At 40.9% G+C, this 288,358-nt stretch overlaps 4 protein-coding genes across 5 annotated transcripts; 3 read left to right on the plus strand and 1 right to left on the minus strand.

Moving 5' to 3' along the window:
* Positions 1 to 12,487: 12,487 nt before the first annotated feature.
* On the plus strand, positions 12,488 to 29,588 carry SQLE (squalene epoxidase). The gene is made up of 12 exons (XM_030943314.1): positions 12,488 to 12,709; positions 13,138 to 13,481; positions 15,654 to 15,906; positions 16,199 to 16,379; positions 19,001 to 19,097; positions 22,150 to 22,263; positions 23,075 to 23,246; positions 24,096 to 24,191; positions 24,750 to 24,892; positions 25,992 to 26,088; positions 26,502 to 26,589; positions 27,376 to 29,588. Exons 2-12 carry the CDS (start codon positions 13,188 to 13,190, stop codon positions 27,566 to 27,568), a joined length of 1,728 nt encoding a protein of 575 aa, XP_030799174.1. The 5' UTR covers positions 12,488 to 12,709; positions 13,138 to 13,187; the 3' UTR covers positions 27,569 to 29,588.
* A 14,788-nt stretch (positions 29,589 to 44,376) lies between these two features.
* Positions 44,377 to 68,930, minus strand: WASHC5 (WASH complex subunit 5). Of its 2 annotated transcripts, none has more exons than XM_030965807.1 (29): positions 68,812 to 68,930; positions 67,639 to 67,939; positions 64,998 to 65,143; positions 63,867 to 63,951; positions 63,495 to 63,595; positions 62,377 to 62,569; positions 61,675 to 61,827; positions 60,755 to 60,868; positions 59,486 to 59,657; positions 58,581 to 58,708; positions 58,139 to 58,268; positions 57,204 to 57,316; positions 56,406 to 56,572; positions 55,700 to 55,775; positions 54,921 to 55,031; positions 54,666 to 54,806; positions 53,171 to 53,251; positions 52,311 to 52,412; positions 51,538 to 51,717; positions 51,008 to 51,132; positions 50,468 to 50,630; positions 49,653 to 49,755; positions 49,466 to 49,545; positions 48,056 to 48,159; positions 47,471 to 47,600; positions 47,251 to 47,347; positions 46,702 to 46,855; positions 45,987 to 46,074; positions 44,377 to 44,921 (listed from the first exon to the last, which is right to left on the minus strand). In XM_030965807.1, the coding sequence occupies exons 2-29, from the start codon at positions 67,822 to 67,824 to the stop codon at positions 44,865 to 44,867; spliced, it is 3,480 nt and encodes a 1,159-aa protein (XP_030821667.1). In that variant the 5' UTR covers positions 67,825 to 67,939; positions 68,812 to 68,930; the 3' UTR covers positions 44,377 to 44,864. The 2 variants fall into 2 exon arrangements, with proteins under 2 accessions (XP_030821667.1, XP_030821675.1); XM_030965815.1 differs by having other exon boundaries at positions 68,743 to 68,875.
* A 21-nt stretch (positions 68,931 to 68,951) lies between these two features.
* Positions 68,952 to 195,722, plus strand: NSMCE2 (NSE2 (MMS21) homolog, SMC5-SMC6 complex SUMO ligase). The gene is made up of 7 exons (XM_030965829.1): positions 68,952 to 69,069; positions 72,599 to 72,746; positions 95,988 to 96,094; positions 129,359 to 129,512; positions 191,670 to 191,755; positions 192,069 to 192,175; positions 195,323 to 195,722. The coding sequence occupies exons 2-7, from the start codon at positions 72,614 to 72,616 to the stop codon at positions 195,441 to 195,443; spliced, it is 708 nt and encodes a 235-aa protein (XP_030821689.1). The 5' UTR covers positions 68,952 to 69,069; positions 72,599 to 72,613; the 3' UTR covers positions 195,444 to 195,722.
* Positions 195,723 to 204,946: 9,224 nt separating this feature from the next.
* Positions 204,947 to 210,315, plus strand: TRIB1 (tribbles pseudokinase 1). Its single transcript, XM_030971626.1, has 3 exons — positions 204,947 to 205,384; positions 205,767 to 206,059; positions 208,064 to 210,315. The coding sequence occupies exons 1-3, from the start codon at positions 205,070 to 205,072 to the stop codon at positions 208,530 to 208,532; spliced, it is 1,077 nt and encodes a 358-aa protein (XP_030827486.1). The 5' UTR covers positions 204,947 to 205,069; the 3' UTR covers positions 208,533 to 210,315.
* The last annotated feature ends 78,043 nt before the right edge of the window (positions 210,316 to 288,358 follow it).

Consider the following 288,358-nt stretch of genomic DNA (forward strand, 5'->3'; position numbering starts at 1 on the left):
TTTTCTCAGACCAGATCTCCCAGGAATATTTGAATTGCTACAGCCCATTAGGTAATTACAGACCAGGATTCCTGAAATGCCAGAACATGGTCTGTGTTCAGGCTTATCTAGGTCTGGCAAGACCAAGGAACAGCCAAGACTATAGGGAAAGCTCAGTCACCTGAAAAGGGAAAGTCAGTAGGCTGAAAAGGGAGGGCTTCTTGGGCAGCAGGGAGCATTCTGTGTCCAGTTCCCTGAGAAGCAGGGTATTTGTCCAGTCCTGCTACCACTGGTTCTTATATCAGAGCACCCTGAGCTCATCTCTCAGTCCCTCCTGATGCCTGTGTCTGGCTGACTGGTAAATACTGAAGAATGTGGCTCATGTCACTGATAATCACTGAAGAAACTGTTATCCAACAACACATTGCTTGCTTTCACTCTTGAACCATCACACCCACCAGCCAATAGGAATAGAGGTGGCATGCATAACAAAACATTAAAAACAAAAAATAGAATATATCATCTGGTCCAACTGAGTCTGAAGATCTTCTTGACTTTGGCTCCTTGAGAAGTAGGCCCATGAAGTTCAACAAGGCCAAGAGAAAGTTCCTTCACCTGGGTTGGGGCAATCCCCAGCATCAACATAGGCTGGCAGTGAAGGGGTTGAGAGCAGCCCCATGGAGAAGCACTTGGAGACACTGGTAGACAAAAAATTCTGAATGAATCAGCACCATGCACTTGCAGCCCAGAAAGCCAACCATATCCTGGTCTATATCAAAGGAAGTGTGTCCTGCAGGTTGTGATAGAGGAGGGTTTTTTCTACCTCCACTCTAGTGAGGTCCCACCTTCAGCTGCATCCAGCTCTGGATGTACAAGAAAGAACAAGAAAGACATGAAACTGTTGGAACAGGTCAGAAAGAGGGCAGCAAGGGTGGTCAGGGGGCTGGAGCACCTCTGCTGTAAAGAAAGGCTGAGAAAATTGACTCTGAGGAGATCTCATTACAGCATTTCCATAATTAAAGGGCACTCATATGAAAGAGGGAGATTGGCTCTTTACTAGGAGTGTAGTGACAGGACAAAAAGCAAGGGTTTTAAACTAAAAAAGGGTAAATTTAGATTAGACATAAGGAAGAAGTTATTTTACAGTGATGGTGAGATGCTTATCCTGAGAAGCTGTGGATGCTCCATCACTGGAAGTCTTTAAAGTCAGGTTGGATGGGGCTTTGATCAACCTGACCCAGGGCAAGATGAGATGATCTTTCAAAGTCCCTTACAACCCAAACCATTTTATGATTTTATGATTCTTCACACCTGTCAGACTGTCAAAATGGAGAACAGATGAAAAGGTTGCTGTAGATAATAAAACAGAAGACGCCTCCTTTTCTAGGTTCCTCTTTGTCCCTCTGTGTTTTAAGGTCACTGAAAGAATCAGCTTCAAAGGAGTATTATTGGCAAAATCAGATTTAATATAAAAGCAAAAGCATGACAAAGTTTGTTGGCAAGTTTTCACTCTATTACCTACCGGTGGTTAAAGCACACAGAGAAACAGCAACCAAAAATCCAAAATAAATCAATCAATCCAAACCGAAATAAACCCAAAACTAACTATGTACAGGCTGAGGGAGGGGTGGTGAGAAAAGGATAGGGAAGGATAAGGATGAAAAGGAATATGGAACCTTCCTGTCTCCTCACTAAACAGAGCCTGGACTTGACCAACAGGTAATGCCTAAGGGCCCAACAGCACTTAATCTTATGAGCACTTAACCTTAACAGCACTTAGCACTTAACCTTAACAGCACTTAACAGCACTTAATCAATTACTTAAGTTAAATCCTTTGTCAAGGATTAATATAAGATTTATAAAAAATTTGTTATAAAATTTACAATACCACAACAGTGACTTACTTACAGGCCTTGCTTGCTTACAAATCTGAAGTACTTAAGAATCTAGGAGAGCAATATTCATAGTACATTTGCTATAGCATATTCACACTTGCATGTGCACAGACATAAAGGAGTCTGTACAATGTATATCCGTGAAAAAATTCCCCTTGAATTCAGTGAATTACTCATGTCTGCCTTTGCATCACCTAAACAGGTGAAGGATTGAGCCTTAAGGTGTGGGGGTATCAGCCACATCATTCAGCTGTCCTCTGAGTTTAGCAAATTTCAGAGTTTGCTGGCTCTGAGCAGCCCCACTGAGAGGGATTTGGCTGTTTGCAGCTGCTGCAGTCCAGGAGAGTTCCAAGGGTCTCACTTTAGACTGCTCTATGTAGGGTTGTAAGAGAGTTGGCTTTAGTCAGAGTAATTTTCCATCCTGGCTGCAATTCACATCAGTAACTTTATTTGAAAATTTGATAATGAAAATATTATTTCCTTTGTGTTGTTATTCAGACAAGAAAAATAAATTTCCAGTGCTGTTTGTTAAAAAAGCAGGAGCTTATTAGACAGCACTAGTTCCTGGGAACCCTCAGTGTTTCTGACAAACTCAAGAGGACCTGAGTTCAGGTGCTGCTCCTCAAGGTCAAGGCCTAAGGAACATTTCCCAGACCACAGTGAGACTTTGGGTGAAAGTGGGATGCACCACCACACTGATGCATTTGTTTCAGACACTTCAGACTTGCCTTTTTTTTTTCATCTTCTTGCTGTCACTGTAATTTTGGGAATTCTCTTCACAAGCTCAGCTCAGATATATGCTCATGGAGGAAAGAGTCCCTCCTCTCTCCTAATCATTACACTAGTAGAGTCATCTTCATTTCATTATGTCAGCTATCAAGAAGTAACAAACTAATTTTTCCCTCTGCAAGGCAAAGCTGCATACTGCTTTAAGGTTTTCAGCTAGCATTTTCAAATAGGTTGTTGTAACACTCACTGCTTTTACCATCAAATCTGACATCTACAGTTGACTCCACTACTGCCAAGTACTTTGGTTTTGTATTTGGGATTTTTCCTGATACTTCATTTAATTAGCTTCCCTCGGCATTTTATACATGCTCACATGGTATCTGAGGAGTGCAAGGGTGACTACTTCATTCATTAGCTCTACTTTCCTAGCACAATTTTCCAGCTGATAAACAGATGGTTTTGAAACCACGAGAGAATACAAATTCATAGAACTGAGTTCCAGGAGGGGACACAGTAATTTAAACTGTCACATGTAACACAAATCATCTTATGTCAACCAGTTACCTCTGTATTTAACCCAATTACTTGTGTTGAACAAAAGCATTGCTTGTGGTTGACTAAAATATGTACGTAACACCTGATTTACAGACAAAAAAACCAACGTCTCTATCATCTCACCAGAGATCGGTTCTGGGCATCAATCACACTCAGCACTAAATATTTGGGCCTTATTCTTCATTTGAATGACTCTGGATCTGTTGGCAGCCACTGCTGTTTGAGTAAGAAACCTATTGGCACACAGAACTTTTTTTCCAGAGGTGTTTCTTTGCTACATCCAGTCACTTCTCAGTCATTTATTTGACAAATTCAACACAATCAATATTATAAATATTGTAGTGAAATGCATTTTCTCAAGTCTAAGAAATCAGGTATAGACCTCTTTTTTTTTTTTTTTTTTTTCAGTTATTAAGGTTGATTTTTGTCCTTGAGAACACCAATTTCCACAGGCCATTCTGGCATCATCAGCACCAATACCATATACCACAGTGAAATAATTTTACTCTTCCTACTTGCTGTGCTCACATATATATCCAAAAATTACTGCTTTAATATCTCTTGCTACAGCACTTTCATGGATATGCACGTTTAGTGAATTTCACAGGTACCAGTCCCTCATTTTGTATTGATTAAAGTTCCAAGAGAACTTTGAAGATCTGTGATGCTAAAAATATGTAAAGCGTGAGTTGAGCCTCAAGTATCTGTAAGTTTTTTTTTAAAATGCTGCATCAACCAATTACAATAAGACTGAAAAAGCAGAAAAAGCTGAAGGCATGGATTGAGAAGTCCAAATAAGCCGAAATTAGTGATTAAGTTTAAAATAAATTAAATTTCTCTACCGAAATCCTCCCATCTAGCTTTGGTCCATTTCTATTGCAAACTAGCAGGCAGGGCAGAAGCACGGCTGAGAGACTGATTCAGAGACAAAATACAGGAGTTCTGGTGTGTAATTTAGCAAAAGTCCACAAGAGGGGGGTACCAGCCACAAGCAAAGCCTGCTCAGAAAATAGGATCTGCCTGGGTAGGCCTGCAGAGGGCTTTGCAGTAACGTTTCACTTACATGGCAGCACCTCTGGGGACCCTCTGGAGATGGGCACCCAGCTCCAGTGTGTTTTTTACTTAGACAGCCCGACCCCCGTTGTTTTAGGATTCCAAAATAACTGAAATAGTTTCCATACAAAATAGTTGATAATAACATGTATTGAAGTAAACAGCTGAAAATATTCTATCAGTTACTTCAACTTTTGAGATAATAGGAAACAAAGTCTGGTTCTAGAAAGAAATACAGCAGCATCTAACAATAGAATTTGTTTCCATGCCTTTATAGGAAAGGTAAAAACCTGAGATCCCTTTTTTACAGGGGAGGTTACTGAGTCAAAACTGCAGAGCTCACTTAGGCCAGCACGGCTCATGTTTGACTGCACCATAAAGAGCAGTACTTAAATCCCCATTTAACCTTTTTTCTTACATTTTGGCCCTAGATATTTTCTGTGGATTTTTTCCCAATCTTGAGAGGTTGGAACACAAAAGTCTAAAGCGCAAGTCTTGAAAAATTTTAGATGTTTTAGATGTTGATTTTCAATGCAGCTCCATTCTCTTTTTTTCAATGCTGAATGCTATGTAGAGAAATACTCCTGTAATCAGGACACTGTGATAGGTGTTTGCCTGAAGAATCAAAAGCTCAGCCTGAGGATCCTGACATTTCTGAGCAATACAGCCTGAACTTCTCCAGCCTTGAGGAAAGCTGAAGGCAACAAGCATTCTTGAAAATCAGTTTTAGCTAAGAAAACTTAGGCAACTTTAGGTAAATGTGTGTAATTTCAAGTAAATCCAGTGTATATGTTATGTTTCTTGATGTTTACATTTCCCCTGAAATGCATTTGTACTCATTATGCACTCCTTTCTCCTTTTGAAAGGTAGATGATTGCTGGTTACTTCTGCTGTCATCCTGGAGATTTGAGCACCTGGCAGCTATTGTAACTTAGCTCTATTACAAGAGGGTGCAATGGAAATGCAGTAGTTGTAGCTGAAATTCCAGGTCTGGAGGAAAGGGACATGGGCTCTTTTCCCACTAGAGGTGGCTATTAGCTCATTGCACACAAGTACAGAGTCCGGTGGGAGGCTGTAAATACTGTTAAAGCAATTCCTACAAGGGTTTAATGTAGGAATATTCATCTGCATTTTTACAGAGGGCTTTGAAGCATCTAAAGAGTGACCACACTCTACCATGGGTAGAGCTCTCTTGGAGACTACGCTTATCTCACCAGTCCTTGCTGTGTACCTGCCAATCTCCATGTTTTTCCCTCACTCTTAGTGACTAAGTCAGGGAAGGGAGATTACCCAACCTAAGTGTGAGTCCTCTTGGCCTTCCACCAGGATGGGTGCTTGTGGCTGGCTGTAGTAGGCAGCAGCTCTACAAAGCCTGACTTCTTCAGTGGCTGTATGGGAGATGTCCATTCCCTGTCCTGGACATCACTTGTGAGGGATCCAGCTGCTCCCCAGAGGAAGAAAGGAAGCCAGGAATGACCATCAGTAAGCCTCATTCTGCACATCAGCATTCTTGAAAACCACCCCAATCTTATACACAAAAGAACAAAATTGGGAGCCAGGGACCTGCCCTAAGCTAGGGAAAGCAGAAGCCATGGGACATGGACTTGGCACTGACAAAAACACACAGAAGATGCTTGAGCTGGGGCAGGACTAGAGAGATATTCAGCAGTCACCATCTAGAGAGGAAGGGTGGAGACAGGCAGCTGACTGTAATTGCAGGAGTGAAGTGGGCTTGAGCCATGGTTCTGAGTAAAGAGACTGAGCTTCATCTGAGGTACAGGTTACATTCCTCTGGTGGAGGAACAGCATGTAAAAAGGCAGAGCAGCTTTTCATCCAGGGGTTCCACTGCCTCTCATTCAAAGCCAAGTTTGATACAGGTGAGTGAATTTCACTCACATTTATTGAGAAAACTATTTATGTGGGAAGAAGTACATGAAAGCCTCACCAGATATCTAACACTTAGGAGCATAAAGGTTAGAGGAGAATTCTGATATGAAAGACAAAACAATCAGGAGATCAGAAGAGAGCAGCTCAGCAGTACTGAGGGCATCCCTGCTCCACAGAGCAATGGAAGTCAGCCTCTTCCCATCTCCCTCATGTTCTCTTCTGACAAGCAAAGAGCCTTAGGACATCTTACCATGGCCAGTGAGCCCAGTAGATTATTAGCTCTAGCTCTGTATTTGTTATGTATTTTCATAAAAAAATCTTTGGGTTTGGCAGTTGGCTCTTCGATAGTGTTTATCCTGCCTTAAGAGTTCTTGCATAGAAAATAAAAGTTACCTGAACAAAGTGGCTTCTTTGTTTTACCACCTCATCTGGGCAGGGTGAATCACTGTAGAGATCAGTATCTTCAAGGAGATGAAAGAAAGGATGTTAAATTCCACTAAATTAGGCTTGGAGTTTAGAGGTCAATCCAAAAGTGCATTTTGTTTAGGAGTACTTTTTCCGGTGTTTGAAGATTAAGAAGCAATTGCACCACCTAATGAGAAATTAGAGTAGATGCAGAAGAGACTGAAGAGAAACAGAGAACATGGATGACAGAGAAAATATACAGAACTGAGTGGAAGAACTTATCTGCATCTTGAAGAAAATATACAGAACTGAGTGGAAGAACTTATCTGTGTCTCTGATGCATTTTCACAAGGCTTTATCACATGTTCCTACAGTCTAAAGAGACAATCTTTCGTTTACAAAGCAAGCAAGCAACCAACCAAAAACCCTGCTAAATGGAATTTGCTAGCTATGTGGATCCTCTCCTTCTTTTGTAGATCAGACATCTTGCTGTACTGTGCTTCTCTACAGTCTATAATTACAGGCTGTCCTCATTCTTACTGACATTTCCAACCTATAATATTCAGTCATAAATTCCACCTATCTTAGATGCCAAATTATTTGGGCTTTTATTAGCAAGCAGTACTTTTTGTTATGAAGTCATGTGGAATTTAGTATGTGGCAATTAATCTTGAGATTCATAGAATAGAATCATTGATATTGGAAAGTACCTATAAGTTCATCAAATCCAACCATTAACACAGCACTGCCAAGTCCACCACTAAGCCACGTCTCTAAGCACCACATCTACTCTTTTACATACTTCCACATTTGGTAACTCCACCACTTTTCTGGGCAGCCTGTTCCAGCCTGACAACCCCTTCCATGAAAAAAACATTTCCTAGTAATCAATCCAAACCTCTCCTAGTACAACCTATCATCACCATCTTCTCATGATAAGCCTGAAGATTGCAGTGCCTTGTGAAAACATTTTGCTGTCTTCAGCAAGGAACAACTAGGAAATGTCTGTGAAACATATAATCAAAATCAGAGAAAAACACAAAACACTGTCACAAACTGGTGTGAGGATTGTAATTTTTAAAATAATGAGTTAGCCTCACCTTTCCATCCTTCCATCCTAGTTATCTGACTTGCAATTATGGATATCATTGGCTGAACACCACTGACTCTATAGAGTAAGAAAAAGAGGTAAACATATTGATAGTATATTTAAAAATCACCATGTGAAATCCGAGATAAAATTATACAAAAATGGACAGCATAATCCCAGCCTTACACAGAAAGCAGAACAAAGAAGGGGACTTGTCGGAACCCAGGACATTCCTCTGACTGCCCTGGATGACTCGAGACCCTGGCAGAGGGCTCAGAGACCTTGTCACGGAGTCAAAGACACCTGTGCCTTCGATTTTAACCCATGGAAACAATTACCAACTTTGTGTGAACATTTACAAGCCACAAGGGTTTGAGTAGAATGACAGTTAATTTGTCACAGGGTGAAAAAGTAGAATTTTGGGGATTTAGAATGGGGGTTCAAGAGGCAAGATGGAAGAATCTGGGCGTGTCCTGTCCTCCTTCTTCTTCTTCTTGTCCTCCATCTTCTGCTGTGATGGTGACACTTTTGGATTGGTTTAGAGTAGAAACAGACTGTCTAACATAGGTGATAGGTATGGGAAAATTATTGTAAATAAAGTACATGTAGTTCTTAGTATTAAAAGTTAACACAACTGACTGACCCAAGGGCAGTCAGTGTGCCACAAATCGACCTGCCAGATAGATCTCAGCAGAGATCTGTCAGAGATCTCTGGTCAGAGAATGTTATAGATAAGAAAATAAACAACCTTGAAAATCAGAACCAATGAATCTTGACTTTTTCTTCAGTCATGGGGCTGGGAAAAAGAGACTTTCTAATACCTCGGGGATCATTTCAAGCACAGAAAACCCGAGAGGGAGAAATGCCTACAGGTGTAGCTGTTGGGGCTGCCACAGGATATGTAGCCACTGGCTACACCACAGCCTGTGTGTTGCCTGTGTCCCTCAAACCCAAACAACTTTAAATTACTGCCTGGATTCACCAGGAATTACAACTTTGCCCCAAGATAGGTACCTTTTTAAATATGCTGTACTATCTAACTGCAAAGAACATAATAGCTAGTGGCTTTAAGTCCCTAATTATGCATTAATAAGAGACAAATTATTTCACAATGTTCCTGCTGGAATAGAGACAAAAATATTGCTAAACATCCCTTGGTACACTTTAAAAATACAATATATCATCAGGATGAACTTTCATGATGTGTTACATAATATTTTTAACTCCTTAATATAATTCCAGTTCATGCTTTACATATATATATGATAATGTTTTTGCTGTTGTTCAGACATTAGGCTGTTTTTTTGACATTCATTAAAATAATTCTGAAAACATTTGCAGAGTTCATTGTGATCAGTATTGAAAATATCCAGCTGCACTGCCCTACTTCTTTTAAAAATTAATTTAACCACCCAGCTTCTCAATAAAATGCCCACATAAAGGACAGTGGGTTTTTTATTCCTTCACACACCCAGTGATATAAACACAACGATTATGGCTTTTTATGTAAGTGGCCTCTTGCTTCAGAGCTTGAAGCATCTCTGATTCTGAGTAACTGCAGTTTTATATAATTATTCTTCTAGTTCTTCAGGCTCCCTACCACGCCTTGTCCAAACATTTACCAGGCTCTGCTGCTTCTCATGATGATGAGTGAAACACAAGAATAGATCATCTTTTGAATTTCAGTTTATACACCAGACTTGCTCCATCTATCTACCTGTGTAGGTAGAAGACTATTACTAATTAATGACAAATAGTCATTTGAGAGACCAGGCTCTTTGTCACCTGTAGCATATCCATGGACAGCAAGGGTCAGTCTTACACTGCACACACTGTCACTGACATTGCTCCTGAGGCAGCTGTGACCAGGAACCAGGGACATGTTTTATAGCTCTGCAGCTTAAGATGGCTCAGAATGATGCCTGCTTCTGCACAAGAGGCAGGCTTCATCAAGTGATTTATTTTTTATACCCTGGAGTTCAGCCAACCATTTCAGGTTATTCCAACATCACACCACTGCCCTGCCAATTGCTGATTGTCCAAGTCTGAAAACAGCATTTTGCTGAGGGAAGGTGCATTTTGAGAAGGGTTAAAAGAAAAGACTGCTCAATTCCAACCTCTTCTTGGGTGCCTTTATTTCCTGGTTTAAAGCTGTCAAAATTTTAGAAATTCCTGCTTCATCCTTTTCATATTCGCCACTATGAGATTTAAATCATTAAAAGATGTTTCACAGTAGTCATCTTAATAGGGCAATGCAAATGAAACAAGAAGTTCCTCATTCTAGAAAAAAAAAAGTTCAGGAATGCACAGAAATTGTAAAGTTGGAAAATAAGGTCATGGCATTTAACAACAATAAAATCAGTAGCTCTGTCTAGGTATCCACCTTAGTTACAACAACATAAGCAAAAAAAGGTAGCTCTTACAGTGAACTTGCATTCCAAGAAATGCAAATATGCCAAGCTCTTCACCACAGCAAGGAGATTGAGTAAATGAAGAAGGAGAAAGAAGCCACCCATTTTCAAAGTCCTGTCTGGAAATACAGAAATGTTCTGATAGCATCTGAGCCTTGAACAGATGCATCTGTCAGAATTCCGTAATTGCTTCAATTCCCAGCACTAACCAGCTCCAAACAGAAGTACCAAGAAAAATTACTCACAAATTACATAATCTTGAAAGAAATTTTGCATGAGTATTTCATACAGAGAAGGCAATTTCTTGGGGTGGAGGGAGAATAAGCATGAAGTCTTATTGGTCACCCAATAAGATTTAATTATAGCCTGCAGCCAGAGAAACACCCACACTTACTCATTCTCATACCTTCCATGGACTGCTGCCCTCTGCTCGGGCTCAGGCACAGTGGCTACAGGGTGACTTGGACAAGACAAAAAGTTCATGTTCTGCAGTGGGTTACACATACCTGTTGTGACCAAAATAACTTTACAGCTGCATCAAGCAGGATCCTCATGAAGTGAAGGGTTTCATGTAGTTTGCACTAAAGGGAATGAAGAAATTCTACTCTAGTCTTAAAATCATCATTCCAGTATCTTCATTCACAGAATTCTGCTTCCATCTGTCTCCTTGTCTACCATCCTTCTTTCTATTAGCCACTTCAGCTTGTTCTGCTCCTACAGTTCTGACTATGCACTTGCATTAGTCTGGAATTAATTTTCAGCAATTGTTGGTTCATGTATATTAATTTACATTTCTTAGTCTTCAGAAGGTTTTGTGTTGGTTCCAGTAACTTGAACGCTATGGCTCTTCTTGTGTTTGGTCTCTAGCATGAAATACCCAGAAGGGTCAAACACAGTTTAACTCGATCTGTGGAGATTGGACAATAAAAAAAAGGCATTTTTAGCAAGCACAAGGAATATTTATAAACTGAACATAGAAAATCGACTGCAGATGTATTTAAGTTAAGTCTCCAGTGGTTTAGAACTTGTTGACAGCTGTAATAACCCCTATTCAAACTGGGGAAAAGCAGCCATGCTGTGAACATGTTTTTACAGACAGATCTGTATGATTTTGGATGCTACTGCTGCACCAGAATTCATTTCATTATTGAGGGAATAACCATCATTGTTGGATGAGACCCAGGTTATTACCAAGTAAAAAAATCTGAGTTTGATCTCTTTAGCTCACAGGATCTTTACTTTTAGCCTGAACTAACAGATCAGATGAATGAACCAAAGCCCCATCTCTTAACAGCTTCCAATTTCACCTGGATTTATTCAAAAGTGTCAAACTGGTTTAATCTCATTTTACTGAGAAGCTACCAGATGTTTCTCCCCTCTTCAAAATCTACTCCATTTTACCACTGGAAAGATCTCATCTCCTTTAGCTCCATATGAGTGTGATTGGTTTTGATTATTATTTCACCAGTTCCTGAAGTCCTATCGTGTTTCACAGATTCCTCACTTAAATATTGTTATGCTGTGATAGACAGACATGTTTGATATTGTTGTATGGCAACAAGTACACAGCCCAAGAAAAGTCACTCTTGCAGAAATGGGAGGACCACAGGTTAGTGCCCTTGAGGAGTTCAAGGCTAAAAGAGGAAGCTCAGGTTAATCCTGGGCTGCATCAAAAGCAGAGTGGCCAGCAGGATGAGGGAAGGGTTTCTGCTCCTTGGCTCTGCTCTGCTCTGGTGAGACCTCACCTGAGTGCTGGGGGGAGCCCAACACAGCACACACACGGATCCATTCGAATGAGGCCAGATGAGGGTCACAAAGCTGATCAGAGGAGATGCAGCACCTCTCTTGTGAACAAGGCCAGGAGTGATGGGGCTGTTCAGCTTGGAGGAAACTCTGTGGAGACCTGACAGCACATCCCAGTGTAAAGGGGCTACAACAGAGCCAGAGAGGGACCTTTCACAAGGGCATGGAGTGACACGACAAGGAGGAATGGCTTCAAACTGAAGAGAGGTAGATTTAGATCAGATATTAGCAAGAAATTCTTTACTGTGAGAGTGGTGAGGCACCAGAACAGGCTGCTCAGGGAAGCTCTGGATGCCTAATTCCCGAAAGTGTTCAAGGCTGGGCTGGATGGGGCTTTGAGCAACCTGGTCTAGTGGAAGGTGTCGCTATCCAACCTTCCAATTTCACCTCCAACTCAAACCGTTCCACGATTCTCGGATTTCTCCGACGGGTGTTGCTGTCTTTCGCGTTCCCCGAGCAGGGGACACGGCCCTGCTGCCGCCCGCTGCCCGCGGCCTACCGGCGCCCCTCAGCGGCCCCGCCCCTCACCGTCACCACGGCAACTCCGCCCCGCCCTTCGCGTCACATCGCCCGGCGGGCGCAAGCCCCGCCCTACCGGCGCTCCGATTGGTCGCTTGCCATAGCGCCATCTCGGCATAGCGCCGCCGATTGGCCGGCGCCGCTGAGGCACGGGCGCGCGGTGCCCGCGGGGCGGCGGCGGCCGTTACTCATTAGCATGGCCGCGGGGCCGCCCCTCCCACGGGCCGCCCTCGCCATTCGCGCCTATTGCCCCTGGTTCCCTCCCACAGCCCCATTCCTGCCGCGAGGTGCCGCCGGCCGCCGCGACCGGGTCAAGGAGGGAGGCAGCGGCACCGCATCTTCTTTCCGTGAGGCGGCTGCGGGGTGCCCTGGTGCGGGCAGGTAGAGCAGAGCATCAGCCGCGCCCCCCTGGGCGTGCACCGTCCTCCCCCTGCCCCGCGCGGCGCCGCTGCCTCATCCCCGGGAGTGAGGGCTCGGCGGCATCGCCGCTGCCGGCCGAGGAGAGTCCCGGCATCGGGCGGGACTGGGCACCGCCGAGGGGTGACCGGGGGCGGTGAGACGAGCTCCAGCTCCTCCGGTGTCGCGTGTCCGGGAGGGGATTCTTGAGAAGACGTTTTATATATTGGGTTTTTTCGGTTTCGGAACCTCTGTCCAGGCTCCTGTGGCAGCCTGGCGAGGTGGGGCTTGTTCCTCTTCTGGGGCTCCGTGTTTTTCCATTGAAATCTCCCCACCTTCCAGTGAAAAGGAAATCGTCTGTTTTCTATAGATACATTTTTTCCATCCCTTCCACGAAACCCTATTTTCGGCAGCATCCATCTGCGGTGAAGCTTTGGAGCAACAACCGAGATCAGTGACCCTCATGATGTGGACCTTTCTGGGTATCGCCTCCTTCATTTACGTGTATAAAAAGTGTGGAGACCTCATGACTTACGCTAATAAGGAGGTGCTGCTCTCCGTGCTGGTGTTTTTCTCGCTCGGCTTGGTGCTGTCCTACAGGTACCACTTCAGGGGGCCCCGGCAGCGGCAGCAGCAGAAGCAGAAGTCGCACCTGGGGGTTCTCTCTGATGTGCTTTCAGCATTGCCGCTGGTTGGCTTCTTCTGGGCCAAACCCACCCCGGCGTCTCAGCAAGTTGAGCAGCCCAAATCCAGAAAGGTAAGTTGGATTCAGACGCAGCACGTGAGGTGAAAGGTCCTGCTGCTCTTCCCTCTGGCCACTGCCCCTCTGCTCTGGTGAGGGAAAAGAGCTAAGAAAGGGGTGGACAGGGTTTGTCTTTAGGTGCTGGATGTTTGATTTGTCATATTTTGTGTCAGTTTTGGATGGCAAAAGAAAGTGTCAAACTTACTTAAGCGGTAGACCAGGGGTTTTCTAGCATCAAAACAAATATGTTTTAAAAAAGATTAGGAGTAAAAGATTGTCGTAGCAGCAGAAAAATATCTTCGGTTGCCAGTCTGTTGTAGAGCTGAAGGACTGGAGAATCTCTCCTATGAGGAGAGGCTGAGTGGCTGTCCAGAACGGAAGTCTGTGTGTTAATACCTGCAGGGAGGGTGCAAGGAAGGCTGTGCCAAGGCTTTTTCCATCAGTGCCCAGTGACAGCAAGAGAGGTGCTGAGCACAGACTGAAACAGATGTTTGCTCTGAGCATTAGGAGGCACTATTTACTGTCAGGGTGACTAAGCACTGCAACGTTCCCAGAGAGGTGGAAGAGTCTCCATCCTTGGAGGTATAGGAAACAGGGCCCAGGCCAGTCTGCTCTGATCCTGCTTGAATGGGGGCTTTGGACCCCATGATGTCCAGAAACCCTTTCCAACCTCTGCCATTCTGTAACTCTCTGATGAGCTTCATAATATTTATGGATAAACACATTTGTTTATGCAACTGCAGATAGAGTTACTGGGAAATGATTGCTGACCTATTGCTTGTACAGTAGGCACAGGACTTGCTCAGATAGTCAGTCTGTTCCCTTGAGCCTTGCATGAGCCTTGCTGTGGAACAAGTGGAGAGCTGTAGGTGGTGCCTGGAGCTTAGCTGGAGTCCTGCCATCCAAGACCATGAACTGGACAGAGATATCAAGTACATCTGTGGTCAGCACTATTTGGCTCCTTTCCTATGTACTTCTGGGCAATTTCACATGAGCACTGACCACTCACACAGAAGTACATGAAACTGGTTGTGGCTGCAAGTCAAAGGTTTTTGATTTTTATTTAATTTTTCTGTTCAAGCCTGCCTTTACCAATTTCTTGTGTTACCTGAATTCAGAGTTTTGCACTCTCTTGCTGTATTGTAGATATAAACATGACACTAGGCCACTAAAAATTCTGGTGTCAGTGTGTTTCACTGATGCAATCATATTTTTACCAATGTCAGCGCTGCAGTGCTGAGGCATTTGTGAAAGACTGAATTGAACTCTCATCTACCAGCTGGAGAAATGATTTGCAGCTTTGCAATGGAGTTGCCCTTAAAATTATTTTTCACTTTGAAGTGTACGTGATTAGGTGCTGTTGGGGAGGTTCTATAACAGAGCTGATTTAAGATACCAGTTTCTGTATTAACTGATGTCCAGTGCAATATATGTCACTTCTTAACAGCTTTAAATGTAGACGAATGGTGATATTGATTATACTTTTAGATGTTACGTGACTCTTCATTTCAGGACTACTTCTTAAAAGCATTTCCCAGGCAGCTATGTAGACGAATGGTGATATTGATTATACTTTTAGATGTTACGTGACTCTTCATTTCAGGACTACTACTTAAAAGCATTTCCCAGGCAGCTGCTTCTGCTGACACTTTTTCATTCTGAATATTACCATAAGTTGCTGTTTAGTTAGTTAAGTAGGTTCACTTAGAGTATAATTTAAAAGGAGTATGTTTTCCAGAGAAATAAATTTTCCAGTAAATCTAATACCTTTTTTATTAAAAAGTGCTAAGGCCGCTGTGCTAGAGTGGTTCACTGGCATGAAGGTATCAGTCTTACTTTATAGGACAAGAATATGGGACAGCCTTTTCTTACTGCTTTTTATAGCAGCTTTCAATCTCTGACAGTTTTGTTTGTGCTTTGTCTTGGATCAGCAGGGCAGGTTTTAGCCAGGGTCTTGATTTGCAGCAGTGTTGGTTTTTTCTTTTCTCTGCTTGTTGTGCTTTTGTTGCCTTGTAGAGTATGACAGACTCAATTTTGGACAAAACTAAACTGCAAGGTGCCTTCCAACTACCAATGCACCCTCATTACCCTGGCTCAGAGTAGAGCTGCTCCAAAGTCAGCCCACTTGACAAGATTATGGTACATATCCATTGGCATGTGTAACTTTGTTGGCTTTGTTTTCTAAAGGGTAAAAGAGAAGTGAACTTCTCAGATGTACATCTGACAGAGACCGCTCCAAACACAACACTGTCACCCCAATATGATCCAGAAATTATCATTGTGGGATCAGGTGTCCTTGGTTCTTCCTTGGCCACGGTGCTTTCAAGAGATGGAAGGAAGGTGACTGTCATAGAGAGGGATCTGAAAGAACCTGACAGGATAGTTGGAGAATTGTTGCAGCCTGGAGGATTCAATGCTCTTCGGGACTTGGGTCTTGAAGGTGGGTACATTTCAAAGTGTAAATAGATGTGTAACACAAGAGTTACTATGCTCAACAATGTATTTAGTAAAAGTATGCCTACAGGAAAAATTAAGAAAAACATTATCTGCACTTAACATTTGAATTAAAATCACTTGTGTATTTCCAGTTTGCTATTTTGAAAACTCTTCTTTCAACATGTGTATTTTATTTAAGAAAATTGGACCCTGTGTAAAGAAATGCCTTTAATAAATAATTAATTAGGCTTGCTTTAAAACTTGTTTTAACCCATCTGTTGGCTTTTATCTTGCAGATACAGTAGAAGGTATTGATTCACAAATAGTAAATGGTTACATAATTCATGATCTAGAGAGCAAATTGGAGGTTGAGATTCCTTATCCAACATCTGAAGATGGACGTGTGGCCAGTGGAAGATCTTTTCATCATGGCCAGTTTATCATGGGCCTTCGAAGGGCAGCTATGGCAGAGCCCAAGTGAGTCATTGTGAAAGCACAGCTGGGATCCGGAGATTCAGAAGCATTGTTCCCATCATTTCCATGAGATTCCTTAACCATTCCCCAACCCAGAGGGCTGTGATGAGCAAGAGTGAGAGAACATAGCAGCTAGAGTTACTTATTCTGCTCTCTGTAGACAAGTTCATAAGTTATATACACATCATATATGTATATATCACTTTGGGACAACTTAATCTTTAAGGGAGTATGGGCTTTAAATATTAGGCAAGATATTTCCCCATCTGTGAGAGAGAACAGTTCACAGGTGCAGGGTTGATTCTCTTCTGCTGATTCTTAGGTTTGGCATTTTACCAGAAGTAGTGACCTCTTCTTGGTGAGCAGTGCACAGAACTTCTTCAGGCAAGGCATGAATGGCAAATCTGGCACTATTTGTTAGAGCACAGAGTGCTTTGGGTTAAAGGGATGACCTTTAAAGGTCAGGTAGTCCAACCCTCTACACTGGGCAGAAGCATGTAGCTTTGAGACTGATGTTATCAATGATGATAGAAATCAAGCGTTTACATTTGTATGTTGTTTTGCTTTCTTTTTTGACAACAAGAAATGAACCAAAGTAACTAAAAAGGAGCATTAAATGGAAGTAACTCTTTCCAGTTAATAATTTGTATGTTTCAGAATACCGAAGACAATTTCTTTTCATAATTAAAAGAAAAAAAGGTGCTTTCTCTTAACTGTTTTCTTTCTTCTATAAAAGAGATAAGAAGTAACCTTTTATTGAAAAAGAATAGATTCTATGTGCTGCTTTCTGTGTGGTATTTTTTTTGTATTGTCTTTTTTCCCCCCTAAATGATTTTTTTCCCCTAAGAATATCATAATGCCATATGTCCTTTTACAAGGGACATATGGCATTATCATATCTTTACCTAACATCTTTATTCTGAGCTGGAAAATTGCTTTCTCCTTTCATATTTGTTATATCATATGAATTACTAAAAGCGGCACTAAAGATAGCAGCTCTGTAGTACAGTTGCAATTAATGGTGTCTGTGTTCACTAGCTCTGAAAGCTAAAACCTTCTTGAGGCTCTAAGTTCAATGACATTTGGGCATCTGAGTGCTCACTCAACTTGTGGGAAAAACTCCAGTAGCTGTACACAGTCTCTGAAACAAAAACTTGCAAAAATCATATTTGTGACTTGAATGAAATTCTTTCCCATTTTCCACACACTCCTAAATGCTTGTTTTGTGTATACTTGCTTGCTATTTAATTTGTGGCATAGAAAACTGCAAGTTTATGTGCAGTGAAAGATCAAGAACTCTTAATAGTGCTAGGAGATTTTGGGTTTTATTACAAAGCTTTTGAGGATATAGGGGATAATTATTAGTGATTAGTATATCCTCTTTATAAGCACTAGGCAATATGAATGTGTTTTAGATAAGTAAAGTCATTTTTGCTGCAGAAGGAGGTAAGGCATCATTTGTTCATAATAATAAAATAATTATATATAATTATAATAAACTCACTTATAGTGGATGAGAACAAGATGAAAAAGTGAGCACTTAGGTAACTGAAATGACAGCTGTAAAAGAAACGTAGAGCTGATAGAATCTGCAGGATGCTGATTCCTGCTGAGGTTTCTGTTGAGTGCTCACTCATAACCATTCATATATGATACAGCCAACGTGCCTGTTTATTGTCAAATTAAGCCAGTCATGAGCTGCTCTGAAATGTCTGTGCTGGATGCCAGGGGAAAAAAACATTACTTGAGATGCTTGTATTCCTTTTAAGAGCCTAAAATAGCAAGCTGTTGTATTCTTACATGCACCTTTAGCTCAGTTCTTAAAGCTGTGGAATTCCATCTGGATATGGAATATTTGCAGGAGATTGAGTGTCCCATTTCAAGCTGCTAAGTCTGAAGCGCTGTGAGCAGGTCTAAGAGCTTGGACCCAACAAAGAATATAAGTTTAGAGAGATTTAATTTCTGAACTGAAAATAGCTCTGGTTGGGAGATAGAAGCAGGGGATGCTCCACTCGAACATGTTAGCAGAACTTTAAAAGCATAAATAGAAAAAAACCAGAACTCTCTCCCAAATTCCTGAGGTGACAAGCTAGATATGTGTCCTAGGCAGGTTAGGTTAGTTTGGACTGCTCTGAGAATTATGTGCCTGACTTTTATCTAGCGTTCATGTTAAGGGTTTAAGTGCTGCTGATCCTGCTCTTAAATTCTCCTCAGAGCTAGTTCTCACCTGCACTGTCAGCGATTCCTAGCTTTTAGTAGGGATGACTCAGGCAGCTCCCTGATTTCTGACCATTATTAGGTGTGAACTCCTCTCAGCATCTCTCACAGGGACATGGGGCACAGTTGGGGAATCCACTAAGTGACAGGATGTTTATGATAAACAGTACAGTCTTTAGAATATTCAGGTATCAAACCAAAGGTAGTGTCAAAGTGAAATTTATGACCAACACTTTTTGACATTTAATGTGGTTTCAGAAAGTGTTCAAGAACCCTTTTTTTGCAAAATTTTAATCATGTTGGCAGAGACAACATTGTTGAAAATTTGGTTTTCTATCTATGTCTAGTGCCTTGGAATGCTGGCATCATTAATCCTCTTCTGTTTTAACCCCTCTGTTTCACTTCAGTGCAAAATTCATTGAAGGGACTGTGTTACAGTTACTTGAGGAAGATGACTGTGTTGTGGGTGTTCAGTACAAGGACAAAGAAACTGGTGACACTAAGGTAAGAGCTTTCTGTTATAATCTTTGTTAAACTGTTGAGAAAATTGAGGGTTGCTTTATACATATAATTTTTTAGAAGCTTGTATTTCAGACCACTGGTACAGAAATAATGTAGTTATCAAGAAAGCCGAAAGATTCAATAAAGGGAGATTATTTTCTAGTGCATACAGTCTGGGAATATGGGAATTCTTGTTTTAACTTCTTAGGAAGCTTCTGCTTTCAGTTTCTCTGGAGAATTCAGTTCCTTATTTGTTTCATTATGTATATGTCTGGAGTTTAAAATCTTTCAAGAGTTCCTGGTGAAAAGAACAATATATTAAGATTTTTACTTCAGCTGTGTGTAGTGGTCTGCATTTCCACATATACTGCCACCATCTAGTGAGGGACTGAAAATGAAAAAGTTACTTTTTGATAGTGAAAGCTCTGTCTTGTCATTTCTTGGATGACAGAAAAAGAATTTTGGCATATTCTAATGCTAAACTGCTGGTTAAATGCTGTGAAACTGTGTGAGCTTAGGAGAGACCAGTTTGGGTAGAACTCCTGTACTGAAGTTCTGGATATGCTGCCTATTCTCCAGGAAAACCAAACTTGTGATCTTCTTTGTGTACTTTGATGTTCCTTTGATGCCTAAAGTTATGTAGATGCACTCTGATGGGAAAGATGGGAATCTGCCTATGCTGTGCTCCCCTCCATAGTAGATGGAGAAAGTTCCTGAGTAGCTGGAGGATCTTGCTCTGCTCTCTAAGATCAAAGATCTCTGACATCTGTCCATCCCTAAGTCATTTAGAGATGGGACTGGTGGCATAGAACCAAATAGAAGAGAGCCTTTTAAAAGTACTTGCCAAAGCTGTAGGGGAGCAAGCTGGTGGTTTTAGATTGTCTTCAGGCAAGTGCCATTTCAGCCCACTCAACAGCTAAGTGCTGCAACAGAGCAGAGAAGTAACAACACCCTTGACCCCTCTTGAGGTAGCTGGAGGAGGAGTGAGTTCCAGGTCGTGTTCCTTGGTCTGTCTTAGCTGCCATGTAAAATAAATGAAACTGTATTAGCAAATCCACTCTAAGAGAATAAGCCACTGAATCACGGGTATGGGAAAGACAGGGATATTGGAGAGGAGGAGGATTTTTTGCATTGAGAAGGGTGTTTGTTGGGATTTATTTCCCAAATTCAATTGGCTTTATCATTCAGGAATGTAGAAGGGTGTTTTTGTTTTATTTTGTTTGAGGGGTAGAAGGGGAACATGTGTATTTTGTTTTGAGTTCTGTTTTTAAGCTTTACACACTTATGGATGTTATTGTTGTAATTTTCAGTGTGACTTATTTGAACACTGGGTGACCAGTGTTCTAGCCTGCATCTTTCCTGAAAGTCTGGGTGTTGTTCTAAAGCCCTTAAGTTTCCTGTCTGTATACTAGGGATAAACAAATTCATGTTTTGTTCTGAATGCTGAAGTTCTGTGGCTGGAAAGAGCTGTTTCATTTGCTGTCTTAGATCTCCTTCGATTTTAGAAATCTAGTATATAAGAAATTTCTATTAAACATTTCTATTTACTTTGTTTCCCTCCCTGTGAGTTTTTACAGCTAGGAAATTCTTAGCTGAATAAAAAACCCAAACTCAAGCCTGTTTACATTCCTTAGCCTGCTTTTATAAAGAAAAGATGCTGTGTTTTGTATGTGTTTTTCTGTTCTTTCCATCCTACACTCTCCACCACATTACCTCTGAGATTTTTATTCTCTTAAATGACGTTCAAACTAGCCAATATGCTAAAACTTATACACTTTTTCAAAACTAGGCAACTCCAGTAGACTCAAGGTTAGTTGTTTTGACTGTGGAAGAATTGTAGCATGAGTGTTGTACTCATTAGACAGCAGAAAACTGATATGGACAGGTGACTTTGGTCTAATTGCAGGAAGAATCAGAGTTTGCAGTCATCCAGGCTAGGAATCCATAGGAAAGAGGTGAATCTGTAGTAGAGGTAACTCTACTCAGGAGCTCACTTCTATAAGCAGAGACACATAAAACATGTTTTACCTTACTCACATCTCCTGTCATCTGATTTTGTCCAACTTCCCTTCACACAGCAAAAGATGTTAAGGTTTGTGTGACCAAGTGGAGTCAGACTTGAAGATCCTTGTGAGTCCCCCCCACCTCAGAATATTCTATGATTTTATGAATTCACTCCAATACTGGTGGCAACTGCTCATACAGGAACTCAGAGTGATTCACCCATACAATAGTAAAAGATTTCCTAGGAGTACTAATGAAACACAGTGTGCTTTTTTTGCCTTACTTACAAACTGAAAGCTTAAAAGGAGAACTACTTCTTACTGCTTATGCCAAGCAGATGAAATCACTGAAAGATGAGTACTCATACTTGTTGTAAATCTGTTGTCATTTGAAGTTCAGTCACGGAACATGCTGACACTGAGAAAGCTATAGATGGAAGGAAGCACCTACCTTTAAATGCTTCCTAGTATAATAATGTGGTTATATGACTGTAAAAGTACATTTTAGTAACTGGAATTATTTGCTTATGTTCGAGAGGAATGTATGTGTTAAACATTAGAATTTGCACAGACCTTCAGGCTGAGCCTGATGAGTTTGCTCAGATTTGTATTTTGTCTATATATATACTATTTGTCTAGTTCCTAAGTAAATTTGGAACTGCTCAGAGCTCCCTGTGTGTTTTTTTAAAGAAGAGCCTAAGTGCTTATAGCTTGTCAGTTTGTTATAATTTGGTTTGGTTTTCTATAGCTGCTTATACATAGTTCTTTAATTTGAAATTCTTTTTTGTTTCCTTTTTTCTTCTGTGAGCATTACAGAGCAAATACTTCTCTTTGTTGTATTTTTTAATCCAAGTTTCTACACAGTTCCCATAGCTGTGTTTTCTAAAAAAGCTGGAGTATATTGTTAGATCAGCTTGTGTAGCAAATAGATAAATAGGAATACAAGGAAGGCAAACCCCACAGTATTTCGAATACCTATGTTGGGAATTGCTGCTCATTGTTCTGTAGCAAAATTGATGGTGTCTTATCTTTATTTTTAATTTATGCTGCAGGAACTTCATGCTCCGCTTACAGTTGTAGCTGATGGACTTTTCTCCAAATTCAGGAAAAACTTGATATCCAGCAAAGTTACTGTTTCATCTCATTTTGTTGGTTGCATTTTGAAGGTAACTTTTAAGTTACAATACTATATAAACCACTATGCTGTTGCCGAAGGTGGGGTACCTTGTAACCCATATGAACATATTTGCCTTCAGGACCTACAAACTTCAAGAGAGAAAGTGGTGTCCTGATTTTGGACTGGGAATCTGGGTTGGTAGCTGGGTGGTTGGAGAATCCAGGTAGAAATCCTGTCTGGTTCTTTCATTCTATGTCTGCTGCATTAACTGATGCATTAACAGCAAAAATAATTAAGCATGAGCTGAAGCTAACAGAATTTTCACACTACCTGGGAACACTGACTGGTAGGAACTCCAGTACTTTTTGGGTCTCTAATCCAGTTAGCACTGCCCAAGTTTGTCTACTTTTGGAATCTCCTTTAAGATCTCATTAGATAGGGCCCTGTGATTCTTCTTCAGTTGTGTCTCCAAGTAGTTATATTTAGACTAGTGGATTTCTTTCCCTCCCACCACTTTCTTTATGAAAGGAAAACAAAATTATCTTACTGAAAACTCCTACATTGATTATGTTACAGGTTTTTAATGGCATATATTAAATCTTGGTGAGGCATTCAAATGAAATGGATAAGTTAGTGATTCTAGTAAATATTAAAATGTATTGGCAAAAGAATTGTTGCTACACTGGAATTCAGAACTTTCTTTTTGTAAACATTTCTTCATTCAAGAGAATAATAACACAAGCTTAATATGATGGAGGATTTTATTTAAAAGTGTTTTAGAAAATTATTTTGTTTGTCTGATGTTTAATAGCCTTTCATTAATCAGTCTCAATCTTTCTTCCCCTTCTTTCCTTTTTAAGGATGCATCACAGTTTAAAGCTAATTATGCTGAACTTGTTTTAGCTAAAACAAGTCCAGTACTAATCTATAAGATTTCTTCCACTGAAACTCGGGTCCTTGTTGATATTCGAGGGGAAATGCCAAAAAATTTAAAAGAGTACATGATTGAGACCATTCATCCACAACTACCTGGTAAGTCTGGAAAGACTTCTAGAGAATTGTCACATTTATTTATGTCAAAAAAAAGGGGACACATTTCATTGAATTGATAGAACTGTGTGGCTTTTTCCATGTACACAGTCACAGTTTCAGGAGCCATTTACCCTTCTTTGGTTGCACACCACACAAGACACAGAAGTTTGTTCAGCTCACATCTATGAGGTCAGCAATTCAGGATTATATAAAGCAATTCAGGATTATGTAAAGGTGAGGTCAGCAATTCAGGATTATATAAAGCTCTGGGGTCCCCAGCACAGGAAGGACATTGACTTATTGGAATGAGTCCAGAGGAGGCCACCAAGTTGACCAGAGGGATGGAGGGCTCCTCCCATGAGTAGAGGTTGAGAGAGTTGGATTTGTTCAGTCTGGAAAAGAGAAGGCTTTGGGGGGACCTAACTGTGGCCTTCCAGTACCTGAAGGGGCTCTACAAGAAAGATGGGGCAGAACTATTGACAAGGGCATCAGTGACAGGACAAGGGGGAAGGAGTTCAATTAGAGAGTGGGTTTAGATTAGATATTAGGAGCAAATTATTTACTGTGAGGGTGGTGAGGAACTAAACCAGATTGCTCAGGGATTTTGTGGTTGCCACATCCTTGGAGATATTCAAGGACAGGTTGGATGGGACTCTGAGCAGTCTGGTCTAGGGAAAGTCTCTCCCCCCATGGCAGGGGAGTTGGTACTACATCATCTTCAAGGTCCCAGTCCAACCCATACCATTCATTCTATGACTCTGTGATATCTCAAAGATATTAAAAAGGATCATGTACAAATTATTTGTGTCTTTGTCTAACTACTATAGCTAAAATATTTGGTTGTTGCAGATCATTTAAAGGAACCATTCTTAATAGCAGTTCAGAACGATCGTTTAAGGACTATGCCAGCCAGCTTCTTGCCTCCCTCAGCTGTAAACAAGAAAGGTGGGTATTATGAAATAAAAAGGAAGAAAAAAGGCATTATCAGCATCCTCTGGGGCATAGAACTTTGTTGTCTTGGATGTATATTTGTTGTTCAATATAGCTGTCTCATGGATCTTCTATAAAAAATAAAGTTTTGAAAATGTGTACCTTGGGCAAAATTTAACTGGAATGTTTACATTGACACCAGATGTTAAGTCAACGCCTGCTTTATCTGTAAATTTAATTTACTCAGTTGCTCAAGCTTATACAATGTGGCCTTTCTAAGAAAAAGATAAAAAATTAAAGAAATTAACTTTAAAAGTGTGTTCTTTGACACATGAACATGCATACCTATAGGGAAAAAATAGTTTGACCTTGTTTATCTTAAAGCTGTTTTAAGCCTTTTAATTAAAAGACATACTTTGTGGTTTTTGCTTTTTATTTTCTAGTTGCTATGCATCTTATTTTCTGGTGGGAATGAAATCTTAGTAAGTTTGATGTTCTTTATAGAATATTTCAATTTTAAGATTCCATAAGAGAATCTTATGCAGTATCCTATTGTTTTTCTCTTCTACCTAGGTGTTCTTCTTTTAGGAGATGCATATAATATAAGACACCCTCTAACTGGTGGAGGAATGAGTGTTATTTTAAATGATGTTAAAATATGGAGAACTTTGCTCCAGGATATCCCAGACCTTTATGAAGATTCTGATGTTCTTAAGGTGATTCTTTATTTTGGACTTATTTTAGACAGTTTCTGCTGAAATTCAGTGACATACTTTTAAGTTTTATGCAACCCAGGGACAAGTAAGTTGTTGGTGAGGCATAGCAGTTTTCAAAGCTTTGGCTAGAATAATCAGATATCAGGCATTCACCAGTGGATGTGAATTAACTGCTGTTCTGTGTGCCAAGAGGCAGTTTCAAGACTTTGCACACTGACCTGCTGTGTTTTCTTAAGGAGACTTGTGTGCTGTGTCTAGTCAGGATGCTTTGCTGGGATAACCTGATATTCCCATTTTCATAGGACATTTTCAACCAGATTGATCCTAAATGTGGTGGGTTTGAACCATTGCACTTGTGTGAGTGGAACTTGGACAATAATGAGCTTGTGTACCCACTCTTTCAAGAGACATCTCAGCCTGGCCTCTTGCCTGCTGCATTAATCTGAGTAGTAAATTAGAAGGGATTCTTCTTACCCAGGATCTGCTCCATCAGTGTTCATGCAAGGTTTATTTTTTCTGTGATACTTAGTCCCAAAATTCTGATGAGTAGATAGTAAGATTTATTTATTTGATTCCTGTTTTTAACAGGGCTAGGTGTATTGTCTTGGCTAAATTACAGGTAGTATAATTGTAGACTACAAGTAGATGATTCCAAAAGTGTATTTGAAAATTGAGAAGCACTTAGAGGAACCCTGTATGCCAGGACACTTCAGGACTTCCCTGACCATATGCAGACACTTTTATGGCAGCTAGTTACCTCAGACTTGGTCATTTCCTATTTATTACCAGTAAATTGAGGGAACTAGCTGAGCATTATCCTTCAAGTTGCAGCTGTATCCCAGACACCCCCTGTAGGATGAGAAACATGCTCTGGAACAACCTTTTCCCTCCTACATTTAAGGTGAGGGGAGCCTGGATAACTGGTTTGACAAGTTTATGAGATTCCTTAATGACCTAGCTTGGAATCAATCTAGCATATCACTAAATCCCTTCTACATATTCCTGAGCATGACTCTTGCCACCTCACCTCTTTGGGAATCTTTTGAATGTTCCTTTGTATTTACTGACAGAAATATTTCTTTTTCTTATGTTTTTTCAGGCAAAAAGAACATTTTACTGGTCAAGAAGAAAATCTCATTCTTTTGTAGTGAATGTTCTTGCCCAGGCACTTTATGAGCTCTTTGCTGCCACAGATGGTAAGTATATCTTGAAGTTAACCTCTGATTAATTACAACTTGGTAAATAAATATGACTGGGAAGGGGATGTCCATGTCTGTGTGTGTGTATATTGTTATATATTGAAAATATATCAATCAAAGAATTTTAAGTTTTCTTGTGTTCTCTGCATAGATTTCTAGATAGAGTTTTAGCAATGTGAAGGCAAGTCTGGAGTTAGGACTAAATAACAAACCAAAGAAAACAATAGTCAGTTAATACAAAAATACATAGATATTCTGTAAGACTACAGTTTGTATAAATAAAAGCAGCTTGAAGTCCAGCTGAACTGAACAGAAAAACAGCTACCAAAGTCCTGTATTTAATATCAGTATTGTGCATGCAGGAAAATGTTTCAGTATGTGTTGATTATATCTGTTTTATAATTTTATAGATTCCTTGCATCAGCTAAAGAAAGCCTGTTTCCATTACTTCAGACTTGGAGGAGAATGTGTCGCAGGTCCCGTTGGATTGCTCTCAGTGTAAGTTTCACTGTGCTGGCAGTGGTTATTGTGAGCCCCTGAGAGATCTGCTTTGCTCCCATCAGGCTGCTCAATACAGGGAGCATGGCCCACATGAGCATAGGTTTTAAGATTATACTGAAGGTTGGAACTTTATTGGAAATTGTGTCTTTAAGTGCTAGTTCTTTTTTTTTTTTCTTTTTTTTTTTTAGAGGCATAAAAAAGACCACTAAAAAGCTGGTGGCCCCTACTGTAGGTGGCACAGGAATTTGAATAAGGTAGAGGGGTCCAGAGGAGCTGGTGGAGATGTTTCCTACTTGACAAGCTGAGAGTAGTGTTGGGTGAGGCCTCCCATAAAAAGCTGTAAGGAACAGGGAAATCTCTAGCTACGAAGGTGTTTGAATGACTCCTCAGAAACTTGTGAATGCACAGTAAACCCTACTACTCTGAACATAAGAGAACATGTGCTTTTATATTTCTCTCCTTTTGGACTGAGAGCTAAAACTGAAAAGCCTGTTTAAAATATTCTTCTGGCAGAAGACAAAGAGTAAGAGGTAGACAAAGAGAACTAGAAATGAAGAGAAAGCAGCAGTGTATGTTGGCCTTGCCATAGAAGGGAATGCAGAGTGTGGAGCAGCCCAAGAAAACCAAGTTTGTATTTTTCAGTTCGGTTGGCAGGACCACATCTGCCTGTATCAGAAAGGGGTGTGTGATCTTGAGTGGAGGTCTGTATTTGTAAAATGGAAGTTTTTCAGTTCTTTCTGATGTTGTTTATTTACTAGTTTTATCTGTTTATTTTTAATGCAGGTTATCTCCCAAACCAATGGTACTGATTGGCCACTTCTTTGCTGTGGCCTTGTATGCAGTTTATTTTTGCTTTAAGTCAGAGTCCTGGATCACCATGCCTCGAGCAATTTTCAGTAGTGGAGCTATTCTTTACCGGAGCTGCTCTATAATATTTCCACTTATTTACTCTGAAATGAAGTATTTAATCTATTAAAATCCAGGGTAAAGTGACTGGAGGAAGAAAGCATGAAAATCACAATGCCTTCAAAATCTTTGGACATGTATTATTTAATATTGTATCATGTTCTTCTCAAAATGCAATTTCCTTGATAAGGTTTTAACTTAATTTTGGTTTTGTGGTTCTATACATATATATTATATGTAAATATTTTTTCTTTGCAATTTAAGTTCAAAAAGGAGTTAGCTGTTTACAAAGACCATAATTAAGTGTTGATGTGGTAGATAATTGCCAGTTTTGACAGAATTTCTTTCCTTGCTTTATGCATTGCTGAGTGCACCACTAATATTAATAAACAGAGAAGTGAAAATTGTAAACCATATGCTGCTATTATCCTTCATGCTTTTTTCTGTTCAGTAGTTCCACAGACTTTATTACTGTGAAATAGTGTAACATTCTTGATTTGGTTATTTCATTAGGATTTGCATCTGTTCTGTTTCAGTTGCAGCTAAGATACTGGTCTGTTGATACTTAAAAGGACACTGTAAAGGATGTCAGATCTTGATGTGTCACTATATCTTTAATTTCAATTACTGTTGCAAGTGCCATGTTGCTCTTCTGAATTCCTTCTTTACACCAGAATTCATTTTAACAAGTAATAACCAAATCTTTGCTTTGTTGGCTACTGCAATGCACTCAGGTAGTGAAAGCACATGTTTTTGAAAATTTCTTCTTATCTCATTTCCTTTCAAAACCTTGAAAGTTTGGGGTTGTTCTGCTTGGTCTGTGTGCAACTGAAGTTTAACACTGCCATGAACTGAAGCACAGCAACAAACTGTATCCAGTGAAACAAATTAAGTCCAGGCTATTTCCAGTAGACAGTAATCTTTAATATTACTTCTGAAAATTAATGAAAAGCACCATGAAAGTGTCCTTTTAATACTTGGAGTGTGGTGGGATTATTTTTCCTGTAGGAATTACTGCATGCTACTAAAGAGTTCATGTCTATTCCTATTGGTCACTATTCCTCTCGATGTTACCAGTGTGATTTCCTTTGCTCTTGTGCATCTGCATTTTCTCTACCTTTCTTATGATTTGTTTGGATATCACTGTATGGCTCTGCTCTTTTGGCATGCCTAAACAATCACACATGGGTGCAGCCAGCACTCTGGAGAGTAGTAACAGGTTTTTATTCTTCTGTACTGGTGAAACTGTGACTCTACCTTGAAAATGACAGATTGCATAAGCTGTGTATAAACATCCATTTTATCTTGGACTGTGAAAAAGATCTGTGGAGAGACTTTATTTAGTATTTTATTTGATGGATATTTCAAATGACTTTTTCTTTTCCAGAAGCAAAAGTATGTATATTTTTCTAACCATGATGACTTTTGATACCCTCTTGAAATTACATTCATCATGAATATGTCTATGTTGAAACTTTAGGGTAAAGTACTAATATTTTCAAATATCATTATATGTGGTAACTAAATTATGCCCCTTTAAGGGTACACAAAGTTTGCAGGATTTATACAAGTGTTTTCAAAATTTGTGACAATTTTGAAAATAATTGATTAATTTTACATTTTTTATTTTTTTATATTATTTGCAGTCAGTCTCTTTAAAATCATGGATAAAAAGTCCTGAGCCAAATACACATCCTCAGCTTACGTAAATAAAAAGTTATTATATCTGTAGATTATTTTTGTTGTGTATCTCTCCTTAAAGAGTTTTGTTAAATTCTAATTTATCTGCTTAAATGTACATATATATGTAAGGACTTTTTCCTTCTTGTCCTGAATTCAGTGCCTGGTTAAGTGTCTTGATCAGGGTAGCAATCACTTCTTGGAAATTGCTGGGGAAGAGATAAATGTGGGTTGTGTGTGCGTGTGTGTGCATGTGTAAGAAGGATCAACCTGAAAATACAACCTTGAAATGGCTGCATACCTTGTCCTCGGGGCAAGAGGAAATGCTTACTTTGAATTATCAGACAGAGTGGGATTGTTGGGACATGGAGCAACACAGGATGGGGCTTCTGGCTGAGATTGCTGATGAGCTGGTCTTTAGTTCATTGGCTGGGTGCCTACTCCAGCTGGTGGTGGCCCACGGGCTCTGCCCCAAGGAAGAGCTGCAGGGCAGAATTTCAAGCTGTGTTCTATGGTCCCTGACTGCAGTTATTTTCTCATGGATGCAGAGGGATGTTGGGTGGTGGAGGAGAAGTCATGAGAAAAGCAGTTCTTGAGTCAGCTGAGACTAAGAAGAGCAAAGCTGGCAGTGAGTGAGTCATGTCCATAGGTAAAACAGCCAAAAATGGAATCCAACAGCACCTAGTGCTAAGCCACAGCATGCAGCAAATGATCTGCAAGAATCCTTATTTTCATTCTCTACATCTATATGCCACAAATAAAGCAGCATGTGAGGAAGGTTTTTCACAGGCATGATTCAGAATCTGAGAGGAGCAGAATGCAGGTGTATTTGGTGCAACTTGTGAGTTGTTTATCTATTTTCTAACTCTGAAGAGGTTAATTCAAAGGATTTCTACACTGCAACATTTAATGGCAATGATGTGCTGTTAGGTAAGTGGGGTGGGCACAAGGAGATAGGAGTTGTGGGATGTGGTTATCCCTCTCTTCCAGGACTGGTGCAGCTGCAGGTGCTGGAGAGTGTAGAGGAAGAAGAGAAGTAGCTACGTAGTGGTGAGTTTGTAGATGTTCACCTGGTGCAGGAGTATGAAAACTTGCTTGTAGTGGAAAGAGGAATCTGACAGTATCATGGAATCATAGAATCATAAACTTTGGAATAGACTGCCAAGATCAAGTCCAAGCTTTGACAACACCACCATGTCAACTAAACCACAGCACTAAATGCCATATCCGGTTGCTTCTTGAACATGGGTGGTGAGTCCACACTTGCCTGAGCAGCCCACTCCAATGCATAACCACCCTTCCAGTGAAGAAACTCTTCCTGATGTACAACATGGACTGCACCTGGCAGAGCCTGAAGCCATTTCCTCTTGTCCTGTCACTGATTGCTTGGGAGAGGAGACAGACCCTGACCTGGCTACAGCCTCCTTTCAGGCAGTTGTAGAGAGGGATAAGGTCTCTCTTGAGCCTCCTTTTCTCCAGGCTAAGCACCCCCTGCTCCCTCAGCACCTCCTCAAAATATTTGTGCTCCAGACCTTTCCCAGCTCCATTGCCTTCTCTGGGCCCACTCCAGCCCCTCAGTGTCCTTCTTGTAGCGAGGGGCCCGAGACTGGACACAGGATTCAGCTGCTGCACTGCAGAAGGGGTATGTCACCAGGATATTTACTGAAAAATCCCTTTGCCAGGATTTCTTCTCCTGGGAAGCTGGGAAGCTTCAGCTTCTCCCTGTTTTGCTGCTTTGCAGTGTGATTTGGAGATTGAAACAATTCACATGCTGGGTAAACAATTTAATGACCAGTCATGGTCCAGCTGTGTCAAGGCTTTGAGGAGTCATGGGTTTTTATTATTCACTCTTTTCTAGCCTTCTGGTGTATCCTTTCTCTATAGTTTAGTATAGTTTTTAGTATATAATTTCTTTTAATATAATATCATAAAATAATAAATCAGCCTTCTGAGAGCATGGAGTCAAATTCTTATCTCTCACCTCATCCTGGGGCCCTCACAAACACCACAGAGGTAGGTGGGAAAGGTGTGGAACATGCTGCCTGTGCTGGCTTTCCACGTGTAATCTGTGACCTTTGCGACTTCAGAGGCTGCTCACATCCCCACCAACCTGTGTTGGTCTTTGCTGCAATACTGTTGGTGCTCATGGGTTGTTTTGTGTCAGTAGGGCATTAATTTACTGTTGGGTCACAGTCCTTGTACATATTGCTCTCTGAAACCAGCTTGTGTATTCTGGAGAAAAGTGAAATCCGTTCAATCCAGAATAAATATGGGCAGTTGATAAATTATTCATCCTGAAATTCTGGCTTGTTCAGCATGACACAGTACTACAATGGAAAATAGTGTCAGCAGTTCCTAAACTGTTCCCTGCGAAGCTCCAAAGAGCTGCACCAGCTCCTGTGCTGTGCAGAGTGAACAGAGGCATGACTAAGCTTGCTGAGATGAAATTACTCAAGGTACTGACAATAAAAGCTGGCAGGGTGTTTTAAATGGTAACTGAAATCCACTGTTAATATAAGCAAAGTAATGTAAATAGGAAGAATAATCCTGATCATAGAATAATTTGTTTTGGAAGGGATGTTTAAATCTCATCTACTCCAATGCTGCTGCAATGAGCAAGGACAGTTTCAGCTAGATGAGGTTGCCCAGAGCCCTGTCAAGCCAGATCCTGAAAGTTTGCAGGATTGGGTATCTACCCTCTATCTCTGTGGGCAACCTGTTCCAGTGTCTCAACATCCTCATTGTAAAAACTTCTTCCTATTGCTAGTATAAATCAGCCCCTTTTCAGTTTAAAACCATTGTCCCTTGTCCTATTGCAACAGGTCCTGCTGCAAAGTTTGTCCCCATCCTTCTTATAAAACACTGTCAAGTACTGGAAGGCCTCAATAAGGTCTCCCAGGAGCCTTATTTCCAGGCTGAACAACTTAGCCTGTTTTCATTGGAGACTGACCTTATCCTCTAATCTTCCAGGCCCTCCTCTGGCCCTGTTTTGACAGGTCTGTGTTCTTCCTGTGCTGGGCACCCCAGAGCTGGATGCAGTTCTCCAGGGATGGTCTGACAAGAGCAGAGCAAAGGGGGACAATCACCTCCTTTGCCCTGCTGGCCCTGCTGCTTTTGATGCAATCCAGAATACAATTGGCTTTCTGGCTGTGGGTGCACACTGCTGGGTCATAGCCAGACCCATCTACCAGCACCCGCAAGTCCTTTTTGGCAGGGCTGGTTTCAGGCCATTTGTTCCCAGCCTCTATAAATACTGGGAGTTTCCTCAATACATATGTAGGACCTTGCATTTGGCCTTGTTGAACCTCATGAGGTTTCCATGGGCCCAGTCCTCAAGTCTGTCAGGGGCCCTCTGGATGGGATCCTGTCCCTCCGGTGTGTCAACTGCACCACTCAGCTTGGTTTCATCTGCAAACTCGTTGAGGGTGCACTCAATTCCAGTGTCTGTGTCATTGGTAAAGATATTGAATAGTATTGGTGCCAATACAGAGCCCTGAAAGACACCACTCATCACTGTCTCTGTCTGAACATTGAGCCATTGACCACTTCCCTCTGGATGTGACCATTGAACTAATTCCTTATTCACAGAACTGTCCACCCACCAAATCCATATCTCTCCAATTTTAAAAGGAGGTAGTGGGTGACCTTGTCAAAGGCCTTACAGAAGTCCAGAGAGCTGACATCTGTAGTCCTTCTCTTGTCCACAGATGAACATACCCCACCACAGAAAGCCACTGGGTTGGTCAGTCAGGACTTGTCCTTGGTGAAGCTGTTCTGACTGTCCTGAATCACCTCCCTGTTCTCCATGTGCTCTAGCACAGCTTCTAGGAGGATCTGCTCCATGGTGTTCCCAGGCTGACAGGTCAGTAGTTCCCAGATTCCTCCTTTTTACTTTTTACCCTTTCTAAAGATGGGTACATTTCCCCTTTTCCAGTTGTATGGACCTGACTGCCATGACTTTTTGGATATCATGGAGAGTGACTTCGCAACTATATCAGCTAATTCCCTCAGGACAGCTGGGTTAATTATTAAAGATTAGGAGCAGGCTGACTTAACAGGCAACAGCTGTAGCCAATAAGAAGAGTGCTATAAAAGAGTGGATTGGTTGGTTGAGGGGAACTGGAGTCAGTTGGCTACTGTGAGAAGAAGGAAGAGTCAGTGCTTAGAGGAGCTGCCTACCAGAAACATCAAGGAGGTATGAAATTCTAGCAATATAGAGCCTTTGCAATATAATGACGATAAAACTCTGGCTCTGTTCTGCTGTCTTGTTCCAGAGGGTAGTTTCTGGGGGGTCCTATTGTCCTAAAATTCAGAGTCCAGATTTTACTCTTTGCCTCACCCACATTCCTCAGGAGTGTGAACTCCACCACTGCACGATCACTGTGGCCCATGCTGCCTCCAATCTTGGTGTCCCAGATGAGCTCACTGCATTCATGGCCATCAGGTCCAGCATTGTGTCCCCTCTGGCAGGGCTGGCTATTACCTGGGTGAAGAAGTTGCCCTCCAGGCATTCCAGGATTCTCCTGCACTGCTTACAGCTTGCTGTGCTACTTCCTCAGTAGATCTCAGGGTGGTTGAAATACCCCAACAGGACAAGAGTCTGTGAGTGCTATTGTAAATGCAGGTTCACCAATGAGGGGAAGAGAATGATGCATCTGACTCCATCTTATCAGAAGATATCTATTATACTAAATTATATTAAAGAATACTATACTAAACCGTACCAAAGAATACACAAAAGATACTTATTGAATGCTGAAAAGATAATAATGAAAACTTGTGACTCTTTCCAGAGTCCCAACACAGCTTGGCCCTAATTGGCCAATGAGTCAAAACTCACACCAGAGTCCAATGAAACAATCACCTGTGGGTAAACAATCTCCAAACGCATTCCACACCAGCACAACACAGGAGAAGCAAATGAGATAAGAATTGTTTTCCTTTTCTCTGAGGCCTCTGTCACTGCCTTTCAGCTTCTCAGGAGAAAAACCCTGGATGAAGGAATTTTTCAGAGAATGTGAATGCCACAGAGTGCGATGCCTCCTGCAGCTGGAGCAGGAATGCTTCAACAGCTGGTTCCCCTTCTGCAGTGGCCTGTAGTGACACCAACCACAAGGGTCCCATCTCAATAGCCACACTCCAGTCATAGGATCTGTCCTACCAAGTTTCAGAAATGGCAAAAAGTCACAGCTTTCTAGCAGCACGGTGGCTTCCAGCTCATGTCTGTTGGGTTCATTGGTGTACGGGCACTTCAGCTGGGCAGTCAGCTGTGTCACCTTCTTAGAGGAGCACCCCTTAATTCCTTTAAGGTATTTCACTGGTGTTACCCTGATTGCTTCTATTACCCCAGGTGTCCCTGGCTCATCTCTGTAAGATTTACGAAGTTCTCCAATGTGGACAACACCTCTAGAGCCACTTGTCTGAGAGCCCTCACTAGCACTCTGTCCCTTTAACCTTGGTGCATCCTCCCACAGCTTGTCATGGGCAAGCCTGAAATCCCTCTCCCCTGGCATGTCTAGTTTAAAGCTCTGTCTATGAGCCCTGCTGGCTCCTGAGCAAAGAGCCCCTTCTCCTTCTGAGAAAGATGAATCTCACCTGATGGCAGCAAGCATGGTGCTGTGTAGCCCATCCCATTGTCAAAGGAACCAAAATTCTGGCAGTGACACCAGCCACAGAGCCATGAATTAGACTGGGTCCATCTGTTTCTTACTTCTTGTTTTTGCCAGCAACTGGAAGGATAGGGGGGAAAATTATGTGTTCCACATTCCCTCACCAACCAAGCCAAGGTGCTGAAGTCTCTTTGGATGACCCTTGGATTGGGATATTGTGGCTCCGCTGCCACCCACATGGAAGACCAGTAATAGATAATAGAGCTGTGTCAGGCTGGAGTTTCCTGGAGTTGTCCTGAACCTGGACCCCAGGGTGGCATCAGACTTTGCTAAGAGGAGGAGCATTTATCCAACATATTAGACCCTCTGTTCCCCTTAGAAAGGAATCACCTACAACTACAACCCAACTTTTCTTCCTCACAGAGCTGGTTGTGATGTCTTGTTTAGGCCTTTCTGACTCTGTCAACACCTCTGGTATAGCTGGACCTTCATCCTCATCACATGCTGACCGGCATTCCACTTCCAGAGCCTCAAACATACTGTACAGAGGCACCTGGGAGAGGTGGACAGGGAGGGATTTAATCTGCTGCCCAAGTAAGGACTTTTTATCCATTTACTCCTTTCTTTGGAGCTACTGTTTTCTGCCTGATGGGGGGAAGATACAGGAGACCCTTGATCATTTTTTTTTCTGGCAGTTGTTCCTGTCTCAGGGAGGCAGGTTCTACCAGTCTGTCTCCTTCTCAGACTCCCTGATGCTCCTGCACCATCCTGCTTCCTCTCTTTAGCTGTGCCACCAGGCTGAGTAAATCATCCACCTGGTCACACACGTGTTCCTTGTGCTGCTATCCAATATCAGTGATGATGGTGGAACCCAACTGAGAGTGTCCTGGAGTCACCATGACTGGTCCTCTCCATGCTTCCACCCAGTTGGCAGCACCAGATAAAAAGGTAAGCAGGATGTTGGAAATTGTTAGGGAAGGGCTAAAGCAAGCACATGACAATTTTGCTTGAAATAGGCCTTTGCACTGACTGGTGTATGGCAGAACAGGAGCTTCAGGCAGAGTCAAGAGAATCTGCAGAGTGAAGTGTTTGGCCTTTGCTGGTATCATTTTCAGAAGGTAGAGATAGTGAAGGGCCATTGAAGAAGTGATTTCTAGTATTGCATCCAGGTTTTAGAGCTTAAAACCCTCTTCAAGCACAGGTTACCAATCCAGCAATGACAAATGGCAGAACCATGGGTCAAATGCTGAAATACTCATTAACGTTAAGGCAGTAGGAACACGAGTAGTCAGCAGCTCTTGGGAAGCACCCAGTGGGGTGTGTTGAATACTCATCCAATTTTAGATGGTTCCACCTATGCTATTAGAGTAGCTAATTTGTTTTTTCATGGGAACATGCAAGTTTTCTTTGGCTCAACCCATTGTTTACCTGTGAGCCATTCTTATGCAACTACAGCTTTTTCAGGTTTCTGTGATGCAGCTGGTTTCCTTCAGGTGCAGATTCACATCCTTCATTCAGGCAAGGGCATCTTAACCCTGGTGTGGTTTCTGATAGCCCTGATGCAGGGGCTGATACTTATATGGTCCTGAAAATTTGTCTTGCCTAGTAAAAGTATATAGTATACAGTATATATATACATATACAGTATAAAAGTGTACAGAATTGTATGTATAAGCATTGACTTCTAACTGTGAGTGTTGGTACACTCATGGCAGTACTGGTGGTGTGAGTTTGAGTTCATGGGTTCTTCTCGGCTATGAGGCTGGATTCTTTAAGGGCAGGACAGGCAGGGGAAGCCTGCAGAGGGATAAGGGTCCATGGTCCCTGCTGTGGCTTGTTAGCCTGAAGGCTTCACCTACACTGGGAGACACCCAAGGACAATGGTTGCCCCTGCTCTTCACTGGTGATGCTCTGCCTATGAGGGCCTTGGCACAGGCTCCTCCTGGGAATGACTTCAGGAAAAGGGGAATAGCCTGGAGAAGGGATCATTGCCAACACTGGGTGAACCAGACTGCTGTATTTTGGGTGTGGGCCATGCTGCACCACAGGATGGGTCCTGACATGTTTCATGCAGTTGTGAATCAAGATCCTGGACCCAAAGGTTGATATGGGGCTGCTGGGCACAGTGCTGAGCACTGGTTCATAAACTGTTTATGTATGGCATAAATGTACCCCTCACCTATATTTCAACATAAATAAAACCCTGCTATTAAGGTTTTAAGTTACAAAGCTTTACCACCTTGCTTGTGACTGGATCTATTTGCTGCCTCTGCATTTCCTATGCCAGAACAGTGCTTTGCTCATGTCTGCTGGAGGAAACCCTTGCAGAGGAGGTCATTGGTAACAAGAAATTTGTCACTATTTTGGGAATATGGTGGATGTGCATGGATTTTGGCTAATTCTGGTTTTGCTTTTTAGAATGTGGATTGAATTGTATTTTCTTGATAAGAATCCTATCTTGATGCACAACCTGTTGCAGACTTATAAATCCATCAAGATTTGAGATGACATAGGGTCACCTACAGGAAACATTCTGTAGGTGAGAGCCCCTGCCTCCATCTGATCTTGAGCCCTTAATAAGTGGTTCTGTTAACCTTGAGCCTTACACTGCTTTTTCTAGGCAAGTTTTCTTTTTCAACTTGGAATCAACAGGAAGCAAGAGAAATTCTTACAACAGGCTCTCTTGGGATGCTGGCAGTCACTTGTGCTCCCTGGTGTCTTTTCTGATGCTAGAAAACTTTCCTGACTAATGCTGCCTATACCTATATAGCTTTCTGCTCCAAGGTCTCCATTTCTACTGACATCACCAGACAGGAATCAGATCCAGCACTTGAGTTTTTCTGTGCCAAAAGTGAGCTCTGAAGTGACACCACTGTGGCTCAGGTTTGGTCATACAGTAACTGGGCAACCACAGGTATTTACAGTGGGTGGAAACTGGGTGTTCACTTACTACAGTTTCCTATTGTTGTGGTTTAACCCCAGCCAAGCCCCAGGCAGCTGCTCATTCACTCCCCCACCAGTGAGATCAGGGAGAGGATTGGAAAGGTGAAAGCCAGAAAACTCACGGGTTGAGATAGAGACAGCTGAACAGGGAAAGCAAAAGCCACGCACACAAACAAAGCAAAACAAAGAATTAAATTCACTGTTTACCATGGGCAGGCAGGTGTTCAGCCATCTCTGTTACATGTGCCTCATCACATGTAACAGTGACTTGGGAAGACAAACACCATCAGTCCAAACATCCCCTCCTTCCTCTTTCTTTCCCCCACTTTATATCCTGGGCATGATGTCAATTGCTCTGGAATATCCCTTTGGTCAGTTTGGGTCACCTGTCCTGGCTGTGTTTCCCCCCAGCCTCCCCTCTACACCCAGCTTCCTCACCAGCCTGGCTGTAGGAAAAGCAGAAAAGGCCTTGGCTCTGTGCAAACCGTGCTCAGCTATAACAAAAACATCTCTATATTACCAACCTTGTGTTCAGCACAAATCCAAAACACTGGGAAAAAAGTTACCTCTACTGCAGCCAAAACCAGCACACTTTTGTACACAAAGGGCACTTGCTGGTTGCTGCAGGGCATACATGGAGCTGCTCTGTCTCTCTATAATGCGTTTGGTGATTACATTTTCTATGCCATACAGGCTAGTTTCTGCTGCAAATGACATCTGCAAACAGACAGTGCATATAGATGTTATGTGCAAGCCCAGCTTGGGATAATGAAATCGGAGCTCTCTTGTTTTCGTGTGTCAGATCCCATCAGCATCACCCAGCATCACTCTACCCCACACAGTGCCTACACACAGCACCTGCCTGTAGTGTGTGAAAATGAGACTCACCAGCTGAGAGCAAAATGAATTTGGTTATTGCAGAGTTAAGACAGTACTTGTGCACTTTGTGTGGGAATCTTTGTTCAGTCCTGTGACAGTGTTCACAGGGGTTCTTGGATGAGGGAAGAGACAAGGATCTGACTCCATGTTTCAGAAGGCTTGACTTATTATTTTATGATATATATTACATTAAAACTATACTAAAAGAATAGAAGAAAAGGTTTCATCAGAAGGCTAGCTAAGAATAGAATAGCAAAGAATGATAACAAAGGCTTCTGCCTCGGACAGAGAGCCCAAGCCAGCTGACTGTCTTTGGCCATTAACTAGAAACAACTCTGAGACCAATCACAGATCCACCTGTTGCATTCCACAGCAGCAGATAACCATGGTTTACATTTTGTTCCTGAGGCCTCTCAGCTTCTCAGGAGGAAAAATCCTGAGGAAAGGATTTTTCATAAAAGATGTCTGCGACACAGTCCTTCGGACACAACCTGGCTGCAGGCCTGCAATGAATCCATCAGCCTGACAGCTGGTTAGTTTCCTCAGGCTTTGCAGGCTTTCAAAGAAACAGGATGCTTCTTCTGTTCTCACATAGTGGGTAATCCAAGTTCTTCTGTGCTTCCCAAGAATTTTCTGCAGGGTCAGACTTTACTGTTTCCTTTCACCTGTCAGTTACTGTATTTGTCACATACCATCTTTATAGCCAGATAAATTAAAGCCTGGAACAGGGAGGTATTTCTCCTCAAGTTTCTGCATTTACCAGTAATCACTGCTCAATGCTGCTGAGAAGACTCTTTTGATTCCAATACTGTGGGGAGCTGCGCAGCTTCAAAATATTCCTATAATCTGCTTTTAAGAAATAGCATACTTCTAGAAGGAAATAATCTTGATTATTTATTACCTCAGTATTTGGTGAAGGTGCTTATTTTCTAAATGCAAAATGGAGATGGACATGGCATTCAAAGAAGTACAATGTTTGAAAGACACAAGCATGCAGAAATTATCTGTTTTCATGGATTTCTACTTATTTTAATTATGGACAGATGGGACATCAATCATGAGTATAATTAATTGATGTCTGCTATACCTATATAATTATTCTAAATATTAATTTTTCTAGTTTCATCTGAAGAGCCACAGGAATTAAAACTAAGCACCATAATTAAAATTGGCATGAATTGCATTTTAACATCTGTGGCACACTATTCATTGGTCTGTTTGTACCTGCTTGGAGTGAAAGGGATTCCTTGCACTGGTAGTTTTTACCCAGATGAGGCAGGAGATCTGGTCATTTCTGGGATGGAAAGCCAGTTAACCCAGGCATTGTGGATACACCTCAAAGCAGATTAGTTCAGTCAGGGCTTCATAAATCATTACTAAGACTGTGGGTGTAATACAGAATAAGAAATGCAGGGATATAATCCCTGCTGAAGAATATTGTGATGATCTGGAGCACAGGAAAGATTCCTGCTGATGTTTATGGGCTACTGCAGATGCAAAAAACAATTACAATTATTTTTCCAGTTTTTTTTTTCTGGTCTGTCTGTGAACCTTAGTTTTCCTTAATAATATCATTATTGATTTTTCTGCTTGCTGAGTGCCAGCAATGTAATGTACACTGCCAGTGAATGTGCACTGTCAGTGAATGCCCCTTGTAGCTGTTCTTGCCTAAAATTTGAAGCTTCATCATAAATAATTGCATTAGTAAGGTAAGTCTTAATGCTTTAAGAGTTTTCTGTGTGTTTTAATTTAGCCATCTTTAGGAAACTGTACTACTGTGAGGACAGGATATTTGCAGTCATTTGGGGAAAGTTTAGAGCTTTCTAAAGGAAAAGCTTAAAAATGAATTGAAATAGAGAAAAAAGAGTGTGACACCAATTCATATTTTCCCACTGTTACTCTTTGCTTTCCTACCTGTTAAAGTAGAAATACATAGTTCTTGTGTGGTTAAACGTTTAAGACTTTGGGTTGTTAATGCTGGGTGACACCCGACTTCCCACCTCACCCATTTCACCTTCTCCTTTCTCTTTTTTTTTTGCTGTCTCACCATGGTGCTCCCTTTCTTCTGCTCTACAGCTTCATTTGCTTATCTGGCTTCAAAGTTGAGTCGTGAAGAGCAATCAGCATGGAATTAACTAAAAGGCTTTTATTAGTGATCAAACTATGAACAAATGGTGATTAATTGATATCTGAATGAAAATCAAATGGTAATCAAAGGCTGATTTGGTATATATTGGGTCTGGCTGAGAGGGAGTTCATTTTGCCACAGCCACAGCCCCTCACAGGGCTGTGCTTGGATTGGGAGCTGAAAGATGCTGGTAACACCCCAGAGTTTTGGCTGCTGCTGAGCAGGGCTGGCACAGCACCAGCCCTGCCTCTCCAACATTCCCTGCCCACCTAGGGGCTGCAGGTGGGCCAGATCCTGGGAGGGACAAAGCTAGGACAGCTGACTCAGACTGTCCATACTGCATGACATCAGCATCAGAACAGCTACAAAAATGAGAAGGAAGAGGGTGCATTTGTTTTTTACAATGTTTGCCTTCTGTAGCAACTGCTCTGTTGCTGAGGCCCTGCTTCCTGGGGAGCAGCTGATGGGAAGTAGAGAATAATTGTATTTTTTATTTTCTTTGCTTGTGCATGTGCAAACTTCTGCTTTTGCTTTGGTAAACTGACTTATCTCAAGCTAGAAGTAATTTTCCATCTTATTTTTTCTCCCTTTCCAGCTGAAGAAGGAAGTGATAGAGAAGCTGGATGGGCACCTGATCTCCAGCCAAAGTCAACTCCACCATAGGGCAATAGCTGAATTTGTGACTTGAGGATGACTTAAATGATGATTCACACAGTGATACACTGCTACTTGTTACCCTTGTAACAACAGCTGGATAATGTCACTAGAATATGGTAAAACTCTGGGCCTAAGGAAAGCTGTCACTTCCTGCAGCTGTTTAAGAAAAGGCTGTGGATGTGGAACTCAGGCACATGGTCTATTTGACATGGTTGTGTTCAGTCAAAGGTTGGACTCTGTAATCTTGGAGATCTTCTCCCACCCAACTGATCCTGTGATTCTGTGCTTCAGGGGGAGATCACTGCTGTGCTGGCCCCTCAGGGGAGTGCAATGTGCTGTACAGATTTTTATGAAGTGATTGACTCACAGCCTGCCCCACCTCTGGTGTACGTGCAGGAGCGCAGCCATTGCTGTGTTAATCAAGTCCACCCTCAGCTCAGCCAATACTCCTCACTCCAGGTAAGATGGAGCCCAGGCTCCTCCACTCCTGGAAATGTGTGACCCAGCACAACTCTCCAGATCTGTACAGCAGGGCTGACCTCAGGGCTCTTGTCAGAGTTGCCTGAACCACTGTGCTGTCCATCCACCTAGAGCACACCTGGAGGGAGATGTGGAGGCCAGGAGGGCACTGGCTGCCAGGGGAGGCTGCAGTGTCTCAGACAGCATCAAAACTCTTGTGTGGATGGGCAGGGAGCTGGAGCTGGACAAGCCCCTGCCTGCTGGAGACGGTAGGGCTGTGCTCCCAAAACAGGTGCTGACACAGAATGCAGGAGTTAAAATCCTTCCCCAACCTGAAAACCAGGTTACTGTGGCATGGGTTCAGCTTTTGCAAAGGCTGATTTGGTAACAGATGAAACAACACTCAGTGGCACTGAACCCCACAGATCAGAACTCAGTCCTTCAGCAGAGGAGGACCAGGTTGGGGAACACATTTAAACAATGTGGGCATTCAGGACTCCATGGGAGCTGCTGGGATGCATTCCTGGATGTGAGGAGAGCAGGCAGGTGTCAGAGAGAGGCAACTCTCACTGTCCTGTGAATGGTGGTGGTGATCCTGAGGCCTGAACATCACTCTTGTCTTCAGGGACAGCAAGGAGGAGGATGAGGAAAGCTGTAGGACAGCCATCCTCACCACAAGCCTCAGGAAGGCGATGAGACAAAGAGACCTGGAAACCATTCCCAAACATACAAAGATCAAGAAGGTACTTGGGAGTACTCAGCATGGATTTATTAAGGGAAACCCAAACTTAATGCACTGGCTCCAGTGGGGCCCAGGGGACTGTGATGTGCACCATGATGTCCAGCTAGAGGCCAGTTCCTAGAGGAGCACCCAGGGGTTGATACTGGGGCCAGTGCTGTTCAATGTCTTTGCTATGACCAATGGATGCCCAGCAGTCTGCAGGTGATACAAACCCAGGAGGAGCAGCTACAGAGCAGAGGGGTGTGCTGCCATTCAGGGGGACCTGGACAGGCTGGTGAAGTGGTCCAACACAAAGTTCATGAAGTCCAGAAACTGCTGGAAAACAACTTGGCAGACAAGTTGTTCCTGGGGAAAATTTGCTTCTGCCTGGATTTCCCTGGAATCCTGGGAAAAATCAGTTCACTCCTGCAGCAGTGACCACCAGCCTCCTGGGCTGCATTGGGTAGAGCTGCTGGCACATCTGCTAGCAGGTGGGGGAGATGAGAATTCTGTTGGCTCAGCCCTGGCAAGAGACATCTGGGTGCTGAGTTCAGTGATGGACTCCTCACGATGACAGACAGGGACAGACTGAAGGGCCATGGAGACAATTAACAGCCTGGAGCCCTTGTCACATGAGGAGAGGCTGAGAGAGCTGGGGGTGCTCAGCCTGGAGAAGAGGAGGCTAAAAGGGATCTTATTCATGTGGACAAATATTCAGTGGGTGGAGAGAGAAAAGAACAACAACAGTCAGTTACAGTCAGTGCACAGTGACCAATGGGGAAGAACTGAGACACGTGAAATTCCATTTGAACATAAGAAAAAACTTCTTTCTCTGTTTAGGTGGTGAAACACCTGGGCAGATCACCCAGAGAGACTGCGGAGCCTCCATCCCAGGAATACTCAAAACTCAACTGTGGCCCTGAGCACCCTGTGCCAGCTGCCCTGCTCTAAGCAGGAGTGTGGGCTGGACAGATCCCCAGCATGGGACTTTCCCTTTAGCTGTGGCCTCTGCCTCCTCTTTTTCAGTCTGATAATCACCAAGCTGTCCCTCTGATAGGGTAACATCCCCTGCTGCCAATCCCACAGCAGCCCCATGCAAGATAATTCAGCCAGGTGTAAAATGCTCCATACTGCGGAATCTTGGAAGATAAGGGGGTTTGTGTATGTAGCAAACTCCAAAAGCTAAGCCAATCAAGGATTATTGTAATAACAGCCAAGGATTGTTGTGGCTGAAAAAGGGGCTGTAGGAGGAAGGGAAGCGATGTCTGAGACAAATGTCCTCATTCTGGCTCATGGAGATAAGCACAAGACAGTCAAGAAAGTTATCTCTAGGGTGGGAAACACTTATCTATAAAAAAGTACCCCCACAAAGCCTGGGTGTGCACCCCAGGACACCCCATCAGCTGGATTGGTGCTGGAGCCAGGACTGGTGATCTCTTTTTCTCTCTTTCTTCCTTTCTCTCTCTCCCTCTTTAATCCATCTCTTTATCCCTTTCATCCCACTCCTTTTTCAAGCCCCACTGCTTAGGCAGGTGGTCAGGGACTAACATATAAATTTCCATGCCAAATGTGTAATTTACTAATAAAACTTTGAGAGTTTTTGTGGACCCTCTTACTTCTGTCATTCCTTTTGACCATGAGCATCTGTGAATCTTGGGTGCTCCTTTCCCCTTAAGGCTGGGACATTGAGTGAAAATTATGTGACTAAGCATCTTGCTCGCAACATTAGAAATGTTACAGTTACATTAATATTTGTGCCTTTAATTAGCCTAACAGGACTTTTCAGCTGTAAATATTTAATTATTTTATGTCCTCTATAGAATTACACTGTAGCACACAGGCAGACATCAAACCTCTTTACACTGTCTATGCATTCTCACTCCTGGTTCTTTTAAAAAGAAAATTATATTTGAAATCATCAGTCTTGGCAAACTATCCAACACCTTTATTTCCAATTTCATTGTTCATTTCTGGTACAAAAGTCAAACTTCCACAGATAGTTCTTCAGAACAAAAACCCTAAATGATTTATACATAAACTATTACATGCAGTATTTATAATGTGCAGTACAAAATGTACACTGTTTAGAGGCGATACACACTGTGTATCATGCCAAGATTTAAACAAGGGTTATATAGACGAGTGCTGATGGCTACATTTCACAGAGACAGCTGTAGGCACTGCCTTGAAGCAAAGAGAAGATACAGTTCTGAACAGCTGTACTTGCCTCATCCTCAGGCCCCAGCTCCTCATTTCAGGTTTGGAGAAAAGCCTTGGTCCCTCTCCACATTCATAGAACAGTTCTGAATTCATCAAAAATGAAGCTTGGCACATGTGCTTCAACAACCTGAGGACACAGGAAGGCACAGTGGGGTATTTGCATTATCCATCTGTTGTCCATTCATCCATTAACAAGCATATCTGACCCATGACTGGAGCACACACACTACTGACCTAAGCCACCCTGGCATCAGGATGTGCTCCTGGATGTGCTCAAAGCAAGGGAGGAACAGCCCAGCCAGGGCTGGGAGGAGCTGCCAGGAGCACAGGAACAGAGTAGGACTGGAGGAATGCTGCTGTCCTCTCTCCTAGGCTCCACAGCATCACCTACAGCTGCAGGACTGACACAGGGACCTTCCACCACACAGAACTGTGGGCTGGGAAGAGGAGACTGGAAGAATCTCACTCTCTTCATGGTGAGTATTAGCTGGGAAATGGCTATTGAATGTTTATTCAAGAACCACGGAGGTAAAGCCTATTTAGAGCAATCAAGATTATGACTTATTTTGAATACTATATATAAATAATATATCATCTTCAAATGTAGTTAAGTTGCATTTAAACATGAAACAAAGTCTCTCTACAAGTAGATTTTTAGCATTTCCCTTGCACGTGAGACAAGGAAGCTGCCTGGGAAATCAGCCTTTGGCAGGAAGTGAAGGAAAGACTGGATACAGTGTTTCACCAAAATTTGGACTTTCTAATTAGCTTTTTGCCCTGGGTTTAGAATACAGCTAATTTTAGAATTACTTGGAAATATCTTGGAATGTCTGTTTTATTTCTTTCCTTCCCAACAGCCCCCAGCATTATACATTGAAGATTAAATTTAACAGACTTGTTTGAAATTAGCACAAAGGTGAAATCCTTTATTTATTAATATTCACCTATTTATTCCTGTAGTAATGGGACTGAACTCCACAAACCAGGGCTGCTTCTGCATCAGCAGGACCCTGAGCTGTTATTTGTTATGTTGGTTCATTTGTAGTACAAATGGAAGCTGTGGGCACTGTCTCCCTGGCCAGGTCCCCTCATTGGCTAAAATGGAGTGGGAGCACACATTCCTTGCTCCTTTTTCCAAGGAAAATGGTTGGGGTGTTTAGGGCATATTTAGAGACATGGAATTCTTTCTTACCTTTCTTGGTAACTTGGTGTATCGAATGTAATCTTCCAGGAACATGAGGGCGCCCACTACATCAGCGGGCATTTCTGGAATCTTCTGGCTAAAATTAAACCACCATGGAGATCATACTCCTACTAATCAATCAGTTACTTGGATTAAATTACCTGAAAATGCCAGCCTTCAAGTAACACCATTACCACTAGGTGTCATGTAATTCCATTACAAATAGAAATAGTATGTTAATCTTCTATTTAGTAAAATATTGTTGTTATTGTCTAACACAATCATGGAATGGTTTGGGCTGGAAGGAACCTTAAAGATCATGGAGTTACAACAGCCCTGCCACAGGCAGGGACAATTTTCACCAGACCAGTTTTCTCAGGGCCCCATCCAACCTGGCCTTGAACAGCTCCAGGCATGGAGCAGCCACCATTTCTCTGTGAAATCCATTCCAGTGCCTCACTACCCTCATGGGAAAGAATTTCCTCCTAACATTAATCTCTATGTCCCCCCTCTTTTAGTTTAAAACATTCTCCCTTTTCCTGTCCCTGTCTGACCATGTAAAAAGACCCTCTCCACCTTTTTTATAAGATCCCTTCAAGTACTAAAAGGCTAAAAATACCAACTATACTCTGCTAGAACAAAAATACTGAAAAAGCAGTGCTTTTTCACTGCTAAAGTCCTCTTCACAGAGGTGATACTTGGGTAAAAAGTAAAACATGGATACCTTGTGCACTGCTCCATCGTTGAACGAATAAACTGACCAATCAGAGCCAAAAATTGCTCTGTGTATCTTGAGTGAAACTGTTTCAACAGGGTAAGGAGCCCCAGAACCAAAGGAAGCCAGTCAATTTGATCAGCTGGCCGCTTGCACACCACTCCTGCACAGAAAAAAACCAAAACAATGTATATATGCTTATCTTTATAAACCAGAACATATTCTTATAGCACAGGCTAACTTATCTAATGTACTCTTCATGGCTTTTTTTCCTGTCTCCCCTTCTGCTTGCCCACACAAGAAAGTCCAAAACTAATGTAACAACTGCATGTCTTCCATGGTGAATGGCAACAGAGGCATAGGATAGAATGAGAAACCCAGGAGTCTGGATTCTCTTTCCTACCCTATTGTATTTGGCTTAAACAGTATAACAAAACTCTCTGAACTGATAAAGTTGGGAACTATGTCTTTTCTATGCAGGTAATTTTACTATCTTCTCTACAGATAATTTCACATAGGTTTTAATTAGATTTAGACATATAGCAACTTACACATTACCTAAATTTCTGTTGTACTGAAGTTTGGGAAACTGGGAAATGAGGAATAGGAAGTTGACGGTGGGAAAATATGGCAGACGTTTTGTTGTTATGTAGATCTGAGGGGAAAAAAAGAGTAGTATAGGTCTTCTATATATTATTTTTTTTTCTCAGTTAAAAAAAAATAGAAAGAAAAAATAGAAAAAAACAAACTGCATCAAGCACCAGAATGTACGCCTGACCTTATTTAATGGATTGTGAATGCCAGCAGCTTCCAGATAAGCTGTGATTTCATATAAAAGAGTGTTGTCTTCTTTAGGATAAGGTAGTAATGGGTTCTGATAATGTGCTTCAATGTCAGCCAGTATTGCTCTAAAAGGAAAATAGATTATATTAAATAATTTTAAAAATTATCCTTGAATAAACCTTACATGATGGCATACGTCATACTAATATAAAAATTTTGAAGATACCAGAGCCTCTACATGGCCACAATCAAGAGTAAAACATCTTTTCTGGAGTGTCTTTTTACAAACATCATATTTGACTCAAAGTCAGTACCACACGTTTTCTGTTCCTTTTTCTCATCTAAATATGAGTTCAGAACCAGGTATAGCCAAATGCCAATAGAAACTGTATGTTCAAAATAGTTACTTGCCAAGTATTTATTTTTAATGTTTTTGCTGGGTTAAAATTCAAATCCTGATCAAAACCTTCCACAAATCAGATGCCACATTTTACTGTAATTTAGATTTTAAGGATTGCTGAGCTGATAACAATTACATCACAGTGATACAAGCAGCTCTTCAGCACATTTTGCTTCTTACTTATTGAGATTTTCCAAAGCAGCAGCCAAATGCTTGGAGTCAAACCTGCAGGAATAATTTAATTGATTGGTAATCTGTCGTCTTAAAATCTGCATCTGACCAACCTGTTGACACAAACACAAAAAGGGTGGTGTGTTATACTGAATGCAATGAAGGAAGAATGGAGCCAAAGACTGACTGTGCACTGCACAGTGCACTCAGAGCAGAGATGCAGTCATAGTGCTTGAAGTTTACATACAGTTCCTGGTCACAGGTACAGGCAAGGGAAAAAGGCACAAAAAAGGTACCAGGTATAAAACCCCAGTTACTTGCTTTTCATTGGTCAGTGAAAATGTCTGTACTCTGCTTCCCACCTCTCTGTACATCTTAGGGTCAGCACAGCGGGGTAAGAAAGCATCAGAGAGGCTCATTGCAGTCAACCTTCTCCTTCCCTGGCCTTTCCTTGTCACTCCAGTAACATAAACATCCACTCTGAGAAACGCTGCTCCCCATATATCATTACAGAGACAAGATAAAGAGCCAAGATAATAGGACAGCTTGTTTAAATCCTCAGCACAGTACAATGCCTTCTGTGGCAAGGCAAGTCTGGGAAATGCTACTGCTCCAAATTTTATCCTTGGGCATACCATGGTCACAAGGCACTGTGAGGAGGCTCAGGAGTTCCTGACACTGAATACTAACTTAGTCTGCCCAGATCAGATCTCTAGTGCCAGACTCTGCTTTTGGTGAATGTTTCTTATGAATCTCATGCTCAGCGCTTTGTGGAGTATGAGGCGCCCACACAAATGAAGCTCAGGAGCTCTCGCAAACCCAGGCCTGCATCACTTGTGATGCTACATAATTCCAAGTCAATATAATACAACATAGTAAAATAAGCAGATTAAAATACCACAGAACCTTTAAGATTGGAAAAGACTCCCGAAATCACTGATTCCAACCTACGATCAAACACCACCTTGTGAACTAAACCCTGTCACTGAGTGCCACATCCAGTCTGTCCTTAAACACCTGACAGTGACTCCACACTTCCCTGGGCAGCCTGTTTCAATGTTTAACAACCTTTTCTATGAAGAAATTCCTCCTGATGTCCAACCTCAACGTCTCCTGGTGCAGTTTGAGGCCATGTCCTCTTGTTCTGTCACTGTTACCTGGGAGAAGAGGCCAACCCTGACCTGGCTAGAGCCTCCTTTCAGAGAGCTGTAGAGAGTGGTAAGGTCCCCACTGAGCCTCCTTTTCTCCAGGTTAAACACCTCCTGCTCCTCACAGGACTTACCCTCTAGAGCCTTCACCAGCTCTGCTGCCCTTTTCTGGACACGCTCCAGCACCTCCATGTCCCTCCTGAATGGAGGGGCCAATATAACCAAAGAGGGTCAAGTGAATTCTGACTAACAGCAAGCCACATGAACCTACCTTCATTATGGAGTCTAAATAAGCTGTCCAGATCTTCTGTGTTTTTGCAATTGCTGCAGAATAAACCTTGTTTGAATTTGCTGAGAAAAGAAGGGTGAGGCATTAAAAAAAGAACAAGTAAGAAGAGAAATAAATGCAAGTGTATAAAGACAATTGCTTTCTTCCATGTTAACCAGAAAGCACTCACCTATGATTCCTTTGAGGGGACTGACAGCACTCATGAGTGCTTTTAAGGTATCTTGTACTGACCTGTCACGCAATATATTTTTCTGAAACATGCTGAGGAAATTCTAAATAAAAGAAAGAAATAAGTAAGTAAAATTATCACACATGCACTCTATGATTAATCTTGATGGCACTGGAGACACATTTTTTAACAGCAGGGGAAGACTATTTCCTTAGATGAAGAGTTGAGGAATTGTGTAGTCACAATTTTAGCTTTTTGGAGTTATGTTAATCAATGTTAGGACATTAAGAAGATCCCCCTTGTCAGTATCTAATATCCACTATGGACAAGTCATAATTCAATTTTCAGGAAGAACTGTGTTTGTTGATACTTATTTCCCCTAAAATCTCTAACCAGGCTAGAACTAGATTCTTCTCAGGAAACAAATATCTTGGTTTCACATAACAGGTACTAAGGAAACAGTAATTTCATAGAATTGACACCTTATGTATCATGGTAGACCCAAACAATCTTTGTTGATATTCTAGACAGAAAAATTGAAGATGACCTGAAATCAACTTCTAAGTACACACACAGTGTACACCTTCAGAAAGCATCCCCACACAATCTGGAATTACACAGTATCATTTACTTAAGAGCACCAACTTCCATAATTTTATCTGTAACTGAAATTCTAACTTTTGCAGTTGAACAAGCATATTTCAAATGCCTTTTGATTTAATTTTGCCATTTCAGTAATGAACAGTTTTTTTTAAAAATTTCATTATTAAACAATAAAGCATTATGGCCTTGAGAAAGTGAAGTTCAGAAATTACCTGCAGCTCCTTTACAATCATGAAACACAGCAGCCTGTCTAAGCCATTGAGACCAAAGGTACCCAAAGTATCTTGGATCTCTGAGAAGAGACGACTATTGGTTACTTCCTGATGAGTTTTGATATCATACCAGGTATTCATCTGGTCAATGTAACACGTGATTCTGAGGGAAAAAAAATCAGCAAACAACTTCAGAAAAAGCTGCAGACAGTTCCTGTGATATTCTCAGTAATGTTACCCTTCTTAGACAGATGAGAAAGACTCTCCAAGTATCTCCAGTGATGTTTAGCTACTCCTCTCTCCACCAGGGCTCTGTCACTCATTCCTGATTTCTCTCTCCTCCATTTGTTTAACACATTGTTTTCCTTCTTAGACTAAAATCACCACTTTTCTAGACTAATATTTAAAATGTACAGGATGAACTGGGTAAATCTGGTTTTAGATAAAGATATGACAGCTAAGGAAAAACTATCTCTTGTATTTTGGTTTGTGTATGGTGGAATTGGAGCTATCCAATGCATGGTGACACAAAGTACTTACTTTGGGTCTGTGATCCTCAGGATTTCTCTGCAAAGACGACCAATAAATGTTACGGATTCATCCACAGGTGTGAATTTTGGTATAGGAATATGAGTAGACTGGTATATACTTTGCCAATCTTGAATCTGAAAAATGAGTTTTACAGTAATTTGCAGTGTTCCCATTGCACCTTTTTAATTTAGAAATTTTCCTTTTGTTTGATTTAAAAGGAGCACACTGTAACACAATATTGTAAATTACACATAGCAGAACACTATAAAAACAGAATAAAGCAAAGAGAAGAATTAATATTATTACAAAAATATACTAAAATATTCTATTTTGGGTACTTTTATGTAAAATAATGCAGGGGAGATGCTGCAACATTTCAGAATAAGCTGGAGGCAGATGCTTTACACAGTAGTTAGCACATTCAGTTGAAGTCACAGTGGTATGAACAACAGGTACACATGCTCCATCAGTCACAGGCTCTAACAGCCAACTCTGAAGACATTTATCAACTTTTTTGTTGTTTTGGGTTTGAGTAGCACCTTTGTTCTTAAGAAGTTATTGCACTCCTGCTCCACGTTGTAGTTAATAATACGAGACACTTCCTCCTGCCAAATTTTTAAACCATATATGTTGACATAATCCTGGATATATTCAAATGATCGATGGAACCCATCCATTGTAGCTGCCATTTCCTTCAGTTTGGGCATGAGTTCACTTGGCTGGAGACAAACAACAACAAAAAGATAAAACCAGAACTGTGGACATGTAGAATTCAAAGAAAATGTAAAAGGCTTCTAAATACCCTTAGAGAACAACCTCTAGAGCATTTCACTGTGGTGAAAAGCACTGAGAAATTTATCAAAGTTTGATATCTGAATTAATTCTTACTAAATATTTTTTCCTCCCACTTTTTGTATTTACTTTTGCCTTCAGTGGTACTATTGATTGATCTAGAAGATTCAACAATCTGGACAGGATCAAAACAAGGAGTCACTCCTTATTTTATCATTGCCTATCTATGTTTACTTGGCTTATGTGACCTGTCAATCATCACAGATAAAGGCAGTACTGTTAATTCAGAATTGACAGGACACTTTGGAATAGAATAAAAATATGCTTTTAAATTTTATGTACTCTGGGTAGTTTATAAACTCATTTGAACATCAAATAAAGAATTCCAAATAACCTTCAGTAGTCCAAAACTATTTTTGCAAAAAGGAAATCTGCACATAAAAGCATAAATTATTTTTTAGAAGGCAGTATAATAAAAGAGGTCCCTGCATACCCAAGATACATAAAAAATTAAACCAACCTTGGCTCTAGGATTAAAGATGAGGCCTCTGTGAAGAGCCAGGGCCACCCGTTTTACCAGCTCCTTCCTTATTCCATCCTCTAGTAACTGTTTTGGGTCCACCTAAGTAGAATAAACACTTTTCCTTTAAAGTCAGAAAGGTATAAAAAATATAAAGGGTTTATTTTGTACCAAGAAAGATATTAAATACTTTTGATAAACAGGAAAGCACTATTAACAGATGCACTTAACCACCAGAGCTTGTTCAAAGAATAAAAAATTTACATAGTTCTACTAGAGAACAAATGATTTAAGTCGAATGGCAAAGGTTTGTAGTTCCCATATTCAAATTTTGTTCATGATCCACTCAGAATGTTGTACAATTCTAAGAAGCCAGTATGCATCAAGAAGTGTATGTTTCTTCAAGAATACTTGCTTCTAGTTCTCAAAGAGGTATCAATGGAGCCTTAATGTAAAACTGCAGAACAGATTATACTAGAAGAAACAAGTAGTTCCTAGTAGTCAAAGAGGTATCAATGTAGCCTTAATGTAAAACTGCAGGACAGATTATACCAGTGGAAGAAACAGCTCTTCAGAAAAGAAAACTCTTCAGGTTTTCCAGCAGGAAAACCTCCAATGATCACCAAGCACAGTGGATGAATCTATTAACAATGGGGACTGTGGGTTCCCAGGAACCTGAAAAAAATATAGTTCTTATCTGGCTGCCCATTTTAGGCATCACTGTTTGAAAATTTGTATGCAAATTTGTATTTTCTTGTCTTTTTATTTTTCCTTGAGGTCTCATATATTGTGTTGAAATCTGTGCTAAAGTACTAATTGTCACCAAACAACCTTTTCCTATTGAAATAATGGATCATTACCTTGATGATACCAACTAAAGTAGTTTTCATCATGAGGATACCTTCAGTGAAGATTGAAATTGCATGGGTTAACTTGGCAACCTGTAACAGAAAAAAAATTCACTAAAGTGATTCAATAGATGGAAATAATCACTCTAAAAAAATTTTCCATGTTTCCCAGTGGTAGCTTCCTATTTTAGATTTAAATAAATTGCACTGATATACTTTCAACTTTACATTTTGTTCTACACTTACTTATATAATTACCTTTCTTTTAGTCAGATAAATAGAAGTGTATAAGCAGTAGGAAAGAACAGGTACCTCTCAGAGGCTTCAGAGGGATTATAGAAGGGAAGACCACCCATATATTGTGTGCACAAATATTATGGACAAAACTCTGAGCTGGTACCTTAGAGCAGGCTGCTAACACAGCTCACAGTAGTTATTCTATAATAAAGCCTGCTGCCACCGTGAGTCCACCTCAGTATTTCCACTGATCTAATATATGGCAGCACATTCACTTGAAGTTTTACAATTAGTTGCAGTTATTATTATCCTTATGCTCAGAGTTCAGACAAGCCAGTCTTCTGCCTTTCAGGTGTTTACGATACAGAATGGAGAAGACTCTTCAGATCTACAGTTCAACAGAAATTGGAAGTGTAAACAGGTTTAGTATAATCTGTTTTCCTTTTACTGTCTCAAAATAAAACATCACTGAACACTGCCTTCTCCTTCACTCCCACCCACACACAAGCCAGACTCACTTTAAAAAGTCTCATGGGGGAGTTTAAACCTAATGTTCAGGACTGAACATCAGCTTAATCAGAGATCACAGCTTGTTTGCAGAAAACACCTAACAAGTGAGCACTTTTGGCAAAATCTCCAGGGAAAACCTGGCATCTTAACTGATTATTAGATTCTCTGGGGGAAAGACTTACTGATCTGCTCAGGTTTTTGTGTTGCATCCTCCTCTACTGAAAATAAAACCACGTAATTTTAATGTTTGCTCACTCTTCCAGACTGGTTACAATGCAGAAGAAAAACCAGAGATAAAATGAGCAACAGCAGCTTTATCTGGTCAAATCAATGTGTCTCCATCCTCTCATTTGAGAGCAGCCAGCTTAACCCTGCTTGCTTATTCACGTCTTTGGCCTTCTCCTCTTGGAGCAAGAATGCCAAATGTGGAGGGCTTCATTTCAGACTCAGGTTTTCAGGGTTCCATCCTCTCCAATAAATAAAAATATATTTATGCTCATTAATAAATTTGTTTAGATTTTTTTCCTCTCCTTCTCTACAAGATTGAAAGTTTAAACTTCTACAAACAGAAGTGCAAGTTACTCACTGTCCTTGTGAAGCCTAAGGTATGCTCACAATAACACCCATTAGTTTAACTTTAAGTCAACAAATCTAACTTCACTGTTAAACTGTAACTCTATGGAGCTGTGTAGATTTAAACTTAGGTTAAAGTTGGCCACCTATAAGGTCTGCTTTTTCAGAATTCCTGTTTTAACTGCACCTCATATCGTGGTCCCAGCTGAGCATAATCTCGTAGCTTGTCCTTATCAAGGCGAGTAGGCACTTCAATAATATCGTGAGTCTGGAGCTTTATGATTTTGAGAAGTGATGTAAACATGCTTTCTGGAATTATCTGTAGAACCTTTGTAAATGAGACAAGAAACATCCACATTCAGTATATTCTCATGAAGAAAATAATCCTCTATTAAGAAAAAATAATTAGAGAACAAAGCAATTATGCTTTATAAGCACCCACCTTTCTCACATAGGAGACCAACTCTCCAGAGTAATACTGGGACACACTGAGGAGGTCGGGACTGTTCGCTTGATTGATGCGGAGAAGCGGCAAATCAAGAGCAGAAGCAAGCTACAAATAAAGTTAACACTTTAACTTCTGAGGAAAATTAAATGCTTGAATTCTCTTGCTCAAACTCTTATCCTACAACTCAAAGTACCAGATTCTTCCTAAGGAGCAGTGTTATAACAGGCTTTCCAAGAAAAAAAAAATTGTTAAAAGTCAAAGAAGTCAAACAGTCCACAAGGCTACCTTCCCTAAGATTGTTAAAATCTACATAGCTGCATGGGACATTTCAGCTGTAATTTTATATCCTCACTCACACTAATCCCTATTCTTATTTCTACAGATGATATTTTCATCTGAAGCCAGAGCTTCATAAACAGACAAAGGGAACAGAGAACATAACTTTTTAAATTCCTTCAGCCTGCTCTGATCCATATGCAGAAGGTCCCATCTGTGCACCAATGCCTCCAGAAAACAGTAATGAGTAGAGGCTGTACAAGAGACTTATTTGCTTAACAGCGGGAATGCAATTGTTGCATTATAAAAACATCCATAACTTGGTTTTATTTTCCTTAGAATTTACCTTGAGTTAATTTAATACTGTCTAAAAAAACTAGTCATAGAAGATGCTGATAAAAGGAAGTCTTAACTGATTTCAGAGCTTAAGGCCTTTTAAACAAACTGCTTGAATTGAGCTGCAGTGTTCAAGTACATTCAGTGCTGTTCATACTTACCTTTAGGAAAGTGGCTCTGAGTTTAGTCACCATAGATGGACTGACTCTTATGCTGTCTTGCATAATAGATGTAAAGCTGGGGTAGGAAACAAACAAAACAAATCAGCCTCTTCCCCTGAACTGTTACTTTCAACTGTTTAATTGTATGTCAATAGCACCAGTGTAATGTGTAAATGGCACAGGAGATCACTAACAAACTTCACTAAAGGAGAATTTAGGTCTGAAGAGATACTGGTTAGAAAAACCCTATGTGAAAAAGGAGACGTGGGACAAAAGATGAGGCATCAGGGAGTGTGAACAGCCATGGAATGAAGCAGCAGGTCAGCAAAATCCCACCACGGAAACAAGAGTTCTTGAGCATTAGTCTTTCCTCATTTGTTTTTGGTTGAAAAAATGAACTCCAGTATTTTGGAGAACACTTAAGACTAAAGAATGGAGACAGGAGGTTAGCAAAGCTGTTATAGTTAGAAGAGGACAGACAGTAAAAAGTTACACTATCACTTAACCTGCAGTTAACAACCCAAGAAGGATGAATGTTAATTCCCATTCAAGCTGATAATTCAGTATACTCAACAACTCACAGAACAATGATTCAAGACCGTTTTTAAACTGGAATGTTGATAGTCTTCATAACATTTATGCATGTGATTTCCCACAAGTTTTAGAAATGGCCACTGATGGGAAGAAAAAGGTCCTGCTAACATACCTGTCAATTAGTTGCCAAGCATAAGAAAGATCACCAACTATCTGCATGGTGATCAAGACCTCTTCTTTAATGTTGATAGTTCGGATCATCTGATGGAGAAATTTGCGGGTGTCAGCCAGAAACTGGCAAACCTGCAGGTTACTTTCCAGCTGGTGAAATTCTTGGACCTATATTTAAAAAACAAACAAAACTCATAAAAGGACTCAGTTTTTGGTTGTTTGCTATGCATCTTTAAGGACAGCAATACAAACAGAATCAGTAAACTCACACTTCTGGATGTTAGCAGCAGTAAGACACTTAAATCCTGGCCTGTTATAGAGTGTACTAACAATAAATTTCACAAAGCTATTAAAGGAGGTGAACAGTGAAACATCATTCTGAGTACTCTTTTATATCCTGGAAATAGAAGAAGCACACACCAAAAAAACCCAGATTTTTTTTATTTTGCCTTTCAAATCATTCTTTCTAGTTTCAAATGAATTTATTTTCAGAATTTCTAAAAAATTAGTAATATTGCCAAATAATGTTAAATACTGAATTAATTTCTTTGAAAAAACCTACAAACCCTCGGCTACAGGTAGCATAACCTTTCATACAACATCCCTTATTTTACAATACCAAGGTTTATACAAAACTCCTGCTTACGGTAGATGTGTAACAGCAAAGATCAAATAGATTTCAACAGTTGTTAAAATGCAGATCTGTTTTGCATCTCTGCTATTAGAAGTCAGTACATGTGTAAAAAATGCTGCTGTTCCAGAAGGACAAGGTCCTTTAACTCAAAATGTCTTTGCATACCTCTTCCAAAGCCTGTATTAGCTGCACGGTTTTTCTGCCTGCTGCAGTGGAATCATCATAGTTCAGAGACATTATTTGCTTGGAGATTTCTCTGAACCAAGCCTGGAGATTTTCTATGAAAGAATTAAGAAAAAAAAATGAAATCTCTACATATATGATAGGCACCAAAAATACAGGGAACTTGCTAGTCAAAAGAAACAAACAAGCTATACAAACAGGAGATTATTTTTACAAGTTTTTATTTCACTGGTACATTTATTGTCTTTCAACATGTACACTTGTAAAGTGGCAAATGCTCAGGCAAATTTCACATGCAACATTAAAAACACCTATCAAAATATATGGGCATTATAAAATCTTATTTTCACCAGTTCAAGAGAAAATAATAGGTATTTCAAAAAACAGTGCAAGGAATTTGGAAAGAAGCACAGATTCAACTTTTAAGTCCTTAGAGAACTTGGAGAATACCACTCAGTGTAGAGGACAAATAAAAGAAGGTTTTCTTCTTTTAAAAAATGCTGATACAATTGAAATCCAGGTTACAGCCAGGGAAAGAATTAGGGAAGAGGTTAAACCATCGCTAAATTTAACGGGCATGGTCACTCCTTTGTACATAGAACATGGTAATGTGAGCTCCATTATATATACAGAAGTGAACTGATATTTTATAGTTTTAACTTGTATATCTAAATAAAGGAATGAAAAATAGTTTTAAAAATAGGGCCATCTAAATATTAAGTACCTAAATATTGCTTACATGTGGAATATGTGCTGAAAACCTAAACAAGAGCTAAAGAGACCTCTTTGGCAGCCAAGGGACAAGAAAATTGTTCCTATATTATCACTATTAGACTCATGTATTTTATTTTGGTATCACTTTAGAAATATACATTGAAATAACTTTTTCCCCCCACAGTGTAATTTTTAATAATTACCATTTTTCTCCACTCTAGTAAGAGGTTTAACTCCTGAGAAGACATCAGCAAGCTCAGTCATCCTTTCAGATCCCTCTTTTTTATAGTTCTCCCATTTTGCTTGCTTTTCTGACAGCATCTGCTTGAACATCTAGTGAAAACCAAAGCATTTGGTTTACAAAACTGGCAAGGACGTTTATCACAATAGATAAAATAAAATACTGAAAACAGATGGAACTGACTAAGTGATTACTACATAACTTCAAGAACTTGCCAGAATATTAAAAACAAAATAAAAAATATTAAGAAATACAGACAATGTGATGGACATACAGTGACAGAAGCATACTGAATTTTACAAAACAGTACAATGCACATTTTTTGATTTTTAGTCACTTTTAAAAATACCTAGTGAATTTTTCAGGTTAGAGATCTTAGAAGACTCTGGTTAGCAGCACATTACCTCTTTTAAAATGAATTCAAATTGAGCTGTATCCAGAAGAAGCTGGAAAAGGATCCTGGAATTGTACCTTGAGTCCGTCAAAATTTGATCCTTTATCTGGCGGAGACGTCTGTTATTTGGATCACAAGCTGAAAATGGAAAGACAACATTTCTCCACTATTACATAGAATTTGGCCAAACTTTTCAATCTTTGTAAATACATTTTTTTTAACAGCTTGAAGGCAAAAAAATTTTGCTCTGGTATGTAAATCCCCACTTGTTTTCCATTTACATGGACTAACTATTCCTTTGAATAGAATATAATTAAGGTTTCCGTGGTGCTTCAGTCTTAAGACTTCTGCAGGCTTCTGAAACTAAATGTGAATTTAGTCCCTCAGATCAAGAAGCCCCAAGACCAGTATTTCTAAAACCATTACAAAAATTGTATGGAGGTGTAACAGAAGCCCTCTTGCATATCAAGAAGCCTCAAAGAGAGCACAAGCATTCAAATAAGGGAATGTCTAAGCAGGTTGGTTTACACACCCAAACTCACATGAGAGACATTCTCAACAGCTGAATTTCAGTTCAACAGAACAAAAACCTCAGTTTCAACCTGTTAATTACTAACATTTTAAGATGCTGGCCACTGCTTTCCTTTTGGAGCTAGGTAAAACTTTCAGAATGATGTTTTTTCTCCAGAATATTATTCAACAAGATCATGACTTCTACTAATTTTTGTATCCGTGTTCAGCTCACAAGAACTGAGGAAATGCACGTGCTGTTTCAGACAAGGCTTTAGGAAACTATTTTCAAAACAACATCTCAACAATCTCTTGCAAACAGCAGAGGAAACTGCTGACTTCAACAGCAGCAGAACTGAACTTCCCCCCCAGTGGAGCAGGACTGAGAGCTCAGCAGTGCCTTACTGGTGTCTGCAGTGTGCAGCATCAGCCAGCGGATGGCCACGTTGCAGTCTCGCAGGCAATTCAGCAGCTTGGGGATGTTGTCCAGCACCAGCTCCTCCCTCAGACAGCCCTCCTTGAGGAACTGCTGCACCTGCGTGTGCACTCGCTCTGTCACTGCAGCGTATCTGCTGGCCTTGAAACACACAAAGCCTGCATCAGTAAAATCCTTGCCTCAAATGGAATACACCAGGCTCCTGAGAGCTCAGCAGGCACACAGTTAAAAAAAAGTGCTATAAAAATTATTATCATTACTAGTAGGCACTATTATACATGGCAAGTGCATGACAAAGGATGCAAGATAAACTTTAAAGCAAGGCAATACTTGTCTAGGATTTATATAGCCCTCAAAGTAAAGTGAGAAATACAAGAAGTAGATGTTGCACAAATATTTCTCACAGGTGGTCAGGGTGAAAACCCTTAGGAATAAAACTCTAGAATGACCCAAAGAGACCCAGAAGCTAAAAGCAGACAGGCATAGCTGAGAGAAGACTTTGATAAGCAGTTTTCCTATGTTAGAAAACAGCCTGCACACACAGCATCCATGTTCCCACAGAAAGTAGTTCCAGAGTCCAGGCTACACAGGAAGCATAATGTTTCAAAAATGCAGACTTTTTATATATTCATTTAAATACTCTCTAGGAATTATTCCTAACAAATGGTACTAATACTTTATTGCCTAATGGGAAAGAAAATAAAAATCTATCCCAGAACAGAGATACTTATTTGTCACTGTTGGTCATAACAAACTGAAGAACACACTGTATTTAAGGCGGCTTCTCTGTATTTATTTTACAGCATGCTGTCTTTTTATACTCTTTCACAAAGTTTATACTTATTCATTGGTCAGAATAAAGTAACATAATACTCACTGGAGTAAGGCAGCCTGCCCCATATTTATCTCTCTCTCTCTCTCCTTTGTTTCCAGGCTGACAGCCTTGGTAAAGCTCCTTTCAGGAGCAAAGGCATCTCTTATCAGCTCCTCTCTTTCACTAACTCCTTCTGACTCACAGACCAGCTGTGAGCCCCTTTCACACTTATAATTAATTGAGTTCTACTTGGTTAACTTCTTCCCTAAAGATGAAGGGAGAATTTCAACTCATATTCCCTAAGTTTGCCAGACAATATGGTACATACATTGTAGGCAGGAAGAAAAGATCCATGCATTATTGATGTCATATACTTCAGATGCCCACACATCTTGCTAAAAATACTTAATGCTGGCTTATGTACCTGCTCTTTGACATTTGAAAGATCCAGTGTGTAGTTGAGGGCAGTTTTAGCAGCTTTGTAGGGTTCCCATGCTTCTGCCAGATTGACAGTGATTCCCATGTAAATGCTAATGACCTAAAATTGGAAGCAGAAAACAAGAAGTTGTATTTATGTTATTATTAAGAAAAATACAAAGTTTGGATTTAGCAATATGACAGAAAGGGATATGCTGTGGCTATAAATAAGAGATAACTGAACTTTTTTGGTAGCAGTTACTTTTTGGTGTACCACCTTTGGAAATCAAGAAGAAGACTTCGAAAGAAAAGGCACACAATTAATTAGAAGCTTTTTTCAGAAAACAATATGACAGTTCTTTCAGTAATATATGATACTCAGCTTTTTCCTCCATGAATTCATGACTTACTTTTCATTTCCATAATGCTCTAAAGAAGAGCAAATTCCAGTGCTACAGAAGGAAGAAATTCTTCACCAAGAGAGTGATGTAGCACAGCCACAGGTGTCCATAGAGGCTGCAGAGTCTTCACCTTAGACATTTCCAAAGCTAACTGGGCAAAGCCTGAGCAGCTTGATTTAGCTTTGAGGTCAACCCTGCTTTGAGGAGAAGGCTGGACTAGAAAATGCCTAAAATTCCTTCCATCACACATTTTCCTGGGACTTACTTTATCTTGATGATATTAGAGTATAGTTGACTGAAGCATTCAAGACAATAAATTACACTTTCAAAGGACAGCCTTCCATGCTTATCCAGAGTGTTTGACTTGGACTGCTTCACTCTGAACAAAGTAAAATTTCCACAGAGAAGAATCTGTTCTAGTTTTAGGTTATTATTACATTTCTATAACACATACTGTAACAATAATTTCTATTGTTCTTATAACATGAAATACAGGGAACAGTTTTAAAACAGAATTAATTTTTACCCAATTATCTGGAAAGTATTTATCCACGATCTCTCTCATTTTTGCTTGTTGAGTGTGAAGAATAGAAGGGTCAAAATACAGTATCACATAGAGCATAGCAGCCTGAGTAGCCAGGGCAGTGCTGCGGTGTTCTGGTAATGGATATGCTGAAACCTGGAAAAAGTAACAAAACAAAGCTGAACATAATACAATGCATCATAAACCACCTGAAAATATTATAGGACACATTAAAGAGTGCAGTGTATAGATACTACGGGGCAAGAAGTTTATTTAGGTAAGCTGGACATGCTTACTCATACAGCATATTTACCAGATGTATTTCCAGAGTGTAAAAGTTGACTGCATAGATGTGTGCTACTTTTAACAGGTTACAGTAAGATTTTACTATGCTGTAAATATCAAGTAAGACATGTCCAATCATAAGACATTAAACAAAAATGGTGCTTTTTACTGCAAGGCTGGCCAAGGACTGCAGCAGATTGCCCAGAGAGGTTCTGTGGTTTGTACCTCTGGAGATACTCAAAATCCAACTGGGTGCAGCCTAGTGCAACCTGCTCCAACTGACTGTGCTTGAGCCAGGTTGGACTAGCTGACCCCTACAACCTCTGTCATTTATTTTTTTCTGTACTTCATGGCTGAGTAATTGACCCGAGAATCAATTTGATGCTCCCCTTCAAGGCCCTCTATCTCAGGGTGGCTTACCTGGTTGTAAATGTCATCTGACCGCAAGCGGCCGATAACCATGCTAATGAACGTTTCACTTATAGGAACCCTGCTGAAGTAACTCTCAGGGTAGTTTGGAGGTCTTTTAGCTCCAGGCTGGCTCGAGTATCCAGTGCTTCGAAGCAATTTACAAATATCATCTAAATTGGAGTCAGCAGAGGATCGGGCCGCACTGTTTTACAAAAAAAGAGGAACAAAAAAATGAGCTGTATGATCTAGTAATTTCCTTTTCTCCCACCCCTTGTAACCACACCCTTCTCACAAGAAAATTAAAAAATACTAAAGTCTAAAGGAGGTTTTTGAATGTTTATGCTATTATTGTCATGTTATAGGACAATGATGAATGTCCATACTGAAATTCCAGATAAGCAGAAAAGCACAAACAGAACATTAAACTCAGGAACAGAAAGAAGGAGCTTTATATTCAGAGAAGAATTTGTTCCCTTTTTTTTCCCCCCTTCTTTTTAAAATTTTCATTTTCTTTCTCCCCATTTCTGAATTCCCCCTGTCAATTCACTTCTGCATTCCAGAGTTAAAGAATCTCTCATTATATACTGGGAGGCATAAACATAGTCAAAGCAGCATTTTACATGTGTGGAAGAATTTGCACTGATACTCTTTAAGCCCCCAGCTATTATACCCTGATACTGAGAACCTACCCTGTAAAACTTGTTACTGATTTACCTAATAAAGCACTGTAACTACAAGAAGTCTGACTTGCAATACATTTGTCACCTAGATAGTCAGGACTTTTCAGAAAGTTTCCTTGCATGTTTGGGAACCTGTGACACTTTTACAGCTGACACTTGCAGCCTAAAAGCTTTAGCTGAAAGTTTATTTGTGGACTTCAAATGTCTGCTGTAACAGAATGAAAAATCTGTTGCTCATTTTGCAGCTGAACTTGCAAACACAGCTAAAAGCTAAAGCAAGGAGTTCTGCTGATATTCAGAGAGCTCTGCTGAATTATCTGTATAAAGTCAGTTGATGAAAAAGGTGTCAATATTTCCATTTATCTTAACTCAATGACTATGGTCACTGAACACACTGCACGTTACACATCTCAGCCTTGAGTGCTCCTGTACACCTATATACACGACCTGTATCGGTAGTAGGAAACCAACATTCTTTCTCTGACTTCTCCTTCAATCTTCTGGTCAATGACCAGTAGCATGACTCCATATAAATACAGGGCTTCACACTGTTTGGAAAGGAAAAGAATGAAGAAAGAAAATCACATAAACATGATTTTGCAGCAACATTTAAAGAAAAACATGCATTGGCAAACTAACGCAACGTCAACTACATAGTCAACACAACATGAAAAGCGGCAGCCTGAAGATTTTTGCTGTTTGTCCTTCCTGAAGTGAGTCACAGCACTTCCATGCATTTGGTAAACCTAAATTTTTGTCTGGCTTGGCACTTACTGAGTGGGTTAATTTTCTACTATTACAAAACTAGTCAATACTCACTAGAAGCTGTTTTCCATCTTCATTGAGGAGGACAGTTTCTAATGTTTGCTGGATGTAAATTCCTTCATTGAGGTCATCTAAGTATCTAGGAATCACGACAAAAACTTTGGTCATTGACTATTTTGCTCTCAAACTAGAACTCAATAAATGACAATTTCTCTGAAAGCCAACAGATGCATCAGAACATTTCCCTAAAACAAGCAGCATGGTATTTTTCATAGGATTTTTCCTAAAAAATTTTTCCTAAAAAATGAGAGACTGGAACCCCTAACTAGTGCCAACCAGTTGGCAAAAGTTTCCTTCCATATGCTGATGGTGTATGTGAAAGACACTGGAGGATACCTGGCAGCTTACAGCTCATCCTCTTAATCTTGTCATGGGTGAATACAGCCTGGGAAGGCTGCCATGCAATTATGTAGTAAAACTGTCATTTTTTCAAGTTACCTAAGTATATCTCCTGGAAATACCATAAATTGATCTCAATTACAATTTGGAAGGTAGAATTAGAAATAGCATATGTTCACCTGAGGTAACAGAAGATTTATTCCTATTAAAGGATTTTCTAGTAATACTACTTAATAAGTAATATCAAACATTTGATCTTTTCACATAACATCAATAATAAAACCAATTCTCATGTTTAAGATTCTCAGTAACTTTTTCTTAGAGCATTTAGTGAAGTTTTAATTTTGTTTTTTACATGTCAGAGTAGCAAACGTGAGAATATGGCAACTTCACTGAAAAATTAAGTTCAAGAAAATAATGCCAATGAAAGTTAAAAAAAACCCCAAACTATCTGATATTCAGTTTTGCAAGACCAAAAAAAATTAGCTTAATAATATGGATTCTCCTTTTATTAAAAAAAATCTTCAGGACAATCTCTAAGATAAAGAAAAACTAACTCAAATTTACAATTGAGGAATTGAGGTAGAGAGGTTAAATGTTTTCAAGTAATATATTAACCTGGTAGGAACTGTTGGAGTAAATGTTAGTGTTCACTCCAGCAACCCAGGTTTGCTGGAATATGCTTCAACAAGGAGTATATTGGGTCTCTAAGGAAAAAGCTTCACATCAATAAGACAAAACAGTAATCTGGTCTTTGAAAATCCATATGTATTTAAGACACCATACCTGTTTAAATCTACAATGTATTTATGTACACTCTGAAAAGCTAAATAAAATCTTGTCAAAATTTCAATGTTGTTTTCACGAAATTCTTCATCTAAATCCAGTAACTCGGGCTTGGCTTCCAGTTTGCCTTCACATGTTTCAGGCCCCTGAAAAACAGAAACTCACCTTTAGAGACAATACTTGACTTTGATCTCTACTTGATTTCTCCACAGTAGGGCACAGACCATGTACAACCACTCCCACGTGCAAACCAGAGTTACCATTTCTTACCAAAACAAGGATCTGTGGTTTTCTAAGCTACTTTATGGTTAAATATTGATTCCATAAAGATGAGTTTTACACATGGTTACAATCTGCAATGTCTTTAAATACGATTTATCCAAGATAACCAATGGAAAAGAATAGCCAATGCTTTCAGTAAAGCCCCAATACATCTGAAAGCATAGGGTGGTTTCTGTAGTGTTATCTCCCTGATGGAATTTTTTCCTTTACACATTTCTTCTGGTTGATTTCTCAGACAGAAACTATAACATTGAGGGGTCACAAAGCTTAGTACCTTCTCATACATTCAAACCGCTTGAAAATATTGGACATGTTTTTCCCACAGACTCTACATCTAGCTCAGCACTTGTCTCCTGAATTAATGCAGAAACTTTGTCATTAACAATCATGGGGGAAAAGGAGTTGGGATGAAGAACCTGACTTCCTTACAGCAATAGTACAACTTTCCTAACCCTTCACCGCTGTCATATTTCTCATACGCACCATGCAGTCTCACCATCACCAACTAAATGAAAATAATGTTAAAGTTTAATTGGAAGTATTATTAGAATTTAATTGAAAATACCCAACTGACAATTTGAGTTTTAAAAAATACTCTTCTGCTTCTCTTTGTATGCAAAATATCTACACAAAACAAAGGATAAAAGCAGATGCCAAACTGCCATTGGAGTTCAAATGGACAAAGTAAATAGTTTCAACTTTTCAAATCTCAAATCTCTCCTCATTAAGTAATTCTAAGAATTGTGCATTGTCCTAGATTGCAAGGCAATGTGTATTCTATTTGCCATCTGTTAGAGGTGTGGCAATTATCTTCTGTTAATTGGGCAGTTATCTCTTCCACAAACCAATCGTCCCTCGGGGAGACATCTGCTGTTAATGGGCCAGTGAGTGTCACTGTATGGATGATAAAAACTACAGATAGCATCCCATTGTGACATGCTCCACCCAGGGGGAGGAGCCAAGCATTCCTACCTGGATATAATCTGAGTTTTTGGGACACCAGGGCAGCCTTTCCACTGGATTTCCAGAGGTGCAGCTGCCTCTCCCACTGGATTGTCAGAGGAAGACTACACCTTTCTACAGGATCACTGCTCCAACAGAACCTGCCACTCCAGGAGGGTGCAGCCACCATTCTAACTGGACTGCTACCAACACCCTGACCAACTGGGTGTCAGGTTGTATTCTGACTCTATCAGTGTTGTTTTGGTTTACTGCATTGTTTATTTTATTTTTATTTTCTTCCCTAATAAAAAACTGTTATTCCTGCTCCTGTATCTTTGCCTGAGAGCCCCCCTTAATTTCAAATTTATAACAATTCGGAGGGAGGGGGTTTATATTTTCCATTTTAGGGGAGGCTCCTGCCTTCCATAGCACACACCTGTCTTTTCAAACCAAGATGTATACAGAAGGGGTGCATTTGCAGTAAAAATATCTATAAATTCTCTAATTTCTGCTTTATCAGTATGACTTCTGTGGATTTATTTGGTTTTAACAGCACACTTATGCTTTCTTAACATTCAAAAATACTGAGGCTTTAAGGATTACTGTATTTCTTACCAATTACAGCTATCTGCTTTTACATTTTCAAGTAATTTGTGTTAAAAAAAAAGACTTCTACCAAGCACTTAGATCTAAAGGTAACTGTGAAATCATCTGTGCCCTGGATTTTCAGTATCTAAGCCTCACAGTGCCTGAAATTTACAACTTTTACTACAATGAAATTGAATTAAATTTTAGAAGTGCCTCCCTTACTTTATTTTTACCATTTCTTGTATTGTACAGTCCAAATAAAGTCAGATTAGATAAGTCTCTGTTGTTCCTTCTTAATCATACTGGAAAATGACAGAGAGAACTTAGTACTGCAAGCCTAATTCTGAAAGGGAAATACGGGTTTTCCATGGACACTTCTTGACTTATTTATTTATTTATTCAGCGCATGTGACAAGTCCAGAGGAAGAACAATCACAGCACTGTCAGACAGGAAAGCAGAAAGCAGTTTTCATGGCTGCAAAGAATAAGCTACAGATTAACAGAAGAAAGATGGGCATACTGCCCATGGCACTGCTCTGAAGGAAAACAACCAACCATGCAGGCTCAGAACCTGCTGGAGGAAGTTTAATTTAGTCATCCTGCAGGAACAGCTACTGCTACTACTACCACCACCACCTCCCCAGAATCCAATACTCATGTTGTATATAATTGGTATCTATCAAAATTCACAGGCCAGATGACTCATCAAACATTTTGGAAGATGTAGTAGTAATAGACACAATAGTCAGGAATGGCTGTTTCACAACCCAAACATCCTCATGTGGGACAGCAATGCTTTAAGGAGAAGTTTAACAATAAAAGGATTTACCTTGAAATAACTGAAATCAAATATGATGTCTCCATACTTCTGCTGATCAGCCTTGTCCTTTAGCCTGAAAACACCAGGAATAAATTCGGAAAGTCTCAGGAGTTCTGCAATGATGGCATTCCCACAGGAAACAATCCGAAGAATTGCCTGACCACAGAGATTGTTTTCAGCCAGAAAATCCACCATGGTGGAGCTGGATGTGACAGAGCAGCAGAAGTCCTGCAGTCTGATTCTGATCCTTACTCTTTAGGTTACTGGAAGCAGAAATCCTGATGAAGAAACCAGCTGCGCCATTAATAACCTGTAAAAACAAGCCCACACACATCCAGACTGGTTTATATTCATGTTTTTGATAGTTTAATTTGTGGATATTTAAGCATACTCTCCAATCTTTCAAATTATGAAATCTAAATTATCCACAGCTTTTTAAAATGAAAGAAATGCACAGAATTAATTTTCAGCATGTACATTGAGATTGAGAAGTGACCTGTGTGAGCAGGCAGGGGAAATGTGATCTTTTGGAGAGCAGTTGAAGAACATTATTGAAGAATGAAACGGTCACAAATAGCGAAGCAATTATGACCAGACGAGGAGACTGGGCCCAAGGAGAGCAAAACTACTTCACAAAATGTGTTTTTAAGAGCCCCTTTAAAAATGCAAGCGAAGTGATCATAACGGGTTTTAGCAATAAGGAAAACTTTCATAGCAAATGGAAATGACACAGCTCCGTTCCTTCATTTATTGCTGAAGGACGAGCTTCCATGCTGGGGTTGCGTTTCCTGCGGGACACGGCGTGCAGCACCAAAAATAAGCGTCTGTGCTTCAGAAACATCCACGGGAAGTCATGGCCAGGCTTGACTTTTCAGCAAACACTTCCCGAACCACTGCGATACATTTCAGATGACAGTGAGCTGTCCCAAGACAGTTCCGACCCAGAACGAGCGCCCAGAGCCTTCCCAGGTCCCCAGTGCCGGGGCAAGCTCAACGCTGCTCCACAGGGCGCACAGAGAGCCCCGGACCGGCAGCGGCCGGACGGGCTCCGAACCCGGTCCCGTCCCGTCCCGTCTGGTCCGGTCCCTCCCGTCCCGTCCCCTCCGAACTCACGGTCTGCACCCGGGCGGCCCCGCTCCTTCAGCGGCTCCCGCCGGCGCCCGCCCCGCCCGGTGCGCTCACCTTGCCCCGGCAGCGCCCGCGGGCAGGGACGGCGGTGGCTGCGGGCACCGAAGGATGGAGGGAGGATGGGAAGGATGGGAGGGAGGCGGCGGCGCTCCCTACGACGTAGCCGAGCCCTCCCATCACATGACGGCGCCGGCTGATGAGGCGATTCCGCCGGCCCCGGTGCCCGGCGCTACCGCCCGCCTGCCTGTGCCGCCGGGAGGGCGGCGTGGGGCCGCCCCCGGGACAGCTGCACTCTCGGGCTGCGGGGACGAGGTGAGCAGCGGCCGCTGGCGAGCGTGGCTGTCCCCGCCGGCCCCGGCCCCTCCGCGGGCGAGGGCAGCGCTCCCCGGCGGGGCGCGGGAGCGGCGGCGGGACGGGTGCGGGGCCGTGTCTCGGTGCGGGACTGCCCGGCCTGCCTGGCCTGCCCGGCCTGCCCGGCCTGCCCTGGAGCGGGTGAGGCGGCCCTGGGAGCGCGGAGCCTCCGGCTCGGCGGGCGCTGCTCCCCCGCCCGTACAGGGAAGGGTCTCCCTGTGGCCGCTCATCGCCGAGTGTGCCTGGGGCTGGACACCCATCCTGGTGCTCAGAGAGCGCTTGACACCTGTAGGGCTGCTGTTACAGAAGCAAATAATACTTTTTTCTTACCTCTGCTTCATAGTTTGAGATATTGAAGCATAGAAAGTTTAGGTAATTTCCTCAAATATTTAAAATAGCGAACAGAATAGAAGCTGTAGGTTTTTTTGGTTCTTTATCCTGTCTGGACCATTTCTTCACTTGCTGAAAGAAGAAAAACAACAATGTCCTCAGTAGTCTCCCATTCAGCACGGAGTTTGCTGGTTGTGTTTCCAGAAGTGAGGGAGCTGGGGGTTGCACATGACAAGGGCACTTTGAGGCATCCACTGAAGTTTCCTTCCATTTCCTGGCAGAAAAGAGTGTGGTGGAAACACTGCAGGTAAACCAGTTCCAGGGAGGAATGTGCCCCTCCCTTGGAAGGCAGAATGGACAGCTCCAAGCTGAAGTTGAAGAACTCACTTAGAAAGTTCAAGTGTAAATCTTTGCCTTGGGATCCATAGGAGAGCTGAGGAACAGCTGACTGGCTCAAAAGAGCCAGCTGGGAAGTGATGGGAAAGGAGGACCTGTAAGCCCTGAAGTGGCAGAGCATAGGAGATAAAAGGAAAGCAACACATGTGCCAAACACACTCCACTGCCAGGGGTTTAGAAGCTGCAGAGACAGTGCTGGATCCTGGGGTGGTGGCCATCTACCTTTCTCTCCCAATTTTCTTTTTCTTTCTTTCTCTGTTTTTTTTAGATATTCTTCTTCTCAAAATATGTTGTAAGTCTGTAAGACTGAAAACTTCCAGTGTCTTCTTGTGTCTGGAGAAGTTAAAGTTTGCTGAGCTAAAGTTTGAGAAGTGCTTTATTTTTGTCTGGATGTTTTAAAATTTGCCAAGTACCTTATTCTACTTGAATTTTGTAAAGTTTGCAAATAAAAGTTGTTGTTGAGTCTCCAGGTAATTTGGTTGTTTTTCCCATGCACTGCCTTCCCCTGAACCTGTCAGGTAGACTAGGGCATTACAGGATTTTAAGCAGTTTCTAAGAAAAGTAATCTTTTATTAAAAAACAAACAAAAAAGAAAATTCATCCAAAAGAAATTACTTTCCAAAAGACAGCTTGAGATGAACCTACCACTGCAATGATATGATTTAATGTCATAATCAGTAACTTCAGCTCCTGTGTAGTTTGCTCATGAGAATGAAGGAGCCTTTTTAACTTTTCACTGTTGTTTTTTTGTTTATTTTTCAGATTCCTGCTTTCACAATGTGTATCTGTGAAATTTCCAAAAGAGCAGCAGGCTTTCTCAGTGAGATTCACCAAGTTCAAGAGGGGAATTAGGCTCTCTTTGTTGACTTTGGTACACAAAATGGCCTCAGAAAGATAAAGCTGCTAACATGATTTTATTTGACTATTCAGTAGTGTACGTTTGGATCACAGAGGTTCTATACAAACAGTCTTGCTAAAATGGCAAACAAGTACATTAAAAAAAGTTAAATAATATATTAGCTGAAGGAATTTGTTATTAAATATTCAAGAGCATCCTTTTTCTTTACTTTCAGGGAGTTCTATAAGGAGGTTTTCCCTTGTCTTCTGTTGTCAGTTTGACAGCTCTAAAGATCTTAAATGATAGCAGTCACAGTCTTCTGTCAGGGAGAACATGAGCTGACATAACAAGAGCTGTAGTTGAAGCCTGCTGCATTTGTGGAAAGATGCACCTTTAGAAGGGCACAGAGGGGAAGACAAATTTGCATGTAATTAAGAAGTTACATTTGTGGTGAGGTTGAACTGTTGTTAAAATGTTGCTGGAAGCACATGACCTAAAGATGGTGTACTAAAAGGTAGTACTGACTGGCCAAGAACATCTTGTAAATGTAAAGAAAGGAAAATGATAGGAAATAAACATTAGGAGACAGCAGGTAGTCAGGTCTCATTGTCTGCACGGTACTTGTGAGGAATATGGCAATGTTCAGGTTAGGGGGAGCACAAGGTGTAGTTCTAGAGTCTCAGGGAAAGCAGTAGAGAGAGCTACAGCCTTAGGTATACAAAGCTTGGGAAAAGCACTGTACTTTCTATACACGTTTTCCAGAATGCTGTTGGATTATAGCCTATTAAAGGGTGTTATTGATAGAACAACTCTTCCCCCTCGGGTATACCCCAAATTTGTTTGTGGATTCTGCTCTTTATCTCCTCCAATGGCATCTCAATATAGTCCTTGAACATACTAGTTATTCTTTACATGGACTAATGCAGTATTTCTGTCTATCTAAGAGTTCTCCTTTGCTGTGTCTATTTTTATGTTTTGTTTTTTTTCTTGTGGTGTATCTAAAGATGAAGCAGAATTTTTCTAATCTGCAACTTGAAGTATAAAATTCTGCACACCAGGTTCATGTTTCTCACAGTAGCTACATGTCTGAGGGGGTTATGGCAAAGCATGAAGAAGGGAGATCAGAAATTAGGGATTTTTGAGAAGAAACCAATGGATGTAAGCAGTGTGGATAGGCACAGCATGAGCAAAAACACTTAAAGGTTCTAGTAACAGAGCAGCTAATCCCCACAATGGTGTAGGTAGGCTGTGGGTATGTGTTGCAGAGCCAGAGGGTGGTAAAGAAGATAAACAGTGGTACCTGGGTGACTTTATTTTGTGCTAATGGAAGATGGGTACCAAAAGTTTGTAGCATCTTTGGCAGAAGTAGGCAGCATTTTAAAGGTGGGCTTTTATTTAAAAATAATGCTAGATGTTTTACTCTTAAGTACATTCTTAGTAGAGTGCCCCTTTGTTAGATTATTTTTTCCAAGGACCAGCTGCTGGTGAAACTAAATTGAATGTGAGAAACCATATTTCTTCCTAGGCTAATTGATTACATGCCTAGATAACCCAGACAAGTTTTGTGGGCTTTTTTGGATCTTCTTTTGGATCTGAAATAGAGCAGTAGTTTTCAAGCAGATGTAATTGTGGATTTGAACTTCAGTGTGGTTTAGTGGTAGAAATGAGCAGAGGAAAATGCCAGTTGCTTTTAGTGGTGTAGTTTTGCTTAATACTGAATAGGAGGTGAATTGAAAACCTGTGATGAATTGCACTTTCACTGAAATTACTGACATCTTGGGAGCTAAATTTTCATCCCTGCTCCCTAATGCTTTAATGATTCTGTTGACACTGCTTTATATTTAGCTATCTATTAGAACTTATGTTTTCTCTCCCAAACTCTTTGTGTGCAAACTGCTTTTAATTTGTTCTCCCTGTTGTTTCTAGAGTAACAGTTTCAAGATGTCAGGTGGTCCAAGAGTCTCGTTCAATTCAATTGATTCTGCTCTTTCTTCTTTGAAAAACTGCCAGTCCTACATCAACTCTGGGATGGATGTGGCTACTCGGGTTGCCCTTGACCTTGTGGAAAGTTTCAGTAAGTATATTCTTCTCTCTTGTATTGCATTTTGAATCATCTGGGGCAGATGTGTCCCAGACCTATGTATTTTGACTTAGTTACTATTAATATCAATTTTTATTATAGCTCTTCTGGCCTGGCCAGGGTGTTTTCATTACAATAATTTCACTTAAATGAAAAATTTCATTTAAATTATAGATTCAGTGAAAGCATAAATACCTGGCAAACATTGTCCTTGCTTTTGTGACAGCCAAGATTAATTGTGTTCCAGTGATCGTTACCCTACAGCTTTGTAGAAACTTTAACATTGGTGGATGAGATGGAGAAGGCCCCTCAAGTGGCTGAATAAAATGAGTGTTCATTATCATACTGCTTCTTTGTGTGTGTTTTATTTGACATTCAGGGCAAAATATATTAAAATAGTGCTGAAGATCTTGAATACAAAGCTTGGGACACCTGTAAGGGGATGCAGGTTTTTAAATGCTGTCTCTCCTGAAAATCAGGCCTTTTTTAGGGTGTTTCAATTTGGACATTTCCAAAGTGGGGTACTTTAAATCTCCAATTACTGCTAACAGTCTTGTCATTGCTATTTCACAAGAAAAAGAGCACTGCAAAGCTACTTTTCAAGGACAAACATTAGCTGACCCATTTTCCTATCTTGGATCTGTGTTAATGTTTTCACTAGGGAAAAATAAAAAGTTTAAAGCTCCAAACCCCTGATAGTTTTAATAAAGAGCCAAGAAGAAGAATCTCCTGAAGGAAAAGCTCTGCTGTTCATTATAAATCTTGCACTCAACTAAGCCAAGGATTATGTACAATCAAGATTAATGTTTTTCTCTTTGTCTGGTGTGATATTTCTCTCTCCTTTCACCTTTTTATCCATACTGCTGTCAGAGACAATTGACATGCCATTTCTAGCAGTAAGAGGAAATGGAAAGCTTGTCTGAACAGTCACCTGGGGATCCCCTTTGACATAAAACTCGTGTAACCAGTTCCATTTCCCCTCTGCTTTAGGAGCCACCATCTCTCCTACTTTGTCATAAGCAATGCATAGAAACACATTAAATGTATTGAATTCTTTCATCCCCAAGACCACAGAAATTAATTATTTATACAAAAATTAAAAGTTTTTTTGTTAATTACGCTTTTCAGTAGAAGCCCGTTTCATTCCTACTGGGAAGGGTGTAAGGCAACTTAAGCTCAACTGTGCATGTCTGCAGCTGCAAGTCTGTGCCTTGTACTCCTAGGAAATATCTCTTCCTCATTTATCTGCTTCTGACACATTAATCTTTAATTAAAAGCTTGAAAGTATTTTGTTCACTTAACTCAGTGACCAAAAGGACCATTTTTAGCACTCTGTCCTGAGAGAAGGAGAATACTCCTGACAAAATACCTGGTTACGGTTAAGTCATGTGACTGGAAAATAGCTCCTACCTAGACCATAACACATTTTATTCTAGCAGAGGCAACTTTCCTGTTGAATTATGGTTATAGAATTATCAAGCATGATCTGTTATCATAGTACATCCCATTGCACTACAGAGAAGGTGTTCCAGATTTGTAGGATTTGTAGGTCATACTTCTTTGGTCTGGTGTTCCCAAATTACATTTTCACCTACAACAGTTGTCTTCTTCACTCCTACAACTTTCCTTGCAGATGTATTTACATGGAATGAACAGATAGCAAAGGTCCTCACTTCTGTAAAGATTTGGTTTTCATTACCCTGACTACTCTGTATTGTATTTGTGGGGTGCCCCGTGGCAGGAAGGAATGATGAATCTGACTCCATGTTCTCAGAAGGCTAATTTATTCTTTTATGATGCTATATGATAATAAAGAATATTAAACCAAACTATACTAAAGAACATAGAAAGGATACTTACAAGAAGGCTAAAAAGCTAATAATGAAAACTCGTGACTCTTTCCAGAGTCTTGGCACAGCTTGACTCTGATTGACCAAAGAGTGAAAACAATTCACAGAAAACCAATGAAACAATCACCTGTTGGATAAACAATCTCCAAACACATTCCACATGTGAGCACAATACAGGAGAAGCAAATGAGATGAGAATTTGTTTTCCCTTTTCTCTGAGGCTTCTCCGCTTCCCAGGAGAAAATTCTGGGTGAAGGGATTTTTTCAGAGAATGTGAATGCCACAACTCTGCTTGGACTTCAAGTTCTTGTGCTCCTTGCAGAATGCCATCAGGAAGGATACCGGGTTTCTGTGGCATGACATGCTTGGTAAACTCTCGGTGGTTTAGAATTAGCATCCTCTGATCTGCTGGACTCAACTGTTCAGCTCTCACCTCCAGCTCATATGCGGCAATTTATGTTTCTAAAGCTGTTGCTCATCTATCCTCTTTTTCCTTCACGTTCTGAGGCAAAATACTAATTTAATTTTGAGATAGAGTTAGATAATATATTTCTGTGTTTTTCTTTCTGTCTAGTTTGTAATTTGCTTTAATTTCCTTTGCAAAATTTGACTGTCTAGCTTCTGACAGGTTTCATTGTCAGGCTTTGTGGAAGCAAGGAATTCTGTTGCAACTGTTTGTTTTAGTTTACAAGCACTTTTTCTGTGTGTTTATTTTCTTCTTATAGTCTTTCATAATGGACAATGCTGTTTTTTGTGAATAGTAATGAAGTACATAGCATAGTACATGAGGAAAAATTACATTTGCTTCTTAACGTAACAGAAAAGACAGAAAAGTTAGTTCAGCAAGTAATTTTTCCTCTCTTAATTCCTATTCTCTGCAGACAAAATCCTGAAAACATTTACTGTTAAATGTATCTATTAAATGTTTATTTTGTTCTACTCGTGTATAGATTTATAAAAAAAAATTACTTGTGTTCAATGTTTGGGTCAGGCATTGCTCATTTATGAACCTGTACAATCTCTAGAAAAATAAGGCTATTTCTTATTAATAAGGCTATTATTAATAATAGCTAAATGAGTGCAGAATAATTTTAATGTATCTGATAATGAAAAGCTCTTACTTTTAAGGAGTTTTGTTGCTGTCCATGAAGTTAAATTGTTGATTAAGATCTTCCTGTCAGTTGAGAACCTGCTGACTTTTAGCATTGAACATTGGTGTTATGAACATGTGCTGGCAAAGAGACAGAATTTTAAAACATCCTGGAAGGGTTTAAGGATCTAGAGGTAAAAATTAGTTTCAGCAAACTGAATGTGAAAAGGAAACAGCCAATTTAAAAGCTTATTTTATTTAATGAGTGAAAAAGAAAGATAAACCTTTTGTCCCCAGTCTTTCTGCTGATTATCTTTTAGATACTGACATTGTCTAACAGTTGTATTTTTCTTTTTTTTAAAGAACATTCTTGTTGTATAGAAGCATTTTGAAAGTTACTATATAAATAAATTATGTAAGCAAAAGAACAGACTGTGCACACTTGGTTTCAGTATGTCCTGTGTATGCTCAAAATACTCTTGGACATTCTGTGGCCCAGGCTAGTAAAATACTGAAGGAAAGGACATACTGATATTTGTGAGTGGTCCACCAGCCTTCCAAGGGTCTGAATATTTTAAAGCTAAAGCACATGCTTATGTCCTTTGCTGGATTGGAGACCTAATAGATTTGAGAATTTGAAGATGACACTGTTCAAAATGAGTTATAATGCAAGTAAAATCCTCTCAGTTCTGCTATAATTTGCGTGTTCCTAAATCTTGCCTCATTCTGGTTTTGAGCTTTAGTAGTGTGATTGCAGAAAGAGAATTCATTAAGTCATTTGTCACAAGTACTTGTTTGGCAACATCTCTGAATTGTAGTGCTCTGAGTACTGAGCTTTGAGCCGTGTATGGGCACCTCTGCACACAGAGGAACAGCTGTTTGCACTGCTAATTTAACTTCTCTTGGTTGAACTTGCTTTACTAACCTACTTGGAGTAGTTCTGTAGACTTAGATATCACTGATGGACATCCATGTCAAATACTTGAATCATAAGATTTATTCTGTGTTTTTGGAATTAGTGAAACCTGCAATTCCGTTTTGACTGATGTGCTGATTATGGTAAGAATATGTTGGCCCAGGACAAATCTGTCATATCCATGACAGACATCCATTCCCAGCTTTGCTCAAAATTTTTGGATGTAAATTTGGTCAGCTTGCTGAGGATGGCAGTTTCAGGTGACTCTTCAGCAGAACTTTCTCAAGAATATGGGATTGTAAAGTATGGCGAGCTGTGGATATTTGAATGAAGAAATCTAACTCATGGTCATCTCCAGGCTTCCAGTCCAACAGCTGCTCTGTAGATGGGGTGTTACTTTTGTCTGGGTTGGAGTCCAAGCTGGGAGGATTGTCCAGTACAAATGGGAAATAACTGGGAGGTCTGGAGAGTATACTAACTACAGACAAGATAAGAATTTCTTAGCATTAAACTTTTGAAAGGCATTTTCAAGAATGAACAGTTAGGGTTTTGTCTAATTAGCTGAATGGGTTTTCTGTAGAAAGCAAGATGCTACCTTGATGTCTGGGACATTCTTTCAGCCATACATCACTTTCCCAGTGTGAAGTGTAGAGGCCATGAAATGTGGAATAGATGTTTTTTGGGAAGCAGTTACTGCAAGTGGATTCTAATCTTCCTTGAGGAAAAAAAAAAAAAAGAGCTCCCTTTTCTTCAAAAACTTGCTGAAAATGTCATGGTCAGCTGCTGTCCATGGCGGTTTGCCATCTATATTTCAGACCAGTGATCTTCCTGTAGCACTATCAGGATCTGCTTGAGAATTCCTCCTGTTTTCTTACTATCCCTTGAAGGGTTTTTCTGCTCACCACTGTGTACAGAACAGGCCCAGGGGTCTTAAAAATGTCAGTGATACAATTCTTTGGCATGTTCCCCAGATTAAGTTAGAGTTACAGCTCTGGCTTTTCTTTCTTGTCTGGTCGTTACATAACCTGTTCTTTCTGCCAGCAGAGTTTACCTCAATTCTGTCTGCTTACTCCATTTGTCTGATTCCCTGTCCCAGGGCTGCCTCTGCACTTCTCTTCATGCAGTGTGTAGCACTGCACCTCAAATGTGCAATGTCCTTTTCTGGCTGCTTTCTCATCTCCAGTTGATTGAGATCCAGTGTGATCATGCCTTTCAGTACTAATTAAACAGTAGTTGGTAATGAAGGATCTTCTAACCTGTGAGATTATCCACATTACTTTGACTTATATCACTGCTCACTTAGAATGGTTTTAACAAGAACAGCTCTAAATGTTGCTGAGGGTTGTTGACATAGGAAGAAGTGTGCAGCATACAGATATGGCAGTTAGCCTTGTTTTATGAAATTATTGCCAGCCTTTTGATAGACCGTTGGATGAGTTTATATGGAATATCCACTATTCTTTGGAGTGACTTTGTAAATCCATTGCAGCAGCCTAAAACAGTCAGACTTGAACATTCTAAGTTCGTTCATCCCTGAGGGATGGGCCCTTTTTATGCAAGTTTCTCTGTCATTGACCTAAAACTTAAACTTGGAATGGTATAAACTCCAGTATGAAAATGGACTCTGTAGCTGTGCTTGAATATCAAATTATTTGGTTAATTTGTTTTCTTTTGTCCTTTTTTTTCCCTAGCTTATTTTTCCTTGGAAATTCAAATACAGGATTCCTGCAGTATCATACGATAATATGAATCTTGACATTGATAAGGTTCTTGTGCATGAAATGACTATGATGTAATTGTTTTGGGATCCAGAAATCAACCTGCTGACACCTGTACTTCTAAAATGTTTATGGTCTCTTAGTTTCCACGGTGTTAGAGATCATTGTGCTTCATAAAAATAATCCAAACCTAAGGTACTTGTCCTGAGAACAGGCTGTAGCAAATAGGCTGGAATGGCACTTTGTGACTTGCTTGGTTAGAGGTGTGAGCATGAAGGTCCTCTGACTGAGGAAATAAGCACGATAAAATTTGCCTTGCTGCCCTGTCCTTGTCCAGGCAAGATAAGCCATGTCAAGATGTTTTTTCCCACATCCTGCCTTCTGTCACATACAGATGGTGATTTGGTCAAGTCTGCATCTCACAGTGGCCTTGTAATGGTCTAAGCTGGGGTCTGTGCTGCAGGGACATTTCATGAGAAATCAGACCTTGGTTTTCACTCTTAGGTCCATATGTCTGTGAAGGTGCTTGTGAGAAGAAAGTAGCAAACAGTTTTATATGCACTGTAGAAATACAGTTTTTTTCTTAGTGGAGAACCTAAATGTAGATTTTCTTTTTCTGTTTTCTTGTTGGAGAATATAAGTGTAGAATGTCAAAGTCCATCCTGGAGATAAATGGCTTTTCACTGATGCTTGTTATACAGAAATGTTTTCTAGTTATGAGGAGGTAGAAAATGAAGAGAGGCCAATGATGCATGAAGTTCATCCTTCTGGGTTAGACTCTGCTACATGCTTCCTGTGAAGCTGCAAGAATTCCCTCATGATACCATGCTGTTCTCAGAGGAAGTTTATTCTAACCCCAGTTTTTTCTCTGCCAGAAGCTGTTCACTGATCTGCTTTGTTGCTACACCAATGTGTGTGATGTTGATTGGTGATGTGCACAAACTCAGTGTAGGCACCAAAATCACATCTTTCTTGGGAAGTTCTTTTCCTGTTGTCCAAAGTGAGCTTGTATTTTGTGGTATGGGAAATAAAATGTTCCATATTCCTTTCAAAAATACTAATTTTGCTTTCCTTCAAATCCCTTGCTTAAGATTAATCATTGCAGGGAAGATGTGCTTTTAATCTTAACTTATGCTTCTATTGTGTTGTGCTTCTTGTATTGTTTTACAGATATTTAACATTTCAACTAACAATGAGAAAGATATGGTTTCTTGAAGTAGGTAAATACATGGTGTTACACTTGGAGTATTTCTTCTTCAAGTAATTTTGTTCTTTGAAACAAGAAAAACTGGTTGACTTCCTTGTGAAATGCTTTTCTGAAAACAAAAAAAGTTACATTTTTTGCACTGCAGTCAATATAAAAATTTTGAGAGGAGAGGGTTGGGTTAATTTTTTTTCTACCTCTCTTTACTTGCAGTGTTTATATCCAGCACTGATGAGCCCATTGCTGGAAGGCACCGGTTGGCTCTGGAAGCTGTTCTTCAAAGCAGTCCAAAAAAGGAGGATTTGGAAATGTGCCTTGTTTCAAAATCTGGAAAAATATGACTTGTAATGAAAGATTTTTGTTCTTTTATATTTATCCAAACCCACTCTGACTGTAGTCTGTAATCTTACAAAGTGGGAAGAAACAAATATGTAGTGTTGTTACTGTTTCCTAGCTGTAATTTCGACTGCAAGAAGAGCACAGTGCAGTGAGGGGAAAGCAGCTATATTAAGCTGTAATAAGATATATTAAGCAGCTGTATTATTGTCTTAAGCAGCATGCTTTTGTTCTGGTAGCTCTTTTTCAGTTTGGGTGCTCATTAAGCTGGGTGCATCCAAGTATTTTTGTTCCTCAACTTCAGAAGTTCCAAGGACAGAGAAACCCTTTAGGTGGCAGCAAAGTCTTTGCTTTTGCTTCACCTGCTGTGGCACTCTGGAACTCACTCCTAGGATGGATCTAGAGGTGATGCTGCATGCTCTTGCATTTAGTGACAATAGAATATAAATGGAGGATTCAGATGAATAGAATTTGTATTATCAGATCAATACAGATCATTGCATTTTATAAATTTATTCTTGCATGAAGTTGCTATGTTGTGGTTGATCTAGAGAGTATCAATCAGAGTGAAATCCAGGCTTGATTTAAAGCTTAGCTGAATAACTGGACAGAATAACTGTCCTTACTGTGTTCTCATGGAAATGTACTGACAGTGTGCACCTGAGCAGAAGGTCAGAGCTGGACAGACCTGGATTTTCTCAGAACTCTTAGGAGTGCTCAGATAAAAACTGAACAGTTTTATTTCACAGCTTTTGGTAGGTGGTATTTACATAGTGTCTGATGTCAAATACATGCATATGTATGTGTGAATATTTATTCCACTTTCCTGTGTATTTTTTAAGGCAGTGGGTAGTTTTCTCCCCCAAAGGTCATTGTGAGTCAGAGAGATTTGCAACCACCTGGTGGGTTACCTCATGTACCCATAAGTTACTATAAATTTCTCTGTCCTAGACCTCATAAAATCTCAGTAGTCTTCAAAATAGATCATAAGTGGGATTTAAATGCTGTACAGACCTTTTTGGAGACCCTCTGTGCACTAGTGATGTTAACCTTGAGAGAATGAGTGAGCTTACGGCTGTGAGTTATAGGCTTGAAATCGCTGGGTGAGGTTCTTTGGCCTCTGCTATGCATGAGATCAGAGCAGAATGATGCTGATGGTCTGTTGCAGCTTAGAAATACTATGAAGTACTGCAGAGGTCCTGTGTGGGCTCTTTAGCACAAAGATAAATCAAACTTTTTGAACAAAAGCCAAAGAGGAATATTTTATCTGAGTAATTTACTGTATGAAAATATTCTCTGTAGTATATAAATCTGTCATTTTCTTATTTCTGCTACAGAAATGTGGCAGTAAGAAAACACTACTAACTCCTGCTTAAATGTAGAGGCATACAGTATATATAGAAAGTAGTGTGGGCTTTGAAGAACCCACTCTGAAGGCTTTAATTTTTATCAATTTAAGTTGATCGGAATTTAGCTTTCAGTGATCTAATTCTGTGCATAAAAAATTAGGGAAGGAGGAAGAACCCACAAAAGTAGAAAAAACCTGGCGTTGGCAGCATTCAGAAAGATTAGGAATATAAAGCAATTGTATTTCTTTTCTTGATTCTTTCCACTAGGAAAAGATTTATCTGGGTAAAAAGTCAGCCTTGTGCTGACCTGTTCTTGGTGTTCGGTCAATACGTGAAAGGAGCCCTTGCGTAGATGTGATCATTCTGAAACTTCATCCAGAGCCATATGAATAGACACAGGACACTTATCAAAATTTTATTTTTCCTTTCTTTTCCTGTCTCTTTGTCTCTTCAAGAATTCAGGATTTTGTTGCTAATTTTTACCTTGTTTTTTTGATACTCAAATAACTTTTTTTTTTTAAGTGAACAGAGACTTAATTACTAGAGGTTTTTAATACTTTCAGTTAAAAAGAAAAACAACCCTCTGACTCAAATCCAGGTTTTATGACACGTTTTATGAAATTTATACCAATGTTATATGGCACTGATGCTCCAGTGAAGAATGAATATTGTAATATGTACTGATTAAATTCCAGGAACTTAAAGGGGAATGTTTGCTTTTTCAGTTAGAATTGTGTGTAAGACTTTTGTGTTCCTTACTGACACTGAAACCTATGAAAAATGTCGTCCTTTGGAGGATAGGCAGGGGTTGGTGGTCTGAATTGGAGATTTAAAATACTTGTAATTATAATTTTCATAGATTATTTTGTTTCCCTTCTCATTTTGTTTACCATTTTCTCTGAAGAAGAACAAGGAACACATTATATGAATGAGATAAAATAACTGAGGTACTCTTGAGTCTAATTTTTCTGAGTCCTCAAGGCTGGGACTAACTGTGCTTTCAAACTGGCATCACACTGTGGCCTTGAGGAAGTCACTGGAGTTCACAAAACATGAATTTGCCTTCTACAAAAAAAGGTGTCAGGAATGTTTTGTGAGGATGTATGAATATCTCAAACTCCTGTGTAGATATTCACTTCTGGTTTTGCTTATGTCATCCGTGCCTGGGGAAAATGTGTTACAGAGTCTCAAAAATAATTGTCTGTAATGGTGGTAGGTGATTGGAAAAAGTAGGAGATAGGTAGCCAGGAAAAATATGTGTACAGGGGAAATAAAAGGCAGCAGAAGACAACAGAGCAGCAAAGATATCCTCCTTGCCTTTTAGTGAATTGACAAATAGGAAGTGTCACAACTGTTGTGTGATCCCACAATTACAGGTGATATGAAATGGTTTGAACCACTAAAATACACACAGGGCACCAAGTGAAGATTTGCATTTAGATGAAGTTTATGAGTGAGACACAACCATGTCTACAGGAGGGTAGTCTGGTGTTTATTAGTGGGATAATACTATGTGAAGAGAAAAAATTTTACACTGATTTAAAAAATGTGCTACTAGAACTGCTTACAGAAAGGAAATTTACAGTGAAACCCACAGTTCAGCAAGAGGTAGGCTGAAGAATCCATCCTATCTCTGAATAAACTGCTCAACCTTGTGTTTTCTTTTGTGTTGCAGTTTTCAGGCACTGGATCTTACATTTCTATCTGATAATCAAAGGGCCCAATATGTTCAGAAGTCTTCAAGATGTTAGTGGTAGATCGTGAGCAAGTCACCTTTAGCATCTTCAACCTCACAAGTTGAGCTGCTTTAGTCAGTCTTGGTGTGAGACCCACTTTCCAGGCATAAGTAACTTGTGTTGTTCTTTCTGTGAAATACTGAGAGAGCTTATTGAAGGACAGTGCAATTAGCAGGATTTAGTCTTTGCCTGAATTATACACTATGTGCTGTTAAAGATAGGGATGCATCTGCCAAATTGTCAGCATACAGTCAGCCCTTTCTTAAAAAAAACTAAAAACCAGAACAATCCCTGTACCCCTCTTAGGCATTGAACAAGGGTCTGACATGAGCATACAGCAAACCTTGTGTGTAGGGCACATAGTAACCAAGTCACTGCTGTCACTCAGGCTGCCCAGCCACCCTCCGGCAGTGTTTATGTTTGGTGAGTTCCCAAACTGCAGTTCCCTCTAATGACTGGGGAACTTATGCCCTTTTTCTTATTGTTGTTTCAGTTTGGGGTTTTTTTCTTGCTAATAGACCTTTGTGCCAATAAAAAAACCCAATAGCTACAAGTCTGTTGGAGCTGCTATTACCTAAAAGGATGGGAGAAAGTGAGAGATGACCCCCAGAGATGGTGGTCACTGGGAAGATAGCACTTGGACATAGAGAAAGAATCAAAAAGCCAGCTAGCAAATGCTCAGGAGAAAAAAAGTGGGAATGGGGGAGCTGGATGAGAAGGAATAGAAGGGAAGAGGAGTAAGTGGTAAAGAAATGTGTAATGAAGGACAAGGAAAAGTAAGAAATAGGAAAGCCACATCAACAGGATTAAGCAGGACAGTGTGCTGATCAGTCTCTAGATGACAAAACTTAATTGAATGCCTTCCTAATAGTGTTTCCATGCAAGCAACTTCTGTAGTTGCCACAAAGGTGTTAGCTTTCACAAAGGGGAAGAGTAGTCTGGCATATAAATGGAAGGAGGACTGGTCCATGTGGATGAACATGAGAAGATAGATGTGGTCATTCTGATTAGTCCCATGCTAAAGCTGTTCAGCATATGTGTGTGTGAACCTTTTGCCTTTTTGACATTATCAACAGATACTATAGAGTGCTTCTGAAACATGCATCTGCAGTAGCACTCAACAGAAGGTGACAATCTCAAACTGCTCCCTAAATTACATATAATGAACTTTCTTATTAAAAAAGACTTAACAAAAGGAGGCAGCTGGCTTAAGGAGAAGGTGGCAGATGAAGAGAACACAATTCAAAGAAGTGTTCACACATTAAGGAAGTAATTTTAACAGGCTTTCCCCAGACTGTAAGTGGGAATGGAATTATACATTGCATGTAAATGTCAAGTGACAATAATATCTTCTGAGTTAAATCAACCTTGCAACCTCTTTCCTATTTTTCTTCAGATGAATAAAGTTTAACTTGTGATTTCCTTACTAATCATCTTAGTAAGCAGTGGGTGAGTAGACATTTACCACATGGGTAGATTAATGTGACATTTTCACAAGACTTCGTTTTTTGAAGTTTATTACTTGTGGGTGTGGATCTAATTCACAGCTGTTTTTGAGAGAATTAGGTATGCCGCAACTCATTCAAATTCTATATTTTCTTGATATTTTTAGATTTTATCCATGCTTTGTTAGAGGTGTGTAGTCTGGTCTGATGTCTCAAGGTAATCAAGTCTCCTCTGCTGAATAGTTTTGTGTACAGGCTTGGCCCAATCACTTTTCTAGAAAAACAGATTTTAAATGGAACAAAATTCAAAAACATATTAGTTTAAAGGAAAGAAAATTCTCTCAAATAGTGCATGCTAGCCACACAAATCTCAACCATAGTCCTATGGTTCTGAATTTAATTTATTTTAATAACACAATGACTAATAGCTATGTCATAGTTTACCAGTTCTGGTTAAGCTGAAACAGAGGCAACCTTTTACTTCTTATCTGGTTACAGAACATTTCCACATTCAGTTTCAATTTATATTCTTGTTTTTTTTCAAAACTACCCTTTGAGAAGTCATGAGGCCCCTCAAAGCTCCTTCTTTCCTACTATGGACAAAGATAACAGCATTATATAAAAAACATGCTGAGAGACCATCATCTGTGGTGTACTGTAAGCCATCAAACAATTCCTGTTTCCTCTCAAAATCATAAATATTTGTGTCTGTATGAGAGACCTAGGCAATACAGACTTGCATTGCTTTTTTTTTTTTTTTACACAGAGATATGCATTTCCCACATGATAAGAAAGTAGCAGCTCCTTGCAATATGACAATTTTGTATATGAATTTTGTGGGAAGTGAAATTTCAGCAATGGAAAGATTTAGCTCTGTCACTTACCAGCATTCAAGCAGCAGAATGAATGCCACATACCAGCAATCCATGCCAAAAAGAGGAGATCTGCCAATTCACAGAAGAGGTTTTATGCAAAGGAAGCCTGCTAGAGGCAGAAAGAAATGCTGGTTTTCATGACACTTAAAGTTTGTGTGCAGTCTTTGCCTTTGCCTTGTCTGTGTAAGAGGATTATGTGGGTTGGGGTTTTTTTTGTGTCAGGGTTTTGGATTTTTTTCAGTCATTTTGAGGAATTATGGGCTCTGAAAGCAGTAGCTATAGTACTGTGGCATGGTTAGCACTTCAAGCGCTGCATCAGTATGTGATTCATAATGAATTGGATGTTTGCTTGGGGAACATCACAGGACCTTTGCTTACATGAGACACTGCTTTTCTAGATTCCTTTAGTTTAACCTTGATTGTTTTCTGTCTGTCACTTCTCTTCAGCAGAAACTGGAAAATATCCAAAGCACATGGAAGTATCTGCATTTGCAGAAATTAACTTTGGAGATGATACTCATATCAATTTCAAGTAACCTTCACATTTCTGAGAATTTTACAGATCAATGTTTCTGATTTTAAAACACCAACCTTTCTTTTGTCAGCTGTATATAATGAATCTGAATTGTCTTTTGTTTATTCATTTATGTGTATGGACCAGTGTCAGCTCTGTTTTAAGAGACTTCACTGCTTTGTTCACAGTGGTGCAAAATGTGGAGTTGCTGCCAGCCAGATTTGTCTCAAAAGCTGCCTATAAAACTGGATTGTTTTCCCACCCTGAGCTTGCTGCTCAGCTGCAGCACAGCCAGTGCCCCAGCTGGTTAGCAAAAGAGCAGCCATGCTCTGTCTGGGGCTACCAATAACCTTCTCTAAATTCTGAAGTCAGGAATGCCAAGGGTTGTAGAAGCAGAAATATCAAAATTTAGATTGGGAAGCTGTGTGGGTTCACAGAAAAAAAATGTTTTTAAGCATCTAATCAAAATACTGGGCATTGAAAAACCAGACATATTTTGGCATTTTTCCTCCCCCATCTGTTTCATTTTGGGTTGGTAATGTTAACATTTAAGTGCTTGATGAGTGTTCGTTTGTGTCTGCATGAAGCCGTTGCAGTTGGTTGTGGAAGCTTAGCTTGGATTCTGTGGGTTTTTTTATGTGTGTGAATGTAGCCATGACCACTGAACTGTGCTGAAGTAAGACAGTGATGGACTGTCTTGGAGTGAGGGGATTATCTTGGTCTTACCTTCCTGTTTGATGTGCATTCTGTTGCTTTTTCCTGTACTAGGGCTCGTGCACACTGCAGCCTGCTCGTGGGGCTTTGCGTGCACTGCAGATAGCAGTCTCTGAGCTTTGGTGGTCACTTGGCTTTGCTGAGCACTTTGTGCACAGCAGCAGGACTGACCCATGTGCAGTGAGGGTCTGAGGTGAGACCTGTGCACGATACAGCCCTTGGCCGCTTTGGGAGGTGACTGCCATGCTCTGTCCCAGGTCACAGCGCCATGTCCGGTCAGCACACTGCTGATGCACATATGCCTCCTGTTTCCTGTAGTGCCACCAGTCTCATCCCTGCAATTGGATTTCAGCTCAGATGTAGCTGCACCAGACTCAGAAACTATGGTAGCTTAAGCCTAGAACCAAGACAGCAACATTTACTGAAACATTACAGTGATTAAATAAGCTCTGATGAGGGCTTGTTAGCTCTGAGCTAGGCTGCCTCCACTTTGGGACAGAGAAGTAATGTTTCTGAGAATTTTGAAGATCTTGGGTGAAAAGGGCTTGTTTTCCTATCTTACTGATTTTTTTTTTCTGAAAAGTCTTTCCAACCCATTTCCCATTTCCCCTAAATGGAGGAAATTCTAAGTAATTACTGCATTTACTTTAATGAAGGTACTCCTTGAATGAGCTTCTGTAAGATGAGAAATATAATTGGTTCATTAACAGAAGCAATGTTTTTCTTGAGAAAAACCTAATGGTATTATTTACTGCTGGCTCATAACAATCATGCCTTTTATTAGAGACAGACTTGCACTTCACACTAAAATATTTGTTTTTCACCTGTCAGTGCAATTTAAACTATAATAAGAATTGGGTTTTGGCAAGAGAAAGCATTAATACAGTTGATTTGTAAATAAAAACTGCGTGGACTATCTCTGTAGAATTCATAATGTGCCAGTAGAGATCTTGAGTAATACAGAAGAAATTGTGCTTAAAAAAGATCTAACAAGTTAGAAATTAGGAGTTGAATTTGTTTGAATAATAAAAAAAATATTTTGCTGATTCATTTCCAGGGGAAATCATACATAAAGCAGCCTGTGAGTCTTTTATAGAACGGTAAAGACCCATTAAAATTCTTGAAATGAAATTCTTAATTTTAAATACTGGTTTTACAAAGTATTCTGAGAGATCAAATAATAGCAATCACAAGGCCTTAACAAATATTTTGCTGTTCCTTTTAAGGGAAAATATTTCAAGAAAATTTTCCCCAAATTCCAGTGTTACCTTATCAAGTTCTGAGAGGACAAAGTGGGTAGAAGAAGGACAACACTAAACCTCTTACTTTTAAATATTCCCAGCCCTCACATCTCTCATTCTGGAGAAGGCAAGGTCAGCAGCAGCTCGGGGCACTGAACCAGGCTCTATTGTGTGATGCAGACATGTCCATGCTTCCAGAGGCAAGAAATATTTTGTTAGTCATAGGAAAATTCTTTCCCATTAAAATTAGTTGTAAATGTTGTTTTCAGCCTTAGTTTCATCGTATGTTAAAATCCACTGGGAAGAGAGTGATATGTGAGTGTGTGTGTGTATTTATAAGTATGTATTTTATAGATATTGTAAATATATATATATATTTAGGGAAACATGGGGGAGGTTTTTTATTTACTTTATGAGAGATTGGTCAGATTTTTTTGAGAAGATAATGTGTGCCTTGTGCTCCTGTTGAAAATACACAGGTGTGGTTGCTTTACCTTTTTCTTGGCGAACAAGTTGATTTATGAAGTTTTCCCCCCACCATCTCCACCCTACCTCAATTTGCTACTCCCTTAATTGTACTGGTATAACTGTTTGAATATCCTCACTTCAGATTCCATTACTGGAATGGCATGGGTTTGGGTTTGGAGGACAGATTGCTATTTTTAGCTTGAATTGTTTCATTAATCCAATTTATAGTGTGACCCTATGAAAGACTATATTATCCTGGCTAATGGGCAGCAGAGGAGGAACATAAGAGCAACATCAGGGATGAGTGAGTGCCTGGGGAAATGACCTGCGAAATTCCCTTTGTTGCCAAAGAAAATGTATGTCAGCCTCAGCCTTGGTGTTTTCTTGCTGCTTGTCTGTCAACATAACTTGTGTTTCTGTTCTTCTTGGGCTTGTGTTGTGCTGGTGTTGAGGAATGCTGATTTAGTCATTTGCTGAAGAGAGAACTGTAATTCTGGATGGATATCACAGTAATGCCAGTTGAATTATGATAGTGCAGAGCTTGAGTTGCTTCTCAAAACTATTGCATCTTGTAAATGCTTTATCCTCCTTTCAGTGCTTCTGCTTATAGTTATATTGTCTTTGTTAACTTTAAATTGGTCTTTCGGCAAAATGAAGTAGGCATTTATTGGTAAAATAAAGATTATCCTCATCATGACCTTGGAATTTAGTAAGGAGAAAAGAGATGCTGGTCAAGGGTTGATCTCTTGTCAGAAGGGCGGAAAATAGTCTGGGAATGGTACAGGCCTTAGTGTTTAGTCAAGCAAAATGCCATTTTTGTTTGGGAAAATTGTGTGCATACTACCTGACTTCATGTCTTGGTGCTGCATGTGGCATCAAGTATAGAGCTTACAATAGCAAAATATATGTAGACATCTATAAAACTATTTTTCTGGTTCATAGCAAATGTTTACTTCTATGAGAGTTTAGTTTGTGTCTTTGTATTGCTTGTGTGTCTCAGCCTAAATTAAACCATCTCCATTTGTGTTGAATAATATTTTACTTTGGATTTTATACAGCAAAGCAAGTCAGCACATGTTGGAGTGTTTTGCTACATCAAATTCTGTGTGACAACCCTGTTTGTTTCATTAGCTCAGCATAGTGTCATTTGGTGTTCAGAGATAATACCATTCTTTACATTGCAGTCTGTATGGGTACCATGGTTGATATACCTGGTTAGATAGATCATTGCTACTGCTCTCATCTCTAAACTGGGATCTTTATAGCTTTTTAGCCTTCCCCTGGTAGTCTGGTGAAAAAAAAGTACTGCAAGGAAGTTGCTTTCAAAAGCACTGTTGGCCTTGATCTGCTGCCAATAGAGTTTAAGGGCGTTTCAGGTTGAGGAAAAGTGTTGTGATTATTATAGAGTAATACAGTTAATTTCAAAAGTGGTTAATAATGCCAAGTGCCTCAGTTTCCCTATGACCACTCTGAAATGACTGCTTTCAGAATGTGTGTAACACCCACTCACTGGAAATACTGGCCCCCTGAGACGTTTCAAACTGGGCACTCAGCAACTGAAATATTTCAAGCTGGGTGTTCAGACCATGCATGGTCTGTTTCTATTGAAATTCTGGTTCTCTACAATGTAATGTACTTGGGTTTCTTTTCCGTGGGATTGGTAGGAGTCTCCTGGGTCACTGACTGTTCCTATTTCAAACAGTCATAGCCTACAGGGAAATGGTTTGTAATACAAGACAGGGGTTTTTTCATCAGGCATAGTTTGTAATCTAACAGACATGCTCTTGGCTCAATTGACTTTAAAAAAAAACTAAAAACCTAAGCAAAGAGAAACAGATAACTAAAGATTTTTGTTTCCATTATTTGGTGGGTAAAGCAAATGTTTAAATCCAGACTAAAAAGCACAGCCCTTTCTTTTCTAAAATACAACCTCAGAAGACTTTACTCAGGAACAGGAAGATGCTTGACCTAAATTCATTACTTGACTGAATTCAAGTATTGCAGTTTAATTTGCAGTTTCGTAACAGAAGCCCAATAGAAAACAAGATGGAACTCTAAAAATCACTCAGAAGTGATAGTTCTGGTGCTACCTGAGTTTTTATTCTCTGTGGTAGTCTTTCCTTTACAAGTACTGCTAGTCCTGCCTCACACTCTCCTCTCAATTTTGCTCCTCCTACTTAGATTTTTTTCTTTGCTAGAATACTGGAAAGTCACATTCCAATTCCTTCTTTCCTTGAGATGACTTGAACTCACTTAAACCATCTTTCAGAAAAATGGCTTAGAGATGAGTTTGTTGAATATAGAAGAATGTAATGGAAACCCAGATTGGCTGAGGTTGGAAGGGACCTCTGGAGGTCATCTTCCCCAGTCCCCTGCTCAAGCCAGCCCACCCATCTAGAATAGATTTCTCTTTGTGTCACTCATGTAATTTCATTTTGTGAGTCTGGTATGTAGGTGGAAGTATTGGTCTCTCAAATCCTGCATGCTCAGTCTCTAACCCTGTGTGTGAGAACTTTCTGTGCAGAAAGAGTGGCTTTGTTAGGGGTCACTGAGGGAAATACAGCTTCAAATACTCTAAAGCTTAGTTAAGGCATTTCCTGACAAGCTGGAGATTTCATTATGACTAGCTTCAGCAGTAAGTAGCTTCTGACTATTACATGGAGGGAAATTTTGCAATTACTGCCTTACATTCCCCTTTACTCCACCAATTGCCATTTCCTGTATGGTTGTTGCTCCTCTTATCAGCAGTAATTTTTCTTCTCTTATGAATTGCAGTGGTTAGTGCCCTATCCAGACAGCTCCATGGAGATTTTTTGGGTATTCTACTTTCAACCATTTCTCTATGTTAAGAAACCTGCATTTGGGAGATGAATTTGATTTTCTCCAGTTTTTTGCCGTTCCTTTGTATGGCTTCTCATTTCCTTTAGTTTAGAATTTTCTGTATTTCTGTTTAGAATTTTCTGTAGGCTGCTCTTTCTGCAGCCTAATAAGTATAGTATGTTGCAGGTCAGGGAAATGAGATTTTGAAAGAAATCTTTGATGAAAGTTTTCTGAGGAGCTGTCCATTTATCTGCAGGAGAAAAAGTGACCATATACCCTCAGTGCTGCAAAAGCAATCAGTCTCCTGCTTCAGTTCCTCTTGGTCAGTATAGTCTGGAGTGCTGTGGCAAGCTTCACTCCTGTGCAGACAGAGGGGGAAGATGGGACCGTGCTGTCCTACATAGGACAGTGCTCTCCATGTGTCCTCTCACTGCTCAGCATCACTAGTGTCTTCTCCAAGTGTGTTCTCAATCTGTTCTTAGAGACTGTGGGTTGGTTAAGAGCTTTTTCAAGATCTACTGTCCAACTTGAATTATCAACAGTTTTGAGTAGACCCAGTAGAACTGGGGGTGCATAGGGCAGTCTTAACACTTTTGGATCTGTAAATGAAGACTTACTGAAAATGACAGCAAAAATACTTAGTTTTATCTTGAATTTGGACTGTATTTTTTCCTCCAAAAAATGGAACTAAATCAGGGAGTCAGAGAGCTTGTGTTTCTTTGCTGTCAGCACTAACTTGAAACCTGCTGGCAAAGTGTGTTTTATCTGCTGCTGGGGCAGATGAAGACAACTGCCTACTACCACTGTTGCTAATGGCTCAGGTGGTGGGTGTTTGTGTAACAAGTGTTTTAAAGGTCTGAAATCTACAGTCAAAATTTCCAGGCAATGGTATACTGTTCCTCTTCTGCCTTGAATCATGGGAAAATCACCATGTAGCCTTGAATTTCAAAACAAACTAATATGTTGTGCCAGAGGTAGAACTGACACGTCCTGCTTTCTTTAAATTGAAATTTTGACTTGTGTTAGCAAATAATATAAAGATATGAAAGTGTGTACGTATTCATCTTAATCCACATTGTGTGTGCTTAAACATTAATTTAAAGTACATTTGTATTTGTAAGTTTGGAGCCTTCCTGTAATTTCATGGTATTCCAGGCTATTTTGTGTTTAAGATAGTCTGTGGTGATACAAATTCATTCATTTAGATTGGTGTGTACTGGCTGCAGCACAGCTGTAATACCCTAAATAACAAATACTGATGTGGTAACTTTTGCACAGAAAGAGGTAGTTGTGAAAAGTCTTCAGAAATTCTGCTAACTTGTGGATATATACAGGAAACTAAAGTAAATATGAACTCAGATGTTAGGAAATGCAAGTTTTGGATAAATTTTAGATGAGTGTTAAATCAGTGCTGACTGGACTCTGTTGTTGCAACTTCTGTTTTAACACTGTGAGATCATGAAACATAACTTAGTCCTGACTGATTATGGTTTAAATCAGCATTAAGGCACTTAAGTATGATTGGTCTCTTCAAAAGTAAGAAATTGAACACGTGCTAGTCACTTTATGCAATTTTGTTCTTTAATATTTAGGGAGACTTTTCAGAATAATATCCCTGTTTCCATTATAATAAGAGATCATAAAGTTGTATGAGCTGGAATTCATAACTGCAAACTGCATATTCAGCCAGCTAATTTTAACATGATGCACATGGGCCTTTGAAAATGAAATTATGGCCTTGAACTGGGCTTTCTGTGAGTAAAAAATGTAATATTGCAAAATGTGTAATCTCTGAGTGGTGAGGGAAATGACTTGTGAAGAAATGCTTACTAAACTCAACATATTTAGCCTAGATAACAAGGAGACTACAGTATGCACTTCAATGGTATTTTGTGCCAGTAGCTAAAAGCATATGCAGACAGTTTGGAATGCATTCCTTAGATATGAATTAAAAATAAGATTAGGATAACTTTTGATTAGATAATAAAAGGCACTCATCCAGCACTTGCAAAGTGTTTAATTTTGGTGTTAAGCTAGGTTGTTGGTCTGCAGAGTGCAAGGTTTGAGTACTTTGGAGAGTTGTCTGGCTTTGTAGTTGGAGTCTGGCTGGAGGGTATTCAGCAGTCAGTGTGCTCATGGTCTGCTGGAAGAGAGTCAGTGCCTTGAATGAATCAGTGGTCAGTGCCTTTACATGGATCTCCACTGTCACCCTCACATATGAAACAAAAGCAGCAGCAGGGCTTGCAGAGTGAATAACAGACAAGACCTGTTGAATATTTCAAAAGCCTGATGCAATTATTACATTTGAATTATTTTTGATACTGTAGTGCTGCTAAACCAGTGTTTGGTGGGATTTGTGAGAATGAGTTGTGGGATGGTGTTGAGGAGAGAAAAGTCTTTTCTAATTTCTTGTTCCTTAGTAAGATCAGGTCAGATGGTGTGTTCTGATTAACCTATGGTGGAGTCTGTTGTAAAGAAACCTTGAAGGCGCTGGGATCCCTGCCTTGGTGAGCTGTAAAACTTTACACCTCCATACAGTCACAGTTTCTTATCATGTGCACCCAAGCTCTGCCCTTCATCTGCTCCCTACTAGGGAGGGGCAGAAATGCTCTTGGTTCTAGAGGGGAAGGGGAAGCAGTGCAGCCTTGCACAGCAGGATATTCTGTGTTTAATGTTGAACAATGGGAGTTTTTAAAAGGCAAATAGAATAGCTTGTAATGTAAGTTTTCTTTAAAATCTTGTTTAAGAGATGGGGAGGTAAATGGCTGGGTGCAACATAGGAGATTTACTCTTAGCTCTCAGCACCCTATGGATTGAACTTCAGACAGAAAATGGACTGTAGTATCTGTCAATGAGCAGAAATAGGGTATGGACAACAACTGACATGTACACAGTCCTTCAGATCTATCTGTATGTCCATAGTGCCTCCAAGGGCAGGATATGGTTGTGTGTTAGTGACATGTTCAGCAATTTCCCAGGACGTGTGTAACGTGTGTGAAGGAATAGCATCAGGGAAACAGCAGGGAACAGTATTGAGACTTAAAGCAGGCTGGTGGATGGGTGGAATGGTCAGTACAGGAAGAATGTAGAGCAGGATGTATTTGGAGATAATGTCCCTCTTGCTGAGATGTGTTCCACCTCTTTGAGCTTTATTTTAATACATCTCTCAAGTTGCATGCAACTTCACCTGAAGTTATTTTTATACTACTAGGAAAGACAACATTTGTACAACTCTCTTGGCATTTAACAATGCACTTCTTTTCCCCTAAAAAAAATTTAAACATTTAGGCCAGTGTAGTTTCTTTGAATATGATTCATTTTGGCCATGGGAGGAGAATGACAGTTACTTGCTACACAAACCTTTCCTGTGATTCATGGAGTGTCCTTTGTGTCAGCCTTGAAGGAGGCACTTCATATGCTTCCTAGCAGGAAGGAAAAATAGTGTGATCATAGTTACCAGATAGGACATGGAAACTGGGTGGGAGGGAAGGGAAAGGGGAGAGGGAAATGCTGATTATTCAGAAGAAAATTGCAGGAATGCCAGGATTCTGTCTGCAGTATCCATTCATCTACTTAATGAAAAATGGATACATACCAAGCCTATATATAAGTAATGGAAATGTCACGACTGTAATTGTTATGTTCACAAAATAGCGTAGCTTATTATGTAACTTCTTTTGTGTAAGTATATTTTAGCACTTTTTCTTTGTCTCCTTGATCCATCACTGTTTCAATATGGTGTGATGTTTCTGTCTCTGAGCGATGTGTTTCAGATTTGGCTCCCAAACTGATGGCCACATACAATTGTGTCAGCTTTCTGCAGAGATAGGTTTTTATGTTCTAACATAATAATATAGTTAGCAACTTAAGCAGTGTGCCAGTTTGCCAGATCAGAAGGCAATTTTCCTTTCTTCACAAAAAAAAGAGTAATTTGAAAAGCTGTACCACAATTTTCTTCCTAAAAGCAGCACAGATTGGCTACTTAAGTGCTTTTAAGGAATGCTCCATCAACTGATGACCCCTAATGCTGCATGGCAGACTTTGGGGCTCTTTCACAGAGTCTAGCTGCGTCCAGCTGTTTTCTCTATACCTGGAAACTGCAGGATAGGAATAAATGGGAGTAGCAGAAGTGGAAACGTAGGTTTCCTAGCTTCCTGATCCTGCATGGATTCAGGGCTTGTGGCTGGCTGTCCTCCTGCAGTTGGCAGCATTTGGTGTGGTACATGCAGCTGTGTCAGGAATAAACAGCTGTGGCTCTTCAGCCTTGTAGCATCTACACAGGGCCCTTATCTAAGCAGATGCACAGCAATGTGAGAATGGGAAAGCAGAGGTGTAGAGATGAAAGGAGTGGAATTAGGAGGCGTGCAGAAGAGAATAAAACTAAATATTAATTACTAATCACATGACCTGTGTTAATTGATTTTCCCTGGCAATTGGAATTTTACTGCTTGAATCACAAATGCTATCCATTCTTCCATTATTTCCTGTGTTATAAAATGCTAGCTTTGTTTTGATTTTCCTGTAGCTGTGTTTATTGGGGATAAGAGGTCTAATTATAGCTGTGAACTATACTGTACTGCAAGGGCATTTAAGTTTCTTCTGACTATTTCTGAGGCAATGTGATGAGTCATGAAATACAACTTTTGCAGAAAATATCCTGATTGCCTAATGACTAGGTGTTGGTAGATGAAATTACACATACTCTCTCTTGTTCACATGAAACCAGGGAAGTGTCTTCTGAGTAAGCTGTTTGTTCAAGTTACCCAAGAAATGTCAAAGATTACAGTTGCAAAATGAGAAAAAAGTGTATGTTTGAATAGCTTGAAAACACCTGCTGAGACTTACAAATGCATTAGATATTCATGGCATGAATACTTGTAAATAAAACATCTGTGAAGAAAAAATGCTGCCTAAAAATAATACAATTGTCACCCATGTTCCATGTATTTTATTTTGCAGATGATGAAGAAGATGTAAACAGTATGGAAAAAGTCATGTTAGAATATGCTACAATGGACAGAGAACTTAATCATTATATAAAAGCATTTGAAGACACCATAAATCAGGTAAATATTTTTAGTTATTAAAACATACTCTTATTTAAATATTATCTTTCAAAAGATACAAATGTTACATTTAAACAATACACAATTGCAAAGACAGCTCTTCAGCAGGTATAAAATATTGAAGTTGCCAGTACTCTTGACTTTTCTTCCCAGCTTCCTACAGGGTGGCAGAGTTTTTAACTTCCCCCCACCAAACCCGCAGCGTTCGGAATATGGATAGTGCTTTGGGAAGGATTGAGGACACTGTAGTTAAGACTCCCCACTCTCAGGTGATACCACGTCTGTATTGTGGAAGATGGAAGTGCGGCAGTTGAAGTGAGGAACAAACTGTTGGCTGCGGCTGCAGAGAGCCGAGGTTTGAAATCTGCTTCCCACTGCCTTCCTGCCACCTGACCTGGCTGCTGCGTGTAGAGGGTGAGCTGGCGGATTGCTCGCTCTATGAACCAGGGCCTCGCTCTGCCCCTGGACAAAGGACGGACAGGCGGACAAAGGACGGACAAACTCCGGGCGCAGTGGCGGCGCTGCCAGTGGCCGCCAGGGGGCGCAGCGCCCGCGCGCTGCCCGTCCCGGGCTCGGCGCGTTCCCGTCCCGAGTTCGGCGCGCTCCCGTCCCCGGGTCGGCGCGCTCCCGTCCCGAGTTCGGCGCGCTCCCGTCCCCGGGTCGGCGCACTCCCGTCCCGAACTCGGCGCGTTCCCGGCCCGGGCTCGGCGCGTTCCCGGCCCGGCAGGAGCGCGCGGCGGCTCCGCGGCAGAGCCGAGCCGGGAAGGGGCAGGTCTAGGTTCAGGTCCAGGTCCGGGTCCAGCGCGGCCGAGCCTCAGTTTTAGGACACGCCGATGCCGCGAGAACTCAGCTCACTGCCGTGTGTGTCTGCACAGAGACCTGTCGCTGTCGGTTTTCTGTGGTTTCTCTAGAACAGGCCAAAGGACATCCCTGATTTCCCTCCAAGGTGGGAAATCCGTGTTTCAAAATGTTACGGTAGTGGAGCTTTTCAATTAAACCCACCTTGCTATTTTTTTGCTTTTTGTTCTTTTAAAAGCAGTACAAGGAGAGCAAAATAATGCATTTCCCACTAGTTCTGTTGAGATGCCAACATGGTTTTTCTCTTTTAGAAAGGTTTTCCTTTAATTTTTTTTTAAATCATCTGATCAGATGCTTAACTGAAAAATCTTCATTCAGATAATTAAATATATATGTTTAAAAGGAGTTCAAAACTATGTCTACATCAGCAAGTGTTGGACAGAAGTAGCTACAGGCACTGTTCTCCATGTGGTCTTTAAATATACATTTCATTTCAGATGTCACCATAATTGCAGACCTCCTAATTTATATTGGATAGTTCAGAACTTTTTCCTTTTATTTGGACTATTCATGATTTTTAAAGCTTTCCTGGTAAATTGTAACACAGTCCTCATTGTTAGAGACTAATGATACCTATCCAGACTTGAGCAAAACACAGTTGGTTTATATTTTGATTATAAGCCAATTGATAACTGATGTGTTGTTGTTAAAATAGGAATTTCAAGTAATTTTAAACAATGACTGTTTAACTTCTCTCATTATTTCCATTTATCAGCATTTTTTCAAGTTTAGGATTATAAGGAGCAAGTCTGTGCCTTCACCAGCAAAACACTCAAGTCCTGTTTACTTCAGATGCATCACTCATGATATTTTAAGTGGAGCACAGGTGCAGCTGCTTCACTGAAGTGAAGGTATTTTTGTTGGTTTCGGCAGAGCAGTGATACATTTGTGAATTTTAGGATTGAATTGAGCAGTATCTGTTGTGTGCATAGCTGTGCCGGTGTGCAAAAAATACACCTGGAAGGGTTAGTTTTCCGTTTCCCCTCATTTTTTCTCTCATGCAGCTTCTTTGTGTCATTAAAACAAGCTCATTTCCTGTTATTTCAGTCCTAAGGTGCTAAAAATACAGCTCCAAGATATTTAACATGTTTTAGAGTCTACATGGATTATAAATTTGGTAATGGCTAATCTGTTAGCCTCTAGCCACACTTCTCCTGTCTCTGCTTCCTACTTCACTCTAGGGAATTGTTTGTCCTTTCCCCTGCCAGCATCCAGAAACCTCTGTGAATATGAGAAAGAAATGTATATAACTTGTGCTGTAGAACAATCTGTTCTCTGAAAAATAACAGCTCATGCTTTATTTTGGAGGCTAGCTGCATGCCATGCCTCTGGAGCTGCACTGCCCATCTCCAGTTACCTGTCAGAGACAGCTTAAAATCTGCTTCTGGGAAACAGATACTGTTGCTGAATTTAGGGCTGCACCTGGAAGTAGCTGTAGAATAGCTTGGGTTTAAAATAGCCTCCACTGACTTGCTGCCTGCTTCCATCTGAATTCCTTACCTGAGGGCTTTCTCTGGGGAGTTGCAGCAGGTCATTAATTTTCACAAGCAGACTGTTCTTCATAGACAGGATTTGTCTCCAGCTGTAAAACACATTTTATCTGATTATTTTATAAGTTTGTTGATGATTTTTCTGGTCTGTAGTTTCCTCATACAGCAGTGAATCTGAAAGTATTATAGTCTGTGTTTCTCCTTCTAACCAGCTACTTCTAGTAAAATGTCCAACTGGAATTTAGCAAGATAAGAGACAGCAGCAGTTAAAATTCCTGATATATTATTTTATTATGTGTATCTTTAAATGGCATTGACAAAAAGGTGATACTGTACAACCAAAGGATTGTAATGTAAATAACTTGAAACTAGCATGAGTTATAGTCACATGTTTTCTCAAACCCAGTTTTTTTGTTGATTTAGTCTGCAGTAGGTGGAATGCAGAAGGTGAGACATACCAGCATCCTCTTCTGGTTGAATCAGCAGCCTGTTGAGCAAGAAGTGAGCTGTTGAATCACAGTGTTTCCAACAATAGGCTGTGGGAAATCCTTTGTCTGTGGAAACTCCCTGTGCCACTGGATTTTCTTGTACCTGTGTAATGACTGGACTTCTGCTGGTGCTTCTTCTTTCATTTTTAATGGGTATTTTTAAAAGAAATGAACCAATATTCAGGTCCTTACCATGCAAAGTCCAGACAGCACTCTTATTTTTTGTGTAACAGCGAAAGACTGATGGAGCTGCAGTACCTCTTCCAGAAAATTTTTATACTCTTGAAATGGACCCAAATGATTGGAACCCAGGCTCAAGTGTTCCCTACTGACAGAGTTCTCAAGTGGCCAGAATGCCATCATATTGTGTTATCCTAAATATGGATTCTTTCACCCAGTGTTCAGGAAGACAATCCCCTCATAGAGTCAAGATACTTGATTTTATTTCATGTCTGTGCGCAGAACAGGTTCTAGGTGGTGAATCCATAATGCTAACACGTCTTCAATATGCCAGGGGCTCCTTTTTATACTCTGTGAACAATAAAACATTGGCATTTTCCGTATATGTAACAACCTAACTGTGAAGTCATTCACTTTGCAGTCTCTTGTCTGCATGTAAGACCCAGTGCACATTTGTTTTACTGTGCATGCTTTCTGAGGAAGTGCCCTATATGAGCAGGACATGGTTGTACCCTACAGACAGGTGTTATACTGAATTTACTTAATGAACACAATGTTCAAGCAAAGTTGTACTTGGCATTGTAATTTGATTTATTGCGTCCTCCTGTTCTTGCTTCGTGGCTCTTGGTTCCTGCAGGTTTAGTTTTCCTGTACTGTCTCATGGTACTTCATTTCAACAGTTGTGCCTGCTCCCTCAATTCTACTCTGCTCTCTGGCTTAGCAGGGATGGTGGTGGTGGTGGACTCACCACTCTCTCAGCTTTTCAAGCATTTGGTTTCTTTGGGACTGCAAAAGCTGGGGTAAATTTTCTGAAGTCCCCAGACTTCTCTAGATAAAATGAATTACAGTGTATTGTAGATCAAACTAGAGAACAAGGAAGGCAAAACTAACTTCTAAAGTCACATTATTCCCACCTCTCTTTCCTTCTCCTTTAGGGAAAGAGAGCCTGGGCTATTTTGTTTCTTTTGCAGATGACAGGAAATTGTTGAATGTGGTAATGGCATCTCTGGCAAGGATTTCTTAGCGCTTCCTTTTGCAAGTTTCTTCTTTGCCAAACATCACTTTGTCTGCCTTTTGCTAAACCTGAGCACTGTGACAGAATCAAATCCAAACCTTAGCAAGGTGGAAGAAACATACAGGAGACATATTTAAGAAAAAAACCAAGAGAAGGAAGCACTGAGAATGAGGAGAGGCAGATGAAAAGGTAAAGGAGATGGTCTTGGAAAGTCTTGAGATCATGTAGACATATGGGGAAGAGACTGGTTGAAAAAGTGCTAGGAAGGAGGTGGTGTTGAGCTGAAGATAAGATGGAAATACTAGGTGTTGCATTGGTGCTTGGGTTTTATCCCTACTTCTGCTCGAGCTTTCCCACATTGTTCTTGGTGAATCATATCTATCACTGTCAGTGGCTGCTGACATCTTTGTTTTCTGATTATCCTGCATGGAGACTGATTTGAGCAATTATAATAGTAATTTAATTCAAAGTTAATTATAGTTTGAACCCAGGAAGTGAAATTAAAATGTTCTTTGTTGGGTTTTATCTGCAAAACTACTACATACAACTGATGTAAGTGTATGTCTTGAGAGGATTTGAAGTCTGGATGTGTTGGTCATTTATGCCTGTGTGACTTCACACCTTGTCAAGTGTTCATTCTTCCTTTGCAAAGGTGAAGGGTGCACCATGTTCCTTTTACAAGAGTGATTTTGTCTCTACAGGATATATAGAAATTACTCTTAAAATTGTTTTGTATTTTTGAAAATGGTGCTTCCCTTTAGACTAGCACGGTCCTTGGAGTGTGAATAAGAGGGGGTGTTTGTCCAATGGGTCAGTAATTTAGAGCAGATTACTTAGCATTGGGGTCTGCTATCTTAGTGCAAACTGTGTAGGTTGTAATCCTGCAGAGGGATAATTCCCTTCAGTTATGTAGGTCATATTCCAAGTGTGCAGCTTGTGAGTGATCTAAAAGCCTCTGCAGAAAAGTAAAGAATCCTGTTTTAAAACTACTGGGCAGTTCATGGTCTCTGATTTGCAACCTGTGTAGCAGAATTCTAGTTTCCTCGCTTAAAACTCATAGTGCAATGCTGTGGTGACTGGATGGTCTTCCTTGGTCTCATAAAAAATGAAAGGGACTTAGCACCTCTGTTAACCAGCCTCTGCCAGCATAACTTTGTAGGCCAGGAGTCCTACTCGAGAAGGTTCTGCCAATATGTCCAAGTTGTCTCTTTTGACAAAGCAAACTAAAGCAACAAAACCCATCTGCATTGGTAGCTCCATTTGCAGTGGTCTGTGAAGGAACAGTAAGAACAAGCAGAGGATGTGGTTCCAGCCAGCCAGGCCCCATCTTCACTGGCACAGCTATGGCAGCAGAACTAATGTGATGACTGAGTTCAGTGTATGTGGCAAATGCTGCCTATTAGAGACAGGGCTGTGCTTAAAAATCAGATTGTCACTTAGTTTTCTGTAGGGATAAGTACCAGGAAGACTATGAATCCCGAGGGATTCATGTGTTTTAGCTGATTTGGGACTCTCTGACAGTGACTGGCACTGTGATACTCATTACAGTGTTGTCAGTGAAACAATTCTTGACATGGAACTTTCTAGTTTCATGGAACAACCTTGTTTGGTGCTGACACTTTCTTAATAAGCACTTTGCTCGTTGTTTTCCCTCTTGCTTCACTGTCATGACAACATGTTTTAGGGCAAAATCCACTGATGATATCCATATCTGCAACTCTGACCTTCGCTGTACAGCTGAGCTCAGGGCATTTCCTCTGCCATCAGTGTTTCTTGATTCTGAAATATTGTCTGTTAGCATGACAATTTTGGGACCTAAGTTTTTATCAAAAAGGTTCTCTGCTGCACAGAAATTGCTCAGGAAGGTCTTTGTGAAGTACCAGAAAAATGGGTTTAGTGGAATGGATAAATATTTTCTTGAGCTGGCAGAGAGAATAAAAGAACCCTTGTAGTCTTTTGCTGCATTATCCTGACTCTCCAATTGTAAAAGCAAGTGATTCTATTTTGAAATTCAGTCAGAGCTTACTGAGGTGCACCATCAGTAGCAACAAGTCAAAACCCTGGTGAAAGATGTTGTACCAATGCCAATGTCTTTGGAGATTTTTGGAGAACTTACTTCATGTTTAGAGTTTTTTTTTAACAATGGATCTCGTCTTGGCTGTTAGTTTGGTACCTTGAATTCTAACTGGAACTCCAGTTCTTGTTTACTTGCTATCTACTAATGAAACCACAAGAGACTGATCATTCATCTTACAGAATAAGCAAAATGTGGGCATTGGATTAAATCCTTATAATGACTTTGGCAGGATAGTAGAGGAAAAGAATATGTGACTCTACAATTATGCCTCTGTATCTATCTATCTATCTATCTATCTATCTATCTATCTATCTATCTATCTATCATCTATCTATCTATCATCTATCTATCTAATGCCACAGGACTTACTGAAACTTTTACAGGGAAGCTTATTTCTAGCATTAGCTAGCTATGGAGTTTTTTAATATTTTAAAGTTTCTTCGGTACTCTTTGATACAATTTCTAATCAATAATGTATTTCTTGCTCTGTCCTACTGCCATCTCCAAAGAGTAATTCAAATAATACAGCTCACTTGTAGGCATGTTCTCTGCTTCCTGCACAAACTGGGACAAAGATGCATTTCAACATTTTTCTAATATTTACTTTATAATATTTGCTTTACTTTTTTTCCGTGTCTCTGTATGTGTTGGGCTAAGCACTTGATTGAAGCTGCCTTTTACTTTCTGAGAATTAGTGATCTATGTGTGTAGTTCTCTACAGTAATATGTTAGAGTCAACATTTGGTGAGCTGCAATTCAAATATTTTTTTTTAGTGAGTAGCATATAAAGAAGTAGAAATAGTGTTTCATTTTATGTGGGTTATATAGCAGATCCTCAGTAGTGTGTCTTAGTATGTCCTAGCAAGCATAAAAATGTGTCCTGCTTTTTGGAGAATAAACCCTGGAAACTCTTGCATATGGACATAGGTTTGTTTGACTTCACTGTGGTTGCTTACATTGGCCAAGCTAAACATTTTCCTAAATATCTGCAGTGTCAACATTGTAGTTGCTGAAATGGCCCTTGGCTTGTGTTGGATTGGAGTGGGGCAGCAGGGGCCACAGCTGGATAGCAGTGAAGATTTGGGTAAAAAGAAATGTTGTGGACCTAGGGCCATCACATGGAACTGGGATCTCTGTAGATATGGTGGCAGCAGGGGTGGTATTAAGAACAAATGTGCCAGAGAAGTCCTGAGAACCACATGGTAATTTGAAAAGTGTGTCTGCTATGTTGGGCAGCAGTGCTGCCCAGTAGGTAGCAAACTAGCCTGCGATTAAGGAGGACTGGATGCTATTTTCAGGTCCACTAGCAGCTTGTGTGGTTGACCTTGACAAATTGTTTCACTGTGTACTTTGGGCTGTGGTCCTGTGTTTATTAACACTGCATTTGTGCAGTTCCAAATCACCTGGTAGCACATGCTCATCAATTAAGCCAGATCACATGATACTGTTTATGCTGGCTGTATTCTGGCTGCAGGACAGACACTACCTGATGGAGCTTAACTGTGCAAAATTAGAATTGGCAGTGTGGGTTACACTCTGTGTGTCATGCAGCTGTGGTGGTTTTGATCTCATAGGAGGCATCCTGAAACTGAATTTACCGTCTCGCTCAACCACAATCTCAGTCATGTGGACAACATCTCATATCACTGTCTGTAAGAGAGCCTGTAAGAGATTTATATTTTTTTCTACCTAAAGAATTCAAAGCTATTTGAATTCAGTTTTTAATGATTTTATTTTAACACTGAAGATTGCAATTGGCTGTCTGAACTTTTTCTGAAATTCCAGAAGGTCACACATAGAGCAGCTAAAAGTCTCTGTGATTTGTATCCTTACTTTTCTAGGCAGTGTCTGCATTTCAGAGTCAATGTGAGTTAACTCTGTCTGGTTTAGCCAAGCCTAGAGAAAGAAGATAAAATTTTGAAATGTAATGAAACTAGTAGGTGTTGAGGTAAAATAGCCAGATTAAAAAACTATCTTAATCTCAAATACTGGATTTTTTTTTGGTAGATGAAATTTATTACTGGAAACACTGGTGTTGTAGTTTCAGTTGCTCAGTAGTGAAAATAGTATTTCAAATTAATCGTCTCATCTAGAAAGCTCCTGCTGACAGTCAAGGATTTAAATCCTTGGAGCCAGGGGGTGAAGGTTGAGTGTTAAATCCTGGATGATTCTCAGCAGCAGGAGTTTTGCTTTAAATTAGTTTCTGCTGGTAATTGAACACGCCCAAGTTGATCAGTGTCAGTGGGGAGGCAGTTTCTGGAATGCCATCCATAAAATGTCTCCCTCCAAAGGTTGAGTATTGTTTTAATTACTGTAATTGTTTCCAGAAGTTATATGTATATGTTGGATACTTTAAAATTCCTTCTCCAAAATTTTAAATGTTAAGTCACTCGTTTAAAAACATTTACATTTTTCTCCTAGTATTTTTTTAAACTGATCTTATCAATAAAAATACTCAGTTACCCAGATTTTCCCTCAGCAAAATTCTTAGCAGATTTATAATGAATCACAGATATGTTGCTTACAGCATTAACTAGATCACACTTTTTTTTGGTGGCTCCTGCTTCCATGAATTTGTTTTCGTTAAAAAATTTCAGCTAAGAAGGAGTTAGTGATAGGAGCTGCAACTCTCATTCCTAGCTTCCTCATGACTTATATTATTTGGGGTTTTTTCTTGTTGAGCTGTTCATTCCTGGGTGTAAACAGGAGTGTGCATGCAACTTATTGCATGTCATTTAGAATAGACCAAAGTCATACAACTTTGTAGTATGGTTTCATAGTGCATGTTTTCACTTTTACAGAACTGTGTATTTAGAGCTTTTGTTAAAATGGAGAGCATTTCTTTGCTTTATTTTTTGATGTTGGGACTTAAGAGTAGCTTGGTGATATTTATTTCATTAAATTGAATAATGGGTTTCTCACAGTTTTTAACACGCGCTCAACCTGTGCTGCAAATGTCAAACTGTTTTTCTTTCTCCTATTCCACATTGCTCCTGTTGAGGGAAGCTAGTGCTGTGATTTCAAAGCAGCAGCATGACTTCTTTGTGCTTGTGATGTGCTGAAGTATGTAACTGCCCATTCTAGTGCCTACTGAAATTTAAAAAATAAAAAAGTCTGCCTAGTAGTATTGTATGCATTTTATTATCTTTCCAGTTTGAAGAAGAGGATTCAAAAAATACCTGAATCCTGCCAGAAATCAATACCAGATGTCACAGTATCTCCCAAATGTGGCCCCATTGTTGATAACCTACTGTGAGTTACAAACAGTGTGCTTGATAATAAGGGTTGGCAAGTTGAGCTAATTTCTGGGCTCTCATGTTTTTCATCTGAGCTATGTGCATAGCTTGAGCACACTGATTTCACCAGCTAAAGTATTTCTTTTGTCCTCAGACTTATGTGTTAACACTAACAATAAATGAAAATATTATAAAAGACTTATTAAGCGTACATCAGATGCACTCCAGACTTCCTCATAAAGTGTAAAGTTCCCATGTGTACATGTACTCACATGTACCACACCTAATAAATCCTACAAAACCAGAGAATTTAAAAGCTCAGTGATGTTGCTACTCTTAACTGCTGGCACTCTTCAAATGTTAGTGCCTCACTGCATTGCCGCTGCTTCTGTGTGAACAATTCACAGTGTTTGCTCAACTGGGTACTCATCCACTGTTCAAAGCTGTTATGATGCTGTTTTTTCTTCTGTTGTGTGGGGAGAAGATTGGATAGCGAGGGCTTGGATGCAGTGGTGAGTTTACAAGAGTTACTGGGAAGATGGCAACTCTGGTAAGGGAAAACATACAGGGTGTGGTTTTGTGGGGTGTGATAATTGTTGTAATACAAAGTGTGGGCTGTAAATGAAATGTTTCTCCATGGATATTTTTATGCTTAGGTGGAGGTGATCAAGGGATGCAGGTAAAGGCTGGGCTGCGCTAGAGGCAGTTTGGTCCAGTTCAGTAAAACTGTCTCTTGAAAGAGGGAGTTTCTGGAGAAGCTATTAACAACCCCACCTTTCCCCACTGCTCTCTGCTAAATTCCACTAACAATGAGCCATAGCCCTCACCACCACCTCCTGTCAATGGAATGCTGGTGTTCAGATTGGTGGGCAGCTTCTCTGCCTTTTCTTTTGCTTCCCCTCTTTCATGCTGTTTAGGCTTTGGAATCTCTTTCTTATCTTCTTTTGGTGTAACCCACAGTTGGCTGTTGTTGGTTGGTCACCTGCCCTTGGAGAAAACTCAGCACTGTTGCCTTTTCTCCCGCTGACAGCAGTGCTTTGTATCTCTTGGCAAATATAACCTGACAGAGCACGTGGAAGTATCATTGAACAGTATTTTAGGAGAATCTGGCCCATCAGTTATGTGTGTCTCTACCAGCCCTCTGTGGACTAATTCGACCTGAGTTTAGCAAGCCATCCTCCTCAATCAATCAGTTAGGTTGGTGCCTGGCCACCTTTGTCAGTCAGGCTTAGAAACAAATATCAGACAAATCCTATCAACCAGGTTTATGTGCACAGCACAGGTCACTGTAGTTGTAATGGTTGCTACAGTTCAGCCTGAGTTTACACTTGGCCATTTCCAAGCCCCACAAAACTCAGACCCAAACTCCTTCTGTTAGTCCCTTCTTATACTAGTTCTTTTCAGCAATTATTTACCTGGTAAATTTTTAATAGTGAGCGATTGTTTTATGGTAAGGGGAAAATCCAGCTAAAGCAAAAAGCACCTATACAGGATTACAGGTGTGGCTTATACTCAAGGAGAAACTGACAGTTAATTCAGGTAAGAGGTGACTATAATAGCAGTGTGTAGTCAGGGATGGAACAGAAGTGTTTGTTCACCATGTGTCACATCAAGAGCCATTTAATGAAATTGTCCAGCAGCAGGTTTTAAATCAACAAAAGGAAGTAACTTTTTACACAGTGAATAATTACATTGTGGAATTAGTTGCCACAGGATGTTATGGAGACCAAATCATTAATGAGTTCCAGAAGCTACTGGACAAATTAATAGAAGAAAAAATCCTTGACAGCTGTTAGATGCAAAGATTCAAATACAGTCACTGTCTTGGTAAATCCCTAAACTGCAAGTTAGTTGTAGGGAAAGTATATGGTGAGAAACAGGGAAAGATCTTTCTACTTGGTGGTCATTAGATTCCTACTCCAGCTTTGTACTTCTGCTGTTGTTAAAGGGAAGAGAATATGCTGGATGGGTCTTTGATGTGAAGTACCATATCTGAAAGAAAATAAACTGCATAGAAAACCCAGTCTCCACAAACACTAATGCACCCTGAAATTTATGTTAAATGGCTATGGAGCTTTAGATAAATTACATTTATTCTCTATTTCAAACCTATTTTGGAGTATTATTCTATCTAAAAACGACCTTCCACCTCCATAATTTTAATATTTGGAAGGTTTTCAGGATATCTAATAATTTATCTCTCTGTTCTTACTTATATATTTGATGATTTAAAAAATAAGTAAATGAACAGCTCCTGCTCTTGGCATTGTTACATAATTGAAAAATTCTTCATCTGAAAGCTCATTTCAAATCCATATAATGTAAAACCACATAAACCATTTAATAATTAGGTAGTAGCAGATAAAATCCAACTTGAAGTTTGCAGAGCTACACCCACTTGGACCAAAAAGGAGGAATCTTTGGCTAGATCCTTGTCTTGCAGTCAGTTTCTCCCTTAATGCCCAAAAAACCCCTTAATAACTTGTTCTAAATAACAAATCTTCTTGTAGTACTGATGGGAGGAGGTGAACTACAGCTCTGGGTGAGTACCTGCTAGGACCCCTTCTTGTAAACTTGATGAAATTTCAGCTGAAGTACCTGCTCTGGTCTCAACCACACCAAATGGGATAAAATGTTTTCCTGGATGGTTAAGTAAAATACAATGTAGGTTTTTAAACTATTTTGATGGATCATAATCTGAAAATTTTAAGATCAGTACTTGAGATTCCTGGATTGGTGAATATAAAAATGCCTTTTATATCCCTGTCAACAGTGTCATAAAATAGATATGTGATCCAACTGGGATATATAAATTTGGTCAACTAAGTTGTGATTGTGGGCTGCTTAGTACTGGAGATACTGGATAAGAGACAACAATGCATGTCTTGCTTCTTAAAAGAGAAAACATTAAGTTCATAGCACTGTCAGAAAATCCCTACAATTTTATGTGTGTTTTCATTACTTGAGGAAAGCTTGGCTCCACCATTTTTGTAACTCTTCTTCAAACAGTTTTTTTGCCTCTCTTAGCCTCATGTTTATGGGTATAAAAAAACCCAGCTTCTTCAGCTTCTGTCACTCATGAGCCCATGGCCCCTTCCCAGATTTGGGTTTCTCCAAATGCCTTTGGACCTGGGAAGTCTGATATGGGGAGCAGTATTTCAGCTATTGCCTAATCAATGCTTCCTAGAGGGGAAGAATAACTTCTGTTGTCCTGCTGGCCATGCTGCTCCAAATGTAGCCGAATCCAATTTGCTAATTAGCAGTGAAAATGTTTCCTGAAATTTCACTTGTTATCTACTATAGCAGAGCTGCTACAGGGCCAGTCAGTCCCTAACATCTACTGATGTGGTTATCCTGCCCCTAGAAAAGCTGTAGAACTCTTCTTGAGCTTGGCATTACCAGTTCTGATTTTCCTCAAGGTCCTTCTTGATTAAAGCTCTACTGCTTGGTATGTCAAGTGCTGCTGGGTTAGTTATGCCTAGAAGATTGCTGAGAGTGCATTTGGTTTCATCATCCAGGCCTTTGGTGAGGATGTTGAACATACTCAGCTCTCCTGTTCAGCATTACAATACACCTCTTGGTACAGGCTGCCAGTTGGATGGCAAACTGGTGTTTGCTGTGAGCATTACCCTCTGAGCTGGCTGGCCCAGTAATTTTCAGTATACCCAACAGACCATTTGATTACATCCACCCCTCGCCCCACATCTGCATTTTAGGTCAGTTCATCACAGGAAACAATCATCAGTTTCATCAAGCATTAACTGCCCTTTGTGAGTCCGTGCTGATTGTGGCTGATTACCTTTTTGTTCTCTGCATGTTTGGAGGTGGATTCCAGAAGGATGTGGTATGTAATCCTTCCAGGGGCTGGGGCTAGGCTAAGTGGCCTGTAGTTGCCTTTCTTATGTCTTTGCTAAAGCCAGGCACAGTGCTAGACTTTCTCCAGTTTTCAGGGGTCTGCCTTGATGATCATGTTTTTTTAGAGGTGAGAGGCAGGTCTAGTGACACATCAGCTGACTCTTTCAGCACTTTCAGATTGTGTGTCTGTCCTCATAGATTTGAATACATCAGATGCTCTAACTCATTCCTAACTTGTCCCTAAAATGTTTCTTCTCAAACCATCCTGGTACATCTGGAAATCTAGGAGTAATCTTTGCCTGTGAAGATGGAGGCAAAAATGTATTCAGTACCTCAGCCTTTTTCATCTGCAGAACCACTGGGTTATGTCCTCCATTCAGCAACACCCTCACATTCCCTCTGAATTTACACAACTCTGTCTTGCTACTATTTACATCCATCACTTGTTTTCATTCTGAATGTGTTTCATTTTCTCAGTGTTGTTCTTAAGTGCCAAAGTAATGGTTTTGTGCTCTTTTTTTTTTATTTGCTGTATGCTGTCCTTTTGCCTTACAGTTCATTAAGAAACTCCTTGCTTAGTCAGTGAGTCTTCTACTGAAATGCCAGTCTTGTAAAATAGGGTTATTATTAGTTCCTCAGTTGGCAGTAAGTTTTCTGCAAAAATGTATCAGCTAAGAGATGGCACTTTTTGCTTCAACATCCCAGGAGCCATGTCCTGTACAATCCAAAGGCCATTTGCATAAAATCCTCAGTTCTATTTCTTCTCCTTATCTTCCCAGTCTTCTGGATCCTGAATACAATCAGTTTGTGGTCACTGCTCCCAGTCTGTGACCACATTTGCCACTTTTCTTCCATGTTTGTATACAGAGGTCACATAGGATATTACCTTTGTTTGTCCTCTCTAGCATTTGCATGAAAAAGTTATCACCCATCCGGTCTAGAAATACCCCGGATTGTTTGCACAATGCCATGTGGCTCTAATGAGGACCAAGTCTGGTAACTGGGTTGCTTTTGGTCATTGTTTGTATACAGCATTATCCAGTTCATCATCCCCTTGAACATGGCTCATGTTTCTTTTGCCTTTGCTTTTGACCGGAGTTTCCTGTCAGATAAGTCTCTGATTTCACACTGGACCTCAGCATAGACAAGGAGATGCTTTGTAAGAAAGTGCGACTGCCATTCTTCTCCATTTTCTTCATGAGTAGCCTCCATGACGCTCTTCCAGTCATGGATTCTATCCCATTTAATCTTTATGATCCTGATGACATCAGAGCACTCTGACTGTGCATAGACTTCCAGTTCTTGTTTGTAGGCCAAGCTCTGTGTGTTGCTACCCAGACACCCAAGGTTAGCCTGTGCATGTCCTCCCTCCCAGCAGAAATGTGTAGCTTTCCCAAGTGCCCTTTTCCTACATAGACTTTATCCTTCCTTTCTTTACCTCTCGGCAAATGCCCTGTTGTTCAATGAATTTAGTTTAAAGTCATCCTCACTAGAACTGTAATCTTGTCACAGAACTATTTTTGTCAGGTGGCTTTAATATCTTCTTAACAGTCCATTTGCATTGAATGGGACATTGTAGTCAAAGAAACCAAAGTCTTGCTGCTGACAGTGGCTGTGCAGATATTCATCAGTCTGCTGGTTATATCTGCTGGCCAGACCTCTCTATGGACTGCAAGGGTTGAGGAGAGCACCGCTGGGATTTCTGCCATCTCGTATTTGCTCTAAGCTTTCTTCCATTTGAGCTGCTCAAGGTTTCCCTTGGCTGTGTTACTTCTCTCCCACAGGGGATAGCAGCAAGAGGTAGAATTTGGAGGCTGGGTGAATGTTGGCAATTTGTTTGCAGCATCAGTGGTCCAGGTTGTAGGCAAGCAGCAGACTCACATGGATAGTAGGGATGGATTCTTTTGCCTCACACGAGAAGCATCATAAGCCACTGACACCAGTGCTTTCTTTGGTACTTATACTAGTCCAAAGACTTTAGATACCCCCTCAGAATTTTATCCCTAAACACTCCAGCTGCTTCTGAAACTGTTAGCTAAACACAGCTGGAAAAGGAAGCAGAGCTGTATTCCTATTACTTGAAGTTGTGAGCTTCCAGCTTCCAAACAATGCAAGATTTATCTGCTTCTTGGTCCTTCAGTCATACCTTTCTACCTGGAACCATAGAATAGAATCATAGAATCATTAAGGTTGGAAAATACCTTTAAGAACTTGGAGTCCAGTCATAAACCTCACACTGCTTACTCCACCCCTAACTCATATGTACCACATCTACATGTCTTCTAAATACCTTCAGGAACAGTGACTCAACCACTTCCCTGGGCAGCCTGTTCCAATGCTTGATAATGTTTTTGGAGAAGAAATTTTCCCTAATATCCAATCTAAACCTTCCTGGAGCAACTTCAGGCTGTTTTGTCTTCTCCTGTCCCTTGATACTTGGGAGAAGAGACCAACCCCCATCTGGCTACAACCTTGTTTCAGGGAGTTGTAGAGAGCAATAAGGTCCCCTCTGAGCCTCCTTTTCTCCAGGCTAAACAGCCCCAGCCCACCAGCAGCTTTGTTGCCCTTCTTTGGACATGCACCAGCACTTCACTTTTGACATTCATTTGCAAACTGACAGAGGGTACCCTTAATCCCCTCACCCAGAGCATAGATAAAGACATTAAATGGCCTCAACACCAAGTCCTGGAGAACACCACTTGTGAGCAGCTGCCAGCTGTATTTAACTCCATTCACCACAAACCCATGTTGTCTGGGCCTGATCCCTTGGTTGTCCTGTATGTGCCATGTGTTGGCACTCAAGATGCTCTGCTCTGTAACCTTCTCTGGCACTGAAGTTAGGCTGACAAGCCTACCTCCTCAGATCCTCTTTCTGGCTCTTCTTGTAGATGGGTGTTACATTGATTCCCTTCCAGTCAACTGACACCTCCCCACTGAGCCAAGACTGCTGATAAATGATGGAGAGTGGCTTGGTCAGCTCTTCCAGCAGCTCCCCCAGTACTCTTGGGTGGATCCCATCTGGCCCCATGGACTTGTGTGTGTCCAAGTTCTGTAGCAGGTCACTGACCAACTGCCCTTGGGTTATGGGGGCTTCATTGTGCTCATTGTCCCTCTCTTACAGCTCAGGGGGCTGGGTCCTCTGAGAAAAAACAGTCTGATTATTGAAGACTGAAGCAAAGATGTTATTAAATATCTCTGCCTTTTCTTTATCCTTTGTCACCATGTCATGGTGATAGCCTCCAGCTGTGACATCACCCACAAGTCCTGTCTCTTCACAACAGCAGGTCCAGCAGATGCCTTCTTTGTTGGCTGCCTCACAGTTTTGTCAGGAAGTTCTCTTCCACACACTCTGGGAACCTCCTGGACTGTTCCTTCTCTTCTGTGTAGTATTTCTAGCAGACATCTGTAATTCTTACTCCAATGGAGCTTAAGTTTATACCTTGGAGAAATTTTTTTAAAGGTCCTACTGCTCTCCTGAGCAGCACCCCTGAAGTGAAGCCCACTGACTCCTCTTGGCTGCTCCTTGCTGAGCTGAGCAGTGATTCGACCTAAGCATTGCTCCATGGCTGCCCACTCTGGGAGGAGCACTGGACAGTTGAGCAGTCCAAGCTCTGGATGGCAGAATGTACCCTCACCACTTCATAGGAGTTGTCAAAGTACCAGGAAGACTGCAGCAGTGACCACTGGTGACGTGTGCTTTGTTCACCACTGTTTGGGAGCAGCTTCTCTTGGTGACATCTCTGGGATTTCTTTTCCACTCCATGCAATCCATCTGGCATATTAAGTGCATTGCTTCTGGTTTTGTGCCCCGATGGCAGGGCTCCTTGTTGGTAGTGTTCCCTAAGGAACACTCCTCTAAGGAACATCTCCTCTAGATGAACAGGAAGCTGATGGAGGTTGACTCTGTCCCTGGTGAGACTCTCTCCTGGCAGGGAGCTCCCTGCTGCTGGTTAGTGGGTTCCTGCCCAGTTTGTTTGCCTTGGGATCACATCACACATTGCTTCTCTTACTCTGCTGTTCAAAACACAGGTTGGAAGATGGATGTGAGTTAGCTGTGCTGGTTCAGGTCAAGAACTAGAACTCCTAGGTTCAGGGTAGGCAAATTAGAGCAGTTTATCCAGGATTTAGTTTTATGTGCTTTTCACAACAACCATTCAGTAAAGTAAATATATGTTGTTATTTTGTTCTGCAAAGTATTTTTAGTAAATCCTCAGTGCCTCTTTTATTGAATGACTAATACATTTTGGTACATCTGAATTACATCTATACTGAGTCATTTAGTTTTGTAATGGCATATTTAAATGTTTAAGTCTCTACAAAAATTAGATATTGTAAAAGACTAACATTTTATTCTAGGAGTTTGTGCCTGTATCACCACAAATGTCTGCTAAGGGGAAGAATTCCTGTGACCTGGACTTGATAACTAAAAGGATGCTGTATTGCAGAAACATTTTGGGAAAGCATACATGAGCCAGTGTGTCTTTGCACAGCCATTTTTTTTTAATCAGTTCTTCTTCTATTTGCTGTGTAATGTTGCATTTAACATTTCACAATAGGTGTTGCGGTCTTAGTTTTTCCTAACTCAGTGTTCACCCAACATTTCTAAAATTTTCCGTCATCTCAGACTATATTTACTTCACATTTTGAAACTCAGGCTTTGTTTATGGGGGAGGTTTTGCCAGTAGCAGAATTAAAATAGTTATATCAGTGTTCTCTGCAGTCTTGCTTTTCTCGTAAGTGTTTGTGTTCTTGTGTTTGTGTTCTTTGTGTTCTTTGGTTTTGGTTTTTTTTGGTAGGATTCTCCTTTTTTTTCTTTATACTCACAGAGGACATGTAAGCTGAAATAAAAAGGATCTGCAAGTTTTATACTGGGATAACTGAAAAGTAAATGTACACATGCATTGCTTGTGTAGACCAGTTGAACAGCCTTCCTTGAATTACTTTGTCATGTGCACTACTTCTTGAAGTACTTTTTCCCTAGTCTGATGTTTTTCTCTGATCAGCTTACAGTGCCCTTATATTCCTTGAACAAATGCCTGTTTTGCCAGGCTCTCCTTATTTTGAAACACCTTGCAAGCTTTCACTTGTGCATCATTATGCTGGATTTGTAATCTGTGTTTCTCCTGATGTGTGGTTGATACCATGTCTTTGCTTTTGTGCCAGCTCCATCATTTACTCTGTGAGCTCTTTAGGGCAGAGAGCTGCTCATCACCTCATGTGCTTGCTGCAGTGCATACCATATTTTTAGACTCCAAAGAGTGATCATCAATCATTGTGAAACATCAATATCCTTTTATTCAGCTATCTATGAATACTGCTTGAGGCTTCTCATCGCCTTCTTCAGGCAAGGAATCAAAGTCAAGAACCACAGAAAAAGTTGGTTTTGTACTTGCACAACGGGTTTGTATGGTGAGAAAGGGTTTGAAAAAGAACACCTGCCACCACCAAACAAAAAACCCACCTAGTTTTCACCACTGAGAAAGAGAGCTGGGACTGTATAGGAGAAGAATGGGAGATATTTGTAGTGGTAATTCTGAAATGAAAATAACTTTCTGCTCTGTAAATATTTGTATGTAAAATACAGAGAGCAGGATTTTCAAAAGTGCTTACATGATGTAAGAAACAAAATGAGAAATTGAATCCACAGCTGAATGGTTAGGCAATAATCTGGGATGTGGGAGTCAGGTTCAAATACTTGCTGCAATTATCTTTTAATTAGTTATACAAAGTGGAACAACTTCAAACAGGAGAGATCGAGATGTCTTACCCCTGAATACCCAGTAGCCTATGGGCTAGGACAGCTAATATGGGATGAGCAGAGATTTGAAAATGGGTCACTCACCTTACTGATGACTGTTTTAACCACTGAGATATTAAATCTGATAGTATGTGGATTTCTCTCTTCATTGTTTATGAGGAAGGATTTGTCTGGCTTAAGCAACTGACTAAAAGAAAGGATTTGTGGAGGAGGCACCCATTGCCATTAGAGTAGAACTCCCTGTCTCTTAGACAGTCTGCTTGATAGCTGGCTTTTGTGATTCCTGTTTTTTGATACTGACTTTCTCCATCTATTTAATACAAGGTCTGAATGTCTAATTTAGGGAGGGGATTTCTTTGGATAGCCAGATCTCTAAAGCTTCAGACTACAGTTTGCATCTTTGCACAGACAACATAGTCTTTCTGTGCGTTTAGTTAGCCATCTGCAACAAAGTAGGGAGTTACAATAGTGCAACAGACCAAACAGAAGGATGCAAAGGAGTTTAAGCAAGGCTGACATATTAAATAGCAGACATAAAGACATTACATATTGTTAAAATTTATTTACTGCTAAAGGAGGAAACCATGCTAATATAGTAATTACATCATCTTGAGACTGATAATTATCTCTGCAGGATTTAATGAATCTGCATCCACTTGATTTGTCCTAATTCAGAGCCTTGTCATTCTCATCTGCAATCTCTCACCCAGATGGAGCATGGAAATCGACACAAGCGTTCCTAATATGCAAATAGAGATCTGCAGTTCCACTTCAAAGTGGCAGCTTCTGAAGTGGGAGTTTTAATTACTCCATTTTGAGTTAGTGACTCTGCAAAAGAGTGTTTTTTTTCCTTCTGCCAGTGAGTTGGGTGTTCTTTTTTTTTTCCCCAGATTTGTTACCCAGGTTTGCAGTAGGCATGTCTTATTCTGTCATGCAAACAATGAAATGGTTGACCAGTTAATGATGCATTTGTTTACTGATTGCAATCCATAACTTCCTCAGGGAGTTGTTTGTCCTGTTCTTCTTGGGTTCTTTTGCATGTAGTATTTTATATAACAAGATGAGATTCCTCATTGCTCGTCACAGGAATTATGTCATGAACTTGACGAACAAGGTCACATATCAACTGCCCTGTATTTTTCAGAGGTGAGCTGTGTCTCCTGTCAAAACTAAAATCCCTTGAACAAGAGGGTGGGCTGCTGAGGTTGGAGAAGAAGAGAAATTAATGAAGCAATAAATGTTATAATCACTCTATATGGCATGGCAGAAGACAAAAACTAAGGGGAATGGGATTATTCCACTGCACTGGTCACATCTCAAGTACTGTGTCCAGTTCTAGGTCTTGCAATTCAAGAAGGACATTGGGGTGCTGGAGCAAGTCCAGAGAAGGACCGGGGAGCTGGTGAAGGGTCTAGAGAGTAAGTCATATGAGGAGTGGCTGAAGGAGTTGGGAGTGTTAGCCTGGAGGAAAGGAGGCTGAGAGGGGACCTTACCACTCTCTACAACTCTCTGAAAGTAGGCTGTAGCCAGGTGGTGGTTGGCCTCTTCTCATAGGCAACCAAAGACATGGTTGCCCAGGTCCAAGACCAGGTCCAAACCATGGTTGCCCAGGTCCAAGAGGACATGGCCTCAAACTGTGCCAAGGGAGGTTCAGGTTGAATATTAGGAAGAATTTCTTCACTGGAAGGATGGTTAAGCCTTGGAACAGGCTGCACAGGGAGGTGGTGGATTCACCATCCCTGGAAGTGTTCAAGAAGCAACTGGATGTGGCACTTAGTGCCATGATCTAGTTTGACATGGTGATTGTCAGGAGTTGGACTTGATCTTGGAGGTCTTTTTCAACCTTAATGTTTCTGTGATGGCAATTGATAATAGTTATACTGCAGGCACTGACCAAAATATAAAGTGATTGGCTGAGATATAGCTGAAATTTCATCTGATTGCAAATAACTACTGGGTAGAATCAGATTAAGTATTTTACTGTGACATGTACTCATAAGGAAGATTCCTGTTGAAGTGTGAGATGCAATTACAAGGTTAATTACTTACTCTGAGTTATACTGTTCCACTTTGGATGGTGTGTTTTCACTTTATAATGAGGTGAACTTAAAGAGGTCACTGACAGTGAGGAAACTGTGCAGCAGAAGCACTCAGAGCAAAATAATCCTAGGTACCAGTGGGTGCACTTGGGAGGGAAAGCACTGCAAGACCCCGTGAGGAGGTTGGTGTAAACTGCTGTTCTTGTGAGACTGCTGACCCCTGTGTGCAGGGGAGGCAACCTGCATCTCTGTCTGCTCCCTAAATCCTTTGCCAGTGACTCAGCAGGTGTTCAGTGAGAATGTAATATATAAAAGGAATAATAGAGGCATCCCATAATTAGGGCTAGTAATAAGACAGGAATCAGTTTAGCATGTGATAGACAGTGAGTCAGAGAAATGAAGGAAAAGCAAGTTTGATAGGGTTATAAGAAGGAAAGTGCGGTACTAAAAACTGTGATGAATGGTGATGAGATGAGCGTCAAAAGAATCTAAAAAGGGAAAGCAAAGTTATATGAGAAAGAGGAAGAACGAGTTCAAAACCTAAATATAAGAAGGCTGTAAATTCAGGAAGATGTAGGGAGAAGTTCAAATGGCAGGAGAGGTGTTACTAAGAGAGTTGGCTAGCATAGGGCTTGTGCTAGCAGCCTGAAAGAACTTGGAGGACAAATGTGATAGCCTTGTAGAAACTGAGAAATAAGACAAAAAATCTATCTATTGAATTTTAAAATAACAGAAAGAAAATACCTGCAGGCACAGAGTGATAAATTTAGAAAAAAATTACTTTTTATGCTTTTAAATCTTATGGTAAATGACAGTTTCTAATCATGCAGCATAAAATTTCTGTGAGTATCAGGCAGCATAAGGAGAATGTTTTTGATAGTCAAAAAGGTACTGATTTTTTTTTCCAGTATTATGTCCAAACTTGTAGTGGTGTGGCTTCCTGTGTCAGTAAGTTCTTGGAGAGACAAATAAGATTTCTGCTCTTAACACCTTTTCTTGTCAGCCAGACCAATATTAAGAAAAGTGTATTTAAATTTAAGGCTAAGCTCTTTAATTTATTTTGCTTTTACAAACACCACTTTAACAGTGTATCTGAAGAGTACTCTACTTAGGAATTGTTCTGGTTCATGCTCCTGTTTTTCCTATTGCCCTGCAGACTCTCAGGCAGAACTGTTTCCTTCAGCCTTAGAACTGCAGATGAGGACTCTCTTTTTTTCCTGTTTCTTCTCACCCTGCTGTCACATTTTGAAGACGTGAGTGAATTGCTATTGCAGTCACACAGTCTCATTTACAGAAATTCTTATTTTAAATATGAACTATTTAGAAATTAGAGTTGGATTTTAATTACTTCCAACAACAAAACAAGGGCTTGTGTGTAATGGGGGAGCCTATACATGCTAGAGAGCTGGAATATGATTTAATTTCTAGTCATAACTTTAAACCTGGATTGATAATTTGCATTTAACTTTTTAAAAAGGCATTGCGTATGAATTGCAAGAGAGTTGCAAAACAATATCCCTGAATTTTTAAAAACTCTTCTTCTGTGCTTCCTCTTCCAGAGTCAGCTACCAGAGTTCATCCAGTCCACTTTACAGTTAGGTATTGTGATTGCTATTATTGTGCTTAATTGCAGTTTTTTACACTGCTCACAGTTTTTCAGGTTCCCTTTATTGTGGAGTATGAAGCAAGGTGGCTTTGAACCAAGATGCAGATACTAATGTAGTGACCTGTAACAAAAAAAGTGTTCAGGTTTTATCAAAGTTCTGAGGACCCAGTTTTGGAGGCTCAGTACAAAAGGGATGTGCTGGAATGAGGAAGTTGGGCTGAGTCATGCAGGACACACAGCTGGCACAGAAACAATCAGTTGTGAAAGCATTTGTTGGCGTCATAATAAAGGAAAATTATCTAAACCAGGATTTTGAAAAGGATTTAAGGATATATTCCCAAATGTATGTTAGGAGCTTTCCTCCAGTAGGCGGACCAGGAGAGAGAGAGAGTGTAAATGCATTTGTTTTGAAAATCAAACAGGTAGAGTGACAGAGACTGGCATCATCAGTTATCTGATGGCACGAATCAGCCTCTTGATACTGTGATAGATAACAGGAAAGGTGTGGATAGACTCTAAGAATTTTGGAAGGTCAATGGGAAAGATGCGTAGGGTGGTTATGTAAACAAGATTAATCCAGGCTGTCACACAGCACACCTCTTTGCAAAAGCTGCTAACTACAGAGGAACAGCAACATTATCTGGCATACTAGGAGCAAAGGCTAAGCTGAAATGCTCATTTTCTGATCCAGTTCTTTTTCTGAAGCTAAATTACAATACTGGACCTATAAGCAAAGAGGAGGGAGAAGAATTGTAGTTGAAAACATCCTTCTCTGTCTGCCTGCAGGGAACCTGTAAAAATTAGGGAAAGGGGATATCCTGTTATACCTATGTAGCAGAAAGGGTATGTTACCATTTCAGAGTGTGCAGTGCAAGGGAAATAATCGCTCCATGTACTAGGAGGGCACATAGTGTTTGGCAAGACAAGGGAAGAGGTGCAAGCTGTCACCCAGAACTGGTAAATCAAGAAGGATAAGACTGGAAGTAAGGCCTGGGATTTAGTGGCTAATAACTCCATTGAGGGCTGTCCCAATAGGAAGCTGGATAAGTAAACATTGCTAATATGAATGGAAGAATGGTGGCATGTAGAAAGGCTCAAAGGAGAGAATTGTCTCCCCAGCATTTGCAATAAAGTGCAAAATAAAAGGCAATTTTGCCACCACCCACAGACTGGGACAAGTGAGGTATTTGTACCCACTGAGTATAAGTAAGGTTGGTATTCCCAGTTTATAAGGAAATTGCACTCATTGGGTGTTTTGCTTGTTTTGCTTAGTGCAGCACTGTGCTGTCACTGAATTCACTGCTCTGTGTTAAAGGTGGAACTCACTCTAATGGAATTATTGCCATCCTGACCTGTGTATTAATAAAGATATATTACTTTGATGGGTCTAGGCTTCAAGTTTCAACCAGGATTTGTATTTTTCAACTAACGTCAATTCAAATGAAGCATGAGTCTGTACTTAAGATATCTTCTTGCTGTTTCTTGAAAGTATAAAGGTTACATTTACTCCTGATGAAAAATGACAACATGACTCACATTGCTGTTTTGGAGACTATGAAGAAGAAATGCTGTCAGGGCTAAAGAACTTTTTGAGGACAAGAATTTCATCAGATGAATGAAAAAAAAACCCAAGAGGGGTAAAAATTGATGAAACTTGCCTGACTGTCACTGGAGGTACACCCAGAGAATATGGAAAACATCCCTCTGGAAAAATAACAGATTTCAACAATGGTTGCTGTATAAAGGTCTTTGAAGGATAAATCACACTTTGTATTTATACAGGAATAAGCTACACATCTGGCATAAATCAGTGTTTTGTTGGAGCTTCTGAAGATAAAGCTGAACTGCACTTGTTTTAGGATTTAGCCCTTTATTTCCATTCTGTAGAAAAAATAGGTTTTAGTGATCTTAGTCAAACAAGCAGAGGCATACAAGAGTAAACAGGTTGTTAATCTGAAATCACCTTAGGGCCTTCTTCTGCTCCCACTGAAATCAATGTCTAAATTCCCATCAGTTTGAGTGGGATATTAAAGAAAGAAAAATAGCTCTAATATCCATGTTAATGTATTTGCTAAATATGAGAATTAATCAGCAGCTTGGTAAACTGGTTCAGCAGCCTGATGCATTTGCTGAATCAACCTTGCCAAAACAGATGCACCATCTGCCTCACAGTTTCTAAAACACTGTTGAAACAAAGCAACATTTTTATAAGAATAAAATTGTAAGTTGGTTTTGCTGTTACATGCCTTCATCTGTGCTCAGGCAGAACTACTTAGCACAAAATGCTATGTATCTCTAGTGCACCAAAATTAATTTTCATATAAACTCTATTTATGGCAGAACTTTTTGGTATGAGGAGAAGAAGATAGCCTTGCTCCTTCACTATGTCTTGAACCATAATACTGTGTATGAATTGCAAGAGGATTGCAAAACAAGTATCCTTGAATTTTTAAAAACTCTTCTTGTGTGCTTCCTATTCTAGAGTCAGCTACCAGAATTCATCCAGTCCACTTTACAGTTAGGTATTGCTATTGCTACTATTGTGCTTAATTGCAGTTTTTTACACTGCTCACAGTTTTTCAAGTTTCCTTTATTGTGGAGAGTATGAAGCAAGGTGGCTTTGAACTAAGATGCAGATACTAATGCCAACTGTGTAGCTTATTTCCAAAGCAAAGTTTTTGCTTTGTCATATTCATACTTCGTATGTAGAATAAAACATACAGAAAACAAGATGAAGACAGACTTCTGTTTTGTTAAAGTCATTAAGAATATTTAGTGCAACCCTTACAGCAAATGACAGGCTTTCAGAAATGCTGAAAAGATTAAGGTGCTAAATATCCTTGATCCTTCTTCAGTTTGGTACCTAGCGAAAACCACACCTTTAATACTCACATTTACTGCTGGTTTTGTGAGCCATTTTTATGTTATTGGTAACAGGTAGTTTTAGTACTGGTATTTCAATAAAATCCCCTTTCGTTGCTTATTTTTACCCCTTTGCACTTTGAAAAGCATTGCACAAAGGGTCTTGGGGAGAAACAAAAGGGCGTTCACCATCTTCTCTCTGCCATAGTCAGTAACCGGGGTAAATACAAACAGGTGGATTTTTTCTGTTAAAATGTATGTGGAGTGTAGAGCATTTTGCTTGAGGTGAAACTTCTAATATATGGGAACCCCAAGAGATGCTGTTCAGGCTGTAAACTTTGCACGCACACAGGCAGTTTTGTTTCTTCACCTGGTGCTCATTTACATTAATGCCACCCATATATATATATGGTTCCTTTCTAAACAGGAGACAGAAAGCAACCAGGGTGGCCCAAGTCCATTAATAGCCTTACTGAAATGACTGTCAGGAGTTGAGAGAGTTTGCTTGGAGGCACCCCAGTACCCCTGGAAGCAGTGTGTGCCTCTCACTGCTTACCTTCTTTTTAAGGGTTGAATGTGTGCAGCTGTGTTTAAAGTAGGGGAAGGAAACTGTGGAGGGTACAGGCAATTTTATTTTGGGGATACCCTGGCTACAACCACTTCGTTGATGTGCTGTTTTGGAACCACAGCAACCCTGCCTCACCTTCATACTGTTACTTTAGCATTATTTGGGATATTTGAATCCTGCTGACAGTGATTTTCTGTTGTGCTGGCCTGGTTTATTAAGGCAGTATGTGTCATAAGTGTGGGTCAGCCCTTACAAATCTGCCTCTCTTGGTATTTCACAATAGTCTGCAAAGGTGTTGCTCAACTGGAGTCCCAGCCCTGCAGCCATGATGTACAGAGGTGTTGAATCTCCTGAATCAGATGTGGGCCCTTAGGCAATCCTGGCTGCAGCTGAGCTCTGTTCATACTGCAGCTCCTGCTGCTCAATGATGATATACTTTTTGACTGTCCTTGCAGATGTTTCCAAGTGCAGTGTTTTATTTGTGCATCAACAAATGATCTTATATTTGCTAAGGGTTTGTATCTAGCCATTGAAGAATAATAAATGACTGTTTAGGTTGAGCTGAAATTTTGCAGCCTGATTCAGTTACAGTGGTGACTCACTTAGAGTTGGTTCTCACATGATTCACAAAGTGTATGGGTGACTCAACCCACAAATTTACTTAGCTCCCATGTTATTTTCCCTCTCAGTGAAAAAAAAATTGGTTATAATAAATAATCACAGCAAACTTTGACTTACCCTGAGGTAAAATAAATATGTGTGTTGAAAGGCTGCATATTTGTAATAATAAATTATTTAGTGAGGTAAGGATGAAATAATAGGATGTAGGAATTGTTAGACAAGAAAGAAAGGTGACATGCATTTCTGTTTGCTTTTGTTGCATAGCAGAGATAAATAAAGGAAGAATAGCTACTTTCTCTATGATATGAGATGCTCAGAGAGGCTGTTTTGACATTCTTACTATTATTTTCAGCCAATTCTTGGCATTTGTTCTCTGAAATAAGCAGATTTAGATATGTCCATGTCCGGTTCAGACATTTTGAAGTTATATCAGTTCAGAAAATGTGAGGCTCCCAGGTTCTGAACTGGCTCTTGGTAGGATGTGGTAGGCTGGCACACCTGCTCTTGAAGGACCTGAAGTTGGCTGTCTGAAAAATTGATTGAGTTCCTTCACAAAATCAAATTCACAAAGGTAAGAAATTAGGTCCCAGCAGGAACTATAAGAAGTTTTTCCTCAAAAGATGCAGCTGCTATCAGTGTTTGATAACCAAATGCAGAGGCACATGGCTGTAGTGTAAATACAGTATAAATTAATCTGAGTTTGGAGTTAGGTGGAAACATCACCATATCCTTTTTTGTGCTGTCCCAAAAGAATATAAATATCTAAATAACTGCATACCTCTGAGCTTTATAGCACTGAGTGACTAATCACCCTCCCTTTCATAAATGAAACAACAAAGAATTTGGAAAATGAAGAAATTCTGCCCCGTCAGCTGACTTTTAAAAGTCTTTTAAAAGTTCATTAGCAAGCAGGAATGTTTCTATACTTCCCAAAACTCAAATGTCAATAATATCCATAAATTAAACTTCAAAAGTCCGTATTTTGCAGGAATTAAATTACAGGGAACAAAAAATGCATGGTTTGAAAGACTGGTGAGAGTTCAGAATTCTATGAAAAGAGTTCTTTTGTAGATTGTGTCACAGATCTGAGGAAACTGCAACATAGTTCAGGTATGGCAAGAAATTTCTGAGAAATAAAATGGATGGTACTGGCAAGCTTCCAAATACCAGGGACATAAAAGATAGCCCTGAGAAAGAGTACCTTGGAACAGTGACAGGATAAAAATATGCAGCTAAAGGACTTCTGTGCCTGAGAGAGAAGAGCAGAAAGGCTAAAAAATAACCGTGGTGTGTCACATGCTGAACCACTGCAATGCAAAGACCAGTGGAGCATTTCTGTGACAGGCAGAATGCTGTTCTTTTATCTCAAGGTTTGCCAAGCAGCCACAAGCTGTTTCGGGCCTCTTTATAGAGAGTGAACCAAATGCACATGTAAGTTTGAACTTTCCCTCAGCTAAAGGAGAAGGTAAAAGGATGGCTTTGTGCTCAAAGCACAGAACTGGGATTTATTTATTCTAGGTTCTGCCGCAGTCTCCTTGTGCAACCTTAGGCCAAGTTATTAATCTCCTAATGCCACAGCCTATCCATTTGTAAAATACATGGTACATGTCACAATGGGTGTTTGAGGCTAAATTCTTTAATGTTTGTGAAGTGTTTTGGGACTGGGCAGGACAATTATGAAATGCTGCAGTGCAGCATGCAGGGTTATGCTAATTAGTCCTTTTTAGACACTGATCCCTTGCTGTATGGAGACTAATACCGCAAACTGGTCCAATTTTAGTCTATGGTACCTTTGACCTTACTCGTTCTGAGATTGGTCTGGAACAGAATAATTTATTTTTGACTTGGTGGTTATGGTAATTGATGAAATAAAAATTCCCCAGACTGTCCCTTGGAATACTCTGCATTTACTCTTCCCTTAGGCTCTCTAAGCTGGCCTTTCAAAAAGCCTGATTTTTGGAGGCATAGTTTTAACAGTTTAGGCATAGAATAGACACACTCCATGGAAGAATTCATGAGAGGAAGGTGTATCCTTACAGACAGATACTGGCAGAAGACATGTCATGAAGTGGTTCATTCCATAAGCATTGCCTGTCAGACACAGAAACCCTTTTGCACGTATGGCTCTGACCCAGTGATGTGCTGTGAGGCCATGAGTAAATGGATCTTTTGATAGTTTAGCTATAGCTGTTTTCCTAAACAATTATGTGTTTAGTGTTTGCAAATGTGTTTTCTTATCAGGACTGCTGATAGATCATGTATGTATATGTATGTTATATATAACATATCTGTTTTCCTTGTTGCTGACCCCCATGTAAAAACTTGTGTGGTTCTTTGCTGGTATGGCACAGCAGATGCTTTTGCTTTTTCTGTTGCTGTAAACAAGATGTTGTGACTGATACTTCTTTCCACCATATGTCCTGAACACTCCCAGTTCATCGTTACATGTAATTTCCAGAATGCTTTGTAGGGTGTGTATGCCTCCACCCCATTTCAAAATCAATGTAGCTCTCAATGGATTGACTAATGGCTGCAAGGTGTTACTTAGCATGCTGGTTTTGGCTGACAGTGCTGCTAAACCAACAGTTATTTGCTTAACATGTCTTTCATGGTTCTCATGTGAAGTAACTTATTCTGAGGAATTGAACATGTCAGTGACTTCAGGTCTGCTGGCAAGCATTTATCTGACATGCTGCTGAGACCAAGAAGGAGCATGACCCCAACCTGGTGCCCTAAACACTGAAAATTTTGCCTTGTCCCTTTAGCCGTACCCTATGTTTGTATCGCCCTCAGACATTTTGTTATGCTGATCTCATCATTCCTATATCCATCAAGAATCTGTAGAGTAGGAGTGGGTGGGTGGCAAGAGCTAAAGAAAACTGTAATGAACCTGTAAAGGTGTTGTGCTGATGTAGTGTATAAGATGTTGTAATTCTGTCCCACTGTGAGGATCTAGGACTAATGGGACATTTTCTTTCATTTGTTTTAATTTATGTTGTTGTGTAGACCATTCTCAACCCTCTTCTAACCCTCTCTTAGGCATAGGATATGCAGCACCAAAGAGAAATTGCTTGTGCAGAGCAAAATGTATTTGCTTGTTAGTATAGTGGGTGGACATGCCTTATTATTCACCTGTGATGTGTTGACCTTCCAGAAGGTCTACCTGGCATTTCAGTAATAGCATGTGTGTGGTACAGTACTGAGTGTGGTCAGGAATGGTGTCTCTACTAATCATTTTAATGAAAGCAATCATGTGGAAGTGAACAGAAACTGAATTTAAATTGTAAACATGAAAGAAGTTAAACTACAAGAAAGTGCATTCTTTGAGCATCTCTCACATCTGACTCTAGGTTTCTGTATGAGGTGGTTGTCTGATCCTTTGTCATATGTGCTGCATTGTTGGGCTGTCCCCATAATCTAGTTATGTGTTGCTATTGGGAATTCAGCTGGTGTGAATGACTTTTTTTTTTCTCTAGATAGCTGGTGGAATTGTTCATGTTGCCCTTAGCAAATAGCAGGCTACTCTTACTTTAATAGACCTATGGCAGCAAGCTGTGTGATTAGTTAGGTGCTGAGGGAGAGTTTTATGTAAGCATTCTCTTGAGGTTAGTGAGATGTCTTCATGCAAATTTTTGTAGCTCCACAGTGGCACAGACAAAGTTTATTTGTGTGCATACAACCATAAGAGTATCCTGAGCTAGAAGAGAGACACAAAGGCCATCGAGTCCAGCTCCTGGCCCTGCCCAGGATGCCCCAAGAATCCCACCATGTGTCTGAGGGCATTGTTCAAATGCTTCTTGAACTGTGACCACTTCCCTGGCAGCCTGTTCTGGTGCCTGGCCAGCCTCTGGGTGAAGAATCTTTTCCTAATACCCAACCTAAATCCCCCTGACACAGTTTTATGCTGTTCCTTTGGGTCCTGTTGCTGGCCACCAAGAAGCAGAGGTTGGTACTTGCCCCTCCACTTCCCCTCGTGAGGAGGCTGCAGACTGCAGTGAGGTTCTCCCTTTAGTCTCCTCTTCTCTGGGCTGACCTCATCCATTTCTCAAACAGCTCCTCCTCTAAGCTGTTTACCATCTTCATGGCCCCCCTTTGCGTGCTCACTGACAGATTTATCTTTCTTACATTGTGCTGCCCAAAACTGCACACAGCACTTGAGGTGAGGTAGCACCAGCACCGAGTGATGTAATGCACCCTCTCAAACATATGTTCTTTTTGGTACCATAATGCTGTAAGTTACAGTTCCTGCCCTTTTTTTCTGCTCATATGTGTAAAGTCTTTTAATTCTGGAAGTTGGAGTTGAGAACCACTGTTTGAACTAACATTGACTGTGCCCTTCTTTTCACCTCTCAGTCAGAGGGTATGATTGAAGATGTTATGTTGATGCATATCTGCACTCAAATCTTCCATGAGTCAAGAAAAAGATAAAGAGATCCTGATGTAACTCTATCAATGTGTAATGTGGTCCCTGTGGAGAGGAAAAGATTATTGACATTGTCTTTACTGCTGATGGATGCCTGTGATGAATATCCACATAATTTATTTTACTCTTGGTGTCAGTCTCAGCAACTTCGAAGCACTTCAGGGTTATTTTTAGTATACACAGCTGGATCTTCTATATGTCTACAGTGCTCTCATTTGTCGTGAGGGCAGATCTTAGTGGTGGGTTGTTATTTGGACTATTCTTGTGTGTGTCTACATGTTACTTTTATGTTAAAGAGAGAATGTCGGTAAAATCAGCGTGATGTTGCAGAAAGGAATATGTTTGCACTACATGAGTCCAGATCAAAGCATTCTTTTATAATGTCTTGCATTTTAAATGAATTTTGATTTAGTAAGTACCTTTTTGTTCTTGCATACACTTGATAGCCAAGTTTCTTCTCCAGCTGAGTACTGAACAATGCTGGTTGGGGTTGCGATAGGTCTTTTTTGCAGCAGTGTGCTGTGATGCTGGCACAGGCAAACCATTTGAGTGTGAATGATTGTCCTCAGTGCACTGGGCACAGGATGCTCTGCTTTCCTTTGCTCCTTAGGTCAGGTTTCATGGGATAAGAACTCTACTTTCCTGCCTGGGTCATGCAGCAGTCTAAGCATCTCTGATAACATGCTGTTGGTCTCTCATAGTCACTGTGCTCCTTTGGTACCAAAGTGTTACTGAGTCTTTCCCTTTTACAGCTGGATGTTGTTGTGGGTGATCTTTTATCTCCAGGTGCCTTTGAAAACTTCATGCTATCACCTGGCAGTGCATGTTTTTTTCTTATTTTTCTTCTTGCCACAACTTGCGTCTGCTGAAAGTAAATGTTCCAAACTGGGTTTGCTCTTGGAAGAAGCAATAGTTCTATGGATTACTTTGCTTTGCTTAAGCAATAGTAAAATTTGGCTTTTTTTCATTTTATGTATCTGCTAAGTCCGTTTTTATGTGAACATTTATTTATTTGACTCCTGAAACAAAATATATTCTGTAGGATTTCCAAGGTCCCTGTAAACTTTTAAACCTGTAAATGATTTGATGAAGCGGACTGTTTTTCTTTTTCTCAGTAGGCTACTTTTTTTTTCTGTCTTTCACAATGAATAGTGTCATGGTCTGGTGAAGGGCAGAATTTAGTATGTGTGGTAGGGGAAGAGTGGCTCAGCAGAAATGGTGCTTACCGTCTTTTTTTTTCAGATTGTCATATTTTGACATGATTTTGGGATAGAAGTAGCTTTTTTTCTGGTTCAGAAAATGCTCAGCATTAAGGATTTGACAGATGTCCACCTTCTTTCTGACTTGGTGCTGTTGCTGATCCTCATTGCATAGCACAGTCCCTAACACAGCCCCTGAGCTAGTTCTTATGAAGAACTGTCAAAGTTACACTTCACTAGAATTTAATGTTGCCTTGAGAAACAGAGAACTCCAATTATTGATTCTAGGGGGTTCCCAAAGTGCTTTTTGCATTCTTAGAATATCTTAATATTGTCTATGTGATGACTTCCTTTTCTAGTATTTATTAAAATCATTCCAGATGTATTTGCTGTAAGTACTTTTCAAGAACCCGTGTTTTTGCCTGCTTGTGTGGCTTAATGCTTCTTGTTCACACAGCACAAATAAATTGAGGTGGTTTCCTTTCACATTAGCTGTACTGTTCTTGCTGGTGTTATCACACTAATCTTGCATGTAGATTATGGGCTTCTGTAAACCTGATTCCGAAGTGATGAGAGTGGAGGTTTTTGCAAAACTCTTAAAAGTTATTTTGGATTTCTGTTATCTTCTTGCTTTCTGGACAGAGTTGTATACTTTGGTTTCATTCTCATCTCATCAAGTGCTACACTGGTTCCTGTTAACATGTTTACCATCACCACTCACAGAGGTAAATTTGACTGCAAGGGTCAGTTTTCCCTTTTGCTACTGTGAGAAGTACCCAGAAAATAAGTTAATGACACTGAGAATCTAATATCTACGTTTCATACTTACTTTTGCTGAAATGAGTTACTTGGAGGTTATGGCTTCAGAGCAGGAAGCTTAACTGTAGTCAAAAGAAGCTGAGATTATGCTAATGAAGTTTTGCTTGATGTCTTCTGCTTTGTATTAAAATGTATCATAATGAATACATTCTATTTCTTCTTCCCTACAGGTAAAACAAGAAAAACCAGAAAATTTACCAGATTTAGAAAACTTGGCGCAAGAAAAATTCCTTGAAATGGAGAGCATGACCAGTGACTCAGATTTACAAAGGAATGAAAAATATATGCATTTTAAGGATCAACTTAAGGAGATGAAAAAACAATGTAAGTCTGATTTTTTAAAAATGATTCTTTGAATGCTAAGCAGTAAAATCTGAGTAACTGCCCTGAAATACAGAACTCTCACTTATGGCTCAAACTGATGTGAGTATTCTTAAAAACTTACTTAAATTGATATCTGTGTAGAAAAAAAACAGTGTAGTTACCTTGATAGTTTTATTTAGACTCCTGCAGCTCCTGCTGTGTTTGAACACAAATATCATGAAAACCACTTTTTTTTTGTAAGGTGGGCTTTTTCATTTGAAGACCTTTTGCATTTATTTTCTTAACTGATAGGATCTCCTAAAAGGATTAGGTAAGCTGTTTTCATTTGTCACTTAAACAAATTGCTCCTGTTTCACAACATAGGATGTGTTGCAACACTAAGAAGACCTTTGCTTTAATGGTAGAACTGTATTGTTGGAAAATGCTTACTGTACGTGTTCTCAGGTTTACAGCTTCTGTGCACGCACTGTCTAACACTGCAGATTACTAAAATCCATTTTTTCCAAATTAACAGAATTTTTCAAGTGTTAGAATTTTAAGTTATTTGTGCTTAAATTACCAAAAAGTTGAAGAGTAAACAGTTTGGTTATTTATGCAACACAACAAAACTGTCTACTTTTATTGCCCCGCACATATAGCAGTCATTAAAATATTACTCTGATTACTGGTGCTGGGAAAGTTCATGGGCTCTGACACTGTTTGTGTTGCTCTTCCCTAATCATGATTATGTTCTGAAATCATATTATTCTGCTTGCTGTCCCTTGACCCCTTGACCCCTGTACCTATTCCCTCTCATCTTACAATTTGATTTCAACATAAACTGGTATCTCAGGAACTTCAGGAGTCATAGATTAATGATTTATACTATTGGAAGTGATATTCTGGGTGCTCTCCTTTAGCTCTCCTTGAATTCTGTTTTTTTTTTTGAAGCCCTATCCAAAACCCAAAGGAACCAGTGGAAAGAATTTTCCCACTGGACTTTGGATTGCTTCCCTATAGAGATTTATAGGACGTGCTTGACAAGGTGAATTTCAGATCTGGTATCTCAAGACTCCCTACGATTAGAGCTTGAAGGCTTAATATATTTGTTTCCCATCTTCATGCATTTTAGCACTGATCTCTGAGTTTAATAAAGCTCTTGGCACTACTCTAAGAATGAACATATCAAGTTAAGACCACAAGACAGTGTAATTTTCACTCCCTACGTAACCATAAAATTACTACTGCCCCACCATTATGTTGTAATTTCTAATTTCCAGGTGTTTGTAACTGAGAAGATAAAAATCTTGATAACTGACTTTGGATTTACTTTCTACCTTGTAATTGCCTGAGGAAGGGGTGTATGCTCTAGTGATACATTCAGTTCAGGCTGTGGGATTAAGTTCTTACTGGCTGACCTGTTGAAAAAGACCCCAAATTAAATAAACACAATAGAAAATATTCTTAAAAAAATATGAGGACATCATTCTGCTACTGCTGCCTGAAATCCAGATTTGTCTTATTAAATGCTTCACTTGCAATACCAGCTGAGCTGAAGATTAATAAAATCTGTAAAAGATATTACTAGTTTCCATAAGTTGGTGATTTTCCTTAAAACATCCTACATTTACATGTGGTTTTGGTGGGGTTGTTTTGTAAGAAGAAATTAAGGTCATCCTGTTAAATTTTCAGCATTCATGCTTAAGCCAGGTTATCTGTGTATTCTTTATCTTCTCCTGTATGAGTTGTGTTTTCAAAAGCATGAGTCCTACAATTCTGGCCTCATCTCAACAGCACAATATAATGTGTCTGCAGATTTTGGGACACATTTGAAAACTGCTGGATGTGAGTTACATGTATGAATAACTTCATCAACAACTACTGGCTATAATTTTGTTTTCAACTATTAGCCTTGCCAGGTGCAATGTAGTTCACCTGGCTTTTTTTCGAGAACACATACACCATTGAGGTTCAGTTTTTAGCTTTTTTCTGGAATTTGATTTTATTGCTCAGTTAGATGAAACATAAAAACTTCTGCCAGGTTTTCTCAGAGGGGGTTTCCTGTTTTGTTTAGTTTTAATTTTTTGTTTGTTTGTTTGGGTTTTGGGTTTTTTTTGTTGTTTCAATTTTTTCTCTCTCAAAAGAGAAGACAGGGTAGATACTAAAATGATTTGCTTTCTAGGACAAGTTACCATTAATGATTATGTATCTTTTATGCAAAGCTTGACATCTGTATTCTAGAACAGCTGAACAAGGAAATAATATATTCTTGCATTGTTTTGCTATTTAGAAATTAACTGAGATTTGACAGAAAAAAACTTTCTCAACACAGTTTTTAGGTATGGTGCAAAGTGTGAAGCACTTAAATACAACCTCATATTAACAGAAAATTAAGCTAATATATTTTCTCTTTTGATATTTGCTGCCACCATGATGAAAGGAAGGTGCAGGGTTGTTCCCTGTCCCCTGACAGGTGACAGGCAGTGCCATAGGTTGCTCTAATACTCAGGGAGGAGAATGGTGCTTGTCTTCCCTGGGCAGTTCTGTGGGAAGGAGACCTTCTTAGCTTTGAACTTCAGCAGCAGCCAAGGTGCAGAAATGAAATTGGGCAAGTACATCTCTGTGGCAGTAAGGATGAGATCATGCCTCAGAGCAGTTTCTGTTCTGCTCATCGTTCAGACAGTTTTCAGACATTTTCTCTCAATCTGTGAGCCTTTATTATGCAGCTACTTTAGCTGGGGTTTATGAAGTGGTGAAAAATCTTCACCTCTGATATGTGTCAAAACACTGTCAGACAGATTTTATGTGAACAGCAAGTGATTCTTCTGAAGTCTGTTTTCAGAACTATCTTAGTTTCCTAAATTCCCACTTCTTATTTTTAATGGAAAACAGTTTCATTTTTCTACTCAAACCTTCTTAGACTGTAAGCAGTAGGAAAGAGTGTTGGTTGATTTTTCCTTTTTTTAACCATTTATTGTACCCCCAAGTGGCTACGTTATTTTTTCCAAATAACTGAGTACTTGGAGGAGTTTTCACTAAATTTGGTAATACAAGAAAGTTCAAAATTACTGCATGTGTGGTAAGGAAATTTTGTGTCTTTAACACTACATGACCGATGCTGTCCTTAGACATAAGGGTCCCAGATCTGCAAAGTGCTTAGTGATCTCCTTTTGATTAAGTGAAGTGCTTAAGCAAGTCGCATAAATTAAATTTTATGAGTAGATCCTTTGAAATGAGTGAGATTGCTGGCATGTTTCACTTCCTTATTGGAGCATGACCACAGTACAGAGCCTTGCAGGAGTGAGCTTATAGGAACTAAACCATGCAGAAATTGTAACTTTGCATTTTGTGTCTTCTGTAAGTTTAAAATCCCACCTTCTGTTTGAAGCTGTATTACTGAGTCTTTTTATTTCATGCCAGAATATATATACACATATATTTATGCACATACATATACACATATCAAAGGCACCTATCTTCTGGCAGAAAGTATGAGAAATTTTGTCTTCACAGAATGAAACTAAGACCTGTCTTTATTCTCCATGTATCAGTTTAAATGTATGATACTCTGTATGGAGAGCTGATCAGAAGGTATAATCTCTACTCCTGTGACCCTAGCTGCCACTAGTGTATTTGCTGAAGGTTATTTAGTGTCACGTTTGGTGCACAAAGGATGACAGATTTCATAGCCCTTTTGTAGCAGCTGATAACGTGCACTTTGGAATCCTTGATAACTGCAGGTTCTGCAAACACACAACAGATGCATGCTTCAGTAGTGATTTTGTGGAAAATGATAAGATTTGAATGAATGACAATATTGCTGGTTATGCCAAACAGTTTGTGAATGACAATATTGCTGGTTATGCCAAACAGTTTAAGGACTGGATTTGGCAAATGTAGGAAAGATTTTTTTTTTTTTTTATGGGGGACAAATGCTTTTGAGACTCAATAGTAGTTTAGGCAAGTTTTTGTCACAGGAAACCGGTCACTGTAATTTAGTTTGGAAAGTAGCTACACTGCAGTTGTAAGGATCTTTCTTGCATTTTCCATTGAAGAAAAAAAAGTCTCTGATCTTTAAAAGGAAAAAGTATGTATCATTTTGCTAGTATGGATTTATAGTCATTATCAATAAGCAAATATTTTGAAAGGAGAAGATTTTAAATTTACTTCAAGTAGATGCCATATGCCCTGTTGATACGTGTATTTTAAGTTATGCATATGCTGAGAAATAATGGTGTGAAAAAATGTTTTTTTAGATACAGTTTGGGATAGAAAAAATGTCACTATGAAAGAAATTATCTTTAAATTTTTAAAACAATCTATCACAGATTCCAGCAAAGACTAAGGTCTTTGATTTGCTTTTAGTAGGATAAGAAAACAAGCTGCAGCAAGATACTGTGTATTACATTGCTTGATGAGTTTCGTCCAGTTAATCCTCACAACATCACATTGAGGTAGGCAAGTTAATTTTACTTCTTGCCACACAGCAGTGGTGAAATTTGAGGAAATAGTTGAAATTACTTGTATGGACTCACATAAGTGATTTGCAGATCTGGGTTTCTCTTCAGCTGTAGTTTACTTCTTAGTTGGCCGATTTTTGTCCCTATACTTATTTCTGATGGCAGAGAATCAGCTGAAAAGTCATGTTAGTGTATTTTTCCTTATATTTTCAATGTAAAAAAAATATTTTAAAATCCCCTTAACTGACTAATTATGAGAAAACAACTTCAGCACAAGAGCTGAAAATTCCAGCTGAAGGTGGGATTGGTGTTATGACAGTTCAGTGATGTGTGTGGGATATGCACTTTTCATTTACGTAAAATCCCTTACAGACAGCCCCTTGGCTAGTAAAGAAATGAAAGAAGATCCAGCACTTGGGAAGGTCATTTGAAGTTTAGGAGTCTTTGGTTTAGGTCTTTGCTTTGTTACCTTCTTGTTGTCTTAGATCAAGTCATTTAGTTTCCGAACAGATCACTGGGAGATAGGTCCCTAAAAACTTTGTGGGTCTGGACCTTACACCCAAGTCTGGAATTCATTTCTGGGTGTATTGTGTTTGTGTGCAAGAAAAGACCTGGACTAGCTCATATCCTGCTGCTCTGGGCTGGTGGCCTGTGGAGCAAAGCAGCCATGTCCAACTGAGTGCAAAACATTCAATTGCCCTGCTTCTCTAGTGGCACTAAAGCATCATTATTATGTTTTTGTCATTTTTTGAGTTCAAAGAACTGTAGATAATAACCTAAGTGTGTTTTAGTGTGCCAGAGTAATGTTTTCAAGGCATGATGCTGAGGGGGAAAACTGCAGCCCCAGAGCAGTAAAGTAAGTATGTCAAGAGCCAATTCTGTGAGTGAGAGCTGACTTGTGGGTAGGGCATAAGGACTGTCCTGAGAAGAGAAACTTGGCATGGCTTTTCCTTTTGGGACTGTCCTGTCTGGGTGTTTCCTGGAAAGAACTAGTTGATTTGCTCAGGAGTGGGCAAGCCCACTTGTAGTTTTGAAGGATTAAGAGATGAGGGTCTGATAATGGAACTAGTCAAAGCTACTCTATTTCACAGTTTTTGGAAAGATCAGCTAGAGAAATAAACTAGATAAATGGGATGCTCACATAATATAGCAATGGGACCTGTAATAGTACCCAAGAACAATATCCAGAGTGCAAAATTACCATCAAAGCTACTATCCTTGCTAGTTTGTGAAGACCAGAATGAATGAAACCATCAGAAGTTTCCTTCTGCAATCTGGATGACTTTTCCAGGATAAAAATTAATGGATTTTTTTTTTTCTGAAAATGCAGAAACTTGCTTTAACAAGAACTATGTTAGTGGATTAATGAAGAACATCAATTGCCAATAGACCTGGTGAAGGTTTTTTGATGAAATGATTGCCTTTCTAATGCAATTGATTGAAATAAGAAGTTTCTTGCTTTGGCATTTAGAGCTCTGACATGTAATTCAGAGTTAAAATGAAAGAGGAATCAACCCACCCCTCCAACAACTCTTCTCCATTATGAGTAACCTGGAGTATAAGAGACCTGAGTTTCAGTCTTGGTGATTTAAAATCAGAACTTGACTGACTCTGCGCCTACTAAGTGATTGATCTGTAACTCTGGAATCAGTCTCCCTCTCTCTCTGTCCACAGTGTATTTAACTATATATCAAAATGGCAACAACTGCAGAAGGAAATACTGAGAGACACTGACTTTTTAGTCCTATCGTAAAGCACTCAGCTCAGAGATGACATATCTAAATCAGAAAGAGCATCTGATGTAGGTCTTTCGTGTTATAAATATCTGCCCTTCTAATCAGCAGATGCTTAATGATAAGATCTTCTTATCTCTTTCTGTGTCTGCCATCTAATCTATACATATATTTTTTAAAGAGCTACATTTGATTCCATTGCAAAAGTCTTTTCAAGATGTAATTCTTGGTTCTATATCAGCCTGGCTTTCAGGTCAGCACCAAGTCTATAAAATTTAGAAAGGAAATAGAGTGTTACATGGAAATAATTTTTTATTGTTATTATACACTTAGGGATAATACTTAGGTTAATTTATTGTTACTGCTAGGGGATAATTCTCTCTTAACTGAGCACATTGATGGCTACCAGCATGGCATTTTTACTGTTCATATGAATATATAGGTCAGGAAGGGAGCTCATAGATGCTGCTTCTATTCCCTTGATGTTGCATTTAATCACAATATCGAATAAAATGCCATCTTGAAATATATTAATTTTTTCTTTGTTGTTTCTCTTGGAAGGATGATGAAAAACTTAGAACTTTGCTCAGATGGTGAGAAATTTTCAAGCAAAATAAGTCTGTGGCCAAGTTTTTGCTCATTGTTCTTGTTCCAGCACTGTACTCTGGCTTATAAAGATGCTCTCCCTCAATGGAGTTTAGTTTGATTCAGTCAGTTTCTGTCTTTCTTGACTCTATGGTAATCCAGTTATGCAACATGGAAACTTACAAAATCTCATGTTTTGTGACCATGCTTGAACATATCAGAAATGTTTTATAAATTTTAGATGAGTGAGAAGCATGGGGATAGTACTAAACCTTGACTGTATCTAAAATTCAGAAATGTTAAATAGATGTGTTATACCCAATCGGAAATTTGTCTTCTGGTAATAAATCACCTGTGATTTCACTTAGAGTTTTCATTCACTTCTTTCCTGGTGTAGTAATACATACTATTTTGCAAATCTGAGCAGTGAAAATACAAGGACTGCCTCTGTCAGCTAAGTACAGTTTTACTTCCCATTATATCTGTTGCCCACTATTCAGAAAGGTTTAAAAGTCAGATGATACAGGTATTTCAATCCTTTGCCATGAGCTTACAGTTTAAATTTTAAGTGTGATCACAAGAAACCAGGTGAAGAACAGGTGAAATCCAAGGAGAAAAAAAATCAAAGAAAGAAGAAAGGGAAAACGTCTCAGCATTAAATTTTTTTAATGAGATGCTCTCATTTTGAAGTTAGTATATTGAGGAGGAAGGAGAAAATTAAAGCTTAGTGGAGCTTTAAAATTAGAGAACTTTGTTTTATTTACTCATTTTTTTTCCTGTTACTTGAATATTTAACTGGAGGGACAGCAGCTTTTTTCACTCTTTCTATATGTTAATTTCAGTCATTTGTATGGTGGGATTTTGTGCCATCAGTATGCACAAGGATCAGTGGAAATTCTAATTCAAGTAGAACTCTACTACTCCAAGTAATGAATTTGTATTGACTGCTGGGACAAAACACATTTGAGGAGAAACAGGCAACTAGTTCTGGGATAATGCTGACTAAATAATAATCCATCAGTGCATATCACACTGCATGGTAACTTCAGAATACTCCACTTCAGAGAAGGTAAAACTCTTGGTGCTTTTGTGGGTTCTGAAACTATTTGCCATGTGGCTCTTTGGTGTGTCCTTCAGAAGTGTGGCAGGTTGAGGTAGACCTTGCTTTGGTAAGTGCCAGTGTAGGTCTGAAATCAGTGGAATTTTGCTTTTCCCTGATCTATTCTTGCAACATATAATAACATACAAAATAGTAGTATACAGCAAGAATAATAAACATATCAGATGTTCATGTGCATTGGCTCCTTACTGTAATTTTTGATATCCATATTATTTCATTTCCCTCTTAAATTCACAGTAGAGCTTGGTTTCTTTCCAACTTGAATTTTATGCCATTAATATACTGGAGATCATCTTCACACTCCCCCAGATCTGTTAGATCTTGAGCTGAAATGGAGGAATAACGCTAGAGAAGCACTAAAGGACTGCAACACCCATCTTTTAGGTCTGTGGACCTCAGACTGGATGCTGGAACCTCGAGTTACGTGTCTTGGCTCCTAGGAGGAGAGCTAGGCACACCTGCTTGAACAGCTTTGTTCAGTGACAAATCTGTTTGTCAGCACAGAGTGCTTTACATCTGTATGTCAATCACAGTATTGCATAAGTTGACTAAAAATGTGCCAACTTTGAAGTAACACAAAGGTAATGAATCTCTTTTACTGTGACTCTGAGCACCTGTGCTTGTATTATGTAGCTGGAGAGGAAATGGACCATGGCTCTAATCTGTAGATTTAGAATTTCAGGCTCTCAAAAGATTACTGATGTTATCAGGGAGCTGAAGTGCTAATTCTGTGTACTGTTTCTCCGGGTGACCTAAGAGATGTTGCTTTCAATCTCCATTAGCACAAAGTCAAAGAAATCAAACACTTTTGTTGGCATTAACACTTAAACAGGTTTGGACCATTCAGATATTTTGTCACAACTGAGGAGTGGTTTAGGTTGTCACCTTTCAGCAGTTATTAGCTCTGATTTCAGACATAGCATCTGACTTTACAAGTGTGGATAGGTTTATCGTGTCATATCATCTCAAATGTGGATGTAGATTTGTGTTACCAGACTTGCAGTGAATGATTTTAGGATTAAAGACAAGTTGCTTAACAGGTATTCCAACAGGCACTAAAAATACCTGTTGAGGGAGAGAAGCAGTTAATGGAGTGAGGGTGAGAGTGCTTATGGTTTATACCATAGCCTTGTGACTACAGCAGTTTCCCAGGAAGAAATGCCAATAAATTCACAAATAAGCACCTTAAAAAAGCCCTTATGAGGAAGATGACATGTTTGACTCCTCTCTGGATCCTCCCCTGACCGCATTACTGGAGACTGGACGATACCAGGAAAACATTGCTGTTGGCTTTCCCTGCCTCATGCCCTCTGTAGCAATTTTCATTACTCATCATCAGAGGCTGCTGGATGGGATGGAGGTTACATCTGACATCACATGATTGCTCATAGGCTTTTCAGCAACCCCTTGGCTGCAGGCAGGTGTGCAGAGGGCACTCTGCAGTCCTTCAGTTGTAGCAAAATGCCAGCATGGTTTTGGAAGTGGAAGGGGCTGGGGAGGACTGGAAGAGAGTGCATGACTGTGTGCTCCCAATAGTTAACTTGCAGCAAGAAATGGAAAGAAATCTGAGTTCTGTACATCTCCATCATCACATTCTCTGCTTCCACCTGAATGGAGCTGGGCCTCCTTTCAAGAGCCAGGGCTTGCAGGACAAACAATGTATTCTTAGATCTTTGGGCTGGGGCAGCTCTGGACAAGTACGGATCTCAGATCTTCAGATCCCTGGAGAACCTGGGAGAGACTTACTGGAGATAGATACCTTCAGGGTTAAGAGACCATGGAACAGATTTTTTCATCATTTTGGACTTCAGTAGTTTGCTTCAGTTCTTTGGATATGGCTCACCCTCTCTCGCTTCCTATTTGAAAGTTGAAGGGTCAGTCCAAGCTTAGTGAAATCAAAAGAGGTTTTTGCAGGAAGGCTGTTTATCAGGATCTGTCTGAGCTCCCAGTATAAACTAAGTGGCTTGTTTATAGTCAGATAGGAAAACATGCAGAAAAACAATCCTTGCTTATTGCCGGATGGAAGACTTCATACAGAAAAGCTAAAGAGTTTCCTTCGAGGGAAAAAATGTAAAAGCTTTCTGATTGCTTTATCAGCTTCTACAATAAAAATAGTAATTACAGCTATTTAAGACTAATGAATAAATCACTGTATTAAAATGGGAACAAAAAAGTTTAACTAGCAATCATATGTAGTCATTTGGCAGCTCTGTTATTAGTGTGGGCAAAGTAAGCTATTCACCTAACCTTTGCTGCAGCATCCATTGCTTTGGGTTTTTTGTGGGTCTTTTTTTTTTTCCTACAATGCAGATTGAATTCTTCTTTTCTGATCCCCAGAAGAATTTTGTTTTGATGTCTATATCTGTTTTGTCATATGTCTACATTAGTTGGGCTCATATTCAGAATTCCACAAATACCCGCTCACCTAAGAAGACATGGCTGTGTAGATTTCTGCACTGAAATCATGTCTACATATGGGCTTTGTCATATCACAGCTATGTCATGAAAAGATATTTTCCAGCTCTGTCATACTCTGTCATCACCACTTCTCTCATTTTACCCAACTGCTCCCCAGCCTCAGTCAATATCCTTCCTCCTTTTTCTGGAGCTGCTTTCCCTTTTCAGGTGATGCCACAATCTCCTGCCTCCCTTCAGTCCTCCTCTTTGGCTTTAGCTTTGCCAGCTCCTTCTTAGAAGTGTCACAGAACATTTTACCCTTGGTGGATGTACTTAGATTCACTAGTGAGGCCTTCCTGCCAGTCTTGTTGTGCCCTGAAGAAAATACTTCATTATCATGCTTCCAGCTCAGCAGTGTACACAGCACAAGCTGTAATTTATGGCTATTGACCACTAACATAACAGTGGTGTGCTAGCTATGGCTTTACATTTTTGTTAGAGTTGGAAAAACTAGTAGCTGTGTGAGTCATGAAAGCCAGTGTAGCAAAAATCAGTTGTAAATGAAAGAGGAACATTTCCATATTCTTAATTTGGCTTAATTCCTGTGCCTAATGGCTGTGTATATACCATAAACATTGTGAAGGAGCAACCATGGAAACACTTGTTTTCTTGCATTGCTAAATTTACTCAGGGTTGAATATTAACACAGCGCCTGGCATTACTTTAAAAGCAAAAATAGCTAAAGCGTGACTCACTATGAGTCATTTACTGCTAGTCCTGCTATACTGCCTAGAGCTTGACATTGAACAAGTTGGCAGCCTGCATTGCTGCATTTTTTTCTAGGAACTTTGAACACATTTCATTCTTGTGAATTCTCTTGTGCAACAATACTGAACACAGCAGTGTGTTTATTTTTCTTCCAAAGTCGAATTAATCAGAAAACGGTGAAACAAAGAGTATTTTTCTTGGAGATTCTGGAAGAGATGGATTCTGAGAATTATTTTTTTAGCTGCAATAATGAAATCATTGCAAGGATGTTAAAAGCTAATTACATTTTATTCAGATTATGTAAGATATATATATTAAAATACCTGTATTGTTGTTATTGATTTGCATTGTCAGCAAATGTATATGTAGAATCAGAAAGCCAAGCCTGTAGGTTGAGAATGTTTTCTCTTGAATTGGCAAGGATTTTGTTGTGGGAGGGCAGGGAGCTCTGAAGGGGCCGACAAAATGAGGCAACTGTGTTCCTATTGGCCTCTGTGTGTAAAAGGCACACCCTAAATATGGTGCTGGGGGTCTGACAGTGAGTAGCCTGTTGGCTGGCTGTGGGAATGCCTGAAAAGATCAGCTGATTTCAGTCAGATGGGAAGGGGTAATGAGAGAGGGCTGAAACCAAAAGCAACTTGCTGAAGTAACCATGTGATGAGATCCTGAAATGGCAGAGCCAAATATCACTTTCATTCTGCTAGAATTTTGGTTCCACCTAAATGTTATTTCTAACTAAAAGCCACTTCTTAAAACAGTAGATAAGGAAATTCTTTAATATTTTCCATTTTCTTTCTACTTAAAAATATTGCTATGATAATTGAAGAAAAATCTTATGCTACCAGCATGCAACCTTCTGCATGTGATCAGAGAAGGTACCAAAAATCAAATGAAAATATTCATAATGTAAGTTCACCTACAATTGTAAAATCCCACACCCCTTGGTATGGAGAAGAAGCTTCCTATGTATCTCTTCCTTTTACTACAGATTATGGAAATAGAGACTGTAAATTACATTCATCTGTATATTTAATAATATGTGCTGTGCAGGATCTTTGTAAGCTAAAGCATTTTCTCTGTCTAATCTCTTAGAACATCAACTTCAAAAATTTCTCTTGAAGTGGTTTCCCTATTAAAAAATCTCATTATGATGACTCAAGAGAGAAATAAGAATGATTAATTAAGCTTAACAGTGACATCCTAAGCATTGTCCTGATATGCACTCTTCTCATTTCAACATGAATTTATGATCACTGCACTGAAGATTTCTCTTTAAAATTTAAAATTGTTCAGGAAATTTAACTGAATAAGTTTAAAGTATTTTTCTTTGTTTTCCTGACTAATAATCATACTAAAAATGATACCATGTTAATTTTCCTAAACCTAGAATAAAAAATGATTATGTTATATCAAACAGTATAAAGTGGGAAAGGATTTTGGTTTATTTTTGTGGTAACTCTGACAGTGACCCCCAAATCCCTGTTATTAAAATGTTTTCAGTAATTACTCATGGTATATGCTCTTTAGCAATCTCTTCATAGCTACTGAATAGGCTGTGCCTCGGCCCCACCTCCAGGCATGTTAGGCAGAATATAGACATGAGAATATATGATGGGAGTAAGACTGTGCCTTTTAAAAGACAGCTCTGTGTAGGAGGTTTTTCTGCTCAGAGGATCATCAGAAAGATTGGAGCTGCCTAAGGCACGATATCTCTTGGGCATCTCTGTACATGCTGTGTAAGTAATGTCTCTATTAAGCTATAGCAAATTATTCCCCTCCCTGTGCAGTGTTTCCATGTACATGTTCACACACTGACAGAGCAAGGCAGTGGAGTCTCTAGGGCAGATCAAAAGACCATGTGCTGAGTCCTAGATTGACACATGGAAGCAGAGTCTAGAACTTAATGAGACCTTTATTACAAAGTATTCACTTTTTTTCCCACACATGCATACGAAATACTCTGTTGAAGTGAAACCAACATCCTGTTATGTGTGCATCCTAAAATGACAGGTGAAAACTCTCAGTTCTCAAATCACTTGCAGTTCCAGTTATGAATCCAAGATGATTTTCTTTAATATTTTCACATAGAGCAAACAGAACACATTATAGGAAGCTGTAAATCATGCAGAGTGCTGAGAGAATTCATACCTACTTAACCACTGCAGGCTGTGAGGATGAAGATCTTACTGCATTCTTTCCCTGAGTCTTGAAGTGTGCTTGAGGTGCAGTGTTGGCACCATGGTGTCTGTGAATTGTCAACAGAAAAGTGTCAGGAATTTTGGACTAACAAATTAGGTTCTGTGGATATATCCAGGTCCTGCACTGCTTTCAACAGCAGAGTAGAGGCTTTTCCCCCCCCACCCTTCAAATTGATTTTATCAGGTACATCTAACCTGAGGAACTCTTTCATATGTAATGAATGTATAGGATGCTGAGGGTGTAATTCCTTATTCCCATGGAGTTATGAATAATATAGTTATTACTAAACAAATTTGCCATTAAATTACTTGCACAGCATGAGCTACAGATGGCCAGAAAAAACTGTGCTTTGTCTGTTGCACCATTTTTATGTGACTCTGCCCTATTAGAACCAACCTTTCTGACTAAGGTTGTCCTGTGAGCCTTTAATCTTAAAAATAGCCTTTTTTGCTACAGTTTGTCTGAAGTTGATTCACAAGCATAGTCATACAGGATCCAGTGGCATCACTGAACTATTAATCACTGTCACCTTTTGTAAAGAGTCTGAATGTTAAAATGCTCATTTCTAAACAGCTGCCAAGTGCTTTCCTTTTCCAAAAGCCATTAGTCTAGCAGATTTCATTGCCTCTGTTTTTTGTTTCTTACACACTTAAAATCTATGGCAAGCATTTTATACTTCTTGTAGCAGGTATATCTGTGATGTGTTAGAGGACAAATTTGCCCTGAGATTAACTTCAGATCCAAAACGACAAACAGATCTTTGCAAATGAAGAGATTTTCCAAGTCATGAGAGTCCTTCGTCAAGTCACCAAAGGTGATGGGAGTACAGACAAAGGTTTTTCACTAAACAAGTTAAAAACTCCTCCTTTAAGGCATAACTAGCTTGTGTATTTCAGATTGTGCTATTTGAGGAAATTAGGATACTGAAGGTTAACTTGCTGCATCAACACTGCATATTGCAAAGCTAATTTCCTAAATCCATGTTTAGAAACCTAGATTTTCCTAAATCCGCATTTAGGAATAAGTCTGGAGTCATATTTTTAGTTTATATATAAACTTGGAGTATCTCTTTAGCTCCCTCATTGAGAAATTTGATTAACATCTTTATTATGTGTTCCTCTGTAGGATGGGGAAGGTCTGCACCTCAGGATGAGTGTCTACAGACATGTGCAGACATATTGAGTTCCTCTGCATGCCTTGTCTCTACATCTAGTCAGGCCAGTGCCATGCAAATGTGGCTATACAAATTCTGAATCAGCACTAGTCTCCATCAGTTTAACCAAGGGAATGGGCAGAGGAGCTCTGTTTACACCCACCTGTGAAGATGTGCCCTGAGATTCACCAGAATTCCAGAGAACTGAGATTGTAATTAGAACAATGTGCTCATACTTCTGCTTATATAGATGTCTCAACGTGTGGGATAATTTGCTTTTGCTGCTTGTTCCTCCTGAGCAGAGGTGAAGCCTCTGCTTGAGACATCAGCATGATTAATATTCCACTGAATATCCAGCTCAGCATCATGATTGTATTTTTTTAGGTGGGTAAAATTAGGTCGCAAGAACAGAGAAGCTTTTAATACGCTGTGAGCCCATTGACATATCTCCTTTTTAAAGAGAAACACAAAAAAAGAGAAAACATTTTGTATGTAGGATGGATGAAACTTATTCTAAAATTTCTTGAATAGTGGTATTTAGTGAAAAAGATCATGTTTGGAGTTTGGGTATTGTTTTAGACCTTAGTAAAATACTACAGAATGTGAATCAGTTGATGGTTATCTGTGATGAGCAGGTAAACAAAAGATGTATTTCCCAATGGGGTTTTCATATGAGGGTGACAAACCCCGTTGCACAACAATGGTCACATTCCAAAGCTGCAACCAGGTTCTGGAGGGCTTAATTTCACAACTGCTTACTGTGTCCTATTGCATTACCGTGACCTTTCAATAAAAAGGGAGATTGCCAGCTTGTTTTTTTGTTGTTGTTGTTGTTTTTTTTTAGCTTAAAAACTCAATGACTGTATAATGCACTACCCTATTTTTACATATCAAATTTGTCCTTGACATTTTAAATTATGTCCTCTAGAAAAACATCCAGAAGCTTTTGTGTTTTCTACCTTTTTATTAATATCTAATGTGCAGATCTACTTAAGGCTTGCGTTTATGTTGGCAACCCAGCTAATTGTAAAAAAATAATTCTGATATTGAGTGACTGACATTAAGGTATGTTTTCCTGTAGCAACTTATATATCATCCATCTGACATAGCAACACAACAAAATTATTTGTTGTTTAGTAGATAAGGGGCTCTTTTTTCAAGGTGAACTCATGAAACCTCATTTCTAAATATTGTATAACTGCAAGGATAGCTACAAAACAAAAATAAAATCATGTAAACATGACATGATATGATATGAGAAGGATATAAACATCTAAACAGTATTTAGTTCTTGGCTGTTAGAAATTTTTTTATGCTTATGACATTCCCTAAATAGTGACTCTGCTACAAGTACACTTGTACCTCATATTGTGAAACAGTCATGTAATCTTCAAAATGACTTCAGTAAAAAATTACTCTAAAGCTGATAAATGAAGACAGTATTCTACAGCCTGAAGAGAGCAGGCTGACAAGGCCAGACCTGCAATGAAAAATATTTTACCATTGATCCTGGGATGGCAAGGAAGAGAGAAGCCCAACAGGCACTGGCCATAACCAGGAAAGAGCAGCTGGTTGGATGGTTACTTACAGCAGCTGGGTCTTAGATGATCTGTGTCTGTGATGTTGGGAACGTCACATTTAGACTGAGCAGGCATCAATTTAATAGGCTACAGAATCTCGAGTTTGAGTCAATGGCTGTTCAAGGTAATAAAGGAACTATTAAGCCCATTCTCAGCTACAGACTTGCCCATTTTCCACCTTGTGTATGTTGGGTGTGCTCAGGTGCACTCTGGGAGGATGCTCTCAATGAGGAAATCTTGAGGCTGCTATCCTGACCCCAAGCTGTCAATCATGTGGTCTGATCTGAATAGTTTCAAGGAAGACTTGAGCATCTCTAACAACCACAACTCACCAGCAGATCTCATAACCTCGGCTGTGTGTAATCATGATTTGGATGCTTTGAGCCTGAGCCACAGCTGTGCTGGCAGCTGGCAGTGTGGTACCAGATGTAACACCCAGAATATTTTGTTTTGAGTAGCTGTTCACTTAACACTGTAGACAGAGCCCAAGATTACCCCTAAATTCAGTGAGCATAAAATGAATATACCTTCAAATTGGTCTGTGTTGTTCATATCAATAGATGTCTTCAGAAGAGTCCATGCCTCTGCTGAGATTCCTAGCAGAGAGAAAAGGTCACTTCCGTAGTGAGAATCTCGCCCCCCCACCCCCCTGTTTCCACACCAAAAGGAAGCTTTCCATGGTGCCAGAGAGTCTGAAAGCACTGTAAGCAATTAGCAAGAGCTTGAAAATTCCATTGCAAGAAGCAGGACTGCTCAGGAGTGGAGACACTTGGGATTTTTCAGCCTGATTAGCTGCAGTGACAGTGAGGTGATGTGTGCTAATTACAGCTCCTTAACCTCCTTAGATGCAGTTGCATAAAAGCCCAGAACAGCTCCATGATGAAATGTAAGGCACTGCAGCATTCCCTGGCTCCTCTGCCTTGGTAGTCTCTGACCATCTCTACAAACCATTGGCCTGCCTGGATGAGGCACAGACAGGTGTGTCTGTGAGCCAACCTGCCAGTGGTTGTGGTGCAGAAATGGGAAAGTTTCTCATTAGGATGTGTGGCTGAGTAATAGAACCTCTGATATTATCTCTGTGGGTCAGTCAGCCTTTGAGAGTGGATCATGAAAGCTGTGGTCAGTGTTCAGGCACTGCCTTGTAGTGCAGGTCTGACCCAAGTATGAGGAATAGAAAAAAGATTTTTGTGTAAAATGACATTTCAGTTTTACCAGATGTATCTTCTATTCTGGTGTGGGTTTTGTGCTGTCTTCATTATAACAAGAAATAACAGCATTATAACAGGCAACATAATGAATTCTGATCATTCAGTGCTCCTTGGAGAGGGGAGATCAGCATGGTATTTAAATTAACTCATTGTAAATACAAAAGTCTCATTATATATAATGACTGTCACATTTTTCCAGGAATTATAATGAAAAGATGTTTTCAACTGTTTTTCAATATGTTTTTTTCCAGGTGGTTCATGGAACAGATTGTTTACAGTTTAAAATAGAAAGGCAGTCATTAGACAAAAAATTGTTTAAGATACTGTCTTTAAAATAAACAACCAAAGTCTTGAACAAAAGGGCTAACTTGAAATAATGTTTTCTGTCCTGCTCTTTTTCTAGAAATCTCTCTTTAAGTTGATGATACTGTAATCCAAACACATAACGTTCCTGTAGAAATTAATTAATAAACAATAATTAAATAATAAGGAATGTTTCATATATCGAACACTAAAATTTAATCTGGAAAACCTTGCTTATTGCATGGACTAAAGCTTAGGAGACAGTACAGGAAATATGTGCCACAGCAAGCATTTCAAACCATCATAACATATGCCAAGATTTTATGCTGGTCAACACTGAAGTAAATGTCATCCCTACTCTACAGTGATCCTCCAAAAGTTCCACATATGCTTGGCTTAATATTTGGTTTCAAATTATTTCAGGTAAAAATTAATATTTAAGTTAAACCTGGTGACTTAAACATGGCAAAGAAATGTTAACACTTTTTTTTTTCTGAGAAATTGCATCTTCCATCTGGTTAGTCATTGTGTGTGTGCGTTCTTTTGTAACCACTGACAATGTCATTTCCCCAAATCCTGTTGTAACTCTTGACATTGACAGTCTTTTTTACTTCTCAGTTACCTTTTCTTCAAAAGTAGAACTGGAAGCTATTTGATTGCTCTTCCTCCAGAATCTAGCAAAGTACAGTATTCTGCTGAGGTTTTCAGAATAAATGTAGAAATGGCTTTCTTTTCTTGGATAAGATACATGAATTTTACATTCAGAAATAAGTATTTTAAGCACACATCAAAGGAAATACCAATGTATTTGAAAAGCTGTTAGAAGTGTTAGGAGTTACATGAATTAAGTTTGAGTGTACTATCAAGTAATTCAAAGTCTGTCCAGAAACACTGAAGAATGCAAAATACATGAGCTAAGCATGTACCCACATCTACTGTAGGACTTGACCCAGCACCATGATTCTTTAAACTTGCATTTATGGTCTTTTATAGTTACCAGTAAGACCAGTCTAAGCAGGAATTTTCCCTCTTTCCTGAAATTTTTCAAATGTGTATGTTGAATGCTGTGTATACATCCACTTCTGTAGCTGTGTCTGCCACTTCTGCTGAGTGTTGTGCCAATCCCCCAAACCTGGGGATTCACTTTCTTCCAGCGCCCGTATCTCACTTCCCTGCTTTACAATCCTGTGGTCTTTCCTCTTCTGGTCAATGGCTGATGAATGTGTTCTGAAGTTTTGCTCTCACAGTGGTAGTGCCTTCTACCCAGACCCCAGCTTGACATCTTCATAGAAGATCCTTTCCTTGAGAAACAGTCTGGAACCAGAGCCCTCTCTGTACATTCAGTCTTGTTTGACCTTGCAGGGGAGCTGGATGTCCAGTGCCCTGTGGTGTGTCCCCAGGTCCTGGGAGGGTCATGCCTCAGCCTGGAGTTACGCTGAGAAATCCCTAATGACAAGTCTTGTAACTGTACTCCTAAATCCTGCCTGCTGTTGAAGTAGGAACAGGAACTGTGCTCCAGGTGATTTCTGCTAATTCTGCTGATAATCCAGCAAGAGGAAGGCTCTTCTGTATGAAGCCTACAGTAATAGCTGCTTGATGTGCAGTCTAGTTTGTGTAATAGTAAATAAATCTAACTGTTTTGATAGTGTATTGTGACTGTATGTGTTTAGGAAAAAAACGCCATAATTTTTAGGATCAAAATATCTGCTTTAAAAGTTAGGAAAGTAAAACAAAAAAAAAGCCTTTGCTGCTTTTTTATTAATATTGTATTCTTGGTTTACTTTGGTGAACTAATTTGCAAGGAAATAGCTTTTGTATTAATCTTGTTGCTCACCACCCCTTGTGATTTTTTAAACTTGTTTTTGATTAATCTGTATTCTGATGAGTATTAGCATGACAAGGCTGCCCAGCACAAGGCACATGTACTAGCACAGTTCCTTTTGTTTTTCAGGGCCTTAGACATGCTTAGTTTCCCTTAATTTTAATTTCCTTAATTTCCATTATTTTCAATTGTTGTCATTATTTTTCTGCTTTCAGTTTTACTCAGCTATTTTTCATCCTTGATCAGTATTTTTGTTTTGGGATGCTGCAAATGCAGGCACACAGCTGTGACACCTATGAATTTCCCCCAGATTTTGTCTTAAGTACAGCAAATCTGCAGCTGTCAGTACCTATTGTAGAGCTGTGGTTATCTGCAGGGTAATGGTTTCAGTCATATTTTGCAGCCACTCGGGGTGTCCACTCATAATGTGAACAAGTAGTGTGACTCTCTTTTTAAGAGCTGGCTTATCCATACAGAATTTTGCAATACTGAGGCCGCAAGTTCAGTGAGCTGTAATTTTCAGAAACTGAAAATTACTTACATTTCCAGAAAGAATGGAGCATGTAATTGTGGAAAACAGTGCATTTACAGAAAATTTACAGAACATGGAAAGTACTATTTTTGCATTTTATATTCAGTAGATATGTTGCAATGCTATAGCTGTTTTTGCTAAACTTCAATTCCATGGCTATTTACTGCATAGTTCCTGCTCACATAGTAGAATGATTTATTTATCAGAATGAATTGAAAACAAAATTCCAACTTCTTCACTTAAGAATGGAGGGCACTAATCTAGATGCATTAAATAATTTTTGACTCTACATGTTCAGAAGGTTTGAAGGTGAATTGTATATGACCATTTTATTTCAGCTGTTTAAAACAGCAATTGCTACAGTAGGTGAAAGTAGCAATTGATGAAAGGAGGTCATGTATTCTGATTTCCTGTTCGAAGAGAGACAGACATACTGTTTTAGAAGAAAGGATAGAAACTCAAGCAGGGATCGTTATTTCTAAGGAAGAAAAATCCTATTGACTTCCTCATTTAGAGAGGTTCACGTATACCCTAAAAAAAAATACAGTTTTAGTTCTTCTAAATCACACAATAAAGACATCTTCGTTTCTCTGCAGATGATCTCAGTGTGTTCTAAGAAGTAAAAAGCAACTGCTCAGTGCCAAGAAATTGAGGTTTTACCTTTTTAACTAAGATAGTGTAGCTGGAAATAGCAGTTCCCAGCTCACTGTAAATGAGAAGTAAAACCAGTCAGCTTAAACCACCATGAAGGTGACTTGTAAAGAATGTTCTTACTGTGTGAGCAAAACCTTAAAAAAACAAGCAGAATATACCTTTGTGGTGATTTAGCCCTTTCTGTCTATGACCTGTTACCTCACTAGGACCTTGACACTTGGGCATCTCCATGGACATCTTTATTTAATTTGTCTTATGACACCTTACTAGGCACAGGAGAAGTTTCAAGACATAGGAGAAGGTCTCCTCCAAGTGTCTCTTCAAAACTGCTCTGCTGCACTGCATAGAAAGAACTCTAATCTAATTATGGGTGGGCAGATGGCACATTGGGATTGCTTTCCTCACTGGCTGCAAATCCTGTGCATCCTATTATTTGTTACCCTGTCCTTGCCACCATCCCCAGACCAACCCACTTGTTTATCTCCTCTGCCTGGTTTGTTCTGCCCTTTAGGTTGATTGCTTTGGAGCAGAGATTGTTGTTTTACATAACACAGGAGTTTTCTGACCAGGCTGGCATTCAGGTGGTACTACAATATAGATATTATGTTATGGTAGTACTTCTGCAGAGGTGGAACAAGTGTTATATATAAAAAGAGCCTAATTCTTTTCCAAGGTGCACCACATGGTAATATTTTGTGTGTTTAACTATGAGCAGAAGCTTATATAGATCTAAATAGAGCTACTTTGGCAGACTTCCTGTGACAAGAGCCAGCATTCTATGAATGTAGTTTAATCAATGAACTGTATGTAAACCACTGAAATTTATTCAGTCTAAACAAATCCAGAGTCTTTCATGACAAACGTTTAATCCTTCAGGATTGCATAACTGAGGGATTTAGTGATTAGTTAGCTTTGAAAATAGGTCGGGGAAAACATCTACATTTGGTTAAAAGCTAATCAGGCAAGGAAATAAGTAAAATAGTGAAAAAAACTTTAGAAGAAGTCTTTTGCAAAGTAAATTTTATGTAATGGTAGAAGAATGTTTTCTATTTATCAAGAGATGCAAGGCCTTGTCCCCCTTTTCATTTACACTCATAGAATTCAAGGGAAGCTCCATTAATCCAGTGATGCAAATGTGTGCAGAGTTAGGAGTTGTGTATTTTGTTTCTCTGTGTCTAATGCTTTGGAATAACTTCACAAAATTTTATGAAAACTTCAAAAATACTATAAAGAGATAAGATTTGTAAGCATGAACACTATTAAAGGTTGCAGTCAAAATAGGGTTGTAATCCTAGAAGTGAGGTTATGAAAGAAAAGTTTAGGAATCACTCCAGTGAGGCTGTTGACCTGAATCTGATAATCTCCTCAGCCGCTGAAGTCTGAATTCCTTCTTTCAGCTACATTCAACTTTCCTTCCTGACTTCACCTCTTCTGCCCACTGAATGGGCTTTCTGCATCCTAGGGCTGTCTGGCAGCATGGTATGGCTTGTATTGGCAGAGGTTATCCAGTCCTATCACCTGGGTTCATAAGGATTTTGTTCTGTCACGTTACTGGAGAAACAAGCTTCAGTATCACCTACAAGCTGGTGCTCCAAGTTTAATCAAGGTCTGTGTGATGCATGGAGAAAGAGATGCTGTCTCTGAGATGCACTGTGTAAGTCTGTGTAACTTCGTGCACTTACATGTTCTAAGAAGCAAAAAACATCAAAATATTTTGAGAACTGCATCACAGCTCACAGCAAAAAATGTGCTCCCATGCCCAGGGAGTGTGGACTGGATTTTTTGACCTCGTGAAGTTTCTGTGTAATACACTGAATACTTAGCGCTTTAATACCAGCAAAGCTAAAATCCATTGCAGCACGAGATCTGCACAGTCTTGTAGTCAAATGAACAAGTTGAACAATATTAAAAGAAAACAAAAAAGTTTTATTGGCTACAGGAAGTGTCTCCATCTCCAGCATACCCTGGACTAAAACAATGAATGTTTTCAATCACTATATAGAATTGATGTAAAATAAGTTGGTCCTATAATTCCTATGTATACAATTCTTGCATTACAATTCTTCCTTTCTCTAACAAAACACATTTGCCATGAGTACGGACTGTGAGGATTAGTTTAGGCTACTAACAGCATGTATTATTGGTTATTTGTTCAAGGCTTTTTAGCTTTCTAAAATTTCATTGTTACAAGGTGATATGGATATAATTAAACCAGTTGTCTCTTTTAAACAAGTTATCCTTGCAACAGATACAATGTTTTAATTTCTATCTGACATAGTTTTAGTAAGTGACAGTGCAGGCAGTGATGGCCAGATGGTGGTTTTGTTACAGAGACAGTGAAAAGCATGCTAAAGGTTAGTTTAAGTTGAGCATTCAAACTTAGGTAAATTAATAATGAAGCTTCTTACCGGGCTGGAAAAATTAGAAAGGAGGAAAAAATTATCCAGGAATGCATGAGTCATTAGCATGTGATCCAAAATTCAGCACTTAGAGTCCCTTTTAGACTATTACAAGTATTCTTTACTGTAATAATGTAGAATTGATTTCCTCTTTGTTCTTTGCTGTTTTGAAATCTTACTTTATAATTGATTATTTTCTATGTTGGGCCTTCTCACTTACCTGATTCCTCTGTTAACCATCTGATTACATGCTTTTTAATGCATTTTGTTTCTTGTCTTAATACAATACATTGGATTCTGATGCAGCTGAGAAGCAGGAAGATAAATGGCACGGAGTTTTGAGTCCCAGTTCTAAGCTCAGTTCTGAGCTGCACAGGTGCCATGAGACTTTTGGAGGGCAATAGGAGCAGCAAAAATCAGTGAAATGTGAAGATGGCCTGTGCCAGTCATCCCCTCTGTGAGCTGTGCTGCTTCTTCAGGGAGCAGTGGTGGTGTTTTGACTGGCAAAGTTTAAAGAACATTGTGGAATCTGCAGAGATCTAAACTTGATAGAAACCAGTGCAACTTTTTGTAGGGCATATTACAGAAATGAAGTTTCTTTGGGTTGTAAATTCCACCTCTCTTGTCCTTGTGCTTGACAGATAGGGTGAAAACAGCCAAAAATACGATTTTTGTTTGCTGAACTGATTAAAATAGAAGATTTCTTATGTATTGAAAATTGTGAAAATACTTGCTGGGAAAAAATGGACAAGTTGTTGCTCTGAAATGCAACACAATCCCCCAGTATTGACTTGAACTGTGATGTTCTTGTTTATGCAAACATTATGAAACTATCAGGAATTGCACTTTCAGCTTCAGGAACCCTAAGACTGCTCTAACACAACCTCTCCTTGTGAGACCTCCTTCGTGCCTCTCTGGGCTGCCATATTCCCACTCTTGGAACACCTACAGTCTGTTGTTGGGACAGTCAGAGAAACTATAAAGGCAACAGAGCCTCTCCTATGTAACATGTCTTTGAATCTTGTGGACCTTGCTGTGGCCAGATTTCCTGCCTCTGTAGCTGAAAATTTGGAGCACCTTGAGCACCTACAATGAGATTGTTCTGTGTTTGAGAAGTTCCTTTCCCCTCCAGGAACTCATCAAAAAATCAGAAACATACTGGTGACATGAAAAAAAGGTGTATGAATACACAAGGTGTTTTTATTAAACATATGAAATTGGTCAACATTATATTTTTCATTTTAGAATTTGTGGCTAGCTTTAGCTGATAATCAGTTACTCATGAATTTAAGACAGAAATCTATTTAAAGCCACATCTGGTTTGTGGGACTATCTGCAGCATCCTATGTAAGATGGCAGGAGTTACATGAAATTTCAGAGTACCAGAGAAGCAGAGAAATGCCTTTTAATACAAATATCTAAAAGACATTAATTTTCTAATATTGGGGATTTCATTTCAATGTCTATGCTCAAAGGTTGAATTTGGAAAATTCCAAATAGATAGCCATTCTGTGGTATCCCTACTTGTCTTTATTATCTGGGGTTTGCCAGTCAAAACTAGTATTTTCTCAAGACCTTTTAAACTGGGATTAATTACAGGCATTAGATTTAGTCATGAATCTACTGGTGTAACTGTAGACATAAAAATGTGGAAAACATAGGATATTTATTAGTTCAGGACACTTTTTGCAGAAGCCAGTTGTGGAATCTATAGCATAATACAGACTGGGCTCCCTTACAGGGGCATTCAGTCAGAGCAAAGGAATTTGTTTCAATCAGCAGTAATATATGCTTTTGATGTTAGGTTTCATGTTCACTTGTTTGTGACCCAAATTTTGGTTTTAGCTTTCAGTTACTGTAGAATTCACTGCATCACCTAATGTGATGCAGCGAACTCTACAGTAGATCCACTAATGAGGGGAAAAGAGAGAACAGCCCAGCCTTCTTGATACTTTACAGTCTAAAGACAAACAAATCAACACAAATGTGTTTGATACAAAAAAGAAAATGTCTGTGCTAAAAATCAGCAACATGAACTGCAGTCCAGAAGCCAAGCTATACCTGTAATTGTTTCCCTGTTAACTTGAGTAAATACCTGTCTTTTGTTATCCTCTGACAAACATGGGAACACAAGTACAATGACAGATCACTCATACCTAAATGCTGTTCAAAACATAATAGTCATTTTACAGTCAACTTTTTATATTTGTTGCGTCACAAAGATTTATTGAAGAGATAAAAGTGATTATGGAAAACACTGTCCAGTAACTATGGCAACAGTTATTTGTTCTCACAATAATTAGCTTAGCATTTGGTTGCACAATAGTTTCACAATACCTCCTTGGTTCGTTCATTAAATAAAATTAGCTTTTGTTTGAACTTTCATCATTTGTTATTTTAAGATTAGTCTAAGTTCAAAAGAATTGAAAAATACATTTTCAAGCTGCTATTGTACAGGAATAATTTATGCTACAAGTGAATTTGTTAACGTCATTATGTAGTAGCACTGAATGTGTTAGTTCTGGATGTGTTTTATTGGTTTAACTGAAAATTACTTAATATATATATACAGGTGTGCACACAGTGTCAGTGTGGAAGAGTGCATGAATGAATGTCAGTATAAGCACACACATAATGTGGACTTAAAAGGCAGTTATTGGAGTTAGAAGGCAATTAAGAAAGCTGCAATCTTAAAAAGTGTCTGAATTCAATTATTGTTTTATCCATTCCTTCTTCTCCCTCACATAAGCAATCAGATAGCCTTTAAGTTACAATCACAGTTTACTTTCTCCTCTCAATTCTGGTTCAGTATTTCATATTGTCTTTGTTCTTGGCTAAATGGTCAGTCCCTTTTATTTACTGCTCTTACAGGTATTGCTTAGCCTGTGAGTTCTTAAATACCAAGATTTTATTTTGCTAAGATATAAACATAGAGAACAAAAGTCCCACTTGTTGTTTACTACAGACTAATTAAACTCTGTTCCTAATGCAGAGTTAGTATTTCTGTTGTGCTTTTTTATGATCCTCATTATTACAGCATCTGCGAGCATTAATGAATTTGTTTTTACATTATCCATATGAGAGGATTATTATTATTCCCACTTGACAGATGGGAAACTGAAATTCAGAGAGATTAACATAAATGTTTTGGGTAGCTTTTGAGCAACCTAGGACATGGTATCAGAGCTGTTACGTGGCACACAGTTCCCACTGACTTCAGGGTTTATGCAAAGCAGACTGCAGTCTTGCGTCAGGTTTCATAGGTCATCTCAAATCACACCTTTTCTAAATTTAGAATAAGGAAACTCCCTTCCTAACTTCCCTTTTCCTTTCCCTACCAGTCTTCTATTCATTCCATCCCCCTCAGGCTGCTTTTCCCAATCTTCCCCTTTCCTCCTCAAGGCTTCCATCTTATCCCGCTTTGATAAGAAAGTTTCTTTCTTCACATAGTCCACTTAGCTTAGGTAGGGGAATGATGATATTCCTTTCTTCTCTCTGGACTCATGCCTAGTCTAGATTACATCTTAATATTACTAAACCTAGAAGCAAATGTGTTGGCTTTTCAGAAAGTTAATTTTGAGTAAAATGGACAGACCTTATAGGGAAGACAAAAATTTATTCCCTACACTTGGGCTCAACTTCAGGTCCCTGGTTCAGCGCAAATGGGCAATGGAGCTGTCCAAAGAACAAGTTGTCTGAATTATGAGGTAAAATTGCATAATTTTCCTTGGCTCTGTGATTTTGGTTCCTGGATGTACTTTTTTGACTGAAATTCAATCAGTTTCAGTCCAAGTTGATACCATTTAGGAAAACTGTAAGCCCTATTTTACTGTATTACTGAAAATGCTATTTCTGATGAAACTGTTGAATGTGATCTGTTTGTGCGTATGTTTGAGAACAAAGTACCATCAATTTAATTTATTTGATACTAGCCTTGGCAGATGGCTTTACGTGGGGACATGAAAGAAATTTATGTATTTTTCTTTAGTAATTAATATTTTTAATTGAAGTGCTACTATTTTGTTGCACAGTAGAGTGTTTTAGGTTTTTCCTTACAGGGGCAACAGAAAAGAGTCAATAAAACCTGAGCATCTGCAGGCAAAGTTTGGGGCTGGTACAGCATCCAGTTGTGATGACCAGTGATGATCCTCTTGTAGCACTTTGGAAAGATTAGAGCTTAGAATTTATCCGTATTTTAACAGTAGAGAATGTTACAGTTAGTCTTTTTCCAGAGAACAGTGATCTTCTCTCAGTTCTTGAAGCAGAAAAAGGCACAGGTAGTGACATTTTTTTTGACAAGCAGAAGTCTACGTCCACCCTGTAAGACAGCCTGACAAACTAGTAAATCTAGTTGATGTTATGGACAAAATAATGAAGAGAGTATTAAGGGAAATCCAAGATATTGGCATCTTTTAAACAGTTTCTCTTTTTTTGGGAGGGCTGGTCCATAGATCTTCATCCTGCTAATATAGGTGTGATTTATCTTTTGCTAATGCAGTAGTTAACAATTTCAAATGCAGGCTTCACACACGAAAGGTGTTGGCCCTTCAAGAACAAGTCTAAGCCTCAAAAGGATGTTTGCTTAAACTCTACAGTGTCACAGATCACACACTGAAAACCACTGGCATACAGCCTGCTGATGAATGGAGTCTTATCTTGGAAATCCTTGAAGAAAGAAATGTTAGTTTAAAATATTTTTTAAGTAGCATGGATGCACAAAGCACCACAGTAGTGAATAGCATTTCAGGACTGGTGTTATAAATGGTACTAAACTACAAATGTAACTTTCAGAATTGAAAAATTCACAAGTGTTTTACACAGTCTGATCATATATATCTACATAAAAAGCCATTATATTTAATTGTCCAGGTTGGTATTTTGAGATTTTTAAAGGAACGTTACATTCTGTACTTGCTAATTGCCTACATTTTGACTGTGAACTTCCCAGGTGTGCAGACATCTATTGTTCAAAATACTTGCCTTTGCAATAGCTCTCTATTTGCTGTAGCAAAATACACTCAAAGCTTGCTCTTGAAAAAATGCTTTTGTTCATGATAGTTTTGTATTCATAATGATACATATTCATAGGAATAAAGAGTATTCACTCCCTCAGGGACTGTTTGGGTTTGAATCTTAAATGCTGCAGTTCTGGCAAACAAGGGGTATCAGGGGAGAGATAATGCTGGAATGGCTTGAGAAGGAATGGACTGGAAAGGGTAAAGGGAATGTGGTCAAAGCTGCATGTGTGGGAACCCTTTCTTATCATAAATTAGAACAGTCTGATTTGCTGCAGCTACATCTGTATGGAAGCTCTAAATTTCTCAGAGAGGCTGATTTCAAAAGATAAGCAATCATGGATGTATCTCTACATCAAAGAATTTTGCATTTGGTCCATGCTATTTTATCCTCTTAACAATCTCAGAAGAAAATATCTGGGCAAAGGCATATTGTGGTTGGAACATTTCAATTGGTGTTCTGCTCTGGGTATGGAAGTAAGTCGTGAAAACTATTAAACAACAACAACATCTATTTTTGATTTATAAACTCACACAATGTCAGATTTTTTAAAATATGCATGCCCAGTCTGGTTCTTCTTTTTTTGGTTTTTTTTTTCGCAATTGCATTTCAATTTTTTGTCCTTTTGGATTGGCTTCTTTTGAGTTGTATTAAAACAACGCTAGCATGTATTAAAAGTGTGGTCAGCAGAATAGGAAGAACAATAAGGGTATAATGTGTTCATAATATGGATTATTTGTTCTCAAAAATCACTTTTAAAGTTAGTTATGAATTTGGGCATCTGGAAGATTTTAATTTCCGCTTCTTGAGTTTTAAGGAAGTTTGTAATTTTGTTGTCTTCTCTTTCTAAGAAGAAATAGATATAGTACAAAGTTCCCCAAAATGTGGCATTCCAGTAATTATTGTTTCTGTAGACCCCAGCCAAGTGTTTGGTTTAACAAAAGCTTTTTCTCTAGGAGATGTTTTTTTTTCCCTTAATGACTGTAGAAATTTTGAATGTTGGCTATAGCTCAGAATGTCCTGAACATGTGATCCTGAATGTTCTTCCAGAGACTAGGCAGGTGGTGTAGCTGGAAGAGACTGGAGATTTTTAGATGTGAACACCTTTTTGAAAATTAAACCCAAACCCCCAAAACTGCTTTCCTATAATTTAAGGGTAAATCACAAATTTTTAAAAAATCACAAAAACAAACACCAAGTTATCAGTTAGATTATTTAAAATGAGATTTTGCTTTCTGTTCCTTAGCCTCTAATTCATAGCAGAGCTGTAAAATCAAATCTGTTTCTCTGAATTTTGAAAAGAAGAAAAAGTCTTAAATGTGGTGCCTAATGTACATAGTTCTTATAGATTAATTAACAGTGTCAGGTCTCTGCTCCAAGCAGCTTACAGTACAAATGCTTTAAGGAATGTGATGTGCAAGAGAAAATGCACATTGTTTGTTAATTCTGGAATTTTTTACTTTAGTGCATTTATGTAGGATTAGCTATGGATTCTGTATCCATACAATACAGTGTGCATTTTCAGTCTCTTCTTACAGCACTGTGAATAAGCCTCTTATTTGAAGGAAAAGTGCTTAATTGAATTGTATATAAGCTGAATCTTTCTTCTGTTGTGTTTCCTTTGATTAGGAATTGCTCTGGGAGAACATGAGCAAAACTTTCAGGTAAAGCACAATACACAGTTGGGTGCTACCTGAATACTGATAAACCTGGAAAGTAACGAATAATAAACTCACTTACTTTCTTCCAGCTACACAAAGTGATCCAGAAATATTTCATCTTATTAAACATGCTTGTGAGAAATGTTACCTGTCTGTAATCAAACTTGCTCTGCAATGTAGACTCTGGATGGCAAGATAAGAAAGTGTTCAACGTCAAAATCTCTGTTCTCTACACTTTGGCTTGTGAGTCTCATAATTGTTAACACAACAGAAACTGGAGCATAAGCAAATTCCTGATATAAACAGCAAAACTGAATGTCCACCTATTGTGTAATCAAGGAAATATTTTTATTGCCCTATAAAAGTGGAGTTTGATAGGTAAAACACGGCACTAAATGTGCACAGCTTGATGTGCCAGTGACCTAGGCTGTCGATAGCCTTACGTCAGTCCCTGTCCTGTCCTGTTAAGTCTCCTCTTGCCTCTGCGTTTGGTGCCTCATGAAAGGGAGTGTGGACTTGTAGAGCTAAACAGAACTGAGATATGTGCAAAGTTCTGGAAGGGCATTATGAACCCCAAAACACACTTCAGCAGAGCTGTTGCTTACTCTTGATTTCATCATCATTTTTTTCCTAAGCCTGCTGTTTTTCTGTGGTGAAATTACATATTTATTCCAGCCATTGCCAGCTGAAAATGGCGTCACATTATACCAAGTGCATCTGTGAAATAATCTCCTGACAGCTGCCTTGTCTGTTCCTAGAATCATGTTTCTTGAGCAGAAAGTGGTAGAACACTCAAAATGATCCAAAGCAGCTTCTCACTTAGTAGCAGCTGCAGAAACATGAAGGAAACACAAAGAGGTCAGACTGAAAAAAGGTCATCAAGATAGGGGAAGTAGAGAGTTTATTATTCGGTTATTAAAAATGTAAATAAATGTAGCAACATAGAAGCTGCTGCAATGTTTAACTACCAAGAGGAAAACTAAACAGAAATGCTGGGATCCTGCTGCAGAGTTGATGAATGTTCCAAGTATTACCCAAGAGAAAAATGTTTTAAAGCCTGGCAGTTAATTTCCTGGCAGATGAATTACAGGCACTATTAAATGGAGAGTATTGCTTTTGACTTCAGAAATTCTAAGATTTTTTCCATTTGGAGAAAAAGAGTAAAGAATAGTTTGAATTTGCCTGTCAAGGACATTTGGAAAGGCTGTAGGCCAAGTTTGGCTTTGCTGTGTATTTTGTACTAGGTGCTTGGTCTGCTTTAATTTCTTTGCTCTCAGATTTAGGTTGCCTCATCATCGCGTTTCTGCTGAATGGCAAAAAGAAAGTTTGATTATGGTTTATTGCTTTGGTGACTGAGGAACATGGCTGATATGTTGGAGGCTCTTCTTCTTGCTCTTCGTGCACTTCTGAGAAAAGCTTAGCAGGTGCTGGCAGACAGCTGTATGTCATCATCAACTGTTTTGAAATGTGGCAGTCCTTAAGGCCATATTCTGTCTCACAGGTAGTTTATTATGATGCTTTGTAGAGCCATCACTTCAGAATTTAGAAAGCAGGCTCATCAGTATGCTGGTGAAATACAGACGTGTCTCTCTTTACACAGAAGAACCTGTAAGTTCAGCATCTCCCATGGAGTAATACTTGGGTGATATTGCCAACTGGCTGTCTTAAAGCTGCCTTATTTTCAACCCTGGAAAAACTAAAGTGCTGCTGCTGAGTGAAGGTCTTTGATAGAGGGAAGCTTATTCATTGTCTCCCTGTTTATTTAATAACTATGTGTTCACAGGTAACAAAGCCAAGCTAAGAATCCCAGTTTTTAGAACCTTGCCCTGTTGACAGAAAATCCTCTGTTAGATTGCCAGGGTGTATATTTTCTCACTACCCAATTTGTATTCTTTGGTTTATTTTTCTGGTAGTAGAATAGCAGCATGCACCTTATGCATCAGAGCTCTGATGGACAGATAGACGTTCCTGTTGCCTGTAATTTGTTGATTGACCAACACAGCTGCTCTCCAGTTTCTGTGCACCTTTATGGATGTGGCTTGGGTTTAGATTCCTTATACTAACTCTTACCAGAGGAACAGGTCAGCTCTGGGGTTGCACCATCTCTTAATAATGAAATGGATTCTGGCAGCCTGTTTCCTTGGAGTTCTTCATGCTGGTATCATTTCCCTCACATCAGGGTATCTAATACATGAAACTTCCATTAGCTCCAGCTGTAGGCACATGTTCTTGTGGTACCTGACCTCTAGCAGTCTGTTGCCACGTCTCCTTGAATCATTGTCTCTTATTACAATTTTAGTGTACTGAGACAGTTAGCTTGGAAGGATGCAGTTGACAATGTCATCATGAAACAAGAGGCTTAAGTCTTGAAAAGCCTTAAAATAAGGGGTTTTGGTGCTTGTCAACAAGCTTGCTGTATTAATGTTTCTTGAAAATGTTTGGGTGCTCTTTAATTTGCAGTCTTGCAGCCTTAAATCTCCATCTGTTCAGCAGATTGTTGAACACCATACATGGTGATTTGTTCCATTTTATGTTACTGAACTTTTTAACAAGCACATTTTATTTTTGAGCAGAACATGAAAGTTCCAAACTCTGGGAACTTCAAGGAATGTCTTCTCAAAAACTTTTGCTGTCATCAAACCTAAGACCTGTTTTAAACTATTTATTAGAATAGATTGTAAATAAATTGAGCAAATGAGAACTGCTCTCACCAATGGGAGAGTTCATAAAGAGAAAACTTTTTTTCATATCTAGTGAGATAACTTGATGCTGAAAAAATGTCTCTTAGCTTCACATCTCTGTGACATGCTAGGATTCAACTGCACTGTAGATTCTTAGTGAGGCAATGTGAAATAGCTGCTAAAAATAAGTAGAATGTGACTCAATTCTGCCTTGAGCTTCACATCTTGTAGTGAAGTGTTGATCCAACTGAATTTGATTAGTATTTTCCAAATAATTACATGTGTACAACTTTATTTTTCTCTTAAAGTTTCTATCAGTAATTATTTCCTATAAATAGCCATGACAAGCAAGCTGTTGGAACACAGTATGTTTTTGATTACATGCCTGCTGGAAAGGAGAGTTTAAATAGGAGCAGCAGGAAGCAGCAGTAAATCAAATGCATAAAACTTAATGACAGCAATATTTTGGCAGAAAATCTTTGACTCTGTTTCAAATGTAGAAATGTTTCTTCTTTCTATTAATTTTTTAAAGGAAGGGTAGGTTCCTATACCCTTGCTGGTAGTCTTTTTTCCATCCTAATAGAGTCACTAAGGTTTTAGTTCTTCTGGAATCTTCCTAGTGCAGCAGTGTGTGTCAGAGAAACTGTGACTGCTGAGACACTGGGACTGTTTATTTTAAAGACAAGTACAGCTTTGGGATTGAAATATATTTCTCTAGGTCTCTTTTCCTCCTCTCTATTTGAGTTACCACACACAGCCAGTACGGTCTAGGATTTCTATACTGTGGATATTAATTGGAATATGTGAGCTGCTTCAGAAGGAATGCTGTTTTATAGTAATGCCTATTTTGTGGATGGATACTGGAGACCCAGAAAAAGAAGACATACTTAAAAAAAAAAAATGGAGGGCCTTAATTGTCAGGAGTTTCATGGGAAGTTAGGCATATCATTCTCTTTGTGGATGTTAATTATAGTGATTTGTACAGTAGCTTCCAGAAAGTGTGTCTGAACAGAGTCAGAATCCACTTCTCCTCTGTCACAGGCTAATACCTTTTCTTTCAAATCATCCTTTTTTTTAACCATAGTGTTTCTTTATTTCCCCTGTTCGACAGTTCTTTTACACTCCTTAAAGCAGAACATAAACTTTAAGAGTACTTGTTGCACAGTAACTTTGGCCTGAAGGAGCCCCAGTAAAATGCCTGCTGACCAGGAGTAAAGTTGTGCAAGGGAAACTTAGCGCTAATGAACAGAGACAGTTTCCAGAATTAGGGTGCCAGAACCCATAAAGCTTTCAGAAAGCCTTAAAAGTATTTCTGTTCAGGTGGTAAATAGGTTAACATTGCTGAACTTTTTAAGCATGAGAATAATTTCAATAGAGTACTATTGAACTATAGAATTAGTTTGGTCTCCTGACCTGTGATACAAAATCTGAAATTGTTGTGGTTAATAAAGTCTTTATCAGATTTGGAAAAATTAAGCTCCTTTCTATGCCACACTAGAAGCATTTGATTTCAAAGAGCAATTAAACATGTACCAGGAGAGGATAAATTAAGCAGAAATAAGTAACACATTTTGTTATGAAAGAGAGTCAATTTGAGGTGACTTGGGGGTCCATTAAAAAAAAAACACATTGCACAATAACTTATTGAGTAAATAAAAAATTAAAAAAAATGTATATACTTGATCTAGAGTAGAAAAACTGTGAGCTGTAGTAAGCATACCATAGATCACTTCAAGCTGGCACAGACAAGTTTAGGGGTAATGCCTACAGAAAAGAGAACTTCAAGTCTGCAGAGGTGTGATTAAACTCAAAGCCTCCTGTCTGCCCACAGGACATCTGGGAAGTGTCAGCTGGGTCCTACAGCCTGGCACAAGCACAAGGAGTGCAGTAAGGGGCTTCTCCTTGGCAGCCAGCAGCCTCTTCTTCCAAAGGATGTGGTACAGAAAATCAAGGCATTGCAGAAGGAGAAATTAAGTTCTTTTCTGCCAGAAATTTTCCTACTTAAGTCAGTATAAAATACACTTCAAAACAGTCAGCTCATGCGGTCAAGTAGATGTTACAGTCAGATGGTTTTGTTGTTTTGCACTTGTGTTCTTTAGAATAACTCTGTGGAGGAGAGCTCTGGGCCTCCCAAGAACTGATCCCAGCAATACACTAGGGTCCTTGGATAAAGCTGTCTCCATTGCAGGCTCATTCTCCCAAGCTCCTTAGAAGCAGAAATAATTTCAGCCTAGACCTCTCCAGGAAGATGTTTTGTAACTAACAAAGGGACAAGAACGGCCCAAAATAATGAACGCTTTCTTTTCTGGATCCCCCAAATCAGGCTCATCACGGTCCAGCAAGAGGAAAAGGATCATATTAAAAATGAATAGAGAAAGCTGAGAGATTATATACAAATTATGAATTCTCACCATGAATGCTGTATTCCTCTGGAGAGATTTTATCTTCAAAGAGAAGGCAGTTAGAGTTCAGAGACAGGCAGGAAAAACTATTAAAAGCACAAAAATACTTTCCCATATGAAGAAATCTCGACTGGAAATGAAAAGACAGAAGAAAGGCTTGTAAAGTGATAAATCATGCCAAGAAAACAAATTAGGGAGCACAGTCTTCTTGTTTTGGATAGAGATATGCTCTACAGTATTCAAATTGACTCTGTTTAAACCTGCAGAGTGGAGCACTCTCTTTATCCTAAATGCAGAAACTTAGGGTAATAAAATATTGAACCCAAAAATTGAAGTATGTCTTTTGAATGCTTCCTCAAATAAACTCCAAAAAACTTTATAAGTAGCTTCCTGAAATAGTTACATTAGGAAACAAAAGATATTCTGAAAACCCAGAAATCAAACCTTTTTAGAAATTCAAAGACCAAATAGGAGGAAGTCATGTGAGAAAGGTTGATTTAAGAGTGAAATGGTTTTAGTCCTAGGTCTGTGATGCTAAATAGCCAGGCATTCAGACTGAAGGGGTTCATCATAAGCATGTGAAAGGGAGAATCTTATAAATATTTCTAATAAGTACTCAAAAAGTAACATCTGAATCATTCAGGCTGCTTTTGAAAAGATATCTATGTTTTTAAAATTTGATCTCATTCAGAAGATTATTGCAGGACAGTGATGCAAGGGAATCCCTCAGGAGTGTAGTGAACATCAGAACTATTTTGAGAGAAGAAAGCATTCTGCTGTAGTGATTAGAGAAAAAGTAGCTGCATTTCTAGTGCCTAAAGAAGGCCAATGGCTCCAGCAGAGAGTGTGCATGCACTCTCACATGCAGGGCTCAGTTTAGTCACAGGGTAATGATCAGCCCAGGCTCAGCGATGACTTCTGCATTGCTCACAGAAAAAGGAGGTGGAAAGTGTGCAGCTGGAGCACGGTTGCAAAAGTGTTCAATGTCCTCTAGTACACAGAGTAACAGGTTCAGATGACATGCTGAGTCACAAGTTTTACAGGAAATCAGTAAGGAAATAAATGAACCTTTAACTGACATTTGTAGATGTTTGCTGCAATAAGAGAACAGGAGGGTTATGGAGGGAAAAACAGTGCTATTCTTTTTAAAAGCTGGATGCAACATACCTTAAAAGGGAAAATAATTCAATATCTTGATTTCTTCTCAGAAATCTCTGAATGCTGCATGTGTTTGTGCCATAGCAGTGCTGTGACCAATGTCAGTAGCACTGAGTTCTGCACTGTTCATGTGCCTATTTGTATTTCCAGTTGTAGAAACTATGGCCCCCTACCTGTATTTTGCTGTCAGCATATTTAGGCAGATTAGTATTGTTTGGACGGATTTCTTGTGTGATTGCTTTGTTGTTCTTATTACATACATTTTCAAGTTCCTCCCCACCCACCAATCTGTTCCCATTGCTGTGCTATTCATATTTATGTATGCATTCACAGTTTTCACAGGAATAAATTCTATCCATCTTAATTAAGATGCTTATCCCATCAGACTGGGTGCTGCACAAATGTTTTGTAAGAAATAATCCCCACTCAGAATAAACTAAGTCTAGATACAGAACAGTGAGAAATTCAGTTATGTTCCTAATTTCTGTGAAGCACAAACCCAAATGTTATACTTGATAATGCCCAGATCTTCTAAGTCCCAGCCTACTCCTTTGCAAGAAGATTGATGCTTGTTTCAAAACACTAATTGGGAATAATATTTACAGCCTCTACAAATTTATATTTGGGTTGGTTTTATTTTCTTTTGTTTTTTTTTTTCATTATTATTACTTTGCAGTAGTTGAAGGAGGAGAGTGTGTTATAAAGGGGTTTTTTTTTGGTTTTGTAAGTAATTTTTATTACACACTTGGAGTGTTATTTTGAAGTCATATTCTTAAAAGAAGGTGGAAAATAGTGAATGGAAGATCCAAATCTAAATTAAATAAGCAAAGGTATACTGTAGAAATTGTAAGGCAGAACACTAAGCGTCACAGAAATAATTTCTCAATTGAAGTCAGCTTTATAGATTGGAGAGTTTATATTAAAATAGAGAAGCAAAGCATAATCAAATGCTATTTACTCATTTTTAGCGGAAGTTTCTTTAAGCATGCTTTATTTCGTAAGTACTTGGAAGTGACGTTTCACATCCTTTCCGAGTCTTTTGTAATACCAGCTCTCTTTGATATGCTTAAATATCCAGCAGTCCCTTTTTCTAGCAGCAATTTTGTTATTTTATGATTCAGAAAGTATTAGCACTATAGAATATATCTTCATGCAAAAAGATCATCTTCTGTGAGGATGTAGTGGGTGGCAACAGTGCAGGTTCCTGCTCCTCTATTCCCTCTGGCACCTTTGTCCATCACTGTTGCCACTGTGGGCCCACACACAGCTGGGTTTTTTTGGATCAGAACCAGCAATAAGCCCCAGTGCTTGGTTATTTTCTTTCACTGCTATTACTTGTAGTTTTATTGTAAAGTAATACCTGTAGTATTACTTTAGGTTGTACATACAACTGAATTAAATATGTTGAGTATATTTTTGAGTTTCTTTAGAAGCTGGAAACAGGAAAAAAATGTAGTAAAATTAGTTCCTTATCAGCAGGTTCACTGAGAACACAAAGTGAAGGATGAATGAGCATTCAGGAGTGCATTGCTTTTAGTGTTCCTCTTTACCTCATGTTGAATTTCCTCACTCTAATCTGGTATTTGTCAGCATATGTACAGAAGATAACTTCTTTGGTAGTCATGTAATACCAAAGCCAGTAGTCACTGTCATGGGTCTTTGTCCCCAGACTGGTGAGTGTGCTGGTGGCTCTATGGGCACCATATGTACAAGATAACTGGCTTTTACTTAATTACTACTGCATATATACCTTGGTTTTAATCACTAGGTCTTCATGTGTTTTACCAACAAAGGCATCTCAAATGATGAAATTCAGACACTGGAAGGGAAAATTATTTTTGAAGGTCACCTCACCAGTCAGTGCAGCATCTGGAAGAGCCTAGGAGGAAATGGGTCTTTGTGTAATTCTGGTTTTGGTGTCTGTAGTGAATGAGACACTGAGCCACACACTGAGTGAGTCACAATGATAGAATGAAATGTTAGACTGATCTATTTATTGCTCTGCAGCCTTCTTGTGCTGACAATAACACAGGCTATGCTGTATTTTTTTTTTTAAGCATGAAACTGTATAATTAAAGGACTGTTTCATAATGCACATGACAGGTTATCTTCAGGAGAAAATGATGTTATCAAAATATTCATGTGCTCCACTGTAGTTGTTCAGAAGATGCAAGAAAATAAATTCAAAATTTGTAAAACCAATATGAAAACTTAATTTAGTTTCAAGTACAAAAGTCAAATGCACTTGGTTTTTAAAAGCAAAACCATAAATTATGTATATTAGAAACTCACTAGCTTTCCTTCTTTTCATAAGTTCCTGGAGAATTTATGGACAAGCACTAATCTCCTAAATTTAGATTCTGCAAAAAAAAGTGCAGAAATCAGTGAGTTTCTTTTTCATAGTGTTAATGTAGTCTAATGAAATTGTGTTTTATTCTTTTAAAATGTCTGTGCAGGAAATAGGCAAAAAATACAAGATACTTACACAAGAGCAACACAAATATATTTCTCTTAAAAGATAAATAAGATATGCAAAATAAGAGGAATAAGCTAAAATAAGGCAGAAAATAAGCCTAGAAGTTAAATTATTGCCTTAATAAAAAAAGAAAAAACTAAGCTTCCATAGAAGCTTTTAATATGAAAAAAGCCAAAACAAAACAAAACCTGAGAGGATAGTTTGAAAACAACTGATGCATGAAGTTATGTCTAAGGCAACTAGAACACCAAAACTATTAAATAGCTCTTAAGCCATGCTCCTAGGAGATGATAGCCTTGTCAGAGTTAGATAGCTCTTCCATTCATCTGTTCAAAATGATTGTGAAATATTTGGATGGTAATGGGAACGCAGGACTGGAGGACTCTCATGTAGTGAATACAGGGTAGCTATTTTTAAACTTTATTTGATGTTTTACATCACTAAATTTTAGATGAGTAGTCATTAAAATCTTAGGAAGAAGTAGTTGAGTTTGTATACAGTTCTCTTTGGAGCAACTAAATAGATTTCTCTTGCTGCCCAAGAGTTTTATGATATGTACAAATACTGTTAAGAAAGAAATTATGTACTTTATAAAGTTATCCTGTTAAAAATATTTTTGATATAACATGTCCTACTCTCTTCTTTAGGTTTCAAGAGTTATAAAAATTTAACGCAAAAAAACCCAGTATAATTAATCATAATACAGAAAATAGTTTATGTTGGCTACTTGGGTAGATAATGTCTTTCTAAGTGAACATACAGGGGCACTTAAGACTGGGAGCAAATTTTGATGAATACTTTTTTAATTGCATGTTTTTAATACAAAGGAAATCATTCAAGTAGTGTCAAGGAATATTCTAGCACGATGTTTCAGAAGAGTATTGCATAATTCAAGCACTTCAAGGTGGAAGTATTTAATCATACTTGCTGTTATGAAATATTTTGTTATTCAAGGCAAAACTATAGATATGAATAAGTATGAATGGGATTATATTTAGATACGGATAATCAACTTAAAAGATTTTTAGTTTAATAATAGCTTGAAGAAGGACATTTATTTACTTCGACATGAGGTCAAAAGGGTGCATTCTAAGTTCTAGAGAAACCAAATACACATTTACATAGTTCAACATTTTTAATGTTCATGTTTTTTCATTTTGCTTTCAATAAAATTATCAACCATTTATATTACAGTAAAGTAATTTTTTATATTACAGGAAAGTAGAAAATAAATTATTTTCTACTTGGGAATATTTTTTATTAAAGAGTATGTAAGCAGCTCATAGAACTAAATTTGTCACAGTTTTCATCTAATTTCTGGTTTTTCTCATGAGAGAAAAAAGTGATCGATTGTGTAATGTTCTGCCTGGAGTTTTGTATTTTATACTTACAAGTGTTACTTCTCTTTTTCAATGCCCATTTCTTCTCATACAAATGATAGGAATTATAAACTTACCTGTCTGTATAAAGTGGCTGAAATGAGTTTATTGCCTGCTGACACCAGCTATATGCTCAGGATGCAACCTGATGAAGTCTTGCCTTTGCAGTTCTTATGGTCATCAGAAATCAAAATAAAAACACATCCTTATGTCATAACATTATACCTTGTAATTGGTACATCTTGTGCAATTCCTTCAGTGGGGATTTCCTTTCTTTCCTGTAAACTGAAATTTTTGTAAGCAGTGTTTAGACACATTCTTTTGTAAAACCGATCTTATCAGGAGTATGCAGAGCTTCCCATTTTTCTACAGGGGTTAAGGAGTGCTCACCACAAATGGTATGAGTATTTCAACTGAAAAATGAGATATTTTAAAAATGAGGGGAATTTTTTAGTCTTAATGTTTTAATTTTTTTAAATGGAACAAAAGCTATTGTATTTTCATGAGGACTGTATACTAAGTAGCATATGTGGACTTAGACAACTCTCTCTTAGGGATGTAAGGAATCCCTTGTTGGTTTATTATCCATTATTGCAATGGCTAATAAACAGGCTTGAGTATTTTGTAAGTTTTACTGGTGTTAGAAAATGATTCATTGAAATGTCACAGAAATAGCCTTATAAAACTTAAGAAATATGTCTCATTGTTATGCCTTACTCCTCCCTTCTTTTCCACCTACCAACCTTCTGCTAGCCCACTACCCCACTTCATCTGTATTGTCAAGCCAGAACAAGACAAAACTTGTGTACAAGACTTGAAAGAGGAAGATTTTAGAACTTAAACTTAAGAAACAGAAGAACTGGTATTGTTTTTAATTTGGTGGTTGTTGTTGTTGTGTGGTTTTGTTGGATTTTGTGGGGTTTTTATTGATTTTGATCTCAGATATAATAAGATTAGAATCGGTTGAGAAAAAAATAATCCATCTTTTCACTCTGACTCAGAATGAAAACTAGCAAACTTGACTTATTTTCATGCAGGAGGGGGGCGAGGGTGGTATGTGTGTGTGAAAAGAAATGCCAGAAATGTTTGAATAGTTGTATTCCATTCCAAGCAATAAAGCAGAATGGTGCAGGTGGGTCTCCTTCATCTTTTGAGAAGATACCTGCAAACCCACTGGAGAAGTGGGGTCAAGAACTGTCAAAGAAATTTCTTTTCAATATGTTACTACAAGCAATTTAATTCACGTGGAACCATCCAGAAAAGATTGAAAGGATAAATTTGTATAGAGCCTGCATGTTATCAGCTGATGTGGAACATTTGGATATAAGGTGTTCCCTGCAACTAAGACTAAGAAATAACAGCAAAACAAGAGTTTGTGGTTGTTTTCTGACTAGCCATTAATAAGAGATTTTCCCAGTGCTGAGGTTCTGGAGTTTCAAGTTTCATTTCAGACTTAGGGAAAACATAATATATTTGTAGAAAATCTTCTCTTGCAGCCTTGGGTATTTCTTCCTGCTACTCTTTTCCAGATTTTCCTGATGTTCTGCTGCCCAGACTGTTCTTGTGCCTGTCACTCCCACCTATTCTGCAACCCAACTGCTACAGTATTTTTCATCTTACCATCCTAATTCTTGCCCAATTCATCTGCCATGTGCCACTTGACTTGTTACCCAAATCTGCTTCCCTTCCCCTTTCTTCTCCTATGCCTGGTTCTCTGTTTTTGTTCACTCACAGTCTCTGCAAACCCAGTTCTAAGCTACAAGTTTCAGCATTTTTAGTCTCTCCACATAAAGCACTTTCCCCCTCTCCTTCACTGTTTTAGTGGCCTTTTTCTGTATCTTTTGTAACTCTGCTTTGTCTTTGAGTTCCAAAAACCAGAACTGCACATAGTACCCTAACTAGGGGACACCAGTGATTGATGTCCAGGCAGGAAGGTCCCAGTGCCATGTTCTAATGCCACTGCCAGAGATGCACATCAGCTTCTTGGCTTCCTTGTCCTGTGCATTGAGCTGCCTCAGGACTGGCAGCTCCAGCATCTCTTTTCTAATTTGTAACTATGAGGTCTGAGTTAGGCACTGTGCAGATGGTTTAGATTATTTTTCTCTAGATTAATCACTGTACATTTGTCTGCATTGAAGCTCTTCTGCCACCTTTTTGGCCACTTACTTTTGTGAAGTCTTAATGTAGTTCCTCATTATCAGGACAACACTTGGCTCCCTGAGTTTAATGGAATCTTCATGCTTGGAGATGTCACCACCTTCTCATTTCTCTGTGTCATTACTGAAAATATTGACTTAAATTGGTTCCAACAAAGATCCCCAGAAGGGATCATGGACCCTACTGCTGATTCTTTCCCAGTTTTCAGTACATTAAAGCATCTTTCCCTAATCCTGTGCAATTTTTTTTTTAATAATCTTTGAAGTGGAACCTCCTACACCTCAGTTCCTGCTTGTGAGGAAATTCTTGGAAATATTGACTTCCAAAGTAATAATAATTTAGTAAGATATGAGTATTTTTTTTTTATTATTCTTGCTAAGCATTTATCATGTCCAGTTTTGAGTGGAAATGCCGAGTGTCAAACCCATGGCATGATGTTGTTTCATTGCCAAATGTCTGCTATTGGATATTTTTAAAATCATTATTTACAACACAATTTTGCTAACTTTGTAATTCTTGCTGTGTGTCTTGGCATAATTTAATCTCAGAATAGACTTGTATCATGTTTGCTGGATTTGGTATCAAAACATACATACCAGTCAGGCAGCTGGCTCAGAAAATTCCTGTCTGGATCCCTGCAATTTCACAGTATTGTATCTTCTGAAAATTACTCTAATACTCTAATTACTCTATTACTCTAATACTGCCCATGATTTCTTCTGGTAAATTCATACTATGAATCTGCTGGGAATAAAAGATTAATGGTATAACATTTTGGAATCGTAATTTGGGAAGAAAGGAAGCTAATTCACATTGCTAGTGTGGAGTTTAATTAATTCAGATGAAGCATCATTCTTGAAAATTATTCTGGTCTAAGGGAGGTCCAGGAATCCTTACAAAGTCATATGTTACTTCTATAGTTTTAGAAGGGCAGAGAGTTTAGAGGGGCAGAGTATTAGAGGGTCTTTGTATCTGCTGGAACTGTAGAAAAGTGGCCTTTCACCACTGAGGAGGACAAATGAATTCACTTTTCTTGTCCTGCATTTAAAATTCTTCACGTATCTACCAGGTAAAATACAAAGTGATTCTTCACCCCTCCCATTTTCTCACTCTGAACATAATTCTCTGATATGATTTATGGTGGGAATAACCAAAGGATCTAATCACAGCTGTACGGAAACTGAGACTTGTTTAAAGCAGGTCTTAACTTCTGTTTGGCCTCTTCTGGCAGGCCTCCACAAATGGCAGAGAAGTTGTTCTATGGCCTTACTGAGCTTTGCCAGGAACCACTGGCAGGATGCAGAGAGCAAATCCTCTGAGAGAAAATCATTAAGAGCAAACAATGCTAATTTGTGTTGTGAACAAAAATATTTAAAAGCTAGGAAGAAGTTCAAACATTTTTAACTGTGCTTTTAGAAATATGGCAGGAATACTTAACTTTCTTTGTAATTTTCCCTTGGACTTCAGGAATGATCTTGAGCCATCTGAGTAATTTGTGTTAATATGCAAGAGGCGTGCCAAAAATATGTAGGTAACTGTAACTGTTTACTTTTAAAGATTTTGTTGTCATTAACACAAGTCTGCAGAAGGAGGATGTGCAAATAATTGCATTAATATGTAAAATTTGTTGGAACATTTTGTGTGAAGACAGGAAAATAACGTATGGCTAGATACTTTTGAGCTTGTGGATAACTAATGTTCTAATCTGAGAGCCAGCTTTACCATAAGGTTTCATTCAATGCATGAGGTAACCAGCAATATCATTTCTTAGAAGAGATGCTGATTGACTCTTACAGCATTTACTGGCACAAACTGACCCCGTGTTTAGTCATGGGTGTAGGTGTCCTGATTTCTTAACACAGAGGCACAAGTGAAAGAAATCCTGCATAAGAGCATCCTGTGAATTGAGGACATTTTTGTTCAGGCGCCTAAAAGTCAGTTTGCAAGTGATGTGTTAGACAAGTTACAAGCTGTTGCTCTTTTTTTCTTTAGGTTTTCTATTGATACGCTTTATCTTCTGACTCTTGTGAGTTTACATTTGAGAGCTGCTTGTTGAATAGTGATGTAAAACAGGTATTCCCTCACTAAACTCACAGTTCAACAAAGCAAAACAAATGATTCTGTGACTTCCTTAGAAGTAAGGGTCATCCTTGTAAAGGCATCCTCATTTATTAGCATCACCAGGTTTCAGAATAGCCCTTCAGGTTCAGGCAGACAATGTGATTTCTCAAAGTCATGTTTGGTGTTGAATTCTAGAGAGTTAAATAGTTTTCTTTCTTATTCCTCATTTTGTAGCCTATTGTGCAAATCTGAGTTGTACATTCTGGCCTAAAAATTTTATTTCAGCCTTTTCTATGTCCTTCTCACTGCTGAAATATGTGAAAGGGGGAGAATCATAGAATGGTTTGGGTTGGAAGAGGTCTTAAAGGCCATCTAGTTTCAACTTCACTGCTGTGGGCAGGGACACCTTCCACTAGACCAGGTGCTCAAAGCCAGATCCAACTTGAAAAGGAGCATCCACAACTTCTCTGGGCAACCTGTTTCTGTGACTCATCAACCCCATGTTAAGCATTTCTTCATAACATCTGATCTAAACCTACCTTCTTGCATTTTAAAGCCTTTGTGCCTTGTCCTGTCATTCCATGCTGTTGTAAAAATTCCCTCTCCAGCTCTTTTGTAGCCCCTTTAGTACTGGAAGGTGCTATAAAGTCACCCTTTACCCTTTTCTTCTCCAGGCTGAAGAACATTAAGTCTCTCAGCTTGTCTTCATGAGAGAGTTGTTCCAGCCTTCTGAGCATCTTTGTGACCTCCTCTGGACTTGCTGCAGCAGTTCCATGTCCTTCCTGTCTCAGGGGCCCCAGAGCTGGCACAGCACTCCCAGTGGGGTCTCACAAGGGCAGAGCAGAGGGGCAGAATCACCTCCCTCCACCTGATGCCTCTGGGGTTTTTGTTACACCCCAGAACGTGTTTGGTTTTCTGGGCTGCAAGTGCACTTTTGCAGGGTCATGTTGAGCTTCACATCAACCAACACCCCCAAGTCTTTCCCAACAGGGCTGCTCTTAACCCACTCTCCACCCAGCTTGTATATATTGAATACATGACCAGGTGGAAAGAGGGAGGGTAGAAAAGCAAAGATGTGTATAAACTGCAGATACTAGTTGAAGCTGTGACTGGTTGAAGTCACTCACTGACAAAAGTCTAGTGACAGAATAAAATATATGTATTGTCTCTATGACACAAAAATGTTAAATCAACAGAATTCTGTAAATATATGTGAAAATTTTATGTTGTTTTTTTCTTTTCAGGCTGCCTCTAAAGAAACTACCATTGCTTGCATAAAAATGAAATAATCTAAAATGAGATGGTGATTCAAGTTTTACTTAAATGACATATCTTTTGAATGTATAAAACACAGATAAACTGAAAAAAAAATTTTTAATAAGTATGTTTCAGCATTTATAGCTGCAGAAAGGAGAAAATGTTGTTTGAATGAATTGGTCAACATGGTATAGTTCAGCTGTATTTTTTCCACAGTTAGTTTCTAAGCAAGTGTAGGTTTTGAAGCTCTTATTTTTTCCCCATGTTAATATTTTTTTCATTGTAATGAGCAGACAAGTCTACACTTCAAAGGAGATTGGCATAGAATACACAAATCTGTGCTAAAAGATTAGTGGTTGTGGTGTGCAGCCAGGTATTGGCACTGGTACTGCTTTCAAGGTACTGCGGAACTGCATTAGACAGCATGTGACTGGAAAAAACCCAGGAAGCAAAGGAAAAAGCTTAAAACTCTACCCCTCCCAGCTGAATGCCCTGCTCTTGGAGCTGCAAAGTCATTCTCAAGGTTTTTGGCTCTTGTTTTCAATCCATTGCTTCAGCTGCACAGTGGTCCTGCTTCTGCAGATGTCAGAGTGCCTCTTTCCTTAGTAGGGCTGCAAACTATCCAAGAGTAGCTGAACTTTTCTCCTACTTCTTAGTTACTAAGAAAAGGAAAGACTGCTGCTATTGCTTTCTCTTCCTGGCATATTTTGAAAGAAACAATATTGTCTCTTGGTATTTTGAAAGAAAGAGTTTTGGACTCTAAAAAAGCCTTAGAACTCTAAAGCTCTGATGGTAGGAGGTTTTTGCAGAAAAAAAGCACCAAACTCCAAATATGAGAGATCAAAGGTGCTGTTATCAACATGTGCTCTGTGAATCTTTAGCAGTTTCAAAGTCCCTACAAACAGTTGTAGATCCCTTTGCTTAGCTGACTTTCCTGAGGCACTGTGTAAGACTTTCCAGCACCTGACTTGGTGCTCTCTCTGCCAACACAGTGGCTGGGCACCCTTGCTGGAATCACCCACAGAAGAATCTCTTTCAGTTTTACATAGCAGGTACTCAAGCAAGGCAATAATAAAAACGTGAATAAAATACCAAAACTGATAAAAACATGCCATAATGTGGGTTAGTTTATGTGTCCTTGTAGTACCAGTTCTGAGACAGAGCTTACTTTGGCCACAGGATTTGGTTATCTCACTCCATCCTGATGATCGCTGTGCATTTTCAATTAGCAAGTTGGACTACTATAATAATATAATACATTCTAATATAAGAACCTTCCTGACCATCCTATACTAAAATTTCTTTATCAGCTCTCCCAGCCCTCATTTGCATGCTGGGAAAGGGAATCACATTGTAATTTGTGTCCTAAAAGAGAAAACCTCAGAAAACCCTCAGAAAACGATCCAATCCTTGTAAACTGGACTGCGTGGCTGACTGGTGTGCCACTGCAACAAATAGTAATTAGAGGCATGCTCGAAGCAAGGCTTTCATAAAACTGAATGAAAAGTATGATTCATTTCCCAGGAAGACTGACCCACCCATCAGCCATTGACATGTCTGTTGTCCTCTTTTGCTTCTTCTTTTTCTTAAGTTTCAAAGGGAAATAACATGTCTGAAATAGGAGACCTGCCTGAACATATTCCTCTTCTATATTTAAATCAATTTGTAAAATAATGTTTTGATTATAAGGTTTCCTAATTTCTCAAGTGTTAATAACTCTATGCATTTTCACCCATCTACGTGTGTACTAATGACAAGTAGTGCTCAGTGGATTAAATCTTCTGTTGGCCTCTGATAAGAAAGTTTCCATCATTTCCAATCATACTGAATATATGTTTCTAATATAGTTAAGTACTCTATCTCAAAAAAATTTACATATAACATTAAAAAGCTGTGTATTATCTCAAGACAGTTAAGTACTTTTGTAAAGAAGTTTGTAATGTACTGCTAACTTAAGATTTCAGTTGAAGACTTGCTTTTACAATAGTATAATCCTTAACCCACTTTAAACATTCAAATATCCAATAACTAAATCTTTATGATGTTGCATATGAGAAAAGATGCCTGTGGCTACCTATGCCAGACATGTTTGCAGGATTAAAGTGAGAGTGCAGGCGGGTGGTGCTGATGCTACTGGTTTATACCAGTTTTTTTACCCTTTTTTCAGGGTTTTAGATTAGTGTGAGCAGGGTTCTAATTAAATAATTTCAAATAAAATTTCCCCTGCATCTTCAAAAGCATTGTATTCTTTGTCTGGGTGTTACTTAAATTCTAAATTTTGTATGATCAACCGACTAGAAATATTTTCTCAAGATTTTGGCCATGACAGCAGTACCTGTAAAGAGGGATTTCCATCCTTCAGTGAGTTTAGGGACAACAAGATGTCTGTGAAACACAATTAGCAAGACTGCTGGTACTGCCCTCATGGAGCTCATTTCATAGTCAGGATTGTAATATAGAGTCAAATTCCCTAGTTCAAAACTAAACCAAAATGGAAAGAACCCTCTCCATTTGTGATTCTCTTGGAGGAGGAGGAGGAAGTATTTCATAAGGCCCTTGGAAATTCATGCTTGTCAAAAGTAAAAAGAGGTAAAAGACATGTACATTCTTAGATCTATTGCTAGGTCAGTATGCAGACAGCAGAATGCATAACTTATATGGCATATATAACAGTGTATATGGTCAACCCCAATATCTGAAATGCAGCCTCAGTTTACCAAATCCAGCCAATCAAAATAAACAAATAGTCAAAGATGTATTCCTGTTTCCAGAGTGAACTTTACTCTTGTGGAGACCTGATTAATGGGCTTTGGAGACCTGTAATGAGGGAGAGCTTAATTATTCAGATTTATCAGCTTGCAAAGGTTTTGGATGATCCCACATAAGCCTGTTCATTCAGCATTCCAGAATCTGCAACCTGCGTGTTCAGCAGTGGTCGTGGTTTGTTTAAGCATGCAATTTAACCCTAAATGCCAAGATTTTCAGTAATATTTTCCATTAACTGAAGAGACCCCCTCTTCTAGACAATTGAGCTTATTTGAGAAGTTCCACTTTATATACTGCATGAGTTATTATTAATTCTGTATATAGTGCCAAAACAGCACTGCCTGTTTACTATATAAAGATGAGTTCCCTCCCCCAGAATCTTGCAATCCACCATAAGTGAGAGGAGACAATGAGAAAGCCATACTAGAAGAGGAGGGTGTGGAGTAAAACAAGAGACAGATAAGATGGCAAAAAAGAACCTGACAGATAGGCAGGAGCAGGCTCTGGCAGCATTTGCCTGTGAGGACCTCCCGACTGCAGCCACACCTGGCTGTGCTGGTGCTCCAAGGCATCACCCACTTCCCCTCTCCTGGGGCACCACTGCCAATTTTGGTTCCCAGCCTCACTTGTTTACTCCAGAGTGTCCCTTTGCTTTCTCTCGTGCCACCCCTTCATGAGACACTCTCCAGCAGAAAAGGAGCCCTGTAAAATAAATTTGCCTTCCCTCAAACTCCCCCTTCAATGACTTCTGTTGTAGAAACACTAGTAATCCCTGAACCAGCACTAAGCTAACCCTATTAATATTTTTGCTGATCAAAATAAACTAAAAATGTTCCATAAGTAAAAGCTGTATGCCCAGCTAATCTGTAGAAACAAACATGCTGCTTGTACACAATCACTCTCACTCCACCATCTGTTTGCTTCCCATAACTATTGCTTTGTCTTTAGTGAAGTGTTTCTTGGCTTCTCTAGATAAAGTTGGTTTTAAACTTGCACAACTTTGCAGCTGGACACATAAACTTGTAGCAGTGAAAATTACGAAGAAGAAAAGTAGAAGGTGCTTTTGACAGAGAAGTAAGATTCTGTTCTAAACCTAAGTGAAACATATCCCAAAGGATACAGCAGATTTGAAAATAGCACTAAAGAGGTACAAGAATGAAGGTTGGAAAGAAGAAAGACATTTTTCTTCTTTTGACAGAAATCTGGGAATAATGTACCCAGCAGCTCTTCTTTTATGAAATCTCCAGCCATCAGAATGAGCCATAGTTTCCATTTCTATCCACTGAGTAGCTTTCTGTTTGAGGAAAACTGAGCAAAATTTATTAGCTTTTATCAGTCAGATTCCCAGTAAATGCAGAGTCACTTGTGATCACAGAGAGCATATTAAGGTTAGAGAGTTAAGGAAATATCCTGCTCCTCCTTTTGAAGAGCTCTTCTGGCAGATCAACCTCTATAGTCTTTTGCAGAAAAGTAGGCTGAAGCTTTCAATGAAAAAAATAAGAACAGAAATACTAAGCTGTTATTCTGTCTTTGACAAAATAATTCCACATGTAGGATCCAGCTAAATGTGTTGGACTAAAATGAGCTGTTACAAACTTGTCTTGTTTTCTACCTTTGTGATAATTTTATATATTTCATTGTTCTTGAGATGGCTGCAGTAGTTCTCCAGCAAAGTCTTGTCAGGGAAGGTGCTTAGAGACCTATGGATGATGCCAAAGCCAGGGAAAATATGGACAATCTAGATGTTCCAGAAAGCACTTGTGGACTGCTGCAGTGCATCTTAGGTGTTCCACAGGAACAGCAGGAGAGGTACTGAAGCAACCACATATACATGCAAAGTAAATAGTTTGCTCTGCCACTGCATTAGCAAGGAAACCACTTCAAACAACTCTCTCTACCTAGGGAAAAATGTAGTAATAATAAGCAATAGCAGAAGTCTCCACTCCTTGCCCCAGAGGTTGTCTACTAATCCTTAGGAGCCTTTGCACTCTGCAGGCTTCCTTTTTCTATCCTCATTTGTCACTGCAAAAATATTTGTATGGGTCACAGGCATACTGCAATTTGAAAAAAAAAATATTAGAGAAAAAATGTTCACCAGTGAATCCCTCTATATATGTAAACAACAAACAATGGATGTTCTCTGAGGAAAACAGAAACTTGTTAAAGAAGCTAGAAATCCTTCCTGCTTGTGAGTTGCTGGAAGCCCATTGTGCTGATGCTTCTGAAAGGGAACTGAATGCACTTGTGAGGGTTTTCTTTTCTTTCATTTCAAAAGCATTCTCTGGTTTGAGATCTCCCCATAGCTAATTAAAACAAGAACACAGGGCGACATTAGTTATGCACCAGAGTGGGAGTCAGAAGATGTGAGTTCAGTTCCCAGCCCTGCCACTGACTTCCTGGGTGACCTTGGGTAAGCCTCTTGATGTTGATTTTCAAAAGACCTCTGGGGCCAAATTTTCATATTGAAGTTTGGTTTTCAAAGGAGCTCAGTATCTAGTGATTTCCATGATGTTGATTATGGCCAGAATTTCAAGCAAGCTCAGCAAGAAATAGGCTGAGCTCATTTGAAAATCAGGCTCTTAATCTTTTTCTGCCTCAGTTTCCCATCTCTGACAGTGCTGGTGAAATATTTCCCTTGTCTGTCCTGATTTTTTAGACTGTAGCTCTGCAATGCCAGAATTGTCTTTTCATGAATGTGTATAGTGTAGTGTCCTGTACAATCTTGTTTAATCTGTATTATGGTTTTTAGGCATTACTGTAGTGATTGTTACACCAGTGTTCTCTTCTAGCAAAGAAGGAAACTGTAATCAGAAGAAAGCCTAATTATTGTGTTGCTTCTTGGATCTGGGTGAAGATCTATGCTGATTTCTTTAGTTTACCTGGGAGGCTGTCATGTTGAAAACATTAAAAGCTGTATTTAAGATCAGGATATTAGGTGAGCTGACTTCTCTCGTCCAGCAGGGACAGTGCATCTATCAGAACAGCTGGTTAGGTCGGTTTGGCATGATTTGATTTGTCAATAAACTTATTGACTGTCTCCTACTACCTTGTTATCCTTTAGCTGCTTACAGTCCAATTGTTCAATAATTTGCTGAAGAAAATTTTCAGGCACTGAGTGGTGTGAATTTCCATACACCTTCCTGCCTCTCTGGTTAATAATGTGATTCTGTTTGTAGTTCCTACTGCACCAGCTCTGTTTGCACTTTTCCCACACTGCTTTCATGCTCTTGCAACATCTCAGAGCAACATAACATTCTCTGTTGGCAAAGGCATAGAGTGCTTCTTCACTTCATAAGTGCTGTTTGCTTCCTGGGACCCACTACAACCCATTCCTGAAATTCCAGATCAGCATTGTCAGTGATAATCGAGCTCCTGGTTTCAAGCTCTGTGCTGTACAAGCCAGAGGCCAAATGTAGTAACCCAGGAATGTGTGATTGCAAAGACTGTCACATCCCAAGGTACTCTGCTTACTGCTAAATGACTGCCCTTTCCACATACCTGTGGGTGTCACTAATACGGTGACTCTTCCCTGCTAGGTTTGTCATATATGGGTGGCCAGCATGTCAAGCAGCTGAAAGTTTGGAAGTGATCATTTCCTATGTTTACAAAAACAGCATGCACTTGCTGCTGTTTTCCAGATTCCCCTGTACTCCCTGGCTAGAAATAGTTATTATTCAAGTATGTGCCCTCTGAAGAGTCTTTTTGATACTCTGTATTTTCCTTTACATGAAATGGGATGCTGTACATTGATTAGCTCTGCAATGAAAAATCTAGCAGGACACCTCTAGGAAGTGTATGATCTTGGCTGTTTTTCAGTAAAAGCTGAGTGTGTTTTGTTATGGGGAGAGTTTAACTGTGCCATTTGTCTGTGACTAGAATTTTCTATTGTTCCATTTTTTAAAGGAGAGACTCCCTTTTTGGTCTTTACTAAAAGTGCCTTTCATTTTCTTGATCTAACAAATAATGTTCTAAATTGTGCTACGTGTTCTAGTGTTGGCATGCATGCCATGCCAAGGTGGTATTTGATTTCAAAGAACTGTTATCTGCCATGACTGGTATCTGTAAATAAAACCTTGGAATCAGGGAAATACTATACATGGTTTGGGTTTAAGAGACCTTTAGAGATCATTTAGTTCCAACCCCTCTCCCATGGACATACTCTGCACAATCATGCATGGGGCTTTCACAGTTTCTTCTGTTCCAGTGTGTCACCACACTCACAGTAAAGAATGTCTTCCTCACACCCAATCTAATCTGTCCTCTTGCAATTTAAAAGCTCTGCTCCTTGTCCTGTTGCCGCAGGCCCTGGTAAAAGTCTCTCTCCAACTTTCTTCTGATCTCCCTTAATATATTGATTTAGTCATTAAAAGTTTTCCATTCTTCCCAGTTACTGAACCCAGCTCCCCCATATTATTACTAGCTCTATCCAAATGTATAGAAAAGGAGGAATCTTAAACTACCTTTACACACCAGAAAGTGCCAGTAACACTGAGCTAACCTAAATTTTGGGTTGTAAGGCTACAATCTGCTTGATTGCTGATGTGAAAGAAGCACTGACAAAAAGGTGATTCCTTGGAGTAGCTCTTTTGTATTCAGTTTTGGTCTCCTTCTGTAATTAGTGCAGTTTGATTGTTTCACTTATATTAAACTGTTTATTTTGAGATATAAACCCTCAATCTTCCTCAGCATCATGTAAGGATTCTATGTGTTTCTGCAAGGGCTGAAGTGCCAACCAAATAGTGCAAAAAAAAATTAATAGTTCTTAAGAGGTAAAACTATAATGTTATTCCATTCCGGTAATAAGACTAAAATAATGAGTGTAATGTTAACTCCTTTGCTAGAAAGATGAAGACTGTGCAGGATGCCCTGTGATTTAGCTATGTGCTTGTTATGCCTATTACGCAGCACCAGTGACACTGCAACTGCTGTCCCATCAATTCAACATTAGATTCCCTTGTTTTGCTTGTTCTGCTCTGCCATTCTTGTTTCTGCCACTGTGTGCATCTATACTGAGGCTGTTCAAGTCCTTTCTCTGTCCCAATTCACTCCCCTGTTAAAGCTGATCTGGAGAAGAAAGTGTAGGCATAGAGGGACCTTGAGGGTTTAAAAGATTGTGCCTAGTGTTGGACCTTAGTTAAGCCCCTCACAGTCATCCCAGCATGTTTGCCACAAAGCACAGGCATTTCCAGATTGTCTGTTCTGTTATCTGCACCATGCAGAATGTCAAGGTGAAGTCAGAAGTGCACGTTTTGTGATACAAATGACAGTGAGAGAATGATAAGAGTTTTCTGATGCATGTAGCATTAAAGAAGGTGCACTCTGCCAGTTACACTCCTTGGCACATGAGAATCTGCAGAAAGGGATTTAAAATAAATATCAATCAGACTTAAAATTAACTACTAATTACCATCAGAAGCTACTAGGCTTCTGCAGTTATAATCCATGAGTATTTATAGCTCAGGGCTCTAGCATTAGACTTTTTTCTACTGACTGCCACTCAAGAAGCCTAATCTTACATCACAGGACAGGTTGAGAAAAATCATCTCAAACCAGTGCCAGCATTATGTTTGGCTGCACAAGGCCACCATGACATTGTTTTGGAGGATGCTCTATATGCTGGGATTAGGAACATTTTTTGTTTCTTTTAGGGAACATTTTACTGAGGGTTATTACAGTAAGATCTGCTAATGCAGAATGTCTTTGTACACACACAGGTAATATGTCACCCTGCTTTAATCTAAATTGAAACCATGCAGTTTTATGATGGAGCAATGGCCAATTGCTGTAAGTCCCTCTTAAAACCCCTCTAAACGACAACTCAGTTTTATTTCTTATTTTGTTTTGATATCAATTATTATTTCTTCTTTTTCTTTCACATAGCTTGGCAAAGATGTATTATTTTATAAATATGACTTACTAGAAAATTACCATGTGTTCTCCAGTGCAAATGTTGGTGTTCTTAGAATAAACAACCAGATATTGTGCAATTACTAGAACATACTGGATTTTTTCTGTGTTTTTTGCTTTTAGTGTGGAACTGATGCATTCACTAAGAATGTATTTGGAAATCGTGTAGCCTTAGTTCTCAGGGGTAAGACAGTGTGGTCTAATGGGAAAGACAATGGGTGCTGGTGGTTCTGGATGTGTTCCTACCCTGTGCCTCAGTTTTCCACCTGTGGAATGGTCACAATCGTATAATTGACCTCTTTCTGGAGTGCTTTGTGTTCAAGAGAAGCAGAATGGTGTTAGTACTTCTACAAATGATTTGCTGCTTAAGAAAAATTCTTCTTCTAAGGAGATTGTCAGGACTGTGGGCTGGTAACCAAGGCAGGAGCAGAGCAGGAGATGCAGCCCCAAGCAAGTACCCAGCCAGTGTCTGAAGCAGTGCCAGGCTATCCCAGACATCTTCCAGGCAGTGCAAAGCTGCAGAATTCAGAACAACTGTAGTGGTGAAATTTATATACAAAATACAGAAAAAAAATTCTATTAAAAGACTTAGGAAATTAACACAACTTCTTTTTTTATTCCTCCTAATAATAAAGCTCAAAAGGTTATGTGGATATATGTAGTGCTTCACTGCACATTGAATAAAATTAAGTAAACTCATTCTGAATGGAGGTAAGAATATTAGAAAGCATTGTAAAGTATTGAAATGCATCACTAAGAAGAAAGTTGCAAATGCTGTCTTCATTAAGACTAATTTTAAAACAAAATATAGCACCTAAAAGTTTCATTCAAGTGCTTCAACATTTATGGGGTGGAAAAAAGGGTATTTTGTTCCCACCATTTTGTTTTCACATTTTCTTATTTGTACTCATGTCTTTATTCACGAATAATATTTTACATCAGTCTTCTGGTAAAGAGAAGCCCATCTGTTCTCCTCTTCTTTCTTTGGGTGAAAGGGGTAGTGGAGCTGGTTTTCTCTATTATAAATCTGCACATTCTCAAAGGTGACAGATTGCTCTTTCTCTGCAGTTTCAGAGCTGCTGAGCCTGTGTCATTCTTGCCAATCACAAAATCAACAGGTTAGTCTTCAGGGATTAGAGCTTCATCCCTCTCATAGCTTATAAATATTCCTACCTGTGCCCCCAACACGTGACAAACTCCATGTGTCTGTACTCACAACTCCTGGCACCAGGGCACATTACTCTAAGGTGTTTTCAGAGAGCTGTTTAGAATAGGAAAACAGAGAAGTCTTTGTCAAAAAGTCTTGTGAGGAGAATGTGAAGAGACAGATTGAAATGGCAATCTGAGTGATAATTTTCTAGGGGTATGATCATTTGGTGTAGCTGGGGGGTTTTCTGCTCCCTGGTTCCATAACAGCCTGTTGGATGGACTGCAGGGACCACTGCTACCTGGTCTGCTTGCCCCATCACTGCTCTTTGTGTTTTCTCTCTGTTATCCTGGAACAGTTCTGTTCAGGAGCATATTCTAGCAGAAGCTTGTTCCACATGAAAATCGCTCACCAGTTCACCTTTTTAGAAGTGGATGTCTACAAGAACGCACAAATGACATACTGAGATAGGCAAAGTGACTCCCAGCCACAGGGGTTACAAGATATATGATGTTACCTTTTGTTGACAGTTGATGATTTCATGATTTCTGCTTGTAGAGAATACTTGCAATGGACTCTTCTGAGAAAATATGAGTTAAATTTACAGAGTAGGCCATCCAGGGACTGCTAGGGACTTCTACAAAAATGGATGGGCCTCCCCTCTGCTGTTGATACCAACAGCTGTCCTCTCATTACTCCAGCCCAGGATTAACAGTGCCTTCCTCAAGTCCAGTGTGGAAGTGGATTAGGCTAAACAGCCAAAAGGCACTCCTAGTGCAGAATAGGAGTGTCCACACACTGAGTTAGTGCCAAGTAGTTAATGCATTCTGTATTCACACCCTCGCTTATTTTGCAACAACTTCCCTGTGTAGGCAGGCCCTACATGTTCATGTCATTTGATGGTTAGCATTGCATCAGTGACATTCCAGATTCTGACCACAATGTTAGTAATGGAAAGTGGTTCATCTTCTAACGAAATGGTAGGCTTTTTTTTTTCCTGGTTGCATCTTTTGCAACTTTTTCTTTCATGTGCCTGGAGTGAATTTCTTCATTTTTTAAATGTATGTGATATTCTTCTCATCTCTGATACATGAAATTATGCTTTCTAAGCATGGCAATTACCTTTATAAATTATACTGCATGAAGCAGTGATTGCTCAGCCTTTTTTCTTCTGAAGAGCAGGAGAAAGCCCAAGTAATAAAAATGTATTTACAATTTAGTAGTTTGTGCCTGATATATTTTTTCCTCATAAGATATTCCAGTTTTCATGTTTCGCTCATACTGTGGCATCCTTCATACTTGTGCTCCATTGTCACATGCCTGGCCTGCATTCATGTAGACCTAGAGTTTCCTGTTATTTAAGCAGTGTTTATCAGTTTGGTTTATTTTCAGCAAGTCTCTGGTACTTAACCTGCTTCTTAAGTTTACATGTCACCGTGGGCAATGGTAGTTAAGATGGAAAAATATGACCACCTTAGGTTTTCCAGAACAGTAGCTCCTCTGAGCTTACTGATGAGCCTTCATGACATCTTTTTAGGTAATCTTCATGTCCCCCAGCAGCTTCTTCAGGCTGAATCCAAGCAGCAGCAATGAGGAAACTGCAGTTTAAAATGTCATCCGAGGACTTTGAAGTGTGGATTTCTCATGTTTTTTTGCAATAACAGGAGGAGCAAGAAAGCTGCCTCTCTGTTTGCCTACCAAATTGTTTGAGTTGTGTGGTTTATAATCAAAGATATCCTTTCTGTTCCACAGACACAGTTCCCACTGAATTTCAGTGGGAACAGTCTGAATTTCCCAAAATCTTAAGGCAAAATTGGTCTCTTCTCACTTTGATTAGTGTGTGAGTTGGAGATTTCACAGGGTTTTCTGGAGTTCTTGTTGTTTTTTCTTTCCCTAGGATTTGTAGTTACATTTTATTATTAATATATTAAACAGCAAATTGTATCTAGCTGCAAGTGTCTTTAAATCTCCTTCACATACATTATTTCTATAAGAGTTGTCCAATAACATTTCCATCAAATCACAGCTTCTCTTCATTTAAAGGCCATTCTGGAAAACTGGCATCAAGCAGCTCTACCCAGCAGTGAATGGGTAAAATGGGAACAGTATTTCCATTTAGAATAGTGTATTTTAAAACACCTTAAGACTGTAGCTTAGTGGGACAAAGTACTGTAAAATATACAAGTGCTCTGAATTTGATGGCATTAAAGGAGTTTTTAGAGGACTGATGTTTAGTGCAAGACATGATCCTTTCCTTCTTCACTATTACATAAAGGAACTAAAAATTTGCTAATACATTAATCTAATTTGTATTTCATACTCCAGGAAAATAAGAATGGCTTATATTTACAGGATTGTAATTTTATTATGGATTGACCAAATGCACCTCTGTGTGCTTTTTACACAAGTATCTGTCAAACAGGGCACACAAAGCATTTGGCAGTAAATTACCAGCAAGTTGCTTGGCCTGGGCAGGAGCAAGTAAATTTGCAATTGCAATCTGGAGCAACATGTTAGAGGCCACCTTCCTTAGATCAACTTTGTATTGCAACACCAGCAAGTAATCAAATTGTAATGTACTTCAATGCAAAGCCTAGTTTGACTTGGTTGGCAAATTAAACTATCACATGCCTCTGGCAAAAAGCACAAAGCCTTTGAACTGTTTGACTGCAGCTGTAGCTTGCACACCTTATTTTCCCTCTTAAAAATCAAATTAAACTGTAACCTGCAGCCTCTGTAGTAATTTTCCAGGAAAATTAAACTGTTGCTAACCTTTCTAGCAAAGATAACTGTCTCTAATCAAGCTGAAAGGTCCAGGACGAAATTCCCCTCTCCAAGTTTAGACAAATTCATTGAAGGAAAACTCCAGGGCTTATTAAGTATGAAGATACTACCTCTGACTCAGGAAGTCCTTGGCCACAAATTGCTAGAGACTGGAGAGTTTGCCAGAAAGGTATTACTCTCTGCTTCCCCTCTTCTTTCACTCCTACAGCATTTACTGCAGATCCATCCCTAGGGAAGGACCCTGGACAGTTTTGGTCTGCTTCTCTGGACTGAAGGCTAACCCAAATTCAGAGCAGTGATGGGCATGCTGACCCACTTTCAGGCATTATCTGCTGTTCTCAGCAGTGTCAGGTCCTTCCTTTAGGCTTGGCCCTGGCCTTTCCTCAGCCCAGATGTCTTCTGACTCCTAGAGCACAACTCTTGGATGTGACAATGTCCTTCACATCCCCCACCTTTCATTATTTTCTGTGGCCTGCTGGCAGGAACACTTGGCATCTAACTTGTCCTCATAACATTCATGTTTTTCTTGGAGCTCTCAGAGATAGGATTTTTCCCAGCCTGGATGAGTTGCTGTTATTTCTATGGAGTCAGCAGTACAATAGACCCTCTTGGGAGCCAAGACCTTGTCTGTCTGGTGGCTCAGGCTTACAAAGACTCAATCCCACATGCTTAACGTTACCCTTTGATTCTCAGGATTAGTGTCTGACTGTGGCAGGTGAGAAGGCAGAACAGCCCAGCACAAAAGGAAATAAATTAATTGAGTTTACATTGCAACTCACTGAGAACCAGGTTAGAGAAACAGAAATTGGGGAGAGGGCATTGCTGACACTGGGAGCAGTGAGCAGGCAGCAGTCTCTTGGTCATAGAAATAACAATGACAGTGGAGAGGATTTTTCCTCTCATGTTTTTTTAACATATATATTATCTATGCTTAGTATAATTCACAATCCAGCAGTTAATGTCTCTGCACTGTGATTTTCCTATTTTTAAAAGTTGGCTTAAAAGTTCTCAGTCTCTCTCAGCCGAGTAAGTAAAAACTGAGCAAAGGCGTGTTAGTCACAATATCATCAAGAGATGAAAGTGATAGAGATATAAATTAATACCAGCTTTTAATTAAAATTGAATAAGTAAAAAAAAGTTGGCAGTTGCAAAATTCATTATGATGTGTTACCAAAAATAGTTACCTTTATAAGAATGCAGTTTTATTACAACAGCTGTAAACATCATTGCTGAGATAGCAAGATAGAAAATGTGTTACTAATACTCATAACATGTTTCAGTTGGCTGGAATGGAAAACTAGAAACTGTTAAGGCACTTAATATGTGATCTCTCAGACTACCAAAATAGATGTATGCACTTCTGTTACTTAAGGCAACATTGAATTTTGGGAACAATAACTTAGTGTTTTCTGCATCTGGTTTTAATTTTCAAGGAAAACTCAATTTTATAAAAATATAACCTGACTTAGCTGAAGTATGTATGATCCAGTGTTTTTATTTCTTTCTGTAGAATAGTCAGACTTGCAATTTAGATCCTCCAAATGTTCATACATTTCATTTGGTAAAAGAAATCCCTTTGACCTTAATGAAAACATCTTCCAATATGAGGCTACAGATATAGATCTACAGTTTAGAGCATCTTTCTGACCAGCTTAGGATGTGTGTGTGTGTGTCTTGTGTAATGTCTGCAAAATTTACTGTCACTGAAAAAAGTGATTTTCCTTTCTTCTCCTGTAATGTAGAACATCAAGCAATAGCAACAAATCTATGGGTGGTTTATCTGATTTATGGTAATTTGCTATTGACATGCTTGAGGTATTACTTGCATCATCCCAGTCTTGCATATTTGTTTTTAAAAATATTAGCTGCTTATGAAAAGGAAATATTTTAAATAATGATTCATTTGGGCTGTGATCACCTCTTGAAGCCAGGGCCCCACTCTGATAGGCTGTATACAAAATCTTTGCAAATGAGGTGCAACCTGAAGTGTTTAAGATAAGATTGCAGCAAGAGGACACTTTGAATCCAAGAAGATTAATATACCCCACCTACAAGGATTAGGTCTCAACTCATGAAATTTCAACCATTAAACATGAGGCATCTGAATCACCTCCAAAGCCAGTATGGGAACAAGGTATCCCAGCCTGGGATAATTTGCTGTTTCCAAAGTTGCCACTTGCCAATAACTCAAATATTGCTTAGCCTTGCTGTCTTAGTGGGATTTCAACCATTGCTTGGTATTTCAAAAGCTTTATTTAAAAAACTCCTTTTTCCCAAAGTTGTGCAAAAATTGTGCTTTCTTCAAATACTATGTGCTTATGATAGAATAAACCATACATATGAGCAATTTAAGAATTATATGTCGGGGAGTTTTTTTCTGAAAACTGGTGACTAACACAAGTGCATTTCTGGGGTCCATACCATTGCAGCTTTGGTATTTATAGTTAAATTGTGCCCACTTTTTCCTTCCGATTGGCAAGTGTTGGCCTTTGTTAGGTGGTCAGTATCTGATGAAGGTATGTTAATATTCTTGGAGATTAAAGCCTTGAAATTATGATTGACATTGGACATTTGAGCTTCTTTTCCCCCTGTTGATTGCATGAGACCTTAGTAGCAGACACAGAAATATCTTTGATGAATGCCTGAGTATTCCCATGGTATTCACAAGAGTAGAATCATAAGATGGTTTGGGTTGGAAGGGACCTTAAAGGTCGCCTAGGTCCAACCCCAATACCTGGGTTAGAGCACCTGGGTCAGAGACATTCCTAAATGCTTGGAATATTGAAATGGAAAGAAAGGCAAGCTCTGTTAAGGAGGAAGGTCTGGAAATAGTCCTGGCATACCAAGAGGTGCTGTGGTGGAGCAATGGCTGCAACATCAATGCCAGGAGTCCCCCAGCCAGGGCTGTGCTGGCTCCCAGGGCAGCGAGCTCAGCCTAGGCTGGGTGTGAGAGGATTTGGTTGCTTCATGGGTGATGTCTGCTGGTATCATCCGGAAGGTGATGGTATCACACAGGCATGCAGCACTGACCATAAGTTAGGAAACACTGGTCCTTAATAGATGTGGGAGACTGAATAGCAGGGAGGCAAAGATTGGCTGATAGTGTGCAACAGCAGCACAGGGAACCCAGGCTGAGGCACTGCAGAAGGCAAATCATGAAGTAATTCTAAACTCTCTGTGTTCACTTGTGTTTCTCACTCCTCCCTTGGGGTGCAGCTCGTGCAGCTAGAAAGAAAAACGTTCTCCTTGTTTGGGACACCTTGAGGGCTGCACCCCAGGGCCTTTCTCTGACCCTGCAAAGGCATTGCAGAACTACCCCAAAGGAATGGAAAGCTATGGCAGGTGTTAAGTTTGCTGTTATTACCAGATAAGATTCAAAGATAAACAAATGCATTCAACTAAAAGCCTAGATTTGCAATAACAGAGGAGAGCTAGAAGATAAATCAACATGTATGTAATTCATTAAGGCTATACTTGGCTCTCTCTCTCTCTCTAAATATATAAAAATGTATTTAATATACATATTTGTCTCTTCCTTAGCTGCTCCCATGTCTCAACTTTTGACTTTGGCTAACTAACTCCTGCATGGTGTGCCCCTGGGTGCACAGAGTTGCTTATATCTTGCTTTCTTCTTCTGGTGAAGGTGGAGACCTGCAGATCCTCCAGCTCTAGATGGATTTATTCTCATTTGTCTGCCCTTTATCCCCTGGCATTAGGCCACTGGGTGTTTTCTGGGAATTGTCAGAAATTTCGTTCTGCCCCTCCTCTTTAAGATTACTTCAATAACATTTCTGTTGACCGTGACACTTTTTGGCTTTTGTTTTTCACTAATTGTAGTCTTATCAAAATACAACAGCATCACTTTATAAATGATGCATTATGATAAACAGTACAAATTCCTTTTAAAGTGTGTACAGTATGTACAGGCTATACAGCAAGCCCATTTATGACACTCAAATACAAACTGATATTGAGGGTAGGACTGCCAGATCTGCTCCACCTCATCTCTTGTTAGGCTCTGGGGACTCATCTGTGTGTAACTGGGTTTTGGTGAACTTAAATAGTGAATGCCAAAGGTTTTGCATATCTTCAGGCCAGCCAGCTCTCCCTTCCCATCCTTTCTTTCTGGAATTGCTTGTAAATAGCCACACACACACACACACACACACAAACACACACAAAGTGGTTACAATATAAAAATCCACATTTTCTGAAAGACATTCTAGTACAGCATTTTTTGCACTGTCTTGTTCATGGAGTGGTGCAGAAGCATGCTGTGGTATTTTAGATATCACTGTGAGATAGTGCTTGGCAAATGTTGGATTTTATTAGCTTATTTTAAGTATTGGCAATATACATTAAATAAGAAACATTTTTTTTCTTTTTTTCTCATTCTACTTTCTCATAAATCAGATCATGGTAATGACACCATTGAACAAATTGATGAAGATTTAGCTGTGACTCGGAGTCAGATGAACTTTATTTGTCCCATTACACAGGTATGTATCACTGCTACAGTTATTGACAGAGAAATAGTTATTTCATATTCTTCATCTGCAGTACCTGTTAAACAACATTATATATAACAACAATATTATAAATTGTAAGCATTTTCAGAAAAGAGCAATACTGCTGGGGAAGAAAACCCATGTAAGTGGGAATGTAGTTTACCAAGCAGGACCTCATCCTGCAATCTGACTGGAATGCCATGTATGAGTGGCAAACACACTTCTGCAGTTGCACATAAAATCTCAGGAGCAGCATTTTCATGGGCATTAGCAGTTCCTTTAAATCAGTCCTTACTGATTACAGGTGACAATGAAGAGGCCAGTGAGGAACAAGGTCTGTGGACATATTTATGAAGAAGATGCCATTCTAGAAATGATCCAGACTCAAAAGCAGAAAAAGAAAGAAGTCCGGTAAGCTAAAAAGAATGTGTGGAAAGGCTATTTGCTCTGCTGTGTAAGTGGAATTTTACTCCACTTGTTCTAGGAAATGTATTTGGATTGGAAAGGCTGCAGGAAGTAAAACTTCAGCATCTGCCCAAGTCATAGCCTCCTCATTAGTACTAGACACGTAAAGGTGCTTTTCTTTTTAATGAAAACAATGTGTAAGGAAATATTCAGGAATTGTGTGGGGAAGTTACAGCTACATGTAGCTGCACAACAGAAGTAAAGAGATTTCATATAGCCATGACCAACAAAGAGAGACCTCAGTTTCCTATTATTTAGTTGCTGATATGTTCCCACCGCTTATGTAGCAAGCCTTGAAGTAAATGAAAAAAAAATTTCTCCATGCACCTTCTTTTGCAGTTATATTCCAATTCAGCTCAGAAATATTAAAACAGCTGAATGCTAAAGTGAGAAATATTAAACCACAACATTTTAGAATAGAATTTAAGAATGAGATCAGATAGTGCAATGCAGTTCCTACCATGACGGAGTTAAATAATTCTTTCCTTATATCACCATAATAATCTGTCACTTTTCCACATGAGACGTACTTTTTTGAATGAAAAGATGTAACAGATTAATTTTTAAACCTCAAATTCTCCACAATAAATTTGAAAATGATAATGATTTTAAGGAAAAAAAAAAGAAAAAAGTAGAAAAAGAAGAGGCTTGAACACTAATGCTTTTTGGAGCAAGTTGCGAGGACATATCATCTCATCATTGATTTCACCTTTGTTTTTACACCATTTATGCTAGACCCTCCTGCTTTGGGGCTGATGACTTCATGGAAACTTACCAGTTGTGGACTTCTTAATAAATGTGCAGTTTGCTTAGGAAGGTCTGTTAGGGACCAGCAACCTGATTTCCCTGAAGATAATGTCACAGGCAGCTTATTTCCTCCATCTGTTGCTCTGGCATTTGTGTGAGGCTCTACACAGTCCTCCATCAGGGTTACAAAGGTGGAGCTGGAGTTTTTATTCCATGCTCCTTCCATGTTACAGGAAAGCACTGCTATAAAACCAAGCATCAGCCACTATCTCAGTGTCAAGACAGCTTGAAGAACTAGATGGAAGCACCTTGCTTGTGTTACAATATCTAGGGAAAAATCTGGAATGGGAATAACAACAAAACCAGCAACATGGATGGACAGAAACTTGGCTGGAAAAATGAACAGGAATTGGGTAATAGCTCTCAAGTTGGAGGAAAGTGAGTGTTCTGGAGGATAGGGAGAGGCTAAAACGCATGTGCTTAACAGCCCAATGACAAGAATACTTTCTCTGATACTGAATTTAGGATGTTCATATCTAAATATTTCTCTGTGCGGTTAAATCCATCAGAACAATGTCAGTTTGGGAGAAATTGTTGTAGTGGATCAAAAGTTTCAGCTCTGCTGAAAAACAAATAGGGTCACACGACTGAACTTTATTTTACCTTTTAAGAAATGGAAGACTAGAGAAACTCTGGAGTTAAAAAATCATATCAGCTGTACAACAACCAGCTTTAAAAGCTATCTTATCCTCAAACCAGAATTATTTGTGCAGTCTGAACACTGGCAGTTCTTAATACTGAGCCTTTAGCTGGCAGCCTTACCATTTTTACAGCAGTTATTCCAGTGCTAGAAAAGCACACACAGAGCAATGCCACAGCTTCACTGTAACTAAATTAAGGATGCTTGGTTTTCTCTGCCCAGTCTGACCAGCCTACGGTAATTTTAAACTTTCTCATGAAAATGCAGTTAAAACCCATCATCTGCTGTGATGGGAAGATGATGGGTTTTAGCAGGCCAGCTATTGCTATTGAAGTTCCCTGTTCAGTTCCCAGTCTGATGGCCTGGCTGCTGGGCTGTGCCCCTGCCAGGGATATTCCTGTGGGAGCAGGTGTCCTGGCAGAGCAGGGCAGGATCCTCGTTGGCCTGGCTCTGGAATTGGAGCTGCTGCTCACTCTGCAGACACACAGTGGCTGTTTCCTCACAAGTACTTCCCAGCTGGAATCCACAGGATGCCTTCAGTGCCCTTGGCAGTGCAGTGCCTGCCTGCCAGCCCTTCAGCTGACGTACACACAGCCCGTGCTGACAGACTTGTCACACACTCCTTGAGGCAACTCTTACGTCTCTTGCTTTGCTCACTATTTTCCACTGCCTGGAAGGACATACTAATACTTTATGCTTACAGGAAATGTGGGAAGCTTTCTGAGCTCTTGTTATTCATTAATCTGGCAAGCTATTGCTGTATTAAGGTGATAAATGGGAAAACTGAGGCACAGAGCAATTAAATGACTGATCTATGACAAACACAGTAACCTGTGGACGAATCTGGAGTAAAAGTTATGAGTACTGAGAGTAAGTAAGTCCAGCACCTCAGACAAACATTACTCTAAGAGAGGAAAAATTTCAGGAAAAGTACTACTTCTTACTATAGATACCATCTGTGTATGTTTGGGCTACCACCAAAGGAAAATGACCTTTGGTGCCTGAATATCTTTTACCCTGCTGTCTTTATCTGGCAGTTTCAAGTAGTTGTAAGACATTTTGTATTTGATTATCATCTAGAGGCTTAGTTAATTTGGCCCCATTTCTCCTTTCTGAGCTTTCACAGCTCATAAAAAGTCAGGCTGATTTTTACACCAACTAGATAGTCCACTGATTCACCAGTCAGTCATGGCAAGACTCACTCCCTTTTGTTTCCCTAGAAAATAATTTCCCTACTTATCTGCCAGTGAAGATTATACTGCCCCACTGCAGTTTAGTGAGGTAAGCAGTATTTACCTGCAGTTTTTAGAGGACTGCAGAGAGAGAAAGCAACACAGAAAGGTGTCCATGCAGTGCTGATATCATTGCTGATGAAGGCAGCTTGTGTGCTTGCAGCAAGAGAGTGATATACAGGTGAAAGGCTCCATCTCTCACTGTGCGCCTTCTTTCCTTCCTTCAGCTGATGATTCTCACCAGTTGAGATAGGTTTATTTTTTTCCCATATAGAGCTGGTGAAGAGGACAAGAGGTAACAAGGAACTGAGAGAAAGAATGAAAAAAAAAAAAAAAGCTAGCAGGTGTTATGCAAAAGCCCAAATCTGTCAAATACAATTCTTCTTAATGGAGTCTCTCTTTTCTTTTTAACAGATGCCCTAAAATGGGCTGTAGCCATGTTGATGTAAAAGGATCAGATCTTGTACGAGATGAAATACTTAAAAGACTGATTGACAGTCAGAAAAAACAAAGCTGGTCAACCCTGGACACGTGAGCTGGATATGCTACTGCCACAAAGAAAATTTGTTATTAAAGGTCTTGTGAGATAAGTTGATTCTAAATAGGTTGTATAACTGATTGTTATGTGTTAAGTGTTTCATTTATAGGTAAATCATTGTTAAATGTTTCATTTATAGCCAAAGTTGAAGGTCTCTGCTGTAACTGGAAGCATTTTTTGAACTCAGGAATATAAGGAAGTCTAGTTAAACTTGTTTGGGTTTTTTCTACCTTCCTGAATTTCTAAAAGCTTGCATTTGGTAAATAAAGTATGTTTTGCAGCATTTAAACTTCCTTTTCAGTGTGCTGGTTTCTTCAGCATATTAGAGATGCAGATCCTGCCAGCGTGTAACAATGAGTGCTTTGCTCTGTGTTGCAGATCGTTCTGTTACTGTCTGTAACTACTGGGCATGGTTGGAGTCACCAGGGATTTTCAGTGCCTGGGACCATGCCCATGTTGTAACACAAACCTTGGAGATGAATTTTCAGAAAGTGTTGCACACTTATACCTTGTTTGTGGCCACAGAGAACAACCACTCAGCTTTGAGGATTTGGCCTTGTTTTTTATAATTTTGAACTCTCTGCCCTGACTTAGGCTTTTCTTTTGAAATTCAGAAGCATTTTACAGGCTCTTTTCATTTGGGAGTCCCAAAAGGCTTTACCTTAATATTGTAGGCTAGAAGACTACAATTATTTACAGCGGTATTCCAATAACTATATTTGAGATAGTACAAATATATTGTAACCATATGCCTTGGATTGAAAAACAGTTAATCTTTTTGTATAAGCTTCAGATATCTATGCTTTTGGGCACAGATCCAGAAAATAAGTTAAACTTTTTGACACTATTTATTGCCTAAATTGATCTGAACACATCAGGCAGATAAGGCATACATGAGTTAGAAATAGCCATAGGTAAAAGAAGCTGCCTTGGCAGTCAGATGACAATTATCTCTTGGCATTTGTAAGCAGAAAATACAGTTTTCTTTGAGCTTTGGGTTCCTTAGTGGGCTAGATGGTGTTTTCCTATGTAATTTTTCTGAATTTGCAATCTGACATTTCATGTAAAATGTAGCTGAGGTACCCATGTGCTAAGGTTTTCACTCTGGGTTACTGTTTGCTAACAGCTCTCCTTTCATAGACCATTATTAACCCCAATTGCACTTAACAGCACAAACCACTTCAAGCTGAAAATTGTTATTTTGTAATTGAAGAATATTAATCTGCAAGCTGATTTCATAGCTGAAAGAGAGAACTGAACCATTATTACTTGCACTGGGCTTTTGTGTTCAAAACACTTCATGGGAATTGGCTGGCTAATTTTCATTATGTGGTCTAACCCCCTAGGTCCATCCTTTCCCAACTCTGCAGTGAGCGTGGGTGCTTCTGCCATGGAAGCCCAGCTGAAATAGCTGAAAGGGACTGGGGGGTGGTTGAGCAGTATGTACTTGCTTGTATTTTTATGTGTAAAATCAGGTCCCTTTTAAAATACCTCAGGGCTCAAACCTGTAGTTTTTAAGGTGGGTCACCATTTTTCAGATAAATACCACAAGGGAGGATGTTAACAATAGCATTTTTCAAATAAAAACTGGGAGGGGGAGGGAATGTCCTTTTTGTTTCATCTTTAAGATTATGGTTAAATTTATTCTTGAACCATTTCTAAGCAGAATAGTCAGAAACAGAAACTTGCATTGGTAAAATAAGCTCTGCAGTTTCTGGCAGAGGTGCATTAAGATTGTCCTCTTGGATCTAATTCAATCCCTAGTGATAACCAGCCTCCCAAGTTTTCAGATGCAAAGATGTACATACATTTTCCATGGCCACAAGTGCTGCACCTCAAATTTAGTTTGTGTTGGTGTCTGAGTGTGCCTTCCAATAACACATAACATTATAAATGGTAAATTATACCCAGATTCCTACCAACAAACTGGTGGCAGCAGGTTTCGTTTGCTACCTGTGGCATTTGTACCAGTATAGCCTTGGATTGCTGCAGTTCCTGATATGGTTCATTGCCCTCATGTTCCAGTGAGTAATGCTGTGAGGGAGATTGCTGTCTTGGTTACACCTTGTTGTCCTACGTGAAAAAGAGGCTTGACCCATCACAGTGCTGCACTCAGCCTCTGTTAGCTAATCCACAGGTAATAAGGTGGACTGCCTGCTTAAGATGATGCAGCTGAGAGAAAAAAAACACCAAACAAATCGGAAGCAACACTTTAAATGAAAAGAACAAATAGTCAAACAGTCACTTATGGCCACTCCAAGAGGAAAGGTATTTTTAGATGTTCATATTCCTGCTTCAGACTACATCATCTTCCTTCTCTCCTTTGCTAGCCTGAGCCAGGCAGTGTCAGTGAATCAGAGAACCTGAACAGCAAGTGAAGTTTTGAAATCCTTCTTGGTTTTACCTGAAAGAAATGGACTGATTTTTGGCAGCACTGGCCTGCCTGGCTTTAATAACAGTCACATCTGAGGTGAATAGGCATGTGCATTTAAATAGAGGTAGGTTTCTTTCTTTTATCAGCAGAGATGCCTCTTTTAAAATATGGCCATGTTGTCCACATACTTGTTCACATGTGCCATCGTTGCTGGTGAGAGTACTTGAGTCCCATTAGAATCAGTGATGCACCACACAGATTCAAGTGCTAGAATAAACTGCCTGTGCTTACTGAAATCAGTGAAGTTTTCACCAAAATGTTTGGCATTTCTGAATTTAAACTATAACATAGCCCCCAAAGAATCCTAGTATGATGAATGTTTTTTTTTTTTTTCTTTGAACCTGGAACTTGAGCCATCCTGTTGACTTTGTCAGGGCCGGTTCTCTCCTGTTGGTTCTTACAAGTAATTTTCCTCCTTAAATTGCAAGATTCCAGGGTTGGCCATCAGCAGCCATTGCAGCTGGCTCTTCTCTTAACTAGTTGGAAGGACAGACTGACCATGGCAGCTGGGGAAGGCTTCTGTGCCTGTCAGCTCACCTGGTGCAAGATACAAACCACTACTGATTCACTGGGGTGGCTGCACTTAATGGCAGCTCTTTGCTCTTTCATTTGCAAAGTTCAGGGTTTGTTGTGCAGTTGTGATCTCTGTGTTCCCACTTGTCCCTCGTTCCCCCTAAACTCCACTCTGGGAAGAAGTAGCTTGAAAGAGTTAAAGAATAAAAATAAGTGCCTGTGATGAATAAGCTGTATGATCTGTATGATTCACATAGTGGAAACTCAACAGCAGTTAAACCTTCAAATCTTAATCTGCTTTGGCTATAAGATATCATATGTAAACAGGCATATGTTAACAGTTCACAGGGTAATTTGTGTCTCATTGTCTGACGTCAGAAATTTTGCAATGATATTTTAAAAAAGAAATTCAGAGGTCAGGTGTTTGTTTTTTATTTTCTTTTTCCCATAAGGTGTGCTTTACAAATGCAGCAAACCTCAGGGTAGCTGAGAAGGATCTGTCACTGAAAACTGGTGAGAATCTGTCTCTGCTAGAGAAGTTCCATGTGGTATTTTGAAGGTTTAAAGAAATGTCTAGGCAAATAGTGAATTAAAGGCAAGAGAGATCCACATACAACAGCTTTCAGTGGTACCCTGAGGCACAAGCCATTAACACTTGCTCACTTAAGCTTGCTCTCTCACTTGAACAGATTCTTCCATTTTACAACTAGAGAGTCTGAAGTTTTCAAATCAGTGAAGCCATGACGAATAAAGATAAAAACTAATCAGGCAGGCATCTCATGGAAGATTTAGCACACTTGTGCTAAAAGGAGTGCACATTCCTCTGAATCAAGGACATATTCATCATTACTGCTCTGGAGCTGTGATCTTATTCATTCTAGAAGAATCAAAAAGACTAAGTGCTCCCTTGAGAAATACCCGGAGCAAAGCAGGGGCTGCAGGAAGTGATACTGATGACTCAACAGCCAAGGCCAACACACTGCCTTATTTTAGACAATGTCCTCTTGGATACTCATGTTTCCTCATGAGTGGCTGATGACAAACGTCTTACCTACCTGTGGTCACAAGTACCTCATGACATTTTTCTCAAGAATAGCTCTAGTATTGTGGCCAGAACTAGCTTAGAATTCACTGTGCAACTTAATAAAGTTTCACTGCCATTTTGAGTGAATCTTAATCCTCACCTTTCCTAAAAATCTTCATGTATGGATCCTGCTGTGTCCATTAACAAAACATTTGCCTAATGGACAGTGCTTTATTATACAGTGAAGAAGATGCACTTTGAAAAGGGCTTCCTGGAATGGAAAATCTAAAAATATCCCAAGGACAGGTCTTCCTTTCTGTTACTATAGCCAAAGCCTTAAGCTGATGGCTCCTCACTGCAGGTACAGACTAGTACTGAAGGCAAATTCTAAGTCTTCTATAAATAATAATTTATTTGCTGGTCATAAAGTTCTTATTGTTAATACATAATATTTCAAACACCTGACGTGGTCACAGAATGCTCAGAGGAGAATCCTGTGTGTAGGTGCCAGCAGATTCTAGGCTCCCAGCCAGTACCTATAAAGAGCAAAAACATTACATTGATTGTTAAGCAAGTAAAAGTCTGGAATGGGTGTACATCATCCAGTAGATACCCATGTATGTGCTTAGCCTTTTGATGCATGAATAATCGCAGTGACTTGACAGGACTGCAGCAGTGTGCAGAAAACACAGTGTGTTTCATCATTTCAAAGCACTGCAGAAAAGGCTGTGGTGGGCTGAGAAGAGAGCCTGCCTCTCTTGCTTGTTCTGATGTTAGTCCAGACCCAGAGTCTGAAAGCACGCACATGAATTGAATTGCATGGGAAGCTCACCAAAGGAAGTGTTTGCTTGTAAACTCAGTATGAATAGGATCTTCTCTGACCGCAAGGGAAACGGAGACACTCATTCACTGTCCGCTTGTGCAATCCACTTCTGAAGTAAAAACAGGATTTGAGGTCTAAAACCTGAACCTTCACACGTCTTCCAGGCAACAGAAGAAGCCTTCATGCTCTCCAGTTAGCAAAGGAACAAAGTCAGGAGGTGCTGCTCATAAGACTCCTTGGATTTGTTAACAACAGGCTTATCAAAAGGGAATCATTGAGAGTTCTGGGCTACAGCAGCCCTGAGAGCAGCTTTTGTGTGGGCTTGAGGGGAGACATCTGAACACCATTACACTGCACTGCTTTTGATGTCACTACGTGCTCGTCATGTGTTTTATATCTCAGCAGTGAATCTGTCGCCAAGTTCCACAGTGTCTGAGGATGGCTGTGGGTTATCACAGATGCTGCTCTGCTATAAAAAACATCACTTTTAGTTCTTTATCACCTGGCCATACGACTACTCTTTGAGCCCCATCTGTTCAGGGTAATTCTGTACACCATTAGATTATAGATGACATGCTGGTTTAAAATTGTTGGCTGTCAATCTGACAGTAGTTTAATTTTCATTGCATGGCTTGAGATAACTTTAAAAATAAAGATACTGATTTTTCATCGTTTACCAAAAGTTTAATATTAGCCAAAATATTTGTGTCCCTTGCCTTTCTCATCCGGTAACTAAAATGAAGACCTTTTCATATTTTTCTGTGGCAAGCAGCCAGTTTATTTATAAGTGCCCTAATCTAATAGAGATTTATTCAGTGTGTCCCATGAGACATACTGTCAAAGTTACCAGACCTGTCCCAAGCACTTGGGAAGTGGGGAGATGGTTACACAATTCTCATTGCCTCTGGCTGCTCTAGTTATAGAGATAAAGGGTCAGAGAACTGGAGCAACAGTGATAATTTTGTGAGCATCTAAGGAAAAGCAGCTGCTCAGGTGAGTGTAAGCACTGGCTGAGGGCAAGACAGGTAGATGCTTGAAAACCATGTAACAAAAATTCCCTTAAATAAGAGGAATGGGAGGATCAATGCCTGAGTACCAGGAATTCTGGATTCTTCAGTCTTCATCTCACAGATGCACTAAGCTGCTTGTCTGTTTCAAAAAAGAGAAAAAAAATATATGAAGAGCAATATTCACCTTGCCACAGTTCTGGCAAATCTGTGCTGAGTAAGACCCTTCCCTCTGCTAGGACATGCCCATTCTGTGAGACACATCCCACAGGCTCTTTTTTCTGCTGCAGTCCCAGATTCTTGCCTAGCAGCTGGGACTCCAGAAGTGAGGAGACAGCCAGCAGTCCTGCTTGCTTTGACTGGCCTTTTCCAAAGCAGGATCTACTTTTTGTAACGATTTTGCAATGTCCTTTGACTGAGAGCTCCTCAGACTGGTGGTATTGGGAAGGTGCCTGTTGCACACTGTTATCCTTTGCCAGGCATGAAGCCTACTGAACTCTACTTCCAAAGGTCATCCCTGCCCACCTCACAGGTACCAAGTCCCTTTGGAACACCAGGGCTGAGTGTTGGTTCCTTGTATTCTGCTGGCTCACAGCAGTTAATTTTTTCTGGCACTTGGATAGCAGGACTCATCCACAGAGTCAATGTTTTATTCCAGCATTAGGTCTGTAATTGTGCACTGATCTGTGCTCCACAATGGTTTTCAGTGCTGTCCACTGGAGATGTGTAACATTGCCCTGGTTCATTTTGAAGGGCTGTAAAGCCATTCAGGCTCAAATTCACCACAGGCACAACTGGGAATTACCATGACAGCATTCATCACATGCTAAGCAGGTAGAGCCTGAAAAGTCTTTTTTTGGGAAGGGGGAGACGGAATGATGAAGGCTTATGCAGGGAATAGAAAGAAGACCCCAAAAGATAGCTTTTGATTTCAGGAGGAGACTAGTGCAGGAGATAAGCCTGCATGCTTAAAAGCCAGTGGTGTGATGGCAACAAACACAAGGCTGCTCTGTCAAGTGTGGTCGCTCCATTTTCTGCAAAAATCTTACAATACTGAAATGTTGCAACAGTTTTTCACAAATCTCTTCCTGGAATTCCTTCTGTTCTCAGCACTGGTTCCTAATGATACCAGGGCTGCATGCAAGCACTGGCAGAGATGGGCAAGGAGGACAAGTTTCAGCCCTTTGAGAAAGAGCAAAAGAACATGCCATGCAGGTCATCAGACAACACAACATCCTTGGTATCCCTTCTTTTTTTTTTTTTTTTTTTTCTCTAATTTTGGGGGTTGGCCAAAATTAGAAAAACCAGAAAAGCCAAAGTGGGAATCACTTCTCTGCTCTGCATCTTGAAATGAATTTGGTGGGGATGGAGGGGAGTCTGGATATGGACCTTTTCCTATATTCTGTACCCAAAACATAATACTAACTTGAGTAATAATTGCTACTATATGTTTAGCCATGGCATTAAGGCTTTGAGTACTGAAAGCATGCCAGGCATTTTAAAGAAGAAACAAAGGTTTCCTTCTGTCAAGAACTTCACCCATTTTTCAAAGACCTGGGAGATTTAAGCTTTGGTTTGTCTGTCACATGTAGACAGTCAACTGTAGTTCAGTATATACAGTCAGCTAGAAGAGGGGACCCATCAGTGCTTCTGGGATGAATGTCCCAGGGGTTATCTTTTCCTGGCCTTTGGGGGCTGCATACCCAGTTTTAGGGCTCCAGTTAGCAGGGACAGACATACAGAACATGAAATTGCTGGAATCCCTGTGAGGAAAGGCTGCCCAGGCGCCAGGAGAATGTGGCAGGACTGTGAGGTACAATGCTGCGTGTACTCTGCTCTCCTCACATGCCAGGTGGTTTTGGGGGAGCCAAGATTACAAGAGGTGATTTTTTGCCTTCCTCAGGACCAGTGGGTGCCATCCCCCATTTGGCTGCCAGTAGCCTGAACCAAGCACTGTGCTTAAGTGCCACTGTGTCCCCATGGTGTGGACCTAGAGGTTTTTGATGGATGGGAGGCTGGGCAGGTGAAGGACACAACTTCCAACAATGTATGCAGCAGATCCTCGGTACAGCCCTTCTCCTCCGCAGGGACAGTGATCTGACACAGGAGCTGAGAGAGAGGAATCTTTGGGAGGGTGAGGACACTGACACCTTCATTCCTGCTCACACTGCATCTCAGTTCTGAGAGAGCTACAGGGGACACCAGTACACACTACTAATGCCCATGAGAACCTTTATGCAGGTCCATTGCTCTTTTGTCTGCACCCTTCCTCTGTCCCCAAAGGTACTGCTACCCTTCCCCCTGACCCTGCACCTTGTACTGCCTCAGATGTAGGAAGCAGCCCACATGTGGCATCCTACCAGCCAAATTCACCCAGCAGCAGGATTCCAATCATTAAACTTCCAGGACGGGAAAAGTAAAACAAAAGGTCTGATAGATACTTGCGTGTGTTTTAAGTATAAGAGGAACCAAATAAAATAGCGTGCTTTGAGAGTTGTGGTGAATCACTCAGAAACAATCTGCAGGCATTAACGGAATTTTATTTCTGAGGAAAAAAAAAAGAAAGAAAGAAATGCAGGCCCTGGGATATCCCTTTATGGCATATGCGTTTTATGTTTAAATGCATTAATGGGACTGCTATGCTATGAGTCATCCCGCACAAGAGTTTCATGTGTTTCTTAAAATACACTAGAAGTAGCTGAAGGCATGCATGGGTTTGCTGTGCAGTTATCTATCAGGAATCTGAGCAAATACCTGCACACGTGGCATCACAGGCTTCAGAGCTGGGTGACCCATCCTTAGCCCTCTCTGCCTCTTGCACAGACCCGGGTTGGGGAAACCAAAACAGAGGAGGAGTTGATCCTACTGAATAACAAAATGCAGGGTCCCTGTGTTAATATTAGGGAAGCTTCAGCGCTAAATTACAGAAAATTTGCATATATATAAACAGAAAACTGTAGAGTTTCCTTCTGAAGCATTCTCGTCAAAACTACAGCTGCCTGCTTTTTTTTTTTTTTTTTTATCCCAGGGATGATTTGTTGTCTGGTTTTGTCTCTTTTTTTTTTTTTTTTTTTTTCCTTTTCCATTTACTACCAGTCCCGGCTGTAAGTCTATTTACTACTCCTTTAAAGCCATGCTATTGAGCTGTGTGGAGCTCCTCTCAGTCTGCTCCTCGCAGGTCGCTGCAGCTGCTGGCTGCTGCCTGGCTCTCCGAGCTATTCCTTTTTCGGACAGCAGATATAGTTTTAACATGGGAAACACCCAGTGCCAAGTATTTCTGATGGTGCACGTTACGTCTACGCGTATGAGTAAACGCTTATGCTCACACAACAGCGCTGTGATGCAAACCTTGGGGTGAGGGATGGTTATTTAGTGATTAGTGACAAGTAAGGACTGGGGCTGGGAACCTGCAATTGCATGGACGAGAAGATCCTGGAAAGGAAGGTGGCCTCGCTTTCTCGACATAATTATTTAAGGTCGAAGGGGGGGGTCCCCGCCGCCCTGCCCGGCCCCTTCAAGTCCCGCGGCGGCTCCCCGGCCGCCCCGCCCGACTGCGCCGCGGGCCCGGGGCGCGGAGAGCAGCGGGCGGAGCGGAGCGGGCGTGTCCCAGCCTCCCTCCTCCCATTTCCCCGTGCGTCAGGGCCGGGAGGAGGAGGAGAATCACCTTTTTTTTTTTTTTAATTTTTTTTAAAGCCTCCAACTACTTTAGCGCGGACTCGGTAGCAGATGGTGGACACGGCCCGAGGTTTCGGCGGGGAGAGCGAAGGGATGCGCCCAGCGCGCAGCGCCCGCCTGTAGCTCCGCGCCCGTTCCGCTCCCCCCATGAGCCGCCCCGCGTCCCTGCTGCCGGCCGCCCGCTGCCGCAGCGCCCCGGCCAAGCGCTTCCAGCCCCTGCACGACGGCCCCGCCGAGGAAGCGCCGGCCGCCAAGTGCCCTCGGCTCGCCGAATGCGGCCCCCCGGACTGCCTGAGCGCTCCCGGCTCGCCGTGTGCCCCCGCTTCTCCCGGCGGCGGCGGCGGCGGCGGCGGCGCGGCGGGTCCCAGCCTGATCGCCTCGTACCTGCTGCTGCCGCTGGCCGAGCGGGAGCAGGTGTCCCGGGCGCTGAGCGTCAGCTCGGGCCGGGAGCTGCGCTGCAAGGTGAGCGGGAGCCGCGCGGGTGGGGAGCGGGTCCTGCCGGTGCGGGGACAGCCTGCCGAACCTCCATCCTCCCGCTGCTCCACGGCTGGGAGCGCCCGGCCAGCCCCCGGCGGCGTTTGCACGCCCTGCGAGTGAGCCGGGACTCCGGCTTGCCTCGGAGCGCCTTCCCCCCAGAGGCTGTGGGAATGGTGGTTTGTTTTAGTTTTCCCCCCAGCCTTTCAATATACAACGAACAGGAAGGGTCTCGGTAGCCGCTCCTGCCGGTCTTGCCGAGCCCTGGCTCCCCTCCAGCTCTCTCGTCATTGTTTGGGGAGAGTTGCTACGCGAGCTGCAGCTTTCAACGCCCTTGAGAACGAATTTGGGTTTAATTTGCTCTATACAGGTGTTCCCCCTCAAACACTACCAGGACAAGATCCGACCCTACATTCAGCTGCCGTCGCACAGAAACATCACCGGGGTTGTCGAAGTCATTCTCGGGGACACCAAGGCCTATGTGTTCTTTGAAAAGGACTTTGGGGACATGCACTCCTACGTGAGGAGCTGCAAGAGGCTGAGGGAAGAGGAGGCTGCCCGTCTGTTCAAGCAGATTGTCTCCGCTGTAGCTCACTGCCACCAGTCAGCCATCGTACTTGGTGACCTCAAGCTCAGGAAATTTGTCTTCTCTAATGAAGAAAGGTAAATGGCTGTCAGCAGCCAGCCCTGGGGTGAGTGGGGAGGGAGGAATGCCACATCCAGAGACACAAAAAGCGTCCCAGGGAGTGGAAACAGCCCCGTCAGCCGGGCATCACCTGCGAGCAATTCGAGTAGGTCCTCATCACGTGTGTGTAGTAGGTCACGAATCTAACCGGGGCGCACTCCCTCTTAGATCTTGACTGATGAAAGGGAGGAAGCTCGCCGGGAGCTTCCTCTCATTCAGCAGAAGTTCAGTGAAACCCGCTGACAGACAAAGGGATGATAGTTCAGATGCTCGTTAGCGCCAGAAGATGTCATGTGTGCCACTCATTCAGTGTCAAATGAATAAAAGGCAGAGAGGGAGAGGGGGGAGGCTGAGGTGTGGCGGGAGGAAGCAGTCCAGCTGGGGGAGCAGGAGATGTGAGGAGCTGGAGCTCTGGTCCCTCCTCGGGAGAGTTGCCTTGTGACCCACGGTGGAGCCCCAGCACTTGGGTAGGGTCTCCTTGCTGAGCCACTCTGCTGATGAGAATGATGCTGCTGAACCCTTCAAGGCTTTTATCCCCCCTCCACTGCCGTGCTTCCCATGCACCCCGTGCCTGTGGATTGTGGGCACGCACAGGAGGGAAGGTGGCACATGGTTAAATAATGCTTTGGGAATCCTGCATCAAAGAAAATCACTTCAGTAAAACTTAGCCTAAAGCTTAGGTTCATAGAGGAGATCATAGTATCTAGTTGTTAAATTTAGATTAGGGAAATAATTCAGTATTCCCTGGAGTGTTTGCTGCTCTTGCAGTGCTTCACCACACGTGGCAGAGTCAGAAATACAGCAAAACTGACTCTGGACTAGCTGATTATCCCAAGGAATGTTAAAAAACTAAGTAAAAGCTGTAATGGAGTTGTGCTTAATATCATGAAAATGTAAGGTGATACTACGGATGCAAAAGAAAAGGGATTTTGTTTTGTTAAACTGGGCTAATGATTCTTCAGGATATCTTTTATGAATTTGATAAGAAAATTAACCAGCACTGCCCCTCTGAAGCAGCCATATGTTGATGTGTAAAGAAAGCTATTCCTTTGAAGGAAACTATTGCATCTTTTCCCTCCCATAAGAAGATGAAACATTTGTTGAAATGTTACGTTGCACACAGTCTCGCTCATTTGGAAATAACGTGTTGCACAGCGATGTCATGTGCATCACATTTGGCAAGAAGAGGGTTAAGCAATGGCAGGCGACGCGGGCTCTGCACAGGTGCAGTTTCAGGGCTCCCGCAGCCAATCCCGGGCCCACGGTTCTCGTTGAGTCATATTTTCCGTTTGCAGAACCAATGGGTATTTGCCGAGGTCAGGCTGAGGACAGGCTGAAGCCAACATATCTACACCCCAGCAGGCTGCCAGGCAGTGCAGAGCCCTTCCAGGGCTGGCTGGTGGCTTCCCTGCCGACGGGGAGCTCCCCTTACCCTCCAAAATAGGAGGTTGGGGTGGACCCATCTCCACCTGGAGATGGTGGGTGTGGTGATACACTCCAAAAGGCAAAAAGAATAAATTACGAACTAATATGAAAAAAAAAATTAAAAAGCTTAGGGAAGCCAATGATCCTCACCAGTGCAGAGGGGTTTTGTGGTTTGTGGAATCTCACAGCTGGATGCTGTTTGCTCAAAGGGCACACAGTGGCTGTAAAGTGCCATGTCACCAATTAACCCCCTGCAGTGGCACTGCAACCTGCGTGGGTAGCGGAGACTTGGTGTTCTTCAAGAGTCAGACTCTGTGTTGTTAAAATCTCCAGTTAATAAAAAAGCATGAGCGTCACTGAATGCTGGCCCGATGCACACAGCAGCACTTCCATTACACATTCCCGGGCGTCTGGGCAACTTCTCTACTGCAAGTTGAGGTGTTTCCTTTCTCCGTGCCAATGTGAGAGAGAATGGGGCCATGGCAGGGGCTTACTGTGCTTGCTCACGACTACTGTTGCTATTTCTCACCTGTGGCTTCCTCTCTTGCCCTCCCTAGGACTCAGCTGCGTCTAGAGAGCCTGGAAGATACACACATCATCAAAGGTGAAGACGATGCACTGTCAGACAAGCACGGCTGCCCGGCGTACGTCAGTCCTGAGATCCTGAACACGACAGGGACTTACTCTGGAAAATCGGCCGATGTGTGGAGTTTGGGAGTGATGCTTTATACCCTGCTGGTGGGACGCTATCCCTTCCATGACTCAGACCCTAGCACTCTGTTTTCCAAAATCCGGCGTGGACAGTTCTGTATTCCTGACCACGTCTCCCCCAAAGCCCGCTGCCTCATCCGCAGCCTCCTGCGGCGGGAGCCTTCCGAAAGACTCACTGCTCCAGAGATCTTGCTTCATCCTTGGTTTGAGGCAGTCTTGGAGCCTGGATATACAGACCAGGAGACGGGAGCTTCAGATCAGATTGTCCCAGAATATCATGGAGACAGTGATGATATTAGTTCCTTCTTCTGCTAACCCCGAAATCTCAAAAACCTTGTCGGTTCTTACCTCCGGCATCTTTGTGGGGTTTCATTTTCCCACTTCTGCAAACTCAACAGCATCTTAAAGTGCCAGTATGGTCAGAAAAGTGACCTTGTCTAAATGAATGCCACCCTGGAGGTCTCCACTCCGTAAGTGTACTCAGAGTTCCATCCTCTTGCTCTGCTGGTCGGTCCCACCAGCCCTGGAGAACTTGTGCAGCCTTGTGAGAACTCTCTGGCTCTTCTGCCTCCCGCATCCTCCTCTGGTGTACCTGGTCACATCTTGGCTGCAGAGTCTTACGTCTGGCAAGGTGTGGGATGGAAAGGCAGCTCCTTCTGCTTTCCTGCAGTGGCTGCAGAGGTGTGGAGCCCTGGCCACGATGTGTAGGGGCAGAGGGGCACATGGCACACCTCTGCCTGAACAAATCTGACAGAAATGTTTAAGAGGGGAATTGCCTCGGCGTGCCCCAGCAGCCAGCTCACAAAGCAGCTCTCTGACTGTAAGCACACATTAATGAGGGAAGGAGGTCTTCACCCACCACGGCCAGCTCTCTGCTCGCTGCTGCTCCTCCAGCTGATCCTGCTTTCAGAGGCGTGAAGCTCCTAGATCCACCCGTAAGACAAATCACTGCTGTGGTTCTTTCTGAAGCAGAAACCAGTGGATCTCCCAGCTGGATCCCTTCTGATTCCATTCGCTGTCCAGGAAAGCGTTTTAAATAGACTTAAGCCTCGTGTTACCACGGTGTAGCCTATATAACTTTATGCCCTCAGCAAGCTTGTCAAGTAGCAGGTCTCGTTAGCTCCGAGTGCCAAAACGTATCCGTTTACCAAACCGTAACACTATCGGCTGGGGCACCTTCCCCTGGAAAGGATAAGGGGTGTCTTGTACAGTACCTGTAAACATGGCCGTGTTTTTCAACCGGCTTAACTCTTAAAAATACCACATCACCTCCTCTTTCCCCCTCCACCCCCACAAAAAATTAGTCTTAAGAGTAAAATCTCTGTACACCCTTAGTTGATTATTCAGGTATGCCTCCAGCCTCCCCCGCCTATTTTTTTTCCTTTTTTTTTTTAAATTTTGTTTTTTTTGTTTTTATTTTGCATGATTATTCATAGTCTTTCCAATATGTGTGAATAATGAATATATCTGAATCATTAGCTTCCTGGGTTGGGGGTAAGTAAAGCTTAGTCCTGCCTAAGATTTCTGCTTAGTTTCACAGGTGTCCAGTGGTTTATGCAGAGATGTCCATTCACCTTAGGCAAGAATGTGGCTTCTAAAATGGCCGTGAGGTGGGTGATGCACGTTCCCAACACCACCCAGTTTGAGTGAAGTCATTTTAAGGGTTAACTCTGGCAAGCTGCAGTCCCACCACGCGTTGCAAGAATACCATGTATACCTCATGGACTGTGTACTTTGTACATACCTTACTGTTTGGGGTTTTATTTTCTTGTTTTGTTGTACTTTGTCTTAATAAGAGGTGTTGAAGAGCAGTTTAATGTGAATTATTGTTGGCAATACTAACTTGACAGAATCATGAGCATTAAGAGCAGAGCGCTCCAGCTCTCCATTGCACTAAACCTCTCATGATTGCTTGACATTTGTATCTGTGATACAGTTTAACCCTTCTATGAAAAACAGTACATTTGTATATATTGGTAGAAAATTCTGCCAGAAAAGCTAAAAACACTATGTCCAATTTGTACATATGTATATGTCTGTGGAAACCTGGATGATAAAGTCTGACTTGTAGAAAGTTTTAATAAACTTGGTTTCATAATGTTTGTCCCCAGTTCTTGTGGTGTCTCAAGAGGAATGCAGCTCAGTGTGTCTGGTTTAATCTGAAAAACTGGGGTTTGTCCTTAGAGACTATCAGCTCCTCTATGGTCTGTATATGCATTCCATCATGCCTTAGCCTGAACTCCCTCAACTCAGCCTGGGATTGAATCCCCAGGGACAGTGGGGAGAGAGGATGGATCCTGCCTCTTGTGAGGTAGAAAGGGCTTGGGATTTCCCTAGGGTTATGTGAAATGGGATATCCTACTCCTCTGAAAAAAAAGGGAGAGAGGAGTTAGAGCTCTGCCTCTGAATTTTAGAAACCCTCTTGCCTTTCAGCCCATGCATTTGTTTCCTTCTGTGCTCTGTGAGCAGAAGATGCTGTGGCACAGCAGGGCTGTCATCCTGCACCTGTGTGCCTGGCAATGTGATGCTTCAGCCAGTGGAAAATCCGATCTCAGATGTCTAAAAGTGAGCAGCCAGAAGGAGAGGCAGTAAGCAAGAGCATTGGTGTTACGGGAGCTACAGCTCGTGGGCAGAGGCTTGACCCTGCTGCTGGGAGGCAGCACGGTGCTCTCATTAAAATGAAGGGAAGGATTATTAGAGCTGCTTTTCTTTGTGGTGAGAAGAGAGAAGTATATATAGCTGCAGTATCAAGGTTAAAGAATGTGCTTTCCTGAAAGAGATCAAGCCACCCTTGCAATCCACCCGGAGCGGTGAGATCATCGCTCACAAGTGGAAAGGAGGAGGAAGAGAGTCTTGATTTTTATTTATACTTTGCCTCATGTTTAACTTTGTCCTTTTGCTTGAAATCTGTTTAGTGGAGCAACTGCTTTTAGGCAGCTCCTTGAGCAGGAGCAACTTTAAAAACAGCTTTTACTTTTAGAAGGGGAGTGGAAAGTGAAAAGGAGGGAATAGGGACCTGGTCAGTGATAAAGCAAAGTGCGCTGACTCTCATGAGTTACCTTGACTCCCACTCTGTGAAGCCAGTGATCTGTGCAGTAAGCATATTTTCTTAGCACTTGCTGAGTGAATGTCAGACACCAAAATATCTCAAGTTACTTTACTGATGTCATTCTTGCAAGACTTGTAAAAATATGCACACTGCATAGCCTGGCTGATTAAATTACCCCCTGCCCTACCATGCTTTCAGGCTGGGACAGGAGCCCTGATGCATCCTTTCAAAACAGCTGCAGCAGGTTTGTATTTAAGTGAAACCTCAAAAACTTTCAAAACACTTTTTTCTCCCCCTTGCAGTTAAGTCACCCTCAGTAGGTGAACGTGTAGGTCATCCCGTGACTTACTTTGTTTCACATGAGCTGTGCTGCAGAGCAATTAAAATAAATGCCAAATTGTAGTAACATCTGCAAACAGCCTCTGTATTGCTTTAGGGATTATAATGCAACATCCGTTTGTACAGCAGAATAAATTGCTATTGCTTCGTTACCCCATCGTTTGTATTATTGTATACAAAGTTTCAGAATGTGTTGAAAGAACCAGCATATTAAGTGATTAAACTTTTGATGGTGGGTGTGAGAACTTTGATTTATGCAATGCACACATTTCTTTTTGAGAGAGTCATAGTTTGTCTATTTTTAAATGGTCCTTTTGGCTGAGGACCACATGAATCTCTCTTAGGTATTTTGCAGACCTGGTCACCATTTTCACCTTGAAAGTGCCCTCTCTGAAAAGTGCTGTGAGACTTCAGTCCTCTGTTATTGCTAAAAACACAGGAAAAGTTGAGGTTTTTCACAACATCCTGGTCTGCGTCCTAAGCCGGCATCCAACCACCTCCCAGTCAGGATGGATCTTACATCCTAAGTATGTATTTTTATCAACTCTCAGTACTTCAGCTGCATTTTAGGCACCAGTTCAATAATTTTCTTTTGAAGTAGCACAGCAGAATTTGTAAACCAGCTTCCTCTGAAAGTGCCAGGTAAAACAGCCAGCTCAGCAAGCTCAGGTTTAAGGTCAACATCTCTGCCAAGGAGGTGATACTGCTGAGGTTATTTGCAGTCAAAAAGGACTGGTAGAGGTTCAGCTCTACCTATGCTAAACAGTGCCCTGATTTTAGTAGAACACCTTCAAGTTAGGCAAGGGCAGTTCTGCATCAATATAGTATTTATGACAGCAAAGGGGTGAAAGAACAGGGTTATTTTATAGATGTACAAGAAGAAAATTCATTGCCCTTGGCTGGATCACAGCACCAGTGCAACACTCTCCTCTAGCTCTCCTTTAATGCACTGAGGGCAGGCCTGACAGATAACTTGAGAAACACTTATTATTCCAGCAGTGCTGAGAGCACTCTGTCAAGTAATTCTCAACAGATTATCTCTTTATAGAAAACCAAAATTTTTTCCCTACTTTTTTCATGCTGTTGCATTCTGTCAGGGAAAAAAGCCTAACATTCAGCCTTATGGCAGTGCACAGATTTAGCAGCACAAATACTTCTTACAAAGATGTTTTTCTAGTGAGCATTGAGGAGAATAACTTGACATAACCACAGTCTGAATTAATCCCTTGCAAAAAATTGCTTTGTTAAATGCAATGTCACAGAAGTATTGTTGATAAAAGTACCGTGAAATTTGCAACAGTTCTTGCCATGATTCCTCCATAACTTGCAAAATCCTTTTCTCCAAGTGAAATCCAGTGTTTAGATTTCAGACAGGATCAACTTTTGTTGCAGCAAAATGAGAAATCCTTCAGGATATGAGTTCACAGCAGCATCTTTTTCTTCTTTTTGTGAAGCCAGCTATTTAGAAAATGCCTTAAAGAAAACTCATTAGTTTTCATTGCCCTGCATGTATTTATTTACAGTATTTAACCAGCTAAACAAGCTAATGTGCAGCACTTCATTTCCTAATTTGGCTTTGAAATTGGAGCAGCCGAAGTATCAATTACATTCTGTCAAATGCAAACATTAACATAACTGTATGAAGCAATCATGTTTCTAACAACAGCAAGCACTGCCCAGAGGACCAAAATAAATAAAATTCATAGAGCAAGAGGTAAGGCTTTTCTTTAAGGCAGGATTAGGGCTGGTGAGCGCTTCCCTCTGTGGGGCGTTTGTCTGGCAGGGCTGTGCAGGAGCTCCAGCTGAGGTGCAGGTGATTAATAAGGCACTCGCTCACCAAGGGCACGGTCCCATCACGGCGGGTGTGGATTTCTGCCTGCAACTCCTACTGTTATTAATGGTTAATTAATGTGTAATTTGCACAAAGAGATGAAACTGAGGCCTCGGCGGTGTGTTGTGAGCACACACACACAGGCTTATCATTCGAAGAAATATCAGGGTGACACCAAGGGTGGATGACAGAAAATAAGTGTGGCGTGAATCAGCTGCCCTGTGTTTATGATACGGCGCTGTTGTGAGAAAACATTCACCTCCATCAACTGCCGTCTCCTGCCAACAACAAAAGTTGAGTTTGATAAATTATTAGTGGAGATGTTCTCAGTGGCTTTGCTTAGATTTTACTCCTCTTGCGCAAATTGCAGATTAGGAAAGGATTAAGTAACAACAGTGTGGCTAAAGTATTACACATCGTGCTGGCAATTAGCCAAAGAATGTAGCATGCAAAAGCTGACATTGCCTAAGAAATCAAATATAGCTCTGGTCACCACAGAAAATGACTCTTCCCCACCACCCAAGATAGTTGCTCAGTTTCTTTCCTGTCTCAGAGCCTTGCACCAGCAAATTGTTCATTACAGAAATTTGTTTTCCTTTTCATGATTTTTAAAAAAAATTTTCTTTAACTTCCTGGTAGTGAAAAAGCCATAAACATTTAGATGAATTGAAGAAACCATAAATGTAATTGAGTGTAAAGCCATTGTTGGGCCCTGTGATAACATCCCTGTCAAGTCTCAACTTGTCAGATTCATAGCCTCACTGAGGCTCAAATACCACGAGTTTCCTTTGCTGCACTAACAACTGGAGACAAAATACCCACATAATTTGGGGCAAGATTTGTGCACGCAGTGAGAATGACTTTGCAGATGGGCAGTGGGATGCATGGTGTGAGTGTTTTCCCCAGTGACTCATGGCAGCAGAGTTAGGCTCACAAAGTTCAGTCAGCAGCCTCTGTTGCTAAGCAGGGGGGCAATAACCCTCAAACATCAGGTGAAAGTGCAAAACCCACCTGGTGCATTTATGAAGTTGCTGGCTGACAAGAGTGGTGGGGAGCCCTGCTCTTCCTGACCCTCCTGCCTGTGCCCAAGCTCCTGGATCTGGGAGAAGGCAGGATGGTGGATCTGGAGAAGCTGTCAGGTCCCTCTGGCCCCAGGAGAAGCACGTGTGCTTGCCTGATGCCTACAGATGTGCAGGGAGTGTGGCTGGTGCCCAGCAGGCACCTCCTGAGGTGTTTCCTTGCAGCACAGGGACACAGCACCTAAAGGGGACCTACAGGAGGGATGGAGAGGGACTCGTTATCAGAGACTCCTTATCAGGGACTGTAGTGATAGGACAAGCAGTAACGGTTTTAAACTGAAAGAGGGTTGGTTTAGGTTGGGAAGAAATTCTTTACTGTGGGTGTAGTGAGACACTGGAACAGGCTGTCCAGAGAGGCTGAGGATGCCCCAACCTTGGAAGTGTTCAAGGCCAGGCTGGGCTAGGCTTTGAGCCACATGGTCTAGTGGAAGGTGTGCCTACCCACAGTGGGGGATTTGGAACTAGATGGTCTTTAAGGTCCCTTCCAACCCAAAGCATTGCATGATTCTATGACACTGTGGCCCACTGATACCCACCTTGGTATTTAAGCATCCTGCAAGGACCTTCCTATCACTGGAAGCCTTGCTTGGCCCTTGCTGTGACTCTATCTGTACCTTGGGGTCTCAAAATCCTGCAGCAATGAATTCCACAGCAGATCTTGGCACTGCTTCAATAAATTACCTTGCTTGGAAGGGGAATATGTTTCAAACAATAGCAATATAACAGGAATGACTACAGAGGAGCAGCTGGCCCAGTTTTGGAGGATCTTTTTGCTGCCCTCACTCCCCATGGGGACTGGAGGTGACACTGGGCTCTGTGCAGGTCAAGAGCCTTCTGAGGCACCCACAGCCCCCAGAGTGGTGAGGACTTGAGCCCAGTGGGCAGAAAGGCTTAATCAGCAAACTCATGGGATCTTTTATCATGGGTCTTGTGATCCTTGATATGTAAGGGCCCTGTCTGCTGAAGGCAATTATCTCCAGGAGATTTTGGATTTTCATGTGAGCAAGAAGAAGCAAATGTCCAGTTTCTCTGTTCAAAGAGAGATTTGAAATGATGTCCCATGAACCCTTTGGACTATTCCCTGCTCATTACTAGTGTCCCAGCCAGATGCTTCATGCTGCAAAGACATGCTTGACTGGCCGCCTCATTATAGCAGGCAGTTTTGTCCTTTCATCTGAGCAGCTGGCAAAACAATAAATTAAAAAATAAGGCAAAGTCAGCAAATAGTTTTCTTTCCCCATGTGCAAGGTTAGAGGAACTGCTGCCCCTCCTCCAGAATGATTTCCTGACTTCGTAACATTTTTCTCAAGCTCCTCTTCTTCTTTCTTTCTGGGCACACGGGAAAAAGCAGGATTTGTGTTTTGAGCAGAGAGGGAGCACCTTTACATGCTGTGCTGTGGCCCAGGCTCTGCATGTGTGTGTGCCAACTGCAGCCAAAGCCCTGAGCAATCTCCAGCAAGGAGCAGGGGTGGCTTTGCAGACAAAGTGCTTTTGTTGTGTCAGGATGGGGCCTGGACCCCAGATAGGAGGTACCCTCCTGTCTGCAGGCTCCTTGGGCAAGCCTCGCTGCCTGCAGACAGACAGTATGGCCAGTATTAGGCACTGGCAGGAGCTGGTCCATCCTGGGATGTCCAGGTGTGCTGGAGAGAAGATGCTGCAGTGGCATGCAGCTTGTCCCCAGCCCTGGGCATGGCGCTGGATGCTGGCAGGGCGCCATGGGCTGAGCTGCTGACCTGGGACTGGCCCGTGATGCACATCCTGCTCACGCATGTGGGCATGAGTCAGAGCCTGAGAGGAAAAGGCCTCACCCAGTGACAGGCAGAGTGGTGCAGGGAGCTCAGGCTGTGTGCTGATAGAAGAGATTGCTTATTACAGCTGACATCCTCCCCTGGCAAAATCCCTGCACCTGTGGCACGTGGAAAGGGGTTTGATGCTAACCAGGCCTCCCACCTCATTGTCAGGGGTTCAATGGAACCTCCACAGGCTGGGTTTGTCAATGTAGCTCAGTGCCTGCCTTCAGCATCTGCAATCTCAGAGCTGAAGGAGCTGCTGGGGGCTCCCAGCACACACATCCCAAGCAGCTGAGAGTCTCTCCACAGCAAGAAGGCAGAGTGAGATTGATCAGAGCCACATGCATTCCCCTCTGCCCTTGTGAGACCCCACCTGAAATACCATATTCAGCTTAGGGGCCACCAACATAGGAAGGGCATGGACCTGCTGAGCAATTCCAGAGATGGTTCTGAAAATGACCAGAGGGTTGGAGCCTTCTCCAGGCTGAGAGAGCTGGGGCTGTTCAGCCTGCAGAAGAGACGGTTCTGGAGAAACCTTGCAGCATCTTCCTCTACCTAAAGGGGGCCTTACAGGAAACATTGAGAAGGGCCTCTCTCGTGTAGTGATAGAATAGGGGGGAATGGTTGTAAACTGAAGAAGGGTAGATTTAGATTAGATATTAGGGAGAAAACCTTTACTGTGAAGCTCAAGAAGCGCTGGAACAGGTTGCTCAGAGAAACTGTGGATGCCCTATCCCTGGCAGTGTTCAGGGCCAGGTTGGATGGGGCTTTGAGCAACCTGGTCTAGTGGAAGATGTCCCTGCCCATGTCAGGGGGGTTGGAGCAAGGTGGCACTTAAGGTCCCTAACAACATAAATCATTGCATTATTCTGTGCTGTGTAGAGTTCTCTAGAGAAGCAATACAATCTTTATGTCTCTTCTTCCCATCACTTTGACCTCAGTCTTGCTGTCTTCAGCACCTGCCACCTGCCTTTTACCCAGGTACTAATCTTCCTTGGGCATTGGGATAGCTGAGTGATGGTCCACCTGCCCCCTCCCTCCTCACTGCTTTTCCAGCAAACAGGTGTCCAGATCTTTTGACCATTGCAAATGATTGCATTCAATTATTTCTAGAAAATTTCCACTATGGTTTTAAAGTCTTCCAGAAATCTGGTTCATCTTTGCTAGGAAGCCATTGTATGTCTCAAGCAAAGGTCAGGATGAATCATTTTGGAAAGCACGCCAGCTGCAATGGACTCCCAGCACCAGAGGAGTGCAAGTGTGTCCATGGTTTGCCACTTAAACACAAAGCCCTGAACACCCCCAGCTCCACTTGGAGTCAATGGGATGACTTGCATGGAGTAACAGATGGTGGGTATGACTGTAGGCAGTTCAAAAGCCAGAGGGGATGGATCACAGCAGTAGATGGTCTCAGAGCTGTGGCTTTAAAAGGGTTATTGATTCATTTGGAAACAACTAGCAGGAGTGACTTTGTAACAGACAGGATTATTTAGTCTCACCACATGCCAAACATAGAAAATGTACAGTTCAGCACTGTGAATTCTTCCAGTGATCGTCACATAAAACACCCAACAGGATAAGCTACCAATGGACTGGATAATGCATTTTTCTTACATATGTTTGCCGCTACCAAGGGATGTGAGTTGTCCTCAAAAACAATGGGAGAAATTCTTCAGTTAAAGATCTAATAGGAAGGAGTTAAATTGAGAAGCAACTAACTAAATAAAAAAAAAGTATGTGGATAGTGATACAGCCTTGATCCAGACTGCTGCAGCTGTTCAAAAGAAGGAGAATATAAGTCACTCTGAGTGTGTATAGAAAAAGCATACTCAGAAATCACACAAAAATACCTTTTCATCTCATATCTGCTTCTATGCTGGGCAGCCTGAGGGAGCTGGGTCTTTCCTTTATGGGCCAGCTGAGGATGCTCCTGGTGACAAGGACACCCAGCATGGTGGAGCCATCTCCAATCCCAGTTTCTCCTCCTTTGCTAGCAAAATGTTAAAAAATACCAAGGAGTTATGGAAGCAAAGACAGCCAGGGAGAGGAGTGACCAGCAGGGCACGGAGCTCTCTGCTGTGAGCCCGTGTGGGTCCCCACTGGTGGGAGTTCAAGAGGCTTCGCTCAAACCAGATGCCTCTGAGCAAGCAGAGAGCTGCAACTAAACCCTGGCAGCTCCACTAAGCCTTCTGCAGGGATGATCCAGTTTCCATGCTTGGGGTATCTAGTTCCACAGATCCCACATGCAGAAAATCCCCACCCAGATCGTAAGGGTGTATCTAGAAATTTAGCTCTGACTTAAGGCAGCTACATTCAGTGTATACTCAGGAGTTTTGCTCTGGCATAAATTATAACAAAACCACTGTAATCTGAGCAAATCAGGCTTGGCCTGCACTCTGTGATGCCATTCTATGGGGTCAAACCTAGAGATTCAAACTCAGCAGAGCCCTAGGAGCAAACCAGGGAGAAATTCTCCAGTGCATGCAACATTCCTGTATAAATCAGTGGGAACTGTAGAGTCTGGCCTGAAGTCAAGATTTCAGGATTTGACCCAATTTAACCTTGGCATAGTCGCCTAACTCCAATTTTTTACTTTTTTTGTGAGGCTCAACAATTAACTTTCAAAACAATTAAAAAAAAAAGAAAAAGCAGCTGGGGTTCAGAAGGGCTGTGCTAGCAGCAGGGTTTTGTTAAAGCTACTTCCACTACTATGGTATTTGTTGGCATCAGCATTTTGTGCAAGTAAAGCCCTGCTCTGGGCTTTACTGTCCAGGGCAGAGCCATATGAGCTGGGGGCAGAAGTTGTGACTCTTCCCATACTTGACACACAGATGGGAAGTTCCTTTTCCCAAATTCAGCTGTTGGGGTATTTTTACTCACTGGACTGAAATTCAGCCACGTGCAAAATGCAAGAATTGCTCATCTCAGATCCAATGAGTCCCAGTGTGGAAAGTTTATTGGAGAGGCTTTGGGGGAACCAGGGCATGAGATAAGAAGATGGGAAGGAGCAGGACAGGATTACAGCCTTGCAGAGGACGGAACTTTCTGTCCTTTCTGTCTCTTATTGTTTCTATGCTGGGAAAGGGTGCTGTTTCCTAGCCTGTTTTCAGGAATCTCTTTTAAAGAGCTGATACAGATATAAAGATCTCTTTTTCTGTTCACGTTGTGGGTGGACAATAAAAGACAATCTCAATCTTAAAGATTTTATTGTTTTAATTACTCCACTGCATCTTAGAATTTACTGTGCTACTACTTGTTAATATATTCAGTGGAGCACAGGAGATAGACAACTCCAGCACAAACACTGCTGGAATTTGATGATGTTTTGTTTCAAGTTTCAGACCCTGACTTGTAAACCTGCATTGTGCAGTCCCCTGGCTCCCTGTCCAGTCTGGGCAGTGAGGATGGGTGTCTGGCTGTGGCTGCTGTGATGGGAAGGACAAGCCCAGCACTGAAGTCCTGTTGTGCCCACGGAAGTACTGGGAGAGATCATTCACCAAATACTTTCCTAGGCAAAACAGACTCAAATTGGAGATATTAACTGAATTTACTGCTAACAAAATCAGAGCAAGATAATGAGAATTAAAATAAATCTTGGAAACACCTTACCTCCACCCCTACCTCCATCCCAAGTTCTATCTCCTCTCCCTCAGTGGCACAGGGAGATGGGAATGGGTGTTATGGTCATTTTATCACAGATTGTTTCTGTCACTACCTGGGGATAGTTGTTCTCCTGCTCCAGCATGAGGGGCCCCCACAGGAGTCAGTCCTCCACAAACTTCTCCAGTGTGAGCCTTCCCATGGGCTGCAGCTCTCCACAAACTGCTGCAGTGTGGGTCACTCTTCTACCAGGTGCAGTCCTTCAGGGACAAGCTGCTTCAGCACGGGTCCCTCACCTGGTCACAAGCTGTACCAGGACACTGCTCCAGGGTGACTCCTCTCTCCATGGCTCCATGGGTCCCTGCCCACAGGTCACAGGTATCCCACAGGGTCACAGCTCTTTTTCAGGAATCTCCTTGTTTCAGCCAAGGTCTCCTCCAAGGACTGCAGGTGGATCTCTGCACCCCCATGGTCCCCCATGGGCTGCAGGGGCACAGATGCCTCACCATGGGCTGCACCATGGGCTGCAGGGGAACCTCAGTTCTGGTGCCTGGAGCAGCTCCTGCCCCTCCTTCTGCACTGACCTGGCTGTCTGCAGGGCTGTTTCTCTCACATGTTCTCACCTTGCTCATCTCTGGTGGCAATTACATCTGCACAGTAACTTTTTTCCTTCTCAAATATGTTATCACAGAGGTGTTACTTTCATTTCTGAATGGCTCAGCTTTGGCCAGCACAGAGTCCATCCTGGAGCCGCCTGGCATTGGCTCTGCTGGACATTGGAAAAGCTTCTGGTAGCTTCTCACAGGAGCCGTCCTTGAAGCCTCCCACTACCAAAATCTGGTCACAGCCCATCAGGAAAATCCAGGCATATTTTCAGGGAGAACTGGTTTTATTTCCCCTGGGGCATGAACATGAATAATTTCTTTTGGGTTTAGAATAAAATCAGCAGGATGGCCAGTGGCAGGGTGTTAAGTAGGAGTGGGTTTTAATCCTTTTAAGAGCTTGGATTAGTTTTGGTTCAAACTCCCTTCCCTTCACTGCAGATGAATCTGGATGGCTCCTTAGTACTTCAAAACAGCTTCTGAGATTTAGACTTAGGGTCTGAATCTCTTTTTGCTCCCAAAATCATCTTCAAAGCTTACTTTGAGCAATGAGATATCCTCTGGGCTCTTCAGCTGCAGCTTCATTTGCAAATGACTGAAAATAAGAGAAGCATGGCCATTTCTGAAAGTAAAGCCAGCCCATGGAGGTTTAAGAGGCATGGGAACACCCATATTCAGCACCATGAGATGCTCTGGCACTGGAAATGTTGCTTTGTGTTAGAGTGTGTGTTGGCACAAAACGTGCTCGAGAACCCACCAGTGCTTTGGCAGGGCGACGAAGAGTGGAAGTGTGGAGGGGAGACCTGGGACTGGAGCAACTGAGGGTGGGAATTTTCCAGGTGATACCAGGAGTGCCTGGAATGTTGATTGTATTTTGTAGTTGTGGGGTTGATGCCAGGCCATTGGACACTTTGCTCCTGCTTCCCCTTGTTTCAATAAGTGCCTGCCGCTCAGCCTCCTGGATTATTCATTTTGGGGAAGGGAGGAAAAGGGGTAGCAAGGCATGTGCTTGCATGACTGAGGGTGCACCCAGTCTAATGAAAGCAAAGAAGCACCCTAGGACTCATTAATTGGGCTTTCAAGCATGAGCAGACAATGGGAGGCCTTCAGTAATAGTGAAAATCTTGGATTTGTGCAGGAACTTTTTACTTTTAGCCTTTTACTCCCCTTCCTACCCCCTGGCCTGTGACACAACAGCACTGCACATGACAGGGTAACCTCAGGCACACAATCATCCTCCAGGTATGATGACTGTCAGGCAAACAGATTACTCACACCATCCTGTGCTGGGCTGAAAGGATTACAATATAGATTGGGATCAGGATTGCCTCCTGAATGTTCTCAGCCTCAAAACAGGTGTAAGGGAAAAAGACATGAGGGAAATTGTTTGCCAGTGGAGAATCTCTCCAGGAGGAATTGTTGGATAAATACTTACTGAAGATTGGGATCAGGCAGCTGCTGTGTTGGGCTTTTCCCACTCAGATGTAACCTGAGAGCAGCATTACAGGCACAAGCAAAGCAAAAATGCTGTTGTATGCATGTATGAAGGACCTGTGCACCTTCACACACTGAGTCATGAGAAGGTCTGGTAAAAGGGTAATAAAATAATAGAATCACAGAACCATAGAATGGTTTAGGTTGTCAGGGACCTTAAAATATCATTTGGCTCCAACCTGGGCAGGGACACTTCCCACTAGACCAGGTGGCTCAAAGCCCCATCCAATCTGGCCTTGAACACTGCCAGGGATGGGACATTCATAACATTTCTGGGCAACTTGTTCCACTGTCTCACCACCCTTACAGTAAAGAATTTCTTCCTTCTGTCCAGTCTAAACATACCTTCTTTCAGTTTAAATCCATTCTCCCTTATCTTATCCCTACATGCCATTGCAAGAGGTTCTCTCCAGCTCTCTTGTAGCTCCTTTACATACTTGCATTTGCTACAAGGTCTACTGAGAGTATCCTTTTCTCCAGGCTGAACAGCCCCAACTCTCTCATCTAGTCAGCCTGGAAGGAGAACTGAACACACTCCTTTGCCACTGCAGGGGACAATGTGTGATAACCCACTGTAGGAGGTGGGTTAAAAAATGGGGTGAAAAGTGTGACTGCAGAGCAAGATCCTAAGGATTCACCCAGAGGGATTGCACCCATATATCATATATACCCTTCTTCAGGTAGTCCTGCATGTGTTGAGATTGTTTGAGAACTGCAGATGCACAGAAAGAGCCACAGGTCCAAAGTCAGTATGTATTGCCAGAAGCCTGGTATCCTTGTTACAGAGTATTAACTGCAGTATGTAGTGTGGTATATCAATTTAGATTATTTCCTGTAAATACATCTGTGCTGGAAAGCTCAGGTTGGACTCTGCATGTATTTCTCCTGCCTTTTTCAGCTGGATAGAACTTGAGCAAACAGATCATGTGACTTGCCAAAACCACCCAGTGAGTCACTGGCTCAGCCCAGATTAGATCTCAGGAGTTTCTAGCTTTGATCTAGCCACAAGACCACATGGCCTCTTTCTATAGTCTTTGATGAAAGGCTACATAAACACACATAAGGGAGCTCACTACATTTTTTTTGGAAGTTCTGAAAATTGTTTTGCCCCTGCGGCAAGCAAAATTGAAAGGAGCTGTAAAAGGGTGCCATGCACGTATCTGCTGGAGTAAAAAAATATTATCAGTGACAAAGTATATGTCTAAACACCTGAAAAAAAACCTGTGCAAATGACAACAGGATGCTCTGGATAACAGTGCTGTGAATGCTGTACCTGCCATATGGATCCTTCCACAAGAGCTAGTTACCTTATAAAGAGACATTCTTGCGTCATCCTTCAGAAAGTATAAACACATTAAGCAATGTTATTCTCTAAAACATCAACACATGAGCTACTTACAATGGACTAAAAAGTCATTGTTGCTTTGAGGATGTATTTGTCCCAAGTGATTCATAACAATCCATGGCACTGCGGCTATGAAGACTTCTAAAGGATGCCTCCACTTCCAGGCAAGTATCCACGGAAACAAGCCCACAAGTTTGCTTTGTTTGCCTCCTTTTACCTAGGATAACCTTTTAAGCTGCTTTGTAGACAGCCAGGCTTCCCAGCTGAAGCAGATGTCTATCCCTTCTCGATGCTGGGCTTTCCTTTCTGTACCTGCTGTGCTCCTTCTGTGGTCTCTCCTGGAGGAAGGGCAGTGGCTCCCTTTGACGGAGCCAGATGAAGATGAGGACATCTCAGTGGCAGTAACTCCTATAGTACAGTCCTAATGTGGTTCCAGAAGCAGCTGCCAAGAACTGCTTCCCATGCCTGCCTGCGCCAGGAGATGTGTGGAATGATGAAACCGAAGCTAGCGGAGTGCAGGGCCCATGCCACCATGACTGGGGATTTGGAGCAGGACCCGAGGGAGCTCAGATACCCTCATGCTCTCAGGATGGGCAGCTCAGCTAGGCAAAGACCATTCCCTGGCAAGAGAAAGCCACATCAGGACCATCAGTGCCAGAAGACTGTTTAGGCCTGTAAATCACCATTTTTACTTTCTTTCTTCCCACCCCTGCTTTAGCCTCTCTGTTCCTTTGAAATCAGCTCTGAGATATAGGGAGACATCCTACAGTGTTTTAGATCCTGTATAGCCCCCATGGCCACCTGGAATTTAGCTCTCAGTTTTCTGACAGCCTCACGTCATTAGGGACAGCCAGCGTGTGTGTGTCTGTGTCAGCACATAACAAAACAGATTGTAAGCACCCTGAGCTCAGGAACTAATACGTGCTCTGGCAGGAACACAGCCGTGCCAGCAGGAGCACAGGGTCATAAGCAAAGGCAATATTGTCTCCTGTGGGACTAATAAAGACAAAAGACAAAGCAACTGTTTACTGTACTATTGAGGGGACTGTTTGGGACAGTGAGGGGAAAATGCAGCAGATACTGATACATAGTTGTTAAGTACAGGTAAATATTCAACCTGAAAAGCACACAGAAACTCAACCCCAGACTGCACATAGGTGTTCTGGGCACTGAGGCATGTGTCTAGCAGAGGCATGTTGGAGCAGCTTGTCTGCTGTTCTCCTCTCATACTGCTGTTAGCTTGTCCTATCTTCCTGATTTGAATCAATTTAACAGCATCCGCATGGACTCGTGCAGTCTACTCAGGTCAGTTGTAAAGAGTCAGAGTCAAAAGCATTTTGATGCTCTCAGAAGCCCAAGACCTCTGTCCTCCTTCACCAGGATGAGCTCTGTACAACTGCCAAGCTCTAAAAGCCTGCTCAGCATTTGTGCCCAGTACCAGCAGGAAATGTCTTCCTTCTGGTACTGCAATAAATGAGATGTGATTTATGGAGTGAAGTTCCACTTAATAAAACTGGAAATGACATAGTGATGGGTGGCTGAAAAGACCACCTCACTGCACAAGAGAACAGGGCGTTCAGTCCTCCAGTCACCTCTTCACAGCTCAGAGAAGGAAACCACACTAGGACTTTAATTCACTGTTAGTTGGATCGTTTCATGCAAACAACAGCAGCTCCCCAGAGTTTAAAAAAGTAGGGGTTCATTGCTTAAACTTCAAAGAGCACTGGCTAGCTCAAAAGAGAGCCTCCTTCTGACAGAAATGGAAGGACTAATCACTCAATCTAAAAATTAGAAGTTGTTTTTGTACCACAGACCATAATCAAATTACATTTATCTCATTCAAGTAGATTAGAGCACTAATTATCAGCCTATGTATGCAGTGTGTGCAGACATATCTGTGAACATAAACACCCATATGTTTCTATATTCAGAAATACAAACAACGTTGAACCCAAAACCCAATGGGATGTTTTTGCTGTCCTGTGTGGGGAGGAGGATCTCCGCATCTATAATGTTTGACAATCTTCACTTCATCAATGGCTTTTAATGCTCCAGACATCTGGGCTTGTCCATGAAGATGGTATCTTGGAGGTGGAGGATTTGGCAAAGCTTGTGGTGGAACAACAGTTAAGCCATAGACAAGAGCATGGCCTGGTAAGACTGGAAGAGATTGCATCGAAGATTGGGTTTCTGCCAATGAAACATTAGTAGCCATGGGGCAAGTTAAGCCCTTGCAACCTTGCGGTCAAATCTCTAGCTGTAACCTCTTCAGGAGAAAATCTAACTGATGCTGGTGTCCTTGGTGAAGTCAGCAGACCTGAAGAATTTTTGTCATTGTCAGAAGCCCAAGCGCATGCTGACAGGCTGTAAATTCTAAGAGACATGGGCTGGTACATCACATTACTTTGCTGAGACCTCTGTGGAGCAGCAGAGACCACCATCCCGGTGACAAAGATTACAAAATTTTTTTAGTAATGACATGACTGAAGGCCTGTTCACCATATTGAGGGTAGGTTAAATGCAGTCTCTCACTTTGATGTCATTACAGCACATTGCCAAGTCTGTTCTTTGACATTCCCACTTCATACAAATTATTGCTAACATGACCTTTTTTTTTTTGGTCTTCTTATGTCTGAGTGGTCAAGGTTGTGCAGTGTTTATGTGTTCATGCATGTGTGTGTTTGCATGTATTTAAAACTGTTGCTGGCATAGTTGACTAGGAACATAAACATAAAATGTGAAGTGTTAATGAAAACTGGAAAATATCCAAGACTATTCTACTGGTTCTTCAACAAACCATGATATCATGGAGATGGAAAATAGATATGTGGGGTAAGAAATAGCCTGTTTTAGAAGAGATGTAGAAAGAGCAATATAACATGAAGAAATGATGTATAAATCAGGCAGAACCCACAGGAAATACAACAACCATGATGATAAATTACAAGTTAAAACAATGTAAGTGATTGATAAAAGGAAACCAAAGGATTAATAGACTATCAACAGCCAAGAGAGGGAAAGAAATGAGGAAAACATTGACATAATCATGTCAGGAACAATGCTGCCTCTTCTCCCAAACTCATCCCCATGGCTGTATAGATCAATTGCTAAATGTAAATGGTAAAATCAGAAACTGTGTTAAAAAAAAAAAGTCTATTTCTATTCTGCATTTGGGAGGAAGATGGATGTTCATCCCTTATGATATTGCAGATGGAATGAGTACATCATTTACCATCTGGAACAATGGAGATGTGAGGCAGCATCTGCTAAAATTAAACATTTTTTTACATCATCTGGTCAGGCTATCTTTATGTCTTAAAGGAGAAGATTAAAATGTTTGGTAAAGTTTTATATTTGCAAATCCGGGGGAATTCTTAAGGCATGGGGGACTGACAGAGTAGCTCTGGAACTAAATACATGTAAAAGGGCTACTCCAGGGAGCAATAGGCTGGTGAATAGGACAGTATCCCTCAATACAATCACCAAAATTCATTCAGGCCTCCAAGAATAAGCCATTAGAGGTTAAAAATAGGACCAATGCTAATCAGCAGGGTTTTGGGGAAGGTAAGTCTTGTCAAAGAAACCTGTTGCCTTTTCCTTTGGACAAGATTAGAGATCTGGTTCACACAGTATTCTTGGCTTTCTCCACCATACGACAGATTGATTAATGAGCTCACATTACACAGGATGAATAGGGTACAAGCTAAGAGTTGGCCAAGTGACAGATGTAAAAAAGTAGTTATTAATGGGGGATTAATGGAGAAGCAACAGCCCAGGGGCGCTGGAGGGGGTGAAGTCAGCCATGTGGAGTTCAGTGTTTCTGTGGGTTCAGTCTGTGTGACTCAAACATCTCCATCCTACAGCAAAGGGTTAGAGATCCTGATGTTACACATTTGTCGGCAAGATCTTTCTGTTTGCACACCACTAGGATGCATTGGGGAAATTGTCTCCATTATCCAGGTAGGAAAGCAAGGACATAAGAGAGACAAGCTGCTATTTTAGGAAGCTGTGAGAAGCAGTGGATGCCAAGAAGCCAGCTGCTTTCTGAAGGGGCAGTTTGAGAGTGCAATAACAAATTTCTGGCCTGACAAACCCACAAAGACCATCAAGCAAATCAGTAGCAGAGCTTGGAAAAGAGCTCAGCAGTTGCTGGCTGTGGGCCTGACCTGGGATGACTCACTTATCTAACACATGTTGCATCTTTTCCATGCAGGGAGCAGGCATTGACATCAGCAGGGCTGCGAAGATCTACTCCCGCTGGCCAGCACTGACTGTTTGCTCTCCTCCCAGCACATGCATCAACTTCCACCAGCAAATAACTGCAACAGCACTTCATTTAACACCCCCCACACCCTGCTACTAAATGTTTGATAGAAGATTAAAGAAACAAGTTCTTGTATGCTAATGTGCTCATCAAGTATTTGCTCCTAATTTATCACTTCACTTGCTTTGTTGTCTTTCCTGACAACTTGACTATACACAGGAAATGTCACCTTGCAGGATATCATGATGTGACTGTTATACACAGTCACAGGGAAAAGCTTGATAAGGTAAAATTCATTATATGCATTCATTTTTTGATTCTGCAGTTGGCAGAGGAAACCTTGTGTCTCAAAGTTTCCCAGTACCCTGTCAGCAGCAGCTGATACCTGGTTTAATGCTGTGGGCTGTCTGTGAGGCTGCAAGTAGAACCCTGTGTTGTCCTGGGCGGGCTGGAGAGGAAATGAAAAATCTCTCAGGGATGCAATGCTTATGGCAAAGCTGCTCTGCACTCTCCTTCCAAATGCTACTCTCTGCCAGGCTGGTGCACAGCAGGGAGAGAAGCAATAGCTGTTCTGAAGGTGATGGTGAAGTAGTCTTTATAAAAAACAAGAAGTGGGAAAAGAGGTAAAATAATTGGCTTGCAAATGTTTAATTATCTGTTGCAAAGCAGCAAGATTCCTGTTATTTCCTCTGCAGTGCCTGTGCTTGACATAGGAGAGCTGCCAGCTATGACATCTCCCCCAGGATCAACAACCCAGAGAACAGGAATAGCTGACAGCTGGACCTGCTTGGACCTTTCATTAAAAATAACCCAAATGAAAACTTGTGGTTAATAACCAAAACAGAGGGCAGAAAGTGTCATGCTGGGGATGCTCTGGGAAGACAGGGTTCAGAGCTGGGCTCCTGTGCCTGCCCCACTGACGAACAGGTCATTTCCCACCCCTGAGGAAGGTGAGTCCCTCTGAGGCAGGGGCTGTCACTGGTGCAGCTGGGGACAATGGCAGGGGCAGAGGCAGTGAAGATGTGGATAGAAATTCCCCCTGGGTGCAGGGGTCCTCAAGAGCTGGGGACCTGAAACTCAGTGCTTGCTGAGGCTGAGGCTCAGGCTTGCTGAGGCTGAGGTGACGATCTCGGGGGTCAGTCAAGAAGTCCTTCCTGTCTGCAGCCCTGTGACAATATGTGCTGGCATTCAGTGACTCTTCATGCTGTGATTACAGCTAATCACCCAGGAAAAGCAGCAGAAACTGGAACCCCTCCAGTGGCAGGACTGCAGCGAAGCCCAGGTACGCAGCTGGCACTGCCTGCTGTGGCATCCTGACATCCCAGGGATGGCCCAGCCCTGGACACCTCTTACAGTGGCAATGGTCACATTTCCTGGAGGCCCTGGCACCTGAGCATGGTAACAGCCAAAGGAGATGTGGCAGGGCTGGGAGACCCCTGGGGACCCTGGGCTGGAGTGCTGCTGCAGCACTGAGAGTCTCTTCCCCTGGTCATCAGAAACACCTCTGTTGAGGCAGGGTGACTGGGTAAGGAGGCTTTGCTGGCATTGTGCAGGGGACCAGGACACTTGCTAAGGTGTCTCAAAACCCTCTTTGTTCACTCACCACACCCTTGGTGAGGAAAGCCTTATTGTTTCAAATTATCTCAAAATCACCCCCAAATGGAGTCCCAGCCAGTGTGGCAGGAGATGCAGGGAAAAAGCACAGATGTACGGTGGGAAAAAATAGCCAGGACTCATTTCTAAAGGGTGGAGATGGAGATCACCCTTGCTTACATTAGGATGAAGCTGCAGAATTTGTCCTGGACATCACAACCATGTACTGCTTCTTCTGATGTGGAGGAGGAGGGGCTGCCATTCCTCTTAGGCTCTGAGACCCCTGAGATATCCATCCCAGTAGATCCAGATGGTTTCAAAACCTGCCTGCCCCTGGACATCCTCTAAGAGAGCCTGGCAGTATTTACCAATTTTCCCAGAAATTACTTGATTGCTTCTTTTTCAGGGCTTGGTCTGGTAGTTCTTGGTTGAATAAAGCCCTCCTTTACCTGCTTGGGGCTCATCTCTGTCCCTGTCTGATGAACACTCACACACTGTCCTTCACATGTGGCTGGCCAATTTTCTTCCCGCCTCTCAAGTACCTGTTTGAGTGGGAATCACCTTTTCCTGAAAGCAGTACACCACAGCCCCTGGCACGGTACTGAACCTGAAACTAAATTTAAAATAACGTATATCTCAGTACTTGCTCCTGATGGAGATCATTCACTGTGAGAGTGGGCGGGGGTTCTGACTGATAGTTTTCCTCTAGGCAGGGTTTAACACAAATTTCAAGAGCACAGATTGATGGGAGAGTCCTGGAGTGGCAGCTTTTCTCTGTCTCCATCTTGTGCACAGACACTCCAGCGTGCTGCATGCTAAAACATCTCCTGCCATAAATAATGCCAATTACTCCAAGCTCCTTCAGAAGCACTAGAATTAGAGGGAATAAGGAACCAACTCTATAGCTGCCCTTCTGAGATACTGCAAGCCTGGGTTCATCACACAGTGTTACTGAGCACAGAACTGAGCAGCTGCAGCAGTGCTACAAAACAAAACAACACAACATGAACACAAAATGCATCCATGCCAGCAGGGCAGAACTGGCAGCTCTCACCTAGGCTCAGACCTCCCTAAAGCTTGTCTGCTGTAGAGGAGGACATCAAAATGCCCAGTTCTGAACTCAGCTGAGGAGTTAAGATAAAAAGGCTTTTTCTAGTGAAGAAGCAGTGGGAAGTAGAGGCTTTTGGAGAGGCTGCAGAATGAGCAGCCCTGGAGCCAAGAGCAGCTCCCCACATTGCAGCCATAGGAAGCGGCTCGCATGGATGTACAGTGGCTCCACAGCTGAGCTACAGGAGCAGGAGCTTGTCAGGAGCAATAGCTCAGTGAAGTCCGTGAATTGATATGGAGAATGTAATCAGTGCCTTGGGAGGCTGTGAACAGGCCAGCAGCAGCCAAGGCTGTGACGCTGAACGCCGGAAACTCTATTACTGCTACTACCAAATTGTGTCATTTTTACAGATTGCTTGCTGCTGTTTTTCTTTGTTTATCATAGAGAGAGAAAAAAATAAGTAATTTTGAAAGGGCATGACAAAGAGAAAATACCTTCCCTTTTTTCTTTTATAAAATATATAATTTTCAATAATAAAACTAATGACTATGGGAAAATATCATTCTCATTCATGGTCAGGCACAAATAAACCTCATTTATGCCCAAGTACTAAGATTAATTTAGGTTTGTGCAGCCACAAACTTGTCACTCTCTGCCTCAGCCGCAGGCACTAGCCACGGGCTCTCCCCACATGCTGCCCATAGAACAGAAATAGCTGGGGGAAATCCACAGGTGAGTCTGGCAGCCTGCACCCAGCTCTGGCTGAAGGCAGGTGGTTGCACACTGACCCAGTTGCTCTGATGTGGACGCGTCCAGCCCGCAGTGGCCGGGAGCTGCAGCAGGAGATCGATGCGGGGCAGGAGCACATCGGTGCCGTGCCACAGGGGGGCTGCCCCAGGTAGCTGAGACCCAGCTGGCACAGCCACTGGGCACAGCCACAGGGCACAGCCAGGGTCTGTCTAGCTGCAGGCTGGAGAAGCCGGGCTGTATTTACACAGGGCAACTGCCTACGAGCTCCCCAGCCCCGGCTCTTGGCAGCTACAGCCTGATTTGTCTAGACTACATCTGGACTTGAGCTGGCTCCTGGCCAGCTCAAATGAATCTTTCAACACCGTGCTTCCCACGTGTCCAACCCTGGGATTAGCAGGGGCAGTGAGAGCTGCCATCTATCTGCATCAGCATCTGCATCAGCCGAGGCAGTCAGTTCCATACATGTTGATAATATATCTTGAATTTACAACCTTTGAAGTAGACACTTCTTGTTTTGCATTTGCAGCTCATGCAAGGGTCCTTGCCCCTGACTAGTGTTTCTTGAAAAATCTGCAACATAAATACTAACTATATGCACTAAAAATATATATGTTTTATAGCAGCCAAGCTAAAATTGAATGAAGTCTATAAGGAGGCATAAACAGTCTTCATTGGTTTTACAGGGGGATATTTATTTTTGTTCTGAATAAACAAGGAACTCTAGAAAGGGAATTTCAGAATCATCCTTTGCAAACATGAATGAGTTAAACATGAGACTTCCAGGTCATAGTTGATTCTCAGGCTGTGTCCATATTAGTATATTAAGCAGCACACATTCCTGGCCTCTGATACACAATCATCCATGGTATTGAATAGTTAAAATGTTCCATTGTGCAATGCTGGATGGTGTTAACCAGCAGGCTTCCAAACAATTCCAAGGCATTGGGAGTCCTTATAGGCTATTCAGCTTTCAATGAAAAGGTCGGATATGGCTGCTCTGTCTTGATGGATAAGGGAATTTAATTGTACAGACATGCCAGTTGGCCTTAGGGCCAGAAATAGTCCCAGGAACATTTATTTTACCAGTATAGACATGGCCTTTAGTGGTGACCACTTATTTAAGTGTGTATAAACAGGTAATTAGGATTGCACAATAGTTGCTTGGTCTAATTGCGTATGACAGGTCTTTACAAGAGGGTGGGTGCTCAGCACCCAATATGGACCTATTTAAAAAAAAAGCAGCAGTAAATGGGCACGATAAACACTTGAAAACCTGGCTTCAGGGGTCTGTTTAAAGCAGCACAATTCAATAGGAGTAGTTGAATTTGCTATTTCCATGGTGGTTTGGATTGTTTTTTTGTTCGTTTGCTTGTTTGTTTTATATTTATTGTAGTTTCTGATATTTGTGGCTTATTGTGGCTGACCAGATGGATGTGAGAGTAAAGAAAATTGGCTACTCAACCTTTTTTCAGAGAAAATTGCCAAGCTAGAAAGTTATATCCTTGACAGTCCAGCAGGGAAAAAGAACAGGAATGGTTAAAAATGTAGAACTGGAGCTGGGGCTATTGACCTCTGGTCTACACCACTAAAAACATAGCATCAGGTGAATTAAACTGATTATTTGAATAGTGCTAATTAGCTCTATAACAAAAACCTGATTTTTCCCCACTGAGTATCAGAATAGGATTTTTTTCTTTCAGAAATATGTGCCTTTTTCATATTTTTCAGCTTATTACATCCCCTACTGCCCTTTAATTCATATCATATTAATAACAAGGAAGATTTCAAACGCAACTTGATTCATTATAGCATGTTCCCTCTTGATCAGCGTGATTACTTGGAGACAACATTCTTCAAACTCATTCCTGCTGTGCTGGTCATTCAGCACAATCCCAGGACCAGGCTATATCCTGAATTGCAGTGAATTTCTGTCAGATTCACTTGTGATTGCAGACACTCAAGCTGGGGTTTTGAGCCCTTTAATTTGGCATCAGGATATTAGTGCAAAATTTTTGAAAGTGTTCTTCAGTTCCAGTTGGCTCTAGTTTAGGTATGTAAGTAAGTTTGAGGGTTTTCTGATTCAGTTTATCTGTTTGCAAAATGAATATAATGCTTATTAATTAATCATGATGAAAATCTTATTCTGTGTAAAGATCCTTTTTTTTAACCTCCTTGTAGAATTTCAGAACCTCTTGAAAATGTTGCAAATAGTTCCCAGAGGTCATTTTATCTCCTGCTGAAGTACTGCCAGCTTTGGAGTGATCTGTGTCAAATATTTAACATTCCAGAGCAACAATTTAGGCTAGGAAGTGGAAAGGAAAGCCTTGTTCAATTGAAACTAGAGGGAGATTCAGATAGGCGGGATGTTAGTACTTCAGTTGTGCTTTGATTAGTTGCAGCTACCTCCCCCGGGTTGTCATAAACTTGGTCACCTTTTATAAGCAGTCATAAGAGGAAAGGAACTCTAGAAAGGGAATTTCAGAATCATCCTTTGCAAACATGAATGAGTTAAACGCTATCTGATAAGAAGGCAGTATTTTGGGTTTTATTTTCAAAACATCCCATGTGTAAATGAGTAATGCAACTGTTCAACCTCTTGAGCAAGTGGCCATGTACATAACGAGCTGTTTACTCAAGATACTTCCATCAAACACAATCAGGTTGCCTAACTAAGTTTGCAAGACCCCCTGTTGCAACAGGTACTGACTGCAAAGGCCTGGAACAAAAATCTAAGGAAGGATGTGACTTGGATAGATAGTGAACATTGCCGTACAGAAATGTTATCTCTGGGAAAACAGGGACAGTGACAGTTGGGCTGCTGGAAAACAAAACCTGACTGGGAGCCATCAAGTGTAAAACTGGAGAGAAAACCTGCCAGTCAGGGGAAAGGTGAGAGAGGGAAAAAGTTTAGTGGGAGATTTTGCCTTTTTTCTGTAACTGATTAGATCCAGTGCAAAGCCTGGAGCAGCTTGATTTGGTTTGACTGCTTAAGGCAGCCTGGCCTGGAAGTGCACATGTTTAGCAAAGGCATGCATAATGTACTTCTAAGACTATATCTGATAAATGAGACCTCTGATAAAATGTACCAGTTTATCTCAAGAAAGCCATAAAGCAGAGCAGTAATAAGGAAAAGATTCATAATAAAATGGACATAGATATATTATTTTGAAACCAATTACTCTCTAGTTCTAAGTGTAAGATACCTGCATATTAAAATTCTTGATCTTTCCAGTGTTTGGATAACAGGAGTTATCAGTTTCTGCTAGCTAGACATCATTCTTCAAGCACTGACATTTAGAGGTGGTAATTTTGAAAGTCCTATTCAAGTTTACTCATGCGTAAGTAGGTCAGTGTCCTCTGTCTTATGCCAGACAAGAGAGCCAACTCATGGATCAGACACCTGGAGCTGGAATAAAAGTCTCACAGACCTGGCTTGTCCTGAGGTTCCAGCTTGAAGCTCTGACACAAATTCCTGAATACTTTTCCTCTGGACTCTTCCGTAAAGTGGGTATTCTTGAGCAATATTGACTGGTTATTTCTTTAAAATGGGGAACAGAGGAGAAGAGAAGGAAGAGGCAGATGGATGTCCATTTTCCAGACCCTGGAAAACTCTGGAAAAAGTATTAAACAAATTGTATGCAAGCCCAAAATGAGCATCAGTCAACATGGATTTGTCCAAAGCAAGTCATGTAAAACAGATCTTTCCTATTGCAGTAGGGCAAATGGTTTAGGGGATGGGGAGAAGGGAAGGGTATTCCATCTTGATTTTTGTTGTGATGTAGTCTGACATGACAGATGGATACTCTCTAGAATAAGTCACTATGTAATAGTGACTGTTAGCTTGTGCTTGTGCAGTACACTATTAGTTTAACTATAAATTAATCACCATCTATCTAGAAAACTGCTGCTGGTGGAATTCTGCAAGGACCTGTGCTGGTTCACCCTCTTCTATAACCAGCTGGTGATGACAAAGCTGAGTGTATATTAGAAGCCATGGTCCGAATTCAAAATGTTTTGTGACAAATTGCAGAAATAGGTTGAAAAAGGAAGAGCTCAGTGGTGCAGGTGCAAAATGCTACCTCCAAGCAGAAATAGAGCAACTAGACCAATTTGGGACAGGGAACAATTGTTTAGCTGGCAGTTCTCTTTAGAGAAGACTCTAGGGTTATAGTAGATCACATGCTGAACATGAATCAGCTGTGTCATGGGATTGCAAAAAAGGCAGACATTGTATTGGGTTCTGGTAAGAGGAATGCAGCTTGCGAGACAGATGAAGTCATCCTTCTGCTCCACTTATCATTGGTGAGGCCTTGGCTTCAGGATTATGTTGAGTCTGGGGCACTCCAGTAAAGATTTGGGTCAGATGGGGAGAGGCCAGAAGGGGGAAATAGGAATGATTGGAGATCTGGAAAGAATTGTATTGTCATGCTGAGGCTGCAAAAATTGTACTCCTTAGAAAAGACTGAAAGGGAGAGCAAGAGCATTCCCTAAATACAGAAAGTGACTTAATCTTTCTTAAATGATTAGTGAGTGCACTAAAAGAGTGGCTTAAATTTCATTAGAAAAGATTCATGTTACTCATTGGGGAAAAAACCCAAACAACCTAATGAATACAGAGAATGAAACACCAGAATTGATAGCAGAGCTTGAAGGACAAGCTAAGAAAGCCAGACAGGAATGACACCGGTACCATTTATTGTTTTTAAAGGGCCTAGTTGTCAAACAAGAAGAATCAGTTTTAGAGATCCTTCTGCTTCACTTGGGGTGTATGGGACAGCGTATTTAAGGTAGTCCAGTATCACAGCATCACATCAGGGCTGAGGCTGGAATGAGCCTCTAGAGATGGCTTAGCCCAGCCCTCTGCTCAAAGTGGGGACAGGCAGAAACAGTGGCTCAGAGAAACATTCAGTCAGGTTTTGAGTATCTCCAGATATTGATACACCTCTCTTTTATTTACAATGCCTCTGCACAACTTTCTCCAATGTTTGACCACACTTTTTTATTTTCAGTTATTGGAATTTATTGCATTGCCCCTTGTGCTGTCCTTGGACACCACTGAGAAGAGTTTGGCTCCATCTTCCTAACAACTCCCCATCAGGAATTCATTCACATGGATAAGATGCTTCTGAGTCTTCTCCAGGCTGAACAGCCCCAGTTTACTCATACAGCATGTGCTCCAATCCCCTAATCAACCTCATTGACCTTTCTCTGGATTGACTTCAGTGTGTGCCCAGGACTGGACACAACACTCCAAGTGTGTCCCACTAGAGTTGAGCAGAGGGATAGGAACAACTCCTGATTATGCTTCATCATCCAGGTCATCAATTAATATCTTGGAGTTTTGGCTGCAGTATCAACCCCTGGGACATATCACTAGTGATTGACCTCCAGCTGGGTTTGTGACAGTAATCACAACTTATTAAATCTGGCAATTTAGCAAACTGTCAGTCTATATCACTATCCAGTTGTTTAATCTGTACTTTATCAGTTCATGAGGACTTCATAGGAAACTGTATCAAGAGTCTTGCCAAAGTGAAGAAAAACAACTATCCCAAATGGATCCATTACTCTCCCTTCATCCTACACGAAGCCAGATATCTCATCACAGGAGTCTATTTAGTTTAAGCTCTATTTCCTCTCCATAAATCCATGCTGAATAAGCCTAGTCGTCTTCTTGTTCTTAATGTTTGGCAATGATTTCCAGGAATATTTGTTTTATCACCACCCCAGTGACAGAAATGAAACTTGTAGTTCCCCAGCTCTTCTTCCTTGCTCTTCTTGGAGGGAGTAGTGGCATTTACTTTTTTCCAGCCCACATAAACAAGCTAGTTTGCCCTGACCTTTCAAAGATAACTGAAAGTGGCCTCACAATGACACTGGCTAGCATCCTTAGTACTTGGGGATCAGGTTTTATGGACTTGTGCATATTTGCTTTAAATATGCACAAGTCCATAAAATTTTGCTTTAAATATGCACAAGTCCCTAACTTGGTCCTCACCCACCAATGGTAAGAATTAATGGCCCAGACTTTCCCTCTAATCTCAAGGCCCTGCAATTTCTGATGGCAGGTATCATCAGTAAAAAGTGAGGTGAAATGGGCACCAAGTACCTTGGCATTTTCCATGCCCTTTTCATCAGGCCTCCTGCCCCATTCAGCACCAGGTGTACCTTTCCACTGGTTTTCCTTTTGCTGCTCATTTAACTGCAGAAACCCTGAAGTCCACGTTGTGATCCTGTACTCCACCATTTTATGTTCACTATAGTCAAGACTGCCCCTGATCTTCATATCCTAGATGAATCTTTCCTTGTTTGCAAGCATGAACCCCAAAGCTACATAAAGGTGTGTCAGTGTGTGAGGAAGGGGGACATTGCAATGTGGGAAAATTCAGCAGTCAGAATAACTTCCTGACTGTGTTCTGAAAAAAATAGAGAATTAGGTTATGGATCTCCTTATTTTCAGCCCATCTATCCATTCCACACATCTGTCACTGCATTTGCACAGTAGCTAGCTCTGAATTAATTTTTCTACCTGGCAGGAAAGCCAGCAGCATTGGGCAGGTGTTGCACTGAACTTTTGAGTTCAGCCAAGTTGACTCACCTTTCCCAAAATCCTCCATTTCAACTTGGCAAGGGGAATCATCAGAAACTCCTGTTGGGCTTATGAGGGGAGGTAACATGTCTGGTTAAATGGTGAGGATGGGCATTGAAAAGGACACGAATAAGGGAAAACAGGAAAAAAGAAGGTAAAAAGAATAAAAAAGAAAAAAAGCATGACAAGAAGACTTTTTTTTTGTGTGTAGAACAAGGGTATCCAGAAGGCTGATTCAAGTCATACCTCCACTACTGAGTTACAATATACCTTTAGTTAATTCCTGTTGTTTCTTTGGGCTGTTTGACCATCTCCCTTCAGCTGCAGAACTGTTGAGGGCAGGAGAGGGAAGAGGAAGGGCTTGGCTGAGGAAGATCTATCTCTGCTTCCACTCTGCCAAGCCTGCACACAGCAAGCATGTGCCTTCCACCATGAGGTCAGCAGCTGTGTGGCTGTGCAGCTCTCTTCCCTCCCTGCCTCAATGCAAAACTTGTCAGCTGTAGGAGCTTTTCCTCATTCTGCAATAAGGTTGTGACCACAGGCTCCAACAGTCCTCTGGCTGCGCCCTGGATTGAGAATGCTGGTTTTGGTCCATCTTCTCCATGTCTGGGAAGGGCCTGACATTTCCCAGCTTAGCAGAGAGGAAGGATGTTTGGGAGGCTGGGAATGTGTGAGGTGAGTTGGATGATATGGAAGTGACTTTGTCAGGGAAATACAATAGGTTGGTCTATTCTGCTCTGGGGAAATATTTTCTTTTCTGCCAGGGCAGATAGGAGAGGTTGTTCCTCTGCATTGATAGCTGTACTTTATATAAACTTGTCCAGTGCCTGAGATGGTTACTCTGAAATGTAGCCACAGGGTTAAAAATAAAAAAGAAGTCAGAATTCACTTGCTCTGCAAATAAGACATGAAAAATAAAACCTGAACAAGATATAGGGGAGAGGAGGATGGGCAAAATTATCACCCTCCATAGTCAAATGGCACAGCCCCAAGAAAGGATATGGCTTACACTTGCACAAACAGGCGTTACCTTTTGCCCTTGCTAGAAGTGACTCAGCTGCAAATATCCTCCACAATTGATTGTTACCTTGGAAAAACAAATGATTGGAACTTTGTAGAATGGCTTGTGCAAGGCACCACAGTCCAACAACAGGACACAAGAGAGATCAGCACTCTGTTTGCAAAAAACTCTTTCTAAAGACCACAACAGCCTTTGAAGCCCACTGTAAGGCACAGAGAAGCACTACAGGCAGGCAAATAAAACCTGGCTCTCCCCAAAGTTAATGAAAGTGTTGCCACTGGCTAACTTCAGTGAGAACAAGCTGGGAACTGTACTGAAGCCTCTAGCCTGGGATTTTATGCTCTGCAGCAGTACTAACTGGCCTTGGCATGTGAATAAACAGCAGGAATGAGCTTCTATGCAATAAGCAATGTAGAAATATTTACCTCCCTGAAAGTCAATATTTTAGCACAAACATGATTGGGAGAGTTTATGAAGGCATTTTGTTTGTAAGCAAACTTCAAAGCTTTTTATGGCTTAGTTTTTTAGCTGCTATTATTTACATTTTTAAACAGCAAAACAGGTCCCAGAAGACTGAATGGGATGAGTACAGCTTCAGCAAACTGAGGGAGTGACACACAGTACTTCAGTGGAGGTTGTGCAGTGGAAGTGAGCACATTAGGATGCTGGGTGAAGCTGCTTCCCAAGGAGATATTCAAAGTGATGTCCTCAGCCTGAGTTTCTGGCTCCTACTAAGTGACATGATGTGCAAATACCCTGCAGATTAAAGTGAGATTTCCAGAGCTTTCTGAATACTGTGTGTATTGATTGAAAGTTTAGTTTACTTTTTCTTTTTTAATCCTGTCCAATTCAGTCTTCCAGTCTATTTGTCTAAGAAAATACCTTTTGGTAACTTGAGAACTATTTTATGATTCCTAATTCTTCTGTCAAACAAAGGGAGGTACTCAAGAGGGGTGACCTTGGACAAAGAAGTGAAGCCAGGCCATCCAGCTTTAGTAGTGAGCGTTCCTGTAGTTGATAGACATATCACCTTGAGTTCTTCATAGGTCTGCCTCTGAGTTTAGGTTGTAACTTGCATTGTTACCTCTTTCCATTCATAGTGCAGGGAGCTGAGATAACCATTTCCTCAGACAAGCAGAGTACCAAAAGCTGGGTGATGATATGGCTAACCTGGCATTATTTGGTGAGCCTTATTCCCCAGCTTAATTTGTGCCTCACTGTGCAGAATCCCTGCTTAGCTCTGTAACCCTGCTTAGAGAAAAACATTGTGTCTCTTTCTCTAACTTCCTTATCAAAAGATCTCACTTTAATCTTGAAATGCTTTAAGAAAAGGGATACAAGTGTATGCTTCGTATAAAACCCTATGGCTCTAAATAAATAGTTTAAATAAAAGATAAGGTGCAAAACTGAAAGGTCACAGAAGGATCATTAACCACGTGCAGCTGTAGAGTTTGCAGGTTTTTTTCTATCTCGCAAATTGTTTCCTGCTTCGACAACCTTAAGTGTAAATGTGATACTAGTGTGGCTTTACTGAGAACCTGTGTACCATAGATTGCAGAGAAGAAATATGCTGTGATTGCATCACTTTTCTGCACATCAAAAGAATCTCTGTTTCTCACATCTAGTGCTTCAGAGCTGCACCACTAAATCTGTCCTGCTAACTCTGGGGATATTCCAGCTGTACAGCTGTAGCTGTTGCTGCTGCTATATCCCGTGCTGTGGATGGCTAACATGACAAAGAAGCCAGGGTTTCCTGGAGTAGCTCAGTGGTTAGGATGCTGGCAGATGACTCAGACACAGAGGGGTTTAATTTTGTTTCTATTCAGTGACCTTGCATAAATCATTTCCCACCCTCTGAAAGCACTTTGAAAACGATGGCTGACAAGTGGTATATAAGAGCTTGGTGTTTTAGCAGGGCCTGGCAGTCATTTCAACACAGCCATTTTGTAATCAGAGAGACAATGGTTTATGCTGGTGCCAGTGTATTTCATTAGGGCTCTCCAGGACTGTGTGGTTCCCAGTGGTACTGCTCACTGCTGTGACATGAACACCTCAGCTCTCTTTCCCTCTGCCCTGAGCTCCCTATGCTGTGCTGCTGAGCGATTTCCTTTCCCTTTAAAGGAAAGCTAATGTGGTTGGTGGGCAAACACAGTTTTTTGGTCACAGTTCCCTTCCCATATTTTCCCCTGGTCACAGTTCCTCTGACCAAGGGAAAATATGCACCATGGGAGGATGACAGACAGTTAGAGAAAGGGTATATGAAGATGGATTTCAGGAGAAAGCTTTCGAACAGTGAGGTTTGAAGCAAGAAACTCATGCAATGAGGACCCAAACCACATGGAAATTCCATGCTTCCTTCTGAGTGTTGAATCAGTGGGAGCTCCTTCTTGGGAGCAGACTGGAAAGGAAGTTCTTGGCATTCAGAGGAGTCCCTACATGTGGGGTAATGGATGCTTCAGTGAATATCTGCTCCTTACCTAAGATTACCTCTGTGCAGAGAAAATCCAGTGTTCTATACTTTCTTCTGCTACTTCAGGTTTTGATTGTTTCTGAATACTTTTGGCCTTTTGATTGCCATGAACTAGGTGTCCATTGTACTCTGGACAAGAGAGAGATCAGTCAGGCTGTTACACAGAGAATCAGTGGAGCACAAATGAGATTTACCCTTTTTGTTACTTTGTCTCATATCTGGGAATATTTTCACAGTAAACTGTCCAGATGTTTCTTAATCTGTATCGTTCCCTGTCATCCTTCCTGTTCTTCTTCATGGTCTTCTCTTTTTCTTCTGCAATCCTGAGCCTTTTTTTAATGAGGGGCCTTGCTTGCAGAAGTCCAGTTGTGGGGCAGAAAAGCATGACCTCTGAATGGTTGTGCCGCATCTGAATGGTGTGTACAGCACCATGGTGTTGAGTGCTGGCTGGCTCCATAGCATGGATCATTAATTACCAATGGAAGGCTGCTCTCTGCTCGACAAGAAAGAGCAATTTTCCAGTAAAAAGCTGTCTATATGCAAATCACCGCCTCTGTTTGCATTAGAGACCCGATGAAATGGGTACAGAGGATGTCTCACTGAAGGACATTTCTCTGTCTCAATATCAGGAGAGAGTTGAGTAACAAGAACATTGACCTGCTACATCTCTTGTCTTTTGGAGAGCATTTTGGAAATAAGCATTTTGGAGCTAGATTAGACCAATGTCCTTAAATAGCATCACACTGCTAGAAAGGATAGGAAACATTAGAGAAGAGCTTTTTTCTCCATGTCCTATCTACCTCTTTCACATCTCTGCTGTTGCTCATTGTTTGAGCAGGTTTCAGGGGCTGTGCTTTTTACACTGCTGTCTGATCAAGCATTCTGAGAGGCTGTGATCTAATCTTGTACATTTTTTGAAACACTGCTCATATAAAAGGTACCCAGCCTGATGTGATGGCCCTAAGAATCTTTCAATGTTTACATTTCAAGTCAGAGCTCTGTCCTGACTGTGACTCTCTGTTTAAATGCTCCTTTTCATGCCACCTGCAGGTCTAACAGGTTGGAGACCTAAGGGCACAGCTAAAGGATCTTTCAGTGTCTTGTATATATGTGCTAGATTGCTATGTTCTTATTTTTTTAAAAACCCCCACATGTTTCTTTGCATCTACCATGTAGCCCTGAAGAGTAAAGTTTTGGCTCAGTGAGGTAAAAGTTTTATTTAACCTATTAGGAAGCTGTCACTGCTTTTGTTGTATTGGGCACCTTGAGTTCTGAAATCCCATTTCCATGCCAAGGTGAAGAATTAGGAGGAATCCCAGAGTGTGAAAGTGAAGAAATTATCTGGAAGCCTCAGTAGTACTACAGTGACACTCAAGCAGACATTAGATTATTGTCACCTACTGTGATAAAGGACCCAAATTTGGTTTATGCACCATATTTTATTGTATGAGTTGTACATCTTCTTCTTTTTCAATTCCATTTTGCGCACCTGCCTTGCTGTGATTGTGGAGCTGTGCAGTGCCCCCTGAGATTTGATTTCCATGAAGCAGTTGGTCATTTGGGTTTCCTTCACTGTCCATGACAAACTTTCTGGCAAGAACTTTCTGAAGGCCTTGATCTAGGCCTCCTTCACACACAGATGATACTCTACCCCAGACTCAGCAAATGGACATTTTGAGAGAGGGTGGTCCAAAAGCCTTGTTTTCCAGTGAGCCAAATGCACAGAGCTCTAAAATTTCCAGCTGGATTTCAGACGTATTGTAAAAGAAACCAGGAACAAATCCAGTCCAGTCTGCAGTGCTGAGACTGAACTTTCACACCAGTGCAATTCTGTGCATGTGTAACAGCACAGGCTTCAGTTAATATGGGAGTGAACAGGAATTCAGAGTTCTCGTGCCAAAGGTGCCCTTGTTCTGATGGCCTGGGCCTGTGGGCTACCTTGTGTGTTTTTCACAGCAGGGACCTGCCCCTGCACCACATACCCATGTGTTTAAAGGATCTATCAGAAGTTGTAGCTATTTTGCCAGTATAGGAAAGGTGCTTATCATCAGGCCCTACAGGTTCTACTTTGAAAGACTTTTAAGAGTGGCTGTGAACACTACAAGGAATCCTTCTCTCTTCTCTGCCTGTTTGTGCTTTTGTGGTGGACATATAAAGTCTGCGCTGGGAAAATCTCCAAGGTGTGGGGGACAAGGGCCTCAGGTGTGAACCACAGCTGAGTGAATGAGGTCTGGCAGGTTCCTTATGTGTGACTGGGTTAAACCTAATGTGCTTATGTGTGATCTGAGCCATCCTTCAAGTGATCCACACCAGGGTATGGAGCTGAGGTGGCACACCCTACGTTGTGAATATAGCAAAATGTGCAGAGCAGGGCCCAGGTGGAAGGGGAGAAGGGATTGGACAGCACTAATAGATGCTGAGTGGAAAAAAATGGATGGAAAAACACAGGTTCCTTTATACTTCCTAGTCTTGCCTTAGATGCTCAGCTTAAAAGTAAAGAAAAACATCAGCTTGGAAAAAAAAAAAAAAAAAAAGAAAAACACTCTCTACAGATTTGTCTCCCTTTTTTCGTTGAGTTTGCACATTTCACTTCTACAGGGGAATAACAGCTGCAATCTTTCCTCATCACAATTGCAAAGAAATGATCATCCCCTTTTGCTGCATTTCCTAACTCCCCCAGTTCCTCTTTCAGGTTTATGCCTTTTCTGCATGAAGTTCTCTTGGTGGCATGGAAATTAATTGAAATGAGTGTGACTAAGAGGGGAAGACCCAATAATGTCAGGATTTCAGTAGTAGCTCCTGAGTTGCGTAAGTACTATTTTTACAGCGATTGCAGACAATCTCATGAATCATTGCAAATGTACACAGCTAAACACAGGCTGTTTCTTCCCAAAGGCTGGGCCTGAGTGGTTAAAGCTTGTACATCCACGGTGCATGGATGCTAATAATAACCACTGCCTTTAGACAGCGCCCTGAGCTGGTGTCACTCACAAACATGATGGGGCCTGATTCTACAGAGGTGTAATGAAACCACAGCATTCACTGAAGCAAAGCTCCTGCAAGCAATTACCAATTCCTGTAGCCTCCTTGGACTTCCTGCAAAAACCTCACCCCCACAGACCATTAAAAATATCCCTGCCAGGAATCTAGAGGCAAAAACCTCTTCAAATCCCCACATGCTGTATTGCTCCCTTCCTTCCTCATCTGTGCATTATTTAAATGCCTTCCATTTGCCTTCAAGGTTAGCTAAAACCCTTAGAGGTCCCTATTTGAGGCAACTTCTGTACACCATGTACTCTTTGTCCAATTTTCCTGTGGAGGCTTTTGAACTTTCTTCCACGTGCATGCCTTGCCAGTAGTGGGAACTTCTTCCTGAACTGGGGGTGGCTCACTGTTTAGTGCCAATCTGCAGAATTATCAGCCAAGGTTGTTTCTTTAGAAAGAATTAAAAGAGGAAAAGGGAAAGAAATAGCTACCGTTTTTACTGTATTACAGGCAGTAATCCCTATTAAGTTCCTCTATAATCTTCATTGCTATTACCACTTGCTTTCCTCTGCTCTGCACTCCTTTTTTCCTTCTTTCAATATGAGCAAGCTGGGAGTTTCAGCCTGATGCGCTTCTTCATCCATGTGCTGACCTTGAGATGGCATATTTCATTTTGGGAGAGGCAGCATTAATCAGTGTGCCTGCATGAGTATCTCTAATGCCTCATGGAGAAGGCTTCCTGTGCTTCCAGTCCCGGCTCCTCTTGTGCCTCTTGGCCCCGTGGCCGCATTACATTGCCCTTACTTAGTGAGCTGCAGTCTCCGTGCTGTCTGCACTGGCAGGATGCATCACGGCAATTTGATGACTGCAGAGCATTACGGGGACGGACTCCAGCCAGGCAGTCTCGCTCATGCAGCAAGAAGCAGTCATGAGGCCAGTAAATGATGGGGACTGGGAAGCACAAATGACATTAGCTGGGACACACAGGTACAGGGATGGATGAGAGTCTCACTGTCATGCAAAGGCTATGCTTGGTCCATTCTCTATTACTATAAGGGTTGTGCAGGCATTAATGGGGTCAGGGAACCATAAAACACAGGGTCAGAAGAGACTGTGTCTCCATTCTCCAGCTAAGATGTGGGAATCAGTGACTCAGTGACAAGAGACAAAGGAATGTCATTCTTGAGCCATTTATATGACTGCCAGACCATAGCTTGGAAGATGAGATTGCTTGCAGTTGGTTTTATAGCTTTGCTGTCCTCCTCCAGGCATTTGTGAAGCATAAGGGTGTATGCTCAGAACACTGCAGATTGAGAACCTGTTTCCAATGAGATGCATATTTACAGTTTGCTGCTGCTCTTAGACTGGATTGGTTTCCTGTTTTCATCTGGCACTTCTGGTTTTGAATGGCCAAGTGTGCTGCTCCTCTTCCACTATCCATTTGCCCTTGTGCTGAAGAGCAGCAGAAGGACACACTTTGAAGGTCCTTAAATCTAAAAGTTAAAGTAGGTTGCAAATTACTTCTCCTGACTGTATCATTAGGATTAACAGAGAGGGTTACCCATGAATCATGACAAATTGTTTTTATATTTTCACAGAGGATGTACAGCTGTAGTTAGAGTTTAGGAGGTTGTGAAGTCACTGCAAGCATGCTTTTTCAGCCAGAAGCAAAAGATGCTTGAATGTAAATTGGAATTCAGGGTATTCTATTACTAATAATGCTTCTATTTGTAGAAACAATGTATAGCAATGTAGCAAAATATTCTGCTTCTAAGAAGAACAAGCGTACCCACAGGGGACACAAAATATTTTAAATCTATGTATGAGGTAGAAATATGATAACAAAAATGTAATAGAGGTGCACATCTCTGTTTACTATAATATGTAACTGTACTGGTCTCAAAGTAGTGGACATGCAGTGAAGAAAACATGGGCTTGTGGGTTAGAAGGCTGGAAATCTGGGGGTCTCTGACCATTGGCATGTATTGATGTAGCGTCTGATACGATCTGATTCAATAAAATTTTTCCAGCTGTGACTTCTACTCCCTTCCAATCATCTGCATATTTTCTTGAATCATTTTAATTTCTGTAATTTTGAAGGAACCCCAGGATTTTTAATTTTATGGAAAATGAAGGTTGTAAACCTTCTCTGCAATCCTTTCCTCTATGCCTTGCTGCCTCTGAAACCTGGGCAATTGGTATGTAAAGGCTGCTGAGAAGTAGGATGGAAAAACATGACTGTTGTTTCAGTGCTTTTACAGATGAGCATCTCAAATGCCCAGTGAACAAGTTTGATGTAATTGTTGCTCTAATGAATCCTCAAAATACTAAAGATGGTGAAGATGTGAGAAATTATAGACCTTAACTGTCACATGCCTCAACATTCAGAGTGCATTCCTTCTTGGATCCCGAATAAATTAGCTAGGCATCTATCCTTTATCTTATCTCATCTAATACTAATTGTAGCAGCCTGGACCCTGTAGGAACCGGGGATTTGCAGTAGGAGCTGCACATGGACAAAAACGTGGAAAACAAAACTTAGCAGTATATATAGCAATCTGCTCCCATTTCATCCGCCAAAACTGTGCATTGAAACCACAGTCTGGGGAGTAAAGTAGGGCTGAGAGGGGCTGCATGAAGCCTGGCAGGGGGAGGGGGCACTGAGAAGCTCCTGTAACAGCTGAGAGGGTTTTATGATGGAGCTGGGATGGTTTACTGGACTAAAACCTTAAAAATGTTGTCATGGGGTCCCTGTGGAGTGGAGCCCAGTGGTGCCCATGGCTGGGGTGAGTGGGTGCTGCTGCAGCACGGGGCAGGCTCTGCTGCTGAGGGAGAGGAGTCTGGCACGGCCTGAGTCACCTGCACTCGCCCTTGTTGTCCCGCCTGGGCGCTGGCCAAGGCACTCAGCCATTTTCTCTGAGGTGATCCCATGAGATTGCAGTGCAAAGAGGGCAGGCCTCCTGCCAGCAGCTGAGATTTTGTTTTCTGCAGCTGCTGGTCCCAGTCCTGCTCCTGAGGGCAGATGGCTGCTTGGCTGCAGTGGCTGTGTCAGTATCCCACACTTGCCACCAGCACAGGGCCCTGTCAAGGCCGTGAGCCAAGTGCCAGCCACCATCCCAGCCTTGCCTCACGTCTGTGGCCATGGTGGCAGCAGTATCTGCCCCACATTGCAGCCTCAAAGCTAAGAAGGATGTTTCCTGTAGAGTCCCTCTACCATTTGGCCCAGCAGCAATGTCAGTCTTGCTCCCTCCAAGCCTCAGCCCACAGCACCCCTCTCCTTCATTACCTGCCCATGGCTGCAGCATCCTGGTGCTCTTGAAGGTGCCTGGTTCTTGAGCTGGGGCTGTGGCCATGCCCATTTGTCCCTGGAAACATTGACACTGTCTTTCTCCCTACACATATGTGAACAGTAACCCAACAGCGCTGCAATCCAACCTGCTTCTCTCGCCGAGATAGCTGCACATCCCAGCTTTTACTAATCCCAGAGCCCACAGCTGCTCGCTTCAGTGACTGCTGCACACCCAGGGGTGAGCTGCTTTTCTCCCCGTGCCACTTGCACTGAGGTCACTCTGGGCTGCTCCTGCACGCTGTGAAATTTCTGCCTTGATGCACTGAAGGACTCTCAGCACCTGATGAAAGGACCCAGGGATTTGTTGGCTTTGCATGGCCCCTGTGTGCTGCTGCAGGCAGAGACCCAGGCAGGTTGCCAGGAGCTCTGTCATGGTCACACTGTATGGTCTGCTGCGGAAATTCAGTAAAGGAGTGGAGGAATGAGGCCCTGCGAGTCAGAGCTCAGGGCATTGCAGTGCAGGCTGGGTGGGAGAATGTGACCTGTGTCTTGTTCTCTCTAGTTTGTCACCCTAAACTATAAACATTGAAATATGTGAATATTCTGTTCTTCTGCAATGACTGGGTTACAGATGCTCTCACCTGTGCACTATGATGCTTTTGGTGGGATAAGTAGGTACCAGAGGGGTCTGCACATAACATTGCACAGAGTGATCTTTTCTTCCCAATACCTCATGTTGACAAAAAAACTGTTTTGGAGGGTGTTGAGAAGAGAAATAATTTGACTCTTTACCTACATGGCTCACAGTTAAATTCTGTTCACTATGAAGCAAAATTTTCTTGCTGGATGAAATCTACCTTTATGCTAAGGTGCAAGGGAATGTCTCACCATTTGGTTGAGCTGGCACCTAGAGGTGAAAGACCTGCTTGGTGAATATAAAAAGAACCTTATTGAGCAGTGGGACAGAATTTATTTCTCTGAATTTAAAGGTGAGTCTGTGGTGTTGAAGATGTCAGGAACAATGATACATATTTACTAGTTTACAAATGAGAAAGAGCATGAGAGACAGTAATTTAGTTTAATGTGTTTAATTTGAGGTATGACAATGTATTTTGTCATCCACAAACACAGTCTGCATAGGTTGGAAATCCCCCGGGGACAAGATAAATCAGGAGAGTTCTTGTTTAAATGTCATCTATGGGGACATCCACAAAATGAAGCAACTGGCAATTTCTGTGGAATGTAACAAAAAGGAAAGGGTAAAGTTCGCAGGTTCTGAGTAGTTACTTGATTTCACTTCCTAACTGATTCCACTGCTGTGAAGAAGGCAAGGTGCGAAGAGGATTAGTGGAGCAAACTTCTGTGGAAGACAATATTTAAATGCCTTGAGTCAGCGCTAAAAAGTTCATTTGTCCTCCCTGATGAGCACTGCCAGGACTGCTGTGGTGTGCTCTATTATACCACCTCCTACTTGAATATGAAATAGTAGGTTTCAACAGGCAGCCTCTTTCTTCATGGGACGTTACTCCATTTCAACGGCGTTATATTGCTATGTGCTGTGGAATTTCTGAAATGTTCTGCGGGACAAGTGAAGACTGCTTGGAGCTGATTGTGGATGGGCAGGAGGACAGCAGCTCTTATGTTTGACTTCCTTTCTGGTACACTTCAGAATGCAGGGAAGTAGCAGGATTGCCTTTTTCCTGAAGCACCCTCTCAAGCAGCAAGCAGCAGGCTGCCTTCCCACGACACATGCTAAGGCAGGTTACAACAGGGCTTGTTGGTTATGTCACACAGTGTGATCTGATGTGGTAACAACGTGACAGCAAGACGAAATGCAAGACCCTGTGTCAAGGAGTCTGCTTTCAAAACTTAGCCTGCTCCTTACCATCCCACAGCGCAAGAAACTTTTCACCCAGATGTCACATGCACTCTAGTTGGTCTGGCCTTCTATTAAGATCATATCTCTAGGAGCTGAGGAAAAATCAAAAAGGGATTATGACAATGTAGTTTTACTACTTCTCCCTCCTCTCCTCTACCCATTCTGAAGAATAGAAGTATATTAAGAGCTCTGAAGATGTTGTTGAGAATTTCTGAACTCTCGGCTTATCCCAGTGTTGCTCCAAATTCTCTGCATTTTGACAGGAAGCACAGATCAAAATTGAATGCTTTTGAAAAAGCATTTAAAGCCCCTAAAGGAGTGTTGCACAAAGTATTCTCCCTGTATTTACCTGTGCGCAAGATTGTGATGTTAATTATAATGCTCCAGGAAAGAGGGTAATTGTGTAATATGCTCGGGAATAGTACCCCTCAACGCAGTAACCACTTTCCATTTCATCTAGTTACCTTTTCCAGGCAGGATCCAGAGTCATATTTGTGTCTAAAGTGTAGGATATAACGATGCCTTGAACCTAATTGTCCTGCCTGACTACATGCATTTATATACACACATTTAATGGATATAATAGCTTATTTACCAGTTTTTAATGAGCTCATTTCTACTCAGCTCCAGTCCTTGCAAGGGTGATGTATGGAGACAACAGAATCAGTATTTCCTCTACTGAACAAACACAGGTAGTGTAGAAAGGTGCTGAGCTACTGTAGGTAGAAGTACATCGAAGAGCCTCATGATCTAGAAGCATGGAGATAAGCTTGAAAGGCACATTTAAATGCTAATTATCAAGTTAAGCTCTCAAAACATCGCTCTCATTTTTTTGTATCTGTGGAGTACCATTTCTTCCAGGAATGTCTCTGTTGCTTCATTACTTCTATGTTTGCATTTCTGGATTACTCTGTGGAGAAACCAGGCCATGGTGTGCTTCTTCATTAATGAGATTCACAAGGTAGGTGTACTTCTATCTGTTTGTCTGTGATGGTCCAGTCTGTTTCAGGAATAACATATGAAAAAAAAATCCACTGATGTCTGAGAGGATGAGAATGCTGGGAAGCACTTATGGCATGTGGGAAGCCAGGGCTCAGATCTGCTTTTGGGTGGTGGTGGAGCCCTGGGATATGCATGCAACTCCATGTCAGCTGGGACTTTGGGAATCATTATGAATGCCTCTGGATGGAGGGCTGCTGTTTCACATTAAAAAAAACCAACACAACCATTTGGAGCAGGGACTGGAACGTGACTCTCCCAGATGCTGGTATGGTGCTCTTAGTACACCAGCCATTTAATTATAGTCAAGATGAATTTGCAGTACAACTTCAGCATTGAAAACTCAGCCCTTTAGAAGAGCAAGCCCAGACATTAAACAAACTAATCTACTACAAATTAGGAGGTATATAAAGCTAGCAGACACCAGGTTTTTACCAACAAAGTTCTGGGAATCCCTGAACTCTGCTTCTAGGCATGTCTGCTCTGTTTCTGTTTCTGCTTCTGCTTCTGCTTTGCTTTGACAAGAGGAGTGCCTACACCCCCCCATGATCCACGATGCCCCCTCCTCCTATTTATCACTTAGGACCTGAGTCAGAAGACATCACAGAACACACATATGAAATCAGAACTTCCCTCTAAAAGTTTCACCCAGATGTTCCTGTGGTGTGGGACATATAACCTCCATCTCTTTACCAGAGGAACTCTGAACCACATCTCCATATGACTGTCACAGTCAGTGGGCTGGGAGCTGTCTCAGGGTGGGGCATTCTTCACCCTGCGTGTGGTCTCTGAAGGATGGGGAGGGTGCTGGTCATTCCAGGGAGGACCCTCTGCAAGCAGCAGTCAGGGCCCTGACTGGAAGGAGGCTGAGGTTGAGAACTGTCCCGGTTTGGGGTGGGCACTGCCACGCCTGGGATGGGAGTGAGCGCGGAGCTGGGTCCCGCACGGGATGGCAGCGCGCAGCTGGCACCCCTGCAGTGGGGCCGCGGCGGGGCAGGGGATGGTCCCCGCTGCTGTCTCAGGGCTGGAGAGCTCATCTGGGCAGGATGGACTCTCAGAGAAGGCAGCGTAAGAGTGCAAGTGCCCTGGTGACAGCCCAGCTTCCTCAAGCCAACCCTTTAGTGAAAAGGAGTGGAATAAGAGAGTGGATGAAATTCCTGATGGACAGATTAATTTTACTTTCTTTGTAAACATGCAGAGGACTGTTAGATGTCTTGATATTCTTTTCCCATCAAATAGAAAAGTAAATGCGACTCCACATTCCTAAAAGCCTCCTGGGAGATGGCAAAGGTGCCTAGGGAGGTTAGCTTTTCTCTCCTAGAGCCATGCATGGGTAGGAGCTACACTGTAGTTTTGTTTTATTATCCACAAGGGCCTCCCAGCTGGCTGAGCAAAGGCATCAGAAGTCCTAAAGAGGGAATTTCTTTGGGGAATGTGCTGTGAAAATTCTACTGTGATGTGGGCAATAAATAACCCTTTGGAGATCAAGTGACATTGTGCTTTCTAGTATGGGGTTTTGCCCTTTTCGTGCTCAGGGGACTTGGGAGCCTCAGTTGCCAGAGGGAAGCTTGAACATTTCACTGCTGCTATGCTTTCTGGGAAGATGTAGTTAGGACTATCTAAGTGGGCAGTCATGCTCTCTTTGTCTGACAAAAAGAGGTATAATATGATACATTTGCTGAAGAAGCAATTTCAAAATGTCTTAATATAATGTTGGCTAGAGTGGTAGGGTGGCCTAATTCTCAGGTCAGGTTTTGGTTAGGGATATTAGGAGGTAGCCACTTGCAAATGCTTGTGTAGAAGAAGGCTTCTTTGGGAATAGCTCTGTCTTGGTGTCATGGAGGAGTAGGAACTGCATTTTTGTGTCTACACCAGAGAGGACTGAAAACATTAAATATTACATATATTTAAAACATTGTTCTTTGCTGATTGAGTGGAAAGAACTCATACTTCAGTAAAATCAACAGGTTCTTTAACAATGAGGGAATCTGAGAATATAACTGGTTAGCAAAATAACAGGTGTGTTGCTTTTTTAAAAATTCTGCCTGTCATGTAGGAAAATCCAAACAAAAATAGAAAGTGTCTGTGTCAGTGTTCCTGAGATTAGATGTAATGGAATAAATTCTGTAAAATGGGGAAATATGAAGGGAAATACAGATTTAAACCAGAATGCATTAATCTCAGTAGAGTCTATTGTAGGGGAATTCATCATACTCTGACCTTTTAAAATCCTGTGCAACAATGACCTTCTGAGAAATTTGCTCCCAGATGTTCCCACCAATTTGTTTCACAGCGGCCTCTGACCACTTACCAGGTATCTCCTTGTGGAAGCAGGGGTTTGTGCTGGATTAAATCGGGCAGACTAAAGCTCCATTCCTCCAAATCCTCTTCATTTACAATCTGAACAGGAAAAAGAGAGACCTATTAAAACCAAGAGAAAGCCATCAATCATATATTTTAGAAACATAGGCAGGGCTTTCAACGAACCAGTGCACTATCTGGTTATTAGTTTTATAGTGGCTTGAATTAGTTTTTTAGGGGCTTGAATTTGACCTCCATGCAGAGAATTAGCTTCAAGCAGGCACCACTTGAATGAGCAAATCTTAGTCAGTATAATTTTATTATTCCTCTGACTATCACAATCAAGGACATTAGTACACAGGGCACACTTTGAAGAGGTTATTACTGAGCACTCATCGTTTGCTTAAATCCTCAGATCTTTTTCATGTAGTTATAGAGAGAGCACTTTCATGAGCTTCAGGACTTTTTCTTTTGGCTACATTTACATTTCCAAGGAAAAAAATAAGAAGGACTTTGAAGAGATGATTAGCCTATGAGCTAATTTATGGATTTTTCATAGTCTAGTTCCTTTAAGTCTCTTGCATGGAACTGATTTTCATTCGGAGTAAGACTGTAGGTTTTAGTCAATACAGACAGGATATTTTAAAATAGATTAGCACTGGTTGCAGTGTTCTCCTCAAGTTTAATGGGAGCATTTGCTTCTAATTTTAATGAAAAACAACAGTGAGGGCTCCTGAAAATCCGATTTTTCCTGCTTGTTGTACCCTGAGTATTCACATAGGAGATTTATTTAAAGCTCTTTTTATGAAAGAACAGACCCTATTTCATCAAAAGTGAGTTGGCACTAAGATATTTCATGGCAAAATCTAGGCCAGGATATTCAGGGAAAGTGCTTTGCACTGAGTGTGGGGGAGAGCGAAGAGTTGTGCTGAGGCAATCATGAGAATTCCTGATACCTCAGTTTCCACAGGTGGACATGGGCAGAAGTGTCCAAGGGCTGACATATGGGGTATGTCACAGCCTCTGCTCATGTTGGCACTTCACAGAATTGTCAGATTTGCATTTCTGGGGTATATTTTTCTACACAGCATCTTAAGAAGAGAGCAAGGACTGTGCCTCCTATAATAAGCATTTGGGGGAAGCTTGCTGGTGTTGTCTAGAAGGTGGCTAGTGAATATTACACATACATTGGTGCAACATTTTTTCTTTGTCACAAAGGAGCTCTAAATTCAAGGCCATTCCATCCCCCCAACATAAAAATTTCAGAAATCTGAACCCAAGAACTATAGCTGTATGATTAAGTTTTTTTCTTTAAATTATTGTTTTAATAAGAAAAAGTTGGTTTGGGAACTTCACTTCAGGAACAACTCAAGACTGACAATCCTGGGAGCACAGAGGTGTGTTCTTCTGATGTAGACTGAGACAGAAGTGTCTCACTTCAGACATCTCACATTCAGTTAATCTCTGGTGAACATAGAGCTTCATCCATTAAAGCCTTGCCTGGGTCCCTGGCAGACTGCCCTGCCTTTGAGAACTTATTGCCTCACTGTTCAGTGTACATGGGGCTGTCCAACAAAACTTTTTCCCACACAAATATTTGCAAGAATCTGAAAGTTTTTTGGGTGATTTTAGATTGCTCCTTTAGCCTCTTGTTCCTTTCTTATGAATACTAGCAAAGAAGGCAGTCAAGAAGCCATTAGAGCAGCAAATCTGAACTGTTCTTTGTTCTTGATGTTTCAAGCCTTATCATTTAACTTTGAATGCCATATGTAGAATTTGGTATTCTAGAAAACTGTGTACAGATCAGAGGCTGTGAGAAAACTAGTCCTGGCCCTACCACTGACCCTCTGGATGGCCTTAAGTAATTTGGTCCCCATGTTTTCATCTGCAAAACAGGAAAACTATAGGGACCCTCTCCATTGTGCTCTACTCAGATAAAGGTCTCTGGTCTGCCTGGCAGCTTGCTGCCTCATTGTAGCCCTGGGGCATTTTTACTCTCTTTTTCTCCTCTTGCAAGTGGACAACTCTGAGTCTCTGACACAGCAACAGTTGCTGCCCCTTATTCTGGTAGCAGAGCTTTGTCCTGCTGGCAGTGATATTAGCTTTTTCCTTTGGTTTGTCTTAGCAGGCCCAGGAGGGGGAATTTGTGCTTGTTTGCCTGGCTAAACGTAACACAATGGATTTGAAGCCTGTAAGTGCTGAGGACCTCAAAAAATAAGAGAAAAAGGGGAGAATAAAACGCATAATTTTTAAGATTACCAAAATGTGGTGCAAAGAAAACATCCTTCATGGTTTTTTGTTTCCTTAAGTATCCTGGTACATTGGAACCACAAACTATAATATGCTAAGTGGAGCAAAGTCAGCCAAACAGATAAATTGAAGTTATGAATCTGGGACAGGGTATGTCTGATTATCCTTTGCAACTTAACTGATGGAGTTTTCTCTATTTATGGCTAAGCCATTCTGTGATCTTACAGGAAATTGCTTTCTGTACATACCATTCTTAATAGATTTTTAAATTCATGCCTGCTCTAGGAAAGTGGATTATACTACAAGAGATTATGCATTTTTCCCCAGCTTTTAAGGAGCAACTGTAATGGTGGTTATTGTTGATGAGGGCATTACAGAGCATTGGCATAGCAAACACCTTGAATAGCTTAGTGTTGAAAGCTTTAATTTTCTATTTAATAATAGTGAAACTTGTTAATACAAATTTTATACAATCACTTCCTAAGCTTCTTAGAAAGCATACAGTCATGGATTTAGTCTGTGCCACAGGGGAATGCCATACATCATGAGGCTCAAAAACCCCCAGAGTTATTAGAGCTATGTGTAATATTTTACATCCCATCTTGGATCCAGTTTGTAAGCCCTTTGATTCATGGGCAGTGATGACTTATCCGGGGATGGCTGCTGTGATTCCTGCCGCCGGCTATCTGCCCCACCTCTCTCTCGGAAGTGTTCATTCAGGCTGTGAAGGTGGCTCAGCTCTTTGGGAAGCAGCTGTTGAACCAGCGCAGCTTTCAGGCCAGTAATATTAACAGAAAAACTGGCACTGGCTTTGGTTCTACTTAATGCACCAGGCTGTAATTTTCAGTGGTTCAATTAGTGCCACACCAGCAGCTGAGCTGTCTTGAAGCAGGGGCAGGGCTCAGAGGTGAAGATGGGAACGCCTGCAGCCATCTGCTGACATCCCTATTCATCAGCCAGATACCCAGACCTAGACTGGGGTTTGTAAACATGCATGGCAGTTCCTTGGTGTTTTCAACCAGCTCTTTTCTCAGATTCAGCTTGAGACTCCTCTGGGGGTTTATGGTCTCGCTGCATCCATGGGGATTTCTATGGGATCAGGGCAGCTCTGACTTTGGGACAAGGACCCCTATGGAGTTCTGGGGCCTTGGGAAGGATGAAATACACTTTCTCGCACAGGGCTGGTGCAGGACTAAAGCCCTCTGTGTTTCACTGAAACCTGCTTTTGAGGTTTCTGTGGTAACTTCTTCAAAAGCAAGTGTCAGAGGGTAATACTGGGCTGGGATTTCACAATTCACTCTTACCTAAGATGCCCAGCCACGGGGCAGAGTCAATACTGTGTTATTTAACCAGCTTAGAAGGACATACCAGCCTGCTACTGGTTCACGGGAAAGCCTCCCCTCCTGTGGCCGTCTCGCTGCGGGTGCCAGTAATCCACACCAAGACCGCTGGAAATCAGTCACATTTTTTCACTGTTAGTCATTCATAGGTTGATGATCTTTTGTGAGCAGCTTTCCACCTGCATTTGGTCTGAAGAGCATGACAGAGCACCACATTTGCCACCCAGTCAGACAATAACTCAGCTGCTTTTAGAAAAAAAGGGGGTAAAGGGGAGAATGAAGCCAGTTTTGAGGGCTTCAACAGCTCTTGCTTTTCATTGGACATGCTCTTTTCATCCATTTTCAGGTGCCATTGAGGGAGAATTTTTGAGAAGTATGGCCCATATTTTAGTTGTGTCCTCCAGAGCAAAGACTGAAAATTGTTTATGTGGGAAGAGCTGGTCAGGGACATGGTCAGTTGTGGTAACTGGCCCTGTCAGCCCAATTACTGCGCTCCCCAGGGCAAAGTCTGTCAGAGGGCATCCTCCTCCTCCTATGGACATGCTGCCTGTTTGAGCTGTCCACTGTCTTTCAGCAAGGGCACATCTGAGGAGGGATGAGAGGTGGGGTTGGGGTGGGATGTCTGTGCCACTGGGATGGGCTGAGAGGGGATTTGCAAGTAGAAAGGTGAGTCTGGCAGGGTAAGAGAGCAGGGCTTTTCTGGGGCTGGGTGCTGGGAGGGGTAGGAGCTGCTTTGGTGTCCAGGCTGGCAGGCAGGGGTTGCAGGGAAGGAGAAGGGCCTGTGAAGTAACAACCACGACAATGAAACAGGACAAGCAGGGGGCTTAGAGAGTAAGGCACTCTGTCTGAGACTGTATTTAAATTTTCTGTGGAGCACTCCTGCTTCTTCCTACAGCCTCAGCTCTTCTTGGCTTTGAAGCAGGACACACACAAAAGCCTACCAACAAGTTCCCATCCTTTTTGTTTTTGCTGTAGGAAGCAGAGCAGTCCTAGTTGCATATTCAGTAGTAATTTACATGGTTTTGGTTAGTTACGCAAGATATGTGGAGTTTCTCTTCCCCTAACTTGAATGTCTTGCACAACTAGTCAGCATAGTGTGAATTGTTAGTGAGAATTGTCAGCCCTACAATCAGGACTACCAACTGCAGTTTGCCCTGACAAAGGAGACAGCAGAAACACAGGGGGGTTGAGAACAGGCAACAAAAATAATTAAGCATGGACAGACTTCCCTCAGGAAGAAACTGAAAAGAATAGGACTACTTTGTTAGGGAGTAGATGACTAAGAGTTATACAAATAAATGAATGGGAGAGAGAAAGTCGAAGGGGGGGTGGTGGTGTTCCTATTTAACCTCTCAAGCTATAAAGCAACAAGGCAACATTCAATTAAAGGGAAAGAAAAAATACCAGGTGACAAAACCTACTTTGCTTAGAATGGGATTGAGTTGCCTTTGAGAAGTTTTGTCTCAGTGCAGAGCATAGATGGAGCCTCAAGGACTGCCCAGCTTGTAGTCTAGTCACTTAAGCTAATGAATCTGACAGTGCTGGTTTTTTTAGAAAATACTTGTCTACCTGGAAAATGAGCGTCAAAATATGAGACGGTATGTGTTTGAAAGTGTAAAAATTTCTTTTTATAAGTGTTGGTTTCATGAATGCAAAGTAAAAATTTCCATTCTGGACAAATGTATGATTTTTGATCATCTTTCTCTTCTGCAACAGAGTGCATATACTTGGTTCCAGCAGTCCCCTTCTGGACCATCTAACAGTTACACAGTCATTTAAGATGACATTTTCCTTTGCGCTAATTTTCTGCTATTAGCCTCTTAGCATGAGACATCTGATTATTGGCTCCTTTGGTTAGTTAATTTTTATATTGTGCTTAGAATCATAAGCTGAAACTGGAGCTATGCAAGATATTTCAGATATATGGGAATGCTCTATCCCAGTGGTACAAAATGGTACCTAAAACTCATCTGCAGTGTTGGGTCACAGCAACCAATTAATCTTAAATGCAGCAGATGATATGTATCAATGCTCTCTACTGCCCCAATCAACTAGGACTGGAGTTGTAACTGGAGTTATAACTTTGAGTTATTCTGCTGTCTTGCACGAACATGATCTGATGCCTAAAGGCTTCAATTAGGAAAGGGAATACCAAATGAGCTGCTCACCTTATTGGGATGATGTTCATCTACCAGAGTAAATATGGGTGAGGTGGAAACAAACTGATTACTAACTACTTGGGAAGATAAAGGACTTGGCAGAACTGGACTAGTGCCCAAACCAGCCTCAGTAATGAGAGAGGGGAGGTTTCCCTTGCTTGTGTAGTGGTCACACACTGACATATAATCACCACAGAAACTCGGTGTATGCTCACAGGGCTTTAGGACAGTTCTTCTGAGACTAGAGGTCATGCCCCAAGTGGGTTACAAGTGGCGTCCTGACTCAACAGATACTAAACTGTTTGGATGAATATTTAGAGTCATGAGAATGTCAGAAACTGAATTATAACAGGGAAGCATTTGAAAACTGCTGTGTGAACAGCTTTGCCCTGTATGATGTTGCATACCTGGCATACCTGTCCTAGCAAAGTCAATGAAGATATACCTGTGCACTGAGTTGAGCAGGTGCTTAAGTGCTTTGCAGGTCATTGTGAGCACACACAGCTGAGAGCTGGGGCTTGAGCAGTTCCTGGTGGTTCCTCCCCTGCCATGGTTTAACGTCAGCAGGCAGCTGAGCACCACACAGCTACTGACTGCCCCTGCAAAGGGATAGGGGACAAAATTGAAAGGGTGAAAGTGAGAAAACTTGTGGATTGGAGATACAGATGGTTTAATAGGCAAAGCAAAAGCTGTGCATGCAAGCAAAATACAACAAAGCAAAACAAGAAATAAATTCAGTGCTTCCCATGGGCAGGCAGGTGTTCAGCCATCCCCAGGACAGCAGAGCTCCATTACGTGTAATGGTGACTTAGAAAGGCAAACACCTTCACTTCAAAAGTCCTTCCCCCTTCCTTGTTTTTCTCTCAGCTTTATGTGCTGAGCATGATGCCATATTGTATCTCCTGGGATATACCTCTGGTCAGATGAGGTCAACTGCCCTGGCTGTGTCCCCTCCCAACTCCTTGTGTACCCCAAGCCTCCCCACTGGTGGAGAGCAAGCTGAGTAAGGGTTGTAAGAAACAACTGAAATGGGACCAGAAAGTCCAGTTGGAGTAGAAGAGTATAGGGGGAAGGACAGAGGCTTGGTGAATTATATATTTATTTTCTCATGTTTGTAGGTAAATCATGCTGCTTACTTAATCCTTCAACACACAACTCCTTTTCTGTTTGTCAGCATGCTCATGTTCAACTGATCAGCAATCCTGTTTGTTGATCTGACTACAATTGCTTCTAAGTGTTGCTCCTGTGTGTCTTATTGATCCAAAATTATTTTCATGTTTCTAAAACTTCATGTCCCAAAAGCTTTCTAATGGATCTTCTACTTGGATCAGAAACCTTGTCATCAAACTGTAAGGAGAGTTTACTGTGTTGACCAAAGGAGAAAAATAATCCTACAGGATTATGAGATTTATTGCTCCTGGTTGCAAAATTAGTGTCTCTTTGATGATTTTTGTTATCTCAGGTATGAGATGGGCAAATGGCTCAGAAGTCCGACATAAGAAAGACTTTAAGATGTACTGGATTTAGATGCCAGCCCAAATTTTGTCAGTACAAACAGTGATGTCAAGCAGATGTATATCCTAGGATTTTTTGGGATATATTTTTTGAGTGTTTGAAATTCACAGCATGTTTCAATCTTCTGCCTAATGCTTAGAAACCAAGACTTACTAGTAAAAAAAGATGATGATATTTTATTAGCAAAATGTGTTCCATCATTCCATCAAAAAGAATCATTACTGAAAAGCGTATTCAATGAATCTTCAGATTCACCTTATCTTGTTACCTGACCACTTTGTCACCTTGTTACCTTGTTCACCCTCTGCCTTGGTACTGCCCTGCTTAAAGGTAATTGAAAATCAAGGATCTGACTAAAAATTTATTATTTTTCTCCAGCTGTGGTCATTGAATCGCAGTACAGCTGCTTAAGAAGGGATCAAATGAAGGTAACTGGATTTTTTTTTTGTTTGTTGGTTTGGGTTTTTGTTTGTTTGTTTGTTTGGTTTGGTTTGGGTTTTGGTGTGTGAAGGCTTTAGGATTATTGTTGTCATTTAAACCTTTATCTATTAGTATTATGAATCTCCCATTCAAAGTTAACTCTTGAAATCATCAGTCACACTCTGTGAAGGCAGGTGTTATGGTCTGTATCTCAGTTTATATACCTGCATCTCAGACTGATAAACCATGTGTGAAAGCATTTGAATTGGGCAGTGTGAACACAAGAAAGGGGAAAGAATCATGATGGCCTTGATTCCAGCTTCAAGGTTTAGTGCTGGTTTAGCCATTTCTGGGTCTGGAATACAGAGTACATGAATGTGTGTTTGACGTAGACAACTTTTATCTTTTGCATTAAGTCAAAGGGAAGAAGAAATTGGGGTGAAATTGCTTGTGAATTTTTTCACTGTTTGTGAAATAGTGAGCCCATAGTGATTAGAGCAGATCTTGGAGTCTGACTTTTGGAGAGTGAAGAAATCCCACGCACGGGGACCAGTTGCCTGCCATGCAAACCTGACTCACAGATGTAGCAGGGTCAGCATTGTAACATTTCCTGAAAGCAATCACACTGTATTACATTCTGAAGATTTTGCTTATCTGGAATATTTCTTGGTGCTGTAGCAACTTATTGCAGGACCACAGTAACAAACTGCTGTTTTCTGAGGAAATCTGAGCTTGTGCAATTCACTTCTAACAGACAGTGCATTCAAGATTGAGACAGTGCAGACTTCACATGCACCCAGGAAGCCTCTCCTGCAGCCCGCTGAGTGTTAAAAGATGCTTATTAACTTCTTTTCTTTTCTTTTCTGGGCATCTCTTGTAAATGGAATGATAAGGGTTGCACAAAATCATCTCTCTTGGCAGTATACAGGCCTCCTCCTTGAAATCCAGCTACTGCTGGCTGCATTTGTATCAGAACTGGAAAATCAAGACATACAAATGAAATATTGGGAATTATTTCCAGTCTCTTGATATTGCTCCAAAGCTTAAAGAAGTTCCAGCCTGAGGATCATCTTTGAATATATCATTAGTGGTTGGCTTCTTTAAATTCCCCTAGGTGGGCAGTTACATCATTTAAGCATTAAAACTCTTGGGTTTATGTCAGGCTTCTACTAAGTAAAAGAGTTCATGTTAATGAGAAGCAGTCTTTCTCTAGGAGAATTTAGTCTAACAAGAGCAAGGGATGGCATAGCCACAGAGGGAAATGGATTCCCATGGAGATGAAGGTCAGGCAGTCCAGGACCAGAATGAAGTTCCTGTGTACTGGGTCAGGCTGCGCTTAGCTTCTTCTGTCAACTGGAGGGCTGGAAAAAGGAGTTTGAAAGAGGCTGTTGAAGGGAGAAAAAGGCACTTTTTGCTTCACTGATTGTACTGATAGAGGTTCTTGGGAGAGGGTTTTCTCTAACAAGCAATGTGGTTTTATTAAAAATAGTGGAAAGAGAAAAATGAATCATTTACAGCACATTCAGCCTGGTGTTTAAGATGTTACAGTTTCAAAGCACATGCAAGTACAAAGCACATGTTGCCAACACTTGTGTTCACCAGCAAGTTTTTTGCAAAATCAGCTGATTTTGCAGGTTCTGGTGTCAAGTGTTGCAATGGTCAGAGTCTGTTTCATTTCTCTGTGAAATACTACTGAGGCCCTTTGGGCCAACTCCTTATGGGCTCATAGACATTGCATCCTGCTGTCTCACGGTGCCCTGACTCTGGGCTGTTCACCACTCAGACTTCCTTACCATGCATAAAATGGGGGAAAAGAGCTCAACAGCTGGGTCCCTTGAATGGGCTACCTTCCTCCAGGACAGTCCTGATATAGACTGTGTGGGATTTTGCTGTTAGAATTCTTGCCCACTGAAGAGAGGGACATGTCTTCTCACTGGTACCAAGGTATTCAGAGCTAGGTCTACCATTTAGGAGACAAGACACCTGTTTTTCTGTTCTTCCACCTCTTGAGTTGTTGGAAAAGGGGATAAATGTAGATATCCCCCATTTACCTAGGATTGGCTTAAGATGGTATTGCGATAAATATAAAATCACCTTCTCACCAGCGGTATCCTGTACAAGGCCTGGCCATGAATTGGGTCCATGTGCAGAATATACCTAGAATATATTTATTGGCTTGGAACCTTGGACACAAGTGGGAGAATATGTAGGTTCAATCCTGCCCAGACAGGATTTGAGCATTAGTTAAGATACTATCAAAAAATCTTGATCGTGTCAGAAGGAAGAGGCTGCTTCTGGCATGAACTTGGTTGCCTGTGGCTCTAGATGTCAGCTGAGCAGCATTCTTGAAGATCTTAGTGATAGTAAGATGTCTTCTGAAGCCCTTTGGAAAGCAGGCCTTTTTAAAGTCACACCGTCCTTGTCCAGTCTTGTTGCAAATTTAGTCTACCTCACAAATACTAAATGCAAGTTTTGTTTGCTATTAGCGAACTCCGAAGTACAAAATTTTAGTCTTTATCTGAACAGAAATAATTTCTTCACTACAGTTTAAAAGGCTGTAGATTTCTTTTTCTATGAAATTATCTAAAAGCTAAAACTGTATTTCAAATCCTGATCAGCTAATTACAGCATACTGCTCTTTTGATGGAGAAAAGCAGTTCTGCAGAAAGGCAGAACAACCATCTCCTCTACACTGAGATCTCTTTCTTTTCACAAAATGGGAAAATGCTGGATGAGAGAGAATAATCCTTTACTTTCTGTTAATTCAGAAGTTTAATGTAGGTTTATGAGCAAAATCTTCTGACTGCAAAAATTTTGAGGGATCGGGAAGATGCATGAGCCCTGTTTTCTTTGTTTTTGGGCAAGAAAGTTGATTTGTGTTTTCAGAATTCAGTGTGTTCTGTTGCCCTTCAAGGGAACAGACAACCATCTTTCCATTGCCCTCTACTTTGCACAGTCCTTTACAGCAGCACACAAAGGAGGAAGCAACACTCACTTGTGATGGCACCATATCCTCCCTCCATGGTGCACAGCTGTAAATGGCAGCACCTTGTCCAGGACAATGGCAGGCTGGACAGTCCAGGAGCGAGCTGAGGCTGAAGAAATGAACATTTACTCCATAAACAGATGCTAATAAAAAGTAGAGCTCAGTTGGAAGGGAGCTGGTAGAGGAATGCAGGCTTTGAAGAAGTTAATGACCCACCTACCCTACAGGTGAACAGATCTGAAAAGTGTAGTGATGTGCCAGCCAAGGTGTTGCCTCATATCTCTGCTATTGTAGAATAACATCTGTCTATGATCCTCTAGAAGCTGAAAGCTGAGTGTGAATTCAAGGGCTTGGAAACTGGACAAGGCCTCTAATGTTTCAATAAACAGAAGAAATGCCAAATTCCTGAGTTACATATGAGGCTGGCAATTCTAATGTAGCCTGTCCTTGTGGGTGAGGTACCCATCCTAGTTGGTGTGATGTTAGTCAAAGTGGAGGAAGAAAAGCACAACTTCTGTGACAAAATATTCAGGAACACAGCTAATTTAGGTTATCATTTGGGACGATTCACTAACTATGATTTTTAGTATACAGTAGTGGTACTCCTGAGTGCTGCAACATCTGCTCCAGCCAGGCCCACTGAGGCTTGGGTCATAAAGGTGTGGGAAACATTTTCCCCACAAAGAGTTAGTCCATCCCATTTTTCAACAGAAAGAGTAAGACCTATCCAACTTCTGTTTCATTATGCAATCCTTTCAACTGATGGAAGCACTAGGATATTCTAGGGAGGTTGTTGGTCACCATTTCATACATAGTTTCTTGCCCAATTAATACACCTTGTCATTAACCACACAAACAAAACTCTGTACTTGTGGGAATAAATATGCAAAGGAGACCTGTCCACAAGAAAACTCTCATTCTCTTTGCCCCATTTTTTTCAAAAAAAGGGAAGAAAGAAAATTTCTTCTTACAATTCCAGCTCTGTAATGTACAGCTGATTTGAAGCAGATACCCTGATTTTAATCCATATAAATGAGTAAAGAATCAGGCCCTGGCTGAGAGGTACATGTTTCTATAGCTCCACATTACAAGATGTCTTAATTCTCTGACCCTAACCCTGGAATGCAAGGAAGAGTCCAAGTTTGGCAAAGGTTGTATCCAGATGCAGTGTGCTTCTATGTTCACACCCTCTCTAATGACTGCTCTTTAAAAAATAATAATAAAATGCAAATAACTTACACCTGGTATAGCTGGAAAGTCAAAGAAAAGAAGTAAAGAACATGGAGGTTGTGAGAGTGCTGTTACTATTGTTATTATTATTACTATTATTATTAATCATACGAATGCACACCTGTCTGAAAGTTCCTCAAACATTGTCTGCTGTTGCTTTGGTAGGCCCTGTGAATACACTGAGGTAATGTCCTTTGGTTAGCTTGCTTAATTGAACAGATGATGGGGGATGGAGGAAGCTAGGCAGGGAAACATGCTAGAGATAGAAGAGAAGAATTCCCACCCACGCAGTAGGCATGCACTGTAATAATGGAATAATTATGTGCAGTTTGTTTATAGCTGTCTTCCCTGAGCATCGACGCCTTGGGCTAGAAGTGAAGCAGGATGGGTCCTGCAATCAGTTTTCACAATCATGTTTTCACTGTGATTCGTCTTTTATTCCCCATTAGAAAGCAGAGCATGTCTAGAGCAAATGCAGTGGCTTCATCCCTTCAGGATACTGCAAATTTGCTCAGATTTGGGGAGGGATGGGTGTTCATGAGTTACGAGTTTGGATTTGTACCAAGATCCGCGGATCCCGACATCTGTAATGATGGTTCTCACTCCACAATCCCAATCTGTCCTGAGTTGCTCAGAGCCGGATAACTTTTGGCCTGAGACATTTTCCAGCCTTTCAAATAATGAATGTTGGGTTGTGGACTAAAACCAAAGCCAGATGGCTTTGTGTGGTGAGACAGCTAAGTAACTGTTACTGCAATGGGCTGCACAGTGGAGATTTGTTCCTGGTGGTTTTGAAGCAGGTTAGAAATTTTCTTGTGGATTCTTCCTGCTGCTTGTTAATAAAGTTGATCATGCCCTGGTTTTACATTTCAGCATGAACTCCCAGTGATGGTAAAATGCTGATGATTTGCTTTCTGCTGCCCCTCTAAATGTATTAGAGGATATTGTAATCTTCATGCAGCTGCCATTTTGTGTTCAGTTCAACTGCAATCTGCCATGAATGCATACACAGCATTTCAATTCCAGTGGCACCTAGGAAAACATTTCCAGACAAGTGGAGTATCCACATGATGAACTTTATCTTTCTCTTGCAGTAGGCTGCATGCCATGTCTGTGTTGTTAAGAAGAGAAATGGGAAGTATTCACAGATTAACTGCAGGGAGGTCAATAAACAGACATTGGACCAGGAAACAACTGGAGAACGTGATAGTCACACCTGCAGCATTGGATCTGTCACACAGGTTGTGAACTTTGACAGCAAATGGCTTATTTCATATGCAGCACATCACATCATGAGGGGCTTGATCTGGGGTTTAGTGGATATAACTGTGTCTTGGAAACTCAGAGCAGCCTGCAGATATCAACTAATGAAATGCCTCCACAACATTTATATGCAGAGTTGATAACAATGTGCTCACCACACATTGGCTTTGGAAATGCCTTGGAAATTGAATAGAGCTTTATATAAGGGGTAAGAGAAGTAATAATAATCATGAACTGACAATGAACAACATACAAGGCAGGTGTTACCACCGCCTTACACGCGCAGCAGACATCCCTTTCCTCAGGATGTTACAAGCTGGAGTGCTATTTTAATCAGCTAAAACTGTTGTGTGGAATGTAGAAAAGCATGATTTTGTTATCAAAACTGTTCTGAACAAGCTGGAGTGAAAAATCAGCTTTAAAAAAAAATTGTCATAGATCTTATTTAAAAACCAGTTTTGGATTACATGATTTTTAATTGTTTCAACAGTTCTGGTCAATGCCTTAGCTTTGTAGGGAGACATGGGGCAATGGAAAGCCTTCTGGGTTGCAGGTAGATGCCAGCCATGGCAGTGGACATTCCTGTTCCCTGAAGTGCTGCTCAAGTCGAGTAGGAAGAATGAACCAAGCAATGGCTCGGTCAGCCACTTTGACTCCAACTGGGAATTTCAATGGAATGAGTGCACTTCTGTGCAATCCTGATCTCACTTAACCAGCCCTTTCTGATGGGCATCCTTTCTGCTGAAATGTGCTTGCAATGTCCCATAGTTCTCTCTCTTGGATCCTACCATGGCTGAGGTCATTTGCAGTGGCCATCTTCTCTTATTCCAACAGCATATATATGAAGTTACCTAAGGCAAATGGATGAATAAAGAAAAAATATTAAGGTGTGGTGAGCTAACAGAGATTTAGGAGCTAGCATTTCTCTGTTTAACTTACTATCAATGATTTAACATGGGGCCTTGGGTAAGTCACTTCATATTTCTATGACTCAGTTTCTGCTTTTGAAACAACTCTGTTGATCTCACTGGGGCAGTTTTAAAGCTTAATTTACTTATATTTTATAGCACTTTGAAGATTTGAACTGCACCATATTATGGGAATTGTTGGGAGTCATAAAAGAAAGAGTCGGTGTTGCAAGAGGAGGTATGATAATGAAGCCTAAAGTCAGAGACTTAATGCCTCAGTTCTTTGCTGAATCAAAGCCTAAGACTGCGAGTTCTTTGAAACAGACTCTCCTCAATTAGAGGCCTGCTCAGAACATAATAGGGCTATGACATACCTGGGGCCTCTGAGTTCCTCTGTAACAAATAGTTACGTACATAAGCTTAAAGATGGCACTAGCTGCAGGAATGCTACAGGTCCCTGGGATCTGTCTCCTTCTCTCACAGCTCTTAGTTTTTTTATTATCTTCAAATCTCTGTACCTTACTGCTTGTTCCATTCCCCAGGTCCTTAAAGCATTCTTTAAGCTATAAATAAAGAAGATAAAATTACAGGGTACTTATATGCACACTAGCTAGGAAGCTGAATGGGCATGAAAGGGCTTCCTGGTTTCCTTCCAATTCAAAATGTTATTGAGTTACTATGTAATCAGATAAATGAGTTGTTAATCAAAGTGATGTCAGCTTGGGACATACTATAGAAAGATGATTCCGTTGTAATCACAACTGTATAATTAAGGAATGAGGCATGACAGGGCTTGAATTATAGCACGATAATTTTCACCTCAGTGCTGCTGATGGCTGTCTGCCATCCAAGTAGCCGATTATGTCTTGCTGTACAACAACCCCAGTGCTGAAACATCTGAGACAAACGAGAATAAAAAAATATTCTTTCATCTCACCACCCCCCGCCCTGCTCCAGGGAGAAGCACTTCTGTGATCAGCTGGGTCAGGCTGAGCCCTGTGTATCTGGAAGCAAGTTTGACTATGTCTCTGCTGTTAGAATATTTATAATGTGAATGCATTGTATATGACATGAGTTTAATGTGACAACAAGGTATGGGATCCTCTACAGGGCCAATGATTCCATCCACAGGAACTATTAGTTAAATTTCAGCCAAATGCTTATTATTACAGAGGAAGCACAAAAAATGGTCCCTACCTACCTTAGTGTTTCCTAGATTTAAACCCCATTCTCCTCTGAGAAGTTTAAATGAGGAATTAGCTTTCACATTCACAGCTCTCTACTTTTTTGCCCACCACCCTTGGGATAGAGAAAAAATTTGCATTGACTTAAGAGCTTTGAGGAGACATTGGAATAACATGGACTTTGGCAACCTCTTACATGAAAAGTGGCATAGATGTGAGTTAAAACGACTTCATATAGAATAGTGACCAAATCCTGCAGTCATAGCTTGGGTGAAACTCCCACGGAAAGCACTGGGCTTTTGTCTGAGTCAGCAGCTGAAAATTTGTCCCACAGGCTCAGTTTGGAGGTGAAAATGCCAGAGCTGAAAAGTTTCCTTTTCTCATGGTGGGGAGGAAAATGTCACCTAAGAAATATAAAATTGTGCCACCTCATTTTCCCTCATGAAGTGCTGACTTTGCTGAGGAGGTGGGAAATGTTATGCAATTTACCCTTTCCCATTACAAGCTGTCTCCTGTCATGTCACCATCAGCTTTGCTGTGCATGGGCATTGCTCCTACTTCTGCTTTGGGAGTGTGATTGTCTGGTGAGCTGATGCACTGCACCATTGACTGCCTTGTTTGCTTGTAGCTTGGGGTCACTGGGAATGAGAAAAACCCCAGTAGATCCAAATAAAGCATTTTTGCACCTTCTCTAGAGTCTCTTCCAAGGTGTTGCCTGTGAAGGCAGTGCATGCAGTCCTGCAGGCACCTTCGTCTCCTTGGAGGCGGAGCTGGGCAGCTTGCCCCAGTGCTGGCAGGCGCAAGCAGCCCAGTGCAGCTCCTCTGCCTCAGGACAGAGAAGGGCAGTGCTGGAATCATGTGGCCACTCAGAACACCTGTGCTGCACACTTTGGCTCAGGCCCTTTGTGATGGCTGCAAAAGCATTTATGGACTCCAGTCAAGACCAGTGAAGCACATAATTTTCCCAGTGTTGCCTCTGTTGCAAAAATTATATGCTCTTGGCAATACTGCCAGGAAACTCTATTCCTGAGGCTAAATGCATGCAAAGTAAAACTTCCCTTCGGACAAACAAAATAAAAATATCCCGATCCTGGTTGCAGTAGCAAAAATGCTTCTGGCCTAATAAAATTATGTCATTGAAAGAAGTGTCTCTGTGTCTGCTGGTGTACCTGTAAATCAGTTCAAGAGAATTGTCCTTTGAAACTCATTTCAGCTGATATATATGCTCTTGAGGATGAATGAACTATTGAGCTGCCAATGCTGCCATCCCTCATAAGTCAAATCTCTTCTCCAGATACTTGAATCCCATGATGATAGTAAAAACCAGGGGTTTACAAGATACATCAGCATCAATTTTTTGAGAGCTTTCACCTTGGAAGGCAAGAAGCGTCCTTGGGTTGATTGCCTGTCAAATGAGTACAGATGCAACAGAAAGAAAAGAGGAATATTTTTTGCTCTCATCTTTCAGTGCTGGCATAAGAAGCTGAGAGATCCTCCATTAACAGAAGAAAAAGTACAAAGAAGGCAGTCATGACACAAGCTTGCCTCTGCTTATGATTATACTCATGTTTCCTTGAATATGGCCAGCAGAGAAGCTATAATTTTGGTATGCTCAGATTACTGCCTGACTTCCTTTCCCATCATAAGGAAAGCAGCCATTGTGCGGGGGAAACTGGAAGCTTCTCTGAACTGATAGCCTGGACAGGACCAAGGCTTTCTGTGTAGGATGTTCCAAAGGCATGTGTCCCTGCTAGTTACTCTTCCTGGCATCTGATGACAAAAGGGATCAAGGAAACTGATGGTGATAGATCCATAACTGGTGCAAGAGAGGGATGCTTTTGTAACATAATTTCTTGAACACTTGGAAATTCCTACCACATGATGCTCCTCAAACAAACTTTTGCAGGACTCTGAAATTTTGCCTACACTATTCAGAGATTTTGCCTACCCTATTCAGTGATTTTGCCTACACTATTCAGAGAGAACTTAGAAGTAATGTATCAGATGTTAAGTATATAGTGTTAGCAGGGGAAACAACACATATTGCTGATATTTTCATACATGCTTGGATTTGCCTAGGACTGCCCTTCTAGTGTCAGCCCATTGTTAAGTAGCCAGCTGACAACTTGGCTGTTGCATAGGGAGATGTTTTGATGAGTGGTTCATGTATCATCAACTGTATGCTGTGCGCAGATGCACTGAAGTTCTTTGGCCTAGGGATTTGAGATGGGATACTCAGGGATGATGAGGGGTGAACAGTCCTTGGGGTGGATTACCCTCTACCCTCCAGATGGCTCTTTTTTCCCACTGCCACTTTGATTTTTCCTTCTTTGACTGACTGTTTTAGTTTGCTGCAAACATCTGTATTTGTCAGTAGAGTTGGAGAAGAAGAAATGATCCTTCTGCCAGATAAGAAGCAACATGGCACTTCTAGTAATCTTACAGCACTGTTTGTGAGGTGCTGGAATTGCTAGCAGGAGCCAACAGTAGGCAGCGTGGCTAATTTAACCCAGGCTGTGAACTGAAAGAAAAGCACAAGTTTTATACTGGAGGCAAGAAACGTCTGACACACCTGCCTATTACTGTGTAACCTAGAAGGTAGGGAGATCCTGTAATTGTCATCTTGAGAGGAAATTAGATCCAGGATTGTCCATCTGCACTGAGATCCTAGCAGGGAAGTACTTGGCTGATGACACGAGTATGTCTTGACCTTTCATTTCTTTTTCCCCTGGACTTTCACTGGATAAAAGATCAGACACATGCTCCTTTGTGCCTCTGTGAGGCACGCTGCTGGGACAGGGAAATGGCGCCCGTGGTTTGGGTTTTCCACTCAGATAAGATTACTAAACGATTGAGAACTTCAAGTTCGCAAAATTCGCTTTTGTTAAAAAATTTAGCAGTGCCACCTGCAGGAAAGCGCCGGGAAACCCAGTGCCCGTCTGGGGAGCTCAGGACCGACTGTCCTCTGCCTCCTCTGAGAGAGAAGATGTGGCTGTCAGTGTAGGGCTCCCCTGATGAACTGGTTTCTCATCGACATCAAAGACAGATCTGCAGCTGCAGATAACGCAGAATACCTGAGAACAAAACTTTGTCCAGAAACCACTGTCTTTGATAGCTATTACCTTTTGATTTTAAAAGCCTCCTTTTTTCCCCCAAAAGAGCTTTCCCAAACATGATGCATTGCATATATAAACTCTGGTCCAACTCCCAGTGGAAATGATGGCAGCTTTCCATTGAGTGTGATCCAGACTTTAATGCCTTTCATGTATGCCAATGAAAACTCTTTACATTGCATACTAGTGCTCTTTAAAGGCTCTCAAGTAGATAGACAGATTAGATTATTTAGCACTATACAATGCAGCATAAGTGGTGCTGGTGAGTCATGAAATGGCATTCTTCCCTCTGACTCAGTGCAGAGTCAATGCCCGAGCATGTTGCTATGTGGCTCTGTGTTGTTGGAGGTGTCTTTTTCAGACAAGAAGTAAAAAAAAAATGTTCTGACCCACTATTCTTGCTACAGACCCCATTTGCCTGTGAGCGCCTTGGTTGAACTTTGCAGAATTTCTCACCCTAGCACAAGTTATCCTCAGCTTCCAATAGAAGACTATTGTTCTCCTTACCAGGAGGGAGCAGGGTTTTGAGCTATCTGGAACAAAATGTTTTAAAAAGGCTGGGTTATTGCAAATGCACTGTGGGGTTTAAATCCTTATATTGAAGGAAAACCTACACCATCACTTACTGCACATTCATATTTAGCATTCTGGTTTTGTTTACCACTTCAATGACTGTTTTCAATTACTGTTCTCTGCATGAAACCACTTTACTCAGGCCTGCTGTATATGCAGAACTGACTTAGAAGATGACTACTCTGTTTTGCAGGTATTTTCAAGGTGTCAGACTGCTTTTTTGTTCCTTATCTATGACGAACTTGGTGCCTGGAGTGTAAGAGTCTCTTGTTTAAGCCCCATCTTTCTTCCTGGTTGAAAGATTTCATTGCAGCTCTTCCTCTACTGTGCCGGGAAAGGAGTTTCACCCAGCGCTTTCATCTGCCCCATCTCCTAGCCAACAGGATGTAAATGATATGACTCTTGCAAAAAAACTTTCTCAAAACCTGATGTCTTGACAAGAATGTTTCAATTTTCAAATTTAACTTTGTAGAAAATGTACTGATCAGCTCTGGTATGCAGAGAGGTTTGCCTAACAAATTACATAAGTAGCCCTGAGACATCATCACGAGACTCCTTCCAAGGACAAGAGCTACCCAGGCAAAATTCAAGTGCACCTCAGGGCACCTGTATTCTCTTGGTAATAAGCAGTAATTGAGATTACAAAGAGTTATTCTATTTTGGATGTTGCAAGTGATGGGATCCATTCCTCTTTGGAAAGGAGAGGGCTTCTTAGAGGCACAGTGGCACAGGTGAGATGTAAAGCACGGGGTCAGGCCAGGGACAGCAGCAGGAGCAGCTCTTTGCTGGAACATAACTAGTTTCACAGTATGGGATTCCAGTGACTGCCTTTGCCCCTTGTAACATTTGTGCCAGTGTGATAAACCACTTGTTTTATCTTATTTTATCAGGATTCAGTTCTTCGTGTTGCAAATTTTTGTTATATCCCTTCAAATGTGAAAATAATGCTTTACCTGGAACAGGCATCTTAATCATATTCCCCTGCCATGGCTATTTTTTATAACTCCAGTTTTGTGTCTGTTAATGATTTGATAATAATCCAGAGCATTCAGAAACACAACTTTTTTATTAAGAATCATTTAAGCAAAACAGATTAAATAAATGATGGCAAAATGCTCAGTCCCAGAGATTAACTCGGAGAAATTATTTTCAGGGGGAGAAGCTGTATTTGGGACTGTGCTCACTGATAATTTTACATAAAATTCACAGCAGCTGGAGGAGAGATTTCCTCATTCATTTGGACTGGAAGCTCAGCTGTGTAGATGCTTTCTCAGAACCTAATTGCTTTCATATGAACTCGGGGGGGGGGGACACAGAGCTATTGAAATTATTGCAATTGCCCAGGGAAGCATTCAGAAGTTCCAAAGGAGAGTTTTGTTACAAGGCCACATAGCCAATAATACTTACCTCCTAAAAGTCTTCTTGCTTAAAAAGCCTGTAGAGAAGGATGATTAATGCCAAGCAGAGCAAGGAAATGGACAGTGTTCAATGCCAGAGTTGTGCCATGGATGGATTAAGTTGCATTTATTGTATAACAGAGCACTTAACACAGGACATTTCTCCACCTAGTCAGAGATTTTTAACTTCTACTAAGGGCCTGTCCTTGTAATGAAGTATTGATAAATGAGAGAAGCTGTGGGAAAAACGATAAACTATGCTTGCAAGAGGCAAAACTGATTTGGGATTGAAAAAAATTAGAGAACAGAGCCCGTGACAGAGCCAGGTGCCCAAAAGAGTTTCCCAGCCTCAAGGTTAACTGCAGAGCTGCTTGGTGTCCTCAGAGCCTTTTCAACACTGATATTTGCATCGCAGCTGCTAAATCAGAAACACAGCTGAGTGAATTTAGTACTGGGAAGACTGAGCTGAGCTCAGTCATTTAGTAGTGGTGTGCTGAGCAGAGCTCCTCTGGCTTTATGCCATGTTAGATCTCTGGATTTATACCATGTTAGATGAGAACAGAGTTTTGCCTTGAAGTCTGTGGTTTATGTGATATATGGTGTACATCGCCAGTAATGACAAAAAATCCTCCAGTGCCTTCCTTTGAGTTATTTCTGATTTGCACCCAAAGACATTAAATTTTCTCTGTATTTATATCCTGCTAAATTAAAACACTCTGAGATATGTGGTCAAGAAGGAAAGTCCATAATTTCTGTTCCACAAGATCAGGCCTAAAATTGTTCAATATTTTGGTGCAAATTTTCTCCCCCTGTAAGTTGTCTGTGAAGTATTTGGAGAAGAAAACGTAAAGATGCTGCAGAGCAGATATGTAGTTACTAGACTGAAGTTTCCTCACTCTTCAGAAGGGGAGAAAAGTGAGTGAGTGTGAGATGACTCACATACATATCTCCAACAGATCAGGCTTAACTGCTCTGAAAAGCAAACTGCAAATGATTCTTCCCTATGTGCAAATTCCACCCTCTGTCTGCAAACACCTGCTGGTGACTTCAGTGAGAGCCACATATTGGGAGGCAAGATTTATATCTCCAGACTTTATCAGGAAGAGAGTTTGTTGCAGAGGCAGAAAAAGAATTGCCTCCTGCAAGAGAGCCCACACATCAATTCCTGTAATAGCTAGGCTTAATTTTGGCTCAGTCTTTTTAATTTGTACTCTTCCAGATGAAGACACTCTTTAGGGACAAAAATGCTATCAGATGAATGAGAGTTATTAATCTAGGAAAAATGAAAATATAGGAGGGAGAGCATGTGCAGGAAGCACAGGGTCTGTTGAGTCCATTGCTGGAGAGGGGAGGTCACAGGTGCATAGGTGAGCATATCCTGAGAAAATGCTGGTGATAAAAAATTGGTGATGGTGCTGTGCCACTGTTCATGCTTTTCCCTTAGGGAATACTTGTAGGCATAAGAGCAATGCAATCAAAGACCCTGATGGCTGCTCTGCTCTGTGCCGGGGCTGAAAGCCTACAGTCCTTTCACCAGCAGCTGAAGAGCCAATCTGTCACCCTCTAGCTGCTGCAGGCTTGCCTCCCTGCACTCCATACCTGTACACCTGCTATGCTGTGCAGTTTCTTGATGATTTAGGGAGCCAGGCACTCTCTGCTGGCTGGTCACTCAGGCTGTTTCTCAGATTTATCTTTAGAAAACAGGTGCAAATCTGTGAATAAAGCCTCATCTTCCAGGCCAGGGGACCAAAGGGTTTTATATGAAGGCAAGTTTGTTGCTTTTAAAAAGAGGCAATTGCATTGCCCTAGCAGAAATGAAAAAGAGTTCTCACAGGTTTTTTTCCACAATTGTTATGAGTAATGTTTTCAGTCGCTTGGTTTGTGTTGTGCATAATGAAATATAAATACTGCGTGGAATGCTTTGTCATAAAAAAATATTTATTAATAGCAGATTTGCAACCATCATCTTGTCTTTGATTTGAGCAGGTTTTTTCTTTTCATAAGGTTCTTTCAGGCTGTTGAGCTGTGACTGATGTGTGTTTATTTCAGTTGAGTCATCAGTATCATTAATCCTATCTTATTTACCAATGTTTGTCATTTTATAGTGTTTAACTGGTAGGGTGACTCACCCCAGAGAGAAATGAGAACATGAATACAACAGGCTTTTTTCCTTCTTCCCCTTTGGCTTGGGATAGGAATAGAGAATGACCTTTAAGGCACATCCTGAGTCATGAAGTTATCATATTTACCTCTGCTGCTGTGAGATTAATAATGGCAATCATCCCTACATACAAGGAAAAGAAGCCTGAGCTTTTGTCCACACTTTCGCTTGTCTCTTCATGGCTTATGTGGAGGGAGACATTTTCAGCAGTCCACCAGGAAAACGAAGCTCTTGGTGCCTCCCTCTCTTGCACAGGAGCAGAAACTGAGGAGGAGCTGAGGAGGAAGGCTCTTCAGAGGAGCCATTCTGCTGGCCTGGCTTGAACTTTGTGAAATTTGCTCAGGGCACTATGAAACATTTGCATTTGCTTTACAGCTCAAGTGTGGGAACTGTCTTAGCAGAACCTCCGCCAAACCTGCTTCTTCACAACTAGAAACAACCCTTTCCTCTTCTGTATCTGCCTGACATTAATTACTGCAGCTCCCTGCATGCATCTCAGCAACCTGCAGAGAAAGGGTGGCCCTTTAGCAACAGAGCTGCAGAATCAGCTAAGAGTGCCATGAGTCAGTCCCACCTCTCTGTAACTGCTCTTGAGAGGGGGATTACAAGAAAAGACCCAGAAAAGGCTTCAACATCTGAAAGTCAAGTGATGAGAGATTAGAGCAGAATCCAAAGCTGTCACTGTCTTTAATGTATCAGAAGGGTTGAAAAAAGGGACTTGGCATCTCCCTAGAATCTCCTTCCTGGGGCCACTCTCCAGGTACACAAGTACCCTCATGGCTATGCAGTCTTTCTAGAAGAGGACTGAGGCACAGAAAAGCTGATGACCCCAAAGAGCTGGAACATCAAGCAGGGAATCACCCAGAGTCAATGTGTGCAGTGTGCAGCTGCCTACAGCTCATTAGTCAGGATGGCTGAGAACAGGGGTGGGTGGTAAATCCCAAGCCCCAGAAGCCTTGATTCAAGCACCTCCCTGCAGCCCTGTGCCTGCTTAGAAACACTTGCTCCAAAATGGAGAGGGGTAGCAGGGACAAAAGAGTAAAGCCTTCTAATTTTTGACTATGAGTCTCATTTTTTTTGATCAGAAAAGGACTTTGAGGATATCATCTACCCGGTCCAACAGCTATGGAGAAGCTTTCTCTCCTGAACCTCCAGTCTTTCAAATGTGCAAATAGTAATTCCTTGAAAAATGCCCTGAATATCACAATCCAGGCTGCTATATGGGCATAGCATCTGTATGTATTTTATTTTAAAATCTTATCACTGTGCAGAAAATAATCTTATTATTGCTGGCTCAGAAAGAGCTTAAAGTGGCAATGGTTTTGTTTAGAACTGTCCCCAACCTGTTCTTTGCAGGCAAACTCCCAAACTATTAGGTAGAAGTGCGCCTGTACCTCTGTTTCAGAGTGTTTGTGTTTTAATGTGTAACCTAGTAGAGAAGAAACAGGGCTTCTTATTTCTGATAGTAGAAGAAATAATTCAGCTTTCAGCTTCCCACTTACTGGCTGAGAGTGTAAATCATTAGACTTTGCTCTGCAAGAAGATCATCAGGTGCTACAATTTTCCCTGAGGAACCTGTCTGTGAAAGAGCTGAACACCTGGATTCTGGGTTTAGGTTTGAACGAGGTTTGATGTAGCTCAACCTCACAAAACTTGGCATTTTGTCAAAAGATGTGGGGTCATGACCTGAGATGCTTATGTGGCAGCTGAACAGGGGCGTTCGTATTTCACAACTTTGAACTGAGCTTACAATTATTTCTAATGTGGGCGCTGGATCCAGAATAAAAGTAGTATTTGATGATGTGCCCAAAACCATGCAGGTTGGAGACGCAATAGTTTTCCTGTGCCTTAGCTGAGTGTTCTGACCCCACAGACCTTTACTTAAGAGCTGTTTTCTAAGACTAGGCTATTGCAGTTATATTTCACTACAAACCTTTGTCCTATAGCTTACTGCAACGTGTAAGTTCAGTGACTTAGTCCTGGGTCCTGAGTTCATCTTATCAAGCAGCCACACCTCATTGCTATACTTTTCAGAGAAAGCTCTTGGATAAGATGTTCTTTTTCATCAGTGCCTACCTGCTTCCTGTTAAATCTGTGTATTTATAGGGCTGGCAACTTAAAAGGATTTGTCTCTAATGTGCTTGTCAAGGGACCGATAACTAGGCATGTTTAAGTAATCATAATCCTAATGTTGCCAAATGGAACTTTCTAATTCTGGAACAAAACTTTTTTTTTTTTTAATTTTCACAGGAGACAGGGTTGTAATTTCCCTCTTTCCTAATTTTGCCATACAGTTTTACCCAGGGTTTGATAAGCCAGAGCTCCAACGAACCATAATTGTATTCTGCCCAGATATGACTAACATTTGCAGGTTTCTAAATATCTTCAGATGTGTTGAGGATACATAATAAGAAGAAAGGATGGGTGAAATTATTTGGTTTAATCTAATTACTTAGGGTGTTTTTCAAAATGCAGCTGTCTCTTGAAAATGTTCCCTGTTACTCAGAGTTGCCCCACACAGGGACAGCAATTTTCTTTGAACATTTTATCAAAGTTCACTTAAAGCAACATGATAAACTGACTCATCCATCACCACTTGGAGAAGTTTTTACTTTAAACTGGTTTAAAACTGGATGTATTTCAGAGCTGGGTTAGGTTATTAAATAAAACCTTTGCTATGCTGATGTGATGAGCCGACTAGCTGAGTGTTACTACCCTTTTATTATCATGTGGGAAATAAAATGGCATGCCTGGATTCAGAGGGCATGAGTCAGAGCACAGAGCTGGCTCTGTTCTGGGGTGTTTGCTAAAGCCCTTCTGGCTGGGTGGCTGCATGCACTCAGTGCAATGGGCCACAGGGGCAGGTACTTCTGCCTGACTCAAAGCCTCACTGAAAGCTCCCAAGGCAAAGACAGCTGAGGAGGGCTCAGTGTTTTCCTTGTTCCTGTGCTGTCTGTGTGACAGGCTGACGCAAAGGACAGAGCACTGCCATCACTGCACCCCTCAGGCTGCTACCTCAGCAAGTGGGAGAGATGAGCATATTAGGTGAGATGCTGAGGGCCCACACCTCAGCATCTTCTGTCTAAGCTTTTGGTTTTTCCTTTGCAACCAAAGAATGATGCATCTATGCTAAGTTTTTTTTATTATTTTTTTTTTTTACAATGAATTGACTGAGCTTAGCTCAAGACTAATATTTCTCAGGGTTTATCTGGGGGTCTGTTTTTCTAGCCCTGTACAGCCACTGCAAATACCCACTCTCTCCTTCATTGCCTTTCACCTGGTATATTCCACAACAGCCCCAGTAATCAATCATAGGGCCTAATTATCCTAATCTGCCTTATTTTCTGACTTATTAAAGCCTAATTAGTTTATAACAACATAGAGGCTGGAGGTAATTTGGGAACTTGGAGGAGAAAAGCCAGCAATAATTGAACTGCAGTAATGAGGCTTCAGCAAAACCCAAGTCCACAGCTGTGTTTACACTGCCAGTTTTCAGGAAACCTGGATGCAACTGCCCAAAGGATGTAAGCAGAGGATAGTGGTGTTGCTCTGGGGCAGGTTAAGCAACTTTGCATTAGAGGATGCTATGGGCTTTTCCTGGTGCTTCTGTGTGCTGCCAATGTGCCATGTGGCATAGCCACCTTTATTGGCCTGTTAAAGGTGTGTGATAATGCTGCAATGTGGCCGAAGTTCTCGGGTCTTGGTTAAGCACCTGTACTGCTTGCAGATGTTGGTAGGTAGAAAAAATGGTAAAGGGAGCCTGTTAGGTATGAGTTGGGATGTGGTAAGAGAAAACTACTGGGTGCTGCTTGCTGTTGTGCTGGAGGAAGGAATAAGGGCTGGAAAGATGTTCTTTGGCTGATGGTTAACCAAGGGATTTTGATAGTTGTTAACACAGTGCTAAACTGATTTGAGAAATACTTGTTGGAGCTGAAGAGATGGTAGTGGCATATAAGGCAGGAGTTAGAACACAGAGAGAAACAGGGTGGTAGGAACAAACATCTTCCTATTCTACAGCAGTTTGTCACCTGGATAACAGTGGGACAAAGAAATACACCTCAGAACCTGTCCTGAAGAGGCAGTTCTCTAGGACCAGGGTGACTGCTATGTACTACTGTCAGTGATAGTAGCACAGACTTGTCAAATATGGCTCTTGAGTGGTACAGCCTTCATTTAGCTTCTTGGTATTAAGGGGCTTGTCCTGAATGGTGCATATTGTGTACCTGGCTGATTATAGAGATATGGAAATCTTTACATCTCTAAATTATTTAGATTTCTGTTGATGCACATAGTAGTTGGATGAAGATTGAGCAAGACTTCCACTTGAGTTTGTGATCTGGCAGTTGTTTTGGGCTCTCACAATTCATTTCAATATGAGGATTGCAGAATCAGCTCTACAGATAGTTTTGCTAAACTTTGCTTTCAGCAGGGCATTGACCTTGTTTTTGTAATAGCTCTGAGTTTTTGCAATCTCAGTGCTGTAAAATAAATAAAAATGGAGAAACTCAAAGTAGTATGGGAAACATAAACAAAGCAAGCAGTAGCAACATGTGGCTGACTCATCCCCTCTGTTATCATCCAGATGCTGTTAGAGATTTCAATTTCTCTTACAGAATATCTCTGTTGCAGTAGTCAAAGTTTAGGAGATGGAGTTCTTTTTCCTTAGTGCCATTAACTTCCTTTTCTTCAGAAACCAGTGCTGATATTCCAGGAATGCAGTGGCTGGGGTGATATTGAAAATACTGATGATGCCAAGCTCTTGCTTTGGTAGCCTTCATTGCTTTGGACATCTCTGCTGTTCATACCTGGGTTCTTTTGTGCATGTATACTTGGAAGCTGGGGAATTCTACCCCCAAAAAGTGGCATGTGATCTTTCTGTTTACAGCACAAAGGTGTATCTAATCTACTGAAACTTTCTAGGAATGACAATGGCTATGCTGGTGTAAATACTTTCTGCATCAAGAGCACAGTAGGATTTTTGTGAAGAACCTTCTGATTGCTGCTCTTTGAAATAGAACCCAAATATAGAAAAAACCATACTGAATTCCCCTTAAAAGTGCCATTCATCCCTGTACCATGGTAGAGGGACAAATCTAAGTGCAGAATACTGTTTTAAATTTTTTCTTTCTTACTGTTGTAGAGTAAGTATTGAATTGCAAACTGTAAGCTGTTTCTCCTTTTGTATTCCCACCCAACATTTCTGATTGTTAAACTTTCTTGAAAAAGAGCCAGACTTCGTTTGCTCTTTAACATGTGTTAGGCAAAACCACAAACAACAACTATGCCAAAACTTGCCTGGAACAAGTTCATTAACACAGTCTAATGAAACTTGACATACAACCAGAAAAACAGGAAAATATTTTAGCAGTTGGGAAACCTTATTAGAAGAACTTGCCTTTATTTTATTTTTTCTTTTTTTTTTACCAAACTTTTAAATTTTTAAAAAACTTACTTTTTTCTTCCCCCCTTGGGGTTAACATCAGTAAAAGACATTATTTTTCACAAGCACCAAATGCGATGGGGAGATCAAGGGCTGGTGCTGAAGGCACTGGTGCATCGCAGCTGGCTCAGGATCTGCCATGTGCTCCCCGTCTGGGCTGTGCAAGGGGCTCTTCCAGAGGGTGATTCAGAGCATCTAATTTAGCTTTCCCTGGAGAGCAGTTCAGAGGTGTCTGCCTCTTTGATGAGAGAATTAAAAGTCTGAGGGCAATGAGTGGTTAATCTAAGGGGAATTCATACCACACACCGAGGTGCCAGAGGCATTTTAATAATGGGACTTGAAACCCTTGGCTTGTGATAACCGGACTCTTCGTTCTGTCAGGGTGAGCATCCCCAAACCCTTGATTCCCCAGTGTAAACTTGCTCCCTATTGACTTAGGGCTGTTCTGGCAGGGGCACTGGGCTCAGAATATTTTCACACATATAAAGTACATCTTTCCATGGGCAGACTACTCTTTGCACAAAGGATGTAGTAATTTCAGCGTCACACAGCCTCAGCTCTGGGAATGTTGCTGGGAATATTGCCTGCTATAAAAGGACTGGATCCTCTTCTGGCCACAGATTAGAGGATGGTTTAAGGTCAACACCTTTTTGGGCTAGTGTAAATGTTCTCCTCTTCTGACTCATACATCAAATTGTTGTTTTTACGCAAAGCTATCTTCTCTCCTTCTGAACGTAATATTTTCCGTGTTCAGTGGTGTGGCTGTAAGAACGGGCCTTTACAGATGCTTAGCTACTTATTTCTTTCCATGAGGCAGCCTGAGCCAAAGACCAAATAGCGTGATCCCTAGAGCCTGCCCTTGGCCAGAGAAACGCGGTGTGAGGAATTCAGCTAGCTCAGCCATACGTCGCTTTTATTTTTGCAAACAGCAGGGGGAGCTCAGATCCTGCCTGAATCTGAATGAAGGTGAGAAAGTACAGTTTGTTGAAATTCTTTTTATTTTAACCAGGGGTAAAACCCCAACCACTTGTGAGGTTCTTCTAACAAAATTGCATGTTTTCCCCAGTATGCCATAGGGAGACAATTAGAACATGTAGAACAGGAGCATTACTGGAATGGTTCTTGTGACCTTCTAAATGTGTGTATTTAATCTTTCTACTTTTATGGAAGAAGGTCAAAAGCAATTTTAATACTTGTTTCATGGAATGAGTCCCCATCAGGTTTGGAACTTGAGAAAGGCTGAAATCATTCTTATTTAGAAGAAAAGTAATACCTGGGAATGATAGACCAAATCCATCCTTGAACCTGACTGTTCAGAGGTGACTTCGGCTTGAAGGTATTTAGAAGCATAAGGCTACTTTGTTCTCTGAGTCGGCATGAATACTAATTAATCCACTCTGCGTCCCCACACTTCTGTAGGTAAATGAGCACAGCCAGGCTTTGTTTGGTGCCTGAGAAATCTGAACACACAGATGGCAGTGACTGATGCAAGATCACACTGTCAGGACAGGAATTGGGAGATTAGGATCTGGCTTCTCTGTGTTTCCCAGAAAGGCTGGAGCAGCTGTCAAGCTCTTTCATCCAGAATCCAAAATTCATTTCTAATTGCTTCCCCACAGCCCCCTGAGATCCTGCAGCCTGTCAGATCTCTGCACAGGCAGGTGGGGAGGCTTGCTGGGGGCTGGCAGAGGATGACAGGGGCATTGAAGAGGTTTGGGATGGGTGCACTTTTGGGGAAGATGGGAAGTGTGTTAATCCAACTCTCTGGATCTGCTCTGGTGGGGAACCCTGTGGGAAAGTGGTGATTTTGCTGTCTTTACATCCTGACAGTGGATGTGACATTGGGGATGCTCTCATGTATCCCTAGCGCATGCCTTCTGATTTGGAAATTTTCAAGTGAACTGAGCAGTCCCCAGGTCTGTAGAATTATGGCTCTTCAGGGCTGTGTGGGCAAGGTGAGTTTGTAGTGAGGCTTGTAGGAGGGAAACATATAATCCACAGAGCCAAGAAAAGGAGAGAATAGTCCTAGATGTCAAGCCCTAATCATAATCTTCTCAATATTTGCAATATTTCCCTGTGAGATATCTTTGTGATATTTTTTGAGTGACTATATCATCATGAGTGACTTTGGTAACACACTGTGCAGGCTGACTACAGTATCCAATGCAAACAATTCCAATGCAGTCTCCAATGGGAGAAAATAAACTCCTGACTAACCAGGAAATGCAATAATAAAGATAACCCTTTTCTTTTTCTATTTATCTTCATCATCCATTCAACTAATATTCTGTTATTATTTAGTAGGAACTGTAATTTCTTAGACAAATTAAATATAGATTTTTTTTTCTTTAGACCTGGCCCAGGTATTAACTTTTAAAGCCAGCTTAGTGTTTTGGGAATTCTGCCTCCATTATAGGATTTGTAGTAAACCTATGGGTGGACAAAGGAGCAGTAGTAGGAGCAGAGAAAAGATAAGGGATGTCGATGATGAATCCAGTATTCCTTGTAAAACTCAGAGCTACTAACTGTGCTGTCAGAGATTGGGGATACATAAAATATAACTAGATCAAGGACTTGAGCCTTTCAAGTAGGTAGGAGATGAAAGGGAGAAGAAGCAAATTTTGGTAGAAGAAGCTGAACTGAGAAGGCCAAAGCTGGATGACAATCCACCTGCCTGGATGATGAACTCAGCAACTTTGGAATGCCTCAGAAAGAAGAAAGTATAAAGAAGGATGAGCAGTTGTCTCCCCTGAGCAGGGGACAGGTGGAGCCAGCTGGCCTGCTTGTGCGAAAAGCAACTTATACAGCATGTGAGTGTGAAGAGTGCACTTTTACTGCTCTCTGGAGGAAATGTGTCCTTACATGCATTTGCTGCATTCAGCCTCCCTATCAAAAGTCATGAACACCAGACTGCTGTCTGTGAATAGGTAATGGTGCTTCCCCGCCACTTCAAAGTCTGTATTTCACTTCTTTTTTTTTCACCATGATGTTGAAAGAGATGATTTTTCTCCTTTAAAAACCACAGCCACTGAGAAATCAATAAAGCGTGCTGTTTTTGAAACTCCCAGGGGGTGATCCTGCCTCTCCAAGCTTTGCTGTGACTTTTGCCTGGGAACCAAGCACTGGAGTGGAACCTCACTGCTGATTAAGACTCATAAATGCAAGCACAAGTGTCTGAGACAGCATGATGGAAGAGTCAGCACCTGATGTTTTGTTGAAACAAGAAGACAGCAGTCTGGTCATAGGTTTGTGTGCTTCATTCCCCAGTGGTGGATGGCACCAGAACTGAGAAAATTCATTCTTGGATTGCATCTTGCTCATGGGCCACCCCAACTGGAAAACCCCATATTTGGGTCACATCTGGCTCACTTGCATAATGCTGCTGACAAATATCTGGGTCTTTTCTGTGCCAAAGCAGTTGAGACAGCAAAGTCTCACTGTCTTAGAGGAGGCACATGGAGACAGCTGAGGAGGATGTGGTGGAGTGGGAAGCAGCTGAGAAAAGAGCCATACTAGGCTGTCTTTTTGCTTTTCATTTAATGGTGAGGGAGCTTTAGGCCTGCTGAATCTTAAGTCTATTAATAAAGTAATTTGTAAGTATATGAAAGAGGAACTGAATAAAAGAATGAGGCAAGGAAGAGTGATCATTGACAAGCGGTCAGGAAAGGAAGCTGGGCAGAAAGGCATCTTGTGCATGGTGGGAAAGGACTGCAAAGGGCTCTTGGTCTCAGGGAGGACACATGCCCCACCAACCCTTCAGAGGGTGGCACAGGGCCGCCACCTGTGCCTGGTTTGGGAGGTTGCTGACGCCTCTTGTACCTCGTGCTGGTTTCTCCAGGGTGCCGGCTGCCAAACTGGTGCTGCTGGGAGGAGGAGCAGCCCTGGGGCCACAGGGAACTTGTTGCCTCCCTTGTCTGTGTGTGGTCTCCCCTACATAAGCCTGGCCCGGAAGGCTTTTGTGGAAAAGGGCAAACCCTGCTAGGACATGTTTCTGCTTCTTTATCAGTTGCTGTGGCTGTTGCTGGTTGCTTTGTTGTGAGCAGCCGCCGTTTGCTCAGCTTGTTGACTGGAAATGGCACACAGCTGCAGCAGGGAAGAGTGAGCCTGAATTATCTTGACTGCAAAGGCTATTTAAATGAAAACTTCAAACTCCCCTTCATCCTCCCATAACACTATTTAACTTACAACGGAGTCTGAGATTTAGAAAGCTTTTGAAACATACTAATAGATAGTGGTGAATTAAGATTTTGAAAAAACAGATCCTTCATTAGTGTTACTTTGCAGTTACATGCCACAGGTATGCCAGGCAATACGGGATTATGGAGCAGCTGATGCTATGGAGCCTGCTGCTAGAGCCATACATGATGTTCTGCTTTTCATGAACTTCATCAAACAAGTCAGGTCTATTAACCTCCCCTCCTCCCCTTAAGTCATATCACTATCACTGCAATACCACTTTGAAAATGTGTGACTGCAGAGAACGGTTCACCACTAATTTAGGGAAAAGCCACTGTCACAGTCTGAGCCTGGTTGACAACTTTTTAAATAAACCCTAATAAATTTTGGAGTTGAGGTATTCAAGCAGAAGAGAATTGAACCTATCCAGGACATGGTTTCCCAAACTATGTTAGAAGATCTGGTTTATTGTTTGGTTAAGGTAACTTTTCTCATTAAAATCTTTAACTCAGACTGTCATTACCACATCAGCTCTATAACTGCAACTGTGGTTCTTTATTTCTTTTATTTATTTTTTTTAAGAGAAAAGTGGAGCTTGATTTTGTGGAGGCAGTGGAGAAGACAGTACCTACCTTTCCAATAACTAAGTCAATGAACTCTAAGACAAGAGGCTTAGGCAATCAGTGGAGAGCGCTACATTTCTCCAGAGGGGAGTTTATGCCTGTGTGTTTAGGTCTCTTTGGAAGCACAACGGCTCACCCAGGGGATGAGCAGAGAGTGAGCAGCCTCCTCCAGTGGGGATCTGGAGTTAGTCTGACAATCCTCTGTTTGCCATTTCTGTAAATAAGCTTAAAGAAAATTTTGGAACCTACAATTTTACATCCTGATTTTTATTGTATAGCCTTCAAAGTGAGGCAATGTGCTGGCAGTCTTTGGTTTTAATCGATCTGTTTAATAAGCCAGTTGCAGTTTAAGCCCAGCACCTCCTGCAAAGCAGAAGCAACAGTTACCTTAAGGCCAGGCAACTAATAGAAGACATTTCACTAAAACTGGCCTTTCCTGGGCATTGCAGTAATAATTTCTGTCAGGTAACATTCATGTTGAAGTACTCATTCACAGCTGTGCAATCATGGCCAATTCTGCTTGTCCAGAGGAAAAGCTGGAATCAGAACTTTAAAAGGCTGAATCACTTTTCCAAGAAAATTAAAATCTACTTTGTTACGAAACCAGTTCTCAGCTCACATTTGTATTCCAGACAACAGGTTTATACATCACTGAAAAGTCAAAGGATACAATGCTTCTAGTACTGACAAGAAGAGAATTACCAGTACTACTATTAAGTGGGAAACCTTTCTGTTCAAGCTGTGGTGTGCTTAGATGCATATAGCAATGGCCTTAAGGGATCTGACAAATAAAAAAGAGCAGGACAATATTAGCACAAAGGCTTATGCTTATGCAAAGAAGTTAGGGAAAGTATTAACTTTTTCTTCTTCCCCAGAGTAGACACAGAAATTTCAAAATAATTCTGACCTGAAGTTGGTAAACAGATAAAGCCTTTTCATCTTAATGTTTATGAGAAAGAGAAGAAGGCTTGTTGGAGTAGCCTGGCAAAATTACCAGATTCAGATTCTTGGCCAGTGTCCACTATGGGACTCCCTTTCTCCTCACTGAGTACATCAGACTGATGTACTGCATGCACTGAAACAGCCCAGAAGGAGCTGTAGTAATGCTCTGCTCAAAATAGCTCATGGAAAATACTGAGATGCTTCATTGCTGAAAATTTCACTAATGTGCTTGTGCAGACTACTATGCAAATATATTTAATACATTAATCTGTTTCCTTAGAAGCTGATTCTGCCTTACAGGGTATGCTGGATTGTGGCCTACTGCAAGTGTTTCAAAGAGTTGCACAGACCTTGACAAAAATAAGCATAATTATAGCATATGTAGAGTTCTTACTTTTCAAATGTCATGGATTTGGAGATGTATCTAGACCAGCACAGAGGAGAGGATTTACAAAAGGTCACAATATGAAGCTACAGGAGTTTTCTAGGATGAGAAAATCTCAGCCTTTACTTACACCACAGCAACTTTACTAGCATCACTTAGAGTTTTGTGCCTGCAACAGTAACAAAACCCCCTGTGAATAACTACAAGGGCTGGCTGCAATGAAGAGAAAAACTTAGCAATTAAAAATTTCCTTTCCAAGTAACTGTGCAATAAGTGCAAGGGAAGAATCATGGTGTTTTAAACTTTTTATCCAGTGGACTATAGAGTGCAGCATCATAAAACTAGAGAAATTCAGACTGCTGTTTTGGAGACAGTAAAGAAAATCAGCTCTAAAATGTAGAATTGTAGTGGAGAAAATGAGTACTGGGGTTCCTTTAGGGAGATCAGATGCTGCAATTTCACAGGGAGATGTTGAGGTGGGGTTTGTGGTAGGAGAAAAGACACAATAAAACATCCTCCTTGTGGAAGTGGTAATGCCTTTTGGATCAAAGGCCTGATGATCCTTCATCAGCACCACATCCTCTGTGCCTCCTTTTGCCTGCTCCCTCCCCCAGCTCCATCCAGGTCAGCACTGGACCAGAAATAGACCTGTGAAGGCAAAGCTGCTGCAGTCTGCTTTTTTGAAGAAAAACCAGGGCTTTTGGAAATGGCACTTTCTGAACATTGAGACTCTGCAAAGGCAGGTCTAGTTCAGTGCTCTCCAGGATGAAGATCAGCATCTATTACATTCCCTGCTCTCTTACCAGTGCAAGTATTTCAAGCACTGTCCCTCTAGTTTGTAATGTTTACTATCACATATTGAAATTCTAGACATTTAGAAAAGTCATCAGGAATATCAGATAATTTCAGCCAGACAGAAAAACTAGAAATTACTGTGAACATTTTTAGAGTATCTGTGATCACAGGATTTCCACGCAGTTTTCTGTGTCGGTGCAATTTATGCATTACAACAGGAGACTAGAGCAAGGAGAATTCTGGTTTGCTGAACCAGGGGGAAAGACATTTCTGTGTGTTTTGTCCCACAGCATCCCAGATAAAAGCTGCTGGGTCCTTGAGCTGTGTATGAATTGTGCACAGAAGAACTCAATGCACCTCTTCCCAAGTGGAAGGGGAGTCATTCATAGAGCAAAAGGAGTGAGGCCCCCATCCCTTATAGGCTGTATCATATTTTCTTGCATTTCAGTAGGTAATGAGCCACAAAGCTTGAGGCCAAAGGTTCCCAGCACTGGTTGAGGGTAGCTATCTCCCCAAACCAAGGGCCCTGGGATTGTGATTCCATTTTCAGGGGCCAAAACATTCTAGGGGGGAAAAAGGCAACTAAAATAGTTTTTGTGGGTTTTTTTCAAACAACCACTAAACCATTAGAGAGGTTTTAGGAAACCATTGTGAAGAAGACTGGACAATAGTAACATTTAAGAAATGGGAAGAAGGCAGGCTGCTTTTTAAACTTAAATAAAACTAATTCAGCTTTAAGCAGTGTAATGTGCATGGGAGCTCAACATCAATAGCAGAAGAATACACAGGTATTATGTAAAAATTTTCTGCATCTTTAGTAAAAAAGGTAAGACAGAAGTATGTTTGTTTTTCAGTATTGTCATCAGTACATTCATCTCTTTAGAAGCTGCTGTGCAGCTCAAGTCCTTGTGTTCTCATCTTCCTTAGATCTGATAACTGCAGTCATTGCACTACATATTTTAAA

The sequence above is a fragment of the Camarhynchus parvulus genome, chromosome 2 (genome assembly GCF_901933205.1).
Source record: "Camarhynchus parvulus chromosome 2, STF_HiC, whole genome shotgun sequence".
In the NCBI taxonomy this organism is placed as follows: domain Eukaryota; kingdom Metazoa; phylum Chordata; class Aves; order Passeriformes; family Thraupidae; genus Camarhynchus; species Camarhynchus parvulus.

Coding starts and splice junctions, on each gene's coding strand:
- SQLE (XM_030943314.1), top strand. CDS start 13,188: ATGATGTGGACCTTTCTGGGTATCGCCTCCTTCATTTACGTGTATAAA. Junction 24,192..24,749: donor CTCAGCTGTAAACAAGAAAG/GTGGGTATTATG, acceptor TCTTCTACCTAG/GTGTTCTTCTTTTAGGAGAT. Junction 26,089..26,501: donor GCTCTTTGCTGCCACAGATG/GTAAGTATATCT, acceptor ATAATTTTATAG/ATTCCTTGCATCAGCTAAAG.
- WASHC5 (XM_030965807.1), bottom strand. CDS start 67,824: ATGGTGGATTTTCTGGCTGAAAACAATCTCTGTGGTCAGGCAATTCTT. Junction 63,952..64,997: donor TACATTGTAGATTTAAACAG/GTATGGTGTCTT, acceptor CGTGATTCCTAG/ATACTTAGATGACCTCAATG. Junction 63,596..63,866: donor AAGATGGAAAACAGCTTCTA/GTGAGTATTGAC, acceptor CTTTCCAAACAG/TGTGAAGCCCTGTATTTATA.
- NSMCE2 (XM_030965829.1), top strand. CDS start 72,614: ATGTCAGGTGGTCCAAGAGTCTCGTTCAATTCAATTGATTCTGCTCTT. Junction 72,747..95,987: donor TGACCTTGTGGAAAGTTTCA/GTAAGTATATTC, acceptor TTTATTTTGCAG/ATGATGAAGAAGATGTAAAC. Junction 192,176..195,322: donor CAGAAAAAGAAAGAAGTCCG/GTAAGCTAAAAA, acceptor TCTTTTTAACAG/ATGCCCTAAAATGGGCTGTA.
- TRIB1 (XM_030971626.1), top strand. CDS start 205,070: ATGAGCCGCCCCGCGTCCCTGCTGCCGGCCGCCCGCTGCCGCAGCGCC. Junction 205,385..205,766: donor GCCGGGAGCTGCGCTGCAAG/GTGAGCGGGAGC, acceptor TGCTCTATACAG/GTGTTCCCCCTCAAACACTA. Junction 206,060..208,063: donor GTCTTCTCTAATGAAGAAAG/GTAAATGGCTGT, acceptor TGCCCTCCCTAG/GACTCAGCTGCGTCTAGAGA.